The sequence below is a fragment of the Falco biarmicus genome, chromosome 2 (assembly GCF_023638135.1).
Source record: "Falco biarmicus isolate bFalBia1 chromosome 2, bFalBia1.pri, whole genome shotgun sequence".
NCBI lineage: Eukaryota > Metazoa > Chordata > Aves > Falconiformes > Falconidae > Falco > Falco biarmicus.
The window spans coordinates 97211853-97500210 of NC_079289.1; the positions used below are offsets into that span (position 1 = coordinate 97211853).

A 288358-nucleotide genomic window follows, 5' to 3' on the forward strand; every position below is an offset into this window, starting at 1 on the left:
TTCTCACTGCAGCCAGACAAGATTTATCAACACGATTATATGACAGGATATAAACAAATATACAATCCTTTCTAATTTTGGCTCTTTTCACTAGCAATAGAGACAGCTTTTAAATGTTGGGATGCTCTCAACTACTTTCTTACTTGCCTTGTAGCCATTCCTTCATATTTCTACCTTCCACATACAAACTGATGTTGTCTTATTTAGTAGTCTTCTTTATTCTCCATCTACCTTTGGAAGTACTACTTTAAAAAGTACAGCTGGACTTATCACACGAGAAATTTACCACAGTTAGAAGCCCACTGTAGAAGTTATTTGAATGTGTATTACAGAAATCATTATGCTGCTGATTGAGCTGAGGGCAGATTTATGCAGCCTGTGCCATTTTTTTGAGAACTTACTGTCATAGTCCTTTTGTTTTTTTCAGGAAAAGGAGTATATGCTACCTGTCTCAAAATCCTAATACTGCTTTCCATTACCAAATATTTCTTTCAAGTTAGGCTTTGCTTATGCACCCTCTCTAGTTTACAAGCATCTGTATGTGGTAAGAACAAATGACATAGGGTTTCTGGGTCAGTGGGTGTATTTACCTTTTCAGTTTTAATGATTTTAAGGATAAACTTAATAAATTTCCTGATTTAGTGTGATTATTCAGTGTGGTACTGCACAAGGTCTCTGACCATACTGTGCATATGAGACTTGGAAAACATCTTCCTCCACAAATAGCAACTGATTTCACAAAGATACTTGTAGAAATACTATCAGCAACGGACATCTAATTCAAAGCTCTTGCACAAAAAGAAAGGAAGGGAAGGCAGGAATGAGTCAAGGAAAATTCCCATGGTAGAGTCAATTTTTATATTATTTATGTATTTTTTCAGCAGTGAATGTTTAACAGTGTGGATCAAGCAATGAATTCTCTGGTATGTGCTCCTTTCTTTGACAGCATGACAATATTAGAGCTGAATGTTTCTACACTATTTTTCCTGAGAAGACTTCTAATTTTCACCAGTATTCATTTAGCAAGGCAATAACAACAGCTTCAGCTCTCCTCAGATGCTTAGATGCTGTGGCTTGTGGCTCCAGGACTGAAAATGTTGCATTTGGTCTCCAAAACAAACAGGAAAAACCAGCAGAAATACGGAATCTCATATAGAGACAAAGATAACATGGCATGTCTGGGACCTTGACAAGGTTAAGGTAAGGTTTAACTTAAGATAGAACTTCGCAAGTTCAGTAATCCTATTTTCGACTAATAATGTGGTTTGTGACATCCCTGTTGTGAACCCTGCTCATATGGTTGGGTTCTTCAAGTAAATAAAATTTCTCCTGAAAGAGGAGAAAATGGGGAGAAAAAAGCAAGACTATAGCAGTAATGGTTACAGTAGGCAGGAGTGCGAGATACCCACCGGCATACTGAAGACCAGAGAACACATAACACAAAAGATGCTAAAGCATTTCCTTCCCATAGAAGTGACCCCAATGACTGGAATGACCCAATGATTGAAATGACCCCAAAATGATTGGAAAAGAAAGTAAAATGGAGAGTTGTGGGGAGGCCAGGGCAATTACTCTCTTCTCACACTTTTGCAAGGCTGTAGCCTATAAAGCAGCAGTCAGTACTCTGCTTTCTCTCTCAGGCTAACAGGAGCTTGGCAGAGGCTGCACAATAGTTGCTAGAGCACCGATTACTGCTGTATGAGGAGAAGTACGTTGATGGTACCACAAATACTAATACGTGGTAAATAGCCAATGGTGTGCAGAATTGATGGTAGGCAAACTAAACTTACTTATGGGAAGTTGCAGTTCTCAAGGGCTATGCTGGTACATAGTCAGCCACGAGCCAACTGCTTAATAACAATAAAAACCCCAAAAGAATTAGATAAATATATAAACAGACACACACAGAAATGCAGGCAATATTCTGCACCAAACTGTTTTGTTTTTTTTTAAATCCAGCACTCAAGAATTGAAGCCAGGCAACTCTAGGTTTTTGTTCAACATCATAATGCAAATTCAGCTTGAAAGAAATGGTTAAGAAGGAAGTATTAATGGTTTAATATCAATCAAGAAGGCAAAAATAATTTTGGAGTTGCACTGCATAATTTATTTCAGAGGTTAATGAACAGGAAGTTGTTCTGCTACAAAATTCTTGTCCACACAATTGACATGTAAGTTGATTCCAGCCTTACTGTCTGGGAGTCACCCACAGGAGGGTAGGTCAGGATGCTGAACGTGGCATTGAGCTTACTCCTGTTACACTGGCTAAAGGGTTGCATTCCTCTCATAGAACTGCAAATGGTCTGTACACATAATTTATGCTTGCATGCACACAACACTCACATTTCATGGTCTGTGGATGTTAAAAGTATATTTTCCTCCTGGTCTTCATTCTTAGTTCTCTATTAGTACAGCATTAGCATTCTCCCCATAAGTAGCTGTAGCTAAAGTCTGCATCTCTCCAGGGCTCAGTACTGGGGCCAGTTCTGTTTAATGTCTTTGTCAACAGTCTGGATGAGGGAATCAAGTGCACCCTCAGTAAGTTTGTACATGACACCAGGTTGGGCTGGAGTGCTGATCTGCTGGAGGGCAGGCAGGAAGGCTTTACAGAGGGATCTGGACAGGCTGGATCGATGGGCAAAGGCCAATTGTATGAGGTTCCACAAGGAGAAGTGCCGGGTCCTGCACCTGGGTCACACCAGCCCCACACAATGCTACAGGCTGGGGCAGAGCGGCGGGGAAGTGCCTGGTGGGAAAGGCCCTGGGGGTGCTGGCTGACGCCGGCTGAACATGAGCCACCAGTGTGCCCAGGTGGCCCAGAAGGCCAACAGCATCCTGGCTTGTACCACAAACAGTGTGGCCACCAGGACCAGGGGTGTGATCGTCCCCCTGTACTCAGCACTGGTGAGGCTGCACCTCCAACGCTGTGTTCAGAGTTGGGCCCCTCACTGCAAGAGGGACACTGAGGTGCTGGAGCGTGTCCAGAGACGGGCAACGGGGCTGGGGAAGGGTCTGGAGCACAAGTCTTCTGAGGAGCAGCTGAGGGAACTGGGGTTGTTTAGCCTGGAGAGGAGGAGGCTCAGGGGGGACCTTATCGCTCTCCACAGCTACCTGACAGGAGGCTGTAGCAGGTGAGGGTCGGTCTCTTCTCCCAGATAACAAGCAGTAGGAGAGGAGGAAATGGCCTCAGGTTACGCCAGGGGATGTTTAGATTGGATATATTAAGAACATTTCTTTGCTGAAAGGGTTAGAACGGGCTGCCCAGGGAAGTGCTTGTAATACCTTACCATCCCTGGAGATATTTAAAAGGCATGTAGACTTGTTGCTTAGGGACATGGTTTATGATGGGCTTGGCAGTGTTGGGTTAACGGTTGGACTCAGTGATCTCAAAGGTCTTTTCCAACCTAAATGATTCTGTTCTAGTCTATTTATCTGTAATATGGCTATGCTATATCCTGCTTTTGAAACAGTTGAGATTTTTATTAAGGAATTCTGAAGATATGAAATATCACCATATAAAACAAAATCACAAATATTGTAATAACAGTTATACAAATATTACAAAGTGTTGCTCTGTTCTAGCTAACAGGATCTGCTGGCCAGCCATTAAAATCTGACTTCTCCTTCATAAATTCTAATCTTATATGGAGAGATTAGCAAATTAGATTAGTTTATTAATTGTGTTCTATTTATTTTTAATCCAAGGAACAGAGTACTGGTAACACACATGGCAAGTTATATGGACTATTGTTCTTGGGTTTTGCAGTTAAAATGCTAAATTCAAATTTGTCCATCAAGAGATTCTGGTTGTTTGTCATCCTTGTCACTGGGAATGGCAGCTAATGTCAATACGAGTGTATTTTGAAAGCTGTGAATTCAAATTTCACTAGTGCAGGCTACGGCTTTGAAACTAAAACTAGCTCATGCACTAGCTAATGTTAATATGTTACTGTGGTGAGTGACTCTTTAGGTGCAAGCAGTTCTTCCCAGTGTCATTTGCTTATGCAACAAATCACACCAAACCCACCATATTCAGATCTACATTAGAAAAACAACTATGTGAAGGCCTGCTGGATCCTGTAGAAATGCAGGCTTGTGGTGATAGGTGGGCTTTTACAGCAATTGAAGGAAATGCAAGGTAATGTCAAGATAAGCACCAAGGGAATTGTAAGCTTAAACAGGTTCCTTGAATCCTTTGTAATGGCCAAATACTCAATGGCAGCAGATCCATGCAACTGTTTCAGGGCCCTTTTAGCTATATGTCTCTGATACTATGGATCAAGAGCATTTTATGCACCTCAAGTATTTTTGAAAATACTCAGCAGATACAGTGTTAAATCCCTTGTCTTCAAGGAAAGAAATACCTGTACTGTTTGTGAAAGACAATTTACACAGGTAGGGTTCCTCTTGTTCTCTAAATTAGTTGGTATCAAACATGCTGCATCAATCCTTATTGTCCTGCCACACAGCAGTGGAAATTTTATTCAGATGTTGAAGTGAGCAGTCTGTGCTCTGGGTAAAGGTAGTCTCTAGGTAAAGGTATCTTACACTGCAAGACTGAATTTTTCTTAAATTCACTTATGGGTATGCTTTGTATGCTAATATGAATCAGGTACAATGGATCAGCCTGGGCTGACGTTTCCATTAGGGGTTGTACTGATCTTGATAGAAAACCAGTTCATTTTATAGCAGTTTCGTTTATCCCCTCACAGTACTGCATGGTGCCACAGAGACAGACTCCCTCTTTTCAGGTAAAGGCAACTGCATAAAAGCTATCTGGTCTTCTGGTCTGACTGTTTCTAACAAATGATAAGGCTCTGATGAGTCAGGTGAGGTATTAATTTGGATGTCATAAACCAACATCAGTCATCTTTAATTCGCATTAGCATACAAAGTATGCCCATAGGTGAATTAAGTACATAAAAATGCATAATTTATAACACACTAATATCTAAATATTATGACATATACATTGAAATTTCTGCACTGGACACTTTTAAACTAATGAAGAATACAGTATGAATGGGTTGGTTAAGAAAATAGCCATTCTCTTCTCACATATTTGCCATAGGGAATACATATGTGCAGAATATAAAGGAATATCAGCTATTGCTCTGTTTTGCTAAAACTCCTGATGTTTTGTGCCATCATACCCAGTGTGGTGTTTCAAGAGGACTATGCCAGTGTATTTATTTCACATAGTACCACTTTCCTACAGAACACTGCCGACTCCCAGGGTGGTGAATGGTTAAAGAGGTAATTACCAGATCAGGAGAAGATAAGTACATGAAGCATGCAATAAGAAAGACTATTTAAATGCAGAGCAAAGACTTATAACTTCTTTTTCTTCTGTCCTTTAAATATTTCTGTGCTTTTGTCTTAAACAGCCTGAACTTCAGTTCACTTTTACTGGGTCAAGTAATTTTAAAAGTGACCCCTTCTAACCCTGACAATTTGCTGGCATATTAATTCATGCTTTTTTGTGTTAATAGCAAAAGATGTCTTCGCTGCAGTGAAGAAGATTTTATAATTTATGATAAATTAGATTTCAAAATTTGATTTCACTCTAATTCATCTGATCAAGTGAAACTGTTCAAAATTTCCCGTGAACTACAAATTTGTTCGTAGCTTCATTATGAAACAGCAGCAATTGTGACCACATGTGCCCCAGGCCCTACAGCAGTGCAACCGAATTTCTTTAGATGTAGATAAACTTCATTAAACAGCTGAATGCATCCCAAGGGTCTGTGGGTTAAAGCCAGGGCTGCTGTGGCTCTGGCTCCATGTAGGAGCATGACTGCAGCTGATGGGGCTGCGCTGCATCCTGCCCTGCCTCGCCTCGGAGCCCTGGGCTCCTGGGCTCCTGGCTCAATGTTGGAGACCCCCTGACCTCCAGTGATGGAAGGTCACTCAGCCAAAGATACATCAAACACAGGATGTTGAGCTTGATGCTGCAAATGTTATTAAAAAACGCCAGCCACCTCTATTTTTACTTTTGATGCACAAGTAGAGATTATTGTGCTTTACCCATTCCTATGAGAATAATTTAGTTAGCTGCCTCCTGTGAACCTATTTAACCTCACCAGCTTGACAATGGGCTGTACTGGTCCCCTTGTGACAATGATCTTTAGTATCTTGTGTTCTTTTACTTGAGAGCCAGGAAATCAGCCTGGACCATAGATAAGTTTGCAGAAATAGCAGTTAGAAAAAGCAAACAGCTTGGAAAGTAACCATATTTGATACTGGAGCTATTGAAAGACAGTAAACATGAAACCTACGGATATCAGTTTCACAGGGTCACTTTTCAGAGGGAAACTGTGTGATAAACAGTGTTTTCTAGAAAGGAAGATTTTTCCTGTTTTGAATTATTCATTTTTACTCTTGACCATTATTCCTATGTTGCATTGATGATAAAGCATATCATATCAAATAATAATATGGTATCATAGCAACATAAAGGAAACCAGTCTTGCAGATTCTGGAGATGCTGATATAATTGCATTTAGTTAATGCAAAACAATTGAGCTGACATCTTCGAATAGGTTTATTTTCCAGTTTAAAAAGTGGTGCTACTATCTGATATGACATTGTGCCTCTATATTGCTTTGGGCTCCTTTTTAAAAGTCTCTGAAAGTCAATTCTTTTTTGTAATAACTGTACTGTTAAACAACTTTGTCATGGCCTTGGCTCTTGAACTAGCTGTGCTGGAAAATATTTTTCTTTCATTTTAATGTCAGCCACCAATCCAAAGTTGTCATTGCAATAACATTGAAGAAGTTGTGTACCAGCTAACATCCTCTGCCGTGCAATCTTTTTTTTACAGAGTGGATGGTAGAACAGCTATTTCAAAAAACAGCTCACTAAGTTATGTAAGAATAAGTGGGGTCATAATAACAGGATCTTAGTTTTTTTTATATATGCAAGTGTTTCAAAGCTTACCTTCCTAACCTGAAATACCGTAATGCTAGAGCTGTGTGTGTGTGGGGAAAAAATATTCCTAGATAAAAACCTTACTTCTTTCAAGAATCTGCAGAAATTATCAGAAGTTCAAGATGTTTAAATAAGTTTTCATGCAGAATATCTACAAACATGTTCACATTCTCAATTTTTACCAAATGGACAGCTACGGAAACAAAATTCTGCATTGTTTCCAGAAAGCCGCGCTCCCTCCCTAACACAGTCATCTCAAAATTACATGAAGGTAGAGAGGATACAAAATTCATAGACTGGAAGTGAGACGTGCTTTTTACAAGGCATCTCTGAGAACTCCAGAGCATTTGCAAGCATTTTTGCCACTGTCATTTTAGGTTTTCTTCAGAAATTTGTGTTTTTACACTATATCAAAATCTGCTTTTGTCTGTAATACTGTGCACCGCAGTGCCATCTAGCGGGGGAAGAGAGGAATATGGAGAAGGAAATGGTTTGCGCTTCGGTTCGTGTGAAAGCAAAATCAATGCCATACACATACAGCCCTAACTGAAGAGCATTATGCCTGCCTTTAACAACTATGTCTTTAATTGCAGTAGCTCATCATTAGACTGTATGCAGCACCAAAGACAGAAACATGATCTTTTCTGTATCCTTGCATGTGGTTGTGTTAGTTGTGGCGTTATTCTTAACGGAACAGAATTCTTTATTTAGTGTTTGATTATCAGAAGCTGCCCACCTTAATCTCTGGCTGCATAAAATGGGCTAAAAAATGCAAAGAGAAATATGGGAAAGACGGTGCTTTAATAATTGATTATTTGGCTGCCTACTAATGTAGAAAAGTTTCACCTGGAGTGTGCATGCCAGGCCAGTTGGGCTCTGAACCTCTTGGAAGGTCCTTACCCATCACTTTAACTCTCAGAAAGTAGGAATTTCTTGCAAAAAGCATTTCTCATTAAAAATACTGTATGTATACAACTAGTTCTTTGGAGCCAGCTAAGTCGCCACGGTCTAGATGAGAAAATATATTGCAACTCCATGAAGAGAAGAAACTTGAAAGGTAAATTCAAGTATTGAGAAAAATTGTTTTCTCTTTTTCATGGAATCTCATCACAGCAATGGGGATCAGGAACCACAAGTACAAAGGTCTGTAGATCTGCAGCTACAGGGAATAAGGTCCTATACGAGAGCTAGAACAAGCCTTTGAAGTGCTCCTCGACCTGATACATATTATAATACACTTGAGCTCTGTTCCATACTTGAGATATACATTCCTGGTAATTTTTTGTCGTGGGTGGAGTCACATTCTCCCTTACATTTGGACTGACCTGAGGAGGAAAGACCTGCAGTCCTGGTTTAACAGACAGTGTTGACTCAAACTGGATGGCCTATAACCTTCCAAAGATACAGCAGAAGGTCTTGCAAGCTCACCTGCTGCTTTCTCAGCTACATGTCTTAGCTTCAGCATGCAGCTGTAAAGCCCTGTACACACTGCACATTTCTGGGAAACATCATTTGGCACCATGTGGTGTGCTTAACGGAGACCCATGGGGCCAGTGTGCAAGAGATCCTGCTGCTGCCCTCTGCAGTGAGACCCCTCCTGGGCTGCAGATGACAAAGTGGGAGCTGGAGCCTCTCCACTTGGCATTGCACCCCTCCACACTCCAGTCAGCCAACTAAAGCAAAACCAAAACAGGGACGCTCAGAAATGGCACAACTGAGCAGTTCCTCTGCTCTGGGAAGCACACTGATCTCCCACCAGGACTTTCAAGGCACCCAGGGTCAGACACATACCAGCGGTCCATCCCCCCACCCAAGCTCCTGGCCACCACTGGCACAGTATACTCATTGCCTTCTAAAGCAGAGGGGTTTTACCCGAAGGGCACAGGCCAGGCAGGTTGGAATCTGAACCTCTGGGAAGGTCCTTCCCCATCACTTTAACTCTCAGGAAGCAGGAACTTTGGAGCAGTTTCAGGACTTTCTTACATGTTGCCACAAAAAAGAGTAAGTGCTGAGGGGGTTAGAGACTGGGTGTACACCAGAAAAAGCCAAATAAAGAGGACGCAAGATCCATGGATTGGTGTCCACAGCTGTGGGAATGTTGGCGTTGGCTTCTTTGAAAACAACTTTTCAAAGAACTGAGTCCAAGATATAGCACAACTTGTTTTTTGTCCTTTCTTTCATAGGGCTGATTAATGACATGTTAATGAGGATACCACACCGCTTAGAAAAACCATTAGTTAAGTGTGTAATTCCCATAGGTAACTCAGCTTTCAAGTGACTAGGTTGCAACAGGAGGTACAGCATCTCTGGGTGTACTGCAAAGCAAGGCTGCTTTAGAATATTCTCTGTACTTTTTAGACCATCCATTTCTTAGCAATATGATATACCTCTGTATGTACACCTGTATCCACATCAGAAAACAAATTCCTGCTCCTCTAACTTCAGCGCAGACAGTATTGCACTCACACTTTCACATTTCCAAGAACAATGAATAAACACACCAACATAGAAGCCTGACAACAGTTTTGCACATCCTCATCTTCAACACTTCCTTAAATATCTCTTGATTCTCTGCTAACTTTCTTCTGTGTTTACTTGCCTGCACTCTACATATATTCTCTCTCAATGAGAGGTTGATAGGCTATTTGTTCAGAACCAGTTTCTGTGCTTAAACGAAATTATTACTTTGAATGCTTTGATTGTAAAAATTCTTACAGAAAAAGAAGTTTTAAAGCTAGGCATGAAAAAAAAAAAAAGAGGTATGCACTGAGGGTTTTAGCAAACCTAAACACTAGGCAAGCACCTGCAAATTAAAGGAAACAATTTATATCAGGTACATTACTTGTATAATGGCTCAATGGAAAGGCAGGTATTCTTATGCTTTATGCTTCCTGCTGTCAGCTGAAATGCAACAGCAAAATAAATGCAGCAGCAAAATCACGTGGAGAATTTTTTTATCATATATATATATATAAAAAGAGCGTATTTTTCTCTTTGTCTAAAGAGACAGGTATGTGACTTCTATATCAGACACTGTCAAGACTAAAACATGTTTAGAATGTAAATTACTACTGTATTTAATATTGATAAATCTAATCTACAGTATTTTTGCTCCTTCCTTAACCTAGAGACAGGATTAATAATCATGAGATTGCTTTTGGTGATGTGTAAGCAACTCCGTAAATTCACACAACCTGTATTTGCATGGAATGTTTACCTTTTCCATAATACATTTAATTTTGTCAACACTGAAAGCAAATCATGATTTTGTTTTTAAGGTTGGTAAAATTATTGTCAAACTGTTTTGACGTTCAGCAGTGTGGTATCCTTGCCCCTTCCCTGCCCCAAAGAAAATAACAAAAATAGTTCCAATCAAACACAGCAATAAATAATGTTGTTCTGTCCTGGCAAGCAAATTCTTGGCATCCAGTGACTTTTGAAACTGTAGCACTACCTGCTTTATTTCTGTGGTGATAATGGAAAACAGAGAGGAGACCAGCTACATTCCTTTGTGACTTAGTGCAAGCACTCCTGGCCAAAATTAAGGGGGTTTATTGGTAAAATTTTCTAGCTCATACTGAAATATTTCAAAAGATAATTTTGTTTAAAAAGGCCTAGACCATTTCTGTTGTTCAATTACTAGGTAAACGGTTTGTTATGTTCCATTGCTGCTAGCTGTCACTGGGGGTAACTTAGCAAATGGTGATTCAGCCTTTGGTCAGAACCTCATTGTACTGAGCCTGCTCCAGATGTCATAAATATATCTTGTTGGGATGTTTTATTTCTCTCATTTCCCTGCAGGCAGCTCAGACTAGAATGAATTTATGTATTTTTATTTTGGGACCATTTTTGCTGGAAGGCCTACAAAAAAAGTGGGCTTTGCATTTTGGGAGAGCTGAACTTGCACACCATGTACATCTTAATTTAGCTATTGAGTTGATTTATGCTCGCAAATGTCTGAAGTGGTCTCACTTCAATATTCTTCAGATCCTGAGATATTTTCTTTCCTTTTCTTGTCCAGCTCCGAATGAGAACAGTTTGGATAAGTATCAGCCTTAGATTTTTGCTATTAAATTTTGATTATCTTTTTTGTATGAACAGCTCTACTGAGGCTGCCCGGAGAGTATTCTGAGACTCCTTACTGTAGCTAAAGGTATCAGTCCTGTACAGTATAATTATCTCTGTAAATGTCAGTGTATCCATTGGAAAAAAAAATAAAAATGGCTTATTTACTGAAAGGATTCTTTTAACTGACTATATTCATTAGAATATTCCTATCACATCTCCTAGGCGTCTATAGCCTCCAGCTGAGCAGTGTACAGAGATCCCTCTGAGTGGACTGACATACTCAGATACACCAGTCAAACAAAGCAGCATGAAGTAGAGTCCTCACTGGTCTTCGCAAAGCAGTATAGTTGCATTACTGTAGTGCTGTGCTCATCATCATTAGTGACAGTGCAGAAATGGGTTTACAAACCTGTGCATAGTGCTGTGGGGTGCTGAGGCTGTTGTATGGGCTGGCGTTAGCTCTGCACCGCCACTGTGCTGGCAGCATCTCTGCTGAGCTGCTTTGCCTACAAGGGACTTGCCTTGGTGGTGCAGGTTTGCCCTGGGGAACTTGCTGGTTCATGAAATAGATGCAAAAGTCAGATGCCAACCCTACTCTGGGACTTTTCTGCTCATTTTGCTGCTTGGGTGGGTGGGACAGAGATACCTGCTCTGCCATATAGCAGCTTTGCATTGCCAGCACATTCAGCAGTGTAAGCCAAGTCCACCGTAAGCTGCACTCAAAAGTGAGGAAATCCAGAAACAGCTCCATCTCAGGATAGTTTTATTAATCCAATGTCTTCAGCTGCCCAAATATGATATAGCTACAAGCCAAGTCAGAGCCCTTGGTATGCATTTTCTGGTGAAATTTTTGTCTCACTTTTTATAAAGACACAGCCATTTAGACCTTATTTTGTCCCTTTCTACCCATGGGTGGTACCAAAGAAGGATAGTGCCTTAGCACATGATCCTTTTCTTTTCTAGCATGCTTCATAAGAAAGTCAAGAGATAAAATCTAAATCATTCTCAAACATTGCTAAAGCAACTTAAATTAAGTAGGGACATGTACATCTCCAAGGCACACTTTCAGATTCTCTTAAAATGAAAGTAAGCATCTGTTTCAATTCTCACTAAATTAAATGCTAATCTTACAAAGTTGGGTGTTTCTAAGTTTCTCTTTAAAATTATTTCCTTATATGCCTGCTTAACTTATCAGGTCAATGGAGACTGACATTTGTGAGAACTAATGCAAACGTTTTTATATGACATAATTAAACTCTGGTGCCAGCTTTTCTTATGCTAACAAAATTGTGCCACGTCCTCTAAACAAACCATTTCATAATAAATATAAGGATATCACATATAAATAAACCAGGTGGCCCAGCTCCCGAATGCATTAGAGCAATAGCTGTTACTTGATGTGCCATAGTTTGCAATATGTTATATGCTGACACAGACAAATAGGATAAAAGGTATTAGGAAGCCAATTCAAGGACAGACAAGACTTCAGGTGGTCTTAAGATGGCACTTGATAAGCTCAGAGAGAGATGGTGTGGATGTGGCCCTGGGGGTGTATGGCCCAGAAGAACTGAGTTCTGTGTGACTCCAAGACACAACACAACATGGACTGGCTGCATTCACCGTCCTGGTCAACTACGATCTGCTTCAGCCTCAGTCTTGTCAATAGGGGAGTAAGAACAAGTTTGTTGGTGCACAGGTGCCCATCAGAAAGGTACGTTTCTGTGCAGGTTTCTACTTTATTACGTAATGCACATGTACCATGTGTTTGTGGCTAAGTGGTCTCAGGGGCTGATGCAGCCTTAAGACCAGAAGACTTAGAGTTTATTAGCAAAGACATACAATTACACATAAGCCTAAAATAAGTATATCTTAGCCAGTTCCTCCATTTCAGTAACTGCCACATTTATGTCTTCTCTAAAATGACTGATTTGTAAACTATGATTTTAATCTTCCTTTGTCTAAGTCCTTAAATTATAAAAGTGGTGTGTGTTTACTACTTTTTTTTGCTGCAGATTCTGGATAATTCTAAAGTATGAAATCATACTTTTTTTTTTTTTATTTCAAGATAATTACTTTGAAGGAAGTGTAGAGTATTCTCTATGCAAATTATTATTATTATGGTTTTGTCTTCTGGAGAATAGGTAGAAGCACACTTTTCTGGGTATGTTTGTATCTTTTTATTGTCAACATTCAAGAAACCCCACTAAAGTGCCTTAGAAGTTTATACCTAATATTTAATCATGTTTTTCCTCAAATCTGTTTTGTTTTGTTGTTTTTTTTTAACTTCACACTAGAGGCTGATTTAAACCAGATTATCTTGGAACGGATATAAGTTTTTACCAATTAACTAGATGATGACAGTGTATGCTTTAAATTTACAGACTGTATCAAAATTAAAGGAACTACTGGCAGCTCAAGAGACAGAATTAATGTTTGAAATAACCCTGACAAATGGAAAAAAAGAAGAAAAGAGATGCTATTTAATAAACATAAAATTATACATTTAGGCGGCAACAACCATCTGCACTGAGAGACTAAGAAATTGCTGGCTAGGGAACAGTTGTGCAAAGAAGGCTCTAGGTGTCATAGCGGATCACAAGCTGATGAGATGAATTAGCAGAGTGATGCCTTTCTTCTACGACATGTACAATGTATAAATAATCATGCAGTCTGTAAAATAATTTTTTCATTCCATCGGTGACAGGTAAAGAGATATTTTTGTGATTCTAGGTTTTAATTTTTAGCTTTAACTAACTTAATCCAAATTCTTCTTCCTGTCACATCTGCCAGAAACCTGGTCTCACCATCCTCTGTACAGGTGGCTTCTGTAATGGATGTACTGTAATCCCTGAATGACCACTGATTTTCATGCAACCTCTTAACCTTCAGTTATAGCCCTCCCCTTACCCCAAAACCTGATGGCAACCCCATAAGGTTCATATGAACTTTCTTTTTCTCACACTTGGTTTATCAAAAGCCTGGTTTGGCTAACCTTGTTAAGGAACAACAAAATGGCAGGGGTTAAAGTCATGGATGTTTTCCAGTGACATAACTTAGGCCAGGATTTCACCCAGGGATATAAAGTGATTAATCACATGTCACAGAGCAGCACAAAGCTGTGGTGAAACCCAGACTGTGCAATCTGTGACCTGTCCAGTTGTATGACTGTGCTCCCACATTTTGACACCCTGTATTGGAAGAGCCTCCAAACCGAAGCAGTCGTGCAGAACAGGAAGATTTTACAGCAGCTCCATAAAATGATCATTAACAAACATAGCTGTCTATATTCTCTTGGTGAAGAGGGAGCTCGAGCCTCTTTTCTCAGTCCATAGGTAAAGTTTGGAGCATCCTGGATTAAACACCTGTGTCCAGGAATGAAAGGAAATGGACCATCAGTGTAAGGTTTGTGAGGAGTGCAGTGGAATACCAGGATTTCAGAAAAAAGTGAAAATGGTGGAAGGTTCCCAGTGTCCAGCTCTTGGCTCCTTCCAGGCACAGAGAGCGCATGAAGCAAGCCACAGAGATGTGATTAGAAAAAGCAGGAAGGAACACCCAGGTAGGGTGAGTCAGCAGGGCTTGGGCACACAGTAGCTGGCAAAAAATGGGCTCTGAAATGCAACTGGGAGCACAGTGGCACCACACCTTGAAAGCAAGGATGGGAAGCTGAAATGAGGATGGACGCCTGCAGCTGAGCCAGGCTAAGGTCTCAGTGCTTTATTTCGAGCTGAAGTCAAGACAAACAAGAACCCTTTCATGGCATTCAGAACTGTGATATACATCCCTACTTTGTTGCTTCATTATGCAGCTGTGTAAAGATAATTGAGAGAACTATGCTAGATTTTTCATCAACAAGCAATAAAATGTGATAAATATGTTACATGGAATGGCAAATGTTAGAATTAATAAGCTGAAAAGTTGACGAATTACTGTTTATATACTTGACGTGTAATAATTGCTTCATTTATCATCTGAATCTGGAAAACTTAAATAGCAGGCATTTATAATTAATTTTCTCCCCTTGCAAACTGCAATTCATTCCACACTCAAAGGAGTCAGTGTTAATTTCTTTTCTATCAGCCACAGACCATAAGTTAATGCATAAAAAAAATCAGAACATTTAAAATAACAGTCTAATTAAATTATATCCTCTACTGTTGGAGAAAAACACATGATTCTTCAGGAGATAATCAGTCACCACAGTAAACACCATTTAGTTCTTCTCACAAATCTGCATCTACCCACTGGCAATCTTACACTGTCAAGATGAAGAATTCACTTTACTGAACAGATGAAGGATATTGACTTCAGCCTCATTAGCAACTTCAAATGAGAATGACAATGGGAGTTCATTAAATAATAATATTTTTCCATATACTGAGTTTCCTTCATCATGCAGAAGAATATGGTTTACGCAGAGTCTGACAAAGCCCACGTTTCTGATTCATGCTTCTCCGCTGATGAGCAAGATAATACCCTTTCCTTTGGGTCTTTCCTGTTTGAGCAGCAAAGGCCTGCTACTGCCTCACTGAAACCAGTAAGGCAGAGGGTGCCCACCTCAGCTCAGAACGCTGGAAGTGCCTTGCTCCCAGCTGGATCCACCTGACTTGCTGGGAAGATCTGGGGACTTCTAGGAGGACCATGTCAGTGCAAGCAGCTATGCACACAGCACTTTTCACAAACAGCAGCTGCTGTCCTATGGAGCGGGGTGGAAGAGTCTCATTAAAGACCTGTGGGCTTTTACTCTTTGTAAAGTAAAAGCTTTGCTAGTCAAAGAATGTCTGAATAGGTATAAGAGATTCACTTAACATGTACAGCTGGGAATAACTGTCAGAGAAAGGCTGTCACTAGACTAGCTACTTTTCCACCACAAAATGAACTCAGGTCTCCCACAGACAGCTACCTGTTTGACTACGCATCGTCACTTAGGCTGTGTATGTGCTACCTGTGAACATCACCCATGTAGCTACTCCAAGGGCTATTTTATTATAGAATTGTTACAGCTGAAAAATATTTTTTTTTCTGCCAGTAGACATTCTCACGTCATAAATATCATTAATTTCTGGCAAGAGATTGAGTACCTCATGCTAAAAATTTCCCCTCAGTATAATCTATTTACTTTCAATGACATTTTTGCTAAGTACTAGCAAGAATCTTAAAATAGTAAAGGTAAGGATATTTCACAAGATGAAAATAATGAACACTTCTTTGTGTACAGCCACTACCAATTAGTTCTCAGTTCTATGTTGAGAATGGCTTTTCAAGTATTTTTAATTTCAAGATCTTCAGGGCAAAAGAGCATGTGACTTCTCTTACTGCTCCCTACTCCAATTAGTAACTTAATTCCACGTACAGAGACCTAAGTAGAACTGACAAACTACAGTTTCTCCTGCATTCTTGCAATTTTCTTTTTCACAAGATACCATTGAGGTCAGAGGCTTTAGAAAAGGATAGAAACCCATCTCTTTCAAGCTGAATTCCAGCACCTTTCTCTCAGAAACTTAGGAAGGTAGCCCTCCCTTTGGTATTTAAACTTTCAAGAGAGTGCTCTAATACCTGCTGTCTCTAAGAAAAGGCAGGCTACTCTTCAGCAAGCTGCACTGGAGATGTACATAACCCATAAAGTTCTGGCCCCTGCTCCCACAAGTCTTTAGGCATTATTCACTAAAAGGTCAAGGGAAACAATCTACAGAAGCCTCTCAGGGGTGTCACTGCTTTCTCTTCCCAGCAGAGCGCCTGTGCCAACAGGCCTTTGATGGTCTCTTGCTCTGCCCGGCAGGGCAGTGGGGAGAGGGGGGGAATGGTCCCCTTCTTGGCAGCACTGAGGACGCTCACCTGGGACACGAGTAACAAGCTCATTCTGGCTCATCCCAAATCAAGTTAAGACACTGTGTTTAAAGGTGAGTGGCAGTAACTCCTGTTAAAAGACTGCAAGGAAAAAAGGAGTAATCCAATTGTCTGCACTGAAAGGGATATGTTCAGCATCTAAGTCCCAGAGATCGTTTTAGGCATGAAATCTAATTTTATGTAAGTACCTTCTTGTATCCCAGACTTTGCTCTAGGGTTAAATGAGAGATAGTATGCTAGAGTTTCTTCGTAGCCAGCAGAGATGCCCTCCTCTGTCCCTGCCCCCCTCCCTTGGCAGGGTGAACGTTGCCTGCAGCTGCAACTTTGGTCCCTGGAACTGAGCACCTAAGAGAAATGTGGTGCTCAGCACCGGCACAACCTTACCCCTTTGCTGATCATGTCAGGAATCACCTAAGGTTGTGTTAAGGAGTCAACATAACCTAAACTCACTATAATGTGAAGACACTGTATGCAGTAGAAGGGAAAGTAAATGCAAATCCCTTTTTCATAACAAAAACATTGGTTTCATATGAATAGATATCCTGACCATGCAGTTGACTAGACATCCTTATTGCAGCTGGAATACCAGGGATTTTTGCCCAGTGGCTGTTTATAAAGCTCCAGAGAAACAACAACAACAAAAATCTGTAATAGCTGAAGCAATGAACAAACAATATCTCTAGTGTTACACAGAAAATTAAACTATCACATCAAACTTCTAAATACACTTCACAATTCAGATACATTAGTAATAATTATTTTTAACAAATTGTAACTGCATTATAACTACACTGCAATTACACTAATTATATTGAAGTTAATATGCCTGTACTATAATGTGCGTTTGTTTTCTTTTCTTAAACCCAAGTAATCAGGTGAACTAATTACAAAGAAGTGTTTGAGCTACAAGATAACCGTTCCTTGCTGACACAAGTCTAGCCACGTTCATCATCCCAGCTAATTAAAACTTGCCTTGTTCACTGCAGAAGAAGGTCTTTGGCCTTCTCCAAAAAAGCCGCATGAAAAATGCTGCAGACCATAATTTGGGAAATAGGGCCAAAAAGTGGAATTCACATTGAGGGAGAGGATGTTATCCCAATGTGGGATAAAATCACTTTCATTACTGAAGATACACTTTCAATTTTTTGTCCTCCTCTCAATATGGCAAGTACCTGAACTTATACCTCCTTATTCCTTCAAAGGTAGTTTAAATAAATTATGTTATTAATGGGATCTTTTGACATGATGTGAGGTCACTCTGACAAGAACTTCAGTATTGGACCAATGAAATTCTTGTGCAAATTGAGGAAATTCTTTAAGAAAATGTTTATAAAATCAAAATGGTTTTATTTTATCGAAAGGTAGTTTTTTCAGATCAAAAATAAAACAGAATTACCAACAACATTGGTAAGGCAGTGCTCCCACACTGAAGATTAACATATTCTTCAGTTTTTGAAACACCTTTGAGATCAAATCTATTTAAGAATGGAGTTCTGCTGATCACTGAAATCTAGCTATTTAATTTTAGCCCAGAGATATGGAGGTAAAATTTAATCACAACACAGTTATTCAAAGAACAAAAGCAAAAATTTCTTTTTTCTGGGTTTATTTTAAATCAATGATGTAAAGTAATTAAGCAAAAGCAAGCTGAGACAGGAACTGTTGAATCTTTCTAAGAGCATCATTCATAGAACCACGCTGGATACAGCAGTGGGTCCCAAAAAATAGCAAAAAGAGTTTTACTCATTGCTGCTTCTTGACTCCTGCTGCAGTTGCTCTCAGGTTACCTGGCTATGTGTAAGGCAAGTGCCTCTCAGACACCTGAATGCTTTTCAGACCTGGAAGCTGGAAAGACCCCTCCTTATAGGGAAAGAGCAAAAAGTAATTTCTTTCAAATACAATACTCTGTATACTGCGAGAGTGCTCATTCTCCAAAAGCGTATGCTGCTCCAAGGAAACCTCATCACACTGAATTTTCTCTCCTCCCCTTCCCTCATGTAGTCCCTACTCCAGGTGTTTTCCTTCTTTCCCCATGAATCAGTGTTATATTCTAACTCAGTAATCCCTTTACATTATTTATTCCAACTTCTTCTCCCCTCCTCTCCTGAGGTTATCTTCTCTTTCCTTTACTTTTCAATTCATGGTAACATCGTTTATCTTTTTTTAACTTAATAAAATGAGGCAATTAATATCAGTCTAAAAAAAGAATTAATTGGTCAGCTCCTAGCAGTTGCCAGGCAACAGCCTACAGTACCACCAGTCAGTTGATGGTTGGTTTAATTACTGTATAAACAACTATTGTTTAGGCTTAAATTGTCACCTATAACATGGTCCTAAGGTGAAGTCCACTAGGCTAGAGGTTTCAGGTCCCCACACAAGAAGGTTAGCAAGCACTAGGGTTGCTAATTGCCCTGTATAATAAAAACATTCATCTAATAATATAATGTGCCATACGTTTTTATACAGGATGCAAACTCTTATTGCAACAACTGTTTTTCCGAAGGTACCTGGACCTTTGAGCTGACAGGGGCATGAAGAAGCTCACGTACAGAAGTCGTGTGTGAGTTTTGCTGCTGCTCTGCACAAATACAGTTTCGTCTTTCTGGGGCAGTGGTGGCCTGTTGTTCACATTAATCTAATCACATACATAACTGTATGAAACAATCATCTTAACCTGCATACTTAACCTGGAGAGTAAGAGAGTGTAAACTGAAACCCCAACAGGCATTGTTGAATAAAAAGAGCTGAGTGGTTCAGTAAGAAAGCAGAGGAGATGGACTTTCTCAAGCTTTTCATAATCCACTTTATGTGAAGAGAAAGAAATTCAGAAAAGACAGAAACAGGTTGTTAAACTGGTCTGTGGGAACCTTAGCCAAAATCACTGTTCAAAATATCTTTACCCATCAGTCCCCAAGTTTGGTGTGTGCCTGCATTTGACCTGTGCTTCAGAAGTTTATAGTACTTCTTTTGCAGGATTATAACTGCTTTGACCTGAACACTTGTGCACCTGTGCTGGTGTGAGGTCCTAAATCTCGTGGGTTTGCTAGCATGCTTACAGGTGGTCACCACTTGTGAGGCAACGTGGTGCCTCATCACAGAACTGTGGCCAGGAGGTTTTAAAACATGGCTGGGAAAAGTCCTGTCCCTCCACATCTAAGTGTTTTGGTTTCTGGACTGCTACCTAAAATGTGGGGGACCTTGGAGACTTTTGTGCAATAGAGTCAATTCTTTCTTTTCCATTTCTTGCTCAGAGGTCTTCCAGGCTATTAGCTAGTTAGATTATTGGCATTAATGTAATGAGCAGAAAAGCTGCTTTGATAAGAGAGGCAAGATTCCTGTGACAAGAAACAGGGAGACCAGAGGATGCTGTGACCTCTGTGAAAGCAGGAAAGGCACATAAGGGAACACAGAAGACAGACATGCTTTTCAGCATGCTGGCCATAGGAGCCACATGTCAATATGGGCACTGGCTCACAGTGCAGTCTTACCGGAGTGTCCAAAAATACATTAAAAGTCTTTTCTCATTATTACTGAGTACTCAGTTGGAGGCAAGTACCAGCTGCAGAAGGACTTGCAGAAAATAAAAGCACACAGTTCCGTTTTCAGTATTTCCCAGGTCTGATCGCAATAATACAAACGCTTTTAACCAGAAAAAAATTTTTGGGGTTATTGCTGAAGAGGCAGACAATGAAATGATTAAAAAAATCATTAAATTCTCACATTTCTTTCAAGATTTCATCTGTCAAGGGGTATGAGTTTTATGGTAATAATGTTTTTCTACATTTTCCTTCTTTTTTCTTTTCATTAATAATACTATTTTATATTTCACAGCTGGAGTTAATAGACAATTATTAGCTAAAAGCCTCAATGACCAAAGATGATAGCAAAGTCATTAAAAATAGTAAAGACCTAATTTTCCTCTCTGATCTCAAAGAAGTTAATATTGACAAACCCTTCTACCATTTGTAAAAATTAACTAAAAGTTTGAATTCTCACATTCCTTTGCTCTGATATAGTTTTTTCTGACATCAATTTTTATTATTTTGAATTCAATAGTCAAGTTTGTACTAAAAGGCAACTTTTAAAGACATTTGAATATCTCATTACTTATTCTGTTTTGTAAACAAACACCTATGATTCTGTGTACAATTAAACATTATGACAATTGGTAATCATTCTCTCCTTTCATTTGTGATATGCAGCTATCATTTATAGATATATAGCTTCATAAATAGGTACTCTGAAGTGCAAAGCTAAAAGAATCAGTTCTGGATTAGAAAAATAGTTGGGTTTTTCTCATTTAATATTACATTTCTCATACTTTTCTTATTGTTAGCAGAAGTGTGTTTGTGTCCATAAACTAAATATGCAGTCACAAAAAATAAAGATGTGGTTTTAATAAGTACCTTTTAAAAGTCAGGCCTACTACAAATAAAAGGAAACGACAGGAAATTAAATCATACTCATATGCTTAACATAATTTCAGCTGTTAATGACTAAGTCACTTTTCTTCATGGCCTGTGTCCATTAACATGCATGTCTGGTGCAGTAAATTGCTTCATTTATTTCACACTTGAAGATATTTGAAGATATAATAAATACAAAGTGAAGAAAGTGAGTCTATGCTGTTAAGTCGGAGCGCTTTATGTAGCTGTGGCAATTTAATAAATCTCCTTTGACAGACTTTGACTCATGAACAACAAAACCACTGCAGTCTTTACATTTTTATGTGTGATTTTTTTGATTAAACATTTTGCTGGTGCTATTGAGACATTTTTGACTTACAAAAACTGATTTTTCTGAGTGTATCAGTTAGTACATAGATCATGACATATAATAAGGCCCACAGTCCATGCAAAAACATTATAATATAATACGTCTCAAGGCAGTGCTGTTGAGGAGCGACTGTTGTGCTACAAAGCAGCATAGTTCTTAATGTCTTTTAGCAAAAATTCTACTCAGTTGTCTAGACATTGCTAAAATGAGGACTGTACAACCAGAGATAAATGATGACATTGAAGAATGCCACTGGTTGCTCAGGAACTCTTACAGAGTAAGTACTGAACACAGGAAGGGAGGAGATGAGACATTGGTAAGGTGAATTTGAAAAGACTTTTATCTGTTTAAAGCTTGGCCAACAATAATCTCATGATCTTACATTTACAGATGAATGAAAAAGAGCTCTGATTGTTGCTGGAAGACAGCTGTAGCAGCTGCAGGATGTATCACAGTCATTTACTGTTATATGAAGCTATAAGCTGAAAATGCTGAGGGGAGGATAAGCAGGCCATTTGCCTGAAGTTATTAAGTAGGGTGGTAATCCTCAAAACATGTACAAAGGAGGCACCTGGAACAGTAACAAAATGTATCTGACATTAATGAATCAGATCCCAGAACCATAAGAGTTTGGAAGAGACCTCTAGTCCCACCTCTGCTCAAGGTAGGGCCAGTTAGAGCAGGGTGCTCTAATTCTTTAAGGTAAGAAATCAAGATCTCACCACAAGTAGCCTAGTAACCTAAACAGCATTTTGTAACTCACAAAATTAATCTTTTTCCATGCAGTCACAGCCCAGTTCAGCTTGAGACAAAAATTTGTTTCATCTTTTACATGAGAGGTTTGAAGAGATTCAAGTCTGGGGTTTATTTCAGAAATGGTTTAATTCAATATATTACATTTATTGATGAAATTCTAATTTAGAAGACACTGCGGTTTGCAGATAATTTTTTTTTGCCCCCTTCTATTTTTTTTAATTTGAAGATATAAATGTACAATTCATGTTTTAAAAAAACTTAAAGCAGTTTTCTTGTGATTTAATTAACTGGGGAAGGTAATATGGGTTAAGATTATATGTAGGACAGAGGTTAGCATAATACATGAATGTCTTGTGAGACAGTCTTGTTCACTTTACTGTCAAATGAATTAAGGGTCAAATTTTGTCCTCACATTGGTGAACGGCAACAGATTTGAGAGAAAACCTTTCAGGCCTTATTTGCATGGTACCTGTTTTTATTACAAATTTCAAATCAATCAAAACTTAAAATCATAATTGAAGTTAACTGCTTCACTTGTTCCCTAACAGTTTCAATGTGAATTGCTGAACAAGACCAAAAAAGTAGGGTTTTTAGGGGTGTGAGTTCCCACTGCTCAGAGAGTGAACTTTCTCCAGATGTATTAGGAAATAACATTAGGTCCTACAACAGTCTGCTACTATTTTATAAAACCATTTTTTCCGAGTGGCTTCAATTCCCTTTATGGATTCAAAAGGGGTTTTTTCCCACATTATTTCTGATGTAAAAAATTGATTAAGAGTCAGGTTCAGATACTGAAAATAATTGAGGTGAGAACCAAAAACATATTGTCAAAGTACAAAGTTAGGGACTTCGCATACAACCTGTCTTCCCTTATTGCTAGTATGTGCGTACTTCCATGTAGAACCATCAGCTGATTTGAGTAATTTTTCCCTATTTAAAGAGAACTTTTTATACAAATTTTGCTCATTATTGACATGGCTAAAACCATTGCTTTCATTTTCTTGCCCAGGATTTTCCTGTCAAATCTAAGGTTGGGAATGGGACAGTGTTCTATATTTCAACCTTCATGTCTCTTCAAAGCAAAAGTAATAATTAGAAATCACTTCATTTTAAGGAAGCACAGTATTTATAATTACAGTGGGAATTTTGTCCAACAAAGGAACAAGAGATTTAAGCATACTGTAATGGAAGAAAATTCACTGGTAATGCTCATTCTAGAGCAAATAAACAATCAGAGTATGGCTTCACATTTGATGTGAGCGAATTGAAAATCCATCTTATTGAAAAACTTGGCTACATTTTAAATAGAAACAGAACACAGATTTAGCGTTTACCAATGCAGTGGGTTAATCCTTCCCAGAGGAATGTTCTTTTTATATCTCTTTCTCACAGGATACCCAGTCATAGTATTAGAAATGTGAACAATTTGGGACTTCAGTGACTTCTTTTTTGTCTCTTATGCAGTTGTGTCATTTAGATGCGCTCTAGTAATGTGCATAGGAATTAAGACAATAACAATAATTTAAAGTTCATTAACTGAACAAAAACATCTCAAAAAATCAAAGGAAGAGTGATTTAATATGAACTGTTTTCCTTTGCTAAGAACATAAAACTGAATCTGCTTGCCTCCTCTCCCCAATTTGTACAGCACTCCTCCGATGTTCCTACCTTCCAGCTGATTGTAAGCTCTTCCCCAACCTTTGCCCAACCATTTTCATCCCAATGAAACAATTCACCACCTGTTTGTCTCTTAAACCTTAGGATCAGTAATCTGCATTCCTCTTCTCTTCCCCAGCTACTTCTCTGCCATTTGCGCACTATCTTTTTCTGAAAAGCATCAGACTTCCCAGACACCTATAGCTCTTACTTCCTATACTCACCCATTTACCTTCCCTAATTACTCTTTCAAGTGTGTTTTTTGGAGGATCCCCCAAAGCAGCCAGTCATCATCTGGACAATGGGACAGAATGCACCCTCAGAAGCTTTGAAGACAATGCCAAATTAGAGGTGGTGGTTGATACACCAGCACTCAGGGGGGCCATTTGTGGGGACCTTGGCAAGTTGGAGGAATGGGCTGAGAGGAACTGCATGAGGTTCAGCACAGGCAAATGCATGTCATTCCCCTGGCTGGCACCACTGTGCACCAGCACAGGCTGGGGACTGGCAGGGAAGCAACTTTAACAAAGCAGAATCAGTGCACAAAGCTGAATGTGAGCCATCCCTATGCCTTTGTAGCAAAGGAGGACATGAGGGCTGCCAAATATTGGAATGACTTGCCCAGGGGAGATGTAAAATTTCAATTCTTGCAGGTAATCAAAACCAAACCATGCAAGAACTTGAGCAACCTGATGTAAGCTGGCCTTGCTTTGAGCAGGGGATTCTAGCAGATGACCTCAGAGGTTCCTTCCAAAGTATTTTATTCCATTATTCTATAGCCGTCCTGTTACTGTGGCAAAATCTACATGGACATTCACTTTAGTGTTTTCTATATTGAAATTTTAACTAAGTTCTCCATAACATATAACTATTTCAGATTATAGCATCACTAACTGTAAAGAGAATAGTATTTCTAACATAAAAATTAGAAGAGGTAGCTACTGTATCTTTTTTTCCTCTTTCCTCTTTATTATTATTATTATCCTCTCATATTCTTGTCTAGGCTACTGCTCTGAAGCAATGGTCTGCCCATCTGCTGGAAGTTAAGGAATACAGAAGTTTCTAAATTTGTGCTTATATTCTTCTATAATTGTAAATAAATGAAATTATGTATCTATGTCTCAATGTAATGAGTCAAATAGGATCTTGAATCTTGTTTGTTGAGCAAAGAGCAAACTGAAGGGAGAGGGAGGGCAGGGGCAAAGATGACTGCAATCTGCTTACTCCATAGCATCGCTGCTTAGACCATGCACCACTCACACAAGTCATCTGTTCTTCCATTCAGATACTGATCTCCATTGAACATTAGGGCTGCCTTAAGATGAAAGTCATAGAATCATCAAATACCAGGTTGGAAGGGACCTCAAGGACCATGTGGTCCAACCTTGCTTGGCAAAAGCACGTTCTAGACAAGATGGCCCAGCACCCTGTTCAGCTGATTCTTAAGTGTTTATCTTAATAATACATAAATGCTTAAATACATAAATACTTAAATAATACATGAATAATCTCAAGAGATTATTCCAACGGACAATTGTTCTCATTGTGAAAAGTTTTCCTCTTGTGTCCAATCACAATGTCCCCAGGAGTAACTTGAACCCATTACCTCTTGTCTTTTCCATGTGACTCCTTGTCTCCAAAATGTCTACAAGAAAGGGAAGCTCCATCTTCTTTGTAGCCACCCTTTAAATATTGGAACACAGCAATAAGGTCTCCCCTAATCCTTCTGTTCTCAAGGAGAACAAACCCAGTTCTCTCAGCCTTTCCCCTATCACATGGCCTCCCAGTCTGTTGATCATCTTTGTGACCCTTCTCTGGACCTTCTCCACCCTGCCCACAATTTTTTTTTTTGCATAGTGGGGACCAAAGATGAACACAGTATTCCAGGTGTATCCAGACCAGTGGTGAGTAGACTGGGATAGTGACTCCTTTATCTCTGCAGCGATACCTTAGTTGATGCAGCCCAGCATCTTGTTGGCTGGCTCTGCCGTGGCAGCACGCTGTTCCCTCATATTGAACTTGTTGTCCACCAGGACATACATACAGAATAGAACACACAGCTATGTCATCTATATATTTTGGCCTACCATGTGTAGACTCTCAGCTACTCACAAACTTAGGGACAGAAATGGTAAAGAAGGGATAAATTAATCTATTTGGAGGATACAGAAGTGTTACAGAGAAGTATGATAAGTAAGAGGTTCATCACACCGGTGGTAAAGCCACAACAGACAAGGCAGGAGAGGTTTGCTGCTATACAAGAGTTAATAGCCATCATATAATGCATAATATGAAATTGGGTTTAAATCAGCAATGCTAAAGGGGAAAAAAAAAGGTTTTGTAGTTAAAAAGAATAATATTAGATTACTAGTTAAACAACACTTTAAAATTGAGTGTGTATTCCCTTCACAGCGCTGCCCCTTGCACGTATACGGGTAGAATTTGAGGAGGAAATGCCAGGCGCCGCCGCCTGCCGTGTGCCGGGGAGCGCGGCCGCAGCCAGCGCAAGGGGCACAGCGCCCCCTGCCGGCCGCACCGCGGGGGCTCCGCTCCCGCCACCGCCGCGCCCAGCCGCTCCGGGGAGGCTCACGGCGCGTTTAGAACACGCGGAAAAGGCCGTCCATCGAGTCAGCACAGCACTGGCGATGAGAACATGAAAGATGTAATATTCCCTTTTAGCCCACAAGATGCTCGCCCACTTTTGTGCGCGCATGGGACTGCCACCCCCGGACAAGCTGGCCACAGCAACTGTAGCCTTAAGCTTGCTGTTTAAAAAAAAAAATAACTTAAAAATAATCTTAAGTTTTTATTCAAAACAGAGCTTTACCTGAGTATGGTTAACTTACTTCTAACAGAAATGCCACTGTCATAAAAGTTTGCTTACAAAATTTAGTTGAGCTGTGCAGACAGTCCTATAAGTTTTAATATATAGATAATTTATCAAATGTTTAAAGTGTTAAAAGTAACCTATTGCAAGGAGTGCATAAAGTCAGCTTCACTGTAAAAAGTATGATTAAATGGTTGTGTTTTGCAAATAACAGCAAAAAACTGTTTATTTTGCCATGTAAACTGAAGTGTTCCTTTATGGCAGTGATTCCACAAGCAGTGTACTTCAGAGAAGGTAAACAGGAAAGATTAAATCATCTTGTTTTAGTGACTCAGCTTTATTCAACCTAGCACTTACTGTCACAGTAGCCTTCAAAGTGTTTTATTACTCTAAGCATGCACTAAGCCAGATCCTAGTTTTCCAGTTAACTACACAAGGACCATTAATGCATATCTAATTTGGACATGAATTATTCAGCTCCCATTACTTTGGGCAGTATTAAAAGCCTTTAGAGAGTCAGGTAAGCGGATAAGAGAAGATAAATGCATTTGCCACTCTGTAAACGCACCACATTTGCAACAGTGTAATTATATTGCTAGGGGAGATTGAGTATTTGCTGATGACTTGCATTATAAAAACATGTGGGGACATTTCACTACTAGAGTCACATCTAAGGTCAACCCTGACAATCACCTGTTCTTGTCACTCTGTGAAAGCTTAGCTGTACCATAAAGCATGTTCCACAAGCAAACCCTTCAAGAAACCTACTCCTTTCTTTCTTGAAAATCTATTGTTTCAAGCAAAGGTGGCAGAAATTGAGTTACTGAAGGCATGAAAGAGAACAGCAACAAAGATTAACAACAGGCACCCTACCAGGGCTATTGTCACAGCACTATCAAAACTAGCTGGCTGCAGCAAGGCTTTTACCATCACATACCAGGTTAGCTTCAATAAGTGGTTGCCATGCCTTGCCCCAGCACAGCCACCAATCCCCCACAAGGTTTCAGAAGTTTATCTACTGTCCATGCTGTTCCTTCATCCTCTTCAGGCCAGGCCACCCTGCTTCTTGCCTCTGCTGCATCCAGAGTCTTCCTTCTCCAGGCTCCTCTTCCAGCCATCCTCTCCTCACCCAGGCCACCTGCTTCTCCCAGAGATTCTCCTTGTCTCTGCTACATCCAGAACACCCTCTCTTCCCTCTGCTTCCTCCAAGTCTCTCTTCATCCAGTCCTCCCCTTAGAGCTATTTAACTACTTAGCAGGAACCAGCCACAGCTGCACCTTATCCACACCAGCCAACCCACCGCCCCTGAAGCCAGCCCACAGCTGTATATTATCAATTTTAATTAACCCACCTTCATTTCTCTATATTTCCTCTACAGGCTATTGAAGGTTTTGTTTGAAGGACCTGTTTGATACGGAGAATCTCTGAACCCATTTTAAGGGTGAGTAGGGTTAGGGCCTTGGGCGCTGACCTTTGGAAAGGTTCTGGCTGTCCTGCTCTGAAGGCAAACTTAGTGGTCAGCAGGAGAGATGTTAGGGCACCTATGGGATGGGGGTGAGCTTGGCTTTTGATGTGAGTTCACAGTCTGTGTAAGCAGGACTGTAGGGCATGACATTCAGCCATGGTGTGGGGGAAGTGGCTTACCACTACAGAGCCAGAAGACCTTGCCGGCTCACGGGAGACGGCTTCTGCACAGAAACTGTTCACATAATGAGTTTATACAGTAACTCTGGAGGGAACAGGGAGCTTGTGGTTTTTGCATCGTAGCTGCTGCAGTCCAATAAAACATTTAGCCACTTACTTAAGTAAGCTGTAACTTAAATGTAACTTAAACACTTTTAGCTATTTCTGTTGACGTGTTCTTAAATGCTTTGCAAAGTTACTGTTCTCTGGAACTCTGCCACCAGCACTGCATATGACTGCCTTTAGCAAAAATACATTTTAATAGGAAATCCTGAACTGTACTGGCAACTGGTAAATCTTGTGTGGTATATACAGGAGCCTATTAACAGCACAGATATGGCTATAGGTAAGCTGCAAAAGCTTAAAAGGATTATGCCATTTATTTCACTCTAGTAATAATTAATTGGAAGGAGCTGGCTCAGGAGAACTGATGTTCTTCACAGTATAATTCAAACAAGTAGAGATTATTCTGGCAATACTGTTTGGAGAAGTGTGCTGTCATTTGGCTTCATTTATTCATATCACATGGCAGGGAATGGTAAAAAATATCCAAACACTTCTTTATGCAAGTGCCTTTCTCGGTACTAAGCGCTAACACTTGTTTAACTTGTTTATGGTACCTACTCCAACAGCACATCACTCCATCTATTGCACTAACAGGTAGCAGAAATTTTACCAATTATTGCAAATAGAGATACTTATTCTCCACCATGTATAAATGAAATTCATTTATTCATCACAGTTGTAGGAATCACATTTTAATGCTGTAGTCCACTACCAGTCCCAGGAGAAAGGCTGGTAGAGAATACTTAGGTTCTTGAATACTAAAGTGAGATTTATCTCACCTAATTTCAGCCTTTTTCTTCTGCTTACCTAGGCTTTCTTTATTGACTATAATGGAAGATAAACACCTCCAGAAGCAGAAAAATCAATTCAGTCTTAGCTGTTTGATAATAGAGAAGTTTTACCTAACATTTAAGTCTTCTATTTGGGACCTTGTTTGCCTTGACGTTCCTGATAATTACTTATTAACTCAGCTTTCCTGTGTGTTCTGTTTCTTTCCTTCCCTGTTGATCAAAGCCGATCTATGCCACATCTTTTGCCAAAGGAAAATTAAGAAAGAAATTTTGATCTTTCTTGTGGATATTGTCAGGCTTTGTATGTTTCATAACCAGCATGACATATACCAATTCAGAGCTGGTTGAATTATGACTTACACAAATCATGTCTAATTCATTTAGCCCTTACATTACTCTCTCTTGTGAAAAAAGGAAGGAAAAAAAAAAAAGAAGCAATATATGCCTCAGTAATTAGTACTTGTCTGGCTGATTTAAAATGGCAGCTTCATTTTAACTTACCTTCATTATGACTTTTTTTTGACAATGTAAAAGGAACTAATTATTATGGACTAGATAGTCCAAGATGTCTATGAAAGATGTGGAGAGTTATTAATAATTTTTTCCAGGTACCATTTATTCTAGGAACTTTTGTCAATAGCATATAGCTGCTATAATGTACTGGCTCAACTGCTATGTCTGCCAATAAAAAGAATGATACCAAGATTTTACTTATTTCCTTGCCTGACCCACACGTTAAGAGCAAACCTCAGCACACAGGCCCTGCTAACAGAGTTTTCCAGTGGCACATGTCCTGTGCAGGTTCCCTTCTGAAAATAGGGCTGGACGAATGTTTGCTTACAGTTTCTTCACAAGTTCTTTCTGAAACATGGAGGAAATGGAGAAGTTCACACACTGCCTTGAGGACGCTGCCTAGACAACTTTGATGACATGGAGAAGCTTTATTACAAGTCTCCCTTGCCACACTGAAGATGACAGTTTCCACCTGCCTACTCCAAGAGTTCCTGAAATGGGAATACCTGTAGTAGAGAGTCCCAAAAGGTCTGAAAGGTCAGTAAAATTCTACACTTCTTTAAAGAGAACTGTGGATCATGTCTCAATTGGTTGAGATGTGCCACAGAAAAAAGACAGCCTCTGTGTGTGTGCAGTTAAATGGCTTCACACTGTATTTCTTGACATTTTGTTGGCTGATGAGAAGATATACCTAAGAATAAAATGCACATGTGGGACATTTATTTGTCATAGCATCCCTGACAAGTGAAATTTCCTATTAGGCTATAAATACAGAACAGCTGTGAAAACCTAGACAACTTATTGTAAGCAAGCATAGGCTGAACTAGAGAATGAAAAGCAGTTATTTTTGGAAATTGGGTCTTAAGGTTCTAAATAACCTCATAGAAAATTTAATGAAGTTCTTTATACTAATAACGCTGGGGGATTTTTTTGGTGATACTGTTGTCTTCAAACTTCATCTATTTTAATTTATTTATTCATTAGACAGAAAAGGCAATCAGCGGTTATACACACATTATTATCTTACACTACTTAAGTTCAACTGTGAGATCAGGTAATTCCTAAACATTTTAAGTATGCTTGTAAGCAGCATGTAATTTGTAATACTGTTTTGGCCTTATCAAAATACAGAATTTTAAAAAAAGTTTGGATAAAGTCTGCTGTCTGTAAAACAGTATTAATCAAGATACTTATTCTAAGGTTTACTAGATTCTCTGACTCGTTTTCCTATGCAAACACAATGCAAGGCATATATCAAACATTTTATAACCCAGTTACAGTGCAGCACACTCTATTAAACAAGTTGCTTGGAAGCAGGATTTTAGAAGCTTTACTTTTCAAAATAAAGTTTCCATATAAAAAAATCAGATAGCAGCTTTATGTAGTCATCTTATGTCAACAGAGAGGGATATATTTCAGGCACTGAAATCAACACAATTCCTCAGGCACATACTACATAATAATTTAACACAACTGGTGGTCTGTGCTTAAGAAAAGCCAAACACTGGAGCAGCAGGGATTCTGCAGGTCAGGAAACAGCGTGGGAAAACCTGCTGGTACTATGGATGGCGTCCTCATTTCATTGAAGAGCAATTTTGAGCAGTCTCTTAAAGTTATCAGTAAATACATAAAACGTTTCAGATGAATTTTCACTTTAGTCAATTAGCAGTACAGATGAGAGATAAATCGTTTACTTTATGTCTCACCTTAAGTCATTTATGATTTCCAGCGTTAGTATTGCAGGATATTTAACAGCATCTGGATACTTAAGAAACAAAATGTGTTGAAACTTTTTTATTAATAAAAATCTGCAGTGATAGGTCATATTTTTAGCAATGCTAGAATTAACTTTAAAATATCACCATTACAACTGTAAAATAAAGCGGTTTAAAGCTGTAGTATATTATGAGATTCTTTGCAGTCAAATTACATAAAATGTTAACAAGTTAACATTTTATGTCCTTCAGTGTGAAAATTAATTTTAATTAAATACATTTTAAATCAGTAATTATGTTAGCTTGGTCTGATTAACATGAATTAAAGCAAGACAGAGATGATGTTAATTATATTAAATACCTGAAATATAATTTTCATTACCAGCAGAAATATTTCAGAAACTGATAGAAAAGCACCGAACAGTCTGCCTTAAGAATTTCTATGGAAATGTGCTAATTTTTCATATACCTTTTCACCTTTCCCTTCAATAGCCAGACAGAAGAGGCTTTCTTCTTTTCTCTTTACCCCTACTCACTTAAAAAGCATGTCATCAGAATTGAGGCAAATGCTAATCATTAAAAGAAAAAAGGAGAAATAAAGGAAGGCTTTCTACTTCTGTTTCACTACAATAGCTATCTTTTACCTTGGGTCTTCATAAAGTAGAGATCTACAAATTCCCTTCAGATCTGCTGCTTGAACCCAGGAAATTAGAAAGCCTTCATCCTGTTCAGTAAGTCTAAGCCTGGGTCTAACATGTCAAACTAATATTGAAACATAGCAGCACATTATCTTTACTCAGTAATATGATTAATAGACAAAATCCTTCTTTTTGACTGCACTTTTTTTCAATGACAGGTTTAGTCTGAATATCTAAAATAACATATATCATTGAGTCAAACTATCCCACAGGGCTGTCTCTATTCTTGCCAGAATTTGACATTTTAAGTTTATGTAAGGTCATCCTTCTCCACAGGCTAAGAATTACAGCAATGTCAATTTTCCTGCTTAACAAAGCCAGTTCCCAAAAGGGCAAGCGACGACAGGATCCAATTGCTTGCAAATTATTTCCAAAAACCTGAGAAAGAGCAAAGAGAAGATGAGATTCAATAATATGCATTTATCCAGGAATTTTAAATTCTGAAATTATGTTATCTGTTAAGAATGACGACGTACCATATCAGCGATTTTAGGAAGCATAGACTGGTCAAAGGACTAAGCTAGCGCTGAAGTCAATGGAAAAAAAAACCCATACATGAGCTAAGGGAGCCAAGGTCACAATCAAGTTGGCTGTAGTGACAGCGATCAAGTGTGTGTTGATGGAGGACAGTGCTGTGTGCCTAGAAAAGAAAGGTATTTTGCCCATTTCTGGGATCTGCAATTCATTACCCACAAGGGACTGTATGAAGTTCTAATGCAACTCCATTCTCCTTCTGCTGACAACTGTAGGGACTAATTTTCTCTGGCATTTGCTTTTACAGTGCAACAAGCCACCCCACCTCTGCTTAACAGCAGTATACAACGTTTGAAATTTTCCACTAGCGTTAGTTTGAATCTTGAAGAGTGCAAATGCAATTAATCTTTATGTAGAAAAACAACAACAACAACAAAAAAACCCTCAAAAAACCAAACCACAACAGAATACCTTTTGGTTCTTTCAGATGGATTTATGCCATCAGGAACAACTCCTATTTAAGATTAAGTTAAAGGACACAGACCCAACCAAAGAACTTTGTACAACAAACTGTCACTTTCCTCTTTTTAATTGCAAAAGGATGTTTGTTTGTTTCGGTTTTTTCTTGGCAGAAATTGGCACGGTACCTTTTCAGTTTTAGAGTACATAAGGTAGCATAGTTCCTTTTGCTGTAGGAAATCTTGGCTTGTACGTGATCCGTACCTGCGACTCCCAGCTCCTCCTGATCTATTTCTCTTGAGTGTTGCTGCTTCCTAGCACAGAACCACATAAAATACTGCTCTGTTCTCTGCCACGGTCTTATTTACAAACTGTCTTTCCTTCCACTAAACACAAAGAAAAAATACTACCACCAAGCTGCCTGCACACACCCCCAATCCCAGCCCCCACCCCCCGATTTCCATATGGCAAAACCCTAAAGGCCGTGGATGTAGAGGGATTTTTTACCTATCTAGTTCTTAGAATGTTTACTCCCTAACTTTCACATAGAAGAAAAACTGCAATCTTCAGCTATTATTAAACAAGAGAAAACTCATTAAGCTTTTTTTATAAATTGAATCTGCCTATGAATGTGTATGATTATGTGAGCAAACATGGTACTGATACTCTGTCAGGACCACCTTTTCTCCCTCATTTTCAGTTATGCCTTGCTTTACTTTTTCCCCCCATTCTGCTCAGCTGCCTGTTGTTTTCCAGGTGGTCCTTCAGCAATCAGTGCTTTTGAATCTGTAATACTATAGTAGCAGTGATGCCAATCCATACCACTCAAGGTGTTTCCCATGGTGTGTGCTATGATCCCTGCCTTTTACCCAGATTAGGAAAATGATCAGAGCACTCCATATTGTTCCATATTTACATATTTCCTGTAGAAACAAAAATTTGGGAGTTGTCTTAGCTTTACCAGTTAAGATATAATCCTATGTATCTGTGCTATAAAGCTGAGTTAAACATGGCCAGTTTTGCTTTAACTCCTGTAGGAGAGCAGCTACCAGTATCATGCTGAACCTACAGTCCATTAGTTCTATCAAAGCCACAATTTAAAAATCTTCTTGACCAGGGGCATCATACAGAAATGCACCTATTCTGACATACAAGATTTTCACCTGGAGAACCTGGAAGTAGGGAGAATAAGCCTCCAAGATTCTTTCCTTCACTCTCTTGAATTATCCTCAAATCAACTCCTACATAGCCTACTTGTAGATCTTCCGGATAACTTTCCTGGTTAGGCCACTGAATTCACTCTTGCACTGTGGTAAGGTACATCTCCGCAGTTCCCAATGCTGACTTATGCCCAAAGCAAGCCTTCCCCTTCCACTCAAACCGAGCAGCAGCCCGGCTGCTTATTCATCAACACTAACATCCTTTCTCGGGTAAAGTACAGATTCTGCTTTTCTGAGGCACAGTCCTGCACCTGGAGAGAGGCCTAAGAAGGCATTCCCTTGAATGTTTAACCCACCCTCTGATGTTTCTGTGGTGTGCTACTGAAATTTCTATGACCCATGCACACATTAGTGGTCTGCTTCCCATATTCAGTCTTCTATTTATGTGGGACATGGGACACCTCAAACATTAAATACATCTTATGTTTGATGTAAACCCACAGAGGGATAACTTTTACTACACACTGGACTTCTTTTACATACCATAATTGAGACATGCAGATACTAACAAAAGTATATTTCAGTCATTCCACATATTATATAGGAAATTGACACAATCTACATATTGTAGGAAAAAAAGTTATCTCAAATTGCTATACTTAACACCACTATATCCATTAAAGTTTTAATGTTGAAAAATTTTAAGCAGACTGACTGGAAGCCAAAGAAATAGAATCAAATCCATCAAAAACACCACACAAAACACCACAAGAAAGTGAATCTTTGGTGATGACTGTATTTAGAGTTACTTAATGCTTGCTTTCTTGATATTGTATACCACAAATTCTAATGCAGTTCCAAGTCAGGAGTCTGTCAAAAATCCGTATCAGATGCACATATCCCTACAAAAATAATAAAATCAGCCCATTTGACAAGATGTGCTTTTCATAGTGTTTAGAAATGTTGTAATATATAACTGTCCTTACTCCTAATTACATAACATAAATATCCAGCTGTATTATGTGGACCATTGCTATGAAAAAAGTTAATAATCCAGCTTAGCTCACACAGTGAACCTCTGAGACGCCTCAGTAAACAACAGTGTTCATACCTGTAAGTTCATTAATGTTAATGGTAGTTGTAGATATGCAAAGCAGTATTAGTTTTATCTGCATGTATTTGTATAGATACCAGACAGTGTATATGAAGTATGCAGTCAGGAAATGAACAACTCCTGTACATCAAACTCAGTGCAGTTTTGCTATGTAGCTATGATACCATTTTTGCCTACACGGAAGCTGCAAATCGTGTGCTTTTTGTCATGCAGTTTGGAGAATTAAAGGAGGGAATAAGGAGGAAATGAGAAAAGTTAGGTGGCCTTTTAAAGTCTCTTCCCTAGGTTTGCTGACAAGCCCCGATATAAATCACACAACAATGCCAAAATGGAAAGCTGACATCATTTTATATCAAAGACAGCTGTGTGTGCTGCTCAGGTTTTAGAAGATGGTTTTGAGAGACACCTAAAATAACCTGTAAAGGAGATTTGCTTTGAATAAGAAAACTCAATATATTTCACTTGCAGAAGAAATATTCCAATTTCTCTCACACAACAGTGTCTTCCTGACTCCTGGATCACCATCTCAAAGAAATTTTTTTTCTCTCAGGGTAGCATTTTTTTGCCTTTCTCCTTTTTTGCTTTAAAGTAGGTCTTTTCAGCAGTAACTGTGGTTAACAGGGTCAAATTAATGAAGTGGAAAAGTAAAGCTGATCCAAAATGGACACAGTCACTGGCTCAGTCAGTAACATGAATAAACTATGAATAAACTTACTTAGAGAGAGAAAAAAAAAAAAGGGGTGGGGGTGGGGGGAGGGTTTAAAACTTCCTGAACCTTCTGAAGATAGTAACCAGACTGCTCCTCTCAGTGTACTTTACTGAATAGGTAAAACTAGCAAATGTTATTTGTTACGTTTAGTTGTGACTCAGCCCTGCTGATTCTTATTTGCATGCTTATCTGTATATTAACAGGATGAACTCTGTTTTTTATTTGGCTGCAAGTTATTTGCTTTGTTTTGTTGGTATGTCAATAGACATACAGTGACATGATTAAAAAAAAAAAAGGAGTGCCTGAACTTATGAAGGACCTTGAGTGAGACACTATGGATGTTTGTTTCCATTAAGGATGGTTGTTTCGAGCATGACAGAAGCAGAATGCTGTAGTGGAACACCCAAGTATCTTCAACATCCTTTAATTTCAACATTGTTACTGTCTGCTTACCAGTGACATAATCACTGACTTTTATAGATTCATCTACAGCTGACTTTTAGCAGGGTACAATGATGGAGATGAGGATCAACCCTGTACGCTCCCTATCACCTCCCTTTGAAATTCCTTACTTATTAAAAATAGAGAAAAAGAAGAGGGTGTTCAAGGGGTCAAATAAGAAATAACTTCTCTTTTCAATGCCTACAGTAAGAGTAATTTTCATAACTGCAAAGCCGTGGGTTAGAAAAACTGAAATGGAATCAGGGTTTAGTGTCCATGTTGTCAGTATGCCACTGACATGCTGTGGCATGATAAAGGGATTCAGTTACTGACCCGCTGCTGTAAATGCAAGCAGTAAAACATTGATTTTTTTATGAAGGAAAAGAGAAAAGGTTTCTTCTTTATTAGGGAGCTGTGAAGTGTAGTTATTGTTTGAAATGTGAAAGGAGATGCATGGCAATGACAAACCATCTATATCCTTTTAATGCATAGCATGAAAAAATATTTGATGGATAAACAATATAGAGAACATAAATGTGGTATTTGTGTTGAATTTCTAAACTCTTTATTTTGAATAAGCTTTGGTTACATTTTGAATGCATAAAATACTTTAAAATATAAAGCATGTAATATAAAGGCATTAACATTCCTTTGAGCCATATGATTTTTTTTCATTATTAAAATAGCTTATGTGATGGTGATCAATACACAGGACAAAAGAAATTCACTAGGGAAACAACAGTTAAGAAACTGTAAGTCTTTTTATTTTAGGATAGAAAGAGGAGGAAAGGAGTGAGGTTGAAAATAATCAGTTACAGAAACAAAGGAGAAATTTCAACCTAAAAAGAATTCTTCTGGCACAAATCTTTTGAAAATATAGAAAATATTAAACTAGACTTGATAACACTTTTCAACTTGCTGCAGAAGCTAACTTCCATAGGTTCCATAGGACTCCAAAGCTTTTGGTCCTAATAAAACAAGAAAGACTCATTTAAAGATGTTTCCCACGAAAATTCTCTGTATACTCTCCAACACAATCTGTGTCAATTGAGACCTGAAGGCTTTAGAGAGCTGTCTTGGAGCCTAAATGTTTAGTCGGAAAAAAACTTCATAAACATAAAAGTTCATAACATAAAATTTCATAAAACTTAATTTCACCTTTGGGATTATGCTTCCACTAAGGTTGCTGTTTCCTATTCACTCTTTCAATCACTCAATCATTCATCAGGTTATAATGAGCTACTTCTGAGGGATGTCTCTTCTCTTAATCTGCCCTGTGATAGAAAAAAACAGAAGGAAAATAACTCTGTATAATGCAATCCATTTTCAGTATTTTCTTCTGCTACCATTCTTGTCCCATCTTATTTGAATTTCATAAGAGAAAAGAAACACAACAGCTGCCTTCCCCTAATCTTGATGTCCTGGCAGTTTCAGATTAGTGGCAAACTGCAAACTGCTTAATTTTGTATTTGCTCTAAGCGACACGATGACTCCAAAATTCTTTTGTTTTCCTGTAGGCAATACCTGTAGGAAACAAAAGACAGAATAGTCTAAGTATAATAGACTAAGTATAGTTTCTTAAAAAAGATTAAATTGAGAAACTACGGTGTGGCAGTAGAAGGTATGCTGAGCTAACCATTCCTGTTCCGCAGCTTGCCTGGGGTATCAGAGCCCTCAGTTCGGAGCCATAGAACATTAAAAAAAAAACCAAGAAAACAGGAAAAAAACAGCAATGAGTGGGGCTAATACTATAGATTATGCAGTTAGTAGATAACAGTTTTTATTATACATTGAGTATTACTGCTCTGCAATCAACTACGAATGAGAACTACTAAAGTTGCATTAAAACATATAAATTTTTTATATGACATGGACCTGTTCCCACTTCAATTAAATTCAAATATGCCCTACCGACTCGGCTGTTTTAGACCACGCCTGCCCTACTATAAAATGATTCAGAGAAAGCACTAACTAGATTCTAATGTCCACATGCTGCAGATATTTTAACAGCTTTTCTTTAACTTCCCCCCGCCTCCCCCTTACACTGAAGATCACAAAACCACAGAATATGTGCTTGGATATGCCTAGTACTACATACGGAGAGAAACAGTCAGAAAGCCAAAGAGACGTTAGATACAGACTCTTCTGAAATTTAATTAACAAGTGCTTAAGTTCTGCAAGCTGTAGACAGATAACAATGGAATTGGTAAATTTGCATCACTGATTTGAGTAGTTCAAAGACTATCGGTTAGGTGCCATTGCTTACAACAAACTTTGAGGCACACCTTGCTGCAAGCCAACACTCTTCATAGAGTGAGATATATTTCCTGCTGCCTTGAATATCCACAGAATTTTGAATTTGCTTTTAATTTCCTATTAGTAGGTTAAAAAAACCCAAGTTACGGTTCAATGCCTTTGTACACTATTCAACTGCTGCACAGTTTGCCCTGACAGCTTATTTTATCAGGTGCAACTTTTCTTTTATAACCACTGCTTTAATTCCTGTTACCTTTTAAGAAGTATTTATGTACTGTTAATGTAGATAACTATTAACGGTAGTTCTTCCTCATTTTCAGTACAGAATATTAATGCAGTTCAAGGGAAAACTGATTTAATACCATTAGGCATGTTGGAAACGTAGAGATAATTGAAGGATAAGATAACTTGAAGAATGGATCTGTAGTGCATGGGTAATTAATACAACACTTTTTTTTTTTTTCTCATCTGGAAGAAGGATTGGTGCTGAAAATGTCATTGCAATGTATGTATTAGTAAATTCAATTTTTCCTCTGGCTAAGCGGAATCCTTTCTTTCGCGAAAATGATGAACAGTTCAATCAAGTAAGAGGATAACCAATATGAAGCTATTTCAACACTTGCTTCATATCTCCCTATTATTCTTGACAATAACTGTTTCTATAACTAGGGACACTTGCAAGGTGTTATATAAAGAAGTATAGGAACATTTTCTTATTTTTGTTTCCATGGCCCTTGGATTGCACTGAAGGCTTATTAATTCCTGGAAGTTTAAGAAAGACTAAAATTCTCTGAAAACAGCAACACAGAGGCCCAATTTTTTCCACTAATATCAAGGAGAGATTTTGTTCAGCGTCTTGAAATCCCAAGACCCTTGGAAGGTCCATGCTTATCAACAAGCTGACAGCATATATTATTCCAAATACGTCTGTGAAGCTAAGACTTCTGATAATAAGTGAATTCGTCAGTCTTGAAATCCATGTGGCAGGATCCATTCAATGGATACAAACCTAATGCCTGAGTTCAAGTTCACTTCAGAGTGAATTTTTCCTCACAGACGTTCATGAAGGAAGGGTGTGGATTACTTTGTTCTGTAATTACCTTGAAAGTATATTTTTTCACAGACAGCTAGCCTGGTTATCATTTTCTTTGTGATGTTCATCAACATTTTTTATTTCAGCAGATTGAGTGTCTCATTATTTTGTGTTATCATTTGCATCTCATTCTCAAGTGTTTCTAATCTAGTTTTTACAGAAGGCAGAGACTTTCAAAAACTTATACGCCCTCAGAGATTTTTCGCAATTTAACTTGCAGGAAGTCTTTAGGAGCTGAGGTTGTAGAGACAGAACTGGCTGCTGCACTGCTGAATCTATCCCGAGACTACTTTAGGTCAGTTTGCTTTGAAATTTTAGTTGTTATCTAACCTAACCTTTTTTCAGCTATCAGTTTTGTTCAGTCACAAATTAGGAATTACTGATTTTTGCCAAACTAGACAATGCCATGTAGGATCTGAGATGTGTTGGAGCAAGAATAAATTTTTACTTACATTACGTTGGATCCAAATAATAAAAATTTGTAAATAGAAGAAAATAACAAAAATTAAGAAAAGAAGTTAAAATTTTGTCAGAGAAAAGAGGGTTTTTTCTATATACAAATTATCATTCTACCTACAAATATCAAATAGAAACACTTTGAAATGAGACACAGAAAAATATTTTAAAGTATTATTTAAATTTTACTTATGAATTTCCAACCTTGAGGTAATACAACAACAACAACAACAACAACAATAATACTAATAACAGCACTAATAATTCAGTTTTTCCTCATATTTTAAATCTTTCAGGGAAAAAAAAAATTAGGGGAAGGTCCAGTCCAAAAAGCATAATGTGAACTAAATAAAAGCTGCTCCAGCAAGTGGAATTGTGGGCTCAAGCATCACTTTTACAACATATAGCTGGATATGGCAAGGGTATCCATGTTTGAACAGTGTAAATGAAGATCAGGCTAAGGCTCATGATATAGCCTCTGATATGCTCTATAGGATATTTTGTATGTATGGTATAGCCTATATAAACATATTTATCTACCTATATATATTCCTGCAGAAATATATAACTGAACAGTGTCACATCCTATTACCTTAAAAGTAAAAAGCAGAGAATGTAACAGTTTACATGTGTGTGTTTAAAACTCACTCTTGGTTTCAAATGGGCAATGATGTTAAAACCACCACGTTCTGCTGAGACGTGGGGAGGGACTGGCATATGAATGGCCATGATCTTTCAGACTAACCGAGTTAGGGGTGTGGAAGAATTACTGATAGACGTTATATGTACCTAGTGCGTCTAGATGTTTTGTGTGTTACCATTAAAATATGAAATTGGGCTTTTTCTTTTTCTGACATTTATTTCAAGCACGCGATTCGTGCTTTCTAATTCATACCTATTGGTTACATACTACAGGCCTGGCTACTCTGTACATATGGACTAAATTACACATTGGGACACCGGTCAGATCTTAACTGTGATGTGATGATCATCAGATGGTGTTACCCTTCTTGAGCACAAAGGTCTGAAGTATACATTAAACCATTAAAATCCTGTTTAGAGTAGTGTTAAGGGTCTGAGATATTCCCAGCAGTATTCAAGAAGATGAAAGCTGAAGCTGTTGATGACCAGAAATTATTGTGGAAGTGATATCCTTACTTTCCAAAAACAGTATTTTAGAAGAAAAATCTGGCAAACTGACTGCTAAGAATGGATCTCATAAACTTCATGAACTTCATACATAAGCAGTTCCATGGAAACCAGGTACTTACATGCAATCTGCTACCCATGTTCTGAAATAATCCCGTGAATACTATTTTAAAATTCTTAATTGTAACTATTTATGAGTTGATTTTGTATTTCATTGAAAGAGATTATTTTCTGCCACAATTTTGATGAATAATAATTTTTTCTTTGTTAGAAGAAACATGTTTTCCCTGAAACTTTTTTTTGGTTCTGTTTTCTTTTGCAGAAAAATATCATTAATCTCACTGAAGTAAAAGTCTGTACAGAAGGGAAATAGTTTTTTTTAGACCCATGATACAGCTAGAGAAAAATCACAAAGAAAAGCTCTTACACATGGAAATTTTTATTCAGATTTTTTTGTTTTGTTTCATTATTATTTTTTCATTTCAGTCTTTTAAACAAATCTTGGGTTTTGTTTGCTCTTAGCTAAAGTTATGTTTTATTTCTCAGTGAAAAAAAAAATCTAAACTTGCAGTGTTTATGCCATCAATCTTTCTTTTTATTGCTGTAAATTCATTGGTATCTGTTATTTTACTCGGCTCTTTTATCTTTATTGGTTTTTTTTTCCTTTTTTCTTGTTCCAAATATTGCAAAATATCCTCAATATTAGAACTTTTATAAAGAATAGAGTTACCCTCATCCATTTTTCAACAAGAAAAATGCCTAATCCCACAGATATTTTTTTTAAACTCAAATCCAGTGGCAACAAAGAAAAAAAAAGCTAAATGAATACAGATAAAAAATATTCTTTAGTAAGTAAAAAAAAAAGTTAGGAACTGTTCTATTCCAAATCTTTGAGGGAAACTGTACTGAAGACAAGTGAAATGTTTTTATAAAATTATTTTTTCTATTAACTTGTTTCTACTTTTTTCCCCAAAAGCTCTATGCAAAAGTTCACAGGTTTTGTGTTTAGGTGAAAAGCTCTGGTCACAATTATGCTGGAACTGGTTTGGGTCTATGAAACTATTCAAATCAGAGAAATATTAATTAAGCTGAATTTCGTTTCAGTGGAAGCAGGCTGATGGTGTCTTTTGATATTAGAGAGAGGGAAAAATTGTCCATTTGTAAAACATAGAGTTTGGAAAAAGAAACAGTAGGAAACCCGTTTGTTTCCCCCAAGGGATAATTTGATACTTTTTGGGCCTCAGTCCGCTCACTTCTAGCTCACTTATCTTTAGTATCACTAGAAATTCATGGCTTCACAAACTTAAAATCTTAAACTTAAGCTACCTAATTTAGAAATAAGTGTATCAAAAACTTGACTGGTTTTAGGGTTTGGTTGTTTTTTTTTTGGGGTGGTGCTGGTCGTAGGGTTGGTTTGGGTTGTTTGGTTTTTTTTGTCTCCAGTTTTGGTGAAACCAGAGAAGAAAATACTTGGTAAAACACCGAAAAAGCAAACCCACCCACTTCAGCACACATCTAGAGAATGAGTGATTAAAGATTGTTTACACATTAAATGACTTAGTAATTTCCTCCTACTGCTTATTTTTTACACAATCTGTTCTATTTAAGGCATTAGCAAGATAAGCATTTACAATATTTAATGCAGTTTGTTTTCTCTTGTATTAGATGTCACCAAATGTAGTTAATGTCTTTTCCAGCATATTACTACTTGAAGCTATTCGTGCAACACTTTCTAGCATTTTATATCATCTTTACTTGTAAGTAGATTAATGTATCAGCTGCATATATGTGGGCTGCAGAGAATATAATTTTGGTGAGCCCTCAGTGTTTTATAAAATAGAGCTCTATGAAAGAAAATTCATTCTTCACTTGAGATATTCTTGAAGAACCTATAGATCTACTTTGAAAACCTATGAGATATTTGTACTTCCAGTAAAATGTATTTTACTATTCATATCCACTTAGGTGTGGCTTTGTTGGCTGTTGTAATGGTTGTATCAGAAATGCCTGCTGCTTTGCTACATAAAGGTAAGGCAAATCCCTTATCAGGTATGAGGTGCATTTATGGGCTGACTCTTCCTGAAAAGATCAGGAAAGGACCACCTGCTTAGCAAGCACATCTTCTAAGAGTGTAGTTTGTCTAAGCACTGGATATCATAGCAGTGAAAACTGCTATGTTAATCCAGGCCAGATATGATCTGATATGATCTGTGTTAATATACCGAAATAATGAAACTACTTCATTCTAAGTCGTCTACAGCTGCATCATGCTTTGTAAGCACGTGCATCTTAAAGTTCCTGTAGTTGGGTGTGTATTTCTGGTTGCTCAGTTTGAGTAACTCATAAAGGTCGTGACTCAAGTTGTTTGGCAAAATGGCATTTGGAGGGAGAAGCAAATGTTTGTTATGGAAAGCAAAACCAGATAAACAGGAATATAGAAGAAAGCACTAAACCTCAAAACCATCAACACTACGCCAGTTTTCAGGGGTTTTATGTAAAAGTACTTACATACAAATTCATAACATAGTTTGGAGAAGTGGTTCAACAGTAGATAAAAAGATAAGTGATAATTAAAAAGAAATACTTTTTAATATAAAATAAATATAAAATAAAAAATATAAATATAAAAATTTAAAATAAATATAAAATAAAATAAAGAATAAAAATATGAAAAAATAAAAGTAAATACAATAAAAATAAATATTGGAGAAGAGCCTACATTTACTTTCACTACATGAGAAGACCCAAAACACAGAATGGATGTTACCACTGATGGGGGAGAAGAGAATAGGATAGAAAAGAGGGTTTGCCGCACTTTCCATTCCTCTGCCAGGGTATTAGCACTTCGTTAAAGCAGCAGAAGTGCAGCAACAAGGTTTTTTTTTCTCGTTTCTTAACCCCATGCATCACAGCCAAGGAACCAGAGATGAGATGCCGCGCAGTCACCAGAAGATGTGTTCTGTGTGATTGCACCCCAGTGCTGTAAATTCACATGTTCCCACCATGAACTGTTGTGAGGTGAGAAGGTCTCAAGATCTTTAACATGAAATCTGAGCTTATGCCATACACAGCATATGCTACATGACAGAATGCAGTCTTCTGCACAAAAGCCCTGATATCACACAGTGGAGCTGGAGGAGACTTTCAAATCAAAGCACCTACTATGTTTTAAATGGCCTACTACAGAGCAATAAAAAAATTATTATAAATTTGATTTCATATTAGCTGAATCTGAAGTGTACAATTGTAGTTCCACTGGCAGCAATATGAATTTCAACACTGACATTACTGAGGCTAGGTTTCAGCTGTTACACGGTGACTTGCTGAACCTATGATGATTTGCACCAGTTGAGGATTTGGCCCAGATTTGCTGAGTACTGCAAGGCTTTATGCTATAGACGTTTGTCCACTGGGGATGAGGCTAACCATCAGCTTGCTTTACAGGCAAAACAATATCCATCAGAAGGTCAGAACTCCCTGTCAGGACCAGCCCTAGGTGGATTTCAGGGAGCGCTGCAAAAGTACCTTAATGAAATGCAGAAGACAATATAGTAATGCATAAGACACCTTACAGCGGAGGAGAATATATGACTTTCATACTGAAGAACATATGATGGATTACTCTTTCCTCCATTATTGCTGTGTCTTTTCTTTTTATTTAATAGTTACAGGTGTAACTATGAACATTACTTCATTTACTTTTGAGGCCAGATATTAATAGTAACTGCATGAGATACATCCAGAGACCCTTTGTACGGATGATTTGATGCCAAGTAGATTCAGCATTTCTTTTAATAATGCAGCCTGAACTTTGGCTAAAACTCAGTCAGCGCTTAGGACACATTGTATTTTCACACTCAGAACAACTGGAGTACAATGACAAAACTTTTCCTCAAATATCATGGGCTCACTCCATTATTAGGAGTCTAGTTTCTGTGTCCAGAATATCTCTGATCCACTACATGCAAGACTTCCAGCTCTTGCCGCATCCCTTCTTTCTTCACTTGAACCATAAAGAATTGTGTGCAATGATGTAGGAATGGCACTTCATTTCTGGTAGTCTGGATTGCCTATGGCATTGTAGAATTTTCCTTATTTATCCTATGAAGGGCATGTCCATCATGCTTTACATGACTTCTTGTTTCTTAAAAAAAATCTTTAAAAGATGATGTCTTTCATCTTTTTTTGTGGTTTTTTGGCTCTCGCTGAATTATGAGTTGAAGACCAAATGTCATAGCTGGAAGAATATAAGTGTGAGGCGTCAAAGAGAAAACAATGTTTTTAAAGGACATTACCTCAGTAATCTCCCATATGCCTTTTCTGCCTTACCACAGGGCATTGTATCCACCCATAGTAGCCCCTAATGTCCACGTGGATTGACCATATGAGACAGTTTCCAGGCCTTCCTGCAGGCTCCAGGAGTGTCCAAGGCCAACTGCAGCCGCAGCCTCAAAGGAGAGACTGAGGGCTGTTGTTACATGTATTGTATGTACAGTGTCTGAAAACCCACCTCTGGGCACCTCAGCTCCCATTCTGGCATCTTTCCAAAGCTCACTAGCTGTGAGAGAGGCAGGATTTGTTGCCCAGCATGTGCATTAGAAGCAGTCCTTCTCTGTATGCACAAGACAAACTCGATGTCATAACTCAGAGAATCTGAATATACTTTCTTATTGGAACAAAGGACAAGAGGTACCCATCAATGCAAACCATCCCGTTTCATTAAACTATCAAATGCACATCATTGCTTTTAAATATCAAAAGTAATGAAGAAAAAAAACATACGAGGTAGCATCAATGCATATTCGCAAGCCAATTTGGGGCTCCAGTGTGCTATTGTAGGAAATGCAGTTGTCTGAACTGTAAAATGTAATGCCAGTGATCACCATTCAAAAGTCTGGCCTTTCTCCAAAGCATTGCGGCAGAAGTGATATTGTTATTCTGTATTTGCAGCATAGGGAAACTTTGCAGAATCTTAAATGTCATTGCAAATGCTAACTTGTAATGGGTATTTCAGTAACAGAACAGACAGTTATGTATACAACAGGAAAAACAGAAGGGATACTTACTCTAGAGGAAGGAAGTGAAAAAACATTATAAATGTATGCAAAAGGTAGATCATAAAGAGTGCTTGAGTATTTAACCATGATCTGCAGCTTCTTTGCACTATGTATGTTTGAGGAAAGATTGACAAAAGGAATATTGTAAGTTCAGACTATAGGCACTATGTGTAGGTTTAAAAGATTATTATGACTAGATCTAATAACCTTGCTGGAAGGGAACGTAAAATACGGCATGAAATAGCTAGAAATAGCATGTTGTGGAATGCTTTGAAAGAAACATGAAGAGATCAATTATCGCTGTACCCATGACAAAATTTATTGAACAAGAGCATAACTATATTAGGCCATTCTTTCATCATTATTTTATGTTGAAGTATATAAAGCTAGAAAGCTAGGTGTTGGCTATAATAAAAGAATAAAAGATCATGCAACATCAAACACTTTTCCTTTTGATATGAAATTTCACTTAACATGCAGAAAGCACTGAAGGATATGAATAATTAGACCAGAAAACCTGGAGTATGAAAAGCAAAACTTCAATTCCAATGCTTTACATTGGTTTGAATCTCATGAAGTGGCTATGATAGCTGTAACATATAATATTGTTTCCATTACAATATACTGAGTCCTTCTGAAAGCAAAATCCATGGGTATTCCTAATTACTGCAAAAGCCAATTTCAAGTCATTGGAGACTTAATGTAATTGATGGCTGCATTAGCAATGCTATCTCTAACACTCCAGGTAATAAGTAAGGTAAGTAATAAACAGATCAATCGTTTTAACACATATCTCTCAGAAGGGTTTTCCAGGGTAAAGAAATATTATTTTCCTTGTGCAAACAGCAACCCAAAGCACAGACAGAACATGAGATCTGATTATGGCTGCACAGTAAATCTGAAGCATAGCGGGGGACAGAGCACGAGGCTACTAACTCCCAGCCTGGGACTCCAAACTGCATGAAAATGTAACAGTTAGCTGAGATCATATTACTAAGTTACACTGAGAGCACTGGAATAGCAGCTGTCAGACAACCATTATACTTGTACAACACTTGAATTTATAGGATCTGGTCTGAATCTTCTTTATGGACTTGACATGGAGAGAAGTTAGTGGAGTGTCAGTTGAGCCTCTGAAAGTGCCGTTGGATCAGAACATAGAAGAGAACCAAGACATATATGCTTGAGGTAAAACACAGCTTTCTGAAGTAGTATGGGATGAAGGCATGATTTGTGGCAGAAATAATTGTCTGACAGAACGTTTTGGTTGCTTGGAATGATTCCAAAAAAGCAAAGATTTTTCTTCTGTGATAAAACCAAAAATCCTGCCATAAAGCTTTCATTAAGAATTTCACTATTTTTTTTTTGTATAATTTAACCTTTGGCACACTTTAATATCATGCTCTTTGATGCTTTTCTCCTGTGATAGTCAGGCAAAAGTTATATAGTATTGCAGCAAACCAAAAAAGGCCCCGAAACCAACACCCAATACTCATATGCACTCATTTCAAGCACAAACTTCCACTTCAGTATGCAGAACCTCCTGGACTGCACCTGCACTCTAATGGAAAAAAACCAGGCTGTAGCAAGCTCAGTCAAGGCTATACCAAAAACGTTTTCATCAAGTGGTGGATGACACCAAGCTGAGTGGTGTAGCTGATACGGTTGAGGGAAGGGATGCCATCCAGAGGGACCTTGACAGACTTGAGAAGTGGGCTAATGTAAACCTCATGAAGTCCAACAAAGCCAAGTACAAGGTCCTGCACTGGGCTGGGGAGATCCCCAGCAGACTGAGGGATGAATGGATAGACAGCAGCCCTGCAGAGAAGGACGTGGGGGTACTGATAAATGAGAAATTGGACAAGAGCTATGTATTTGGTTTACATGGCAAGGTTTTGGTAGCAGCAGGAGATGCAGGGGTGGCTTCTGTGTGAAGAGGCCAGAAACTTTGCCCATCCCCACCACAGCCCAATGCCAGCCAGCTCCAAGATGGACCCACTGGTGGCCAAGGCTGAGCCCATCAGTGACGGTGGTAGTGCCTCTGGGATAACATACTTTAAAAGAAGGAAAAGACTGCTGTGCAACAGCAGCCAGAGAAAGGAGTGAGAATATGTAAGAGAAACATCTCTGCAGACACCAAGGTCAGTGAAGGGGGAGGGGCAGGAGGTGCTCGAAGCACCAGGGCAGAGATTCCCCTGCAGCCCGTGGTGAAGACCTGGTGAGGCAGGCTGTGCCCCTGCAGCCCATGAAGGACCTCACGCCAGAGCAGGTGGATGCACCTGAAGGAGGCTGTGACCCTGTGGGAAGCCCATTGCTGGAGCAGGTTCCTGGCAGGATCTGTGGACCTGTGGGGAGAAGAGCCAAGGTTTGCTGGCCAGGCTTGTGACCCTGCAGAATACCCGTGCTGGAGCAGTCTGTTCCTGAGGGGCTGCACCCTGTGAAAGGGACTGATGGGAGAAATTTATGAAGAACTGCAGCCTGTGGGAAGGACTTACATTGGAGAAGTTCACAGAAGACTGTCTTCTGTGGGTGAGACCCCCAGACTGGAGGAAGGGTGTGGGGAGGCAGGAGCAGCAGAGACAACATGTGATGAACTGACAGCAGCCTCCATTCCCTGTCCCCCTGCACCACTGGCAGGGGGAGAATTCAGGAGTGAATTAAGTCCAGGAAGAAGGGAGGGCTGGGGGGGAGGGGGGGAGGAGTTTTAAGATTTGTTTTTATTTCTCATTATCCTGTTCTGACCTTTGATTGGCAATAAATTAAATTAATTTCCCCATCAACTCTGTTTTGCCTGTGGCAGTAATTGGTGAGTCATCTCCCTGTCCTTATCTTGATCCCTTAACCCACAAGCCTTATGTTATATTTCCTCTCCCCTGTCCAGTTGAGAAGAGGGAGTCATAGAGAGGCTTGGTGGGCACGTGGCATCCACCCAAGGTCAACCAAAGCTGGCAATGTGTGATACAGAACAGAAAGCCAATCATATCCTGGATTGCATAAAAACAAGTGTGACCAGCAGGTTGAGGGAGGTGATTGTCCTTGTGATCTTCTTGTGAGATCCCACCTGGAGTACTGCATCCAGCTCTGGGGTTCCCAGCAGAAGAAAGATATGGACCTGTTAGAGTGGGTCCAGAGGAGGGCCACAAAAATGAACAGAGAGCTTATTTTTTGTATGGAATCTCAATATACTTCTAGACAAAATGCTTAAAATAAACTTTATATTTAAGCCTTATTTTAGACTCTGAAGTAATATTGAAAGATATGAATGAAGGCTGACTTTTTTTTTTTTAAATTATGATACCATTATCATTATAAAGAAATTTCTTTCTGGCTTTAAAATTTTGTAATTTCTTGCTAAAATAATTAAAGCAATTAAAACAAAGCAAAAATATAAAACCCCTGCTGTTTTGAACATTTTCAGTTTCCTACTAGGATGGAATGACATCTTGGTTAACTGACACTTTTGAATTAACATAATTCATCAGAAATGGAACCAGAAGGAGTGTGGGTTGGATTTTTAATATAGTATTTAGTAAGTACTGATTTTTCTCAAGTAAAAATAAGTAGCATTTTTGTTTAGCTTCTTGCAGCTGAAATCACAGAAGATCTGAAGTTTTATAGTTGTAGGTGGTTGTCTGATGTTTTTGTGTTCTGCATAGGAAACATATAGTTGTTGAATACTATTTTATAATTTTTTGAAGTTTGAGATAGAAAGATAGGAGAGTAAAGGACTTGTTGACTTCCTTATTTTCATTCTTTACATTAAATGTGTAAACTGTATTTTAAAAGCAGGGGAAAATATTTAATACAAAAAATTATCCTGTAGTGGGAATGTGGTGGGTTGACCCTGGGTAGCTGCCAGACACCACCCAGCTGCTCTCTCACTCCCATTCCTTAACAGGACAGGGAGTAAATAAGATGAAAAAAGCTCATGGGTGGAGATAATGACAAGGAGATCACTTACAAATTAGCACCACAAGCAAAAAAGACTTGACTTGTGGAAATTTATAGTTTATTTTAATAATTTTAATATCTTTTTATTGCCAATTAAAAGTTGATCTGGGTTGTGAGAAACAAAGACAAGAACTAAACTGTCTTCCTCCTAGCCACTTTCCACACCACCACCCCTGACTTAACTTTACCCCCTCTTTCCTTATCCCTCAACCTCATCCCTCACCAAGTGGTGCAGGAGGGATGGGGAGTGGGAGATTTTGATAAGTCCATAATGGTTCCTCTCTGCTGTTCCTTCTTCCTCACACTTTTCCCCTGTTCCAGCATGGGTCCTCTCCATGGGCTGCAGTCCTTCAGGATAAACCTACTCCAGCATTGGGTCCTTCAAGGGCTGTCGTGTGAATATGTGCTCCAGCATGGTTTCTTACACAGGCTAAAGGGAATCTGCTCCAGTGCCTGGAGAACCTGTTTCCCCTCCTTCTCTGACCATGCTGTTTGCAGGATTATTTCTCATGCTTTTTTCCCTCACTCCTCAGTGTTGTGCTTTCTCAGAAGCACCACCAGCTTGGCTAATGGGCTCAGCTGTATCATAGAATCATAGACTCATAGAATGTTTTGAATTGGAATGGACCTTAAAGATCATCTAGTTCCAATCCCCCTGCCACGGGCAGTGACACCTGCCACTAGACCAGGTTTCAAAGTCACATCTAACCTTACCTTGAAGACTCCAGTGATACGGCATCCACAATTTTCTGGGCTACCTGTTCCAGTGCCTCACTACCCTCATTGTAAAACAATTCTTCCTTAGGTACAATCTAAATCTACCTCCTTTCAATACAAAACTATGCCCCTTGTCCTGTCACTGCAGACATTAATAAAAGGTCCCTCTGCATCTTTCTCATAAGCCCCATTTAAGAATTAAAAGGCTTCAAGAAGGTCTCCCTGGAGCCTTCTCTTCTCCAGGCTGAACAATCCCAAGTCCCTCAGCCTGTCTTCATAGAAGAGGGGCTCCACCCAGCCTATATTTGTGCTTGGGATTGCCATGATCCAAGTGCAGGACCTTGGACTTGGCCTTGTTGAACCTCATCAGGTTTGCCCATGCCCACCTGCCAACTTTGTCAAAGTCCTTCTGGATGGCACCCCTTCCCTCCAGAGTGTTGACCATACCACACAGCTTGGTGTTGTCAGAAAACCTTCTGAAGGTGCAGTTGATCCCACCATTCACATTGCTGACAAAGATGTTAAACATCTAGTAAGTCTGTTGCAGAGCCAGCTGGAAACAGCTGTGTCCAGCACAGGGCAGCCCCTGGCCTCTTCTCACAGAAGCCACCCCTGCAGCTCCCTTTCTACCACGAAAACCTTGTGACCTACACCCAATACACAAAGATTATAAGGATGCCCTTGCAGATGCCCTTGCATCTCCTACTTAAGACATGTATAAATGCCAGATTTCTGCTGCAATTTAGTGTGGCTCTTCTTATATGACAGAATATTGAAGGCAAAGTGCTGCCTTATAAAAATGTTTGTTAATCTATTGAGGGAACAGGTGGAATTTAGGTTCCTGAAGATGAACAAGTGGTGCATTTATTTGTTTTGTTGTTCCATGACCACAGCAGTTACTCAAGCATCAGCTGAGCTGAAGAAGTTTGAAACACACATTTCCACCCTTCTTGGTGGAGAGGACAGATAAGGAGCACAACCTGGTCTGAATTGCTGTGGGACAGGGGCTCTCCATGCTTCCTATTGACTGCGCCACTTCCCAAAGAAGACATCAGTTTTCCAATTGATAGAGAGCTAGAATAAAGTAACGTAGCCTGGTATTAGGACATTCCTTCTTGACAGCTGCAGGCTTGCATTCTCACCTGCTGTCCTCAACTTGGTTATGAAATGTGTATATGGTTCTGAATCCAAGACTCTTTTCACTTGAATGCCCAATTCAGAGACTTGATGACCTTGTTATTTCTTCAGCCTTAAATCATGGATGCTTTTGTACAGAAGAGCCTTCCACAGGAAAGAGGGTGTTTTCTGCCCATCCTCAGCTATACAATACAAACGTTTATGGGGGGAAGAAGGAAAGTGGGGTTTAATATTAGCATCAAAATCCCTGACATGTAAAAATATTCCGTGTTCATCATTGGTTACTGGCAAGTTCAGGTATCTACCTACAATATGCTGGCAGCTCTGAATTTCATATTGTCGTAGCTAACTCTACCTGGACTTCATGTATGAGGTGCCTAAAACTCAGTTATTGCAACTCAGCCTCACAGTGGTGCTTGAAGGTAAGAAATCTATTTTAAAACTACTTTTATGCCATGTTTGAAGCAAAGACTTGAATCCAGATTGTTTAAATCATGAAAGACCACTCCAGTCACTGATCTACTAAATGTTCTCTTTGTTTTCCTCTGGATATCTGGTATTTTGTATAAATGATGAACAGTTAATTGCAGCAGAAAGTTTTATCTGTCTCTCCTAAATTCTAAAGAAATACCCTTATCAGATCACTATAGCAATTATACCTCCATTATTTCTTCTTTGGACACATGAAGATGTAATTAATTTATGGAGAAGATGCAATAGCAGATATTAAGTGATTGTCTTGAATACCCAACATACATTTAAGATGTCGGTACGCTGATCTAAGCAGCTCTCAAGTAAGAAAAAAATATTGCTTTAAGATACTTCATAGAATTAAGGCACCCAACTCTGGAAACACTAGAGGAAAGGAAATTTTGTGCAGTTCTGCTGTCAAGAAGATAGGTCTGTATAGGATTGGTGATACCTAACAATGATTAATGTATGTCAAGAGATCAAAGTGTTCTAATTGCCAAAGTTGGAAGTTGAGTAACTAAGACTTTTTGTGACTCTAGTCTTTGTCAAAGCACATGCAAAGTGGTATAAAACTTCCTTAGAAGTGTGTTAATATTTATCTACTGCTGCCATAAGAGTTTATTAATTTTTGGACATTTTAGAACTTTCTGTCAGGGTATATCCTCCTAATGCTTCTAAATAAATGACTATATTACAACTTCTTTTCAGTCCATTCTGCCTAACTGCTCTTCATACTTACATCATAAGTTAAAAGAAAAAATATTTACTTATTTATAAAGAGAATAAAAAAAATATATATTTAACAAAAATGGGTACATTCAGTCTTACCAAGGCCACCTCTGAAACTTAAGGAATTCAAGAAAGATCTATTTTTTATGAGGTTGAATTATCATTTGGTCTAACGGAAAAGACAAATGAGAATAACTGGACTTAAAAAAAAAAAACACCAAAAAATCTCAGAGAGACTGAGAAAGTGTACTACTAAGAATGCTTCAGGAAAAACAGAAAAAAGTAGATGACATTGTTATGATCTGCGAGTACTTAAAATGTTTCTGGAATAAAGAAAGGAATAACTAGTTCTCTGTACCTAGAGAGGATGGAAAAAAGAATTGATGGGCTTGAATTACAGCCAGGAAGATTTAAGATAGATATTAAGTAAAACTTTCGAATGACATGGATCATGACACACTAGAATAGATTGCCTGAAGAGCTTTTGGAGTTTCAGTCATTGGAAACCTCTAAGGACAGGTTAGGTAAACATCTATCAGAGTTGACAGGTACAGTTGATTTTGCTTGCAGGCAAAAGCATAGGGTAGATGACCTCCTGAGGTTTCTTTCAGCCTATTTGTCTCTGATTCTGTGACAGGCAGTGATTTAATCTACAAGTACCCTCATGACTTCAATAGGGGTATTTATAGAAGAAAGTACTCTTCAAAAAGGCATTTGCAGAGATGTCAATATTTTCCCAAAAGTAAGTAGGTATTCATAAAAGGAGTAGAGATCCTGGCTGAAAATGTCATCCACAACTTTTTTCTGATCAACACCCCGACATGTTAAATAGATTTTCTTAAGACTACAGATAACAGTTGGATTTGAATTTTCAAGAAGGTTTGCATGGCAAGCCAGTAAACTAGGACTTCCCCAGGTAGCCAGGGCTGCTGATAAATGATCCAAGGATGGATCAAGCTGTTTCCTTCAGAATGCCTAGCAAAAGGGAAACAGAAGCATAGAAAACTAGAGTTGATAAATGCCTGGTGCTTCAAATATTTTTTGATCAAGACGGGTTGCCAAGCAGATTTGTACAAGGAAAATCATGGTTTATCTTCAGCTATGTGGCAAGCGGTAACCTTCCTACCCGAGAAGGTACCAAAGAAGAATAAACTCTAAGGAAGTATTTTAGCTTCTGACTTTTCGCTAAATTCAATAGGCCTTGATGTCCATAGTTTTGCCGTAAATATTTGAGGTAAAATCCTGGTCTCATATGAGCTGAACAACAACAACGACCCCTTGGTGTGAACAAGAGAAATATTTCCTTCTTGGTTCATATGTGGATTGAACCTCTAGAAGCTAATGTGTGAAACGTATATTTAATGCTTGAAATGAAGATCTGGGAAGAGTAAGGGGGAAAGAAATAAGAGATACAGAAAATAATTTTCCCACAGTGTAGAGAAAAACATGCAATAAAGGACACACAGAAGTACTTTGTGAAACACAATAAAGCTCTAGCATATTTTCCATCTCCCATAATATTAGCTCCAAAAGTATGTCTGCATACAGCCAGCTCTTATATTAAAATCATTACTCTTATATTGGGAATAAATCTCACATGGGCTAATACACCCCACTTCTCAATACACAGAGACTTCAAAGAACATCAGGTGTAAGTCCCTTGGTAATTCTGATCATCTCATATTAATTATGTACCTTGAAAAAGGTGAAATGATCTTGTAAGGTGTGAAGAAGTACAAATCAGATATATTACTGATTGTTTATGAGTAATATAGAAAATGTTACTGGTAAGGTTATTAGAAATTCTGCTTAGAATTGGCATAGCTGGTATTAAACAATCCAGCACAGGTACTTTCAGATCAAGGATAATGTTGGCAATGACAAGAAGTGGCTGCAATGCACAGGTTATTTTTTCTTATTGATATGTGTGAAACAGTACATTGATTAGCAGCAATATTTTGTTCAGACTATAAAATCCTATGCAATACAATAATGAGAAAAGTGCATTTATGCAAATACTAATTCATCTTTTCAGCAAAACTAAAGACAGAAGACCAAGGAAAACTAAATTAAGCTTCCTCGTGCTAGTAGTTCTGGGGACAAATCTGGGCTCTAGCACAGGCTGGAACAAGCCCTTAGTGAAGTGCAGATGGTGCCTCTGTGATGTGGTCTTTAAATGCATTACACAATGATTACAGCCCCTAATTTTTCTTCTAATACAACATATGTGAATCTTTTATGTATTCTCAGTGGACTAAGCAAAACTATATTCTACCAGTAAACTTCATGCAGAAGTCCTTCACAGAGGAGGAAACTTATTCCCTTTGTACAGAGCAACACATTTACAGCAGAATATTAATCTCCATTGAAGTAATCATTTAAGAATAAATGTATAGAATACTGGTCTTTCTTGAGCAGACCTGTTTTCATCTATCTGGGCTAAAACCCAACGAATTTAGTTCATAAGCTTTTTTCTAAAGTAAGATAAGATAGAATTTTAAAATATCTATAGTTGGACTTAAAATCCACTTTTCACTGATAAATACTATAGAGAGAATAAAATGGTAAAATCAGTCCAGGTTCAAAGAAATAATTCAATAAATGTAAGGACTGCAATGAATTCATTGAATTAAATTCATTATTTTTGTTTCATTTCTGCAGATTCTTCTACGATACAGAAATTTTAAACGGATTCGCAGATAGTAACATTATTTCAGTTTTCAATATAAATTTTCTGCACAGGAATTCTTAGCTCTATTATATTTTATACATGCTACATTATTTGACAAGATGAGGCCCTGCAGCATGTAACGCTACACAGGCCACGTGGCTGGTCACAGTAAGACTGGGCCCAGCAGCTGGTGTTCTGAATCATCAGCTGTGCTGAAAATTGAAGCACACACAACATGCATGTTGTTCTAGAGCTAGAGTAACAAAATCTTGTATTTCATTACTACCTCTGCCTTTCTATCATGAGATTTACTTTGTGTTTTCTTTTTATACTTCTGGTTACATTTACTGTTTAATGTATTTAAATATCTTTTGCAAAGCTTTATCTTTACCTTATTATTCTACCCCTGCTCTTTCTATCACTAAATTAAATCAATCTTCCTTTTTTTTTTTCCTTTTACCAAATTTTCTTTTTATATCCATTACAATTTTGAGGGTAGTTTTACTCTAAGAGTCCTGGCATGTTGTTTGCAACCTTCTCTTCTTTGCTTAGCCTGTAAATTCCAGATACAGTTTGCTCTTTTGAATTAATGTGCATGGCTCTTCTATATTAAAGTCCTTAAACTCTCAGTCCAGTCATTGCCTCTAATTGGTTCTCATAATTTCTCAAAGTTTGCCCTTTCAAAATCGAAATCCTTACTTACAAACATACTTTTGTTTATCCTACTGTTTCATTTAAACTGGATTAGCTAGGGATCATTAGATTCAAGGTTTTCTGCAAAAGGCTCTTTTATCATGTGACTCTTACATTGTCATGCATTTAATATTACATCCATGTCTTACAATTTCTATTGAAAAGTAGTTACTGAAAATACAGGACAACTACTGAGCAAAATATTTTTAGATATTAATATGTTATATGCCATAAAGCCCCACCTAAAACAAATTTTATTAAATTCACAATGCAAAATCTAAATTATCCTAACAATTAATTGTGCCCATTTCACATGTACATCATGTTAAGGTATTTAGTTATGTAATCAAATCTCACATATTCAGGATTTCTCCCTCAGGTGGTGCACAAAAAGCATGAAGATGAAGCTGTCTTCTTCTACTGGAGATACAGGTATCCCACTTTTGAAAGAACGGAACCCTTCACCCAAATCTTTACACAAATGTATCACAAGAATGGCAGAAATACTGTATTCTGAGAGACTAATTCACTTGTCAGATTTAATCATAGCATCATATATCTTTGTCACATCAGGACTGAATCCTAGTCAGTTCAGCAGGAAACAACATGTAAAGTACAACTAATTAAATATCTCCAGTTTGGTGCAGCAACTTAGCATGAACACACCGTTCCAATATTTGAAAAAGTAGACATATAAGTGGGACATTCAAAATTCTAGCCTCACAGTTTTGCATTACACTGGTACATGTTTCTCATGGCAACTAAGGATGATACAGACCATTACAGCTCAAGTTTCTATGTGTTCAGGACCGTCACCCTACGGTTTCTTTTTCCTCAGAATGAAAGCATATTCCCAATACTCTTGAAGACTTTCTTCAACAGTGACAATAGAGTACTATTATTTAGCAGTTGCATAGATTTTTCTTCTGTCTGGCTCCGAGAAGTTTTTGGAGATGGGAAGACCTAGGCAATACAGAATAAAATGGTATGGCTGCATGTGTAATAAATCCAGTACTCCAATTAGATTACAGTAAAGTAAAATCTTTTCTCAAATGGAAGAAGGGAAGCAATTTTTTTTTTTATAGTCTGATGCTATCACTCAGTTTCATACTGGCTAGGTTTACTTTCAAAGAACTAGGTGAATTAAGTTATTTGGGGTAATTTGCTCAATTCTGAGAAAAGAATCTTTAGTTAAATCAGTGGCTTTTTAGATGGTTAAAGTCTTTAAAAGCGTTATGCAACATTTTATCCCAATATCATTTGTCGCTAGGAAATTGCATCGCTTCCTCAAAGTCATGACATTTTAGTTTAAAAGGGTGAAAAATCTCACCTGTGTGATGATGTGATGATAAGGAAGATGGGAAAACTCCATAATTAAAGACCTCCTAAAAATTATAATGTTCATGAAGGGGTTTACTGCTGTTAAAACACACAGGTTGAATTCAGTTCTGTTATTTTGTCAGGAATGCCTTGGGCTGGGAGGACTGAAGTATAGAAGGAGACTTGATGTCATTTTTAATAAACAGAAAACTTTTTTTATTTGTAAAAATTAAGTACTATTCTTTGTATCCTGCCTTACAGAGAAACAGAGAAACTACAGTGTTTTCTCATTTTATTTCTAATAGCTATTGAATGCCACCTTTTAAGAAAACCACAGTCTGCTTTTTCTTTCCCTCCTTTTTTTGCACCGTTACCATGACGACCATAGAATTTTGGTATGTATAAAAGATTTGACAAGCATGTTATATTTTTTCTTTTAAAGTCTTTGTGGCAATATAGATGATCGGACAGGCATTATTATACAAGGCTAAGCATTATACAGGTGTGAAAGCTACACAAATGACTTGAAGAGGTCAAGAAAAATTGTATTTCCTGTCAAGACCATGATATAAAACAACACAGGAATTCATCATTGCAGTAACAAACATTAAAATTGTGATTTGGGTTTTTGCAGGGGTGGGGTAGAGGGAGGATAATTTTGGCTGGGGTGAACGGACTTGATAGAAATGGGAAAAGGTGTACAAAACCAGCTCAACAACAAGACCAGTTTAGTATCAGCCCAACCTCTCAATTAAATTAGAAAAGTTTAAAGAGTAGTAAAAAGCCAAACATTCTCTGAGGATCCATATCCTGCTCCAGATCACCAAGACAAGACAAGAGAAATTTATCCTTTTTTCTAGATACTAACACTATTAAACAGCTTTTGATAAGACTAGGGACAGACCTTCTAAATTCTTGGCATTCTAATTCAAATAAAAATGCAGCACTTCAAAAAAAGGGTTTCATTCTGATTTGGAACCAAAACTAAACTTTGAAAAAGTCTCCTAGAAACAAAAATGCTGAATACATATCACTTTGGGGTGATTTTTGCTTAGCTAAAATAATTTTTAAAAACCAACTGTAATAATAATTTATTTTTTGTTAATTTGGTAGATTTGAAAGATTTATACTATGTGTTATTTTTATAGTTATTAGTTAGTCCATGGCATATCATCAGCAGCATATTCACCTGTAGCACTTCTACTGGCATGTGACAATAAGAAAAAATATGGAAATATTTGATTATTCTTAAATAGTTGTATTAACATTATTAATAACTATTTATATGTTATTCACTATTAAGCTCCAACTACTTCAAACTCTGAACTAAATGTTCACAGTCTTTGTGAAAATATGCATTTTGTTCTCTTGGCCAAGAGAAAATGAGCAATTCCTATAACTACTGGTTCTTTCTAGTGAAGGCCTGATGAGTACCTAATATCATAAACTGATACTAGGCAAGTTGCCAAACTTCATCTGCTCAGTGACATTTGAAAAGACAAATCAGACCAATCAACTATGTTGCTTAAGATACACAGGCCAACATTAGCCTTGGAGGTAATCGGAAGGAACTCTGCTTACTAATGCAGGGGATAGATTAGTCCACATTTTGACAGACTAATTTTGCTTGTCTGGCTCAGCCATAATTAATTACTTCTTTTAACCAAATTAGACCATCACAGTCTGGATGGGTGGACAATTAGATGGTAGACAGCTAGTTGGGTGGCCAGAGTCAGAGAGTAGTAGCTAGTGGGTAGCATTCTACATGGATGCCTGTGACAAGTGGACACCACAGGGGTCCACACTGGGACCTGTCAGGTTTAACATCTTTATCAGTTATCTGGAGGTGGTAATGGCATGCGCTCTTGTCAAGTTTGCAGATGACTTCAAGTTGGGGAGAACAATAAATACTCTGGAGAGCAGGGCTGCCAATCAAAGGGACACAGGCAGGCTGGAGGAAGGGGTCAACAAGAACCTCACGAAATACAACGAAAATTGCACCTGAGAAGGAAGAATACCAGGCACCAATGCATGCTGAGGACTGATGAACTGGCACAGTTCACCAAAGTATTTTCTTATAAGGACATCATATTTGCAGACATGGGAAGGCCAATATTAGTACTGATATCCCCATTTGTGTTGTCTGGTTGGTCATATCCTTCCTAAGCTTTGGTACAGCAGGGAGTGATGGCAGCAGCCTCTGTCACCAGTCTCTCTGCTCTTTTGGGTGGCACAAGAAATAGCACCGTTCTGAAACTTATTGCTAAGAGAACAGAGGCAAACAAAGAAACTTACTTGGGGTCATTCACTACTCTCATGAGTTTCCACATATCTGTCTGTCTGCACATGCAAAAGCACAGGTACATACTTAATAATTTTTAGTAAAATTGATAAAAGATTGGGGATAAAGGCAAAGACATTGCTATGGGTATTTTCTTTTTACTCCTTTCAAAATTAATAAACCTTGAAGAGAGAACTGTAAACAGTAGAAGTCTGAATCATTCTGTATTTTAAATCTTAACATTTGCAACACAGAGCAGGAAAATCCATAAAAACAAATTTGCAGGTTCAGCTTCTTTTTAATTGTTGTCATTTTTCATTCTATCACTTTCAGTGTTATTTTAGGTTGAAGGACACAGTGCACAAACAACAACCTCTCAAGCACATCAAAAGGTTTCAGCTTAATTCAAAGGGAACACAGAATGTTTTATATACACCATGTCTTACCTTTAGCTACTTTTGTACAAAAAAAATTATCTTAGATATTGAACAGGAGTCTTAAGAATTTCTAGTTATTAGCTAGATATGTTTATAAAGGATCAATTAATTATGTTGTAGTTCTGTCATCCCAAATGCTTTTTTCTTAAATATTTTGAAAATAAATCTTAAAGGATATATGATATTAAAATTATGCAGTGATGTGTGTTGAGAAGAACTGGTAAGTGTTGTGTAACAGGCTGGGTAGTTGTTTAAGATTGAGGATAATTAAAAAGAATTACTACAATTGTGTCACATAATCCTTTCAGAATCCTCACACACTGGCTGACTCTTTGTATAGCCTAGCCCAAGAGGGCCTTCACCTTGATAGGTCTGCCTCTTCTTGGAAAAAGCTACAATGGCAAGTATAGCAGAAAAATAAATTAATAAATCCATGAAAACACTTTTCATACACATATACAAAGCAAATCTGACATTGCCTTTTGAGGCGATTACAAATCTGATTGGCAAAGACAATGTCAAAAGCGTGTCACTTCGCTAAATGTTGTGTGAGTTTCTAAATATAATTTGACATTCATCAATAATCAATGTAAAAAATTTGTGTTACTCAGATTGGAAAAAAAAATCTTGAAAACTATACCATCTACGAAACTAATTGTAAGTGGGAAATCATAATAGAAATCAATGAGTTCAGTGCTGTCTGTTCTTAACTCACTGTTATTTTGTGTATTGGTAATCTAGAAACAATAAAATCACTTCTTATGAATTTTCTGTATGACATAATTATTGACTTATGTGATAAGTATTATATATAGAATTCTGAATCACTAAGTAATCTGAATTATTTTTGAACATCATACATTTTAATGCTGCCACATGCAAGTTTGTACAACTAGGAACACAGAAAGTAGGTCACACTCACAGGACACAAAAATGTTTCTTGGAAACCCTATATCCATGAAAGCCTTTGGAGTCTGGTGAGTAACCAACCAAACATGAACTCGCAGTGTAATACAGTGAATAAGACTAATGTAGCTCTTAAATATATAAGCAGAAGACCAATAAGACAGACTACAGATATCACATTTCATCTGTAGGGTATTATTGATACTATTAATAGAATACCATGTCCAGTTCTAAAGTACACAACACAAGTTTGGAAAGTTTCTGAAAAAAACCCAGAAGGCTTACAAAATTACACAGCAAAACTTCTCAAAGAAATCTCAGTCTGGTTAATTTATAAAAGAAGTTAATCATGGTCTGCAAGTAACCTCCCCTTATATACCAGATTTATCTTCAGATAGATCTTGATCTATGTCCAGGTAGATTTCAACATGAAAGGCAGTTTTCACCTATCCAAAAGGTGGAAAAAAGTTCAGTGTCTAAACATTAATAAACACTGCAGTCAGGCTAGAAATAAGGTGCACATTTTTAAAGTAAGACAACAACAACAACAAAATCTCTCCAAAATGTGTTTATTTCTACATTGTTTTCTCTCCTGATATAAAGAGTAGGTGCCCATTTGAAAACATGCTCTAGTTCAATCAGAACATAAGCATGGGATATACAAAACACAAGCCAAAGAATTATGGTCTCAAACCAGAAATCAGACCAAAAGACTGAAGTGACAAGAGGCAGCTGGGAACATGCCAGTAAGATATATTTTCATTGGAAAACTTATTTTTGCAAAAAGACACAGATTTGAGGCAAGTGAAGCCTTGGCTTTGCCTATTCTATGTGACCCTGAAGAAGACGAGAGTTTCTGGAAGGCAATAAGTGTGTCCATTCAGCAAAACGTGTCCTTTATGGGTGTCTCAAGTTCAAAATGTTCCTAATTTGTCTTGGTTTGTCTCCTTTCTTTAGTGTTGCGAATGAAACCTCATTCAGAAGTATCATTTGAACACCATCTTTGATTCTAAGGCTTTAATCGCCACATCTTGAAAATCAAAATTTATCTAAATCTGCATTCTTTGGCATAATGTCACTAATATTCAGGCCTTTCTACCCATTCATGCAACTAAACTCTTCTAATTTTCCATCCTAAACACCATGACTTCTATTCTTTGCTTTTGATATAATAGCAATTTTTCGTTTGTCAACAACAGAGCAAAAGGTGTGTTTCCAGACTTCTGTTTTAATAATCTTTTTTATTTCTGAATTTGCTTCTCTTCTGCAGTGCATTAAGACACCAAACTTTAAGTTCAACACTGAAAAATCCAGTCCTTCTTGAAGTCAACTGACAATGTCAGCATTCATTTTTCATTTCTTACATTTTAAAACAAGCACCTTCATGCTTTCTGTTATGTTTATTCTTATGTTTGGGAAGATTGCCCAGTGAATCTCTCTAAACCTATCCCATCATTTCGGTTCAAATCCCTCCTCAGACAGTACTGTTCTTGTGTTTCCCACACACCCAATGAGGTCGAACACACAGCTCAAAATTACCTAATTGGTTTCCTGCATTTCCCCAGTAATCTGGGGATATCTGTTATCTCTTGCTTTACACAAAGATGATGAGTTTTTTGGAGCCGTGAGGCATTATTTCATCCTGCTTTCCAGTGCGACTGCTGACTGCACTACTAATATTCCTACTACCTACTACTGATTTTCCTTGTACAAGAGAAAACAGTGACTCACTCAGAAAATTCCTACTGATTTGCTCCTGGGAGAAAGTATTATTGTAAGGACTGCAGTTCTACAAAGGAAGTATATCAGCTATATGAGACAGAGAGCTAGATTTCTGGATTTTACTCACAGGCTTGAGTTAGGACTATGTAAAATCCTGTTCCTCAAAAGGAGTCTGAGAAAGTCATTAACTTCAGTGATCCCATGTGGAAGGAATGGTATAGGCCACCTATAAGAGCCCAGGGGGAAAAAAAGTGTACTATGTAGCCCTTACCACAGCAACAGGGTTGTATTTGGCCCTTGAAGTAATGTTCAAAGCCATATAAAAGTCTATTTCATCCTCCCATTCACAGGCATGAGGGTTTGTCCACAGATGGCATAATTTCTGGCAAAAAATAATTTTTCTTTCTATGTTACTTCTGGCATCCATTGTTTTACTTGCAGCAGGAAATAATTTTGTGGAAGCATCTTTCAAAATAACTTCATTTTCCATGGTAAATGCTTTCAACTTCCCTTGAGCAGCAGCACAGACAGCTCAGAGAGAAAATTAAAGACAATTATCTAGCAGAGTTCTAGTTATTGCAGTTTCTTTGGTGAAATGCTGCTAGCAAGAAATCACAATCAAGAAACCAAAGGTAAGCCAGCCATCTTCCAAACCTTCATTAGATCTACAAGTTAAAATAGATTAAAATGTATCTAATATTACATCTAAGTTACTGTGTATCTCACATATATAACATTCCTCATGTATGTCCTGAATAGTAGTGAACTAAACACGCAGAGTAGGTGGGACATGGAATAAACCCTTTATTCACTGGCCATAAATTCACTAATCAAACAGACTACTGCTCTTCAAAAAGCTCATATAGTACAAATATAAGTTGCATTGCTACATTAAATAAGTGCTTCTGAAAAAATACCTGCAGACTTCAATGAAGACTATGGCAAGTAATTAGTTTTTAAGGTAAACATTTAAGGTAACAATTTTCTATTTATTTTCTATTTAGGTTTTTTTTTTGGGGGGGGGGGGAGGAATACACTTAAAAAATATTTCTTTGTTCAAATTATTATATTGTTCAAATCACAGAATGTTTGAGGTTGGAAGGGAAATCTGGAGGTCATCTGGTCCAAACCCCCTGCACAAGCAGGGACGCTTAAAGCCAGTTGCCCAGGACCAGATCCAGACAGCTTTCGAAGGTCTCGAAAATGCTCAAGAGGGAATCTACTGAGTTCCAGTTTGTGCCCACTGCCTCTGGTCCTGTCACTGGGCACCACTGAGAAGAGCCTGGCTCCTCTGCAACCTCCCTTTGCGTATTTATGTACATTAATGAGACCACCCCTCAGCCTTCTCTTCTGAAGGCTGAACAGGCTCAGCTCTCTCAGCCCTTCCTCACAGGAGACATGCTCCAGTACCTTCAACACTTTATTGGCCCTTCACTGGACTCTCTCCAATATGTTCCTGTCTCTTGTGTACTGAGGAGCCACAGAACTGGACACAGTATCCAGCTGGGGTCCCACCAATGCTGAGGACAGGGGAAAGATGACCTCCCTCGACCTGCTGGCAACACTTTGACTAATGCAGACCCAGGCACCATTAACCAACCTTCTTTGCTGCAGGGGCACCTTGCTGGCTCATGTTTAACTCCAAGTCCACCAAGACACCCAGGACCTTTTCTGACAAGCTGCTTTCCAGATGGGTGCCCCCAGCGTATACTTCTGCATGAGGTTGTTCCTACCCAGGTGCAGACTTTGCACTTCCCCTTGCTGAACTTCATGAGGTTCCTGGCAGCCCATTTCTCCAGCCTGTCAAGATCCCTCTGGATGGCAGCAAGACCCGCTGGCATATCAGCCTCTCCTCCCTGTTTTGTGTCAGCAGCAAACTTGATGAGGGTACACCCTGCCTCATCAACCAGGCCATTAAGGAAGATGTTAAACAGGACTGGACACACTATTGACCTCTGGAATAAACCATTAGTCACTGGCTTCCAACTTGACTTTGCACTGCTAATCACCACCCTCAGGGCCTGGCCATTCAGACACTTTTCAGTCCACCTCACTGTCTCCTCATCCTGCCCCGTTCATCAACAGATTGTCCGTAAGGGTCTTACAGGAGCCAGCGCGCAAAGGCTCACTGGAGTCCGGACAGACAACATCCACAGCTCTCGCCTCCTCTACAAGGCCAGTCACTTCATCACACAAGGTTACCAAGTTGGTCAAGCAAGACTTCCCCTTCGTGTAGCCATGCTGACTACTCCTGATGATTTTCTAGTCCTTAATGCACCTCAAAATTGATTTCTGGATCAGCTGCTCCATCACCTTCCCAGGGATGGAGGCAAGGCTGACCGGTCTGTAGTTCCTTGGGTCCTCCTTTCCCTTCCTGAAGATTCCAGTGACACTTGGCTCCCTCTAGTCTTTGGGCACGTCTCCCAATAGCCATTGACAATCAAAGATCATTGCAGCCTCGCAATGACACCGACCAGCTCCCTCAGCACTTGGGGGTGCATCTCATCAGCGCCCATGGACTTACTCATGTCTAGTTTGCTTACGTATTCCCTGACCTCATCCTCTTCCAACAAGGGGACATCTGCCCTCCTCCAACCCTTCCCGCTGCTCTCTGCGACCCGGCATTCCTGACAGCTAGTCACGCTAATAACGGCTGAGCAAAGGCGGCATTCAGTACCTCAGCCTTCTCCATGTCTGATGTAAACAGGTGCCCTGTCTCGGTAAGCAACGGGCCCACATTTTCCCTTGTCTTCTTTTTGCCTCCCTTGTACTTATAGAAGCCCCTCTTTTTGTCCCTCATGTCCCTGGCCAGATTCAATTCCATTTGGACTTCAGCTGTCCTAGCTTCATCCCTGGATGCTCAGACAGCGCTTCTGTGCTCCTCCCAGTTTACTGGTCCCTGCTTCCACCCAGCGTATGCTTTCTTTCTGGGTCTGACTATTGCTAGAAGCAATTTGTTCATCCATGCAGGCCTCCCGGCATTTTTGCCTGACTTCCTATTCCTTGGCATGGACTCCTCTTGAGCTTGGAGGTGGTGATCCCTGAATATTAACCAGCTTTCTTGGGCCCTCCTTCCCTCCAAGGCCTTAGCCCACAGGACTCTTTCAAGCAGGTCTTTGAAGAAGCCAACGTCTGCTCTCCTGAAGTTCTGGGTTGTGAGCTAGTTTTTCACCCTCCTCCTTGCCCTCAGGAATCTGAACTCCACAGTCCCATGGTCTCTGCTGCCAAGGCTGCCTTTGAACTTCACATCTCCAATGAGCACCTCCGTCTTGGTATGAAGACACCCATTATAAAGTCACCTTTACCAGTCCTCTCTTTAATCCTAACCCTTAAGTGCTCAGATGACTTCTCATCCATCCCCAGGCAGATCTCCATGTACTCCAGCTCCACTCTCACATAAAGACCAATTGCCCCTCATTGTTTCTCGCCCTGTCCTTTCTAAAGGGCCTATATTCTGCCACTGGAGTACTCTAGTCATGGAGCAATCCCACCATATCTTCATGATCCCCAAAAGAATGTAGCCATGCAGTTACAGACAGATCTTATTATGTTTATTACCCATACCGCCTTCATTAGTATGCAGGCACTGCAGCATGCAGGGTTCCTGTAGAGGGTTTGCAGGATTGTGTTGTACACAGAGTTATAATAATTTTTGACATAACATAGAATCATAGGATCATTTAGGCTGGAAAAAAACTTTGAGATCATCAATTCCAACCATTGACCCAGGGCTGCCAAGTCCACCACTAAACTGTGTCACTATGCATCTATGCATTTTTTAAACACCTAGAGGGATGGTGAATCCACCACCTCCCTGGACAGTCTGTTCCAATGCTTGACAAGCCTGTCGGTGAAGAAATTTTTCCTATTAGCCCATCTAAACATCCCTTGGTGCAACTTGAGTCCATTTCCCCTTGTCCTATTGCTTATTATGTGGGAGAAGAGACCTACCCCCACCTGCCTACAAACTTCCTTCAGGTAGTGGTAGAGAGCAATAAGCCTCCCTTGTGTCTTCTTTCCTGCAGACTAAAAAAACCCAGTTCCTTCAGCTACTTCTCATAAGACTTGTGCTTTAGACCCTTCACCAGCTCCATTGCCCTCCTCTGGACACACTCCAGCACCTCTACAGCCCTCTTGCAGTGAGGGGCCCAACACTGAACACAGTATTTGAGGTGCAGCCCCACCAGTGCTGAGTACAGGGGAATAATCACCTCCCTAGTCCTGCTGGCCACACTATTGCAGGTACAACCCAGGATGCTGTTGGCCTTCTTGGTCACCCAGGCACACTGCTGGCTCATGTTTAGCCAGCTGTTAACCAATACCCCAAGGTCCTTTTCCACCAGGCATCTTTCTGGCTGCTCTTCCCCAAGCCTTGTGGGGTTGTTGTGACCCCAGTAGTGTTTTGTGGGTTGTTGTGACACAAGTGCAGGACTGGGCACTTCTCCTTGTTGAACCTCATACAACCAGCCTTGGCCCATCAATCCAGCCTGTCCAGACCCCTCTTCAAGAGCTTTTCTGCCCTCAAGCAGATCAACACTTCTGCCCAGTTGGTGTCATCTGCAAACTTACTAAGTGTGCTCTCAACCCCTTCGTCCTGATCATTGACGAAGATATTAAACAGAACTGGCCCTAGTTCTGAGCCCTGGGGAACACCACTTGTGATCAGGCACCAGCTGGATGTAACGCCATTCACAACCACTCTTTGGTTCAGCCATCCAGACAGTTTTTTACCCAGCGAAGAGTACACCTGTCCAAGCCATGAACAGCCAGTTTCTCCAGGGGAGTGCTGTGGGAGACGGTGTCAAAGGATTTACTAAGGTCCAGGTAGGCAACATCCACAGCCTTTCCCTCATCCACTAAGCAAGTCACCTTGTTGTAGAACATCAGGTTCATCAAGCAGGACCTGCCCTTCAAGAACCCATTCTGTGTAGGCCTGATCACCTGGTTATCCTGCACATGATGCATGAACCCATTCAGGATGATCTGCTCCATAACCTTCCCTGACAGCCCTGTAGTTCCCTGGATCCTCTCTCCTGCCCTTTTTGTAGATGGGCATCACATTGGCTAATGTCTAGTCTTTTGGGACATCCCTACTGAGCCAGGATTGTTGATAAATGATGGAGATCAGCTTGGTGAGCTCCTCTGCCAGCTCCTTCAGCAGCCTCTGGTGAATCCCATCTGGTCCTGTAGACTTCTGCATGTCTAAGTGGAGCAGCAATTCACAAACCGTTTCTTTCTGGACTGTGGGGGCTTCATTCTGCTCCTCCTCATCCCTGTCTTCCAGCTCAGGGCACTGAGTACCCAGAGGGAAGCTGGTCTTGCTATTAAAGACTGAGGCAAAGAAAGCATTAAGTACATCAGTCTTTTCATCATCCTTTGTGGCAATGTTCCCAGTCACATGCAATAAAGTATGCAGATTCTCCTTGGGCCTCCTTTTGTTTCTAACATATTTGTAAAAATATTTTTTCTTATCTTTTGCAGCAGGGGCCAGCCTGAGTTCTAGCTGGGCTTTTGCCTCTCTAATCTTCACCCTGCATAACCTTGTGAGATCCTTGTAGTCCTCCAGAGCTGCCTGCACCTTCCAAAGGCTGTAAACTCTCCTTTTTTCCCTGAGTTCCCGCCTGGTCTTCCCTGCCGGCTTGTCTTTTGGCACATGGGGATGGCCTGCTCCTGTGCTGGGCTCCTTCTTGAAGAATGTCCAGCTTTCCGGGATCCCTCGGCCCTTCAGAGCTATTTCCCAAGGGACTCTGTCAACAAGGCTCTTTAACAGGCCAAAGTCGTCCCTTCAGAAGTCCAAGGCAGCGGTTCTGCTGATCCCACCCCTGACATTAATTCTCCGAGAATGGAAAAGTCCATCATCTCATGATGACTATGCCCAAGACATCCTGTGACCACCACATCACCCACCAGTCCTTCCCTGTTTGCAAACCGCAGGCCCAGCGGGGCACCTCCCCTGTGGGCTCACAGCCCAGCTGTGGCGGGCAGGTATCGTCCACACGCTGCAGGAACCTCCCAGGCCGTTTCCTGGCCGCGGTTGAATTCCAGCAGACACCTGGTGGGTTGAAGTCCCCCACAAGAACAAGGGCTAGTGATTGCAAGACTTCTCCCAGCTGCTTGTAGAATGTTCCATCTCCCTCTTTCATCCTGGTTGGGTGGTCTAGAACAGACTCCCACTAGGATATCTGCCTTGTTGGCCCTCCCCTTGATTCTTACCCATAAACACTCAACCCTATTGTAACCATCATTAAGCTCTAGGCAGTTGAAACACTCCCTGACATACAAAGCTATCCCATAACATAATTAAATTAAATTTAACATAATTAAATTTGAAGAGAATTGAGTAAAGAATGGCAGTTTAGAATGATTTAATATAATGAACTGAATCTGTAGCTAGAATACCGTGGTTTATATGAAAACAATAAATATTTTTAACATTTTCTCCTTTATTTGTTTACCTGAAATCAGAACCTAATGTTGGCAACTCCCTTTAGAATAAGAAGTAATTACTTAAGATGCAGTCATCTTAATTTGAAATCGATTAAAGCCAACTCATCGAACAGAAATAAATCAGTACAACGGCCAGTAGCTCTCACCTCACAAAACCAGCGTGTGGCGCTGTCTCCTCTAAAAAACCAGCTCCGGGTTCCGCAAAGCTGGTCTTCCAAAAAGCTCGTTTTCAGAGTGTCAGACTGATGAAGCATAGGCAGGAAAATAATCCCTGTATTTTTAGCAAAGGACTAAAACGCTGCACTTGCAATGATTTGTTGATACTAATTCTACTACTCCTAATACTAAAAGATTATTTACTATCATTTCTTGACAAAGAAAAAATAATCAGCGAGCAATACACATGAATGTGTCTGTATGTCTATTTATGTGGTTATGGACCATAAGTTTCTTTAAAGATTCGTTGGAGTGCATATATAATTTATTTCCAAATTTCTATATTCTGTAACCAACTTATTAAACTCTCCAAAATGAGTGTATTTACAAACTTGTGTATCTTGTCTTTCAGTCTGTCGGGTATGTAGCCCATAGTTGGCTTTAATTGCCTACTAAATTCTTGAGCTACCGAGCCTGTTTCTTAATCTCCATGTAAGGGAGTGGGACCTGTGTGAATACAGTTTTACTGGAACCGAACAGCCAGTCTTTTGTGTGCTAACCAAGTCAGCCCTCACTAAAAAGGAATTCACAGACCATGCTGATGATCTCTGTAACCATGACCTTTCAAACAAAAGCAAATGAGTAAACTGTGTATTCACAAACTTTTTAATTATTAAGAGCTCTATGCCCTTTGCTTCCAGACTTTATAAAAGAAAAGAAACAGGATTCATACCCTTATACTTAAAGCTGAGGCTTATGATACACAATATAAATTGCATTAGTACTAAGATGGAGGGGGAAAATCTACAGAACCATCTGCCCTTTCTAGATTTGCATCTGATTTACAGGTAGTTACATATTTTTTAGGCAGTTATTATCTGCCAAAATATGGCAAAAGTTGAAAGCAATTAGTATACTTGTAAACACTATGAATCAATGAAGGAATTTTCTTTTCCTGACTCAGGGCAAAAAGTTGCAGAATTCTTATGCAGAATGAGAAAACCTCAAGGCTTAAGAAAACCTATTTGAAAGTCAGTCAGCTAGAAACTGGGAAGCCCTGAACTTAATACTGAGGCCTGAGTGGGCTCACCACTATTTGTCACAGTATTGCTAGGACTGTCCATTTATTTCTGAGTTGTTCTATAATGTGGTGGTTTTTTCTTTTTAAATATGGTGATGCTGGATTTTAGGTAAACTGGTTCTCTAGCAGTGAGAAATCAGAGCTGGGAACAGCATTTCTGAGCCACTTATGACCTATGCTTATTCTGTAGGTAGTCACTCCAGCTGCAAAGATGAGGAAGAGTTCTGGAGGTGTAGCTGAGACAGACTTTCTTGCCTAACCAGAGCATTTCCAAAATAGCCGGCAGAGTACGCTTACACAGTGCAAGCAGCAAGGCGAGTCCTGTGCCAGGATGTGGCAGGTTACCTTGTCTTCTGGCAGCTGTGCTCCCTCAAGCATCCAAGGGCACAAACTGTCATCTCAATTTGTTAACATTTGCAGGAGTGAATCTAGCCTACTGGCTTCTTTCAAGTGAAGATTTCTGGTCAGCTGACAAGAGAAACTGTAAGCTGCAAAGCAATATCTAAACTAAAATTTGTCTGGCTTCTTATTATATTTGTACATTAGCGATACTTGTGACAAGAACTCTCTTCTCTTTTTAACATGTGTCTTTTGTGGTAAGATAGTAAAATTATACCTAGAATCTAAATCTAGAATTTAATTGCTGATTTATCAGTTTGGATGTAGCAAATCTTTTTATACTTTGATTTTCTGATATATGTGGGTGTACAGAAGATGTATGCATGTAGTCTGGTAAGAATAACGACATTGGGGAATATGCTTTATTTCACATCTGTGCACATAAGAACATCCATAAAGAGAGGAATTACAGTCATGCAAAATTAGCACAAGCCAGACTGGTCGAAGAACTTGCTATCTTCTGATGAGATTTTAGGTGAGTTTCCTAATGAGCACTTAAATTATGCTAAGACTTGTTCCAGTAAAGAGGATTCTTACAGCGTGTTTAATATAGAATTTGATAGCCACATTAAACTACTACTTATAGTCATAACTAATCTAGTATTAACTCCTAGAACGGCCTAAAGACTACTTATTTCAGCTCAATCCAACCATGGGATTTTCCAGTTCAGGACGCTCAATCCACAGGCTCCAGTGAGAAATACACACATGCTCTCTCTCGCCGCACATATTTGCCGCGGGAGGAGTCCATATAGTGTGCGCAGAGAGGAATGTAGCCCGTAACCTCTGTGCTACATACTGTGGCGTGCACTCCCAGCCCTGGGACTGAAGGCGCGGGGAGGGAGAGAGAGGATGTTAGGCTGATGTATACTCTATGGTAGCCATTTTAAAGCTCAAGGCGCTGTTTTAATTTTGCAGATATTACCCAGAGGTATTTGGACTAATGACTTGTAGATTTTCATTTTTAAATAACTCTTCAGAGGAGCCTTTATGGGTTTCACCTTGGGACAAATGCTCACCACAGCGTTTCTCTGTAAGAAACACCGAGTTTCATAAATTTCCATGCATTCTCGCCTCCCCCTCCTTTTATTAAAAAAAAAAAAGAAAAAAAAAAGAAAATAAAAGAGGAAATAAAAGAGATTAAAGCAGACAAGGCTTTAAGGACCGGGCCCTTAGCAGGGCTGCTGATACACAAAGCCGCGGGCTGGCTGCGCCGGTACCCTCCGGCAGCGCAGAGGCCGGCCCGGCGGTGTGGCAGGGCTGACCAGGCCGCCACGCCCGACCCGGCCCAGGCAGCGGGCCGTGCCCGACACCGCCGCCTGCCAGCCCCCGCCAGCGGCCGGGCAGCGGCAGCCGGGCGGGTCGGCCGCGGGCCGCCGGCGCCCAGCTCCGCGGCAGCGGGGCGGGACACGCTCCGCGCCCGCCCCGGGTGCGAGGACGGGGCGAGCGGCTCGGCGGCCCGCTGCCCGCCCCGCTGCCCCACAGGTGGCGGCGTGCGGCGAGGGCCCCGGCGGCTACCCCGGCGGGCCGACCTTCCCGCGGCCGCACGGCCCGCCCGCCCCGCCACTGGCGCTCGGCGCAGCCAATGGCGCGGCCGCTGTCAGCCTCGGCCCGCCCGCTGCCGGCGGGGGAGGGCTGTGGGCCGGGGCGGGGGTGAGGAGAGTTGAATGATTGAACTTTCTTGTGTAGTTTCTGCGGCGAGGAGGTGCCTGCCCCCAGCGCAGCCCGGCACCAGCCCGCCGAGCAGGAGGGTACCCCGGCGCCTGCCGCCCCCCGCAGCGCCCGGCCGCCCCTCTGCCCTCCTCTCCCGCAGAGCGATGGTGCGGAGGGCGCCCGGCGCGTCCCTCGCCCTGCTCCTCTGGGTAACGGCCGCCTGCGGCAGCCCCGCCGGGCCGGGGGCCGCCGCCCGCAGGCAGGACGAGGCTTTCTCCACTGCCAGATGCACCTCCAGGTGCCTGAGCCTCCAGATCACCCGCATCTCCGCCTTCTTCAAGCATTTCCAGGTAGGGGCATGGCGCCGCGCAGGGGCGCCCCGCCGCCGGCCCGTTGCCGCCGCGCGGCCCGCCCGGCGGCTGGGTGTCCCTCGGCACCGGCGCGGCCGCCGCGGGGAGCGGGCCGGGAGGGGCGGCCGGGGCCGCAGCGCCTCGCGGCAAACTTGGGGTCCGTTTCCCCGAGGGACGGCGGGCTCGCCGCGAGTTCCGCCGCCCGCGCCTGGAGGCGACGGACAGGTGGGCACAGCCCCGCGGCGGCGCCGAGACCCGCCGGTGCGTGTGGGTGCCGGCCGGGCGCCCTGCGGGGCTGGTCGCCGGGAGGAGGTGGCGGATCGCGGGGCTCCCGGCGCGCCGCGTCCCGCCGAACGCCTGTCAGCCGCTCGCTGCCCGGCGAGGCGGGGGCACCGCTCTGCCCCGGCTCCTCGCAGGTGCTTGGCGTGCCGGGCCTCTGCCTCCGGCGCGGCGGGACGGCCCCGGCCACTGCCTCCGGTGATGTCCGCGGCCGCGGGGCGGGCGGAGCGGTCGCGGCGCGGTGCTACCGGGCCGGGGGTGCGCTTGTCCGTCCGAGCGGCGGGCGGTGCTGGGGCGATCCGGCGGGGCCCCGCCTGCCTGCGGGCCGGGCGAGGCGTTCGTTGCGCCCCGCCGCCCGCGGGTGGTTCGCTTCTCCAGCCTGGTGGGAAAGTTTGAGCGGATTTTTTTAAGAGCGACGGTCGGGACCGTGTAATACTTGCTTCCGACCTCCTGGAAGGTGAAGGTGGGGGTGACGCTTTTCTGAAGCAGAGGGGCACATCTCTGGCTAACGGGAGTGGGAAAATGGGGAGGAAATGGGGGGACATCTGCGGCGTATAACATGAAATAAAGGAGAGTGAGCCCCGAAAGCGAGAGCGCTGGAAGCGGCGCGGGAGGGGGTGGAACAGCAGCGGGTGTCTGCCCGTCCTTTCCCGTCTTCCAGTTAGAGACGCACCTTTCCCTTCTCCCATCCCCACCTGTTCTACATTGTGCGAGCCTTAAACCGAGTCGACTCCTTCCGAACGATGGAAACCTTCCTGAACCGCCAGCCCTTCTCCCTCCCAGGCCCCCTTCGGGAGGGGCGGGAGGCGGCCACCTCCACCCTCGGGGACGGCACGGCTCTGCGGCGCGCAGGGTACCTGCGGGGACCGCGCCGCCTGCTCGCCCGGTGCTTTGCTGCCGGTTCGGAGCTGGAGCCGCTCGGGCCGGCGTTTCGGGTACAGCAGCGTTCAGGGCTAAGGCGTTGCCGCAAAAGGCGGGTTTGAGAGATATTTGAGGATAACCCGATTTAAAAAAAAAAAAAAAAGAGGAAAAAAAAAGGGATCGGTGTGTGGAAGGAAAGCTGTACGTGTTCGTTTCAGCGGCGGCAGGAAGGTGTAGGGTGCCCATAACCGAATTTGTGCTACGGGGCCGGGGGACGCGCCCCGAGGGTGAGGGTGCCCTGCCCGCCCCGGCGCTGCCCGGGGCCCGCGGCGGCGGAGTGCTGGCTGTCAGCGGGGCCTGCGCTTCGCGGGGTGGCTTGGAAGGGGGGTCCCCGTTAAAATAGTTGATTATCTTGGAGAGGGATTACTGTTTTTGATTGCGTTGTCAGGCGGTTGTAATTTACTTGTTTTACAGTTTCAGTGGCTAAAGAGGCAGTTTAGATCAAGCCAATTCCTAGTGAAAGGCTTTTTTTGTGTTTTCTTGGCAAGATTTCTTTTCCCGACCTAAAACTGCTGACAGAATGCACATTGCCAAACAATAGTGATTACATTTTAATTAGCCAGGGTGAAATAAGCGGCAAATTACTCGGTTAGGACTTGATAACTGGCAGGTTTTTTTGTAATCAGTTGAGAATCTCGGAGTTTTAACCCCAACCTACTGAAGCACAAGGTAATTTATCTAAATTACCAGGGATTAAACTCCTGCTAGACATGAAACGACTGTAATGTTTTGAAGATAAAGTGCTGTCGTTTATAAAAGTTAAGCTTTCCATTGTCTTTTAATGAGGGAAAGGAGGAGAGTTTGAGAGTACAGCAAGCCTCCAGTGTTCTCGCAGGAGACTGATAACACAGAGCCGACTGTAGGACATGCAGGTCTGGGTCATATTATGGCCCATGAAGGCATATTGTAGCCCATGAAGGTTAAAGAATACGATGCTACTGTCATCCCCCTCTCTTCTCCCTCCATCTACCCCCCCCCCCTCCCCCCCCCATCTCAACTGGTAGCAGTTTCTGGAGTTCTTTTCATTTCAGAGATGTCCACTTATCTTGTAATCTGATTCAGCCTTTGAAGCAAACTAAATACTAGCTCATCCCACCCTAGCAGGGAGGAACTCTAGTGTCTCCTCAATAGGACAGGAATTGAAAGAAGACTGACCCACTCATTTCCCAGATGTGCCTTAGGTACAGCTTTAGTGGTGGGGGTCAGGAATACAACAGCTGGATGCTTCATGGGAGGTGGCCTCCACGATGCTTCAGAGAGACTTCATTTCATATAGCGCATGGTACTAAAACCACATCGCTAACAACCTTTTGGAGGGAATGAGTTGGTGTGAACAAGACATCGAGATTACTTGTATATCTGCTGGCTGCCTTGGTTGAATGCCAACTGATATTTTTCAAATTTCTAAAAGCTTACAAGAGACATACATTTTCCCCCACAGAGAATTTTCACCCATTTTTCTTTACTGGCCCTATTTGTGGAAGGGTCAAGAGAGTTTTTTGTTATTAAAAAAATAAATCTATTTGTTAATTTACATTTAGGAAGCAGTTCTAAGCCTATTGTAAAGGTGCATTCTCAGTAGGAAATTATTTGAACTGATGCACAGGTCAAAGATGCACAGGTCAAATAATTCAATCCCCCCCATGTTACCTATTGATGGGGGCTAGAAGAAGAGTTAGTCACCTAAATTAAAAGTCTGTGATCTTCAGAATTCCTGTTGAAGAGGCACAGATGCCTGCTTTTTGCTATAAAATTCCCATGGCCTGGTTTTTTTTTTTTTTGGGTTTGTTTTTTTTTTTCAGTTTTGGGAGTAGTGAGGAGTTCTAGGTAGAGGTTACACCAGAAGACATTTGGGATCAATGTAAGTTATTGCATCACATGAATCTTACAGCTCAGTGAAACTTGCACATTTTATATTTATCTGTGGCCTATCTACAGGCTGGGAAATCGCATACAGAACATGCTGGCACAAAGTACTTTCATAAAAAAAGCAAACAAACAAAAAAAAATGTAAGCAGAATGGTTCATAGTGGTTTCTTCTTTTATATAACAGCATATTAATTACATAGTCATCCACAGTAGAGAATCATGTTTTAATCTATGAATGGAGTACAATGTGCAGCGTGAGCTTTAGCTTACTTTGGACTTTTGCAGATGAGAGAAAGCATTTTTTTTCCCAACTGTGTAACTTGGGGCACTGGAGAGCAGTGAATGAAGCATTCATTGCCCTGTGACCATAAAGAGTAGGGCAAAGAGAACATGTCTCTCTAGCCTCATATTTAGGGTGTTGAGACTGGGGGTTTACAATGTCTGTTGTGTAACATGTATGAGGCAGTAACTGGAGCATTCACTGGAACCCGTCTGTGCTCCTGGGTGACTGCATTGATGAGTAGAGTAGACTTGTTACTGCTGTGCTTTGTTTCTGGCCAAATTCTCTGTAAATCACCTGAACAGGGGAGGATGGTGAGAGTGTTCGTCCAGTAGTGAAGAACATGACAGTCAACTGGCCTGCCTACAGTGGAGAAGATGTAGATTTGAACCTGACAGTCCTGTATCATAATCAGTGTTGTACCCATTGAGCTGTTGTCTGAAAGAGAATGCTTGTTGTGTTAGTAAGCGGCCCTCATCAGATGGGAAGGACTGTTCCTTGTCTAGTATGGAATAAAAGGAGGGGGTGAGGTGCCTGGCTCCACAGGACTGTGAATCCTGTGTGGAGGAAAGCACGGTGTTTTAGACACTAAGCCTGTAAAGAAGAGTGATGTCGTTGGATACGTTCTTCCATTCTTTCCCTCAATGTTTCCTTATTAAGGCAGTGCCTTTCCCCGTGTTTTAGCTGCTATACAGGAGGGGAAAGTTAGGAATTCTAACTTGATGTATCCAAAGCTTATTTGTGAATCTAGTTTTGTAGTAACCTATTACAGTAGGTAAAACCTTCATGAAGATAAGGTCACAGTTACTGCACAAGTTCTTGTATGCCTGAAAATTTATGGATATAAATAGGGACCTCGTATAGCTAGCTGGAAAAGAGGCTTGAATACTCAGATTAGTTTAGCTAGGGCTTTTCTGTATAACCACCCCGTTCTAGTGGAGTGAGACTAAATTCCTTGCATTGCTCTCTATGGGCATACCCTTTCCCATCTGCGGTATTAGTTGAGGATGAACTTCTTCCATTTTGGGGGAGCAGGCATGGCAGTGACCTTTAGTGTTCTGTTTTCGAGGTGAGTGAAGGTTTGGATTTTAACCTCTACTGCCAGCCGTCTGAGCCGTGTGTAAAGCACATAGGCATAAAAATGTTGTGGGTAGCAAGCAGTGTTTACTCAGTCCTGTGAACTCATGGATCTTTTGTCTTAGTTGCCATCTGTTACAGACCTCTCAAGTGTCTTCCTGCTTAATATGTTAAACTTGACAAGTTAGCTAAGGTAGAGGACGTGTCAATCTTATTCGCTGGGTTAAAAAGCTGAGAGGGTAGTAGAACATTCCACAGGATGGCAGACTGGTGGCAGCAAGAGTTTGGGAGTAGCTGCCAGTCAAACTGACTGGCTGTATTTGTGGTATGGAGTCACAGGAACAGAGGCAGGCCACAGCCACAAGCTCACAGAGCCACAGACTAGTTGAGGCTGGACAGCACCTTTTGGCAACCTGTTGTAGTGTTCAGCCACCCTCAGGCTAAAAGGAAACACTTTCTTAGGTTCCTGTGTTTCAGGTTTTACCCATTGCCTCTTGTCCTGTTACTGGGCACCACTGAGAAAAGTCTGGCTCCCAAGTATTTACAAGCATTGATGAGAACCCCTTGAGCCTTTTCTATTCCAGGCTATACAATCCTAGTTCTCTCAGCCTATTCTCATGTGAAATCCCTTTGCTGGATTCGCTCCACTAAGTCCTTGTCTCTCTGTGTCATGGGGAGCCCAACGCTGGACCTAGCACTCCAAATGTGGAGGAGTGACTAGAACAGAATAGAGGAGTAGTATATTTTAGAAGTGTAGTGCCTGCTAAGTGTCGGTGCTCACTTCTAAATTAATTTTTGCTATTTGTATTTTTTTACGTTTGTAAGAAATACAAATACATTGCACATTTATATATATTTGGAAGACATTTATATATGACTATATGTGATGGTTAGTGCATTCAAAACAAAATGCTAATGCTAAATCAAATCAGATTTTCCCCCTATATTTTTAGATATCAGTATCTCTCACCGAAGTTTTAATTTTTTTCTTGTTTGTTTGTCTTCAGTAGTAAATTAAATTTTAGCAAATCCATTTCTTTATTCTTAAGAGGGAAGTCCAGGTGTGTTGGGATGTATACGTGTAGTGTGATCCAGAATTGTGATTGCTGCTTGAATAGGTGTATGAGAGATTGCTTAAACTCATTAAGATAGGTACCATTTAAAAATGTGCCAGCAACAGTGCGGGTGATCTTGGTCATATAGGAGTTCTGTATTCATATTCTAACTTATTTGAATAGTGGATGAGTTACAGTTAAGTTTTTGATACAGCACAGACATCCCTCAAGTGGTAAGCCAGTTTTGTGATATATGAAGGGAAATTATTGAGATATTTGCCCTTGTAAGTGTGATTTAAGATAAATCTAAAGGAATGTACTAAGAATTAGTACTTAGGAATTAGTACTAAGCGAGATCAGCTAAGGCAATTGTTTTTCAAGGGATGGAAAAATACTGTTTTAAGCTAATAGATCTATATGTTGTATGATGGTTAATAGCTGAAAGAGGGAACAATAAGGCTTTCAAAGTTTGTTATATTGAATGCCTGATAACTATATGGTGGTAGGAGAATATTTTCACTGTTACAGATGGACAGTTGCCTGTCAGGACAACTTGAATTTCTGATAAAAACTAGGAATTCTTTTAAATAAATAATAAAAGGCTCTTAGATTTTATATCGGCAAACAAATAGTGTGCAAGTGATTACCTCTAGATACCAAATACCTGATTTTACGTACAAGTCAGGCAGCTAGTTGTCTAAATGCCAGCACATCTGCCTTCAGATTGCTTGTAACTCTGAAGTGACTGCACCTGCAAAAATCTACAATTGATTCCAGATGGGAAAGCAGTAGGCCAGGCTGAAAGCCTACGGTGCATCTGCCTCTGTGCTCTGCTGTAGAGAAGATGGAGATCATAAAGAAAGCTTTTATTGCAACTGTCTTGAATAATTCTGAAACTTTAAGTTACTTCTCATAAAATCTTTTGAAAATACATGTACTTTGTAATGAGATGTAGTAGATATGTAGGGTGTTATTCCCAGAATGTTTCAGTTCCATGGATAGGCTGCCCCGGCACTGAGTTTGCTCAGATCTTTTGGGACATGTTCATAATCTTTTCTACATCTTACTACTTAGGAAATGCGTGCCATCTGCTTGTGTTACCATTTTGGTACTCCTCTCCTTTCCAAAAATAGTCCGTGCGTTAAATAATTCTGACTTTCGTGTGTCTCATAAAGCACACTGCTGTTAATTTCTTTCCATAGACAAGTTTGCACATTTGTTATTATTTATGATTTTCTCAAAACTTGTTTAAATTCCCAATCATTCTTCTTTCATTGTTCATGTGGCGTACGATCTGGGTAATTAATCTGACATTTGGTGTGCTGTTATTGAGATTTGCTGTTGTGAGCAAGAGGTGCACAGACCTTCTAACCTGATCTTATGTAAAAACTTTGAAGACAAAAGGTTTGTTTTGAATTGTGATGGTTCTGTTTAGTGAAAACACCTGCATTATTTACTATATTGTGGAACTGAGCCACAGTTAGTCTTTGCAGTTGTATCCTTGTCTGGTATGAACCTCCCTGATTTCAGTGGGAGTTATGTTCACTTTCTTATAAACAAACCCAAATCTCTTTGGCATCAGTGAAGGCTTGCACAGCTGATACGAGTACAGAGGTTACAGAGCCTGGTCATTGCTTTCTAGTGGTTTTGATTACACGAATTTGGGACCTTAACCTTGACCATTCCTTTCCCAAATTAGAATGTTTGGCAGTACCTCAAATGTAAATTTGTAAATACAGATCAAATTAACTGTATGAAAATAAAAGTGAATGGTGAGAAATTGTATTGAAGAAGAGTTGCCAAGATACTTCTCTCATGTTTTGCTTGTGGATGCTTAAATATTAGAAAAAAATTTCTTTGTTATCTTGTGCTTGTTCATAAATTTAAAATTGCTGTCAATTTGCTAAATGTGCCTGATATCAAATGCAATAAAACTAATAGAAATGTTACTAATATACTTTGAGACAGACATTTTATGTACAGAAAATATTGGCAACACATACTTCTAATGTCACAGGCATGTGTTGGGGAGAGGGAGGACAAGTTACTTTTGAAAAGCATTAGAAAACTTTTGAAAGAAAAACCACTGGGTGTTCTCAGATGTAAATCTTTTTTCCATTCAAACATATATCCACTTACTACAGAGTGAAAGGTTATAAACTAGGTAGTGTTCATATTAAAAATATTAAAACATTATTCATTGTCTGCATATGGATTATCTCTGTGATTAACTAGTGCTCTGAACTGTATTTAAATGTGTTTGGTTTAGTAAGTGGCCTATAAGGAAAAAACCCACCCCAGTACATTTCTGAGACAGCTTGAAAACCAGACTGATTTCCCAGATGCCGAACACTTGTAATTTTGCAAAGGGCAAACTTCTTAAGACTTGAGTGCTGATTTTATGTGTGTCTACAAATGAAGATTATTATTCACAAGCTGGTCTACATCTCCATTGACTATTCTGTTTGAATTTTTGCTTTCTGTGATTATCTGGATTTCAGCACATATCCAGCTTCTGTAAATGGAAGAAGAAAGTGCCGTTATTTAGCATCCATATTTTTAAAGATCAAAAATATCATTAATGATAGAGTATCAAGAATATGATACAGAAGAAAGGCACATTCGTGTTGATGTTAAGTAGTCAGTGCCTAGCAAATTTAAACCTTGCACCCAAAAAGCACTTGCCTGGGAGTTTACACCAAGAATCTTCATTTTTTGACCCTTCCCACAACTGAGCCTTATAAGGCCTTATATTTCAAAAACCTTTGAAGTCCATGAAAAGCCTTCTTTTGATTTCAGCTGGATCAGGTCCATGTATGAACACTAGGTCCATGCAGCCTTTGTCAACAAAGAAGAGTGCTGTGAACTTGGTATCCCAACTCCAGTTGTATCTCTTTTATAGTCTTTTAATGGCCAAGGGATCACAGGACATGAAGGTGGAGAACTGGGGGTGTTGAAAGGTAAGAGGACCCTTTAAACTTGGAAGTAGAGTACTGTTCCTTTCATCTGTGTGTAAAAAGAACCACACGTTCATTTCCATCCACTGAAAAGAGTATCAGATATATCCAGGTTTGGGGAACAACCCCAGCCCAAAGTTTTTATCAAATTTCCCTTGACTTCTGTGGACCATATTTTCACCATTGTGTCTTTAGACTGTTAAAGAGGTATGACATCAAAGTTATTTAAAAATATAGTGCAGGAAAATACATACATCTTTCACCAGAAAAAAACACCAACCCTTTATGGACACTGCATGTTTTGTTTTTTCTTGGTCTGTATGTTCATTATGTTCCTTTAAAATAAAAGTGAATTGACTCAGATTTGCAAAGGCATGACTCCCCAGGTAAGCAGCTGAGATTCCTGAGGAAGACGTGCCTCCAGAAAGTGCAGGAGAAGCAAAAGAGGAGATGGAGAGTCTCAGAAGGGAGAAAGCTGGAGATAGGTGAACTCCAGCAGAGGCACACAATGCTGGGAAGAGAAATTAACAAGGAGTAGAGGGGTTCCCAGGTTTTACTGTAACACAATTAATTGAAACAAAGGCTGGAAACAGAGAACAGATACAACTGGTATAGGATGAGTTGTTTGTAAATATTTTTTATTTCTGTGCTTTCTCAGCTGCATGGAGTTTTACTTGGTTTAAAAAGTTTTTTTTTTTTTTCTGTTTTGTAGTTCAGTAAAAATGTGGTTTGAAAATCCTTTTGTCTTCATTGGAAAGTCCAGTTACAGGTAAAACTTCCAAGAAAATTCAGCACAAAATTCTAGCTCATTTGTGGTCCTGTCATTTATACCAGTGTTGGTGAATAAACATTAAGTTTGTTCTAGACCAAGGGTGGTCAAGGGGTCCAGGTAATGATGCTGACCTATGGCTGACTTCTTTTCAGCTAGTTTTCATTCATTTCTTTACTAAAAGTAACTTGGGATTCTGGATGCAGTTTATGGGCTGAGTGTGTCCTTGTTGTGGCAGCTTGTTCTTCACTTCTGTCTTTCCTAAAGACTTTGTCTGCTTTGATGGACTGTGAGAAAAGAGGAAAAGGCTACTTTGGTTTTCTGAATTCTGCGCTCCAAACATTATGAATTTACTCTCTGAAGAGTTTTCAACCAGAAATATGTTCTGTTGATGGCAGCCTGCTCTCTTGAGTCAGTACTGTGATTGACTTACATGTATTCTGAATTAAATAATAATCCCAATTCTTCAGGAAAGGCTTTGAACCTTCTTATGCATGTGTTCTGTGTGTTTTCAGAAGTGCTGGATGTAATGTAGTGCACATATATAGTAGAGATTAGTCATGTGATGAGAGAAGAGTCGTACGTGTGTTTTATTCCCATACAGTAGTGAAAGTGAAGTGGTCTCTCCAGGCAGTATGTATGCTGGGCACCATCTACTACAAGGAACTTGTCTTTCAAGTTGGAAGTTTGATGAAGTGTTGCCGCTGTAATTTCTCAAGTGGTCACAACTCAAACTACAAACCTAGCCGAGGTAGCAAAGACTTTGTCTGTCTTCTGCCTGTGAGGATTGCAATCCAGCTGCCATGGATCCTGTAATAAGATAATATGAGGGAAATAATAAGATTGCTTCAGAACAAATGTCTTCCGTCTGGAAAGCCAGAAATTGGCAATGGTGAAGACTGGGTGAGAATAATGTAGTCATTTAATCCAGTGGAAACACAGTTCAACCTTCCTTGCCGTTCTTACAAGATTTTACGAGCATAGTTCTGGTTTTCTTTTTTATGGATTACACTTTAGGGGAGTTATCTTCCTATTAACTTAAAAAAACCCCATAACACAAGTAATTGCTGTTCGTGTACATGAACATGGTTTCTCATCTCATGATTTAGGCCATAGATCAGAGGCTATACATCATTTATAGTTAATTGATAAAGCTTTCTAACTGTTAATGATTTCTTTGCACTACTGGAATGCTCTAGTCAGACCTCAGGGCATTTTTGGACTTAGACACAATAAATTCATTTCTTAAACTTACTTGCCAGAAGGCTTTGGGTTTTGTTGGAATTTAGCATATGGATGAACAGATATGTGACACAGCAAATAGTTGAATGCTGGGAAGGGGTGATAACAAAAATATTAATAATGTGTTCTAATGTATGAGAGTTTGTCAGGTTTTTTTTCAGAATCGGTGTTTCTACATAGAAACTAATTCAACAGGGTGTTTTTGTGTTGTGGGTTTTTTTTTTCCCCCTTCCAATTACGTGATGTTAATAGCTTCATTGAAAACAATGAAATTGTATTACTGTGTAACAACAGCTAGACAGTAATGAATTGCGTCATTACCTGCCCCCATTTTTCTTAGTCACAAGAAGTGTATAATATGTTGACATTTGATTTGTATCTAGCAATTTTGGGAAGGGAACTGGAACTAGAAGACCTTGAGGCTTTCTTCTGTTTTGAGATTTCTTTCTATGCCACTGTGTACTGAGAGATCATGACTTAGCCAAGCGTTGGTCAATCTGGATCTGCGGTAGATGGAAGGAACGTTTGTGTTTAGACAAACTGACGCAGAGTTAAAAATCGTCCAATTAACGAGGTGTGTGTCATTGTTCATATAGTACTAAGTAGCAGCTATGGAACATGCTTCTCAGAATAAATAAGGAAGGAAGATGTAGATTTTTGCAGCTAGCAGCTTCTTGTTGGATTTTTGAGATAAAAAGCTGAATAAACAGTGTGAAGGTCACTAAGTTTTTGGTAAATTTAATGCATTTTCTGTCCAGTGTATCTTCATTGACCAAGTGGAGTAGGAATGCATGTTGCACATGCAGCAAATTAGCTCATCTTGTAAGAGACTTAGTTTAATCATAGAACTGCACGCATACACATTTGAGCACTGGACAGCACTAAAGCTGTAATTATGGTGGTGACAAATGTGCAACAGCAAATAATAATTATTTCAAGCCTCCCTCCAGTGTTCAAAACCTTCCCTTTCTTAAGTAGAAAAAAAGAGCAACAATGTGGACTAACCTTGCAAGTTAAAACCTAACCTCAGCCATTTTCCACTTTGTAGAAAGGAATGAACATTTAGGCAGTCAGTATATTCTTTAGGAAACTCTTGTTTTGGGAGTAGATGGTGTGACCCACAGGTAGTTTTAAACACTAAAAAGCTTTACACGATAATGTAATGTAAACGCATGTTGTTTCCTTTAGTTGGAGATCTTTCAGCCTTCTGACCAATACTTAACCATGTTTTCCATTTATATGATTAATCATTTAATACAGGATTTTCCTGGAGTGCTCGTTGCTGGCCTGAGTCTTACATCTCTACAGTTGATAGCAATGTATCCAGCGTTCTCAATGGAAATAAACTTAGGGCAGTGTGAATGTACTGGGAACATCTGTTCAGAATTTACAGATTAAAAAAAAAAATCCCAGTATTCTGTCTAAAGACAATTAACTTGGATTTGTTAAATACTATATTACTGCATCTTAACATCATCCTTTACAATTCAGAGCAGTAGTACATGATACAGGCCATTAGGACAAAGTAAAAGTGGATTGCCAGTTACTTGCCTGGTGCAAAGCACCTTGATTTTAAATTAAGATATTTTTAGAAGGGATTCTTTTAGATGGAAAGGGAAGGTAGAAGCAATTTTTGATGTAACCAGAGCTGAGTGCTACTAAAGACAGTAAATAAATATAGTTTTTTAAAAATGGGATATTGCCTAGTTACTGATTGTTACTCTGTGTATCCAGGTGTCCTCAGGGATTCCAAAGCATCCCTGTAAGTTTCATCAACAGGCATGGCTCTTAATAATAGGTGCAGATGTCAAATTTTCATGCCCCTAAGATGCTTACTCATACCTAGGAGAACCGTCTGGTATAGATCGAGCCTCAGTCAAGTTGTTTTCATCCATGACCTTCCCACTGAGAAAGCAAATCAGAGCTCCTCAGTCCAATGAAAAAGAAACCCCCGTGAATATTATCAACATATTTTTAGTACCATGACCTGCTTCACTGTCTTTTTAAATTGCTTTACAGAGGTGAGAAGGCTGGTAAAATGGAAGGAAACATTATAATTGGGATAGAATTCCTGGAGCATGCCACCAGTATCTGAGACTTTCCAAAGGCGGAACAACTGAAATACCTGTCAGTTGTGCAAAAATAGATGATTTAGGAAAGAGAAACAAAATTTTAATATAAAAAACTTGCTGATGTTACAAAATGTTGACAGCTGGTATTAACATCAGTTGTCCACATTTATGGGTTTAAGGATACATATTATATTTTTCTTTTGTGGCTGGTAATTTAGATCCAAGATACAAAATAAAATGCTAGGCTTCAGAACTGGTGTGATCCTTGCAGTGGAATTCTATGAAAAATCCATATCCAATTGTTTACTGCAGGCTTTTAAAATACTGTAGCTTGGGTAGGGACTTAGGCTGAGCTTTGACATGTCTCATGTTACAAGCCTCTCAATAACTTCAACACAAATTAACCTGTCTTATTTTTAACTCTTTCACCTGATGCCAGAAAGGTCTGAAACATGACGGACCTGTCGGGAAATGATTGCTCTGTGTAACAGGTATATATAACAGATGTGTTAATGACAAATGCTTCAGTTCTGCCTTGAAGAGAGGTTTATTTTCTTTTTATGGCATGTCTTCATTAGCTAGTTATCAGACTGTATTCTAGAGAGCTGGCACATGAAAGGCTTTTATGTTTGTGGAGAGTTTTATGACTATGTGATGAGGTGACGTAAATCTTCCACTGAAGATTGTTACTGTAGAAAGATTCAGTTAATAGACCTATAGCTCAAACTATATAAGTAGTTTTAGTATGTTACATCTTTCTCAAATAATAGGATTTCATGTTGGTTTCCTCTCCCTCTCAGCTGTCCTTTCACAGTCTTGGGTTGATTGAAGGGTGGTCTAGGAGACTGAACTGCAGCAATTGTCCCATGTGATATATGCTTCTTGTGGCATACAATTCTTAACAAACTTGAAAAAGCTCCAAAGAAAACTGGAAGAAATGGGTTGTATCTATTGTAACCTTCATTAAAAGGCTGGCTCTTCTCTCAGAAATATACTGTCAGTGCTGCAGGGCTGAAGGATCCCAGCTAGGATCATGTCAGCAGGCATGTTAAATTTCAAGTGGAAAGGAAAAAAAAACTCACCCACCTTTCTATATGCTTCTTCACTTGATGCCCGTTTTTCATCCATTGTCAACACAATGTCATTGCAATCTTTGCTGTTCTGGGAGCTGTTGCCATTCCTTAAAATAGGATAGGAATAAAAATGTGGTCTGCACACATATATGAACAGGGTTTGCAGGTCTGGGAGCTGGGGAAGGAGATCAGCACTGAGCTGGTCAGAAGGGGATCGTGACTTACCTGACATATCTGACCAATATGCAACTGGCATCTGCTAGTCTTTTTTGGGTTAATATGGCAGTCCTGTGTGTTGGCTGTCTGCAGAAGTGAGAGCTGCGTTGGGAAGGGACAGGCCCAGGGCCAAACTGATAAGAGCAATGGAGAGAAGAGTGTTAATGTTAACTTGCACAATGTGATTTGTTGTTGGATTGTGCTTTAGAGATGAGACGATAAAGTTGTGGGCTAACTAAACTCTGCCCGTTACATCTTGTCTGTCTTTCTGCATTGTCTGCAGTGAAGGCAGATGTATGGAAAAACTGTAGCAATGAAAATACATCTGGGAAATAGGACTTCTTCCTAAAATTCTGCACTATTTAGTGAAAGCTTTTTTTTTTTTTGTGTGGCTGACATGTTTCTTTGAACTGGTGCTTTCTGAGTGTATGTAAACAATATTGTGTTGTTTTTTTTCTTCAGGCTGAAGAAAGGCAGTTCGATTTTTGAGTTCAAAGGTAATTTTAGTTTGGACAGATTTTTAATTCCTGAATGACCCCAGAACCCTTTTGCAAATGCTTTTAGGAAGTCCCAGTTCTGGTGAGGTGCACTTCATTGACTGAGCCAGGTTCTCTATGGAAAAAGGGAAAAAATCACCAAAGGCTGTTTTAAGTTGCTGGAGTTCCAAGGAGTTAGTTTTGACACTTGTTACTTTTGAGAGCTTTGCTATGCGTTTCAATAATTCTTCTAAAATAGGATTTTTGTACAGGAAACTTTACTTATAAATATGAATTGATCTGTGGAACTACCAAGGTGTAATTATAGTCAAATTTGACTCTGTGTTTAATCTGTAGGATCATAATTTGTGCTGTTTTTTGCTGCTTACACTTTCTACATGCTTTTACAATATTAAAAGAACTTGGGATAGTGAAATGGAGTATTTATACTGACAGTGATTTTTAATAAGCTTGTTGCCTTTCAGAGATCAAAGAGGAGAAATTTTATAGTGAAATATCAAGGCAGTTGGAATAAGATAGGACATATATGTTGCAAATATTTTCTGTGGAGAAAGGTACTGCCTGGAATTTATTTATTAGTTTGCTTGTTTTTCTTTTAAAGGGAAACGAGACTGTATGTATCCTTCAGCTTGTGGCGATTATGGCTGCTACTACTGCTTGAAACCTTTAGTATCTCGTAAACTAATAATGCATGCCAAAGAGAAAGGAAATCCATTCCTGAAATTTATCATGTAAATTTCATGCAATTATATCGGAAATAATTAGTATGCTAAGTACTAGAGTGTGAGCATGAAGTTTGATGGTGCCTGATACTGAGTCGTAACATGGGTACTGAAGAGCTGTTGAGTTTTAAGGGCAAATGTGTATACATACTCCTGCCAAAGATGCAAGTGTAGTATATAATGATGTCCCTCCCATACATACCAAAACAGAACAGGAGAAAGTACAGTAAAACATCACAAGGCCTGTACGTATTGTAATGCATTTAGGAGTTTTGTGATCAGAAATGACTCCATGACAGTGCAACCTGCATGGAGTATCCTGTGTTCATATAGTTTATAGTTATAATGGACATTTTAGTTGATCTAAAAATGTGTGGTTGTTTGTTTATGGGGTTTGTTTTGTGGTTTTTTTGTGTGTTCCCCCCCCCCCCCCCCCCACCTTCTCAATGCTTAGTTCTTAAGTACATGAGACACCAGAACTCTTTAAGTATTTAGCAAGTCCAGAAAGGAATGCTGCCCTGGATGTCCCTGTAACACTGTGGCTTCTAAAGAAAATCTAGTCTAGGAGAAAGCACTGAAATACTACTCCTCTGTGTTTGTGGGAGATGTTAGAAGTGTCTGAGGTGTGTCTACACATCAGTGTTTTAACATGGATCAGAGTTTGTTTTTGAAGTGAGTCTCCTGAGCGTTATGATAATCTTTTGTTTCAGATTATGGACCAGTCTGAGAGTTCATGCGGTGGATTTCTTCTGGTTGAACATAACTGGAAGAGATGATCCAGGGGGACCTAATGGGCATTTAGTGACTAAAGGGCATTGTGTCCATTAGACCAGGATAGTACTAGTTGAAGGGAGAGGGGAAGTCGGCATATATATAGTGCAGACATCAAGTCCATCAACACCTGTTGTTTTGCTCAACATATGTGTTCCTGTGGTTCACATGACTTCCTAGTGTTGAGACACCCTGAGGTGTTTGTAGCTGGTTCTGGAATGAAGCTGATAGGCAGTTCAGGGTGAGTATGGGCAAATGCATCCTCTGGTAAATGTACCATATCACATGCTGCTGGGAATCGCAAAACTAACCGATAATTTTATAATTATACAGAATAGTAATGCAGACTATAATTTCCAGTTATAAAGTCAAAGCAGCATTAAAAGCAGCATGCATGCATTTCTGAAACCTGGAATATTACTGTTTTTCTGTAAATCAGTCATATTTTTTCAAGTACACTAAAGTAGGTCATGTATGTCTACATTTATATTGTATTTTGCATAAGTAAACATTACATTTTTAGAATGTATTTTTATTCTTTTTGATGGTAATTTCCTAGTGGACTACCTTTCTGTCACATCCTTGAGTCAACATATACTTCTGTTGTTTCATTATTTCATTTATAGCAAATCTATGACTTGACAAAAAAGACACATTTGCATTTTGGAAGGGTGAGGGTTTTGAAATGGGCTCTACAAACAAATAGTTGACAAGCTGTCTTTTGCTTCTCATATTAGTGCTATTAAATTAGTTTCTCTTCATTTCAACCATGTTACTTAATCCCAAGACATATGTGCAGGATTTGGCCCTAAGTATACACCTGAGCATGAGATTCCGTATTTAATTTTAATCTCTTCAGGTTTGTGTCAATGTATTTAATTCCTCCTTTTGCTTAGTGACATGAAGTTTATTTCATCTGGATTCTTTCACAGATTGATAGAAATGTCTGGTAAGTAGAATAAGACCTCAGTTGAGATCAGTCTTAGATGTGGTAAGAGTGAAGTCTGTGAAACCACAAGAAGGCAGTCATAACTCACAAGTGCAGTGGAGATCCTGTAGCTCATTTGTTTTTACAGCTTGTGTTTATCTAGTATTTTTTCCAATGCATTTGGGAAGACACTGCTGTAAAATGAGAAAAGGTGTTTCATACTTAAGATGCAAATTTAATCCAAGCAATGCATAGTTTGCATTTTGAAAACTACTGATCTCTTGCTGTTTCATTGGTAATGACCTTTGGATTTTGATGGCTGTCTTTCTAGGAACCTGCTAATGATGACAGCCAGAGAACAAATAACTGTTGTCTCATGATTTAGGTGATGGTTTCTGATTTTGCTTAATTTCTTTTGTAATTACTCTGATCTTTTTTTTTCTGTGTTTGCATTTTGGTGCATGTAAAGTTGTGGCTTTAAATATTTCAATGTAAACTCTAGTGAAAACAATCTGCAATAGAAACAAAGGTTGAAGACGGCTTTGCGTGAAGTGTTGAGAAATACCAGTTCAAGGCTTAGGTCAGTACGGTTCTATTTGTATCCATTCATCTGCAGGAGGACCCACCATAACATTTCGACAGGAGTCAGCACACTACAGGTGATGTGTAATGTAAATCTAAAAGAAAACCTGATTAAGACTTTCTAAAAATTGTGATATCCATTTTCTGGTGTTAAATCCAGATGTTTAAAATGAGACTGCAGTGTTCATCAAGCTGTTACCCGTGATAATTTAATTTTGGTTTATATTTACAAAATACAGTTACACCACCAGAATGAATTGTTAGGCTGATCAGTTTCATAACTATTTCTTGTGTTCAGTCATTTAACTCTTTAACTCAATTACTTTGGCTCAACCAAGTAACCAACATTTGCTTTTCCACCATTTAAATATCTGTGGTATAAAAATGGCCTCTGCTAAGGGAGATGTACATTTGATTCAGCTGTGAGGGATCATGTGGCTTGTTAGAGTAACAGAGCTCTATGTGTATGTTCCAGTATATGTTCTTGCCTTTGGTTTCCTTTTCAGAATACTGTTGGTAAGTTAATTCATTTTTTTAAATTAAAAGAGTTATATGTACTTGTAAGATGCCAGAGGAAATACATAAAAACTTACACAGTTAACCTTAATGCTGTATTTCTACATACATGTAACACATTAATCATAAAGTTTTGCAAGTATTTGATGGTAATATAGTAAACAATGTGACTAATCTGTTAAGTACTGTTTGTTCTCTTACCTTTTCTCACATTAGAATCCTATGTAGTATTTTCTTTTGTTTGTTTTGGTAGGTTTTATATGTTTTGTTTCTTTACCTGATTTGGGTAATCTTTATTTGATTTTGTTGTTGAAATTTTACTTTGTGCATTTGTTAACTACAGCAAAGTCTAAGGACATTTCTTATAAGTCAGGATAAAATGAAGGAGTTATTATAGACCCCAAAGCACAGTCTCCTGCTGGCTGCTCCTAGGGGATGGGGAGCCAGGGGCTGAGGGTGACATCATTGCAGGTTGTGGACTCTCTGAGGGGAGCGGCCCCAAAGGGCCTACACAGAGTGGGCAGAGCTGAGTGCTGGTAATAGGGTCATCAACAGCCTTGGGCACGGCAAGTGATGAGCCAGGGTCATGGTCAGCCAGGGGCAATGGTGACATGAGTGAGTTCATGGTGCACGAGGTGAAGAACTGCCTGAAGGGCAGGGCTGCAAGGGTTCTAGTGAATGGGGCTACATCTGGCTGGTGACCACTCACCAGCAGTGTTCCTCAGGGTTTAATTCTTGGGACTTTTCTGTTCAGTGTATTTATCGACAATCTGGATGCAGGAGTTGAGTGCATCATTAGCAGGTCAAATGCACCATTAGCAGGTTTGCTGATGATATCAAACTGGGAGGTGCTGCTGACCCTCCTGAGGGACAAGAGGCCTTGCAGAGGTTCTAGATAGATTAGAGCATTGGGAAATGATTAGTGGGATGAAATTTAACAAGACCAAAAGCAAGATTCTGCACCTAGGAAGGAGTAACACCAGACACAAGTATTAATTGGGAGAAGAGTAGCTGGAGAGCTGCCCTACGGAAAGGGATCTGGAGGTGCTGGTCGACAGCAGGATCAATAGGAGTCAGCAGTGGCCCCGGTAGCCACGAGGGCAACCTGCATCCTGGGGGGCATCAAACACAGTATAACCAGCTACTCAAAAGAAGTGAGTATCCTGTATCAGCGTTGGTGTGGCTTCACCTTGAACATGATGTGCAGTTCTGGGGCCTGCAATTTAAGAAGGATGTGAATGTCCTTGAATGCGTCCAGAGGAGGACAACACAGCTGGTGGAAGGGCTGGGAGGAATGTCCTATGAGGAGCGGCTGAGGACTTTGGGCTTGTCCAGTTTGGAGAGAAGGAGGATGAAGAGTGACCTCGTTGCTCTCTACAGCTTCCTGAGGAGGGGAAGTGGAGAGGGAGGTGCTGAGCTCTTCTCCCTGGGATCCAGTGACAGGACATGTGGGAATGGTTCATAGCTGAGCTGGGGAGGTTTAGACTGGACATCAGGAAGCATTTCTTTACCGAGGGGGTGGTCAAATGTAGAGGGATTTTTAAAGGACCAAGGACATATGTTACCATTGTCTGGGTTGGACAACCCAGGCCTGTTAGTTGAAGCTGCAGAGCAACTTTAAATTGTCCTTGAAACAAGCAGTGTGAGAAAGAAGACAAGCTATGCACAAACAAGAAGCCAGGTGCAGAGCAAGTCCCGGGAACTGCGAAATCAACACACTCTCATCAGCACACTCTGATCAGGCGCCTGCAGCATGCTCACCAGTCAGCGACATGGACACCTGCGTGACCAGAAACATTTATCCAATCATCTGTGTGTAAAGTCGTGTGAGCGGTTGGGTTAAGTTATAAATATAACCTGTTTGTTTAATAAAGTGAGCATGGCATGTAGCCATATTGGTGTGATCCACTCTGAACATTGCATGCTGTTGCTGTCCTTCCATCTCAAAAAGATATAGTAGAAGTAGGAAAATTGGAGAAGAGTAGCAAGAAAGACCAAAAATACTGAGTGACCCTTTAGTTGCTCATCCAGTCCTTACATTTTTGCTTCAGTAACCATTTTTTTGCCACTCTTGGTTACATGACATTGGACTATCTGGAATTTAGTTTGGTTCTCGATGACTGCTATAAAATACTTAGGTATGAACTTTTAGGTTGTGCGATAAAATCTCGTCTGCACACCCGTGAAGAGCTCAGAGAGGCGGTGGCAAGTGGGGGGTGCCAAATCACACCCCGCCGGCTGCTCCCAGGCCCACCACAGGAGCCATCGGGGGCCCATCCCCACAAGGCCAGGGGAGCAGGGTCCCGAAGGCAGACGGGGCCCAGGTTAAGGGCTTGGGGAGGGGCAGCCTGTTGCAGGAGCTTCGGCCCCACTGTCCAGCCGTGGGACCCATCCAGTTGAATCAAAGCCAGATCGCCTTCTAGACCGAGAGGAGACACTGCCTGGGGTATGGGACACATTATGGGGTGCAGGGGAAGAGCATTTTGGGACTGCACAGGATTGATTATGGGGAAGTAAAGGGCTGAGGGGATAAAAAGGGCTGGATGTATGTAAATAGGTGACATGCTTGTCTGGCCATGCCTTGCTCCTGACCAGCACAGTCTGTCCTATCTTACTAAATTACACTTCTAACTCCTTTTCCTGGCTGAAGGGTGTCTGTTCTATGTGTGTGTATGGGGGCTTGAGTGCTGGCAACAAGTCAGACCCTGGGGTGGAGGCCTGTGTGTCCATGGTACCAGTGGCTGGAGCAAGCAAAGATCTGGGTGCCTGTGGCTGGATTGGGACCTTGGGCTGAAGGGTCTGTGTGCTGAGAGCTGGTGGCTGGAGGCACCGGAGCAAGTGAAACCAAATGCCAGCCCTTGGATGGGACTGTGGGTCACAGGGGCCAGTGTATCTGTGGTGCTAGTGGCTGGACTGAGTGTGCACAAGTGTGTGAGCGCTACTGAAGAGCCAGCTGGACAGGTCTGTGGGTAGGTGACGTGTCCTGAGAGCTGGGTGTGAGTGTGTGCCTCCAGGGGCAGGAGGACAACAGTTTGGCTACTGCAGGATCAGGGGAATCTTGACCAGCTCTGGCTGTGTCACAGTGTGTCTCTGAGAGCAAGACTACTGGGGGCCAAAGTAACCCCCAAAACCACAGGAGTTGGCTACTGGAGTCCCAGTATGCTCTGTCAGTGTGTGTGAGGTGGGCCGTACCAGCACCTGGAGTGGGGTCTGTGTTCCTGGGGGCTTGTATCCAGGCGCCAGTAATTGGGAAGACTCGGAATCCAGGGGAACCTACTGGGCAGACTTCCATTTTTCTGCAGTATGTGACATTGTTTTATATTAACTGGAACTTCCTAGTAGTAATTAGGTCAGATGGTTTAATACAGCTTAGAGGTGCTGAAAGCATAACTAACCAAAGTCTAATCATTTTCTATCAGGATGGGATGAAGTATCCCATTTGAATGTTTGTAATGGAAACTGCTGCTGTACATGCAAACACCATTCTTGTTATCTAAGTATCAGAAGCTCAGTAACATTCAATTTATGATTTGTTGATGCTTGTTTTATTTAATTTCATTCCTTATTAGAACCTTTACAAAGCAAAAGAAATCCCTTACTAAGGAATTAATTATTTCCTTAAGACATAAATTACAATGAAATAAGAAGCTTTATAGAAGGAGCAAAATATACGCATTGCAGTTTTTTGTATATCCTTCCTGTCTTCCCTAGATGGAAGCCAAGGAACCAGAGTATTTCTGGGTTTCTGTTGTATTTTATGGTTGGTTTCATCTTGTGTTGATCCTTTTCTATCCATGGCTTCTCCAGTGGATGGTCTTCAGACTTGCTATATATCGGACAAGCATGTAGAAGTGAAGATGCTAAGAATATGTTTGCATAAATTGCTATTGAAGGAGCAGTCTTGTTTCCCAAAGGTGGAGCTTCTCATTGGCCTTTATGATGTTGCTCGTTTAATTTCTAATGCAGTATATCTACTGTTCATATTTACAGAGTGGTTCAGTTTCACTGGTCAGCTTTTAGTCTTCACTCTAGCTTGTTGCTAAGAGTCATTTCAAAGTGCATATGGGCTTAAATTTGCTCTAGCTTGGTGAAGGAAAGACTTTGGTGGCAAGTGTTCAAGCTGTTATATAAAGGGGTATCCTCTCTTCATTCCTTTGCTGTATTTTGAAAGTCAAATGAGTTCTGGTTATTTATATGCAAAAGGATAACTAAATATCAGAGCCCAGTAGAGGTGGGACTGTGGTTCCCCTGATCATACATCTCCTACAAGTTTGTGTTTAATCTCAAGAGAAAGGCTTTGAGAAATACATTTTTCTTTGGCATTTCCTATCTGCTGAGTTTGGTATTTCTCCCCACTAAGTGTGCAGACTTTTCTGAAATTAATTCCTAGGTGCATACTTCGGTATTCGGGAACTGGAAAGCCTAGCTTGAATTTGTTGATTCCATTCAGCACCTTAATTCCACACTTTACAGTTGGGCCTGGGGGTGCATAGCCCCCAGGATATGGATAAATCTGTGTATTAATTTGTGTCTTAGTGAGCATGCAGCCCAGAAGTGTATGTCAGGCACGGTATAAATTATATTTTACCATTACATATAATTTCATGCTGTTGAGATTGTTGAAAGGTTAAGGAAAATGTTGGGAACCTGTCTCTTTAAAGTCATCATTGCAGCAGCTGTTGATTTTTTTACTCAAGTGCTTTGTTTCACATCAGTTGGTATGTTATTTGAAGGGCTTATTTCTATGCTTTTTTGTCATTTTTAAAGAATCAGTGAAGTCATCAGGAGAGGCTACTTTTGAGAGAGAGCGGTTTCACTCAAATGTGAATTGAAGATTGGGCAGGGGAGAAACAACTTCCAAACCTGGTAATAGGTATACAGCTACTCTCATAGCACATTAAGCGGCTAGTTCATTTTGCACAGCTGATCTCTGCCATTTCAAAAGATGGGCTCTATCTCCAAACTTAACTATATGGACAGAGATGCAAATGGAGGAGATTATTTTTTTGCTTGTTTTGTTTTATTGTTTGTTTGTTTTTGCTATTACTCCAGTGAAAAGCCAGTTTTTACCTGCTTGTGAAGGTTATTAATTTTTTTTCCCTGGGGCACACTGTAGGTGAAGATTGATTCTTCATTGCCTCTCTGCATGCATTTTTTCCTTACAGGAGATGCTGCACAACTTTTCTTATTGCAAGGTGTAATGGGGCACAGAACACAGATGTTTCTGTCTTAACTCTTTAGACCCAAGGATATTTGTGTGTTTTACCAGAGGAAAGCAAGTGTTCGGATATACTTGCTGAAGGGAAGTCTAGTAAGACTGATCAGAGATGCCAGTTTATCACTTTCATTGAAAATACTTGTGGCTTGTATTTTCATGAAAAATTTGAATGTTAAATCTTGTAATGCTTGTCTGATGATTTTGTTTTTTTTTTTACAGCCCCCCTCCCATCTTTGCTTTTGTAAACTCTTGCCTTGTACACGTCAAACAGTCCTGGTCTTTGAAAGTCTGATTCTGTTAGTCTGCTGGAAAGGAAACTGTAGGCAGAAAGTGTGTGAAGCTCAGGTGGTGGCCTGAGTTCCTGTTGTCTCCATCTATGATGTGTTGCTGGAGACCGTTTTAGTTTCATATGCCTGACATCTTTCATGTGATGTGTCAGTGCTGAGAAGATAGACTATTTGGAGTTTGCCCCATTGAGGACAGTTTCTTCTCCTCTTCAATATACAGATTAAGATACTTTAAGGTTGCCCTGAAGGTGCAGTGGTGGAAGGCTTATAGATGGATGGAAACAGTGGTATTTAACTCTTCCTCAAGGGTATTTCTGCACAGCACGTTAAGCCACCAATACAGACTAAGTCAGAATTGTCATTGACGTAGATCAGGTTAGGACTGGGTTTGAAGAAAAACAGATGTGAAGGAATTGGAAGACGTAATCTGGGAGCATGTAAAAAGCAACAGATTAAACACAGATTTCTGATAGTTTGGAATTACGGTTTCAGCCAGGTATACTAGATTAAAAGCAGAAAAAAATCACAGCTCTACATTTGTGTAACTTAGATTAACCATTTGCTAAAATGCAGAGTGGTGGAGAGCATTTGATTTAGCATTCCTGCTTCCTCTGATACCCTGTTGTTCGGAGGAAGCCTGTAGATCTTGTTCTTTCATCTTTTAACAACAAAAGATTATTCACATCATGTTAGTTTGTACAAATCTGAAGTTGCTGAACAGTACTTTTTATGTTTTGCTGAACATACTTTTTAATTCAAGTGGTAATGGTTTTCAGTAGAAAAATGAAAACAGTTGTAGATACTGAACTTACAAAGTAGGGGAGCCACACATCTGGACATTTATGGCATTAATGTCTCAACTAACAGGTATAATTCAAAAGCAGGAGTGCTTTCTCTAGTTCAGTGGAAAGCAGCAGCATAAGTGAAACAAAGTGGCAAGCTGCTGCTAATCTGTTATTGCAATCAGCTACCTCTGTCACATTTTATATGAAGAAGAAAGAGGGGATAAATTGAAAATAACACATAAAATATTGTTTTAACATTACTGCTGGCTAGGTCTGTAAATGGAACTAATAAATCCTCATACAGCATTGAGGGTAATACTAAAGTATTGCCAATAGCACATGTTATTTACAGCTGTTCCGAAGTTTTATTTTTCCTATTTACATCTTTCTCTTTTTGAAGGGGTTAGACCTGACATGGTGCTCATAGTAAGCTATTCTTATGCTAGAAAATCCGAGTTTTAGATAAATTCTACAGTAATGGCAGATAAAAATCGTAATATAAAATGAAATAACGATTAATTGTAATATGCTGGGAAGATAAGACAAGTTTTCATAAAATATTGAAATTAGTGTGAACTAAAATTTTTTAAAAATTGCTCCTAAGTAAGCTTGCAAGTGGAAAGGAATGGATATATTTTTAGATTTAACATCCCCAGAGCTCCTTAGGCAATATAGGAATAGAAAGTTTTAGCATTACATCTCATATGAAAAGAAATTGTATATATTAAAGTTTCTGAAGTTCAAATTAAAAGATGAGGTAAAGGCATAGGTATAATTTGCATTAGTTTGTTTCTTAAAGTACAAAACATTCAAATTCAATGCTTTAGTTTCAGTTCCTGAACTTCCAAATACGTCTGGTCCAAGTCTGTGTAACTCACCTTTTCATTGTATCAGATTCAGAATGCTTAATGCTCAAAATGAAGGCAGCAGGGATTTATCTTGTGTGGCTAAAACACCCAAGTTCGTAGACTAATTACCTTTTCCTCCGCGGTTTTGTCTTTCCTGCTAAAAGAAGCTTAAGAAAAACTTGGAAGGTGATTCTAAATTGTCCTTGGAAGTGACTTGCCATTGGCATTTTTACAGAACCATTTTAGTGAGCTGTGCTCGTCTCTTAAGTACCAAAAAGGACATGTCCTCAGATAACTAATCTAACCAAAAATTTGTTTCTCCTAATCTTGGAGTAGATCTGTGGTGGTAGTGTTTCGTTTTTTTTTTTTTTTTTTTTTTTTTTTTTTCATTCAGCTCATCCATCAGTGCATAGAAGAGTGCACTTAGTTATTGATATTGCTAGAATAATTTTTGTTTATGTTAAAAGCAGATTTATGTTCCTTACGGTATGAATGCTGTAGTTTCCACAGACTATTTGATGGGAACAAGAGTCAAAATCCGTACTGATTGTGTCTTTTTACTTGCTGGGCTTTCTGATCCTTTTGGTGTACAGCATCTTAAAGAAAAGGGATTCTGGTTCCTTTGGCTATATTTTTGTGTTAGGACCAAGTCCTGTGACATCTGGAAAGATTTTTGGAGCAATATTCGGAGAGCATACTTTGGCTACTTCAAAGACTTGCTTGAAAGAGTCCCGTGGGCTAAGGCCTTGGAGGGAAGGAGGGCCCAAGAAAGCTGGTTAATATTTAGGGATCACCACCTCCAAGCTCAAGAGGAGTCCATGCCAAGGAATAGGAAGTCAGGCAAAAATGCCGGGAGGCCTGCATGGATGAACAAATTGCTTCTAGCAATAGTCAGACCCAGAAAGAAAGCATACGCTGGGTGGAAGCAGGGACCAGTAAACTGGGAGGAGCACAGAAACGCTGTCTGAGCATCCAGGGATGAAGCTAGGACAGCTGAAGTCCAAATGGAATTGAATCTGGCCAGGGACATGAGGGACAAAAAGAGGGGCTTCTATAAGTACAAGGGAGGCAAAAAGAAGACAAGGGAAAATGTGGGCCCGTTGCTTACCGAGACAGGGCACCTGTTTACATCAGACATGGAGAAGGCTGAGGTACTGAATGCCGCCTTTGCTCAGCCGTTATTAGCGTGACTAGCTGTCAGGAATGCCGGGTCGCAGAGAGCAGCGGGAAGGGTTGGAGGAGGGCAGATGTCCCCTTGTTGGAAGAGGATGAGGTCAGGGAATACGTAAGCAAACTAGACATGAGTAAGTCCATGGGCGCTGATGAGATGCACCCCCAAGTGCTGAGGGAGCTGGTCGGTGTCATTGGGACGCTGCTCTGATCTTTGATCGACAATGGCTATTGGGAGACGTGCCCAAAGACTAGAGGGAGCCAAATGTCACTGGAATCTTCAGGAAGGGAAAGAAGGAGGACCCAGGGAACTACAGACCGGTCAGCCTTGCCTCCATCCCTGGGAAGGTGATGGAGCAGCTGATCCAGAAATCAATTTTGAGGTGCATTAAGGACTAGAAAATCATCAGGAGTAGTCAGCATGGCTACACGAAGGGGAAGTCTTGCTTGACCAACTTAGTAACCTTGTGTGATGAAGTGACTGGCCTTGTAGAGGAGGCGAGAGCTGTGGATGTTGTCTGTCCGGACTCCAGTGAGCCTTTGCACGCTGGCTCCTGTAAGATCCTTACGGACAATCTGTTGATGAACGGGGCAGGATGAGGAGACAGTGAGGTGGACTGAAAAGTGTCTGAATGGCCAGGCCCTGAGGGTGGTGATTAGCAGTGCAAAGTCAAGTTGGAAGCCAGTGACTAATGGTTTATTCCAGAGGTCAATAGTGTGTCCAGTCCTGTTTAACATCTTCCTTAATGGCCTGGTTGATGAGGCAGGGTGTACCCTCATCAAGTTTGCTGCTGACACAAAACAGGGAGGAGAGGCTGATATGCCAGCGGGTCTTGCTGCCGTCCAGAGGGATCTTGACAGGCTGGAGAAATGGGCTGCCAGGAACCTCACGAAGTTCAGCAAGGGGAAGTGCAAAGTCTGCACCTGGGTAGGAACAACCTCATGCAGAAGTATACGCTGGGGGCACCCATCTGGAAAGCAGCTTGTCAGAAAAGGTCCTGGGTGTCTTGGTGGACTTGGAGTTAAACATGAGCCAGCAAGGTGCCCCTGCAGCAAAGAAGGTTGGTTAATGGTGCCTGGGTCTGCATTAGTCAAAGTGTTGCCAGCAGGTTGAGGGAGGTCATCTTTCCCCTGTCCTCAGCATTGGTGGGACCCCAGCTGGATACTGTGTCCAGTTCTGTGGCTCCTCAGTACACAAGAGACAGGAACACATTGGAGAGAGTCCAGTGAAGGGCCAATAAAGTGTTGAAGGTACTGGAGCATGTCTCCTGTGAGGAAGGGCTGAGAGAGCTGAGCCTGTTCAGCCTTCAGAAGAGAAGGCTGAGGGGTGGTCTCATTAATGTACATAAATACGCAAAGGGAGGTTGCAGAGGAGCCAGGCTCTTCTCAGTGGTGCCCAGTGACAGGACCAGAGGCAGTGGGCACAAACTGGAACTCAGTAGATTTCCTTTTGAGCAAAAAAAAAAAAAACTTTTTTTTTTTTTTTCCCTTTGAGGGTGAGTGATCACTGACCAGTGATCACTGGTTGCCCAGTGAGGTTTTGGAGTCTCCATCATTGGAGATAATCAGAGGCTGTCTGGATCTGGTCCTGAGCAACTGGCTGTGGGTGTCCCTGCTTGCATAGGGGATTTGGAGCAGATATCTCCAGAGGTCCCTTCCAGTCTCAGTCGTTCTGTGTGTGACTTGAACAATCTTTGGAGTCATAGAATCACAGAATCTCTGAATGGTTGAGTTGAAAGGGACCTTTACCAGTTATCTAGTCTACTCCCCCTGCCCTGTAAAGGGACATCTTTCATGAGATCAGGTTGCTTAAAGCCCTTGACCAACCTGAGTATGAATGCTTCCAATTATGGGGCATCCAGCACTTTTCTGGGTAACACGTTCCAGTATCTCACCACCCTTATTGTAAACTCTTATGTCAAATCTGTGTCTAGCCTCTCAGTTTAAAACTGTTGCCCCTTGTTCTGTCAGTAGAGGCCTTGTTAAAAAGTCTCTCTCCATATTTCTTTTAAGCCCCCTTTTTTAGATTGAAAGATTGTGACAAGGCTACCGCAGAGCCTTCTCTTCTCCCAGCTGAATAGCCCCAACTCTCCACTTCTCTTCATATGAGAGGTATTTTAGCCCCCTGATAATTTTTGTGGCCCTCTCTTGGACCCACTCCCAACAGGTCCAGGTCTTTCTTGTGCTGAGGACCCCAGAGCTGGATGCCGTACTCTAGGTGGGGTATCACTAGAACAGAGTAGAGGGAGATGATCCCGTCCCTTGTCCTACTGGCCGTGTCCTGGGAGCTTGTGTGAAGATGTGACTACATACTTGTATGTAGTTTTCATACAAATGTGATCTCCTCAAACATTCCCTAAGAGATATCCAGCTTCAAGGCATGGGCTTTGTAGTTGTTGTAGCAAGTCACTGTATTCAAGCTTCTAAGCTTTGCTGGGATCAGAACAGAGTATGGCTGCTTTGATAAGCTGGTCTAAGTTGGCTTGGTTGCAATGCATGCTGATGTATATATTTCTGCTTCAGAACTGTAGTTCTTGTACATCCAGAGAATAATTTTGGCTTTATCTGTGTGATTTTTCTATATATAAAAAGTTATGTATTGTCATGGTTTAACCTTAGCTGGCAAGTAAGCACCACAGAGCCAGTTGTTCACTCGCCCTGCATCAGGATGGGGAAAGAATTGGAAGAGTAAAAGTATGGGTCAAGATAAAGATGATTTAACAGCTAAAGCAAAAGCTGGCATGCAAGCAAAGCAAAGCAAGGAATTCATTCACCACTTCCCATGGGCAGGCAGGTGTTCAGCCATGCCCAGGAAAGCCTGTTGTGATGGTTACTCGGGAAGACAAATGCTGTAACTCTGAACGTCCACACTTCCTTCTTCTTCCCCCAGCTTTACATGCTGAGCATAATGTCATAGGGTATGGAATATCCCTTTGGTCATTTGGGGTCAGCTGTCCCTGCTGTGCCCCCTCCCAACTTCTTGTGCACCCCCAGCCTGCTCGCTGGTGGGGTGAGGAGCAGAAAAGGCCTTGGCTCTGTAAGCCCAGCTCAGCAATAACAAGACAACTCTATTATGAACACTGTTTCCAGCACAAATCCAAACCATAGCCCCACAGTAACTACTATGAAGAAAATTAGCTCTATCCCAGCCCAAACCAGCACATGTATATATATTATTCCATTATTTGCATCTCCCCTTATTTAAAAAAAAAAAAAAAAAAAGTGAAAAAAGTACAGTACTGCTAGTTCTTTGCATTCTGGTGCTCTTCCTTGGAGACTGGTTGCCAAATCTATAGTCAATGCCAAAGGGGAAGGTATAGTACAATCGCATTTATTCATTCCTGTGGCAATATATTGCCTAGTTCTTCTGAAAGGATGTCCTTTTACTCCCTTATAGACTCACCATTATAGTTGGATTCTGAACAACAAATTTACCAGAATCTTCATCTGTTCTGTTTCCAGAGTATGAGCTTATAGGTTATGGAAGAAATACATACATGTGCTTAAGTACATGAACGTGCACTCTTGCAGAGTTTCTGTCACATTTCTTGTGTTCAGTCTACAGTCACTCAGGTCTTCCTGATGCTGTTTTTATCTTCCATTACAGAGAAAGTGAATCAGTATTTTGTTTCATCTCAGTCCTGCAAGTCATGCACTTCTTTTCCTGGGCTGTTTTTTTTTTTCCAAAATTGACCTTTCAGAAGCGTCTCTAGTAGAATAGGAGATTGACGTTTGCCCCTGTGCTGGTTTCATATTTATCTATCTGGTCTCATCATGTTCTCTTTTCCTTTAGTTTAAATTATTATTTTGCATGGGATACTGTATTGGCTGTTTCACTGCAGTCAAGATAAATGAGAGCTATAGTGTTTCCTGATCTGGGAAATGCACTTTATTATTAAATTGTAAAATAAAACTGACATGGTTGACTTTTGGTAAACTCATGTTGCATTTAATTAAATTTTCCATTTATTTCAGAGACGTTCATTATCTTTCCTTGACAATTTATTTTAAGTATTGTGCAGTATTTAAATGTGACTAATGGGCTTTCCATTCATGAATCACTACCAATCCCTATGAACTTCTTAAATACAAGCATTACCTTTTGTTTGCTTCCTAGCCCATCTAGATAGTAAGGGTTTACAAAGATGGGCTAAAAGGTGACTTCAGTCAGTTTTCTACCAGCCTTGCCTGAAGAAATGCTTTTCTAACTTTTCTCTGGTCACTTTACACTTGTCTGAGCTTTTTACACAAGGGTGTTGGAATAAGGATTGGTATTAGTGTTGTGACACAACATCATTCTCTAAGCAGAACTGAGTGGTCTGTTCTGTTTAAACCTCTTAGAGTGATCATGTCTAGTCTTGAAGAAATACTTATTTTCATGTATTTGTCTTTCAGAACAATGGATCACTTGCTTGGTGCCAGAATCATAAACAGTGTTCAAAGGTACGTCCTTTTTTCCCCCTTCTCATTTAAGTTACCTAATTGCTTTCAGACTCTTGTCTGTAGATTAAGTGCTTTTCATCTCAGCCTGTTTTCGGAAGCATCTGTTTCTATTTTATTTAGAAACCTCAATCTGTAAGAAAATATCCAAAATTCAACCAGAGTGATTTACTCTTTCAGGACAAAGGCATCATGTTTGAGGATACATATCAAGCTTAGTTAAACCAATATAATTTTGTGGTTATTAACAAACTTTTCACTGGCTAAAATCTGGTGTATCATTTCGTTCTTTCAGTATTTTTGGTCATAAGAGAGTAAAACTGTCAATCACTTCAAAATCTTCCTCCAATAGCACTGAGGTATGTCAACATTCAACATTTCAATCAGTTTGGTTATTTAATTTTTAGCCTGACAGTGAATTTCTGTGAAAAAATACTTGATACAAATCCTAGTGGCTTTACTGATGCCCTGTCCTATCCTAGCAGTTTAATCCTGAAAAACTAGAGGGTAGGTGGGCTAATTGTCAACTGATTCTCCTGTGCAAGAGTCTTTCTATGGTGCCTGGGTAGAATCAACAATGATTTGGCAGCTTTGGTGGGTCAAAGTAGAATTACTGATGCTGACTGTTTGTAAACATCATGAAAGATGTATCCACTGGAAATTTACCTGAAAATGCTGAAGGTAGTAGTTTTGTCTAATCTTCCTGGAAATGTATTTCTACAATAAATTTAGCTTTTTAACTTTGATACTTATGTTTTATTCTGTGAAGGTTGTACTGTAAATGGGATTAAATCCAAGTAGCATTGCTCTGTATTGTTTTAATAATGTAATCTATGTAAATGCTGGTGCTAACCCTTGATTTTAACACATGACAATTTCTTACCTACATTTAAAAAGTGAGATATTACTGATGTCCTGATTTAGCTTCTGTTGAAATTAATGGGATTGGAAATGGACCAATTTGTTCTTGACTGTTCCATTGTAGGAAAATAAAACAAAGTTGATCGCTTTTGTCAGTAGTAAAAACAAGGTTTAACAACATGAGTATAAGAAGAGAGTGGAACATTTCCTGTTAGGTGTGCCACACTGGGAAGGGTTGCACTTCTGCAATGAAATCTCGTAATTCTTAAAAAAACCCAAACAGGTGCAGAGAATGTGTGTCATCATAACGGAATTGTCTTTTAAGGAAGGCGTGGCAGTCTTGTACCGCAGTGATCCTCATGTAATTTTCTTTTTCATTCACTTATGAAAGCTGCCATGGTATGTAATCTGAAGGGTTTTCCAGTGGTTTGTATCTGCCTAACAAAGAAGGAATCATACAAGAAAGGTTGTCCAGCTTTTAAAGCAGAGCATGCCCAAGTTCACAGAATCCACATAAGATGTATATAAGGTATTGTGAATTTAAGGTTCACCTCAAGATTTTATGTCTCTTTAAATCAGTGTAGGAATGCTACAAATTAATATTATATTGGAATACAAAATGCAACAACTGTTTAAGTTTTACATAACATATACTTTACAGTCATACTATCTTATATTTTCATTCTTTCTTAGGAAGGTAATACATTTTCCTTATGAAAGTAGCTGTGTTATGTTTAGAAAAAGAAATAAATATAAACTTCGTCAAATTGTTAGCAGAGCTGAACATTAGCAGAATGTTTTTGTTTCAGGCAAACTTTGGTGTTCTGTGTTTTCCAATGCAAAGTCAAACAATTGTGTTACCTAACTGCAACTTCCAAAGCAGTGCAGGGGATTGAGCTAACCTTTTAAAAATGCAGATCCCTTTCATTGCTTCTGAGCACCTCAGTGGAGGAGGTTTATATGAGTGTGACTCTGCTAAATATCTCAGATGAAATTTTTTCTGAAGGGTTCTCTCACCTTTATTTTGTGGTTGTAGTGTTTAGTGACACAGCTCTTTGAGGTGATTTGTGGTAAAGTTCAGATGACAGCAAACATCCAGCTACTTTGTTAGCGGAGGGGACTTGGAAGCACAGAAGCATCTCTTGTTTGCAGAAGTATTTGCATCTGATACACAGTGGAGAAATTTTATTTGCAAGTTGGAACAATATATGAGTTCAGGAGAAAAGCAGAAAACATCCACCAATTTTCACAACTGTATTTTTTTCTTATGCATATTAACCCACTGACTATATGCATATAGTGACTCACACAGGTGAAGGGTCTGTTTCACTCTTGTTTATTTTGACCAATAACTTCTCCTTTATGTAATCCACTTAGAATCATAGAATAGGTTGGGTTGTAAGGGACCTTTGAAGGTCATCTAGTCCAGCCCCCTTGCAATAAGCAGGGACATATTCAGCCAGATCAGGTTGCTCAGAGCCCTGTTGAACCCAGCCTGAAACATTTCCAGGGATGGGGCATCTTGCCACCTCTCTGGGTAACCTGTTCCAGTGTTTCATTGCCCTCATCATAAAGAATGTCTTCGTTATATGTGGTCTTAATCTACCGTCTTTTAGTTTAAAACCATTACCCCTTGGCCTGTTGCAACAGGCCCTGCTAAAAAGATTCTCCCCATCTTTCTTATAAGTCCCCTTTAAGTACTGAAAGGCTGCCATAAGGTATCCCTGGAGCCTTCTCTTCTCCAGGCTGAAAAATGCCAATTCTTATCCTTTCCTCATAGGAGAGGTGTTCCATTCCAATGATCATTTTTGTGGCCTCCTCTTGACTTGCTACAACAGGTCTATGTCTTTCTTGTGCCGAGTGCTCCAGAGTGTGGTCTCACCAGAGCAGAGTAGAGGGGCAGAATTGTTTCCCTTGGCCTGCTGGCCATAGTGCTTTGGGTACTTTCTGGGCTGCAGACGCACATTGTCAGCTCATGTCCAGCTCTTAATCCAGCAGTATTGCCAAGTCGTTTTTGGCAGGGCTGCTCAGCAACTTCATCCTCCATCTGTATTGATGCTGGGGGTTACCCTGACCTAGGTGCAGGATCTTGCACACATGGGCCCACTTCTCGTGCTTGCCTAAGTCCCTCTGGATGGCGTCCCTTCTCTCAGCTGTGTCAGCTGCACTACTCAGCTTCGTATTACCTTCAAAGGGCCTTTTGAGGGTGCACTTGATCCCACTGTCTGTGCCATCGATAAAGATATTAAACAGTACTGGTTCCAGTATGAACCTCTGAGGAACACCACTTGTCACTGATCTCCATCTGGACATTGAACCATTGGCCACTATGCTCTGGATGCAAACATCCAACCAATTCCACATCCACTGAACAGTCCATCCAGCAAGTCCATATCTCTCTAATTTAGAGAGGAGGATATTGTGGGGGACTGTATCAAAGGCTTTACAGAAGTCCAGATAGACCATATCCTTAGCTCTTCCCTTGTCCACTGGTGTGATCACTCCATCATAGAAGGCCACTAGGTTGGTCAGGCAAGACTTGCCCTTGCTGAAACCATGCTGGCTGTCTCACATCACATCCTTGTCCTCCATGTGCCTTAGCATAGCTTCTAGGAGGATCTGTTCTGTGATCTTCCCAGAGACAGAGGTGAGGCTGACAGGTTGGTAGTTCCCAGAGTCTTCCTTTCTACCCTTTTAAAAAAATGGGTGCAATGTTTCCCTTTTTCCAGTCACCAGGGTCCTCACCTGACTGCCATGACTTTTCAGATATCATGGAGAGTTCCTTGGAAACTACATCTGCCAATTCCCTCGTGATTCTGGGATGTATCTTGTTAGGTCCCATAGGCTTATGCTTGTTCAGCTTCCTCAGGTGGTCACATACCTGATGTTCTCTTACAGTGGGATGGATGTTGCTCCCCCAGTCCCTGCCCTGAGGTCCATCCACTTGAGATGTGCGGGAAGAGAGGCTGTCAGTGAAGACTGAGGCAAAAAAAGGTTGAGTACCTCAGCCTTATCCTCGTCTGTTGTTACCAGTCTTGTTCATCAGGAGGGTTATGCTTTCTTTGACCTTCCTTTTCTGGCTGACATACCTATAGACATGCTTCTTATTATTCTTTGTGTCCCTTGCCAAGTTCAGCTCCAGCTGTGCCTTAGCCTTCCTGACATCATCCCTACTTAACTGGGCAGCATCCCCATACTTTTCCCAGGATACCTGTCCCTGTTTCCACTGCCGGTGTATTTCCTTCTTGCTCTTTAGTTTTACCAGCAGGTCTCTGCTCAGCCATGCCTGTCTCTTGCCTTCCTTTCTTGATTTTACACCTGGGGGTCGAGAGCTCTTGCACTCTATGGAAAATGTCCTTGAAGATCTGCCAGCTCTGTTCTGCTCCCTTGTCCCTGAGGGCAGTTTCCCAGGGGAGTCCTGTTGCTTGAACAGCTGAAACTTTGCTTTCCTAAAATTCAGGGTCCTGACTTTACTCTTCACCTGACCCATATCCCTCAGGACTGTGAACTCCACAAGTGCATGATCGCTGCAGCTAGGCTGCCTCCAATCTTGACATCACTGATTAACTCACTTGAACTAAAGCATTACAGTAATCACTGAGTTTGTTGAACAACCTCCCACTAACAGCTGTGTGTGGGTTAAGGTACTACTTGATGTGTGAAGCACTGTCAGAATCTGGCCCAATAAAACAGTCTGCAAGGATGACTTAAGTACTTCCAGGATAACAATGTCACAATGGAGGTTTGATCTCTTTGATCAATGGCAATAAAGTGGTTTATGTTGTATTTTGAATTCCCTCACTGACTTCACCTTTGCTATTGGATTTAGCTTTCAAATCTTTACATAATTTTTGTTTAAATCCTTGTCTCTCCTTAACTTACCCTCTGAAAATCTTTATGTAGTATTTTTCCACTTTCTCTCCAGTATTGTCACTATTCTGTATGCCCATCTACCTGTTTCTTAGAAGTCTACCAAATAATCAGTGAATTGTTTAGGTTGGAAGGAACCTCGTGAGATCTGCTAGTGCAATGCCTCTACTCAAGCAGGGCCAGCTAGAGCAAGTTATCCAAACTCACGTCCATTTGGGTTTTGAGTATCTCCACAAATGAAGACCACAGTCTCTCTGGGCAACCTATTCTAGTGTTTGACCACCCACACAGGAAAAAAAGGTTTTTGTGTTTCCTGGTTTTTAATTAATGCCCATCACCTCTTGCCTGGTCTGTGGGCATGATTAAGAAGAGCCTGGCTCCCTCTGCTTTTCATCAGTTATTTATAAACATGGGTAAGATCCCCCTGAACCTTCTTTTCTCCAGACTGAACAGTCCCAGCTCTCTGAGCTTCTCTGTATATGGCAGATGCTCCAGTCCCTTAATGGTATTCATAGCCCTATGTTTTCTTCTTTTCTACTTATGCTTTCCAAGCCCAAAATGACTCCTGTCTACTGTCATTCACAAAGCTCCTGTCCTGTCCTTGAAATCCCACTGCCTTCTGTCATCTCATTAACAGCAAGTCTTGCTAAACTGTATGTAAATGCATAGTGTTTGCTGTTCCTGCTCCATTTTGCCAGTTTGCTTTTAGCGTGAGCTCCATAGTGCCGAGGTTGTTCTCAAGTATTTGGAAGTGCTGAGCACATGACAGGTGCTTCCCTGTAAAAACAACACTAAGAGCCGAATGCCAGTGAGAGTAACATGAAATGACAAAGTGCCCTACATTGATGCTGGTTTAGTGAAAAATGTATTATAGCCCTAAGGGGGGGCAAAATGACTGGGAAAGGCATTTCAAGAGAGTTTCTGAAGTAGAGATATTTTTTATTTTTTTTTAACTGCTTCTTAACAGAAGTGGGGTTTTTTTGTAAGCAACTGAAAGTCAAAAGACCAGCAGGCATAATGCAGAGCTATATGTGCAGTGGCATTTACAAGGATTGGAGATAAATGGGGATCATCATAACGCACTGTGAATTGCAATACAACTTTCTTGTTCCCACCAGCCAAGGCAGTGGTCCCAGATCGATTGATTCTACAGAAAGGCTGTTTTTTGAGTTTTCAGAACTGAGAGGAAAATGTGAAAATAAAGATAAATAAGTTTATACAAATGCTGCAGCCAAATAAACAGACTGTTTCAAACACGGGGCTCTAATTTCTGTTTAGAATAATATGCACTCCTGAATTCAGTCTGTGAGCAATTGTTTCAGGTTTCCAGCTGAGCTCTTTCCAAAGATAATGCAGGTGGAAAGATGAGTTAATGGTTTAAACAATTAGAGATTTGATGCACTCTTCCATCTGTCAAAGCCCACTGAAATGAAAGCTCACAGTTTTAATTTGTGCCTCCAGCATCTAACTCAGTCTGAAATGGTGTCAGTGATTTGCCCTGCGCACAGTACTGTCATTCTTATGGTAAGCATTCTGTGCACACATGCTGGGAGACTTTTATCAAACATATTAGTGTGCATTTGAGAGATCATTAGCCTGACGTAGCTGGAACATTCCAGGTTTCTTAGCCTGGAAACTCGCATCTCTGCTGGAAAGTATGTTGAACCGCTGTTATTTACACAAGAAAGCTACAGCAGGATGGGGATAGCTTTGTAAAATTCAAGAGGAATGGTGGTTCTTGGTACTGTCAACCTATCGTGATTTAAGTACCACCCATGAGAGGATGAGATAGTGGGTGTAAAAAAAATGCTCTTCCTTGATCTGCTAGAGAGAGTGTTTTTCTTTCATCTAGTAAAAGATAAGGTAAAACCATTTAATAGAATCAGAGTTCATAAGAATTGGTCAGGTTATTGGTGTGCTAAATAGACAAAATAATCGTGAGCATATAAGAAGTAAGAAGGCAGATGCAATACTTACGGAATATTTGATGTTTTTTTATATTCATCTATAAAAAGGTAAAGGGGGCTGAGAGAACCACAGTGGTTAGAAAATTAAAGCTGAACTAGTCAAGAAATAGGTTGACTGAAGTTTCTGGATATTTGTGTTTGGGGAAATAGAAGAAAGAGCTTTGTGATTCAGTGTTTGTTTATACAGAAGCATTAGTGTATAAATGTGCTGTGATGACAGGAATCCCTTTGTTCTCTAAGGGCCTTGAGAACTGACAAATACAGAGTTACAGTCCAAACAGTGTTTACAGTATTTTGTAATCCTCTGATGTAGTGCTCCATATTTGTGGATATCAAGCTTTATTTTTCGGGTATCAAATAAATAGTTGTATTGGAACATGGAACACTGAAAAAAGTGGAAATGAAGAAGGTTCACATTCTTCACAGCTTCCATGTTGGATCACATCAGTCATCCTTCCAGACTAATACTGTGTTACCAGCTAGGTTCTCCATAGGTAAGTAAACCTATAGGTCTGGGCTAACCTGCTGGTAGAAGAAGCTTACTTAAGCCCTATTACTTATTTTTGTGTGGTACTGTGAAACGTAAGGGTATTTGCTTTTCAAGACACGAGTTTTTGTTTCTCAGCTCTTACTGTTTATTGTTTTGTTCACCTTAAATGTTTTTGTCTTGAAAAACAGACTTCAGACCTTGATGGAAGGTGCTTTGCTGGGCCTTCATTTTGAATGGCCCTGCTGATAACCTTCTGTCTCTAGAATGAATGGTTAGAATCAAGTTATTATTATTTTTCTTCTGGTAAAGGATTTATCACCACTGCTAGAGCCCTTATGATCGGTAGGGAGGAAAGGATCATATTGGTTGTCTGTCCCTGTACCCCAGGTTGCCGTTGATACAGATTTCTGCTGAGTTAGTTTCTCATTGATCTTCATTGTGGGTTTTTAGAAAAGGTTGGCTCTTTGGGAGCTTGTTTTTCTTGCTAGCTGTATTTGGTCTACTTTGTTAACAGAGTTAAGCAGGTCTGATCATTATGCTGTGTGAAATTTGAACTACTGAATACTGAGCAAACTGAGCCAATGCTGAGCATAACTAGCCAAAGATTAAGTAACTCTATTTCATAGTGAAAGGACACAAAATTGTCATTAATGACTGAACTGTGCCAATGGTTCATGGGGATAAAAGCATAGCAGTCTCAATTCTGGTCTCAGAAATACAAATGCTGGATTTAGACCTTAAGTCTGCATACTCTACACTATGTACAGACATACACTACAGCTGAAGGAGAAGTGTGTGCATGGGCGCATGCATGTGCGCACACACACACACACATACCCAAGAGATATTTATTGAAGCTGGCATACTGAAGCACTAAATGCTTCTTTAACTTAGCTTTATCCGCTTCAGTGAATACTGTTCAGAATCCAGGGATATTTAGACTGCAGAACCCTTTATTTAGAGGTATTTGAGCACAAAAATAATCCCTTCCTAGAAACTTTTGAAATGGCAGTGGAGCTATGCAGCCTAATGAACTATAAATTTTTGTCATCTAGAAAGCAGTTTATTAAGTAACATCTAGCAGAAGGCAAATCATCACTGGAACAACACTGGTCAGACAGTAAAGACAGACAGTACCACTAAGACTAAGGAAAATTAGCAGTAAATCTGCTTGAAAACAAGCAACAGATTTATCCTTCTAAATCTTTAGTTTTCCCAGGTCTGTCACACCACTCAGTTTACTCAAAGCTTGTACATATTTTTTTCTCATCTTTCAGTAACTTCGCACTCTATATGCAGAGGGAAATATGTAACATGGAAGTGTATTTGAGATTTTGATTTCCCAAATACAGTCTTAGTTCCCTGAGCTCAGCTGCATGAATTAGTGTTTTGAAATTTTAATAGCTGTCATAAGTCAGAGAATCTATACAAAATCTATAACTTTGCAGTTGAGATCAGAATCTTGATTTTATCTTATTAAATTACATTTCATTAACCTAATTAATTCTAGGTGCAAAGGAGGCTGTAATAGTCTGTTTAAATGTATGGTCCTCTTCTCCTTTTGGGGGAGACAACTGCAGAGTTAGATCAAATACAGCTCTACTTAAGTGACAAAGACAAAATGTACTTGCATTGACCTTTAATGTAGTAATAAAATATATTCAAGCCACTCTAAAGGCACAGAGCCTGAAAACTACGTATATCTGTATCTTAGCCTTGACTTTAAAAGGAGTTTTGCTTGACTAGACCCAGGGCATTAGTCAAAATCCACTGAAGTAAGGAATACTAACTTTAAACAAGCTTTATATCCATCCATAAGGCAAGATTGGGCTTTTTCAGGTGACCTACCTTGGAGTTTTTTCGTTACCATAGTATTAAAAGGGATATAACAATGTGCTTGGGTAGCTGAGGTTACTGGGATGAGAGGAAGGCAACTGTCTTTGAGGCATGCAGACAAGGATGGAGGCACCTTTTTCTCCACGCACTCACTCATTGAGCTGTAAGGAAAGCATTGAGCTGGAACTGGGACCTGTGATCGTTTTCCACTATTGAGCGCCTGCAAAGAATTGGGAAACTATCAGAGCACAGAAGCATGGTCTGTCCTAAAACAGAAATTGTAGGTTTTGTTTTGTAACAAAGTGTGACGTTTGATCAGGCATTGAAGAGTTAATTCCATTTTGGCACTGTCTGTATATTGGAATAACTATACACAACAGACAAAAATATTTCTGAAAGGGTGCGGTGTTAAAGAGCTGGTTTTGCGTCATCATGGATTTTAAGCAGATCTCATTGAATTTCTGTAGAAAATTCTGCATAAAGTCAGTTTGGGGTATAACCTCAGGTTAACAGGTGAAGGCAACTGGTTTTGACAGTTCTTTGTAATAATCACACCTACTATACAGATTACAAACATGCATTCTGATTTTTAGTTAAATCAAGTGGTTTTAGCTATTGCAATGGCCTGAAGAATTTAAACACAGAGTCAGCATAGAACTACACAGATGCAAATCCCCAAAAGTGAGATAGTGACAGGAAAATACTCAGGCCTGTTTTCCAATACTCAGGCCTGTTTTCCAATACTGTATCATTTCTGAAGTCACTTACCCGCAATTGGGTCTAAAGGCTGCTTGCTGTATTCCAATTTAAAATTGGTTTGCTGCTTCATTTTATGCAAGTGAATAGTTATTTGGAGTGTAAAGTGAAGGGGAAAATCATAGCCATATTTCTTGAACGTTGACATACATGCTAAACATGTATAGGAAATGTGAAGAGGTAAGGTATTTCGGTTTCGTGTTCAACCTAAGGAGTTGCCCATGCAGGAATACCAACAGGATCCACTACACTAAAATGAAAGAAAGCAAAGGATAACTATTCAGCATTATACTATTTGATGCTAGTGCAAGTATGCATAAAAGGATTTCCTTTTTCAGGAAGGTGTTTTCAGCTTATGTATTTAGAAATGAAAGGATTGCAATAATTAATTCTGGAAAGGAATTTTTCCTTTGGAGCGTGAACCAGGAGACGGACTTATGAACAAGAATCTTTAACCCAGAATATCTAATGTTGTGCTTCTTATAAGATGTGAAACCTCTGGATTCCAGCAAATGTCAGAGTTCACAGCCTCTGAATTTGGATAAAGAAAACAGGTGCCTATATTTTTTCTCACAGAGGTGATATTGTTGTATTGAAAATATGTTAAATCTAAATATCCACAAATCCAAATATCCACAATAAATCAGGGCATGAATGTAAAAATAAAATTCAGTTATGGGACTTCAGATTTGAACTGCACCCTCTGAAGTTAGTAGAAATTTTCCGGAGTGAGGAATGCAGAATCAGTTTTTAAAGCAGTTTCATATTAGGAATTAAATAACCCAATTTTATGATTTATGTAATATGTTTAGCTTTATTGTTACTGAATTTTGAACTCCTTTGAGAGGGAAGTAGACTTACTTTTGTTTTACAGAAATATGAACACTTTGTTGGCCCCAATAAACAACAAAGATACTGGTTAAACAGTAGTTGCCACTTTGTCATTGTTATCAACTTATGTCCACTTGAACCAGGCATTAGCGTCATGTGGATTCTGATGTGTTGCTTTTCCTAATGTCTGGAATTCTTTCGGTTTGGTCTGAGAATACAATACAGAGCCCGGAACGGATTCCTGGCCTGGTTCGTGCAGCTGTTGTTAGGAGGACAACTAGCTGTGCTTGCTTCTGAGTGGCAGGAGTGCTCATGGGAGGTACGGTCAGACCCAGAAGACAGAGATCAGTCTGGCTACAGTTATTAATTTTTGTTTGGATCTGGACCATATTGTTGAGTGGTATCTGAGGGTATCATTATCCACTCAGCAGGTGGAAGGTAAAGCTCCTAAAGGGCTACAAGCAAGGGATGGAACTGGAGGTTTTTGGGTGAGATTTTTGGAAGGTTAAGAGCTGTAGCTGTAAAAAAGCTCCAAGACAATGAGAACTAACACATAACTATTTAAATCAATGACAACACTACCAAACCTGACTTTGTCACCTTGGAAGACCATTGGCTCAGCAAAAAAACCAGCTGGTGTTTCAGACCATCTTTCTGCTGGAGATCTATTCTGTCCCTATGTTACTTGGGGTTCTGTTTTCCTACCTCTTTATCATTGAAGGTACCTGCGTGACAGAAGTATTGTGTTTCTTTATAGTTCAGCTGTTCCTGCTGCACAATTTCTTCATCCAAAGTCGTCATTCACTTTGCGTCATCTTACACAACTCCTACGATAATCGTAACCTAATTTTTTTTGTGGGGTCATGATACAGAAAATAATCACCTTTTAATTGCTCGTTTTCTTCAAAAGATGAATTAAATCTTTCAGTTTCATAACTGAATATTTTAAAATTAATCTGTAGTTACATAATACATTTGAATAACAAATTAATGTTTAAAAAGTGATGTGGTCAGTAGATTTCTTGCCTTATTTTTTCTTTTTAATTTCTACCCTTTTTGTTAAATAAACTGGAACCAGGAGAACTAAAATAACATAGCTTTATTGTTTGGAAATAGATTTTTTTGTTAAAGGATAATGGTGGTGCTTAAAATCACAATAGTACTTCATTCAAAGTAGTATCTGGCTGTAGAAGAAATCATCAGATTTTCATGTTTTCTGTGTTTAATAAGGGTTTGTCAGTACTGCAGAAAGAAGAATTTAATTCCTTAAATGGCAAGTAAGTAGGTCATCATCATCTTCAGGGAAAGGCTTATTTGTCCTCATTTTTCCTGGGTCCAGCATTATGCAAATTCATTTTATAATGCACTTGAAAGTAGTTATTGTAAGGAAGTGGGTGTATCTATATGCAGTTCTTTAAAGATGTTGTCAACAGGAAAATAGATTTTCAAACACTATTCATATACATGAATGTTTTTAATCACTGAAATGGGAAGATTGAATTAATTAGAAACGCAGCTCTTCTTCCTCCTCCTTACTGGTTCAGTGGTAGAAAGATGGTCAAATGTAATACTGATATAAAAGTGTAAAGTGGTGAAGTGTATGATGCACTTAATGGCTATTTAAACTACTTTTGGCAGATCGTATAAAAATGTTAAATGCATTGGTGCTATTCTGTAAAAGAGTAAGTGGACAGTATGGTGGTGAAGGGGCAGTGAAGAGGCAGCGTAGTGGTGTAGGCAGATCACATACCCACATGCCAACAAATTGCAGGGATCATTCTTGCCCCACCAGCAGGATCATTCTAGTGGAGGCTTGTTGCACCACTGCCATCTGCCTACAAAGTCTTCCCCTTGTCAGTAAATGATCTGTGGATTTACTTCTCTACCTTAGTGTATTAATAAAATGTTTTGTTTGCCATGGATTAAAAAAAGACAGCAGAGTTTATATCATAATAATTTGAAGTGTTTTTCCCTCAAGTTGTCACGATTTTCTGGGTAGATCAGTGCAATTCAAACAGCTGCATGTGTTTTGTGTTTGCACAGAAACTCACTTGATTGATCTGTTAGTTTGGAGTGACATTTTAAGTGCATTACAGTTTGTTTTTTGCTTTTTTTCCTGTGGAAAGTTGTACTTTTTATTCTAGTTTTATTTAATAGTGAATTTAGGTAAAAGCTCTTGAGTATGGTTTATGGTGCTGTCCTGGAAGGGTAGGCATTTTTTCTTTATTGCTAACATTTGTTGGGTGATGGCAGGTTATCAAACAGTACAGAGCTGTTTAACACCTTGGAAGAAGACAATAAAGGAACTTGTGACACTTACTTAACAAGAAGCACTGTGCTTTGGGAAGTCTGTCAGTGAGAAGACAGGCCTTTAAAGATGTCAGGCCTATTTTGACCTTTCCACCCCTTGTTTCTATTCTACTGTTTCAGCTTTGCAAATTACTCCACATTTGGTACTTGAATTGAAAATAGACATCATGTAAACTGGAAAGAATATGAATAGCATTCAAAAAAATGATTACACTTTCTGTTCATGGCTTTGGAGTATTTTTAAAGGAAAGAAAAATATTTTCTTATTTAAATAAATTATATATGTAGTTATTTTAGGGTGGTCTGTCAAAGTGGTAAATGTTGCATCAAACCTAAGTACTACTGATGTATGGTACTGTATGCCTACAGTAATATGAGCTTCTCTGTAATGATGTATGACATTCACTTTGCAAGCTCCATGCTGTATTTTATTCAGCATTTGGACAGCATGATATTCTGACCTTGTCTGATTGGTGATCTCATGTATTGTGAATGTTGCAAGAACTGTAAACAAAGCCTGGAAGAATTGTCAAGCTGCCAAGTTGTATTGTTCTGTATCTTTTCAAGACAAAACCACAGAAATTTATCTGTCTTGACACCTTTGTGTCTTGTATTAAGAAAGCCTTAACTAACTTCTCTTTAGTTCTGTGGTCTACCATCTAAAAATGCCACATCTTATAAAGAGAACAGGTGGAAAGGCTTTTAAGGAGAGGCCTCGGGGGAGATGGACTAAGTTAGGAAAAAATAACAGCAGCTAAATTGTCTAGTGCATTCCAAGATTGACAAGAGTGCATCATAAGAAGAGTGTATGAAACATTTAAATAATGCTTCTGCATTATAATTTATAAATAACTATGAATTGAGCTAATGTGTAAATACATTGTACAAATATGTTGAGTAGGAGAATACTTTTTTTGCATGAATCCCACAGCAAACAGCAGGAATTCTGAAATTGTTTTGTTTTATTGTGTTTTCTTTTCACCTTCCTCGCTCACTCCCTCAAGAAACCTATAAAAGAGAAGTGTTCCACTCTGTTCAAACCATATGTTTTTTTTGCATCTAACTCCTGTAGGGTCTCTGGAAAATCTGAACTTAAATCTGAACCTAAATCTGTATGTAGTTTAATTTCAATTGAATACTGAGGTTGTTTTATTTGGATTATTTAATTTTTAGGTGTGAAAGATAAACACTGGGATATAGAATCACATCCTGATAATGTGGTTGTACTTTAATGATATTGCTTAAACTTGGTTTTCTAACTACTTTTGCTTTTAATGGGAAGTTGCTATTGACAATGTACATCTTCTGTAGGTATTTATAAACAATGAGAACTTCAAAAGTGAAGGAAGTGGTATAACAAAGTGGCTGTCTGAATAGAAAGTGTGATTATAGCATACATTTACTAGGATTTGTGTGTAAAGTCTTTATTTATAACAAAGTTAATCATCTTCTAGTCGAACAGTTAAATACTGAGGACATCTCTTTTTGAGTTGTCTTGTGCTTCAGCCAATTGATAGAAGATAAGCTTCTGTACGCATCCCTCCCAGCACTTTCAAAGCGCAGTGGAGCTTATTATAAATGAATGACTCATACATAGGGTGGAACAAATGCACCATTGGTAGCCTACAGAGATAATAACACTGACCTCCGGTCATTTTACAACAGAACTCTCTCGTGTAGGTCGACTTCCCACTGCTTTAAACCCAACCTAAATAGACTATTCATGGGGAACTGGATTGACAGATTAGAGATTTATATGCACAAATATAGGCCTTAGCAGCACGGTCTCTGCACTTCAGGACACGAGAAGTTGTTTAAATATCTGACCATTAAAAGCAGAGGGACATTTTTCTTTAAAGAAGTAGGTTTTTAAACTTCTTTGGACTTACTGAAATATGTAGGGTAGTCATAGAAGTCCAACCTTGCAGTCTGTGTTTATGCAGGACTTCCAATAATATGACATTGTTTCTAAATAAGGGTTATGGTAGCACGTCCACTTTCTAGGTGATATTGGGGTGGGTGAAAAGAAGACAAGATTTTAGGTTCTAAGTGTATACTTCAGAATGTATTTTTTGCTTTCTCCCCTTTAATATATATACACATAAAATGAGAAAGCAGGAATGATTTTCTAAAAGTACAAAGTTTAACATTTGTCAAATGCTATCCATTTTAGGAGGATCTTGAGATACTAAATTTAAGCTTTAGAATATGAAAGTGATAATGTACACTGGTTCAAATTTTTACACCACAAGGAATGATCTAAATATGTCAAATATCTTTATCTTCCAACTATAAATCTTAATGCTCATATAATGCAATTTGTTAGTAGAACTCATCCACCCAGTGTGTATTAGAAATTTAATTTGTGCCTTTCTGCAGAAAGAATTACGTTCTTCTGCCTGATTTTAACAAAAGGTTATATTGAAAGGAATGATTTCAAAGCAGATGACAAATTACTGAACAGACATTTTTATTGCACAATAGCATTCCCCACAGAAGAAAGAAAAAAAAAGGGAGGAGACACCCCCCCCCCCCCGCCTCCTTCCCTCAATAACATTAATTTAAGGAAAAGCAGGTGAAGAGATAACCTTCTGTTGTTTTCTTCCTTTGCTGTTCTTTTTATTTCTTTTAAAGAATCAAAATCTTAACAGGTTCTTTCCTATTTCCTGTGCCCTTTAGTACAGAACACTATGACATATAGTCGGATCTCTCAAAAAAGGTTGTTTTTTAAAATTATTATTCCAGTTATATTCTACTTGCAGAATACATGGCAAATACATCAGTGATACTGATTTACAGAGTGAAATAGTAAAAATGTTTTGGAAATTTTTATGAAAGAAAATTGTAAAGCACTGAATAGGAATTTCAGTCCAAATGTATAAATACCAGCCTGACCCCCTTAGTCAAATTTATGTGCGATACAAGATTTTTTTTTTTTTACTAGATCTTATAACATAAGCTACTGTGATATATTTTCAAGATGGTAATTACCTGAATCTGTTCTGATACTGTAGTTTTTGACTGTTACCGAAAGCACTGAAACTATTTCTTGATTTTTACCTGTTCCTATGCTCTGAACCTGTTCATTATCCTTTGCGAAAAACAATTAATCTGCTTCAGTGAGATTAAAGACTATTTATTTTCAAAGATATAGAGATACATATTTTCTCAATGACATGCAATCATCTGACTTGGGAGGCTTTTTTTGAGACCTGAATCCAGAGATCTCTACTTGGTCACACTCCCACTGGACAAATCCAGCACAGCAATTTCCTGGGGCTTTCCTTTCTTTGTACCCAGGCAAAATTTCAGTGAAAGTCAAGACACTGCAGTGATACAAAGTCTTCTTTCAGCAGTAACTCCCTTCAAGTTGAAGATTTTGCAAGTGGGCTCCAAATTTGCAGTGATTTTCCACTTGGAAGTTGCAGGAGACGGCTGTGAAAAACACACACATACTCATTCTTTGTGACTGGTTAATGATGGAGGCTTTTACTCAACCACCTTGGGTAGGGAAATGTCTGGTTTTATACAGAATTCATATTTCAAGTCCAGTTGTATTTTCCTATATTGGAGCTTTTAAAAAATAACATAAAGTAGCAGCTGGTGTCTGGGAGAGATAGAAGATTTTTCATTATTATTTCTGCTGCATTATCTATGTAAACCAGCATCTAACTGTGCTGAAATGCACAATTCTCAAATGTGCTTATTTCTCTTTTTAAATTCCACTTAAACTGTTTTTAAACTGCTGTGTGCTTGGAGAGCTTTTTGATTCTTCAAATATGTGGATTGGGTTTAACCTTTGTCATGACTTTTGCTAGCATTTACAAGAATGTAGCTTTGATTGTTAGACAGAGTTGCCATGAAAAGGCAGAAAAAAAGAACACACATTTGGCATCTTCGGCTTCCAGAAGTCCCACACATCATGTCACCTCATATTTCAGCTTTCATCCTGAACCATTGTTTTCCTGGGAAAACTTATCTTCCTTCCCTTGGGTCCAGAGTCCATTCAGCTAAGTAGACGCATCCTTCCCTCTGTAAGGGAAGAATTGGGGAAGATTTTTTTTGTTTGAAAACTGTACCTTTTAGTTGGATCTAAGTGCAAGTTTAAAATTTTGTATCTGTACCTGTTCTTGTTTTTGCTGCTTCACAAAATGTTGCTTTTACTCTAGCAGGGAACATAGGCTACACCACACTGAGAAAATTGTGGCCTGATACATGCTGAAATGTGTTTGGGACTGCTGCCTTTCTTCGAGCTACTGAAATGGTGAAGATGAGGTGTTGTGAGCTTTTTGGTTGCTGGCTTCTTTAGCGTTACACAGTATTTTAAAACTTTTTTTTTTTTTCTGTTTGAAAACCACTTTGAGAGAGTCATCCTGATTTTCATTTTTGGTTTAGAGTATATATTTTTATAAATGTCCAGTCAAGCTTATGTTCAAAATGGCCATGTTTGCTTTTGAATGTAACCAGTCTTCCGCAATAATGACAGCCATCGGGATACTTTGAGAGGCAATTATTTTTAGGCATTTAAAAAGAGACTGTGCAGTGAGAGGTTCCAGTGGAAAGCTAGAAATCTGTTAAAGGAGATTTGTGGTCATCCATCATAAATTTCTCCACTTGGGCCCTGATTTAGAGACACTTGTATATGCTTTCTCTATTATGTTTTTCACGTAAAATCTTGTGCCCAAGGAAGTCGGTGTAATTTTCTCTGAAAGTGTCAGTGTGGTAAGGAACAGCACTGAAGTTCGCTAAATTTGGAGTACCATCATCGCAGATAGTGCAGTTATGAAGCTAAACAGTAGTGCTCTACTTATGACAGTTCATATGACTTCAGGATTTGCTTTTCCTCGTTGGTGCAGAAATATTTACAGGTGGTTACAGCCTGACCTCCTAGAACCTATAGAGTGCTATTTACAGGAATGTCTAGATAAAATGTCTATGCATCTACTGTAAACTGTGTCTTACTGTGGGATTATGTCGGTTTAAAATACTAGGACAATACTAAAATTCATGTCACTTTTATAGAATAGATTCAATCTCTGTTAGTGACTGATATGTCTAGTTAGGCTGAACTTACAACAAAAAAATACTAAAACCTTAGTATTTCTTTAGTTGTCTTTTTGTCCTGTAGCTAGTTCATGTCTGAAAGTGCATCCTCAAGTAGTGCCCTGTGCCCAAGCATACCCATGCTGGAGCATACTCACATCTTGCACTTGGCCTACCCTTAAAATGGAGCAGCTGTGTAGCTTGTTATGGCATTATCATTTAATTTATCTCTACTGTTTGCTTCTGTTTGGAAGTTTATGGTGAAACGTATTCTGTGAAGGCTGAGCATATTGGTGAATGCAGTTACCTTTATTATTTATATTGTGGTGTAGTCATTTGTTGAATAGTTTTTATTTGTATGGGAAGCTTAATCAGGCCACAAAATTATTTCTGATAGAGCTTTTGTGCATCTAGTTATATAGGATCCTAATGCAACCAGAGCATGGGCCTACTGCTGTAGTACAAAAGAATTTATAACAACAGCAGCCTTTCTCTCTATGTAGATATTGAGCAACTTGCTTTAGTAGACTCTGCTTTGAGCAGGGGGGATTGGACTAAATGATTTCCAGAGGTCACTTCCAACTTCAGCTATTCTGTGATACAGCTATAGGTAATGAAGTAATATACCAAGAAAAAACTAGACCCTCTGATTGTTTGTAGTATGTGCTTCTTTGGACAGTGTGTTTCTTATGAGCCAAACCAGGTGTTTTAAGATGCAAAATTGAAAAGGGGAGATGGGGAACATGAAACACAAAAGGAAGAGTTGGCAGATACTGTCTTCATTATCCAACATAAAATTGTGTATTTCCTTTGAAATGCAGATTTTGTTTAAAAGAGAAAAAAGAAGAGAAGCAGCATTTAATTCATATTCAGGTTGATGTGATTTTTTTTAAAGGAACAGATAAAATGCCTTGGTGGAGGGATATGTACTAATTTTAGGCTTGCAGAGGCTGTCTTTTGAGCTGCAAGAAAGTATCATTGCTTAATTTTTAGCAATCATTAGAGGAGTATTGCAGCTAGGACTGATGGTTCTTTGGTCACTTTATAATTGCAGCAGACTTTATTCACAAGGGGGACACTGCTTGTACTTCCTGTGTGATTTACAGTTATAAGAGGAATACAGAAAAAAATATGCATTATTCTAAACTGAGTTGTGATAATGACCATATTGTCATTAAATAGAATTATGCCAGGGCTTAATCTGGGACATTAGCTAACTGCCTAAGTAGTTTCCTTGGGTTTTTCATTTACATTCACACTTACTGCTGGTGAGTGTGAGAAATCAGACTTCTGCAAGTCAGTGGATGAGAACTAAATTAACTCCTTTTTCTCCTTTCCTTTGGAGCTTGTAATTTACCTTCAACATCTGTTCTTACTGCTCCTCAAGTTCAGTTGGTTGGGCTTTCTCACTGTGAGCATTCGTTTAACGATCATTCAGAACTCAGGTTAGTGCGGTGCTAACTAGATAAATTCTAGACTAGCGTATCTTTCCTTCAAGCTGGGCTGCAGACTCTGGTGTGTGTACCACACTTGTTTAGGTTTTATACTCTGACTGAAGGGGTTATTGCCCCCAGGTGTTTATCGCTTCTTCCCTCTCCTCAGTATCCCTGTGATATTGTTTCTCCATTCTGTTACTCAAGCAATCACATCCTAACCTGCTTCAGTCAAAACAAGTTAGTTTGGACAAGTTTACATGTTTTGCTAACCAGCCTTATTTTCAGTGGAAAAAGTCAAAAGACCCACCTGCCTGAGGAGATCTCAGGGTGCAGTATTCTGTGCTGCAAAGGAAGCACACAGAACACAGAGGTGCAATACGGGTATCATCATGGCAAAATCTGAACAAGTACTTAATGCTTGGGGGGTATCCATGCTGTCATCCAGGGACAGAAAGTGATTTTAAATAATGAATCGCTTATAGGTGACTGTAACTCAGGTAGGAGCAAGATTCTTTTGGTTTAGCTGGGGTTGAGAGACACATGTTCTTATTGCTGATATACTTCAATTAGTCTTGGTAAATTCTGTGCTCTCTCTCTTCTCTAACTTCCCCATCTGAAAAATGGAATGGTATTTACCTGTCATGGACTTTGCTGGAAATAGTTTTTCAGGGTTAATAAAGTACATAGATACCACTAGGTCTGCTGTTGTAATGAAAAATAATTCTGTTCCATAAGTTTAGCATTACGTACACAGGCTTATCTAAAAATTGAAATTTTTCTCGTGAAGAAAGCTGTTTGACATTAAAATATTATTTGTCTCCTACATCTGTCTTTGTAGAAAGAAGTGTTTCAGTGAATATAGGAAACATTTGTTGTCCAGTGTCTTTGCTAGGAGTCTGCACCAACTCAAATCTGTTACAATGTTACGTAAATCAAGAATGAGAGAAAGAGAAGAAAGAAATATGAGTACATGAGATATTAACAGAATAGCAACCAAGGACAGCGCTGGTGGAAGGGAGGCTTGCTTTCTTGTGAAATGTTAGTCCTAGTCTTATATTAAATTTATTTGTAAAACTAAGAAGAAGGTAGGGAAGTTATTTTTAGGATACACATGCAGGCATTTTGGGTGCCTGGTCACTAGTGTCTGCTTGGATAATGCCACTGAAGTCTATAATTTTTCATGACATCTGATCTCAGTACAACAAAGAAAGAGTAGTGAATAACACAATGATGAAAAGGACTCATTATATTATCCTCTGAGGAAATCATGAACCCTTCTCACAGATTCTTCTAGTTATAACTATGTGTTGATTACGTTTCTTTGTGCTAAGCAGGAAGAGGATTATGCTGTATTAGTATAAATGGCTTTGCTGAAGTGGAAGCTTTACTGAGATATATACAGAATAATCAATGTCATAATGTAATATATATTCCCTTTGTGTAGACTTATTTGGATTAATTTTGATCTTTTTAATTTCTTTTGGATGATAACTGACACAATGATAAACTGATAGGTGTGAAATAATTCTGTCATAGTTTGGCTCCTGATTTCCAGCCCCACAGATAGTTAGAGTTTGATTCTTCTTACACATCAGAAACTACTCCAGTAGATTGTTTTCAGTTAGTGTTCTCTAAATATAATAATGGTTGATGAAATATTTTAACTTTCTTAACATGTACTGGTCTGTCATGAACACTTACTGTGTTGACTGTAGTAAACTCCTACATGGATACCAATACAGAGTAGGCTTTAGCAGTGTATTGGTGTAACGTCTTGTGATAACAGTTGGTGTAATAAAGCAAGAAAATGATAAGGAAATAGGTGGGCTATGTAGTATTTTCCCTAATTCTTGCAGCTCTGTTTAATTCCTTGCTATCCTACTAGGCAGTTTGGTCTTTCCAGAAATGTTCAGAAGTTATTACACGGGGTTAAGCACAAGATCTATTTTATATAATGTATTAATTTTTGAAGTCAGACTGAAAGTTTCTTGTTTAAGTAGTGTAGGCAGAGCTGATATATAATGTAGTAAAATGTATTTGCAATATTATAGGGGACTTCAGAATGAAATTATATCTATTGTCTATCCCTAATCAGAAATGCCTGTTTTGTTATATACCTGTATTGTTATATACGTTTCTTGTTATATACATTTGAAAATCTAAATCTGCATGTAACCATTACTTTGGTACTTTAATATAGTCAGGTTCATGCTGATGAGTATTCAGAGCTAGTGTTAGCATAGCCCAGGTGGGTTAATGTACAGCATCTTAACATTTGTCTCAAAGACAGAAAGAAAGAAAAAGGGAGAGATTAATTCTAGTTTCCTCTTCTGAATCAACAGAATTAATAAAATTTAATGCTGGTAAATATTAAGGGTGGTTGTAAAGTAAGATAGATGAGTACTGAATGTGTGTCCTTTTTTTGGAGTCTTTTCCAAGGGACAGGTAACCAGTATGAGGGAGGTAGAGCAACCAAAACCCTCACCAGCTCTCAGTTTGCTGCTGCAAAACCAGCACCATTTGTGACATGACCATCAAAGCAGCATAGCCACAAAAAGAACGTCTCAAAAAGCTTCAGAAATACCAAGCTAATGCATTTATTCATCACACCAGTATTTCTCAATGTTTACATGCAGAATCAAAACAAAAAAGTCAAAAGTCATTTCTCATCCCCTTCTCTACCCACTTAGTCTCTCCATTTCATTGGCTAAAGCTGTCACATGCTGCTGTGTAAATCATCTCAGTCTTTTTAGTGATGGTGGTGGAAGTTTGATGGCAGAGATGTGAACTGTTATGAAGGTGTAATATTGATTTCCTGTACTGTGACCCAGAATATGATAGATAATAATCTGGTTCATAGGAGATCAAATGCTTTACCTTCTCTTATTCTGTGAAACTAAAACTTTGAAAATGCTTTATGTTGCTCTTTTTCTTTTTTTTTTTCCCCCAGCTTCAGTAAAAAAACAGGCTTTCATTGTCTTATGTAAATCATATGTAAGAGACAAAAGAGTGATGGGGTGAGTCTGAAACAGATTTAATTTTCTGTTCTGATTGAATAATTTCATACTGAAGCATCTAGTATGTCAGCTGAGTGTGGGAAACAATCACAACTAACTTTTTTTTGTATATGTGGGGTGTGGAGATGGAGGAAGCATTTGGATAAACCCATAAAGATCATACTTCTAATTTTATTGGAAAGAAATATAGGTCTGGCTGGACATTCCTTAAGCTATCAATCATTCTAATGTGTCTTACAAATACAGTGAGGGAAACAATGCCATCAGAGGCCATCTGTAAGCAGCTCTTTTGCTTTTGGGTTTGGTGTAGAAGGGTGGTTGCATAATGAAATAATCTACAAAGTTGTTTGCCAAGTCTTTGATCTGTGGATCTTGCTTTTTCCTAGATGGCTTGTCTCCTAAAATCATGAAAATATGCAAAACATACTGCATGGCTCATAAAATAAGAAGTGAAATTGGTTATGAATATTGTTTCAATCTCAGATAATTTTTGCTACAGTTGACTTCAAAATTCCTTTACATGATTTCCCATGGTTTTTCACTCAACAGTCTGAATTATCACAGCACTGGTGGTCTAACTAGCAAAAATATGCAAGATGACAAACGAACATGAAGTAAAAGACAGATGCAACTGGTGTGCCCCCTGATGCACAAAAAAAGCTATAGCTGTGATGAACTATAGTTGCATCTTTAAGGTTGCAGGGAGAAGTTCTTACTGTGTCCTAAATCGCCATCAGAAGAATATGTAACATTAATTTGTTCTCATGGCTGAGATAATGCTTGCATCTGTTTCAATGTGATCAGGAACTTATGTGGAACACTTCCACTCTTTAGGGCAAATACTTTACCTGGGAACCATACAGAAAGCAGTCTTCCTCCAGTCTTTTGGAGTCTTATTCCCCATGTGGAATCAGTGCTCTTCTCTAAGAATACAGAGCATCTTTGTAAACACACGTAAGCATGACTGTGTCTAGGCATACGTTTTCCTTGCTGCAGCATGGTTCTGTTGTCTTGAAATGTTAGATTGTCTGCACTACGTAAGTCTTATTAGCAAGTTCTTCCAACTGTCAGATACAGTTGCAGAAGTCGATAGGTGTGCCGGTGTGTCAGACGAGGACATCAAGCCAGAGGGGTAGGCTTGAAGGGAAGGGGGACGGAGAGAGGACTTAGGAGGAAGGCCAAAACAGTGAGCATCTCTTTTGTCACAGTAGACTTGACGGGTCTATTATTTTGTTTCTCTTGGTTCTTCCTCTTCAGTGCAAATAAAGGCAAGACATATATTGCCCAAATCATGAACAGACCTTATAGGGGAAATCACATTTTAAATTATTTGAGAACTATTTCAGAAGTTTCTTACGCACTTGTAAAAGTGTCGTGCAGTGCAGAAATACTAATACTACACATTACTTCCATCATATCATGTCTACGTATTTCAGACTTCCAAAGACAACCAAATATGGGAAAATATAAACTGTTGTGTACGTGCTTTTCTGTTTTTCTAACAGGAAAGTACTGTTCAGTTTTTTTTAAATCTCACGACTTGTTATGTACCATAAATCCTCATAAATGTAATTACGTGTAATTTGTGCACACTCAGTACTAGATGTGGCACACAAATATGTAATTAATCAATGAATCAGTCTGACTCTTTCTGCATCTGTTACTGGAGTAAACATATTGCAGCAGCTATACATATAAGCCACACATATGTATAGACAAACATTTTGTAGAGGAGGCTAGTGTGTTTCAAATTTACATAAGAGATTATTTTTCTCAGCATTTTTGCGTGTTTATTAAACCATTACATCTTTTGGGGTTGAAGAACTGTTGTAAATATAGATTAAGATTTCATCAGATATTAGCAATAAACCTAGTCTAAATTGAATGTCTGGGAATAATTCCAATTTTTATCAAACCATACACCTATTTAATAATGTTTCACTGAAAAATAACAGGAAACAAGAAAATGTAAACTCATAAGTTAAGTTTTCAACAGGTCTTGGAATTTTCAAGTGCCAAACATGTTTTGCATGCTCAGAATCTATTGACCAAGATCCTTCTTGAATTACAAATTATTTTCAGCTTGAAAGCCTGTTGTTAGGGAAATGCAGGCTGTGAATGCTAATTTGGATCTGCTTTAGCAATTAAGAGCTGTAGTTTGAGCTGGACACGTTTTCTTTGAACAATTCTTTATTATAAATGTGTAAATGCAACACCTATAAGCTATGCTAATGAAGTTACTATCGAGTTTAACAGACAACGTTAGTAATTAGACACTATTTTTGAAACTGATTAAAAGCTGTGGAAAAGTAGTACAGTTGCAAATTTGTGTAGGAATTAATGCCTTCTATTTTGTAGAAAAACTTCAGGAGACAAGTTTTGCTGTAAAATCCTGTGCAATAATTTGGCTGCTCTTTCAAAATCATAGACATCTACTAGGAGAGATTAATAAAATCACCACCTTATAGATATGTTTACAGTAAAATGTAAACATTTGCATACAATATTTATTACTGTAACATTGCTGAAGTTCAGTAAACCAGGTTTTAAATGGTTTATGTTTTGACATTGCACTGAAAATGTGCTCAACCATAGAAACAATGATCTGTGATTTTTCTATTGATAAAATGAAAAATAAGTTACACTGGAAGGAAATGGTAGGACAGAATTACAACCTTACGTCAAAAGGCAAGTTGCTTACCATGTTGAGTAAACAGAAAAAGATGCATGAGCAACGTAAAACTTTTAGTTTAGAAGTTAATGGTGGAAAAATCCCTGAATAAATATTTACAAAAAATACAATCATTCCAACTATAGAGATAGTAAACAAGTGGGGGGAAAAAAGACCTTTTGTTATTAGCATTCTCAGTTTTCAACTATATTATTATAATGTACATGATATGATCACAAGTTATCTTTCAAGACTCAATTAAAGCAATTACGGGCTCATTGAAAGCCTTGCTGAATTAAATGCTTTCAGCATTGATTTCAGCTGACTTTGATTTGAAGCTGTATTGGCTACTTGTGATTATTGTTTTCAGTGTTAAAAATCTTATGATAGAATTTTCAGAATGCAATCCCTTTCCCTTCCTCTGACTATCTTTCATTATTATTAATTTGATTAAGATATTAATATCTTAACTTCTTCCGTTTTAAGCTTTCCAGGGTTTGAACAGAAAGATTTGTTCATTTATATTTTTACTATCTATGTAAATATCAGTTTCAGGAAAGGTAAGAAATATTTATCTCTTTCCTCTAGCCTGGATTCTTCAAGTTGCTGAGAAGCATTTTAGAAGCCCCTGTTCATTGTTAAGAAGAATTTCTCCAGAATGTGCACTGCAAAAATGTGCATGAACCCAGGACTCTTGTGAAGATCCAGAGCAAAGAACGTGTAGTTGTGATAGAAGGTGACATATTCTAGAGTGGGAAAAGGCAAGGACAGTTCACAGCTCTGCTGAGGTCTGTGAACACTTGCTGCAGGCAGCTGGGAGCCCAGATCTGAAACCTGGTAAATTCTTCAACTCCCATAACCTGTTGCTTTGACAGGGGGAATGTGAGGTTAGGGAAATAAAACCGACAAAACTTTACTCTTCTTAACACCTGTGCCAGTTTCAGTGAAGTAAGAAGGTCAGAATATATGATTGCAAATAGCATCATCCAGCCTAAAAGTGTATAATCTTTTTGCCGGAATTAGTAGCAAATTATCTCTTATCGGATGCTTAGGTGGCTCAAATTTATGTCTCTGTATGTGAGACCTTGAACAGAAATAGGGCAAATGAGGCTTTATTATTTCAAAGTGCAGTACTCCTTTCTTTGAGGATCATGACAACAGTTTACATCTTCTAAATGCAGAAGTAGAAGAAAAAAATTATCACTTCATTTTTTTAATTTATTGGTCACTTTAAAATCCCTTTTTTTTCAGTTTAGTGAAAGGATGAGGCGAAAGTGTCTTTTCAAAACAGAATACATTTGGGGGTGGGCTGGCCATAAAGCTGTTCTATATATCAGTTGATATGGCAAGGGGCTGTCTTCCCTTCCCCCAGCTGCTCGTTCCATCCCACTACCTGCACTCAACTGTGCAGTGAGCAAGGTCAGCTTTTTGTCTGGCCAAAACCTTGGGGTGGAGGAGGTGAGCAAAGGGAGAGTTCTCAGCATTGCTAGTCTACGAGTGTGTTCATTTTTTTCAGTTGAAGTGCAAAAAAGCAAACACAGCTTTGGGCAGACTAGAGCGGGAGGGCAGAGCCAGGACATCTGCCTGTAGTTGATTTGGCTTATGCTGTTCTTGGAGCCTCACCTGCTCATCTCTGCAAAGCGCTTGCTCACCCTCGTTATAAAAGGCAATGGGACTTGGGTCTCCTCTCACTTGCATTACTTAACCTAATAGCTCTGCAGGAGGATGCTATTTCTCCACTACATCTTGACTAATACTTTTGTATGCCTTTCCCTTAACCTTCACTGATTGCTTTGTAAAGAACCATCTCTAATTTCCAAACTGGGTCCAATGAGTTGGAAAACACAGTTGTTCAGTTTTCGTATTGTTTGATCTGTGCTTGGTTTGAATGGCTCTACAAGAACCAATGCACTCAAAGGTAAAGCCCGCTACAGGTCTTGTATTGTGTATAATCTGCATAAAGTTGAATAAAGCTTTTGTAACGCACTAGCATAACTCAGGGATGGGGTGGTGGTGGTGGAACAAAACAAAAAACACCCTGAAAAGCTTAAGTATGTACAGACCCTCAAGAATATTTATGCGTTGGGAGTGGATTGTGAGTATTTTGGACTGATGAAGTGTTTCTTGTGTAAATTTGGAAAGTAGATGCTATTGTTTAGTCTGCTTCTGCTTTCTTATGTTTTGAGCTCACTGTTTCAAACATCAAATATCCCTATCTTCTATACTGTATATTGTGTTATAGTAGTCAAAGTGATCGTTTTACAGCTACATTTCTACTTTTTTTGAAGCAAATCTGACTGTAAGATGACATGCCATTTAGAAAAACCTGTAAAATACTTTGATGGAGGAAATAGCTTCTGGAGACTCATATAGCAAATGCTGTGATTGATTATCCTTCCTGGGGGTAACTGGAGCAGTTTGGATTATTAATGTGGCAAATAACAAACTTCAGAGTATTCTTTCTTTCTTCTGAGATATTACATGGAGGTTTGCAATGTATGTGAAATTCAGTCCTACTTTTGAAATGGGAAACGGCAAAATGTGCCAATACAGTCCATGAAGCAAGTAAAAGAAAGCTTTTAAATGAAAGCTTTAGCTTATGGTATTTGCAGGGCAAGTCACTTATTTGAGAATGGTCAGTGGCAATAAATTAGTTTAAAATGTATTACAGATGGGGCTGGCATGTTATTTCTCTTTCACTGCTTGGGCTGGATTTGTGTCCAAAGAGATATGTGGTGACATCTGTCAAGAACTGTGTTATAATGATTTTTGGGTAGAAGTATTCTTCTATTTTAAATATTTCAATTGTCTTAACACCATACCTTTGTTATGCTGTTGTCAGATACAGGAGAGGAGAAAATTATAAAAATATGTCAGCAGCTAGTTTGGCAGTATAGATTGGAATAGTAGAACTTTTTGATACTCCTTTGTCAAAATACTTACAGGGATGCGATTATAATGGCATAAAAGGGCTTTTACAGGCACAGAATATTTCAGCTTAACTGTGATAGGCTGTGTCTTTAAGAACACATTTTATGGTACTGTGTCATGTAAATTAGAGTGATTTTGTACGTATCATGTATATTAGTAACCAAAGTAAAGCCTGGGATATGCTCAGAAAGGGTAGATTTTCTTACATGGATGCAGTCCATCTTTGCCTACAGTGATGTACCTTTTCTGAAAAGGCTCTTATAGCTATAGTACCTTGATACAGTCATCTCTGTTAGTCACTTTCAGGCCTGGAAAGGATTTCGGTAGTTAACACTGAACAAGCAAAGAATGCATGGAAAGACTAAGGCAGAAGTAAATCAACTGTAATGGCCATTATTTAGAAGAATATAATTTTCAAGCTACTTTTTAATGCCTGAAGGAAAATTGTATTGATAGAAGAAAAGAACTAAAAAAAAAATTAAAAAGCTAAGGAACTAAAAATCTGAAATTTGTTTCTTAAAAATGCAGGTACAGATTAATCTAACAGGTTAAAATTAAAAAGAAAAAGATGTATTTGGACAATGAGCTGTGACAGCTGTTGTTGCTGTTTCCTTTTTTAAGAATATGAATGGAAAGATTGTTTGTGTAAGTGGCTTGGCCTAAAAGTTGTTCCAGAATTTGTGCCAAATACGTAAATTATTCTTAAGATACTTTGGGCCAAATTCTGTCTCCTTGGTTGTCTGGGTGGCTTCTGTTGTTTTTAATGAACATTGCATATGTTAATTCCCACACAAGCACAAAATTGCCCCCCTGATACTGAGTCACTGAGGTTAAACCATAAAACAGGTCATTTCTGTATGAATGTGTAAGCAAGTTTTAGGATACTTAAGGAATACGTTTGTCTGATGGATGTGAACTTTTATGGCCATTCCATTAGGTAATTAGGAGACAGTTATTATATTTCTTCATAGTCAGACATTATTGAGATGTTTTTAATAGTCAAATCCTGAAATATTCTTCATTCTGTTCTGTGTAAAAATACCAGTAATCCAAAAATTTTGCGCTGTTCCTGAAAAAGGGTGGGTTTTGTGATTTGATTTGTAACAATTGTCATTTACAATAAAGACTATATCTCTATTTTATGTTACAAATAATTCTGTAAACAGTTTCAGTGTACTAGCAGTTTGCCGCTGGGCAGTGGCAATTTTACATGGTGGTAGGAAAATCTAATCTAATGGTCTTGTGGAGGTTAGGGAAAAGGCAATTGTTTTGTTACTATATGGCATCAATTGATGCATTTGTTCAGACAAATATAGGATAGTTACCCTAAGGTGCTTACATACTAATCTCTAGACACTTGCCCAAAGAAATACTGTGGAAAATATAAAATGGCTAAGACAGTTTGTTTGAATAAGCAAAAAATAGTGCCTTGGTGGCTTTGTACATAGACCTAAACATATTTGAAATGTTGCAGCAATTGAAAATTATATAAATTCAAATTGGGTTGAGGGAGTAAAAATGAATAAGATCATGTAACAAATGTGACTAGCAGGGAAACAAAAGAGATTATATCTTGTCTTGTTCAGAAATTTCTTTATGAGTTCTTTTCTATCTATTTTTATAACTGTGTGTTCTTACACTTAAGAAATAGAACATAGCCACAAGACTATAAATGTCTGCCTGAAAGAGTTATTACGGAAGTATTCTATTTCCAGGAATTGGAATATTACAGTTATTGGATAGGAAGTGGTTACTCAATACGATAATCCCACCATGCTAAACAAATTAAAAATACTTTGGCTAACTGTGGGACTTGAGATTTGGACACCTGAATTTTGGATTCTCTACAGTTTATATGTAATGGAGGTATCCAGGCTCCCTTTGTTGTCAGTAGGGATCAAGTTATTACGGTCAGTAACCTCCAGAGAGCCACTTATCTCACTCTGTAGGAGATACCTGTATTTGGTCCACCGAGTGGTTCTCCCCATGCCATTGACTGTATTGACTAGATCTCCATCAGCATGGGAAGTTGAGTCCCTGTCTCCCATGTAGACATGCAGCTTGTATGTCTGAGGCTGAATCCCACGGAAGGGCTGTATTATTTGTTTACACGTGAGCACTTCGTTCCGTTTGAGCTTCTCTAGAGTCCAGGAGGCATCCGTGTAGGCCTGCCAGGTGTGACAGATACCTAAGAAGAAGACGTTTGTCTTTCAGGAGCAACAGCTGGATGCTAGTTGCCATACTGTGCATTTTATTGGATATAGGTACCTGTGAATGGGCAACTGTCTTAAGTACTTTCTTTCCTGACGCTTAGTTTCAAAAGGAGTTTTTAACTCTTTAAAGAAAATCCCTAAAGCATTTCAAAGAGGTAGCTATATAAAAAACAGAAAACTTGGAAATATCTTGACTGAATGAAAAGCTGCAGTATTTGATTACACATTAATACACTCTCAAGGATGTGCTGTGGTCCTTACAGATGGCTTCACACAGAAAGCTTTGCAGGACTATTGTTTCCTCGTACCCCCCCTTTTCTACTTCCCTTGTGTGGTGTCATTGTTTTCCTTCTTCCTTTTGCATGGAGTCCTCCAACCTGCCATCTTACCACTACCACCCAACCTAACCCTGTTTGTATTGAGATGGGTGGTAAACTATGACATCCAGTTAGAGCTGCTGCAACTCCAGAGCGCTCAAGGAAGATTTTTTCAGGATTGTCAACTTTTGCAGTTTACAATGACAGTAACTGTAGAGTAGCTCACAGGTACATGCTCTCTGGACAAAATCCAACATTCTGGTACTCTTATCTAGACATGCATTACCATGAGATTTAGGATGCCTGTGAGCAATCACAGGGAGTCAGTTCCTGAGATGGGTGGGCACCTGCAATCTGTGCTGATTTAATCCAGAATTCTGACTTTGGGTTGCGACCCTTTGGCTCCACTTCATTAACTAGCGTGCATTTCCTTGCATATATTTGCATAAAAAAGTCAAGATATCCATTTCATCTGTCAGCATACACAGTACTATGCAAAGAGCTGCTTTTCAGATAGTTATTCTTTGGGGACTTAATACCAACATGCTTCCAGAACCTTACTTTCTGATTCTTCTGAGATTTTGCTCAAGAGTCCCATTAAGATGAATGGAAACTAGATTGAAGCATTACATGTACCAGATTTCTACTTTATAATTTTTGCTGTGCTACAGCATCACCTTTATCACAATTATATTGCATTTCATAGAATCATGGAATCATTTAGGTTGGAAAGGACCCTTAAGACAGACCATCAAGTCCAACTGTTAATGATCATTTCATCATCTTAACATCTGCAAACTATGATAAGTCACTTTAGGATGACTAGGAGTATATTACAGTCAGTCTGTCCTTTTATGTATTGTAGTCCATGACTGGAAGGATCAGTATGTTTTAATAACGTTAGAAGTCAGTGGATTATTAATTAAAATACTCAGCTTCCAAGCTAAAGTTAAAAAAAGAAAAAGAAAAAAAAAGGTACATATTCAGCCAATTCTTTTAGGAATAATACCTGCCAGCTGAATTTCATATTTAAGAAGAATTTTGCTTACCCAATTAACATTCTAAGTTTATACAGTGAAATAATGCAGTGATGCCTGCTTGAGCTGCAGTCATGGACTATAACATTCATGAATGCTGAAAGCAGATGCCTTCCTGCGGTGCAGTCTGTGACAGTCGGGACAGCCAAGTTGCCTTCCCTTCTGACCTGGAAGTAGAAATGGCTAGTGGTCTGCCCCGCACTATTGCCAGGGAAAATGGATCCAGCTTGATTTTTCCAGCACAAGGCTGAGGTTTGATTTAACAGGTTTTTAAGTTCTATGATAGTTTAATCAGAACAATTTATTTTTAAACTCAGCTGTCAGTTTGTCCCACTTGCTTCTCAACACCATAGTGGTCCTTTATTACTCAGCCTTGGAGGGAAAATGAGATATTAGTTGTTTTTTAGACTGTGGTTTTATGACTCGCTTAAGCTGTTTTAAGTACAGGCTCCCAATTAAAGAGGTGTTTACAGACTCCTCTCTCCATCCCTTTTGTGCATGTCCCTGACCCAGAGAGCTAGTTTTTATGAGGCTACTGAACAAGCTGAATGGAGACATTTACTTGGCTAAGAACTAGTCAATTTTTCATCTAGGTTGCCTGTTTCAGCACATTTGCATCCAAAGGAGGGCTAGTTCCAGTTCAGGACCGCTCCTCTTTTGGTTTATGGATTTGGTGTTAGGGATTTAGATTCACTTAAGCCCATCCTGTAACCATAACCTAAAAAATTATAACAATTGGAGATAGTTATCAAGAAATTTAACATGTAAGTGTAGTCCTTCTTGCTCCTGTGTAGCGTGCATTGAAAAATAATAGGAGGGAAGGCATTTATTTAATAACCTTTGAAAGAATTCCTTTGAAACAAGATAGCTATTTTAGGTTACTTTGAATTTTCTAAGGTGTTCAGACACTATTATTTAAATCACAATCTTTTTCTTTTTTTTTAATTCCCAGATAATACATGCAACTATCTTACTTTTCAAGTATTACCCAGCAGTGTTTATTCTATGAATTGTCATGTAAACTGATAGAATTTCACTCATTTTGGTGTTTCAGTAGACTATGTTAAGATACATGAAGAGATTTTGAAAAGGAATCACATTATCTCTTTTTACAAAAGATTCAATGGATACAATAGGGTTTCGAAACATGGGGTAGAAAAACATTCTTTGTGTAGCGGGAATATATTTGGAAAAAGCTAGGTTAAGTGTAGAACACTTGAGAGAGTTTCCTGTTAAGTTTTGGCTTTTTGTTCCTTTTGTACTTGGAATTAATGGAATATTAACTTCTATTTTTATAGAACAAAGCAATATTCCTATTACATATGATCCTGGTACTTTTTAGAAACACCCTATTTCTTGTTTGTTATTGCTGATCATCTTCACTGGGGTTTTTTGGCAAATTTGTTTACTCTGAAATTAATAAAAAAGTGAATTTATTTTATTTACATCTGTTTCTTTTCCTTCTTCTCACATAAACAAATTTGTATCATCAGTCTAGTTTAGGTCAATAGATCTTCCATTAAAACAAGTGTAATTCTGAGTACACTGAAAACTTCTAGACGTACTATTAGTAGATTGATTGGTCTGTCAATGAGGTGGACAACAAGAGATATGTAAAAAAATTTAGGCCAAGCAATAGAATGTGAATTGCTTGCTTCAGAGTAGGGGATGAATATTTTTTATCAAGACAACCTCCTTTTCATTTTTCTGTTCTTTTTCTTCCCCATTTGCCACAACTGTGTGAAGAGGCATGCACAGATGCCTGCTGCCAGAGTGTGATGCTTAACCTGACCGTCAAACAAGCCTCACAAAGGAAGGCTTTTCAGGTCCCCCAGTGAAACAACCACTGCATTTTATTATGGCGTGAAATTAGAAGTGAAAAGCCCTATGGCTCTTGCTGTTTAGTAATGCGGAATATGTCGTTTCTGATGGTGATTCTAGTGCTGGGAGGGAAATAGAAAGCCAGGGAAGAGAAACAAAGTAACGATTTAGACAAAGAGGGCCCCCCTTTTTTCATCGTCTCTGATTGTTAGGTGGTCTATAAAACCATAGTACTGTGGTGGAGACAAGGAAAAAGAACATTTAGTTGCGGCTCTTTCATTCAGAAATGTATGTGTGAATTTGCAGGGTGATGTATAAGGAGAGTCATCTGTTATCAGAAGAGTTCACTAGTTTAACTCATAAAACAGCAACAAAAACTTGACTTTGCTTGGAGAGAGCAGTGCTGCTCTGACAGACACTTTAACGTGCATAGCAAGATGGTGTTTATAACAAGACTGTGTGTGGTTATCTGAAGCTGCCTTGTAACAGATTGGAAGGGGAAAGTGCCAGCTTGAAGAGGCTTTCCCCTGTCTGAGATTAAAAGAATCGTATTTTCTCATATATAAGATGTCGAAATATTTATGCTCACTTTTACTTTAAAAGTATTATGTAATCACTAAAGCAAATAGTCAACTGTTAGGAAATGAAAAAATGGAGAGACATGAGAGGCATTTTAGAATGTAAGATGGGCATCTTTTTGTAGAATCATATAATCATTTAGGTTGGAAAAGACCTTTAACATCATCAAGTCCAACCATAAAGTTATCCATCAGCTGATCACTATCACTTCTGCTGGAAATAAATCATGGAAGCCCATCCATGGTTCTAATATCTGGAAGGGAAGAGCTGTTAACATTTTGCAGACCCATATTGTTAGCAGTAAATAGTACTGATATTTTTACTAGTTTACCTTTTTTGGACCCTATATGCATGGAAGGGATGGCAGACAGCAGTGACCTAGAAACAGTAGAGATGTATAAGTGGAAAGTTTCTCCTATGTTGCTTACTCTCTAGGTTATAGATGCGATCTTGAAGAAGCTTTAAAAGCAGAAAGAAAGGGTTGGCATGGCTGATCCATGATAGATGGGTGGAACAGATGCAAACATGACAAGTCAGTTTGTTGGTAAACTGCACTGTGGGACTGCAGCCTAAAGAAAGTAAGTTCAGACAGAGAAGCAGAACTGCTACTGTTTTTTAATTCAGGTGTTTCATTTTGTTATTCATTAATATGGTAGCTACACTACCAAAGAATTCAATACGTAAGCAGTAGCTCAGAAAGAAGCAAGAAGGCATTAAGCAATTAAAGCTATTATCACTATCGGAGAGAAGTCTATTAGAGAACAGCTTCTTAACTTTTTTAGACTGTATCACTCTTCACCACAGTATATGTCTTGTGTGCACACTAGTGCTCCAGGCTTGACTTGCTGCTTCATAGCATTTTGCCAATGCTATGCCTTGTATCTTGACAGGTGAAACCTCAGAATGTGGAGATTTAGAATAAGAGCTAGGAAGAGCTTTGAAAAAAGAGAACTCGTTGGCATTTGATGCAGCACATAAAAGCAAAGTAACAGAAGAATAGGAAAATGATCTTTGAGGCAGCAGTTTGAATAGGGATAATTGGAACAACAATTTTAAGGCCACAGTAGGTTGGTAGAGGAAACAAAGATGTGAAGAAAGGAGAGCAAGAAAAAGGATATTGCCTCTGTAGCAAAGCAGTGGTGGAGTAGCTACTCACTGAGACATAAACAAAATACTTGTACCCATTATAAGCATTTCAAAAGAACTTCAGGAGGATCAGAAAGCACTGCTAGGGCATGCCCTTTCAAGGTGAGAGGTTCACATTTAAGGCTTGAAGAACTTGCTGCTTATACAAGATGAAACAGCTTCGACAGGAGAGAGAAAGCTCCATCAAATACTTCATGTTTAGGGGATTAATCTTGAATTCATGAGGTTTAAGTTCAATTCCGTGTTTCAAAATCAGGCAAAATAAGAACTCAAAGTTGTTTTTTGGTTACTGTGTTAAGCTCTAGGCTATGAAGCAGGGAAAGGGAAGAAAGTACATGTTCCAGTTTTATCTGCTGGTACAAAACCCTGTAAACAAACTTTGAAAAGAACTGGTCAGGAATGAACTAATGTTTGGGAGCCAATTTTCTGTTGACATCGATGGCCATGATTTTGATTTGGTAACAAAGAATAGAAACATGAAAAGCGTCCTAGGATTGTTCTTCTGTCCTTTCAAACAAACACTTCTGCTGGCAAAGTTTGACATGCCAGACAACTAAGCCATACAGATAGATATCAAGCTGTCAGTGTTGAAAGTTATTTTCACTCTAAAAGGATTAGAGTTGAAACTGCTGCATTTGTGCTACAGTATGATGATATGACTTCTCGTCTTTTTTTTTTTTTATAATAATAATTTACTTTCCAAATATTTTATGTCAAAGCAGTTCCTTCGTTTTCAGCACCTTCAGTGGTTCTCACTTTCAGTACGTGTACAATTTTTCTGGTACCTTTCACTTTCTGTTTATTTCTGGGAATTCAGAGCAAAGGTTATGCAGACTTCCAGAAAATTTGTCCTGAAGTTCTTGGCAAGGGTCTTGGTCTTTCAGGTGCTCTAATGCAAGGTTTTGGAGCATATGGAGATTTGAAATGATGGATTTTCAGAGATTAATGCAGTCAGAAAAGCTTTTTTTTTGGCTAGTTTTTTGAAACAAAGCCTCCATTTTAGGAACAAAGCCTGTAATGCTCCTCTGTATACGCAAAGATCTGGACGGACTTAACTGATGTACTGTGACTAGCCCTTTCCCTATCTCTGTTCCAGGAAATATTGATACTGAACCTAAGTCATAAGGTTTCCTTTATTTGCTTAGGGTATTGAATGCATTCAGTAGCTCACATTGCTAACACTTAAAATTGTATTGGCATCCCTGATGTTGTGTACTGAAATGAACCGGACAATTAAGAAAAGGAAATTATTCTATGAAACTCATGTTTTTGTTAGATATCCAACAATTGCACTTCTGAAAATTTCCTTTACCTTAAGTCCTGATTTGATACTAACAAGTTTGCATAACTGTGGAGAGCAGTAATACCTATCCATGTGTGTGCTTTTGGTCCCTCTGCACCCAAGTGAAATAAATACACATCAAATGCAGGTATTTGCTATAGCAGTTCAAACTATGCTACTCTTCAGCCAGTAAAATTTCTCAGAAATGTTCCATTTTGCTCTGAAATAACCATTTGAATGATGATACCATTCTCCAAAGTGCTGGTAACAGAGGACAATTGCACTTTTAACTGTTGTAGTTTGCTTCAGTAACTGTATGTCTAAGCCTTGTAAGAGGCTGAGTAAACAGCTGAAATGGAGGGTTTGTCCACTTTTCTGCTGAAGTAGCAAAATAGAGCTTCAAAGAAACTTGTCAGTATGCAGTCCTTCTCTTAGTTATCTGGATATTATTTTGAATAATAATATTTTGGTTTTTTCTATGTCCTTCAAAAATTTGTAATTGGAAGATGCTGTAGCTGTGTTCTGTGTGGTTTGGTGAAGAGAAAGTTTTAATGGTCTGTTATGAGACACTGACAGTCCTATCTGCAGAAGCAATTTACATTTATTGAGAGCATACTGCTTGGGTGTGAAACCAGGAGTAAAATCTTTTAATGCTGTTTTTGAAATGTAATTTTTAAAAGTATTTCGGTATTTACACCGTTTTGAGGTGAATAAGGGCTGTTCATATCTTTTAAAACTTAGGTTCAAGCTGCCAGATATGGAAGGTCTCACCTTTTAAGTTTGTGTTTAGCATATATTTGGAAAATGTAATTCAACATCTTTTTCTTGAAATATAAAAACAATGAGAAAAATCGAAAGAATCCAATTCCTGGAAAATCATCTAAAGCAAGTGATGTGTCAAAAGTTCCATATTTCATCTGCAGATAGTTTAGATCATCCTACTTAGATAAGAATTATTTTTAAAAAAATATGTTACATATGTAATGATTGTTTTGGATCTCTGTAATACAGCTTTTGTTAGTCTTTTTATAAGGGATATACCAAATTCTGCCAGGAAATACGGCTCTCATTCCTGTTGACTAAGACCACTGCTGGATGGCTTATATTCCCCCTTACTTTCTGATGTTAGAACTCAACACAAAGTGCGATTTTCTCATAACTTATCCCTTAGTACTTGAATGCCAAATTGCTCTGGGTGAGGTCATGAGTGAATTAACCAGAAAAGCCTGTCAGGGTGTTAGCCTCAGATTAATCTCAACCCCTGCAGATGCACCTTTGTGTGATGTGATATAATATAATGTGATGGTGGCCGTGTGATTGCTGCTCCCTGTCCCTTTCTGTCCTCACTCCTGTAGAGACACCATATCCTTAGTTTTGGTGCCATCCCCAGGTATTTTGTTTTTACTTTTTTCTTAGCAGTTGACTTCTGAAAAATACAAAGTAGTCATCTGTCCTAAAGCATAAGGATAAACTATCTGAATGTTGATTACAAATGATTTTTCTTTTTCTTTGTAGATACATATATATATACTTTTAATTATAAGAATAAATTGGTACTTGCAGACGATAACAAATTCCACATTAGTAACCTCTTCCTTGTCATGTACTCCATCACAGTACCTGTCAGGATATCATCAGTATAGAACCACAAAAAAATACATTTGAAGAAAGACTAAAAAGTGCTCATTAAAGGATTTTGGAGACCCCAAGCACAACGTTATTTATTAACCATTTAAAATCTAAGACCTGGCTTTCATTCAAAACCAGCTCTACAATTAGCAATACTTTCAGACAATATCAGCTGGGTTCCCAGTGTACATGATAATGTCACAGAATAACCCCAACTGTAACTAATTTAATTAAGACTTGATCCTCGAACACAAAATCACTCCTTTTCACCAAATCATGATGCTCACTGACCTACAGGAGAGAAAACAGGCAACACAGACAGGGAACCTTTCTCTGTCATTTAACCTATTTGTTACAAGGGAAATATATTATAGTGTAATTCTCATGAGAATCTCTTTAACGTGAACAAAGGAGTAATTCCAGGTAGCCACACAAAGCTGCTATTTTACATAAAAGAATATGTTTCACAGTTGTTCCTGTTAAACTGTCAAAGTTTTAAAGATACTTAAACCTCTCCCGGTCTACATTAAATGTAACAGTTTTAGGAGCTAAAATGTTACACCAGATTTCTAGAAAGCTGATGATTGGTGCTGTGATGGTTCAGCCTGCTAATGCGGGAGGAGAGGCAGAAGAAGCAGAGAAGCAAGAAACTGTCTCGGCTTAAGAGGGATCTCACAAAATGCTCAGAGGCTTCTTGAACAACATGTATGCTGCAAGCTAATATGACAGCTACTGATTCTGCAGTTGAATACTCCTCTCTGGCTCTTGGATTTTTTTGGCCTGAGGAACGGAGTGATTCATTAGTGCATCTCTACCTCTAATGGTTTGTTTTATACAAGATAGATGTGAACAGTGGGTGCCTGTCCTGATAGGGTGTATGAACATCTGAAGATGCTCATACCTGAAGTGCTCTAGTGCATCGTCTTAGGCACTTGATCACTAGGAAGTGTGCCCAGAAGCTTGAGTGCAGTACCGTGATATGATGAACCATTCACATGGAGGGTTACTCAACATGAAGCCTCTGAATCAATCGAAGTATCGAGCATGGTTTCTGGAGAACATAAAAAATGATTCAATGTGGAAATGAGAACAGGTGTTTTTTGCATCATCATTCTGGATTCACTTACCTACCTCTGATTCCTCGCTCTAAGTGCCTGAAATTCTCACTGCATGTAGTTCTATTTATGTGAGCTTTTAATTTTGTAACATACATTATGAAACAGTCACACCTAGTGCATTCTGGGTGGGTAGACAGCTCATACCTTAGTGCTGGTCAAAGATTTAAACTGGAGATTAAAAAAAAAATAAAAATCAAAGGGATCTTTACAAGAGTGTGTCCAATTTAATAACCAACATTTCTTTCATTTTAATATGCAGAAATCAAGTCACCTGCCTTGGCTCTATAGAAGGAATGTGTATGTATATATACCTATGTATATATATGTATGTATAAATACACTTCTGTAAAACAATTTGACAAAAATCAAAGTGGGCATCCAGAGTCCCTCAGACTGATTAATTGGTCTTATCTCAGGATTCTTTTGTTGTTTCACTGCAAATTGTTAGAGTTGGGATTCTTACCTTCTTTTATGCATAATTAATGTTCTGCTGTTCTGCTAAATTATTTCTTTATGGCTTTTAGAATTACACCATGTCCTCCTAAGTGCAAAAATACCAGATCAGACTGATGAGTCAAGTTGGAGAATCTAATTTGGTCTTTGATTCAAACAGTAATGTAAATACTGATATTTCTTTTTGGCATTAATAACTGAGATGTACCTTCTAGGAAGAGAATGTTCGAGGATTGTTTTTGATATGTATGGATCTTTTGGGAAAATGTAATCCAGAACTAATCGTAGATGAGTTTTTAATTGATATGCCATCTTTTAAAACATTATAAATCTTACTGATGCATCTCCTCAGTTTTATCATAAGAAATAGTTTCAGTAAAAACATCCTGCATCTCATGACTCTTATAGTGAAGAAGAAAAGTAGTTGTTCAAACTGTTTGAAAGATATTATGTTCTATGATGTGATATTGCTAATGGCTAATACTGTTCTACCAAGCTAGCATGCTATTAATTTATTTGGACTAGGTAAATATTCAACTGTGCATTTACTTTTCTGAAAGTAAAAAAATCGCATTCTTCAGACAACTCACAGTCCAAGTTACAGAAAGTAACCATTTCTATTCCTATTGGTAAACAGCAGATACAGATATAAAAAAAAAAATCTCAAAATCGGTTACTTCTTTCTTGCTGCCTGTTTATGTTTTGCGTTGTGTTTACTGTCACTGATCTACAGGTTGAAAATCACTTTTCTCCTGGTTCCTTTGGGTGCAGTCATATATTTAAGTGTACCCTTCACAAAATTATTCTCTCTAAGAGTGATGAACACTATATTGCTCTTTGACTTTGGTTAGATTCTGGACCACAAGAAAGTTCTTTGCTCAGTGCCTGATAGTGCATGCGTTTTTCAGGTGCTTCTCTTAGTGACATAGCAAGGTCTTAGGAGACTACTCTGAAATGTGTCTTGTTCCTTTCTTTTCCCCAACCATCTAAGTTACATTTAATTAAATACTTTAGGGCAGCAATACACTTAAATATATGTTGTAAACATAAACCGTTGATTTCTGACCTTGCTGTTGTGAGCAACTGTGATCATGAATGATAATGAAAAGAATAATTACATTTTAGCTACAACACTTTGATTCCATTCTTTTTACGAAAGTTTGCATGTGACCACTTTGGTGAAGGAAGAAGCCTTATTAGAAAAAAATACTGCGGGTAGACTCTTCTCTGAAATAAATATTTGTTTGCACTTAAATAGATACAAATGTGTCATATTCAGCTACTTAATTGAGTAAATGTACAGTATTTGAATAAGTATTTATTTCAATACCTGAATTAATGTTTTGCAATCCATTAGACTTTCAAAATTGCTGGGTCGGTTTAACTCCCTCCTATTCAGGGCAAAGGCAATATGTCCTAAGCAAAAGTGTTGGTAGACTATTTTGAAAATCCCTTTACTAACCAATGTAAATGACATGCATCATACACTAATCTCATAGTTGCTTCATTTATAGTTTAAATATTAGATCGGAAAAGACTTCTCTAACAGGAGCCTTGTTCCTAATCTTTAAAAAATGAAATAAACAAATATAACCCATAATATTTTAAAGCAATAGTGGTTTTTCTTCCTTGAATGAAACAGTTCTTTGCCCTTGTTCCTAATTTTATACAATCTGAATATTAACACATCTATAGTAGTATCTGATATTTATACCTCCGTGTGTGATGTACCCACACACACACATTTTGAAGGATGACAAATGCTGGGGTGCTTTCTATTAGCACTCGTTTTGGCTTTTGATGGAGCTGTTTAGTACTGAGTAATAACTCTGCAGCAGTCTGGATCAAGAAAGCAAGCCTACAACTTTTGGATTTAACCACAGGAGATGATAAAACAAGTGCTTTAGGAGGATCAGTTTAGAAGGCCAGTGGGATTAACAGTCATCATCTTCTGAAGAGTGCCACAGGCCTGTAATGACTAGTTAAACGCTGTGTTTCTTATCTCTTCATGCCCCAGCAAAAGAACAGCCTTTATGGTGATGCTGGGGCAGCAGTCAGTGATGGCTCCAAGGTACTGGTGACATCTACCAAAAGGACTGCCAGGATGCTTCCCATGCTGCTGCCCTCCTGCCTGCTGGTGATCTGCCATGTACATACCTAAACTTAGCTTCTGAGAGGGGGTGGTAATGTCTGCAAGGTATCTTTTATTACATAAAGTAGAGCCAAAACCAGCTGCTGCTTAGCCTAGATTCCTCCTCATCCTGAATAGAGGATTTCAGTATCCTTCTAACAGGCACACACATTTACACTAATCCAGAAAACCTGGATGTGTTTACCTGCTGAGTGGGTTTAGTTTTCTCATGGGTGTTTTAGGTATTTCCTTGAAACCCTTCTTATTGATGAGAAATGCTGTGTGCTTTCCTTTCAGATGTTAAGACTAAGCTAAACACTAGTGAAATAATTCCTGTTGGTCTGGGGGAGCTTTGGGTCAGGCCTTTGCTGAGTTGCATTGAAATTATTATAAATTTATTCTCAGAATTTTAAATTTTAAGATGTATGCTTTTTTTCTTAATATTCTTTGACTGCTTGGATTAAGGAAACTGATATTATTGCCACTAGTCCTGATACACATTTTCTTGATTTTAATTTTTATTATGCATGGAATGATGCCTGTCAGAAAACCTTCAGCCCCTGTCAATGTAAGGCCTGATTCTGCTTTTTCGTTGAGAGAATTTTCAGTTTGGTGCTTGCCTTGGCTAGGTGGTCTAACAATGGGAGAGATCCATAGTGGAGGTAGAAATGTTTTATTACAGTACTGTGCAGGGCACTGCAAAATGTGTGTTCTTCAGTATACGCATCTTGAGGCACATTCCTAGCAAAGCATGCCAAAGATGAAAAAAGAACTACAACGCTTTGCAGATATAAGATACAGCTCAGAGTGACACATGTAAACGGGATGAAAAAGTTTAACAGAACCAGGCAGGCTGAAGTTTATGAGTACAGAGTTTATTAGAAAGCTGAGATGTCTGGAAAAAGGCAAATTTATGTACACAATAGCCCTTCTTCAGAGCTAGTATGTATGCAACATATTGGATCTGGAACACATTTCCCTCTCCATATAAAAAACACCACGATAGACTTCATAGGGAAAAACAGCTATCTCTCTACCTGAGATAATTGCCGTTCAGAGGATAAAGCTCACCAAGCAGTGGTAGGGATCTCAAGATCTCAGCAGATTTACAGTTTAAATCAAGGACTCAAAAGGTGAGACCTCGATCCAAGCTTCCAGCTTTTCCAGCTTCCCACTTGAGGGGAACCTCATAACAGAGTGACTAAGAGGATAAATGCACAAACCTCAGTGTTTGTGAGGTGCTTTCAATCTTTATTAGTGCAAGCTTAAGAACTACCTTTGTAGAAAGATGTCCCAAACTCTTCTAGTGCAAAGTTATTGGCAATATTTCTGCCTGCTAGCAGTTTTTCTCCAACCTGCAGAATGGTACAGCTGCACTAAAGCTAGGCAGTCAGCTCCTGCCAGCAGCCCATGGTGCTAGGCTAAGCCAAATGGTCTGAGGACTCCTCATACAGCAGGAGTAGGATTTGTTTGTTTATGTATGGGTAAGAGCATGTGCTCTAATCAGAGCCTATGAAGCTTATGATGGAGGCCTTATGGCTTTCTATATCGTCTGTTTTCTTTGGAGTCTTCTGAGAGCAGTCAGATTGCAGGATGCTGCTGATCCCTGGTTTATTTTGTCCATCTTTCCTTTGAAGTGTCTGAGTTGAGATGCCCATCATCTTTGCCTGCTCTGACGGCAGGAGGTGCTGGGGCTCAACTGAAAGTAGCCTGGGCTGTCCTGAGTCCTTGTTGAGACAGAGCAGCAGCCAGACAAGTGCTGGAGCATACTTACATTGCAGGTAAAGAGAACCTGGTACAAACACCTTGAACAAACCTTCTGAAGCATACGGTGTCATGGTATTTCCTTTCAGGAATACCAGCTGTTTTGCTTTAGAGCCTGCAAGGAAGGTGGTCTAGTCTGCATGAACTTGGTGCTAGTTGTCATCTCAGGATTGTGGATATGCTGGTTTAAATATGTGTGGCTGAGCAGCAGTAAAGCAAGAATTCAGAGAAGGCAAGGATATGGAAATCCTGATAGCCTTGGGGATCACTGACCAAGTCCCAGTGTGGTCAGAATGTTGCCCATTTTGTCTTTAAACCATCTATTCCTATATAATTTGGGGCTAAATCCATCAGAGAGAAGAGCTGTAAAATTGGTATGACAGTGGAACTGGGCTCAAATGTGCAGTAACTCTACCACAGGAGGAACACCACTCTGGAATTAATTAAACTTACTGACTTCAGTGACATTTTATAATGTATCCCTCTAATTACTCTGTGTACAGCACATTGTGAGTTTTGAAGAGCTAGAAATGGAGTCTAAAATACATATAGAGAAAATGTTTGTGTGGTATTTTTCATTCCTGAAATGTGTAACCTCTGTGACTAACTGTTTTATTATATTTTTTGGGCTTCGTTGCTAGTAAGAAAAATGCTTAACTTTTAAAACATTATTTTTTTTTTAGTACATTAATGATACAGGTAGACAGCTGAGATACAGCCTATATGTATTCATGTTTGGTTTTGAATAGCGTAAGTGTATATGGATCTGATCTAATACTATGTATAAGAGAAACAAATTATATAAATACAAAATTGCATGTCAGAGGCCTTTCTTTTTGGTGCAATAAGTATCTTTGCATTATTACCAGAAAGAGGAGATGTTACAAACTCCCAATAACGCCAGACCATGTGTCTAACAAAGGAAGAGAAAAGGTTTCTGGATGTGAATCTGAATTCATGTTTCATCTGCAGTGAATGCTCTTGACAGTGTGATTTTTCTTTATGCTATGCTGTGAAGCTTGACTCTGGTTTGCAGGGTTTGAATCTCAACTCTCCATATAACCATTGCTGTAGAGGTTGAAGGTGAAGAAATTATAATATGGTACTTGAAATAAAGTAAATTTGCGCACAGACCAGTGAACATTGTCTATTTATACAGGAATAGTGGTTAAATCTCTGCTGAGTTTACTCTATAGCTTGATGAAATAGTTTCTCGCTTGGGAAGGCAATGTGCCCGTCCAATCTTTAGGCTGGTGAGCAAGGAGAAGATTTAACTTTCTGTAGTTTAGAGTAGTGCTTTTGACAGTGTCTCTGTGATCCAGGTGACATGGTGTTAAATGGTATTAGGGCCTGGATTCAATGAGGTAGAAAATAGGATGGCGTATAAACAAGTGAGGCAATTGCCTTGTACAGTAAGAAATACTGAAAGTATTTCTTGTAATCTAACCGTGGCTTGGCATGACCTTACTGTGACACGATGACTCAATGACACAATCTTATCCCTAGGAGAAGTGGATTTCTAAAGCTTATTATTAACTTCCTATGGGCCAAACAAACAACTGGAGAAGAAATGGGGTCATTTGTGGTTGTTTCTTTCTTTCTTTCTCTTCCTGACACTTCTCTGCCTCCTGATTCTTCCTAGTGCCTGGAGCCCTGCAAAGAGTCCTGGGACCTGAAGAAAAACCATTGCCAAAGCTTCTGTGAGGTATGTCAGCCCAAGGGCGCTCTTTCTCACTTTGTTCTAGCTGTCTCTTTTGTTTAAATTACTGGCTTAAAGGAAACAGCTAACAAATGGGTTTTTTACAGCAGTTGCCTTCATTTGAATTGATACACATATAATAATGTAGCCATTTTAAGTCTGAGTTTGTTTTTTTTTTTAAAAAAAAAACACCGTATTTCTTTTCCCCTGAAGAAATTAATTATCTCAATTTGAAGTTTTTAGACTTGTTCCAGCCACACTTGCATAGCTTCTCTCAGAAGGTGCTCTTAAGTCCCTCATGTAAGATACTATTTCTACCACATGCCCTTCTGTCTTTTCTGGACATGTGTAAGAAAGAGTATCTTTGCTTAAAAGATGAGATGTCATTGTGTGAAAATCCTTGTGCAAGGTAGCTAGAAAAGATGGCTTTCCTGTATGTGAAAGTCAATCTGATTTCTAAAAGAGTATCTTACTAGAAGTAACTGGATTGTGTACTCCTAATTCAGAAGACTACTATAAAAATACATAGTTATTCAGGAAGAAGTATTTGGAAAACTTTGTGTCATGTTTCAGAGTAACTTTGTGAATAAGAAAACCTGGATCTGTTAAACTAGTACAAAAAAGGAGATTGTTTTATTTGATTTAAAACGTGGCTCTGCTGAGTTGGCAGAAGTCAGCTATTACAGTTCTTCAGTGTTTTTAAGTACGAAATGGAAATACCATCTCAATAGAAAGTTGCTTTATTATAACTAAATCAATATAAAGTTGTAACCTGATTCAAGTCTATGAAAATGTACGTTTATGAAGATTTTCAGCTTTTCCTATAAGAAATAGAAATGACCTTAATTTATATAATGGTTTCACTGATATACTGATGTAACTGCACTCTCATCACTGTTGGAACTCTTTCTCGTACAAGAGCATGTCTGATATTTAAATGATTTTAAGCATCATGAAGATGATTAGAAGTAGCTGTAATTTCAACTAAAGAAAAAACGTATATCCAACTGTGTGTAAATAGGGATTACTGGATTACTGATCTATGTAGTTACATCAGAAAACAAAGTAAAAATTTTGCATGAAAACCAGTCCTCGTAAGAGTTCTTTAACCTGGATTAATTGCTGCTTCCTCATATACAAAACTCTGCAGCAGTGTAATAAAGCAGTTATAGTGGATCTAATTTATGTCATTATTATATATCACTTCTCACTTAGGCTGTATGTTTCCAGATATGGCTGAAAATATGTATAAAATTGGTTTAAAAGGAAAACATTTGTAGAACACTGTTCTATTGTAGTTAAAAACAGTGAGCATCCCTCTTTGATTAGTGTTTTGTGGTTGAAGCTAAATTTAGAACTTCAAAGGCCCATAATGAAGAGCAGCACATTTAGCAGCTAACTGAAAAATGAGCTGTGAAATAGGGTGAGGAGGAGAAGCCTTGAGGACGTATTATGCCTCAGGGAGCTATAAAGTTTTTAATTAAGTAGCTGCAAATTTGTGATGTTTTAGGATTTGAAATTAGCTTCACCCACACAAAAGCACAGAACCACTTTCCTTTCTCTCAGACTCTTGTATGCTCCATAGACGACATTTGATTGAATTGAAGGAGGCTGTTCTCCTTTGAGAGTGTTTTCAATCTTTTTGTATTTTGTAAAAAATCTGGAAGCAACAATTTAGCTTTGTGTTTCTCGAGGTCCCTGTTTGGTATATTACTTCTTATGTACTGAGTAAGTGTACTCATGTTAATGGATCCTTATGTGTAAAGAAGAAAAGGAGACAGTTTACTTTTTTTCCATAAATTCAGTTTCCTGCTGGTTTAGCTTAACTGGCTAACCATGTAATCAGGTGCATTCCAATGAGGGGAACAGCAGGACTGTGTGTCCAAGGATCACCGGGGTCAGTAGCAAATGTAAGGACTGTTCATTTTGGCAGCTGTTAGGCTGGTTAAGCTGAAACACCTAAATGCATCCTTCAAAGCCTGATTCAAAAATTCTGGACTGTTCTGTAGAACAAGATGGGAGATGTAACATAGTGGCACATTCTTGGACCACAGTGACTTTGGAGAATAAACTGACACAATCTGTGAAACACCTACGCCTCCATGATAGTGAAATCTTTCTCATTTTGCCGGAAGTATGAAAACAATAAAAATAAGAACAAGATTCAAAAACATTTGAATATGGAAGGAAGTTGCAGAAGTTACATGAGTAGTTGGATGGACGGTGGATTATAATTCCTGTGTATGCTCAGGAATCTGTAAATCAGATCTGTCAGGATGGAAGGGGTTTGGTTGCTCTGAGATAGAAAGGCAGGCTATAGGTACCCCAGTTACATGGGTTGCTCATCCCCAGTTCCAGCAATCACTTTGAAGGGAATCACTTTATCTGTTTTTGCACCAGACTAAATGAAGTACCAGATAAAAGAGTACATGAAATCCCCATGTCACACACAATGCTTTCCCTAGGGTGCTAGATGCTATTTGTAATACAATTTTAAGTGAACCTTGCAAACCTCTGAGTAGTACACATGCTATAAAAAAATGTCTCTGTGTTGCAGCAACCTCTTGTATATCTCAGAGTTGATTTCTCAGAGAAGTAGAATTTACTTTGATCTATAATCAATGTATGTAGGACTTACTTTAATTTGTATTTTGTGATCATTTTATCAAAAATTTAGTTCCAGTTGCATGAAGAGTTACACAATTACTAATATGCTGGCAAGGACATAAAGGTGCTGCAAAATCTTCTCTTAGCCAACTCAGTTCAAACAGTATAATGAAACAAGATTTCACTTATTTATCTAGTGTGGCATTACATCAGATATTGTGGGTAAATTGTTATGAAGTACAAAGGGAGGAATTTGGGGTAGTAGAACAAAAAGACTGTCTGACCGCTGCTTTTCCTTTGTTTTCTGAACGCTTTTAATCTGTCATTGAGCAACTTTGTAACCAGCCAATGTGAGGAAAACAAGGGAAAGCTGGCACATATAAACAACTTTATTCCATTAAAAATGGTGGTCTTACTTGAGGGAATTCATCATTCTGTACTTGGAATGCTTTTTTAGAAGTGGCTTGAATATATAAATCTTCAGGGATAGTCTTGCAAAAGCTGAAAATCTGAATTTTTGTATAGGAGGTCTTGGAAAATGTACAACTTTTTTTTTTTTTTTTTTTCTTGTTGAAAAATTTACACAGTTCTTTTGCTTTCCCTTTAGCCTCTTTTTCCCAAGAAGAATTACGAATGCCTAACTAGCTGTGAATTCCTTAAGTACATCCTGTCTGTGAAGCAAGGGGACTGCCCAGCACCTGAGAAGGCCAGTGGTTTTGCAGCTGCCTGTGTTGAAAGCTGTGAAGCTGATAGTGAATGTTCTGGAGTGAAGAAATGCTGTTCCAATGGATGTGGTCATACGTGCCAAGTTCCAAAAAATCTGTACAAAGGTAGAGATTATTAATATGTACTCATACTAGCCTAATAACTTCGGGCCATAATAAAGTCTCCTAGAAAACCAGGACTGTCATTTCATAGGGGTTTGTATGGATGTGAAAAAAAAGGAGAGGTGCCTGTAGAAATGTGGCTGGACACTGAAAAGGTGGAAAGCCAGAGAAAAATATTGCTGTTGAATTTTTTTCCCCTTGTGAAGCCCATGTTTAGAAATATGTGGAATGTAAACATGTGGCTATTATGAATCATCTTAAGCAGAACAAACTTGCCAACTTAGGTGAAATCTCACTTAATTTGATGCAGATGAGAGAGAATGCAGCAGAAAAATATTTAATGGTAAATAGTTCAATGTCTATTAATCAGAAATAACATTTATGTTTGTAAGCCAGGCAGGTAGGACTACCAAATAGGAAGTGTGAATAATCTGGTAAAAGAACAAATCAATGCAATATATTTGGCATTGGTGTTCTTAACGACCTAAAAACCTCTAGAGAAAGATTATAATAACCACATATATGTTAAATCATTATTTAAAACTAAGGCAATATTATTCAAAATTTTATAATTTATTTGAGTCCTGATATTCTGTGAAAAAAGGTTTTCCTTCTCATCCATCAGCAAGAAAATACAGACTAAGAAATGATTTGCTTAGACAAACTCCAGTTTTTAATATGTTGCAATTAAAAAAGCTTTATAATTGGAAATATTCTGAAAATGTGCTCCTAATGCAGAAAAATGAGCATTTATGAAAGGCATTTTCTTGTTCCACAGAGCTGGAATGTTTTGATAGAAATCCATTCTCCTTACTTCAGTGATAAAAAATAAATATTAATCAGTTATTCTGATAGCGTGGGCTTTCTGTGTGGTCTCTAATCAGCAGAACTCAGAACTGAGCTCCAGGCTTAGGTCTGATTCCAGACTTACTTCCATCTGTAGATGGAAAAATGGTAAAGTATATGGAGATCGTGATTTTATCTTTAAGTTTGTTGTTTTCACTGAAATGTTGGTACATATTTTTGAATCTCCCTAGTGATGAGATGTATGCCAGAAATATTGTGCTGTGACTTCTGAATCCTGTCTTTCAGTGTACAGGGTGGGCTGTCAGGAAGCACTGTCTTATTTATTTACATCAATGGAGAAATTCTGATCTAGAAGTCATATAGGTTGAGTAAGAATAAAACCGATGAAGATAGTGTTCAAGATATTTTGAACAGCAGGCAATACTGTGTTCCAAAAATCCAGTGCAGAAGGGAGATTCTCATGCTTCCAAGATACTTCAGAGGATCCCCTTAAAAACTATAAGGAATTAATGCACTCTTATAAACAGCACCTTTCAAAATGAAAATTATTAAAATGGATCACTTAGTTATTTCTTTTGTCTTCTTGAGACAAATGACCGGAGTGATAAAGTGGCATTTGGATTGTATATGTAATGGTTTACATGGTCAGCTTCCATACCAGAACTGCAAAGCATTCCGGTAAATGTAACTGCTGAAAAAGGTAAAAACAAAACAAGCAAGCAAACAAACAAACAAAGGAAACAAGATGACATGCTTTTGGAGAGGACACAGGATATGACACGTTGTACAACTGAACACTGGAAAGTCTACTACTGTTCAGCATGGTTATACAGGAACAGAGCTAACCTTCTCTAACATCTTATCACCTATCTGCAGGACGTGCTTGCTTGTAAGAGCATTTGTCTTGCAGAGGAAGGGTAAGCCCAATACTATACTGCCTTCTCAGCTGATGAATTCAGCTAATTAGGCTCTTCAACCTGTCTTTCTGCAACAAAGGACAAAGAGAAGCGGAGCAGGCTTGCTATTCATTTCCTCCAGGGGTAAATGACCTTCCTGTCACTAAGGAAAGGCAAACTCTGCAAGCCTGACTAAGATCTAGTGAATAAGTTTAGTACTTATTCTTATGATTTTGACAGCACTCACAGCTAGAAAATGAACTCAGATCTAAGAATCTAAGAGTCTGCAGAAGTTACTATAGTTTTACTGTTGATCAAGCTCTGGACATAAGTTACAACAGCAGGTATAATATAAATACTCATCTGATTTGCTGGATTTACAAACTGGATTTCCTCTCTAGTACTGACTGCTAAAGCCCAGTCATAAAAGAATATTAATATAAGTACGCTGCCACGAAAGTCTTGTATTGCAAGTGTTGTTGGATTAACATAACAAGTCCAGTTATTCATTATCATAATTGTTAATTGGCTTGCATTCACTGTAATCTTCAAACTGTCCATTATCATTGTATTTTTTCATCTCTGTTGGGCGTATTACTAATCAGTTCCATAATCTTTCCATTTTTATTTCCCTTTACTGGAGATATCAGATGTTTACTCCTACTCTTTTGTCACCTACCTTATCATCTCCTTTACATTGTCTCAACTAGTGAAGGACTTCAGAAAGTGTCCCTTCTCCATGGCCTACCTAATTATTTTTTTTCTATACGGACATAATAATGTTACAAGTAATAGTAAGTGCCTAATGTAGATTTAATACTTTAGAGATAGAAATGGGAGCAGTATCTCTACTTTGAAATAAAACAGTTTGAAAACGCAGAAGAAAAAGGAAGGAAGAGAAAGGGAAATGCGTGGTCAAGTTCACTTTGTCTGATGTGCGCATGTGCACACCTAAGTAAGGACAAGGACATGTATATTTTTCTACAGTCAGCTGGTAACACATGAAAAAATGACCTATCACCTTTTTTCCTGTTCAGAAGTTAGTGGTCTGTCAGATGTGATGATACACCTACTTGTGTGAACTTTCCAGGACCTCTTTCTAACAACGATTCAGAACTCATGCTGGCTCTACCAGCCTAACTAGTTTTGTCTGAAACGTGTAAGGGAGCAATCCATGCAGCAGACCAAACTGCAGATCTGGGCACAGTAAATTATGAAGAGATGATTATGACATTTAAAGTGTACGATAGTATTGAAAATATCATAATAGGATAGTGGGAGCCTGATGGTCACCCACAGTTTAAAGGCTCATCTCATGCTTAGAGAAAAACAGTTTTCTATTAAATAGTGTACAGTTTTGCACATCTCTGAGTCTTTGAACAACTGTGTTTACAATTGTACTGATGCCATGAATATACCCTTTACTGTCAGAAATCGTTCCATGGAAGTTTTTTGAATTCCTAGAGAATCAACATTTAAGATCAGATTCTTATGGTGGTTCAATGTGCAATTTGTGTTTTCACGGCATGGAGATGCATGTACTGTTTGAAAGATACCTTTAGAAACATTTTTCCTGGGCTGGGTTATTGATAACATGCAGCAATCAGTGATTTGAATTCTTCAGTTAAGCACCACAGACTTCAGAGGACTAATTTGTTCCAGCATGATGAAAGGGCTGACCATTTACATAATAAAAAGCACATTGAAGAGTAATTGAATCTACACATCTGGATATTAAATTGATGGTGCTGGTTCTATAAAAGTATTTTAAAATGCACTTGTGCTGTGCTCTCGCTGTTTGTGCTGCTGTGCTCCATCTGCACACAATTACGTAACACTGGAGAGGCCGAGATACTTGCAATCAAGTGAATCCAACTGCCCCTAATACGAAGCAGATGGAAGTTTTCTTAACATGCAAATTGTAGGATTATTGTACGTCTTAATTAAAGAAGGATTTTCAAATGTGGAAATCTGAACTGACATGTTCTGTGATGTTTGTTATATTAGACTAAGACTGCAGGCTGCTGAAGGGTATCTAGAGTTTAAACTGCTGTGATAACCAGATTTAAATACTGGATTTTCCACAGGTTGATTTTAGGTTTGTTCAAGGGCTACAAGTTAGTTTTTATTTACCTGTAGCTAATTGGATAATCAGATTTAGGAGAAGACCTCTTAAAATCGAAAAGCGGTTTGTTCACCTAAGGAAATTTTGATACTCTGTTATCTGTGGCAGACTGAGTAGGAAACAACTTACCAAACCAACACATTATGCTGGACTCATGTGGACAGTCACTGAAATGACAAAATAACTAGAGTGCATATGGTAACTTGCTAAGAAGGTTTATATATCAGCATAGAAATCTTGTGACATATCCTGAAGTGGCAAGATGCAGTGCACTCAAATATTTGATTTCATAAAGTCTGTCTAGAGAAATGTATCTAACACTTGATTTGTCAATTTAATCAAAAGGTGCCAAATCTGAAGAGCTGTTTTTTTCCTTTAAGCTACTGCAGATGATTTCAAAACAGTGATATTACCAGCAGTAGGAACAACAGAAATAACTGTCCTTCAGTATCATTGTATAACGAGAAATTACTGTAAAATTTTAGAAAGATGTCTTTGTTTCTGAAATGTAACGGTTGGACAGTATATGTTAGATATACCTATTCCAAGATGCCTTGAAAATACCTTTCCTATTTCTTTAGGGAAGAGTGTAGCATGACACATCATAAAATACAGCTGCATGTGAATCAATAAGATCATGTTGCCAAGGAGAAGGCAAACAGCTTTCTTAAGTGTATCAATTTAATGTAAGATGTGTGAAATAATACTGCTTCTCTAGTCTACACTGTAAGAGTTTAGACACAGTCTCTGTCCAGTTTTAGGCTTGATTCTGAAGAAGGGCTGTGGGTCAATAGAGTTTCTAGACACAAGTGCAAGAATGATCAGAGGTCTAGAAACACTGATTTAAAAGAAAAGAAGAATGATCTTTGGTTACTAGAGTGGAGAAGAAAACATTCAGAGGTATGATGACAGTCTTGTGGTACATGAAAGGCTCCTCCATAGATGAAAAAGAATCTGTTCTCCATGATCCGTGAACATCGTGGACAGTTATCGAGTACAAGATGCGGTGGAGGAGACTAAACAGGGTTGTGAGAAAGCTTTCTAATGGTAAGGATGGAGAAGTGGTGTAATGGATCACTATGTGGTGTAGAAGTTCTGTCATTCTGTCATAAATTAGGTGAAAAACTGAACTAGTATGACTGATTCCGCTTGGGATCAAAGGTGTCTTTCTCCAAGTTATCAAAGCATATTTGGAAGGTGTTTTCTGTGAGATCAGTTTTAGCTTAAAACTTACATATCATTTAGTTTTTAAGTGAAATAAATAATTCTGAAGATTTTTTTAAAAATAACTTTGCCGTTAACAGAGATAGGTCAGTTATGAGCACTTCTGAAACTCCTATGCTCACCAGCCTATCCATTCCCCTCTTTTTTCCTTTTGTCTCATCTAGTTGTTTCGGGGGGGGGGGGGGGGGGGTTTAAATTATTTTTTAATACAGCTTCATCTACATATGGTTTAATTGCATCTTGCAAATTACTCATATATTTTGTCTGCACTTTCCTATTCAGGTGTTCCACTGAAACCCCGGAAAGAATTAAAATTCATAGAACTTCAGTCAGGAGACCTGGAGGTGAAGTGGTCTTCAAAATTCAATATTTCCATTGAGCCTGTGATCTATGTTGTTCAGAGGAGGTGGAATCAAGGAATCCATCCAAGTGAGGATGATGCTACTAACTGGCAAACTGTGGCACAGGTCAGTTCTTTGTGAAGCAATATGAATCCCTAGCTTCCAGACCATGAGCTAAATAAAGGTCCTCTTCAGATCAGAGTTAGATCACTTACAGGTGGGGGAGGCTTATGAAGAGGGAGCCCTTTGTAGGGTTTCTCTCCAGGTCGCAACAGAGCTGCAAACAGAACCCAGATCTCCAGGGCTTTGCTTACTGCTCAGTGAAGTGTTTGCTAGATTTACTGAGGTGAAATGAACTTGTATTTTCACTTCCAGTTTTTCAGTTATAGAAACATCAAATGCTTTTGGTATGTATTGACAATGATTTCATAAAAAAATGCATGAATATATCAGTAAAAAGGTAAATAATGGTTTTCTTGTCCCCAAAAGAAAAACTACTCAGAGGTTTATGTTTTCAAAATGAGTTTATTTTGTGGGTTTGCTCATTGTAGATAAAAATTGATAGAACTGAAGGCTTGATTTCCATGAGGCCAGTAAAGTGGCAATTACTTGTAAGCACGTACTTACGATCTATTCAGATGTGAATTCCAAAGTCTCTGAAAGCCACAAATCTCTTGAAAAATGCAGAATTAGATACCAAAATCCGTTAAAGGAAGCACGTAAGAGACATAGCTCTTTTGAGGTCAGTGGGACTCAGTGCGCAGTTCCAGTGCATGGCTTGGGTCTTATAGGAAAGATAAGAAATTACATTTGTGAAACAGCTATTTAATTTTTGAAATAAAACACAGAGTGAAAAAAGACTAAAAGCTGTCTTCTTGTAAAGTTTTTTTTTTTTCTCATGTGACCCTCCCAAGGCGGAAAAGCCTATGATGTCATGCTCTTATCACTCACTGCAATCCAGACTGAAAATGTAAGATTCATGAGCAAATGTTTCTTAATGAGAAGCAGCCAACAGAGCATAAATTTTCACTTAGTTCCTTCCCAGTTTCAATCTGTTTTTTAACATGCTGACAGTCCACCTGGATGGCAGAATTCCAATCATTTATCTTAACTGCTTCACCCTCATCCCTGCTGACAAGAAAAGTAAAATGCTGATTTTGAAAAGATCTGCAAAATGTCGTTATGGCTAGGGAAAAAAGGAAAGAGAGAATAAATAGAACCATCCACAAAATAAAGGGGTTTAAATTCTGTGACAATCTGTATTCATTCTCAATTCAGATTGTGTAGGAAATCTATCTTAAAATAATGTCAAGCTTGTGAAACTGAGCACTCAAGTAGAAGTGCAGCTCTTAACCTCAATGTGGTGCTACGGGGGGCTGTCAATATGTTAGAGTCTTGCTCAGAAAAAGTCGCAGGCAGCAGAGCCTGGCATGAAACCCTACTTGTGCAAGCCCAAGGGAACATGCACACCTCCAAACCTGGTAAAATTACAGCGACTTACTTATTATCTTTCAGCAGAGGTACAGGTCTTCAGTCTGCATTCTCTGTATTCAGCAAACAACCTCCAGCCTTTGCTACCAGGGAAATACCATGTAGCCAAAACGAGCCAGATCTGAATTACTTCTCTTTGTTTTCGTACCATGTATATGTGCTAGACTGTAGAAGCCCAACTCTTTTGGCTGGTGGATCCAGACTGCAGAGGTAGCACGCTGCTGTGGTTTTTCTCATCCCAGAAAGAGACACGCACGTTTCGGGAAGCATGCACTATATGTACTTCACTATACGAACCTGTGCCTTCTTGCAGTGGATAGGAGTGTTTCGGAAATGTGTTCCTGTGCAAGAGTAATAAGAACCTTGACAGCTGCCTTTCCTGGGGGTCTGTTACATGTGGGCAGAAGGGGCTGAGTTAATCACTGTGGCAGGAGAAGCCTTCTCCAACTGACACCTTTCTGAGAACTTCGCTGTCCCTTCTGCATCACAAGAGATGGGTGTTTGGTTGTGTGATGGGACCCTACTGGGGACATCAGTTTAGAACAAGCTTCAGGATGCCTGACTGGCTTCGTGAACTGTGTATACCTTATGGGACATACGGGCTGGGCACCCTTGAGGGGTGCTAGTAATCAGAATTTCTGTCTCTGTTGAGTAATGTACCTTCATGGTGTTGGTAGTTTTAGACATCCCACCAGGCAGTCAAATTAGTTAAGTGTGGCTGCATGCAAATAGAATTTATTCTGCAATATCAGCAGCAAGGATGGATATCCAGTTTGACTAAAGTGACTGTGTGCACAGCCGCTGGGATTTTCTTGTCTGTATAATGGAGATTTTTTCTTGTATGATTCCAAAACATTGGGGTATGGGACCTTAATTATAGGCAAAGGCTGCAAAGAGCTCAGCCATTCAGCTGAGAACTCCTGGGGCGTTTCAGCCCAGGGATGATGCTGGCTTTTTCATTACTCTGCAACTTAAGCTAAAGAGCATGCAGAAAACAGCTGAGGAAAGGCTGAGGGTGAAGACGTGAATTTCACTGTGCCTATGCTCGTATGTAGTGTAATCATGCAAAGTTATTGTTTGCATCTTCTTAGAAGAAATTTCATAATATTTTACGAGAGTTCCTCATCCGATATTCTATTTTTATTATCTGTCCAAGAAGAAATGGGGTTATAATTTTCAATAACTTTAAGGTGTTTACTTTTCAAAAAAAATGTTTTCTGTTTCCTTTAAATGAGCTCATTTTCAAGTATTTTCTCATGTCTCACGTAAATTTTTACTTGGTATTGAAAAAATAATTTTGAAAACGTTTGTTTCCTTTGGATTGTGTGTGTCATCAGGTCTTTCTTGATGTTTCCTTTTTAAGGAGGAAAGCTCAATCTATTGAGAGTTAAATAACTAAGTTATTTATTTACCTCTCTAAGTATATAAAGAAAGCAAACACTTTGAAAACTATTGTAGTTATTTTTCACTTCAGGAAGAAGGGATTTTGTTAACTTTAGTTGTTTACTGCACATTTTTGGGAAAACTTGACATAATTAACTATTTGACTAATTTCCATTGGTTAATATAAAAACTATGGGAACTAAGATACTAATTAGTCTAGTTAGCCATGATGTACCGTGTCCTAAGCAGTTACGCCAAGTTTCTTACACTACTGTTTTGTAAGGTGTAACCAGCTGAGCAGGACCTGCTGCACTATCCCATGAGAATACTGTGTATCTTGTGAAAAAAAACTTATCATTCTCTTTGGTATTAATGCTTTCTAAAAATCATAGTATTACTGTTTACATTGGAAATTTAGATATTTAATCTTGTTAAGCTAATTAATGAAGTTAATTTAAAGCTGCCAGATCAGTTATTTTCAGACAGGACACATCTGTATTCTCTGAATGGATGTCAAGTATGTGTGTGTGTTTGCGCACATGTGCGTGTATGTTTATACACACACGCATAAATATGTATGTATGCATATGGGCAGACAACAGTGAAGTTTACTTATTAGTTTATTCCTTTCTTAAAAAAAAATAAGGGGCAGAAAGAAGGAAGGGACTAGTTTGACTGTGACAGACCATTGCTTCACCTTGGAATTGTCTAAATTCTGTGGACAAAAGTTTGTGAGACACCTAAAGGTCTGGTTCTGAGGATGACAAGAAGTTTCTCAGCCTGTGGCAAATGACAAATCCCTGCTGGAGCTAAACACCAATCCTATACGCTAAAGGTTTCTTTCTTATCCCCCAGGAAGGGCTTGCTTTGTTAAGCATTCTTAGAGGGTGACGAGCTTGTGTGGGATCGCATTCACATGAAATATGGGAGGTCTGCTGTCCTTTGGTTGAGCAGTGGATGCAGCACTGTCAGGTTTCTTCGGTATCAGAGGAAGCATAAACTGAGCTCTTCTAATATCCTGGATGGTATCCCTTCACTGTCTGAACTGTAAATTCTTTTATCACTGTGTGTTCTTTCAAAAGAAGGTATAAAGCTATGAACTCAACAGAGTGATGCTGTCCTCTCTTGTTTCCACTGATTAGTGTAATCCTTGGACGGGGGGGAAGCCGTCTGTACCATTTTTTGCTACAAAGACCTTCATTTTTTACATATATACATAGGTATAGATATATGAGACAGAAAAAAAACCAACACCTTGGAGTGGCAACACAAGAATCAAATCTTGAGTGGCCTAACTGCTATGCTGCTGGATCGTATATTCTCTTATCTTCTCTTTCCACATCCTAACTAATGCCACCTTTCCCTTACAAGAAGTTGTAACTTTCAGCCTTCCTGTCTCTGAGGAACAATTTTGCCTGTGAATGTAGGACATGGTCTAATTCAAACTAGCATGCAGTAACCAAGATGCTAGGGAGTATTTGCTCCCAGCCTCTCAGATGGGATTGAAGATAGGTCATCCGCACTCTGGGTAAGTACTTTAATCATTAGTCAGTTGTATGAGAAACAGGGGGATATTTCTGTAGGTACATTGAAGACAATAGCAGATAATCACTTTTTGAAAGACAGGATGAGGGAACTACTTTTACTTTCAACAGAGGGCTCAGGGCTTAAACAGTTAAGGGCTGCTGGGAGAGGAGTAGAACTATCAGTGCATCCTAAATGGGGCAGCTCTGGGCAAATCTCATCCTAATTCTCCCCAGAAAACCCAACCACCTTCTTCTTTCTGTCCATTGGAGATGGCCTGTTGTCCCTTGGACCTGAAATGCACCCCTGAGGAGTGTCAGGTTGTTCTCTGTATTCTCCAGGTTATGTCATTGCGATTATGTACTGCTTTTATATAAAGTTGTATCCTAATGTAATTAATGGGGACTTTCCCTTATCTTCATTGAACTTTGGATGGTGCTGAAGGTTGACCAGTGATTTTATCTGAGGACTCATTTTATTCCAGCTGAAACACCTATTACGTTTGGAGGTTAGCTTCAAAACATTGTTCTTTTAAGTAAACGGGTAATACATAGACAAAATAAACAGTAATTATGATCCTGTAATGATCTGAGAGGTGATCTTTTTGATTTGCCTTTTATTTATGATTGTTAAAAAATACACTAGAATTCTAAGAAATCAATAAAAATGTGGTTTAATTTTTCTCATAATCAGGCAGAATTTTAGGTGTGTGATGAAATTCAACCATTAGTTACTTAATACCGCTCAGCATACCATTTAGTGGGCTTGCATTAATATATAAAACAGATATTGAAAGGACTGTACTTATTACGATCTTAGCTCCAAATATAAGTAGTGAGAACTAACTAAACTAAAGCAATTAAACAAAAAATTCCATTTACCATTGAGGTAGTATAAGATATCTCAGTAGTATTTAACTCTATTGAAATGAATTAAATCTGTGTAAAGGTTGCTTAGAGGTGCCAAAGTAGTTCGTAAATGCAGGAGTTACAGATACACCTCCTGCATGCCATTGAGTTTAAGAGGAGGTTTGCCAACAAAATGAATGATGAAAGTAATAGGCCCAAGGCATGTTCCTAAATTAAAATAATGTTGGTGATATGGATTGTCAGATTATTTGATCTTACAGTAGATTGCCATGGAAGACTGACACAACTGAAATCCTTTCTTTTAATCAGTCCTAGCAGAATAGCTGAGCTGATGCAAATGTCATACAAGATTCCTTAGCTGAGGAATTTGGGGTCAAGTCTATTCATATTATTCTTTCCTTGTAACTAAATTAATCAAATCTGTTTTTGAAAACACACAGTGTTGCAACTAATTAATTACCATTAGATACTGGTCCTGACCTTGATTTCGGTTGCAGAAGTAGCCTGTAATTAATTATTTCTGTTAATCTAGCAACAGGTTATATTCCTCTAGTTCACTGTCTTGTCCTGTCTGTAAATTCTTGAATATGTGGGTCTGCATGCTGGAGAAAAGTAGCACATTTGAGTGCTCTATAAAATGAAAATTATTATAGAAGTTGGTTCAGATAGGTGTTTTGTTCCCTAGGGGAACCCCTTTACTGGATGAGATAATTCACTCTACAGGTAACATAAAAGCTAAAAAACAGGAAAGAAGAAGATGAGGTGGGTAATGAAAGTGTTGGGACTGTTACCCCTGGTTAAGCTAAAAAGACAAATATAGTGGTCTGAATGGAGAAGGACTCTTAGTAGCAGCGATATGTGAGGGGCTCAAAGTCTGCAACACCAGTCCGAGAGCAGTTACTAGTGCAGTTTAGAAAGGCTGTCTTTACATGCACACACAAACGAGATACCTTTCCCTAAATTTTACTTCTCACCAGATGAAGAGATTAAGTGCAGGATAACACCTACAAATTTTGTCAGGGCTCTAAAAATACCATTGCTGAAGAGCTGAAGCAACATCCTCAATTTCTGGCTATCTGAGTTAGGTTGGCAGCAGCTACTTTCTTACACAAATTAGAAAGGGAGCAAAAAGCAGGAATTATGCTGTACCTTTTTTGGGAACTACTTGGCATCACTGCAAGTTACACTGAATCCTATACGGGGAAGGTAGGGGTTTGAAGCTATAGAAAACGGAGCTTGTAAAAATAAACTGATGTCACTACATTTTTAATGAGCTTGCATGTTTGGTCAGCAATGATTGTATAGTATATTTAGACATATTCAGGACATTTGGTTTAGGTCCATGTGTTATTTTGATTAAAGAATTAAATTAAAATGCAATAAACATGACATATTAAAATAAATTGAAAACTAGATAATTGAGAGGTAATTGAAAAAGTAAAATGCACAAGTAGATGAGTTTCTGATGAGTTTACAAAAATGTTACATCTTCAGTACTTGGCAGTGATTCAGTGGTTACTGGGAGACTGGGTTCAGTTCTGGTGTTTATACCTTAGGAAAAATAAAAAACAGCAGAGAAGACAGCTCTTTAAAAGTTTAAAGGGGGAAAAAAAACCATAGAGGAAAGCAGGGCTCAGAATAAGATCACATAAAGCACCTCCTACTGAAGGTTCAGAGTGCATCCATGCTTATTCATGCTTAACTGCAAATTTCAGCAGTTAAGGCACTCTCCACAGAAGTTGGAAGTTGAACTCATGACACTGGCAGTCTCAGTGGGTGTTGTTGGAGAAAAGGTCATCTCCTATGACCTGAGAAACGTCTGCAGGCAAGAGTTAAGGCTGCGAGTGTCTTTTTGACATAAGTGCCAAAGATCTGAAGGAAGCTTACATTCATTACCTGAGGGTTTTGTGTTTCCTATGAGCCAGAAAAGGTGGCTTCTCACAGCGCAGGATTTCATGAAGCCATTTTGGATCCCTGATTCCCTTCAGAACTGAGAATTGGAGAAATCAGTCCTGTGACCTGGGGCAATGAGTTTCCTGAAATGTCAACACCTGAACAGCTAGGCCCTATACACTGCTGAAGGTTGTGATAAACGGAAAATTAATTTTGTGAATTTTAACACTTCCCCAGTTCTAAATGTTACTTTTTCCAGAAGAGACCTGCAATGCACTGTAAAATTGGGTGGTTATATGATTTTGTTCACAGCTGTAAATGCTTTGCAGTGCAATGATGGTCAGTCAGGTGAGGCCGTTGCGTGCAGCCTCCTGACACTGTTGCATATTCAGCCTGACTCACTGGTGTTGCTTGGGAGGTGACAGCATGACACGCCGTGTCAGAATGAGTGTAAGCATGACATTTTCCCCACCAGACTACAGATGAGCGGGTTCGGCTGCCGGACATCCGAGCAAGCAGGTGGTACCAGTTCCGTGTGGCAGCTGTGAACGTGCACGGGACGAGAGGCTTCACGGCCCCCAGCAAGCACTTCCGATCCTCAAAAGGTGAGTTCTCATTCACTGTCTGGTGCTCACCTTCTGCTCACTCGCACGTGGACTGCAACCTGACCTGCCGACTTCTGTGCAGAAGGTTTTTAACAGGTGGGGTTTTGGGTCGTTTTGCCACCAGCTTCAGAAATGGTGTGAGATTTGTTTGAAGTTGTCAAAGGGATTAAAGGTTAAAGATGTCATTATTCTTGTATCAGTAAGGGGTCTCAACGAATAAACTTCCTTTTAAACATTTTCTGCTCAGTTGGTATCAAAAAACATGACCCTGACCATGAAACACGAAGGAACTGGTGTTTTGGTGTGTTATTCTGAGAGGTTTCTCTTATTTTTCTTTTTAGTATGAGAGATACGTTGCTTCCATATGTTTAGCAGAAATATATTGTTGCCTGTATTTAAATAATTGTAGCAAGCAGCATTGTTTTGATGGAATTGCAGGCTCTCTTAATATAACTTTCCCCTTGCTAGCACTAATTGTAAGGGCTTAAGAATAAAAAGAGTATAAAGACTAAGTAGCATGTTTCTGTTCATTAGAAAGGTGTGCCAGACAATCTACAAAGTATTGTAGGAATTTTTGTTACCATTTCTGGTTTTGCAAGGGTTTGGGTAATAAAATAACTTTGAAAATTATTTCTGTACCAGTAAGTGGTACTTGGGGAATGGGGGAGATAGAAATGGATCTTCTGTCCTGTGAAGTTGCTGGCATTATCCCTGGTGTGCCTTTGACCCATGCGAAGCAAAATTATCCCAGATGACTCTCAGGCATAATATAGGAGTTAGCACAGGCTGAATCTATTCCCATCAGATAAAAGGTCTGGACGTGGTCACCCTCTCTCAAAGGCAGTCCATAATGTGGGCACAGCCAGACCGTACCAGTTGACTTCAGTGCCAAAGAATGAGAGCTGACACTCTTCATTCTACTAATAGAGACAGTTTCTAATAAAAAGATTTGTCTTTGTTTTAGTAGTGACAGAATCTTTTCATTGGTATAATGCATACTTTGAGGAATGCATTTCCTCCTCTTTCTGCAGACACAGAATTACTCTTGCAATACAGGCAGCTGCCATCTATGGCTTCCTGTGCTAGCCTGGAGCTCGCTGTTTGGCCCTAGTCAGTCCTAGAAGAAATCCTGCTGTAGATGCAGTTGCAGAGGCATGCAAGTGCTTTTACTGGTATGGATGGTTTAATTACTTACTGAGTAAGTATACGTTAGACTTAATTTTTTGGTGCTATAACCACATTTGTGGTAGGAAGGTTGACTGGCATAGCTATCCCATTACTGCTGTGACCACAAACCTTTTCAAGTATAAAAGAAGTATTATTTTGGGAATTTATTATACTTAAGTAGCATACCATTTCAGTCACATCAAAAATACAGTTCCTTCAAGCTGTGCTGAGCTTACTGCAAGGACTCAGTAGCAGCAGTAGCTTTCTCTTTGCTTTTCTTCATGAGCAGCACTTCAGCAGATACAGCACTTTGTTGCTGAAGCTGGCACTAACTTTCGTTTAAACTGAGATCATTGTCAGTTGTTTTACTAAGTTTGTAAAGATTTTCCAACTGTTCTGCTTGGAACAACTATAATTGCAATTACACAAAGGTATATCATGATAACACTGAGGTTTTGGCTTCAGCGTGACATTTTCAGGCAGGATTTGCATTACTTTCAAAAAACTTAATCTCCTACTGAGTGTGCTAGCCACAGGAGTATATTGTTCAAAATATCTACATTGGTAAGGAGCATGAGAATATCCATGGTAAATCATACTGAAGGTCTCTTTAGCCCAGTATCTGACTCCAGCTGAAAGTGGGTTTCTGGAGAACACTGTGAGAGCAGGACAAGCACATAGGGAAATTTCTTCAGAATAGTCTCCCAGCTGGCAGTGATTTGTGTTTCAGGAGCTTGTGGTTTTGAAATGATTGCATGTTAGATACCGGAGTCCTCTTTTTCTGTGGTCTCTGCAGCTGCCCCTGAAGCACTTGCTCTCCTTGAGAACTACTGACGGCTGTCTGGCTGGTGGAGGTGGAGGGTGCATTTAGGACTTTGTGACAAGGAGAGTGGGAGCCAGCAGTACCTCTGCATGCACTTACCTAATAAACAAAAATAATGGGATCTCGATAGTGGGAGAAAGTATACAGCCAGTGTTTTCAAAAGGCTTCTCTATCAATCAAAGTTACTATTTTCAAATCTAAACTCCAGTCCTTGGCAGAGAATCATGAATTGCCAGACAAACAAGAGGGAGTTCAGTTAGCTATCAGCTTTGTAGCCAAAATCATCCTACTCTGGCAGCTCAGTTGACTGTTAGAAGCTTTGGTATTATCAGTGGTTATTATAAAGATACCGCGTTCACCAGACAAAATGTAGATGCGCTAGGTGACTCACACGAAGACACTGCTAGGTGGTAATCGTTGGGAATGATACTCGGATGCTTCAATCAGTATCTCTTGGCCTCTGTGTCCCCAAGTAGGTACTCATAGTGGTAACAGACATTTCGTTACTACTTTGGAGCTCAGTGAGAAGTGGTGGCCCCTGCCTGGCAAAGAGGCAAGAAACTGCTGCTCAGATGTGCCTTGTTTTTGGAGTGCCAGCATCTCCTGGCCCCTGCTGAGCCCCTGCAGGCACATTTAACCTCTAATTTGGAAGAGGAAAGTGGACTTTGGCACGTCACCTTTGGAAGGTTGCTGACTGACTGTGCTTCATTTGTGTGAAGTGTGGACGGAAATTCACATCAGTTCGCATACTGTCACTTCACCCTGTTGTGCCAAGACCGAGAAAATATTATCTTTGTCAGACTTAACAGAAATTTTCTTCAAAAGGAAACCCTTTGTTCAGGAAACATGACAGCAATTCCTAAGACAGTTTTTCATGGAAGATGCTGAACTTTTACCAATTGCTAATAAGTTATGATGACTAGCAAATTATTTGAGTTTGTATTTTCTCTCAAGGAGGACAAACATGATATATAATCTGAATCCAGGGAAGAGTATGGCACCGCAAAGTCTCTGTCACTAAATATTTTAAGCAGTTAGAGCATTCAAAACCATTGGTACTGCAATTACTTGGAGAGAGACTTTTTGTCTGGTTACCACAGTACTGTTTAATACTATTTTGTGTGTTTTTGCAAATGCAAAAAGTATGATCTCTTGAGTAGGCACAGAAAAGTGAAGTTTTATTTTATTCAAAATAATGTTGTCTTCTGAGGTATGTAATTTCCATTAACTTTTCTTTCACTAAATAAAGCTCCTTATTATCCAAATTCATTTAATTTCCAAGTCATGAAAAAGACAAAAACAGGAAAACAAGTATTTCATAAAGCATTTCAGCTTACAGTTCTTCATCTAGTTGTGTCTTGAGGTTTTATCTACTGCAGCTTTTGAAGCTCTGATACTGTAAACGTTTGAGGTAAAGGTTTATTAACTTTTTTATACTGCCTTATGTGTTCATTTATGGTATTCATCTGTAAATAATAAATAATCAGAGTGACAGCTGAGATAATTTATGAAATACAGCCTAAGCAGAAAGATACATTTTTTTTTTTTTACTGTTTCTTTCTTTTTTATAAAGGAAATGAAAGGTTTGCATGTGCTTGCCTGGCATGGCATGACCCTTCACAGTGTCATCAAAATGATGCTTCATTTTGCGAAAATGTGATTCTGAAATTTCAAGAAACACAGTTTAGTCTATTCCTGTCCGTTTGGAGCAGACTGGCTAGAAGATGAAGTGAATACTGCACCTACTAGAGTGACTTCTGTCCTAGAAGTAGGACTCTGCGCATGGATTTTCAGATTGATACTGTTAGTTAAAATTGATTGAAACTTTCTGCTATTTTGACAGTGGTTTCCACTTCACTTTTCAGGATTTAAAATTTGTGTGTGCTTTCCTTTTCATCTTTAACTGAGTGGCAACAATTTGCAATAACAGCAATAAATAAAGCTAACAGAATGCCTGGCAGAACATTTTTGATCCCTAAAGGTACAAATTTATTTCTCTTAATATTTCAATTGGCTTTCTCCAAGCTGCTTCATTTTCTCTGGAAGCGGGAGAGAACTTTTTCTATGGTCCATAAATGGGTCTCCTTGGATGAAAAGCTACCTGTGCTTTTCTTGCATTATGTGGGACCAGATAGCCTAACCCAACTGGTCAGAAGCTGTTTGGCACTGATCATAGAATTTTTAATTTGTTGCATTTGGGTAAGAGTTTTTAGGCTATTTTTTTCTAGCTTTTTATGATTTATGAGGAGAATGAACTCAGTAACAGAGACTGCAGTTAACTAGAGGGATCAGCGTTGGGCTTTTCCATATAAAATATTATCTTGCTGCTCTGTAGTTAGGTACCGTGCCAGTTTCTGAGACAAGAAGAGGCTGTAAGATCAACACAATGAGCCCAAACCATTCCATCCTTCTACCTCTGCTAAAGGTTTTTATCTTCAACATGAAGGCAGTTGCTAGCACACACAGGATAAATTGTTAAGCAAAAGGAAGCAGACAACACTGTTTTCACAGCACATAAGTACTACGCTGGATGTGATTTCATGCATACATTACTGAGCGTTAGAAAAACCAGAACAGACACCCACTCCCGGTAATAAAATTCTTTCTGTTGCTCCTGTGGGACCAATGATTTTTTTATATTGTTGCACAGCTGGTTTATGTGTGCCATTTCCATTGGGCAAAGCCAGTCCTCCCGCTTATGCCTTGGAACTGTTTAATGGTTGGAAACTTGTCTGTAGAGCAGCTTCAGCAGATTTTTAGAGTTGGAAGGGCTAATGTTTAAAAGATAGCAATGGGAGATCCATTTTAAGTTAGAAAAAAAGCTCCATAAAAAAGGGATTTAAATTAGAGTCAAACTTGCTATCACTTTTACAGCTCAGAATGAGATTTATGGTTCCAATGTCATTATTTCCTTCTCTGACATATATTCCAAGTCATTTACCATTTTCACTACAGTTGCCACATTTGTAGCCAAAGTGGATGCATTGCAGCAGTGTATGATGTGATCTTTGTGTATAGCTTGCCCATACTGTTTTGTTAACGTTGCAGAAGTGCTTCCAGATCCTATTGATTGAAATAATTTTGTAAAATGTAAATTGCCTTTCACTATATATTCACTTTACAAATACGAGTGTGGGAAGATGTGCATTCTGAAATGGTGATGATGTGAGGTTTTCTTTTTTTCTTTTATTTGCAGCAAGGAATCCTCCCTTTTGGGGACTGGAGAGAGAGTTTTGCTTGTGATGGCTGAGTAGCCAGTAAGACAAAAATTTAAGTCCTTTGGGTATACTCAAGCCAGATACAATCCAGACAAATGCAGTACTTACTCCGTGTGCTGGAACAGCAGCTTCAGCCTTGACCTAATGAAGCTATCATTTCTAGCAGCGAGAAGTGATTTACTTGTCAGGCTGCTGAGACCAGATTTTTTTCGGATTTGAGGACAGCTGCCTTTGCCAAATTCTAGTATATATATAACAACTTTATTTTATTTGAGTTGTAGTATAAACTGCAAAGGAAAGCTGCAACTAGTATCTGCAAACCAAAGAATTTGATTTACTACTCAGATAAATTTGTCTATATAAAATTTCAGAACTTTACATTTGAAAAACTGGCAATAGTTTCCATTCCAGTAATTTAATGTTCATGTATCTGAATAACACATGTGGGCAGTCAGTCAAAGGGATCACAGATACATGAAGACTAAGATCAGAATGGCTATTAGCTTTATAAGTTAGCAGAATGGCAGTTGAGCTTCGTAGTCAGGTTAACAAACACCTTATGTATATAAGCTTTATAATCCAGTATCAGTTACTAGATCTTGAAGTATTTCAGCTCTAGTTGTATACTGATTTCAGTGTCTGAATAGGCATAAGCATAACAAAGCACCTTGTACAAGCATGACTTTTCCATTCAATAATGCAGGAAAAACCCCAACTAATCTCTTACCTGTTAACTGGCAGGCATGCATTATTCAGGAGCATGCTCTTAACGGGTTTTTTTGGATTTTGGTTTTTTTTCAGGTTTTGTTTTTTTGAGGGGGGGCTTTGGAAAGGGTAGTGGGGGTTGTTGTTTTTTTTTTTTTTTTTTTTTTTTTTTTTTTCTGAGGGTGGGGTTTGCATCATTTGTGGGGTTTTTTTGTGTTAATAACAGAGATTATAGTATCTTGCTGCTATTCCTTCTCACCTGTTTGTTTTGCTGGTGAAACTCAATCCTTTCAAATGAAAGCTAAGATTAATGTTCTTGGGGTTTTGGCTTACAAAATGATAGTTCTGTCAGTTGTAATAGTGAGGTGTCACAGAAGTATATAGAAATAGATGAATAAATTATATAGTGGTGGTGAAATTCTTAATATGGGAATAGATTCTCAGCTGGTATAAAATGCTCACCAAGTAGCTTCACATTTCAGGTAGTACACCCCAAATCCAAGAAATGTTTTATTGTTGTCTCTACAACTAGACAGGTTGCTTTTCAGATGGTTAAATGCAAAACTTTAATAAATTAAGTTTTGTTCACCTTTGTCATCTTACATTCTTCTAGTTTATTATTTTCTCCAGCTTCGTCTACTAGCTTTTTTAAAACTATAAAATGGGGCACTTTCAAGTGTGTCACTTCTTCATGTCTGTCAAGTTCAGATCTCCTTCCTTTCTATCTCCTACTGCTACCACCACCACTCTTCCTCCTGTTGAAAGGCTTTTTTGGATATTTGTGAGGCTTCCAAAAGAGAAACTTTGAAGAAAGGGGGCACTCGGGAAAACGTTTCTGTTATTGCTGTATTATTTCACATATATTTTCCTTTTAAGAGGATGTTTTTTCTTTCCTTAAATGTAATTACCCAATGATTTTTAATACAATATTTAAATTCTGCCATAGCAAAGGAGAAACACTACTAAGTTTTCTCTTAAGTATGGATCGGCATTTTGTCTGCTGACTGGACTGTTTCTAGTGAACACAGAAGAAATGCTACTGATAAAGTAATGTTTTCAATAAACTGTGCAATTATAGAAAGTACAGGGTGAAATGCTGGTGCTCTAGGAAACTTACCTACTGGTTTCAGTATGCACATAGTTCTTCCTTACTGTTTTCTTTTTCTGCTTATGTTGCTGGGAAGAACAGGGATGTTAGAAGTTACCTTAAAAAATCCCAAATTCCTGTCATTCTGAGACATATAAAAGCTCCATTCTGGTTAATTGGTAACTTTCTAGAAGGAAAAATTAAACACTGTCTTGCATTCTTATGGGGACAGAAATATTTGAAAAGTAGAGCATAAATTCGGTCACTTGCTTTTAGACCTATGAAAAATTGGTGAATAGAACTTCAAAATATTTTTAATCATGTAAGACACTTTATCCAGAAGAGCTGTTTCATTGAACTTTTAGATTACTTTTAATGTCTCTCAGAGTCTCTTATAGATACAGAATGAAGGCAAACATGTATTATGGTTAGAATTGTTTTTGCTTATATCTGTCCATTTGTGAAGACATATTTTCTGAAACACTTTAATTCTATCCCATATGTTATGCATACATAATACATGACACATAGTACTTCTGGGAGATAACCTGAATAATTCACCTACAGTAATACGATCATGTTGCACTTCAGGTTATAAATGTTTTATTGCCATAATATGTTGTCACATAACATTAAAAAAAACCCCAAACTAACATTTTAAAACAGTGAAGATGAATACTTAATAAAGAATTTCAATGTATGAATCATGATCCTGTTTAAATTTACTGTACCTAAATTTTATTTTATGTCTACTTATTTTATTAACTGGTACAAGTTGTGTTAGAGAACAGTACAAACCATTTAATTAAATGAATCTGTGAAATGTATCCCTTCCAATATAAATAGCTTTGTATACTTTAGGATGGAGTTGTTGGCTGCTTCACAGGTGAGGAAATAAGTGTAAGACCAGTGCTTTGCCAAAGCCAGAAAAAAATAAAGGGAACTGGCTTGCAAGCTGATTTAAAAAAATAATTGAGAAGAAATAAGGGATTCTTATTATTTTGAAAATTAAGTTAAATTTCCAGAAATTAAACTGAAGTATGCTTTGTAACTTTTATGGCCAAAAGTTAGTTTGAATTATATGTTTGAGGAACAGGGGCATCCGTTACTATTTAACTAAAATGGCATGTGTGAGGAAACAGGAGCATCCACTGTTATTTAACTGAGTCCCGTTAAATAACAGGAATAAGCCATTATTTCACATCTGCTGATCTTTAAAGGGGAAATGCTGTCTTTATTAATTCTGAATGTGTCTGTCTGCATGAACTAAATGATGGAATTTTTCAGTGAGACCATTTGTCATAGGGGTTATCTGATGATCTTAGTATGCCTGGAAAGTTTATTTAACAGCTCATTTACCATTATAAAAAGATGCAGGTGAACCATGCAGTAAATGAATGCCTGGTATCCTCTCTGCACACCTCCGGTTTTACTTTTTGGCAAATAAGTGGTGGCTCATTTGGCGAAAAGGTTATATGAAAATGTTTTTTTCAATCAGATTGGTTTTTCTTGGCTACGGGTTCATAACATGCATTAATTACTGTGTTTCCTTTATTCTGCCTGATACACTTCCAGGTCAAGTCACACTATTTACTTTCACTTAAATTTTGGTTTTTAAGTTTCCTTATTTTTTTGTCACCAGTGTTTGGCTACCACAGGCATGTAAAAAAAAAGTAGGATTAAAAAGTAGGCAGTTAGTAAATAGACAGTTGGACTTTCAGAGCTTAGTTGTAGAGTTTCCATTGAATCACATTAATTGAGGCCAGGATATTATATATAGTAGGTCCACAAGGAGGATCTATCATTCAATATTGGAAAAGGTTCAATATTGGAACCTCTGACTGTCAGGTGTCCTTTCTGACTCTAGGGTCAGCAGAAAGGCAACTGAAGGAATAATATCTCAGTTGATAGTGACCAGAAATTAAACCAGAATAGCAAAATAATCACGGGGGTGGCTGATTAGGAAGAATTTCTTCACTGAAAGGGTGGTGAAGGATTGGAACAGGCTGCCCAGGGAGGTGATGGAATCACCATCCCTGGAGGTATTTAGAAGACATGTAGACGTGGTGCTTGGCGACATGTTTAGTAATGGACTTGGCAGTCCTGGGTTAATGGTTGGACTTGATGATCTCAAACATCTTTTCCAACCTAAATGGTTCTACGATTCAATGATTCAAATTGCTTTTTGTTGTCCTAAAAAAACCCTGTAGACTTCTATGACAACACAATATATCATTACATCTTAGTTTTATTTATTCTAAGGAAGTGTTTATGTCCCATGGTGGTGGATATCAATACCAGAATTTTGAAGAAAGGTTCAAGGTGTAGAAACATAATTTTGTCATCTGAGAACTGTCTGGCAACACTGAAAAAACATTCAGTTTTTCCACCATACAATTCTGTGATGACTGTACAAGGTCACTTGTAGAACATGAGTCTTTTACACTCAACATGTTTTTAAAGTGGTGAATGACAGAAGTAAAACTGGTAGTCTAGTACATTTTGATAAAGCTTCATAATGTTTATGAACTACCAACAACACAGAATGATGACAAAATTAGATGCTAACCCATGATTTTTATTTCAGTTGAGTGTGAATTTCTAGAATTTACAAGAAACCATATCACTTATTGAGAATTTTTGCCTGAATTTTCTTCAGTATGTTGAGTGTTTAATCCAGCTTGTGTATGCCTGGTGAATGCATAAGACCAAGGTGATCTTCATCTTACTGAAGATGATCTTTTAATTTAACATCTTTTTGTTTATTTAAAATTCCAGATCCGTCTGCTCCACCAGCTCCATCTAATATCAGAATTGCCAATATCAGTGCAAACAATGATGGGACTGTAAATGTAATGATTACTTGGGATCTTCCAGAAGAGCCTGATATCCCAGTGCATCACTATAAAGTCTTCTGGAGCTGGACATACAGCAAATATGTAATCCCAGCTAAAAAAAAGAGAAGGAAGATTACTGATGGGGTAAGAAAGAAAATAGAAAATGAGATGGAAATATGGCTTATTTCTGGCACAAAATAGAGTATAAGTATAAAGTATGTGATAAATTGCAATGATTTCTGCAGCTGGTAAAGTAGTGGTCTTAGTTTTTAATATCACCAACCCCATAGACAATTTTGATCTCTCAATCCCTATCCTTCACTGAACTCAGGGAGAGAAACAGAATTCTGTCTTAAAATGCAGGTAAATGCTGTAAGATTTTTCAGGAGAGATTAATGGAAAGTTAAACACTGTCCTTTAAATTCAGGCTTCTTAAAGATACACTGCTTGTTTTATTTGAAGAGCCTAACATCATCTATCACATTGTTCTTTCACTATGCAAATAAAACTTGTGACACTATCATGGAGAGTAACCATTAAGTAGTGGAATAAGTCCAAGGGAAAAAACAAACCCAGAACTCTTTAAACAAGCTGCTGTACCAAAGATCTGATACATTTGCATAGCAGCAAGCTCCTATGAATTTCTTGACTGATGTATCAAATATTGCTTTACTGGAAAACTACCTGTTGTGATATCCTTAAGCATATTGCATATTATTTTAAAGTAGTTAATATATATCCATTACAGATGACAGGCTGAACTTAGTTTCCAGTGCTTTTAATAAATGAGTTGTGAGAATTTGGTCCCACGTCTACGTTAACATTGTGTTTTGGCTCTGGCTGTTCTCTTGCACTGTGATGAATGACAGCTAAAGTTCTCTCTCTGTCCCTCAGTCACCAAACAGTGACAGAAATAAAGGCAGTGAAAGCTGTGTGCTGAATTCATGCAATTAAATGTGCACAGAAAAGAAAATTGTATCTTTGGTCACAGAGAAGAAAATTGTATCTTTGGTGTACTTTTAAGAAATCACTTTGGCAAGATAGGAGTGGGGTTGGACTGTACTACATGGAAAAGTTTGTGTCTCTGAGGAAAGCTGCACTTGTCTAGAGACCTTCAGGACAGAGGCTACAGCTTAAAGATGCAGGGGATCTTTCTCTCCACAGGCTGGTCCTCAAATCACAGAACTCAGAGAACTTTAAAATTGAGCTGGGTCCTTAATGTTGTGGTGGCATTTTGCATAGGGTACATCCTACGTATAAATATTTTTAAACAGATCCAATACACAACATTACAGTAATGGGGACCAAGTTCTGACCTCAAATATAGGGAAATCCAGAAGAGTGAAGGCATATTTTAGAGAAAAGGCAGGCTCTTACAACATCTTTCATATTACTCCTGGATCATTGTACTTCTGCAGCACGTCACATGGAACTACAGCAATGCCAGTGAGATTCAGACTTCCCTACAGGACACTCCAGATGCTATTGCTAATCAATGATCTCTCAAATACTATAGCACTCTTTGTTCTAAAAAGGAAAATGCAGAAAACAAAAAAAAAAAAAAAAAAAAAGAAAAAAAAGAAAGGTGAAAAATCTTATTTTGTAAGGATAATTGAAGATTTTTTGGTCCAGTTTTTACCTTTATAAGTAGTCTAGTCCACATAACTTTATAATGATTTCCATATGAAATCATTTCAGGTAGACATTCAAATAATTTGACTACAATATTAACACAAGTTTACCAAGACTTACAGTGAATGTTATAAATATCTCAGGACAAATCAAATAAAGCTAATTAATATTAAATGCTTTTGAAAATTCCTGAAGTGTTACATATGGCAGTACCTGGTTATCTTTTTCACTGTGGATTGACTGTCAAACTTCAGAGGCACAAAGAATTCTAATGGAAATGTGGAGTAATGTTTTCTGTTCGAGAAATGGGCTAGAAAGATATTTTTATAAATACATTTTAAAATATTTAGAAAAGTAATACTACTAAGAAACCTTGAGTCTTCTTTGCAATATCATGTTGCTTGCCTTAATTTATGGATTATTAGTGAGAATGATAATCCTACTCTGTTGTTTCCCCATTTAAGACACTTCCATGAAAATTTTTTCATTTTCTATTTGTTTCAACTGTTGAAAACAAAAAAATTGACAAATGTACTGAATGTTGGATTTTAGCTGTCTTCACGCTGGCTGGCTGTAGAAAAGGGTTTCAATTGCTTTCCCAACAAAGAAATTGGGAAATAAAAAGTTTAAATTCATTTGGCTAAAATAATTTTGGCATAAGAAAAGAACTTGTTATATAGAAAAAAACCTTTTAGTTTTGGCCTAAACAATAGGTGTATATTTGCCAAGGAATTGCCAAAATTATGTAAATATCAAGAAGGTTAGTATTTTAAAAATTACACACAAACCCCAGATTCCAATAAAATAAATATTTTAAAGAAAGAAAATTTTGCTCTGTTGAAATTTATACATGGGTTTTCTAATTTCAAAAAAAGTAGTGTGCCTAAGATAACAGGCCTGCTTTTAATAAGGGCCTGTGTTTCAGTAAGACTGTAACTGCTTTGTATATTTATTCTATTCTAGGCACAAAATTACGTGGTCCTGGAAGGACTCCAACCCAACAGCAACTACAATGTAGAACTGCAGGCAGTAACACGTTGGGGTCAGATACGCCTGAAGAGTGCTAAGGTTTCTCTCCATTTTAGCACGACTCAGGACACCAGGAATAATAGTGAGTAATTGTATTCAAACACCTGAATGCTTTCTCTCTTATTTATCTGAAATTTGTATGTTTTATATAATGATTTCTCAAATTTAAAAAAATAATTTTCTTAAAATGGACTGTTTGATAGCATAGTGATCCTGTCTCACTCAACTTGAGTAACATTTTAATGATTAATTTCTTATCTAAAAATTGATGATGGTTTTGCTTAATTGTTTGTCTTAGATCCTAGAAACCTAAAATAAAGAATTGCAATGAAAATGGAAGCATTTGCATAACCACGGTGTTAATATTTTTAAAATGCAGTACAGGTATAAATATTGATTATATTTGTCAGTGGCTGGAATAAAAACATTTCTGTGTCTTTGTCTTAACCGGACAGTTTTAGCGTTCAGTGCTTTTCAAAATCCTGACTATTCTGAGTAGCCCATTAATTCAGATTCTTGGACCACACAAATATCTACCATTAATTGATACAAAACATCGACTGTTAGGGAATCTAAAACGTCCCATGCCTGACAAGCAATGCATTATCAAAATACTGCACACATAGGACCCACATTCAAATTAAAATCTTGAGATCTTTAGATGTCAGGTTATGTCTTCTTAAGGTCTTCACAAGCTCACATCTGAATCTGATAATGGAAAGCCATGGTAAATGGTAAACCATGATTCTTATTCTTAGTTAAATATGATTTCTACAATTACATGATACTGAGTTATTGCCCCAACTGCTGATGTGCCTCTGATTAACTAATACAGCAACATTCTGATAATAAGATGTTAAAGAATATAATTTTAAATATCCTGCCCTGACTCCATTTCATTTTCCATCCATTTACGTTCTCTTGTTAAAGTACACCCCAAGTTTAAACTTTGTCACCATTTTCATAACGTAACTAGTTACTTTCACCCTAACTAATCAATTGGTATTGCTGTTGGACCCTTCTGCAAGCATATTCAGTCTGGATACGCAGAGTGGTTGTTAGCTGTGACAGATCTTCATATCTACAGTTGCTTCCCATATTAATGCACCAATAAGAAGAAATAGGCCTAATTATCCTTCTTTTTACCATATGAAAATAATTTTTACTACTTTTTTGGGCCATCTTAAGAGACAGCAGAAGGCCAAGTTTTCATCTTTTCAACACACTGAGTCTTTACTTGAAATCCATACCAAAATACGAGCTTGAATCTTCACAGTGTGTACATAAGGCAAATTTGTGTTAAATCCGCTGTGAAGCCCAATGTGAGTAAGAGTTTCTGCCCTTTCCATACTGGCTTTCCTAGAGATTGTATGTGTGCGTTCTGTCATCCCCTAGAATAGTGGCCAAGGCTGCAGGACTGTGCATGATATCAAAAGCTTCTTTGAGTTACTGCATTTAGTTTTCCTTTCTTTTTTATATGTACACAGGAGATGTAACAGAAGAAACACTATGGTGGGAACTGGGTGTTTCAATTCCAGTACACTTAGCCACTGAGCTCAACTAGAAGGGTGTCATTGGGATTTATGAGAGATGTTCTAATTTTGCGGATTTTTTGGGTTTTGTTTTTGGTTTTGCTTTTTTTTTCTTTTCTTTTTTCCTTTTTTTTTTTTTTTTTCCTTTTTTCCCTGCAAAGCACACTTTGCTGGATAAGCAAAAATTTCAGGGGTTTTTTTTTACATGTATCCCACCCCTTGGTTGTCTTCTCTCTTATAATTAGAAGTTTCTATGAAGTTCTGGTTCTCAGTACTAAACTTCAAGATGTTTAGTTTCCAGTCCAGTCATCTTGACTGGCATTTCATGAGATTACGTTGCAACTCTGAGAAAAAACATGTAACTGAGTTTACATCAGATTGGCAGAAGGAATAATCAACCAAATGATGTTTATCAGGCTTTTTTGCTAGTCCTAATGTTAGGTCAGATCATCATAGTCTTTAAACATGATAGTAAATAAAGGCTTTCTATAACAAAACCCCTCTAAACTGGATCTGAGTAATGGGAATTGGACTGTATTGGTTTTGGTGCCATTCTGTGCTTACTCTGAGAAACCTTCAGTGGTAGTGCTGTATCTACGCTCCATGGCCTCTCTAATGGTTTGTCTCTCATGGTCTATATCACCAATAGGTTTGTGGTGGCAGAGGACGGGTTTTGTTTCATTTTTCCCTCTACAAAACATTGTGTTTTTCAGAATCTGATGCAGATCACATCTGACTTCTTATTTACAAATCCTCTACCAACTGGAGTTCATTTACCTTATAACTCACGTGTGACTGCTGGTTTTATCATTTTCTGTCCATTCCAGTGGCACCCTTTTCCTACCATTGTCATAGCTAGATCTAAATTCCTTCCACAATTTTGCTTGGATAATATGTCCTCTCCTTGAATTTTTTACTTCAGAAAACAGTCCATCAGTAGTTTCAGTGAAGGTCTGCTATCTATTAATTTGTAATCTGTCTGCTGTCTGTCTAATCTGTATAGACTTTCTAATGCTTGTGCTTTATTTCGCTTTATTGTGGTGACCTTTTTAGGACTAAAGGGTTCATTAATTGTATTGTTTTTTAAACCAGAGTAATACTGTACTAAAAGCAATATATTTATTTACTCATATACTTCAAGTATTTGACTGTTAAGTTCAAGTTATAAACATCCATTTAGTTAACAAACAGTATTTTCTTTTTGATTGTAAATCAGTGCCTGCAAGAACTGGAATACATATTTGGTTTACAGTAGAGTACTTCAATAATTTTATAGATAAATCTGAACATCCTTTCTGTTAAAGCCATAAAGTAAAGGATTCAAGATTTTTTTGAGCCTAAATCACTGATACCATGCATTTTAGTGGATAAAGAACTCTGCTGAGAAGTGTATTTGGGCCTTTTTGGACATTTTGTTAAAAAAATAGCTTACATTGAAAAGCAAATGGAAACTACTCCTGGAGGAGATGCAAATTCATCTTCTGATTCTCACTGAAGTTAGGTACAGAGCCAGCCAGTCCTGCTTGAGGTACTTTGAGAATACTTAGAAGCAGATGGAGAAGTACGAAAAATAAAAATAAAAAAAATTGCCTGAAATATTATCTAGGACATGACACTCATGGCCTGTCTTTGTTTGGGGAGTTCCATGGCCTTGGGGAAGTAGGTCCAGAAGCAACATGCCAATTTTGCTGAAGTCGCACTGTCAGTTGCTCTGCTCTCGGTGGAATTAAGCTCTGTTTCGTTCGGTGGCTGCTCCTATTGTCAGAATAGAGAGTAGTCTGTAACCCACTGAAGTAATTTAGTCCTACAGACCTCTGTGAGCTTTGACCCTGGCTCTCTGGCGTTAAATTTCCCTATACTCAGAAATATGTTGCCTCACTGTATTTGTATGCTGCACTTCTAGGAAATACAACAAAACTCTCTCTCTCGATCTTTATATAGAAATATTCTGAATTGGTGTCCTGGTTTTTCTGGAAGTGAAGCAGACAGAGGACAGCAAAGCAGAGATTTAGTAAAATTAAAATACTTTAACTTGAGGTACACCTAATAGATTTAAGCTTGTAGTTCTCTCTATCACTTTTTTATTTCCTTTTAAGTGGTATAAACATTATGGTTACCTTGAGAAAGAATTTGCTTAAGTTTGGTAGTTTTACTGTGATTTAAAACAAGCAAATAAAATGTAAAATTGAGCATTTTCATATTGAAATATATTTATCTTTTTCTGTCTTTGTCTAATTTTTTTTTCCTAATTGATTTTCAGGCAAATTATATGCTTTTCAACCATTATGAAGTTTGTTCTTTATATTAATTTAATTTAGGTAAGACATTGAAATTAGATAATTTGGATTAATGATTTCAGCACTATTAACATAGTCATTATACATTGCAGAGGAACGGGCATCTTCTGCTGGGAAACCCCAGAAAGGACTGGTAGATCCTTACCCAACTTTTCAAAGAAGAAAAACGACTCGTTTTCTTAAAATCGGAACGCCTTTCTATCAGGACAATCAACTTCAGGTCAAAGTCTACTGGAAGAAGACTGGTTTGTCAAATTTTTTGCTATTTTTTCTAAGGAGGAACTCTCATCAATGCCTTAGATTTGTAGAACGTTAATATGATGAACCTTACACAATAATTTTAATTTAAATCCTATGCCCATGCTTCCACACCTTTACCTTCATGTTACAGTGAAACATTGCCTCTCCTCTTTGTGTTATATCTGTGTAAATGCCTTGCAGAAGGAAATGACGTGAATTAGCTATCCAAAAATTACAGTCAGTGGTGCTGGGACACTGAATCCTCCCAGAGCTAAGATAATTTTTTGGGTAGAAATTGCTTCTGTGAAGTTTTAAATAGGGACACATAATTTGGCCTTAGGTTCCACAGAGCTTTTGCTGCTGTGAATGTTTGTCTCCCTGGAGCGTGGTTAAAGGGTCTCAAGCCCATGCAGTTCCCGGGCAGATATTCTGCTGATGCCACTGTACTATCACTTGTTGGACTTTGACAGCTGAGAAATGAGTAAGGAAATGAGTGTATATGGAAATCATGCAATGAAGTCACAAAAACTAAACTAGTTTGAACCACAAAATTTAGAGCTGTACAGATTCAATGTTAGAACCACAGTTAGGCTTTATGCAAAACTTTATCAGTCACCTTGAATTAGAACAGGATGAATAGTTGGCCAAAACCACTGGAAAAGTCTTGAAGTTGGTTTTCTGCTAGGCTGCATGCACTTCGGTTTTTAAGAAAAATCTAACAATTTTATGTTTAAGTCTTCCAGTCTAAAGGAAAATGACATAAATTTAGTGTTCAATCAGATTCAGAAATCAAAAAATTTTCTGGTCTTGCCCTCTAGGAGCATAGAGGTTATTATGCACTGCTCCAGCTTAGCCATAACAGGTTCATATGCTGTTATTTGAAAATGTGCTAACGTTTTTAGTGTTTTAACTTGGAGCAATCTACATGCATAGCACATACATTTTATGTATATGTATCTCACATATATAAAATCTGTTCAATTTTTGTGTTTCATGTGAAGGGCTACAAAATGAAATTTTCTTCTGGAATTTTTCAAAGAGCTTTAGAAATATTTAAGGTCTTTTGGGTTTAGGTGTATGCAGCACCACCCAGAACAAGGAAAGGCTATATAATCATTCAGTTATGCTATGTAACAAAAGACTATGTCACACTGGATGGTGTGGATCGTGAGGGGTGTCCTTTGCTTCCTAAAAGTGGCTGCCTGTTTGAATGTTTACCTTTCTAGCCCTGCTATATCAAGTATTTTCAAATCAAATGCTTGTGTCTCCACGAAATCTGCAAGCTTTGGCTCAGCCTGACTACATACACATCTTAAATATCTGTTCCTATCTTGGCTATGTTAGTTTTCTTTTTTCTAGCTTTCCCCATTATATTTCATTTTGGCCTAGCTTCATGGAAAGCTGCAATAATTTAAAGTTTAAATAAAAGTTGAGGCATTTTTAAATGTGTATACTAAGGTCACCTAAAAATATATCTTTTTATCCAAAGTGAGATTTATATATTCTGAGCTTAGGACTGATCACCTTAAGCTTTAGCCTTCTGCCAACACGGTGTCAACTTATGGTCCAAGCTTTTTTTATTTTGTAGTCAAAAAAGAAAAGCAGGTGGCTTCTGAAGCAATTACTACCACACAGCAGCAGAATCATTCTCTGGAGATACCTCTTTTCCTTAGTGAGTACAGAAGGGAGCCTAAACAATTCATTTGTAGAAGGCTTAGAGATGCCTAATGTCTCTGTGAGCTGAGGTTCAATTCTCAGCAGTCGGAAATAAAAAACCTGAGGGACAGGATTCAGTGATTAGACTATGATGTCTGCCACAGGGGTAAGGGAGAGCTGTGCAACCTACAGCTGGCAAACAAGATTCAGGCCAGTGGAACAATCGATCCAGCTGCAGCTGTTTTTTGGTCAGCCTGTTTCCAGTCCTGTGACCAAAATGCTAACATCATTAGTGAAACTCAGCTTATGAATAGTTTTCCGAAGTCACTGTTATAACTTAATGGAGGAAAAAGTCATGACCAGTACAGCAATATTCTTCTTGTTCCAAAGTAGATATCTTGAACTACATGTTTACTAATTACAACGGTAACTTAAGATACTGAGCTTATAAGTAGACATTGCATCATAGATACCTAAACATCTAAATGTGACATCTAAATCAGGAGCTGAATCCATATGCGTTGCATACCTGGAGGTAATATTTCTCTTAAAGGCTACAGATGCCTATAAAATGAAACAAGGTAGTCAGAATTCTCATGGTGGCTCATAGTTTGGAAATAACAGAGTTTGGAAGTGGTGTAATCTCCACAATTGGAGATCTTCCAAGGCAGATATGGCACAGACCTGTTAGAAATGAGAGGGATTTACATGTGGTCACCTTGTGCCAGGGGTGGACTAATTGAGTTGCTGAGTAGCTGACTCATCTTGTGTGAATCTGTGTACACCCAGTTAAATAAGGTGGACAGACACCCAGAGGTCGATTTTGGTTGCATGCTGGGAGCAAGCTCTATCCCATGCACTAGGGTGTTTAGGATATGCCCCAGCCATGCGGTGGAAAATGCCTTCATTTTTCTCACAAAAAAACCAGTGTTAGCAAAGGTGTTGAAGAGGGGCAGAATATGGAAGTCTGTCACGCTTTTTTCTTTTCTTTTTTTAAAAGAAAATGTCTGTGTTCTGAGTGACAGCACTTGCAGTAACTCAGCAGGAGCCGTTGCCTCTTGTGGAACTGAAATATAGCCAGTTACCTGCTCCTGAGAAGCCAGCAGCTTCTATAAACTCTTACAGGAGTTTGGAGGTTATGTAGTACATGGATGAGGAACTGACTGTAAATTTACTAGTGACAATTTACTGCGGAGCAAGTCTGTTTCACCGTGCGAGGAGCACAGCAGGAGAAGCATATTGGCTGTGTGCTGTCTTTATGAAAGGCAGCAGTTACTGGAGCCAGCTGCGTTGGAAACTGTACCCACACATCTTTCTCCTTTACGAACTGCACGGTCTCAAGTTGTGTTCAGGGAGTTGTAGGAGGTGTAGCAGTGCAGCATCTATAATAGGAAATACTGAGAGAGAATTTACCTTAGCCTGCTCTATGGCCTCACACCTGGGCTATGTTCATTGCAGACAGGTAGGCAATCAGAGTTCAAAACCTTCCCGACAGGGAATTTATCCCTTTGTCTCCTACATGGTTGGTGAAAACAGGAGTCCCTGTTGATTGCTCTAATATTCTCATTATTTTGTAGTTTTCTATTTAAAACAACACTTTTTTGGTGGAGGAACACAGCCATTCTGTAGTCCTAAATTAGGATGTCTGACTTCAAACAAACGAACAAACAAACAAATTTAAGAAACTATCATGAAACCATGTGAAATAAGTATATTGATAATGATAAGAGTTCCCATGATATAGAAAAGATTTCAGGAAATAAAAACCTCAAATTGGAACACGTTGGACATTTGCAAATTAAGCAAAATTTCAGTTGGTTGTGGCAATTTTTGCTTTGTCTGGTTTGGTTGTCAAGGTTTTTTGTGCTTTTTGTGATAGACTTCATGGTCCTAACAAGAGATGGTTACAGTGGTGATGAAATTAATACATTATTTAGATCCTGGATTTTTTTTTAGGATAAAGATGTTTAAACCAATATGTTATGTTGACATAGTTTCTTTTAGCTGCAATGAAAACTTTTAACAGTTACTGCAACAGCAATCTTTCTTTTAGTAAGAATAATGTTACTAATTTTCTGTTTTCTGCTCAGAATTTTTGTTGTATTTCTGATTTCAGTGGTTGTACAATTCTATGCAAACCTCAGATTTTTTTATTTTCTCCAAAACTAAGATGTCTCTACAGATGTGTTTTTTACTGCCTCACATCACAGCACACCACAGATTACAGAAACAAGAAGAAGGAAAGACCTGTGTGGATTTCTTATACCACTTAAGGAAAGGCAAAGATGTTACACAAATATGTTCCTAAGGTTGTTTTAGATTATCAGTCCCTTTGTTAGCTGAAAAATTGTTTTGCTTTTGAATTTGAACCATTTCACTCTGTCTAAAAAGGACAAAATAGATCAGAATCGTAGAATAATTTAAATGGGTTAGAAGGGACGTCTGGAAGTCAGCTGGTCCCACCATCTGCTTGAAGTAAAACTAACTCTGAAGTTAAATTGCTCAGTCCTATCTTTAAGGCCCTATAACACATGTTGTTATTGTTTTCTGAATGACAGGGAATTCGTCCTCTATGAATACCAGGCTGCAGGGGCCACCTAGGTTTATTGCAGTGTACCTTAGGATTTCCAGAAGGCACGGTGAAGTCTCTTGACATTCAAAGATAGTTCTTCCATCACTACAGAGATGTATTCCTCAGTGTCATTTGCAGATGTGCCTCTAGGAAGCCAGTGAAAGAACACAATGATGACATCAGGGCTGAAGCTCTTGTCTTTGTATCATCTCTCTGAATAGAATTCATCAGACCTCAGTCCTGTGCAGGATCTGCAATAGGGCGGGTGTTGCAAACTACTACTGAACTGGCTTTATTATACAGTAGAGAAGTGAGCACTTATCAGTACTCAGAAACTGAACAGTGTTTGAGTTAAATCCTGAGTAAGTGGATGGAAGATCCTATTTCCATATATATGCTCATAATGTGCCACAGTTGGGTAGGAGGAAAGAGTTACCTAGACCTGGTTTTCAAGTGTAATTTCTTAAGTCCCATTAGCTTCAGTAAGCATGAGGTATGAATGGAATGTAGGATCTGGACTTTACATTAAAATAAAGCTCTTTCTGAAATCTTTCAGTTTGAATGCTTTGGTATGATGGCAATAATAACTTTACTTCAGGATGTATGCTAGCGAAATACCTCCACACGTCAAGCAGTACAAGGTGCTTAGCAAATGCACATAATTTTGCTAGGCAAAGTCATCACAAAAGCATATTGCAATTATATGAATACAATAGCTTCTTTCTGAAAGAAGAAAATGTCTTTCACTTGCTGCCTCTGACTTAGGCCTGGGATTAGAGAAACACAGTACATTCCTTAAACAGCATGAATCCCACTTTTGTAAATGGAAAGAAAAACTTGCTTGTGGCCAGTTTTTTTGGCCATCTCGACTGTGAAATTAGAAATTATGTGCTATTTATGTCAAATAGTGAAGTCGATATAAACAAGTCACTTTTAACTCCTCGGTGCTGGAGTCACAGAGTACCATCCATTAACAAGAATGGATGCACTCTGAACTCCCTACTTAAAAGGATTAGTTACTTAGGATAAATAAGGTCCTCAGTATCTTATACAGTAATCAAGACTGAAAGTGTGAAAATAAAAAGATCCTTGTGTTTCCTCTGCTCCTCAGTGGATTAGCAACTAGAAAGCTGAGGTTTTGGACTTCAGCTGAAAAGCCTTCAAGCTGCTGCAAATTAGTGTATGAAAATAAGATACTTCCCACAGATGGAAAAAAAGTTATTCTTTATGAACTCACTGCATTAATTCTCATCACTTGCTGCAATAATACATGAAAATATTGGTATGTAGTTTAGTATGATGATTTCTTTCCAATGCAACATGTCACAATATTGTCTAACCTATTACTGTGCCTCCACTACTATTTTCTTAGTGCCTGTTATTTGAGGATAATGTAACTCTCCTTGTTCAGGTAAAGCTTTAGTATACTTCACATTTCTTTGAATGAAGTCTTTGTACATTTATATCCTACTGTTTAAATTAAACATTTAAAGTACTGCTAGATATTTAAAATCAATATATCTGCCTCTTGGTTTTGCTTAAAAAGGCAAATATTTAAAATACATTAAGACTTGGCTTCAGCCTTCTTTCTTTGTGTTTCTGGTAAATGCTAAAGCAGAAAAAAAAAAAGAACACTTAAGGCAGGGAGTGGTAAAGAATCCTCCATTGTCTGATAAATCAACCAAACAAGAATAATGAATTAAATTACAGGGAAGAATAAAATGCAAGGCAAGGCAAAGCAAACAGAAAGCTGCCATGAATGCTTTTAAAACCAGATCTTAGGAAAACAAAATTAACTTTCACTTAGTTCAGGGAGATAAATGAAGTGACTGTATGTGCTGACTCTTTGTTTGCAATAAGGTATTTCATACGCAGGTTTTAAAATAATTGAAAGCTTTCCCCATGTTGTCCAATGGTCCTTTCTTGTGCAACTAAAGCCATTGAAGTTAATGAAACCCTTCAATGCCAGCTGGAATTCCTAGATGTTATTGTAAAGAATTCAGCAGTTGTAGCTTAACACTAATGAATTATTTAGTTCAGTGTTAACTGTTGCGCTAGGAAGATCAGTGTTTGAGCAGCTGGCCTTTTTCTAATTATCAATATTTAAGCAGTAAAATATTTGTACTTGAAGGTATCACTATGGTCCAGGTGGTTTTCTTTGAACAAGACCTTGCTGTTAGTTGTAGTGAAGTATACACCAATATATGTATTGCCCTCATACTTCCATGTGAATACAGAGATACTGGTATGTATAATGTGCATTTGTATTTAGGGATTTAATTAGTAAAGCTGGCCTCAAGCACAGGAATCTTTGACTAGATCACCTTTTTAGAAATTCACCAGTAAACATCGTATAATTTGCCTTTCCACATGTGCTACAGCTGACTCCAATGCCTGTAACCTGTGGGCTTCCCCAGCATCCTGCCTGGGGAGGTAGGTAATGTTATCAGCTTTAACTGTTGGGAGAAATTATTCCAGAGTTAAAAGAATATCCTTTCAGAAGCATCCTCTCTATGTGATTCCTACTCCTCCCTGACTTTGTCTTACATAGCCCTAGTGTAGTTCCACGAAAAAGCTCTTTGCCTTTTTGCTGCTTGGAGAGAATGAAAAGGGGAGCATCTGACCATCTCCAGTTATGTTTGTTGTTCTTTATAAACTGGCTACAGGACTCTATTTGGTTTACATTTGGTTTATGTCCAAATGTGAATTGTAATCAATACTTAAAATGTTGCTGGTGGGAGTCATGAAAAACATCAACAAGTACTACGATTTGGTAGAGCAGATAGTGTGCAACTTCTCAAATAGTATGCAGTTGTTCAGTGGGACAAATAATAAAGTTTTAAAATCACATTTACAATAGTAGCAGCCTCAGTGGCACCTCCCCTGCGAATGGGACAGTATCGGGGATTCTTTTCAAGGTCACAGTTTACTGTATTTCTTTGTTTCTGCAGGCAAAACAGAAAATCATTACTGGTTGCCTCTCACTTGCTTCCAAACCTCCATACCTTCCAGGGTAGGTGGTTAAAGCTGTTAGTATGAAAGACTTAGGGGCAAGTCTGCCCAATGTTTAGTCCCAGGAATGTATTTGGAACTGATGCAAAGTGTGCCAGGAGATTGAGTATCACAAGCCAAATCAGAGCTACACACTGTGGTCCCAGAGCTCAGACAGCACAGAAGACTGATTTTGCTTAACAGGTCCCCACTGATGTCAGCTGAAGGCAGATAGCGGCTGTGCTGGAGTAGTTTGGTCCAGAACATTCATCAGACTAGATCTAACACTTCGTATGGTTGATGCACTTAATGCTTCATTTTAAAATTTAAATAGTGTGTGCTGTTCACAAGCCTGAATCGTACTCCAGGATGCCTTTAGTAATTGTGAAAGCATATTTAATTTGGCTTAATTTATACATTTTAAAAAAGTCATCCTTTTTTTCTGAAATACAAATTTAATCTTGATTTCTTTTGAATTTTGTTAAAAGATTAAGTAGAAATGTAATTGCAAATTCCCTTGTCTATAAGTGCAGTCTAAAGATTGATCATCGTTATGTGGGATGAGTACCTACAGTCAAACTGCAGATACACATTTAATATTCCATTACAAAGTAATTTATCAAGACTTAACTCACTGCAAGGCATTAAAAAAAATTAATTGGTCAACTAATAAACTCTTACCTGATTTTTAATTCTTCAGGGAAAATTTTTTTTTCAACAACACCATCTTTATGTACCTTCAGTAATACCTGTCTACCCATTACACAATTTTCTACATTTCTTATTACTTCTTGAGTATTACCACAACCTGTAAGGTTAATAATTTTAATAACAGATGCAGAACTTTATATATATATTTAGTGTCTGTAAAATTGTGAGTGGAAATGTCTGTTATTAGGCAGTCTAAATAACTGAGGGATAAAATGGCAGGCTTTTTACCGTCCAGTTCTTCCCCTCCTTTCCCTAAACTGTATCACTAGGTCACATTCTGTCAAAGCTTTGTCTTAAATGCTCACACTATCATACCTGGAACAATCCTGCCATTACTAGTGTGAGTAAAAAGATCCTGAGGTACTGCAATTTAGCAAGATATTTTTCATTAGCTGTGGACTAATAACTGCTCATGAGTACTCTCTTAGCTTGCCTAAATTCTGAAGTAAAATATGTAGCTTATGATCCAGGGGAGGTTAAGCTATCAGCAGGTAGTCATCATGCTTATAGTGAAGGTGGTTTAAACTAACGAGTGTCCTCTTGTAAATTGGGTCAGTTTTCCTCCACATGCCTCTTTTTAACCTGTATTGTTTAACTAGCCTAGTTTATAAGGTGTCTACAAAACCAGTTCCATAAACACCTCGGACAGGGAACGAGACTGGACTGTTTGAGTGAGTAACTAGAGTTGGAGGAAAAGACACCAAAAAGGGTATCTGACATTGAAGTTATAATCTCAATGTAAAGATGTCACGTGTGCAATTGATGAATAATGAGTTCTTAAACACCAGTTCCTTTTACTCCTGTGACCATAAACTGAATATAAAAATATCCATAGCAGTCTAGACCAAAGGTCCATCCCAACAGGTTCTTGTCAGTGGCCAAAAGCAAATCCAAGGGAACGTAAGAATAGGCCAAGTATATAATGATACTTCTGCAGGTTATTGTCCCAGCTTCAAACAGCTTCTAGCTCATGGTATTTCCTGAGCCCAGTGTGATTTCACTGTATTTATTAACTTTGGATTCAATTCTCCTTCATGATAATATCCAGTGTCTCACCAGGGTCACATAAAATTTGGGCATCTGAAACGTCCCACGTTATGGAGTTGCAGAGTTTTAAGTGCTTGTTCTGTGAAGAACCATTTTTTTTTTCCTCCTCTGAAGCCACTTCCTTTAGCTTCATTTGAGTACTAATTCTTACACTGGAGACACAGGAAACAGTCAAACTCTGTTCACCCTATCTGTATGCACATGATTTTATAGATATTTGACCTGGGCTTGCTGTGTTCTTTTTCTTGTAGACTCAGTAGTCTTAGAATCTGCATATTAATGACATTATCTTTATGAATAAAAATTCAGCAGAGCAAGATGCTGGTATGGCATGGCATGATGCATACCATGAAAGTCCAGTTTTGGAACTTGACGGAGCATTTTTCATGCATGCAAACTCACCTGTACGGCTTTTGCATAGGGTATGAGAGAGAAGGCAGTAGCAAGTGCACCTCTGCGTCTCCTCCCACTGCAGATTTAGGGGTAAGATGGGTCTGTACCTTAATTCTGGAACTGGGAAGTTCCAGATTACCTACCATCAATATAGCCTCCCCACCTAAATGAGCATTCAGGTTTGTCAAAGTTACACAGAAGGCTAAAGTTAATGATAGAGTACCTAGTGACATTTTCAATAGATGTATAATCGTAGTAAGCCTTGGACTTGTTTGCTTGTGTTTTTTGCTTTTTCATTAAATTCAAGTTTTGGATGCTTAGATACCTTTGAAAATCTGGCTGTGACGGAGTAACGTGGGAAGCTTCTGTTCATGCTACAAGCAGCTATTGTGAGACTGGGAGCTTACAAGAGGCAAATTTCCTTGTAATAGAAACCCAGAATGAGATACTGTTGAACTCACTTTGTATAGGATGTTGTGTGAGGGTAGAGGTAATCCGTCTTAGAGATGATCCCAAACTTAAATCCCTCAATATAAACATCTTTAAACCTTGAGGGTTTCTAGGTCTAGATATTGATACAAATACTGTGGCCCAGGCCTGTCTTTAAATCGTACACTAATTGTTAATATACTTTTTGGAAAGGCTTATCATTGTACTATACAAAGAATGTGTTCTATAGAAAGGAAGTTTGTTTTAAATGGCATAATGTGGGAAACCGAATCTTTGTGATTTAATCAATACTGCTTATATTCCATGTAAGAGCAGGAAACAGTATAGTTTGCCTTGTTAGCTGCTGTTTATTGAGTTAAGTTGAAATGTTAACTGAGGGTTTTGGTGTTTATTTTAATCATATTGCTTGAATAGGCGATTATTAAAAAGTTCTTTTTCTCAGAGGTGTCATGAATACCATGAATTTCATAACCAAACATTTGACACTTTGGATTTTTTTTTCTCTTTTTTTTTTTTACCACTGGGTGAATCAATGCACAGGCAGCTTAAGAGCCAGAGCTGTTTTCATTTCATTTTTTTAAGAGAAACTTAACTAAAATGCATGAGACAGAACACATTGACAACATAGTTTGTACATGGAAAAGAGGAGTGCAGAGGCTCACAATGCATTAGTGCATCAATGCAGCATTTTATCATTAGTTGAAGGTAAATTGTGTTTACCTATGTATCCTAGGACTGATAACTCTACATTTGCTGAACTGAAATAAGTAAAATAACACTTGTTATTCTATCACTATTTCTTGTCCTGTCATAAGCTTCAGATTGCAAATGTTGGCAAGAAATGCTGTGATTCAGAGAGGCATAGAATGGCTCGTGAGCCAATATGTGAAGAAATAGATAAGTGTAATGATCAAGTATTGACTGAGATCATGTTTCGCTTCTCTGCTGTAAGCTGAAGTATTACTTCCTAACCCGTTTTTCAGTCATGCTAGTATTACGGTGCAATAAATACCATGTGGATCACTTTATACTAATCGTGTCTTCAAAACTGAAGCAACTATTAGTAAATAACACTGCTTTGTTTATTCACTTGGATTTTGCCCATATTTAAGCCTTCCCTGCATATTTTTCAGAACCTTTCCAGCAACTGAGTTTTAGCAGAAAAAGTGTTTATGGAAACTTGCATATTGTAGAACTCTGTGTTGACATGGAAGAGAATGTTGGCCTGATAAACAGATGAGCACAAGCCTGACAGAGAAGAAGACACTTCTTCGTAGTCTGTCTCAACTATTTGCGTAATAGTTCTTGGTATGGAAATACAGGCAGGTTATGCTGCAGAGCAAGCGCTGCTGCTCATCCTTCTGCCAGGATGGCGGGTTGGAAGCAGTGCTGTCTTGTATTAGATCCACAGTTTTAAATGTGTATCAGGGGTTACGTACTGGGAGAAGATAGAGCAGGAACGTTTCTTCAAGAAGCCTTTGACTTGTACACAGCTTTGGGCACTTCAGAGATGATAAAATGTTTTTCTTTATGCAAGGCATCATATATTTCACTGTTTACCATTGTGACTTCTATATTTACCGTATCACAGTTTCACCATTCAATACAGTGAGATTTTTTTTTTCCTGAATGGTGTGGTGTTTGACATAGGATTTATACAGAGCTCCTCAAAATCATACTATAACTTTGTTGTAGAAAAATTTAATCAAGCTTATAGATGCTGACACATGTACTTTGTGTGCGTGAGCAGATTCTGTCCTGTGCTGTGATATTAAATATAAAATCTTTACCCCTTGCTATAACCTATTTTTAGAGCAATAGTGCTGCAAGACACATGATCCAGAAAGGAAATAGCTTAATTTTGCTGTATTTCCTTCTTCCTATTAGTCTAAGACAATCAAAGACATGTTCAATATTGTCTTTTGCCTATAGTTTGTATGTCATTAGTGTCTTGATCTTGGTGGATACTAAACTTTCTGGCCTGATCCATTAGCTACCCTTAACTGTCGGAGTCAACATGACTGTTCATATGCTTAAGCACTTTGAATCCGGGCCAGAGTGCTCAGCAGCTTGTAAGATCATACCCCAGTATGAGAAGAAAAATAAAAACCATGTGGCCAGTCACAAATACTCATTGCAGTTTGCTGTATAGAAATATCAGATTTAACAATACATAATAAATCCAGATTTGGGTTTAGCTACGTGCAGAACAAATTCTTTCAGTAATTTTCTTACTGAATACCTTCACAGAAATCTGTCTCCTTATGGCATTGTGTTTGAAGAAAGGTTAGGTTTGAATGAAGACAGCAGGTTTACATATGGCTAATTATCTTCTAAACTTTGATAACTCCTTTTGACACACAGCATATTAATTATATGTATATATTATGGAGGGAGTCAGTTTGCTGAGGTAATGACAAAAAATACAGAACGCCATTTCCTTTTTTACTGAAATACTCATTTGACATGTGCTTGTTATTTATATTAAATAAATACTTTCATGCTGCCAGGTAAAGGTTTTCATATATGTCTTATCCTATAATCTTTGCTTTTTCACCATATTTTATTCTAATTGGAAAATCTATCAGACTGCTTGTTAATTACTTCAGATCCTGTCATGATACAGAAATCAGCTTGATTTTATTGATGCCAGACATTTTTATTGTAATTAAGCCTTAATTTGAGCTGCTGTTGTTGAACATGTCTGCTCTGAAATCTTGTTTTCCAGCAAATAATATTTGATTTTTCTTTCTAATAAGTTATTGTAATTTGTTTGCCTGCATAGTAGTGCTGTCACAGCTAACATTAATCGGCATTTTTATACCAAATTATAGCAACCCATCATCCAACAAGCACCCATCAAACAGAATAATACACAGCTCTAGAGCTGATATACTTTTACAGCAGAGACTGTTATTATCGTGACTTGACAGGGATGGAACAGAGGTAACGAGTCGTGAAGTGCTTTGCTTAAAGACCTGCAGCAAACTAGTGGCAGAACTAGCCCCAGTTCCCAAAACAGTCTGCGGCAGTTTTCTTGCTGTGGGTCACAGGAATGCAAAGAAATACATACCTCTTGAATCTGCTGATCTGCTTACCTGGTCTCCTGAAGTGACAGGAGGTTGCTGTCTTATTGGTGGTGTTGGGTTGTGTGAACAAATTTCACTGCTGTTCCTGCCCATGCTATGCCAATTTTCTAGCTACAAAGCAGACTCCAGTTCCTCATGATTGTCCTGTTGGCACCCTTCTGCAACAGTAATTGTAATATAAAGCAGAGAAAAGTATTTGAGGCAAAGAAAGGAGCTGTCTGCTGTAACATGGTAGAAAAAAGGAACCACACTAGATGAAATTATTCACGTGGCTGGCAGTAATGGAAATGTACAGCAGAACAGAAATGTGGAAAACATTGGCAAAGATGAGAAAGATCACTTTTTATTTAGTTTATTTTTAATAAACTGTAGAGCCATTTAAACCAGAAGTTCCAGCTGGAAAAACTGCAGTTACCTGGCATTGTGTTGAGTGATTTTTCTGAATGGGTCTCAGAGCTTCAGATGCTGCGGGGAGATCACGAGATTTAGCAACTGTAGAATATAGGCATAAGGTATTCCTATTAACCATCATGCAGCCATGGCTTAGGATGGGTAGCAGTACTTTTAGGCAAAACTATACAATCTGAGATGCTTAAATCATGCATATGAACTTGAACTTTTCAAAATGGCAAACAGATGTATTTGGCACTGGTATTTATAGGATTTTGAGCTGCTTGTGCAGCTTGTAGCTACAGAATAGGTGCGCATTTCCCCCAGAAAAATCTGAAATATATTTATTTATTTGTATTAAAATGGAACTAAAAGGTTTGCGTTGGGAAGAGGGAGAAAGAAGATAAATCTGGCGAAAAATGTCTTCCTAAACACAATCAGTAGAGAAACAGCTTTGTGGAGATACTCGTATGAAATTAAAGGTGTTTTGGGATGAAAGATAAGAGGGAGGAAATAAAAACAGATATCTTTTCAACATGATTTAGAGCATCCCCTGATCAATAAATTTCTAGTTAGAGATTTAAGATATCTGTCTCATAAAGTTAGCTGCATACCTTTGTTCAGCAAAATAGCTGAGCATAGGTGGAGTTTTAAGAACATGCTCATGTGGTGTCTGTGTGGGAATGTTTTCTTAAGTCTAGGAACTCATTCTGTACTTCAGAAAATTTACTTCAAAGTTCATAGCCAAAATAATTAATGTTAGCTATTAGTTTATTTGAAAATATTAGTTATGTGCAACTGCCTGAAAGATACAAAAACCTATAGCTTGGGCAGCTGGAGGTCATTTCCATGTAGTAACTTAAAGATTTTTTTAAAGTAATTTTCATGCTTTGCCCTTTTGTTTCTTTTTTTTTTTCTCCTTTTTTTTTTTATTTAAAGAAACTTGAAAATAAAAGTAATTGTTTGAATAACCTGTCTACTGTAACAGTCCTTTAAGGAGTTCTTCTTACTTAAATGTCTATTCTGTTGACTAATTTCACAAGCCTAGAGCTGTTGAAATGAGTGCTAGCACTTAGTATGTCCTTCAAGTTCAGTGTTTCTGTACAAATATTTTGTGCTCTGGGAAATATGAATGCTCGCTGTTTGTACAAGCATTAGTCTTTTTAGTGTTAAATGGTATACCTTCTAACCGTGAGAACAATGAAGTTATAAAGCTTTATAAAGACTCCTAATTAGAAGTACAGAATCAAGACAACTCCAAACTATTAAGAGGACATTGATTATATACAAAAAAGGCTTTTTACTATGACATCTGAAATATCAGGGAACCATATTGAAGGAGTCTGGCTGTTTCTTTTCATTGTTATGTACCTATTCTAGAACAGATAGCAGAACTTTTTGATAAAAGTGACCGAATCAGTCCCATTAGATACAGAATATTCTGTTAATATTAACTACTCAAATGACTTTTCAGAAAAATACGTGGCTGTGGGTTACGATATATTAACCTTAGCTGAGCTTAGTTCAGGACACATTAGCTCTGGTGGTAGTGGCTGACATTCAGCAAGACTGCAGCTTGGACAGCTTGTCCAGTATCTACCACTGAGTTTGCAATAGACAGCTGAAAGCAAAAATCCAAATAAAATTATTGTAGTGATCTGACTAGGAGAGTGTATATTTCTGAAAGGAAATCCAGGAGAAGCTTTTCTTCTGCATGTGCTGTAAAGACAAAATCAGATGTGTAATGTTGCATAAAAGTGAAACTCTAGACCCATAAACTTTAAAAGCAACTTTATAAACCAAATACACTTTTTTGTTTGTTTGTTTCCAGTCTTTTATGTGGCTTTTTAGATCATTCCACGCATCTTTTCTCCTTTTACTTTTAAAAACATTGAAGATAATTTCTAAACCAGTCTTGTTATTTAATATGCATACTTCATGCATGCACATACACTTTGAGTTTTTCATGCTTCTGTCTTCATTTAATCACAAAATGTCTCACCTTTCCCTATATTTGTAAAAGTTTCTGTCTCAAGTAGGAGCTATTTCCCTATTATATTTCAGTTTTGCAATGAAATTGCTCTGGATTTAGACCCTGACAGGACAGATATTTTAGAAGGATTAAATTTTTGTTATTGTTGTTGTTTTTACATTCTTTTTAACAAAAAGCAATTAACATACTTATGTTCAGATCTTTTAGATTACAACAATGACAAAGGTGGAGATGAGAAGACGTTTTAGTCTTGAAAATAGAAGTTTAGGGAATTCAGAAAGGCCTTTTGTAATGATAAGGTTTTGATAAAACTTAGCTGGTTCTGTTATGATGCATTCCAGTGTATAGCAGTTGATGTGTTTGTATATATGCATGCAAAAACCTTTTTGAAATAACTTAATTACATAATCACTAAAAAGAAAGTCCTGTCCTTTCAATATAGGTTGTTGTCAGAATACTAGATGTGAGCACTATCAAATGATTGATTTGTTAATTTTGTTTAAATAAAAAAATGAAAATGTTTATTAAAAACCATCATCCTACATTTAATGTCCAAGTTGATAGGAATGAAATAAATTTTTAACCTGTTTCTGATTTTCTAGCTCAAATAGAGAGGTTATCAGAAACCACAGCTGTTTACAGATTGGTCACTGAGGGTTTGCTAGTGCAGGAGAGGAGTAGGAAGGGAGAACAGCCTGAGAGCAGAAGCTCACATAAGGAATGGAGGTGGAGTGGCAATAAAATCCAAACAGAATTCTGCTGTGCCAGGAGCTGGAAATACCAAATATCTTGGGTTTACAACATGTTTAATTACATTTTTGAATGCAGTCTTGGTAAACCTCTACACTGGTATATCTGGATGCTGAGCTGTATAGTCTCTTGGTGCTTGGGATTTAGCTTTCCCCAGTTGCCCATGTAGTGATATTCAGTGACCTACCTGAGGTATATGTCTTACCCAGTTCTTGATGGCTGGATAATGGCAAGGCTTAATTGGCTTGGATAATCTCTGCCAAAGAGAGAGTGATTTATGTATGGATTGCAAGTGAAAGTTACTATAAGGAAATAGCCATTTTGTAGCTTTACGAAGAGCCTTCCATCTTATATACAGATAATTTAAAATAACAAGTTGATAATATACAATAACAGATTCACTGTGGTTAATTGGCACAGAGTGTACATCGTTAATATAGCATGATTAATATAGCAGCACAAAGTTTTCAGGTCCCAGGAAGCTAGATGATTTGTTTGTCCATCCCAGGAGAGGGGCGCAAGTAGGTGATAGGCAATAATTGACTGAGCTGGAAGAGATGGAATCAGATGAAACCTACTTATAAATGCACTGTGAGTTTGTGTCTTCATCCAATAGCACATCAAGTGGCAAAGCCCAGCAACTCAGAGGCAAGGGAAAGCACATCCATTTCTTTATTTTTCAATGAGAAGGAGCAATCACAAGGCAGCAAGTTATTTATTTATAGATTTCTTTTTGAAAAAAGTAAAGTTGGGTTTCCAGATAAATCACACAAATAATTGGTATACATATTATGAAGATAGTTGCTGCAAAAATTTATTTCAAGGAGCTTCTAGTCAGTCTTTTTACCAGAATACCATTTGATCTAGTTTCAGACACTACTTATTTACTCATTAGTTTCCAAATCTTCCCTTGTGCGTCCAAGCTGTTCACAGCAGTCCAAAGCCAGATCAGCCTTTAAGGCATCAAAGGTGCTAGTCTTCCCTCCTGAAACCCACAATCAGGCACCTGACATGAATGGCTACGTTGTACCAAGCTAATTAGTAATAACAGACAGTAATTTGCATCCCCTGTATAAAGATAGAGGATAACCAAATCCAGAAATATCACAGCATGTATGTATTCTACCTGATGATTTTTCCTTGTTTTTTCTAATTCTTTCTTGCCCTTTGTTTTGCTTCTTTATGCAATCAGTATTAGACAAGAATCTAGAAGAGCTGGAAATTGGTTGGAAGCTTATTCTATTGATACTGCAGCAAGTTTTGTCATTGATTCTAATGGGAGCAAACACAAGCCTTTGGTATTACTACTGTGTCAAGACTAGCATTTTATTTGGACAGATAACGAACAGGTCTTATGGTATATTCTGGAAGGAGAAAGCTCAGGGATTTACAGTGTTCTTCACATATCTTCAGGCACAGATTTCTCAAGCAGTGCCAGGCAGCAGTATTGCAATGCCCTGACAATACACACAGTCACAGGCGGCTGACACAAAGTCATTCCTGTCATTTTCAGGATGTTTAGAAGTAGCAGCATTGAGATTTTTTTTTTTAATGCTCAATTTAAATCCTTAATTTGTTAAAAAATGTAAGCAGCATATGCTTACATATCTGAAAATGCCAATTCACTATTTTTAAATTTATCTCCATTAGCTGATATAAGGTTTAAGTTACGTAAGTGTGTAATATTTTCTCCATTCTATTAAAGGATGCTTAGGAACAAGTGAGGAACTACCAGCTCCTTCTATTTTTATCTAGAGAAGCCATAAAAGTTGCAAAGGTGAAAGCATAATTATGATACATGTCTTTTCCTCTCTTTTTATACCATTTAGATATCAGCATGAATCAATTCCAGGTCCACTGGTTACTGGAGTCTTGTGCACACAATGACACGAAGGGACTTGGGAAAGTAACAGAGATGACTTATGTAAGTCTCCATGCAGCCTGCTGCCTGACTCTGAATAGCTTCTAAGCAGCAAGAGGAAAGGATGGTTCTGTAACATAACACAGCATGCTTTATACCGTGTTTCATAAAGAACTAAGAATATTTCTTTTCGATGTTCCTCTTCAGCAAAAGATAAAAATGATGCATCTGGACTGTTTTGGGTTTGGGGTTTTTTGGTTTGGTTTGTTTTTTGGTTGGTTTTTTTTTTTTTTTTCAAATTTACACTAGGCTAAAATGTTTTCTTTTTTGGGTTCTTTTTTTTTGGTGGTGGTGTCATTCAGAAAACAAGAGCAGTCAAGCTTCTTAGCTAGCTACTTATCTATTTCTACAGCATATAGGACATGGAGCTTTAGCTATAATTAGTGCTGTAGGACTCTAGCACAGGGCATATACTGAACACTAATAATAGTAATTAATAAACTAGGTTTTCTTTTAGACATGCAGGTGGGTTTCACAACCCTGAGGAGAATAATGGAATAAGAAAAAAGGACCATAGGTGAAAAATACTAGACATTAAATCTGGAAGTCAGACACTTATCAGATAAGGAGAAAAGCTCTATGTAAGTACATGTCAGCCCGAATATATATTGCAGTGGCAGTTCTTCACACTCAATTTGTTGGCAATCTAATGTCATCTGTCTCTGTAACATATTTTTTGAACAACACAGTAATGTGGTTTGTGCATCACAATTGATTTAGTGTGTTACAGAGAATGGAAGAAGTTGCAATTCACCTGTCCTTCTGACCCTGACCTATATTACCAGATCAGTTCAGTGGAGTTAATGGCATGTAGAAGTAGAGTAAATCAAAACACATCATTTCTTATACAAAAGGCTGTTATCTTGTAAGATTTACTGATTCATGGGGTCAGCAAAGCAAATATTAGAGGTGGATTAAAAAAAATATTGTGACATAATTTTATGAGCAGTCCCAATATTTCAAGTTATGCACATTGAAGGCAGGAGAAAGTTAATATTTAAGAAGTTTATTTCCACCAGAGGTCAGGAAAGACTTTTTGTACGTCAGCCCAAAAGCATTGTGGGATTAGTTCATGTATTTCCTCTCAGTCATTTTACAGTAATTGGTCCAATTGACTTTGGGAAACTGTGTTTCTTTTGAGGAAGAAAATAATTACAAACAAACAGAAGAAGTTACATGCTACAAAAGGTTTGGTACTGGATTTGATAGGTCAAGGTGGATAAAGGCCTGATGTTTCCAGTGTTGAGCATTTAGGTCCTGTCACAACAAATATAAACAGTCCTGTCACAATTTTAAGGAGGCGTCAAGCCTATTAGAGCACTGTCCCAGCAGGTGGAAGGCAAGAAGTCTGTTCTCAGCCCAATCTCTATGTCCCATCAAAAATGACCTTCCAAGTGAAGGTTGCACTAATCCAGTTTGGGATTAGAAAAAAGAGGGAGTTATGCAGAAGAACACTGGAAAGCAGTGATTCTGATGGGAAGTAAAGATCTAAAAGGCAGTGTAAGACTTTTTCCTTAGCCAGTAAATTTTGTTGGACATAATCACAGAAAAAACCCCAAACACACAAATATTTTTTTCGTCATAGATGATTTGTGCTAAAGCTTTTGGGGGGTGATTTTCAAAAGTACTTTAGATGACAGTAAGAATTTAGCAGGACACTTAATTTTGTGTAGTTTTCTTCTCCAGTCATTGTCTTTAAAGAAAGATTTGCACTTTGTAGTTCAGCTGTGGAGCTTTTCTTCCTGATAGGAAGGTAAAAGTAATTAACATACTAAAGCAGAAAAAAATGGATCCATAATATCATGCTGGACTTTGAATGTGCTTTTAAAAAGTTAAATGTATATGAAACCTGTCATTTACAGCAGCTTAACTCAGCTTTCTTACATTTATTTAATTTGATTACCATTTACGTCCTTACATTGCTACCCCCACTGCCATCATGTCAGAGAGACTGTTCTGAGTGTTAGAAGCCAGTTGCTTTGATGCATCATGTCAAAGAAACTGTGTAAATTGAAGGACATATCCGAATACCATGCTAATATATTTTAGTACCAAAAATAATCATAACATAGGTGATATTTGCTTTTTCCTCTGAGTAAAAGCCATGTTGGCATGTGTTAAGCATATCAGGATAATATTTTATTGGCGAAAGCTTTTCATCTTCTGCCAACCTTATTTTTATTTTTTTTTCTTTTTTTTTTTTTTTTCTACATGTCTATTTGCAGCATGTGATCTTTTTGCTTTTCTTGTTTTAGGAAAACTACATGATTCTGAGGGACCTGTTGTTTTCATGCAAATATAAAGTAACTGTTATGCCTGCAAAATCTAAAGGCCGTTTTAAGGCTGAGAGTATTTTCTTTGTTACCCCACCTTGCTCTGCATTTAAAGAAAAAATCCACAAGCACATTAATTGTCCTGCTGAAGGAGGTAAGTTATGATCTAGAAAACTAGCCATATAGTTTCAAATGCATTTATAATCACAAAAAAACCCACTCTTTAAAAGCAATTCTAAGTTGGGAAATGAAAGATCCAGAAGAAATGACTAATACTTATGTGAAAAATCAACTAAAATACAGAGCAGTGTAGATTTTGGCTAGCATATTATCGTTTTGTCAATTAGGTGATAATTTTAGTGAATGTTTCTAAACATACAACGATGTTTGTTATTACACAGGTTTTATTTTTGTAAGGAGGGACAGTTTCCCAGTTATATGGAAGCAAACATTATAATGATGGATGGTAACTGTAAACATAATTATGCTGGCATGATCTTTTGAGTGTTTTGCTACTAATGCAAGCTGCTTTTTCAGCTTGATTTTGTTTGGGTTAATTCTGCTCTCAGATAACAAATAAAGGCACTCATGCCTTTTACAGTGTTTCCACAATGGTAGGTATAGCTAGAGGCTTATGGAAATCACGCAATTATGGAGATACTGGTTGGAAAAGACCTCTGGGGTCCAGCCATCCGCTCGAAGCAGGACTGTTGCCAGCACTAGGTCAGGTCAGCCATGGCTTTGCACAGCCAAGTCTGGAAACCTGTCTCTTCATTTAGAGGGTGGCCCTGTCACTTTGAGTGCCTGCTGTCCCCAAGAGTACTCCCATGCTCCACGGGTCACCTCAGAGTCCTGCTGGCCACCCTTGCCATTTCCTCACTGCCCCTCCTGACAGTTTTCCAGCTTTACAGCCTCCCTGGGAAACTGCAACTCAGGTGTGTGTTTCCCCTGATCAGAGTGCCCCTATTAACTTGTACTACAGTTTTAGAACGTTAATTTTACATTTTGCCTGCATCATGGAATTCTGTGCTATCCTGTGGGTTTTCTTGTGATCCTAAAACTGAAAATAGAAGCTCAGGTATTCGGAAATACAGGGGAGCAGCAGGATGGCTGCCTGTGAATGAGGCAGTTATATCTTTACATGCTATAGGCTTTCCTTTCTATGACCTGCGGCTGACAGCATTTGATCTGAAGTCTGAATTTGGCCCAAAATGCCAATGGAGTATTTCAAAGATAGGCTTTGGTTAATACAGAAAGCTGGCAGGGTCCTGGGTAACACCAGAAAGACAGCTCTATCTGACCTTGATTTGTGGAATTAAATGAACGTTATTGAACATTACCTCAAAGTTTAGCTTATCTTTTTGCTTTCCAAATTTATAGTGCCAGTTCTACCCAAAGTGTTGGCCAAACCCGAGAATCTATCTGCGTCTTTCATTGTTCAGGAAGGTAACATCACTGGTCATTTTTCCTGGAAGATATCTAAGGCAGACCTTCACCAGCCCATGACAGGGTTTCAAGTCACTTGGGCAGAAGTAACCACAGAAAGCCGGCAGAACAGCTTACCCAACAGCATCATTTCTCAGTCGCAGATACTGCCAGCAGTAAGTTGTTTGTTGCTTTCATATGCTAGCAGCTTCACAAGTGTCTGGGTGCATAGCCTATTTTTAATGTTTAGTGGTGATGTCACACTTAGTGTTCTCTGGGTCTGCAGGCAAGCTGGAGTAAGAAGTGCTTCATTTTTCCTCCTTGCTGGAGATACAAAGCACAGCTACTCTTGTTGATGACACATTAAACATTTTAATGTGCAAAATTGTCAAATTAGCAACCATTTGTCTGAGAAATGCCTGAAGGGAGGAAAAGATCATTTGTGGGGCAATAGATAGTTTTTATTTTCTTTTGATGATCAAGCTGTTCAACTTAGTGGTTACTGTAGTTTTAATAATTATTTGGTATCCAAGTCGATGGATTTAAGAGAATTTTCTCTTCGAGTCTGTCATTGCTCTAAGAAAAATAAAAATCACCTCTGTGCCAATACACACTATTGTCTGATGGACAGATAATTTAAAGGAGAACTAGGTTTCACTGTTTATTGAAAGTGTGAGAATTAACAGTTTTAATTCTTCTCCCTATTTGCTTTAAGATGGCTTTTGCTATTTCAGTTCCTCATCTGGCAGAGGCAGGTGAAGAGCTTGTCATTCAGACTCTGCTGCCAGATCCACCAGTGTCAGCAAAAGGGCTTAAGCAGCTGGCCTTGATCTAATGTCTTAACAACACTGGGAGTCTCCATTCACTTCAGGGAACTGGATGAAGGCGATTATGTCTAAAGCAGAACTGGCTGAAAATCTTTTCACATTCTTTCTTCAAAGAATGTGTAAAATGTTTTGTTGGACACACGTGGCATTCAAAGCATTTTCCACAAATCAAAGACAAGGTTCTTAGCATTCTGTCTTAATTTCTAGCAGACTGCCCTAGGGCTGGGGCAGCTGTGTTTCAAAGCCTGTTCTTCTGGAGGAGAGCAACAAAGTTGACCATGGATGCTCTAAAACTATGGGGCAAGCTACCATGCAAGCTACTTTTTTGCAGTTTAGTACAGACTTGGTGTGATCTGCCTCAATTCATCCAAAGGTCAACCTACAGTCCAGAGCAGAAGCACAGTGCAGGTAAAGCCTTGGTCTCTTCACCAAGGGTTACCTCGAAGTGGTTACTCAGTCATAGACCCTTGGCTGCATTTTTTTTTTTTTTTTTTTTTTAAGAAGCTGGCATATGATTTTATTTGGCATTTGTATTCCTGTTTTTTAAGCTTTTGATCCAGTTAGGTCTGAAATATATATAAAGCTTTATTTAACATTCCTTTGCATTGTGTTATGCTTCAGTTTTTTATCATTTTTTCCCCTCTGGTTTCACTGTTGTAGAGCCTGGAGATTCCTTTTATTTAATTATCACTATATGTATCTGTCTATCTATGGCAACTGGTTAACTTGCAGAAAACACTGATTTAAGTTGAAACAGTACCTCCTACCTCTCAGAAACTACCAGAATGCAGGGTATTTTACAGTGAGGATCATTCGCTCAGTCTTGTTGGTAGCCTCTGACTGATAAAAATTTAAAATATACACAACCAGGGCTGAAATGCACATGTCCCAACTGCCGGAACAGTGCCTGAGTGAGCAGAGTGAGTGCGTGAATGTGTTGTATGCACTACTCTCCCTCTCCTGATCTTCAGTATTTTATAGGAGGTGGAACAGCTTCAGCAAGGTCTATTAAGAGCAGCCCCATACTCAGAATATGTGCTAATTTGGCAGTAAAAGTACGTTTCCCTCCACCTTTTCTCTCTTTTTTTTTCCCTTTGCTGTCTGCTGCAATAACAGCAAATGATCAGTTATTCCCACAGCTTGTCTAGGTCCCCCTGTATGGCGCTAGGCACAGTGCCAGCCAGAAGCACTTACCCTGCTAATAATGGGCCAGCCCAGCTGGTTGCAGGAGCACACCATGCCTGCACTGCCTGGCATCGCTGCCCCGCTGCCCCCTTTCTGGGACTGGGCCTTTTCAGTTTGGAATAAGATGAATCAGGATTTTTGATTCCTTAATACACTTTAGTCTGTAGCCAGATATATTCCCATTTGGGAACATGTATAAACTTACTCTGAAATTTTTTTGCACAGGTGTAACTGACCACAAAAGGTATGGAGCAGTGAAAAGTGAGTCTGTCATGCCAGCAATGGGATTAAGAACACAAAGCAAATTCATATGGTGTAATTGGGACAAATCTGCTGAAATCAGTGTAGCCACACTTACTGTCTATATCTGCAGCAGAGGCCCCAGGCCTGCCATTAATTAATTTACTGATTAGTAGAATTCACAGGCAGATCCAAATAAAAACAAGTTTATATAACGCACGTTTGTTAAAAAGAACGATTAGGAAGTTACATTTTTGTTTTTCTTTTAGAGATAAGCACATCATCCATTTCCCAGAACACTAAGGAACAACTTGGACCTCTTGTGCCTGAAACCATAACATGGTAAAAAAGTCTGCTCAAACGGGAATGGCAAGCAAAACATTCAAAACAAACCCTCTTGACAAAGTGACACATACGTTACATCATTTTAACAGAATTCTAAGAAAGTAATTTGTGGCTTCAGAGAGTGACAGAACCTGTTTAAACCACTGATTTGTCTGAGTAGAGCAACCGTGTTTTATTTTTAGATGAGCTGCAAATTGATGCAATTTATTTATTTTCAGGATCATTATGTACTTACTGTGCCCAATCTGAGGCCATCAATGCTGTACCGCTTGGAAGTTCAAGTGCTAACAACTGGTGGGGAAGGGCCAGCTACGATAAAATCATTCCGAACACCTGACCTTCCTCCGTTCTCACCCCACAGTAAGTATGCACTGTTTTGACATGTGTTCACATGTTACAAAACTTCAGTCCTCCACATCTAAAGAGTTTGCTTGAGCCTTAGAGGCTTTGTTGGTTCCAGTATCATTCCATAAACTTAAGATGTGTGAAAATACCGGGTTTCTCCCCCACCCCCGTAAGTGTCCATCAGCAATGATAGACGCAAATGCAGTCTTTCTCTCACTCAGTTTATGTGGTCTGATATTTGCCATTCATTCCATCACAGCTCTTTGGCTTATTTGTGCCTATAGCACTTGGGATTCAAAGCTGGTCTGTCCTCCAGGTACTACCTAGGACTGGGATTCCTTAGCTTTCAAGACTAGATTTTTCTGGGTGCACTCAGTCCAGCATGGCTAAAGCCTGATCGTATTTCTAAAGCAGTGCAGACCTCTTAATGGCCATTTCCTGCATTTTATATGTTTCTGAAAAGTACAGGTCAGTGTAGCGAAGCCCAGTAAAAAATATAATCAGTTAGTCCAAGATTCAGTTGCTTGAATCTTTTTGTCCTTTCACAGTCCCAATAAAGTTGTGGACTGAACATGCACATACTTGTCAGCTCAGGTAGTTCACTTACAAGCTGAAGGATTGCAAGCTGAAAGCCTCACAAAGCCTTTTCAGTACGGACAATTGTTGGTATTATGTACTTAGGGTTTGATATGTACATATTTTCCTATTATTTTGTTTAGGACCTCATCTAAAGCAACATCATCCACATCACTACAAGCCACCCCCAGAGAAATATTAGACTGTTTCAGATGATTACACAAATGACTGAGAGAAAAACTGAGCTCCCAAATGAGGGCTGGAAAAAGGCACATCTGTAGGAGCAATTAACCCAGTTTTCCGGTGGAAGTTACCATCCTGTACGATCTGTATCCACTTCTCTGTAGTTTAACCATGAAGAATTGTGTTTGAACCAAGATCTGGATGAAACATACAGCAAGTATTTTGGTACCACCACTGTTCAACAAGCTGAAAATCACGTCCAACTCTACACCTGTAAGAAAATGAGAAGTGTGTTCATGATAATGTTTTTGTATTCCTGTGTTTAAAGTAGATTGAAATGGTGCAGTGTATACAGCTTTTTCTCTTAGTGACTTCAATGTTAATATTTGCAAGATTGTCCTGTGATGTATACATACTTTGAATACTGGAGGCCATGTTCTCAGTGTGTTTAAATGATCTATTTTACTTAAAGCTCTGCTTGTCACCAGTTTTAAGTCCTAGTGTATTTTGCTATTAAAGATCTCCATATGTCTCAAATAAGGACATAAGTAAAATAATTACCAGTAGCGGAAACCCTAAAATAGTCAGTGTTTATAATTGCAGTATCACAGAGGAAGATGATGATACATTTATATCACCCATCTGTTCTGAAGTGGTAACGTTTTAGCATGTACATCTTCTATTAATGTAGTTATTAGCTAAAAAATATATGGGGTAGATGTACCATTGTAAAGAAACAAACGGCAGTTAATAGAATTGTTGACAGTTAATGGCAATTAATACAATTAATTGATAGATCCTGGAAGAATTACTTTTAAAATCCCACTTACAATTTTTTGGTATATAATATTTCAAACTATAATAATATCTTGGAAAACCCACCAATTTCCTAGTTAAAAATCTGAATAGTTAACATTTTAGAAAATGAAATTCTGAGGTACATTTATTATTCAACTAGCCATAGAGCTACTTTTTGGCTTTGGATTTTGATGCACATATTTCTTTTCCCCGTGGAACTTCTGAACAGAAGGATGGATGTATTGGCTCTATTCTGCTGTTCTGCTTACAGAAAGAATTATGTGACAATATTCTGGCATCTGGAAAACATTGGCTTATAGTTTATTTGAATGCATTTTTCAAATTTAGACAGAAGGGTGCCCTTTTTAACCATAAGGGAATTCATGTTGCCTTATTGTGCAATATAAACTGTCTAGAATAATTTACCACACAGAGAGACATACCTCAATAGTAAACAGAAACTGCTTGGATTTATTATCGAGAGGGTGGAAAGTATCTGCCAATAAATGTCCATACAAATACTCATAATCAGCTTCTAATGTTCAAGATGTTCAAAGTGCTGCTGCAGTCTTTGGCAGCGTTTCCATTGCTCCCTGAATCATCATATGAGGCTCACGTACTTCAAACACTGAGGAGTCAAACATGACGAGGCGGCCCCTTTTTCTGCCAGCAGATGCTATGGGCTCACCTGTACTTTGTGTTTGCCTGCGATACGCAGTGAGAGGAGCTCAAAAAAGCAAATATGAAGAAAAGAAATATTTACCTGAAAATGAGTATCAGAGTTATGTTTATCATAGTAGAGCGTTCACAAAATATTCAAATACAGTTTGTCTGTATTGAAGTTTATAGCTTTTTGGGTTGTGTGAGTTAATACCGCAGAGGGTGAAGAAAACAGTTTATTTCTGATCGCTTGCTCATTCTAGATTCCCTGCATTTCTACTTTTGGTTTTAAAGGGCTCTTTTCCCCCACTCTCTTTCTACTTTGCTTGATGTCTTTTTTGATATGCACGCGGTGACCAAGAACTTTTCCAGACATTTTCCGTTGCAGCATGGTCTGGGCCTTTAATAGTAGTTTTACAAATATTAAAGGCTCTGGTGCTTTTAATTCCTTCCTCTATCATTCTGTCATCTCCCCTTTTCCAAAATGCATCAGCAAATAAACAGGGGAACTTTTTCTTAAAATGTGTGGTTTAAAGGTTTATTTTTCAATTTTTGCAGAAGGCCAGAGTCTCAGAGTTTTTTGTTAGGATGGAAATGTTTCACTTGTACAAGTCTTTACAAAGAAAACACAATTTGAATCGTATCGGTGTGCAGCACTGCTCGACATTTAGATTGCACAGTGTGTAGGTTAAGACTAGAAGTGATCTTCGTTGTGTTTGCTGAGAGCAGGAGTCAGTGGGATCAAGAAAAACAATTGCCTCAGACTTCTCTGAAAAATTCTGTCCAAACCTTTCAATCACAGTCTGTTCTAGTTATGCTGGAGTAAATCTGTAGTGACTTGATTAATGTTAATAAAATTATGTTTCATTCATAGTGACATGGGAAAGCATAGAACATGGATGTCGGTCTTTATTACAATGATGCCAGGTCTGGCTTGGAGATAAATTGGAAGTTAGTAGTCCTGAGTGGTCGTACCCTTAGTCTTTATTGCTGAGGGGAAGCCTCATTCTTCTGAAATGAATCAAAATGGTTACTGTTTGCTGATGCCAGTCTGTTTGAAGCAATCAATGTTTAAAAATAACAATGTACTTTTGAAAATCATGGAGGGGTTTTCCGTTTTAAAGTAGATTCTGGAAATAAATGAAAAAGTTGATAAGTAGAGTTGTATTAAACAAGTGTATTTATAGAGTCCACTAAGATGTACATTATTTTTTCCTTCTGCAAATCAGCTTATCAGCTAACCTTTCAAGTCATCCTTCAAATAAAAAATGAAAAATACAAGGTCAACAAGGCTTATGCATGGATGTTAAATTCCTGACTATGAGTGATTTCCTGATTATTTTTTGAATTTAGCGGTACAGGTTTGAAGTTGTTACTGCCCGATTCATAAAGCTTTGTTTGCTGAATTGTACAGGATATTGTCCTAATTTACTAGCCTAAGTCAAATTAAACATTTAATTCAGCAGTAGAGTTGTAATTCACTATCTGATTCACTAGTTAAAGATTTATTTTCTCAAATGGTGTGTAATACAGAATTAATATAGCTATTAGGATGTTTTTAGATACTCTGCACCTTTACACTAATATATTATTTGCAATGTACGATTCTGATGGATTTGTCAGTTGACTTCAGGATGCATTTTGTTTATCTTTATTTCTTAAAGCAGAATTATAAGAGTATGCCGTTTTTGCTAACTGCTTTGTGAAGTGGATTTTTTTTGGTTGTTCATTGATGATTTTTGTTTAAGAAGAGAATGGTTTGTTCTTGTTAACTTTTTTGGTCATTTTTGAGTTGTTTATAGAGCAGGAGAAATTCAAATAAGATAGAGCTTGTGCTGTATCATCTATGTGTATCATCTTGAATATTCATTAAGAATATAGCACATAGACAATAAATAAAAGGTCTGACTTGTGAAATGCTGAACATCCTCAACTTAGTGGGTCCAGCAAGAGTTGAGGACATGGTCCGACAATGCTAACATTGACATTAACTTTTGTCATGATCACGCACAAAGTCAAAAAAATATTCATTGCTAATGTGAATGGGAATTTTACTGTTGGTATTGGCAAAACTGTATAGAAACCTTAATACTGAGTCAATCTATTCCACATACTTCCATCTCCATACTCCCAACTGGAGTCAGGAAGAGTTTTAGATAAGCAGGCCCTGATTCAGGAAGGTATGCAGAAAAGGAAACTTCCATATGCACAAAAGAAGTCAGTGGGATGGAAGAAAACAGGTGCAGTTAAGAATGAACTTTAGTGATGCCTCAAAAAACATGGATGTCAAAATCTGCTTGAATACTGTCTTAAATCAGGGCCTTATAGAACAAAGTGTGGGACCCATAAATTCCATGTACAACACCTTTTTTTTTTTTAATTTTTGTCTTGTGTATATGTAAATGTCATTGTGATATTATTTATTAATTCATTTTTTTACACTATGTGCCAAGTATATTCCTACCCTTTTGATCAGTACTTGTGAACATCAATTACTAAAAATAATGTTATGCAGACTTGTGCATTGTAACCAGGAATATGATGCTAATAAGCTGTTGCATGTAGTTTTAAATAATAAAGAAACCCCTTTATTTAAGAAATGTAAATGAATATCTGCAGATGTTGATGATTATGTATGGTTTTGCATGCCAAAACTCATTGTTCAGTTGTGGGCATGAATTGTAATGACTGTGTTACCTCTACTGAATATATTAGTAAGGTACAATTTACAAAGTAATTAACAGAGCTCTATATGTAAAATTTTTCCTTTTTACTTAATTATATTGTAGTAGAGGTAACAGAACTGCTTATCTGTTACCCAGATTGGCTGTAGAAATTATGTTCCTATAACACTCATTTAAAGTCAATATTTATTTATGTATGTAATACAAAAAGATTGGTCTTAACATGTTTGTCCTGTTATTTAGAGAAAAAAATACACTTGTAAAAACAGTTTGTAAAAAAAAAAAGTAAATGTAAATATAGCCTGATTTCTTTTACTCACCGTTTTCATATTTAGAATTTGTACATACTGTTTAGGTAATAAACTATCCTACATCAAAATCTTGCTACATTATCTCCTCCATACAGAATTTATGGGTTTGGTTTTTTTAAAGTTGAATCATCTAAGAAAAATCAGTGTCACACCAAGTTCTTTGTGAACATCTAAATCTCATTGTTTGTAAAGTCATACCATTTCATCCTCAGTGTACTACAACATTGTTTTCTTTAGAAAGTGAACAAAACAATATGAAAATAAATTTAGATATCATTTGAGTCTCAAGCAATCCTTGACGTAAAAAAACAGACTCAAGAACTTGCCATCCCTTTCTCTGTCCTAATGGGATAGTTCACAGTGAAAAATTGTTCACCCTTTGCAATAATAACTGAAATGAATTAAAATGTTGCTAGATCTATGTCAGTGGTCTCATGCTGCAAGTCAAGATTTTCATGATGGAAACTCATGCTGAAATCCATGTATACACCAGATTTGGAATATTTTCTATTTTAAAGTGCAGTAACCCATGATTTAAATTCTACATTTTTAATAAATATTAATATCTGTCTTAGTACAAACATTTAACTGTTTCAAATTGTCAGAGATGTGCTGTCATTCTCAGATGCATTGTCTTTAGTTTGGGGATGCGTCTTTGACTTACTCTTGACTGACCTAATAAACATTTAGATTTTGTTAACTTGAACATAAACTCCAAAATTTCCTGGTATTGCTTTGTCATTAGAATACTTGATTACATTTTTTGTTGTGGTTTTCCTTTTACATAAATGGCTAATACTTAGCAAAACCCATACAGTTAAATTTCTCTGCAAGTTGGACCATTTCACTGGTACTTGCTATTATGGTTTGTAAACCCTGGCAAGAATGATACATCGCTGTGGATAGGTAAGTTGTCATAATCAATAGTTGAAGCATTCTATACACTGTAATTCAAAATGGCCATTCATTTTTTCTTTCCATAAATTCAAATAAATGTTTTATTCAATATTGAACTAAAGGGATGATGACTGGATGATGTGAATCATATGAAATAAAGCAAATTTGCTATATATTGAACAGTATTGATCATTTTGGGTTTGGGTTTTTTGCCCTGTGCTTCTGTACCACTTGGGGTTTGTGCATTTAAAACCAGAATGCACTCAAAAGTTTCCATTTCATAAAAAAATTAATACAAGGAAAGCTTTTTATAGCACAGAAGAAATCCCCCTCTATACTTCTGTTTTCTTATTACAGGTGTTGTATTGTCATCGTCTGAATGTACACCAGCCTCTCTGAGGAAGGCCTTGAGCCAAAACACTGGCTGTCAGCCTGTCGGTGGCAATGCAGCTCCTGCAGGGGGAAAGAAATCACTGGGGAGAGCACTGAGCACGTGAGCTTTGAACTGGAGCCAATGTGCGAGACTTCTGCAGGTCTGAAGGGGATGTGGTTCAGCCGAAGCGAATTGTTGTGTCCCCTTTGGATCGTGCTCAGTAGCCTTCCTGCTTCTGCTCAAGGTACTGGCAGGAGCGTAGATTAATATTTAATACATGCCCTGCGGTAAGCAGTTACTGGGAGTGCCGTGTGGCACAGAAACGAAAGAATTTATGAATGCTTTCTGTACCCAGTTCCCCCACCTGTGATGGTGACTTACATTACTTAATAATAAACTACATTCAGGACATCTGTTTCTTCTCAATGGAAGATCAACTTTGGAAATAACGGGTTGTCATTTTTCAGGAGAGTTAGGCAAATATGCCACATACAAGTATCCCTTTATATTTGTGTGCAAATATATTTATACACAAAAAAAAGCTTGCCTTTTTCACAAGCTGACCAGTGATATCTATGTGCAATAGTTTCAGATCTCTCAATGTTTAGAAGTAACTTTGGGTTTGTTGATTAGTACTGATTAGGCAACATATTTTTATCATTTTATTTATAAAACATTGCTTGATTTAAGTGGTTCAGACTGCATAGTAGATGCAGAGTAATAGGCTGTAATTTCCATGCTGTCATTTCTATATAAGTGAAAGGTAGAGGAGGCAGATTGCAGACAGAAGAGTGAAGGCGGCACAAAAAGAAGCTAATCATCTGATGTATTTGTTTCTTTGCAGACATCCAATTTCCAGTATTAGAAGTTACCTGCAAACATGCAAAATAATACTTTAAATTTCTTTTCTGAGATGTACTGCAACATGACCTTGAAATACAAATATTTCAGACTTTAGTGAACAGACCTGCAAGCCAAAATCAATTAGACTATAACTTATAAAACAGGAGTATACAAGACAAATATAAGCTGGTAGATGCTATTTGTTCTTTCAGAGCACTTGGGGACAACTGTTCTTTTTGCTTGGTGTTTATTGAATCATACTGAAGACAAAGAAGATCCAGATGCATTTTTCTTGCTTTGAGTGAAATACTTCTTATCACAAAGGATCCCATTTAATGGGCTAAAGGTGCTTCATGAATGGCTGAGTTACCAGAGGTATACAGTAGCTTAACACTGTAATGATGCACTAGTGAATGAACATTGTATTTTTTCATTTATCTGAAGACTGTATTAATTTGTCTCATCTTGTTGCCTGAACTTCAGGGGTTTTGTTTCGTTTTGTTTTGTAATGGTCACTGTTCATTGCTTTTGTTGTATGTTCACTGTGAGAACTTGTCTCATTTAATAATCTTAGTCATACATGACGCACTCAAAACATGTTTCTCTTCACTGCTCATTGCTATAAAGATTAAGGTTTATGACACCTTTCCAATAAAGCCTTTAAGATAATATGTATGTATGTATATATATTTATGTATTTAGATCTGATTTTGATAAAGGGCTCCTTGTCAACAAAGTAGTATCTGCAGCTGTATCTCTTTTAAATTATTGTGTACATAATATAGTTTTACAGAAAAGAAAACGCTACTATCTTTTTAAACAACAGCTGTGCTAGCTACAGGAAATTGTAGCAAGGACACACAAGTATACTAAACTGATAGATACTGCTCATATGTGCAGCCTAATAAATGCTTTTAAGGCAATAAGTTATGTTCAGGTTGACTAAAGAAATCACTTAGACTGAGCTAAACTGATCCAAAATTATCTGCAAAACAGAAGATTGGATGAAAATGAGAAGTCTGGAGAGAGATGTAGCAGGAACAATATAAACTTCTGTGCCTGAATAGTATCAAAAGGCACAAAGCTGAAACAGCTTAAATTGCGTTTACATGTTTTTTTCCCAGTCACTAATAGACAATACTCAATACTTTAATAAAACCCTAAAATAATCCCACATTTATTTTATGGGCATTTTAATAGCTTTTGTTAGTAACTTTATAAAATATGTAGAACCAGTAACAATAAATTAATCCTTTTACTTCATTGAATTTTTAAAAAATAATATTTACCTAACATTGTTCTCAGACTCAGCAGAAAACCTGCATAGAACAGTGTCACTCAGTTGAATGAACAGTTCAGTTTGGGATTTACTTCCTGAAACTTAACCTTTGACCAAAAAAAATCTTACTATTTTTAAAAATTATATATACAGTTATTAGGAAACTGAGTTGAATAATGTAGTTAGTGGTTTTGGTAGCTGTTGTCAGACTTTGTCTAGGAAATATGTTCTCCTATCTTTTCTAACCTCAAAGTCTCTATCATTGCATGCTATCATTCATAGATAGGTTGCTCGGGGCCTTGCCCTTTCATTTTTTGGACATAATCAAGGGTAGGAATTCCATATCCTCTCTTACTAGTTACTTGTGAAACAACAGTAAGGCAAATACTGACATCTTAACTATCGAGGAATTTGTGTAAGAAAAAACACATGGCATAAACAATTTCAATTGCATGATAGGCCCATCAAATTACAAAGAAATTGAATAATATTCTTTTGAAGCTCAACCTTAAAGGTTTTTATTCTCAGTAGGTCTGTGATGCAACCCTTCTTACACTGGCCCTGGGAATTGAAAGCTTGCAGAAAATGAAACCTGCAGCCCCTCAACATATTTTTATTTTATTAGACGTTAGTTACCTCACAAGCTTTGGGAAATGGGAAGTTGATATTTCTAGAAAATTCATTCTGGTTGCTTAGCTTGCAAAAGTGAAAGAATTAGGACTCGTGATAGTTTGCCATATTGACATACTAACATTTGAAAAATTATTAAATATTAAATTGACAATGGCAATGGCTCATTTGTGTTGCCTCTTTTGTATGCTGTGGGTTGGTTTGAGGAGCTACAGCTACAAAAATTATCAGTGTTCCTTGGTGAGGTAGTACTTTGCTCTTAGCAGGTCAGGAGCTTCTGAGGAGACCACCAAGGGCTCTGGAGAGCAGAGCCGAGCTCCCAGGGCAGGCTGCTGTGGCTGTGGTGGTGTACCTGCACCCAGCTGGCTCTGTGGTGCCGCAGCTGCTGAAAGCCCCATGCTTGGGGATGGCATGGTGGGAGGAGGTAGCTCTCTGGGAGTGGAAAGAAAGGAGTGCTTTCCGTGAAAATGCTGTGGAAAGGCCTCTCATCCACTGCTGAACTTTAGGGTGAGTAGGGAAGAAATGTTCAGCACAGAGGTACCCACTGATCCAAGCTGGAAGAGAAATGGAACTTCTATCGCATGAGTGGAGCCTTGACAAAAGAAGAAGCAAACTGGGCAGAGAGCGAGTGCCATGCCGGGCAGGGGCAGGTGCCCCTGCTCCTGAAGCAGAATGGTCCTGAGCTCTTGTGTCTGCAGCAACAGGAGAGAGGAGCACATCACACCTTCAGCAAGCTGCCTTTCTGAGGGGACTAGGTGAGGGTCAGTAGGGTGGACAAGATGCAAGGGAAACTGGCACAAAGACTGCCATGCTGGATTCCATACAGACCTTCCATTGGACTTTGGATTGCAGAAGACTCATAGAAAAACCTCCATTTGTGGTTAGCTCAGACATCTGCAGGTGCAGAGAAGAAATTCTGGGACCTTGGTGCAAAGTACCACGCTGGGGTACTGTCTGGGATTAGACACTGCCTGCTACTCTGACAGGGGTTTGTGTTCACTGCTGGCACTGCGCAGGGAGCTCATCTCCTCCCAGATGGAGAGTATTTGAGCAAAACTTTGAGATGTGGGATTTGGACCTGTATGGGAGCACACCTCTGGCCTCCACTAGCCCTCACTGGTTCACCGCTGTGTTGAACACAAGTATTACTGTCCTTTCTCTTCCTTTTTTCCCTTGGGTTGCCATGCACTCAGGGAAATTCAGACCAACCTCTCTTAAGCAAGTCTCCACCTGCACATAGTCCTCACATCCATGGGTCTACCCCATCTCGGACAGTCACCCACATACCACCTGTTGTCAGAGGGACAGCTGTGTGAGTTTCATTACTGTCAAACACTGTCACTGGAAGGAGAGGGACTAGTTGAATCGTAAGAAAAGCCGAGTAAATCAAGGCCCTACAAGCTAGAAAAGGCAGACCCTGGCCCTGCATACGAAAGGGCTGGAGCTCTTGAGCTGGGTGGAAGAAGGGAGCCTCCAGGGAGGAAACCACCAGCAGGATTCCCCTTGTGGTGTTTCAGCAGCGACTACAAATGAGTGAACTCTGCTTTTATGTGCCATGAGAGCACCTATAGTAATGAGGTCCTGAGCTGCCAAAAGCAGGAGCTACACTGGGTGTCAGTCGAAAGAAAGAACTTTTCTCCTAAAGGCAGGGTTTGAGCCCATTGGGAAGCTCGTCAGACATCACAGCTGAGATCCAGACCCTCATGTGCTCAGTCCTTCTGGCAAGGCATTACGTCTCGAGCCACAATTTTTTCTCTCTCTGTAGAAGTCCTGCTATAGACAGAATAGTGAGAATCAAACATTAAAAAATAAGAGGTAATTTGCATACAAAAGAAGACAGAAAATGAAGAGACTTTATGCTAATTCCTCAACTGTCCTGACTATGGGGAAACTGATGCAGGCAAAGCACTTCTGCATAACCGTCAGTCTTCAGTTTTGCATAATGAACCAGTTACTTTCGGATGAAAGAAAGGGGTGCTGCTCTGGTTTTTAGCAGCTTACAGTGAGGCTTTAGCAACAGTTACTGTGAAGTATTCTGAAGCTTAGACTTCTGAAATCAACAGGTTTCCTTTACATTTTAAAAAAACAAGTCTAAATGTATGACTTGCTGCATTGCAATTGAAAGAAAGCCATTTTTGGGAATTGTGAAGCATGTTGCAAACATCTTGAATGGGGGAAAATTGAAATACTTATAGATCAAGTAAATGTTTCTCTTCCTCCCTAGATAGTTCATGATTACTCAGAAACAAGAAAAAAGGGTCACCATGTAAATGAACCCACAGCCACAGATAAGAAAATAAAACATACAGAATTTCTTAAGGACTTGTGCGGGAGAAGATGAAGATCAGCAAGCATAGCCCACTAGAGCTTTGATGCCAGGAATAAAAGAAGGCCAGATGTGAACACTGGTCTCCCTGCACATGTCTTTGCTGTGAATCTTGGCTGCTTGGCAGCTCCAGGTGTGGTTAGTGTACCAGCAAATACAACAGCTGTGCCACTGCCATGGAACCAGCACAGTGTAAAGAACAACAGAACAAAAGAAGCTTCTTCTGGTCTCTGACAGGCTGCTATCATTATCCTAGTAAACTTTCCCATGGTAGGAGAACACTTAGCTTTCCCTTAAATGAACAGATCCATAGCTCCAAAAAAGATAATTTGATAAGCCACTGTCTGAAGAAAAACATTAAATTAAAAAAAAAAGAAAAAAAGGGGGGGGGGGGGAAGGGGGGGGGGGCTTAGCGGGGGAACAAGAAAGATTTTCCTGAAGTAGAAAAGTGACAAAATATTAATATATACGATTCAAAAATCCTTCGATTTCTCTTAAATATCACATAGACATTCTTAGAAGTCATATATCAAAAATGAAGTGACTAAATCAGTCAGAAACATGGAGAGCACATTTCTACAAATTCTGTAACATCCGTCTGTGGAATATGTTTCTGATGTGTCATAGGCATCAACACACACACACCCCCCCCCATGCAATGCTGGGAAGCTTTTAGCTGCAGCATTTCAGTGAGGCTGGACATCTTGGAATAGTGCATTTAGTTATTAACATTTTCTTACTCTTAACACATGCTAATGCCATTAAAAATATATGTATGGCTTTGCTAAGTGACAACTAGCATCAGCCCTGTAAGGACACAACACATGGTCAGTTTAATGATGACTTTGTTTTTTGCCATGTTCTATAGCCATATGAGCAGCAAGAATGGCAAAAACCTGTGAGCGAAAGGCACAAAATAAGGTCTCTTGTTTCAGTAAATTCTACACTGATTTTAGGCCATTGTTGCCAAATTTAGGCCAAGCTTCTTCCAGTTGCTTTTAATCTCCTTCTCAATGACTGTGATTTAGTTAGGCATTTCAGTGTTTGGAATCCCATTAATGCCAAGTTTGTTGAACACGCACACCTTCCTCATGTCACTAATGTAGACTTTGTGCTAAACAAGGCAACTTTTATGTCCCCAGGGCTATTGAGCACTATCTGCAACTGCTCCATCTGGTTCCAAGGATCATCTCTTGTAAAGTCTCTTTACAAATCACAGTCACCTCTGCCCTTAAATCCATTTTAAATTTAATAGTACTGCCGGATTTGAGATTAGCAAACCCAACCTGCTCATCATCGTTGACTTTGAAAACAGATCCTAGGTTATGTGAAGCACTTACCCTTGATTAGGTGATTTCCCTAATTCTTTCTTTTTGACACATTTTCCTTCTGACTTCTCCTTTACACATCCTGGATATAGTATACACATCTGCTGTCTGAGCCTCTCTCCTCTCTGCTGTGTTCTGCCTTGTCCCTAACAGCCATCACTCTGCCATGGGAAATCCACTCTTCTAAAAAGCATTTTTATGGGCTTCCTTGTGTCTCTAGGGATTTTGCCTTTGCTTGTTCTTGGCCACTGTCCCCCTAATTTTTCATTGGATATCTTGAATTTTGCCTGAGTCAGACAGTGATGCTTCTCTGTCACTCATTTAAGAGGAAATTAAATTATTAGCTGCAAGATGTTTTTTAAAATTCCAATTGCACATACAGAATTAAACAAATTCTTTATGTGTTCCTCAGTCTTAATACTGCAACTTCTTGTTTATATGTCAATTTTTCAAAGTTTTTATCTTCTCCTCATCACTATTTTGTGGCAAAAGTCTTGCCTTGTTTAGGTATAATATACACATTTTAGGTTGCTTACTTTTTTTAAAGAATAACATCACCATCACTTTTTATAGAGATGATTCAGCAATATTATTTCATTCCTCTTTGTATACATTATGAGATGCTTTGTGCTTCACAGATTTGTGTGAAGTTTCCTTTTTCCAATATTTAGTATCTTATTCTTTCCTCCCACATGATTCAATAAGTGAGTTATGAGAAATCTTTTAAAAGGCTAGATTGGAGCTGATGTCTGTCTTAGCTAGGCTCCTTCAAATTGAGTTTATTTCTCCCATAAGGGATCTAAAAATTACCAAAAAAAGTTAAAGTATATAATGATAAGCATTTTATTTTCTTAATGGGTCACTATTTGCGCCAGAGAATGTTTATGCCTTTGGCTTCATTTCAGAGATTTTCCCTATAATTTTCTTATCCCCATCTGCTTTCTTGTTATTAATTTAAAGAAAGGGAAGGATGCATCCTCACAGCAACTAATCATGATGTCACAAAAAGATGGATTTGATATTATATTAGGTGTCCCTTAAAATATTTCAGAAGTATAGATGTCTATGGCAGTGGACGCTGTGTGTATAGTTTCATTCCACTGTAAAGTTGCAGTTTACAAAAGTGTATTTTAGGAAGTATTTCAAGAATGCAGTCACAGGTTTAGCTAAGGCAAAAGCTTATTACTGAAGACATTTATCTTCTCTTCAGCCACTTACCCCTAAGGATGCATGTTTGTATTCTTTCATTCTACTGTACTTTTAATTGTGGTTGGCAAAATAATCCCTGGAATTACCAAACTCATATATGCTTGAAAAGTCATGGGCTTCCTTAAAGAGAAAAAAAAATAATATGTGGCTTTTGTTTTGTTTCATTTTAATTTACATTCTGGTTTCTTACCAGTCAGGACTTATGTTTTTGAGCTTTTCCCTGTAAACAGAAAAGTTAAAATTTTACAAGACTGACAGTAACAGAGGGGGAGAGGCTGGAGAAGAAGAATGTGAAATTCTCGTGAACTTAAGAATTTAAAGGATTAGGTTGCATGAAAAAACACTAAGTAATACCACTTTTGTGACAACAAGATTATAAAATTTGTCAATGACAGTGGTGATGAAAGTGACAGTGGGACCCTTCTGTTGACAAGACTTGACATTCTGGGAGGCATGCTGCCTCTGAGGAACCCAAATCCTTGTTACCGAAATGTTGCCAAGGCTCCTCCAGCCCTCTGAACACTACCCCATGCTTATGTTCCACATGGGTGTTAATAACACTACTGGGAATGAGTTTACGTAGATTAAAAGCTACTGTAAGGCTCTGGGAATGGGGAGGTGAAGGGGTCAGGAGCTCAGGTGGCTTTTTTGTCAGTTTTGCTGATCAAAGGTCAAGGCTTAGGGACAGATGTGACATGGAAATAAATATGTGAGTGAGCAGATGGTGCTGCCAGCAGAACGTCAGCTGCCTTGACCATGGAATAATGTTCCATAAACCCTATGGCACAAGGAAGAACTGCACCTCTCTCACACCAAGTTACTGATTTATTGAGACAGGTTCACAAAGTCCACCCAGATCAGTATGAACTATTCTGCCCTTAACAAAAGTCCAAATATTGGCAAAAAAAGAAGTATTTACCGTAAGGTCAGAGGAAAGAGAAAAACGAGAATGGTGGGTTGGTCCACCAAACATATTAGATAATGTAAGGATTAAGTAGGAGGGACTGGAGGTTTTATTACATGGCCAACATTTTGCTATAAATGACATTTGGTTGATTAAAAATTTGTCAGATGATTCATGTGTCTCACAGCATTAATATTGAAGGGTATAGCTTCCTTAGAAAAGGCAAACAGGAGACTAATGAAGAAGGCAAGTAAATATTCTTAAATGTGAAGGGCGTTTACGTCTGCTCTGAGATACAGATTACAGAGAGGAATACATTTCTGTAGGTGTTCAGCACTTACTTTATACTGCTTGGATTTCAAGGAGAAAGAAGATGGCCATTATTATGGTGATGGTCCTGGAGATGAAAATGAGACTAATCCAAGCATAGGACTCAGTAGTAGTATAGTAATCATTTGGTAGCCACTGATCACTACTCAAACATAATCTATGGAAAGAATGCAGCAAGACATGGAGGTAGGCTCTCCCCTGACTAAGGGTAGACTTCTGCAGAGAGGACATCTGTATCTGTGCTGGCTACTCTGTAGTCAATAGAGGCCCTTAAAAGGTACTCAGATGGGAGTGACTGTGCATTTAAAATGTCTGGGTTTTTTACATTGTCGAAAAGATCTTTGAATGAAAACCTAAGATACAGATTTCTATGCAGATGATACTTAAAGTAAGATAATATGAATCCTGTCCAGGCAGTCCAACAAGTTTTTGGAACACAGTGGTGTTAACACCTGATAGACTCAGAAGGCAAAATCCTGCAGAGGAGGATGTTATAAAGAAGCTGGAGTCTGTTAGAGAAATGATACCAATCTGTGCTTACAACTTGACTAACTTGCAAGGTATTGATGTCATATACTAGAAAGCATGCTGCCTGGTGGCCGGTCAGTAAAGATGGATGGGGGAACGAAAATAAGTAAGAAAAAGTATAAAGGACATTCATCTAACAAAGGATGGCAAAAAATAACAAGGCCCAACCTATGAAAACTTACAAGATAATATAAGCAACACGATAATGGCAATATGCATTTGTAAAGACCAAACACTAACAGTAGCGTAATTTCTTCATATAACATAGCAACAAGACTTCAAGGTAGAAAAGAAGAGCATTTCTGCATGTCTTGATTTTAGCAGAGATTTTGGCTTTGTCTTCTACTCTTAGCATCAGATTTGAAAAATGTTATACAGATGAAAGTATTAAAGTATATGCAAGCTTTGTTTCAAAAAAAGTGTTTAAAGAGTAGTTACTAATGGTACATGCCAATTTTGAAGAATGTATACGCTAATGTACTGCCGGGACTCCTGCTCTGTCCAGAGTTATGTAGTGTTTTCGTTGACATTTTGGAGGATGAAATAAGGAGTTATTATTAAAATTGCAGGCTTAATAAGGGAAGAACATCTTAAAGAAAGTTTAGAATTTGAAGTAATCTCAAGTTAATAACATGGTCTATTTTAAAACGCTAGCTATAATAAGGATAAGCAAAAAGTACTTTGCTAGATCTAGAATAACCTACTAGACACTACAGGTTGGGGAACAATAAGCTAAGTAGTCATCTAATAGACAAGAATTCATGGGTTGATGAAAAATTGTCCATAAGCCAGGAATATTGTATCTTTGCAAAAAAGAAAATGAGGCAAACTATACTTAATTATGTAGACAGAAATGTGACAATCAACATCAAAATAATTTTTCCTTCTACTTCGCACTACTATGGCTTCTGTGGTAGTATTACTCCAGGAATTATCTCACTTTAGGAAAGACTTAGGAAAAATTACAGACCAAAAAGAATGATCAGAGTCATGGTCTATGGTAATAAGAATGAAGGACTTCTGAAGTATGGTAAGAATCTATTAGAGAATAGAAAGAGCAAGGAAATGTTATTTACTTCCAACTATGTAGGAATGTGCTGTGATGAAGAGTAGGATGATGAATACCTAATGGGCTCAAACTTAAGCACTTGGGAAATACTCTGTATTAGTGAGAACAATAAAGTACTACAGAACCTTGCCTGAAGAGATTTTATGTGGTTTCCAGGGCCTAAAAGTCATTGAAATAAAATTCTGTCCTAAACACAATTTGTTTTACTCTCAGGCACATGGAATTTTAAAGGTCTCAGCCAGCTGTGAATATGTGGGCTGCTCCCTCATTCCTGCAGGAGAAGGCTTTCTCTGCAAAAAGGAGAGCTGGGTATCGGGGTACAGCACAAGCGGAGTGGACAGTAAGAAAATCCTCAATAAGTGCCACCAGGTACGCTGAGCTCCAGGGTGCATATTGCTGCTAGTTATAGTGCTGGAAGAAAGATTCCAAAGAAAGCTCTTTCCTCCTAATTAGTTGCTGAAGTGGTGATGGCAGAATTCATGTCAAGAAACAGTGAGGTAGACAGTCTCCCATCTTATGTACAATGCCCTGTAATGTCATCATGAACAAAAATTTTTTAAAAATAATCATTCCTAGATTTATTCAGAGGTTTATTAGATTCTTAGAGATTTTTACTTATCTGTGACAGCCTTTGAAAGTTATGAAGTTACTTTGTTAATTTCCTTTTAACCGTGTAAAGTTCACGAACAGTAGTCATGATGGGGTTTTTTTTTTGTATTTGAAAAGAGTGCATCCTACTAACACTTCATAAAATGCTTTAAAGCATTAAATGAAAGAGGAAACATAAGAAAAAAGTGTAAGTTATTGCAATTTCAACAAAAGGAAATTCAGATTTCATATACTTCTGTGTTGTTATAGCCTATGAAATGATGAATTCTTGTAATATAGAAGTAATTTATTTCTCAGTAGAAGTTCTGTTAAGGCATTCCATGGCACGTACAGTAATTATAGAATTATTAGCAAATGCAATGCTTCACAAGAGTAAATAATTTTCAGTAAGAATCTGCTACTGTAGAGTTACCACTTGATTTTAACTTAGAGGGCCTATGTGCAATGTATGTTGTAATACAGGACTAGGATAATTATTAGAAAGATCATAAAAGCAGAATGCCAGTGGTATCTCAATGAGTGTGAGTAGCCATACTGGCAATTTATGTCAGCTTCTTTAGTAAGGGCAATAGATGTTCAGAAAACGCTGGAGGAAGATTATGGGATGAGACAAAGCTTGGTTTGGGCAAACAGCCAGAATAACTAGCTTGGATGTAAACAAGCGGGTAGACATCATTTCACCTCATCTGCCAGCCTGTTGCTGTTTCTTTAACATTCATGCAGTGGTTGCTGTGTGTTGACATTCCAATAAGGTCCTGGCAAGATCAAAAGTGTAGGAAAGCCTTTCTGATGTATTATTTTTTTAATTATGTCTGGGTTTGCTTTACTTTTGCTGCATTTCACATTCAGTTTTAGTTTTCATTGTGAAGCAGTGAGGTTATCAGTTGCACACATTTTGTATTGTTGAAATGCATGCATTTTCTATGTCCTATCTATGACACATTCTTCTTCATTCAACCGAGCTAGATGTTTAAAACTTTAAGAAAAAATATTTTTCTTTCTCACTATTGAAACTTAGTGATTTTGAAGAGCATTCCTAGAACTGTTCTGGTTCCCAGTTGAAGCCTGTGTGGCACTATTATCTATTTTAATTAGTTCAGGATACTAGATTTCAAGGAAAGTTTCATTATGAATTATCTGTGCTACCATGTCCTTAGGAAATCAGGTGGGTAAGCTCATCATATATGTGTAGTCAAGTCTCAGCAAATGCTTCTGAAACACTTTCAGAAGAAGCTGGCATAGGGCAAGATGCCACAGAACAGAGCATAGGCTTTATTTAGTCAGGGACACCAGCAGCTGGTGTTCCACGGCAATAGAGCGCTATTTCTCAGTTTGGTACTCAAGCAAATCACCATCTCCACTTAGAAGAGAAAGTGAATACAGCTTAACACCCTGCCTGAAAGAAACCTTCCCCTTTCTTCTTATTATTAATGCGTCTATATCTTGTGTTTCAGTGCATCCTTCAAGAAACCAGGAAGTTATTCTCGTTGGTTCCCAAATAACCTGATAGGGAAATGGTGGGATGTTAAGTACAATTTGTCAAATTTGGAATTACAACAATCATTTGATTGAAAATGGTGATGACTTTATATGGAATTTAACATGGGCAGGATTGGACCACAATGTAAGAACATTTCTGAAAATTGTCATCTTTAAGACGAATACCAAATGCTCTGGAAAAAAAAATATAATTCAAATATATTTCTAAACTGGATCAAGATAACTGCAGAACTTGCCCTTCTTTAAGGAGTTAAATCAATTACTTTCTTCAGTTTTTCAACATTATGTATTATCTTTTGTTGGGATAATATCTGAAACAAAGAAGCTGTTAATGGTTAAATCAAAAACTGCTGACTTCCAACATGAGCTGCTTATATTTTTGTTCTATATAGAACTTGAACTCAAGCTCTGGATACACTGTCATACTTCTCCAGAAAATATGAGAAGCAATATACAATTCAAACAATACTGTATTGCTAATGCGGGAATGCTTCTAACTGCTTTTATAAAGAGGTTTTTAGTTGTTTTTTTGGTTTTTTTTTTTTTCCTAAAAGAGGGCTCCTGTTAAGATTGAAAAGGGTAATGGTATCACATTACTTATAAGAGGAGTTCCTCTGCCTTCAGTGAATATAGAGTACTTACATAAAAAGAGTTTATAGTATGAAATGGAGATCTCAAGAATCTGCCATATATATGGTACCTTTTAAATTGAATTTTGTCTGCATTATTAATGCATTGACGTTATACAAGTGTAATAGTACAAGGCTAAAGGCTTGTTTGGCATTTCTCGTAAGATCCAAAGATCATTTTTGCATATGCAAACCCAACATCTAAGCATACTTCTTATGTCCATGCATAATCCAATTAATAAATGAATAAATCCTATTTAAAAAATCACTAGTAAAATTAATATAGATTATTGGCCACTGAACCAAAGCCTCAAAATAGCAGAACAGTGACAGATACCTTTATCATTTATAGGAAACTTGTCAAAAGTAAAGTCGTTAGTTGTCATCTGAAAGTGAAGGAAAAGAAACAATTTTTTCTTATATTTTAATTATATAGGAATTCTTGTTCCAGGATATACACCTACTGTGGAGAGGAGAAAAAAAGAAAGAAAACACTACCATAGATCAATTCACTATTATTTCAATCATATTATCAATTACATCCCATTTATGTCTAAATTGATGGATTTTTTTTGACTGCTCCTTATGTCTGGAGTCTAAAGATATCATTTGGTCCTTCCTCATGCCTCTGCAGCCTTGGATTACAGAAGGTAGCTTGGACCTGCAGAGCAGAGGGGAACTGCAGAGAGGTGTGAAAACGTTCCCAGTCTCCTCTTTGGAGGGCAGGACCAGGAAAATACTGCAGGGTGTCACCCTTCCTACAGCCTCAGCACAAGCTCTGAGTTTTCCAGTCATGCACAACCCACCAGTACATTCATATAGCAAGACAATAAACACTACTTTTCTGTATCATTTCCAGTTATAGAATGCAAGAAACATAGCTAGCTATTTATAGAATAAATTCCCATTCAAATGAAAACATGGATTGTAAACGTGGTGTGCTCCCTGTTAATTTAACAGTCAGACATTAGTGCAGCAGTTCTCCACTAGTTCAAGGGTATTTTTGGGAATGTTTTTAGTTCATGAGATAAAAATTGCAGTATTAAACACTTGCAGCTGGTACAAGTATGTAATGTGATTTACTTGGACTTGTAGCCAAAACTGTCAGTAAACTTTTGTGTAATTAGAAAATGGTTCAATGGCAGTTCTGTTCTGCTGCCCTTAGTCAACTCTGAGCTATACTTTACTCTTCCAGGGGTGTCACTGAAGCTGGTTGTAATATATTCTCACTGTTCTGAAGCACATTTATGACTGAGAGATGAAAGATACCAGGTGTGTTTTAAAATCTGTTTGTCACTTCAGGATGTAAAGCTGCCATTGCAGAAGGTCATACATTAACATTTGCTTTAGATAAAAAATGTCTTGAAATTGCAAATAAAATAAGTAAAGCTTTGGAAAAAAATGTTAGACTGCTTTCATTTATTAGCTTTTAATAGACAAATACAGTAGAGGAACAATAAATATTAGTTAAATAGTCAAAGATTCAGAAAGGTATATATGAACTGTGTGTATGTCTGCAATTATTCATCACCTAGAAATATTGCCACTTGAGTAAAGATCAGTATTGACTAGAAGTTTCCACTATTACTAAATAATTCTCCATGCTTCATCACTTTTGTGCAATTTATCTCTGTCGGCTCTGCATAAGACATTTGCCTTGATGCTGTTTAGAGTGTGAGGGGAAAGGAATGGCCAAGTGGCTGTGCATTGCGCTATCTTTTAGGGTACGCCGACAGAACTGGGTACAGTCAAAGCAGCTTAAGTCCTGACAGAGTCCAGAGGTAGTCTTACTGCAGAGGCCTAAATACAGATGCTGCTGGACACCTGCCCTGCCAGCAGGGCAGGCTAACCTCTTTCTCAGGCCTAGAAGACAGAAGAATTGGGCCTGAATTCAAAGCGACATAATTTGCTGTATAACCTTTGGCAAATCACTGAATTTTGCTGTGTCCTGATTTTTGTTCCAGTGCAATATAGATAACGACAATTCCTTCATTATCTGTTTAGGTAATAAATTCTTCTGGCTACAGATTTATTTCTTACCTAACTTCCTATAATGAATAGATAAATATAACCTCAACCTTCTAGGTGTTTCTTTGGTAGAAATTAAGTGAAGACAGGGAATTTCAAAAGAAAAATACTCACTCTGTACTTTCTGACTTTATTGGATATTTAAAACAAAACAAAAAAACCCAACCCAAATGTAGTTAGTTTAGTAAGGTAATTAAAGCCTGCTGCTAGGACAAGCCAGTGGTATTGCAAGATAAATAATTTCTTTCTGGACTTCTTTTCTCTCTCTTCTGCTTGCTGCCTCCCCTTCCAACTTCCCTTCACCAGCACTACTACTATGGATACGGTATGGCTGGTGTCCTCCCACATATGCTACTATCCAGTTCCATACCTTCAGGGGGAGAAAGAAGTAGATGTGCTGACAAAGTTTTGGGTGTATGAAGTAAATGTACTATCTTAAGATGCTTTCTCTGAACAAGCAACAGCTAGAAAATCAATACAGAGAGGACGTGGCATGTGTAACGACGTTGGATTGACTAGCTTTTTATGTAGCATAATCGTGTTTGAAACAAAAAAGTAAAAATGAGGGCAGCATTGTTTGTTCAGATCTTTAATAGATGCGTGGCTAGTTGCAAAATTTTGATCTGAGTCTTGGTTTAACTTTTGCATAATGTCACAGGTAGTTACAGCTCTGTCAGTCCTGGTGCTCCATGTGGGAGTCCAATGTCTGAGATGCCGACAGTTTTAATAACCTCCTTACAGCTACTACAGCATGACACAATTTGTGTAGAACAAGTCCTTTTAATAATGCTCAGTATTCACTTTCACTTACAGTAATGTCATTAAGATAGAATTGTATTTTATATCAGAGATTTGCATGAACTGGGTTGTTTCTGTACAGCCAAAGAGGAATGCAAGTATACCTGGGCTAAACATCTAAAACTATAGCTAGAATGACTGCTAAAGGTAGAAAAAGGCACATCCTTCCTGCCGGTCAGGAAAGAGTTTGTACTCTTGTTAGAAATAAGAAAGGCAAAAGGGGGACAATGTCTTTATGACAGTTATCCCTTGAGGTCAAGAGCAAATTAACAAGCTTCTTTTTCTTTCCACAAGGCAGGAACACTGAAGTTAAATCCTTAAAGTTGAGCTTGCAGTCAGAAAATACAGTGCAGTTTCCTTTTGGTCAGTAGCATCAAAGATGCAATCAATAAATTCACCCTGTAGCAACATCCCCATACTGGGAAACTGTCTTGGGGGAAATAATATTACTTCAGTCCTATATGATTCAGAGCTCCCTGAGTTGGAGTTCTTTGAAGATAAAAGGCTACATTCTCAGCTACTATAAATCAACATAACTATTTTGACTTTAAGATGCTACCAATTAAAGTGTATTTTTGCAAGACTCCATTATATCCTTGCCCAATAGTGACTTTAATAACAGTTTATTTATTCTCTACTGGTTTATGCTATCCAGTCACACCATAAACAGTGAGGCAGTTCTTTTCCTCCCAGGTGTTACTTGGTGAAGGTCTTCAGCCACAAATTAATTTTATTGTAAGGTTGTCTTATAGGAACTGATTCTCACAAATCCTTACTAGGATTGAACTGTTAAGCTGCAGTTATATCATTTCAGTCTTAGCAGAGCTATTTTGCAGTTGGCTCTGTCATGCTGAATTACATTGCCTTAATTGGTAAGCATTCTTAGTTTTTCTCTTTCCATGCTGAAAGAACTGGCATACCACCACATTCCTCATAAACCAAATTTTTCCACAGCAGGCAGTTTCGCTGAATATATTTTTAAAATCTTTTCTAAGACTGAAATCAACATAATGAGAAGGAATGCGAAGGAGGTTAATAAAGGTTCATTAAACAAGAACCTTTGACTACTTCATGTCCATCTTTCATTTCAGTTCTCTCAGTGTCCCAGGGTAGCTCAGTTTCATTAGCGCCTACAGACAACTTAGTAGGTCAAAGGAAAAAAAAAGTAAAAGATGCTGACAGATGGTTAGAACAACAACAACAAAAATTCTCCATTTTTCTTCATAGTCAATGTACACATGTTGTAAAAGCATTAACTTCTTGTGTATATTTTTGAGGAAGTCAATTATTTCCACATTACAGATTCTTGGGGTAAACTGACTGTTCCTTGTGTAGCACCCAAGTAGGTAACAACATCTGAATTTTCATTTAAAAAAAAAAGTTAAATTTTTCAGGAAAGGTCATATTAAGGAAAAAACTCAGAATATTGGACTTGAAGATGTATATTCATTTATAATAGACATATTGTAAAAGAGTGATCATAGTGATCATATAGAGTTCAAATTTTTTGTATAAAAGTCGTGCACATCTAGCATCACAAGATGTCAATAATAACCAAAAATGTTGAAGCCTCCACATATTTTAAGATATCTAATAATCTAATAATTATAATATGATGTACTGAAGGTATCACATATTCTAAGATACTTAATATTCAAATAAATCTACCAAATGCAAAGTAGAATTAATTTCTATTCATAGAATGATCATAGACAACATTTGCCAAGATACTATAGATATCTCTTTGCAAAAAGAATTAATGAATTTCTAGCTTGAGTTTTACTAATGTAAATTCAAAGGATGAAATTAGTCTAAGCAGTGCAGTTTTGGAGTTCTATGTACATAATCATGACTAAAATCTGTTGTGATGATAATGCTTTATTTGGCTTGTAGTTTTATTGGTTTCATTTATTTAATTGATTTGAGGGGTATGCAAATATTAATAGCATTCCATATAATCTTAGCATTATATATTTATCCCAGAACTGCAACAGATTCACTTCTAACTCAGATCCTGCAGCTGTTAACATGAAAACCTAATACGAAGCAAAGTAAGGAACTATGAAACCCTTTTATAGCTGTTCCTCCTAAATATAGTTCTTTGTGTCAGTTAATAAATACATATACAAAAGTTGTTCATCACCAACAGCAGACTTGATTCTACATTTCTGCACAAGACTAATTTACATTTCCCACCCTGCAAAATGGAGACTGAGAGGAAGTATCACTTCAGGTAATTTTTCCCTTTTGTTTGGTAGTAAATTAACTTATCAACAAACCAACAAAAAGAGCTCTCCGTCTGCAACCCATGTGAACATAGACAGGTTTTTAAGTGACATGTAAATGTGCAGCAAGCAGATGGCAACAGCAAGCACATGGCAACAGTTAGAGAAAAGGGCTGAAAAAAGGCAATAAATAGAGAGCTGGCACTGGTAACAGTGCAAACAGTTTGAAGGGGATTGTGAAGGAGTATGTTCAAGGCGCAAGTCACAGTAATGCTGAGCAAACAAAACAACAAGCAAAGAAGGTATTAACTTCCAATCATCAGGAATTAACTAGAGGAAGCAACTCTGAAGTAACACTGAAAGGAGAGGTAAAGGTAGCATGAGCAGGGACATGCGTATTAGACAATCTGAAATGAAGGGAGATGGTTATGATGCATATGCTTTATCTATGAGAGAGTCCTCTCCCATAATACATGATGTATGTAATTTTAAAATAAATGTCACTGTTAGGTGTGAGACAAATCAAGTATCTGTATTGCCCTGGCCTTGAGGTAGATGATCCAATGGCATAAAAAGAGTCAATATTGTCATTATACAGCAAAATAGCAAAGATGTGTCCAAATAATAGATTTTTTGTTCTCTTATCTTCAAAGAAATTGAAACCTTGCTTGTTCAAAACAGCAGTAATGTGAAAGGAGAAGACTGCTTTTCACTTACTGCCAAAGGCTCAAAAAGATGTGCAAAAAAGCCCCAAAACAAAACCAACCAAAAACCAGCAAAAAGTTCTGACTGCTGTTGGTCTCACATTGCTGGGAAAGTAGCATTCTGATGTTATCATGAAATGAGAACAGGAGGTGTGTAACTATGATCACATCTTATTTGTAACAAACAAAAGGTGATGAAAGATGGAAGCAGAACAGCACCAAAAGCAGGGCTGAGGAGGTGGGGATTCAAACAGTAGTGGGTAAACAGGATATCGAGAAGGGAGGGCACAAAAAGGAACACAAACCATGAAGGCAGATAATTTAATCCCTGCTGTATAAAACCTCTGCTTTTCAAATCTTTGACTATTAAACCAACCAAGCAAAGAGCACAAATTTTTTAAAAAACCAATCAAATTACTCCATTAGTAATGCCTAGGTGAAACAAATGTACAACTTTGACAGTCATAATCCCTGTGTTGGTACTGCGGTCTTTCAGACAGAACCTCCAAAAAAGCTTTTTTCCATCCAACCACCTGGTAAAAAATCAGATGCCAGGACCTTAGTGGCATTCCAACACTGGCTTCACTGGAATGCAGAGAAAATAGTGAGCTGTTCCTACAGAGAACTTCACTTCTTAGCACAAGTATATGGTGCATAGCACTGGCTTTTTTGTGTGCATGAGGGAGAATTCAGAAGCTTTGCGGTCCTGAGAAAACAAAGGTATCCCAGACTACGGTTAGACCTCCCAAGAATTTCCAGAAAAATCATCATTAACCCAAAACATTAACATCCTTAATTTCTTAAATGCAACTCTTACTTCCCTAGCATGTGTTTACATTATCCTACTGAGTTGCTTCTGCGGTTGACAATGATACTGAGAGTTTGGTCCTACATGCTTAAAAGCTCCAGCCTAAGCTTTTACTAATCACAACATAAAAAGCTTTCCCTTTTTGCCCCAAACACAGGCAGAACTTTCATCCTTCAAGAGTTTTTTACTTGTATGTGTGAAATAGAGCAACCTTTAGTAAGGGCAAACAGGGCCTTAGAATTTGAGAAACACCAGTGATAATTTAATGCTTATGGAAAGACCAAAGAATTTGGCTCTCCTCTGATCTTTCCATTCTAGCTGGAGGGAAGGTATCTCTCTGAGTGTATACCCTTCATACGGATATAATTAATGAAGATGGTTAAACTGATTGATTTGTTACACCCCACACCCCCACACCCCACCAATCTTTGTGAAAACCCAGTAAGCAAACCTTCTGCAACCACAGATGACTCCAGGTACCTCAGACTTCACTTGCAAATTTTAGCATGAGCATTAGTATTAATTACCACATTAGCATTTCAGGCATTTCAAGGTGACTGCGTATTGATCCCATTCCAGCTGGAGGGGCTGCCTACTCCCAGAACTGTCGCACATCAGCTCTGTCTACATGTTGGATAAGGAGCTTCCCCATCTTTGCTAAGGCTTTTGAAGAGTTTCTTCTGAAAAGTTGGTTTCATGCTGCAGGAGTCTCCATAGCTGAAACCAAAACTATCTAGGACCCCAAACACAAAGGTCTTTTTGCTCAAGATGACCTTGATGAGTTCCCTTTTTCCTTACTGCTTGGTCTTTAACTATCACCTCTCTACCAGAACCACAGTTAGGTATGGTTAAGAGGTTTTCTAGCTGTGACTGGGAATGGTGTATGAGAAGCATATGAAAATAAGGACGTCTCCATTATTTTCCTTTCATCCTGAAGGAACGAAGATTAATTTTTACCCTGAAGGTTCTAGTAGCAGCTTACATATAGTTTAATTTTCAGTGCTCTTCTTACTTCCTTTATATTTGTCACTGCAACTCCCACAGATAACAAACTCCATCAAGAAAGAAGCCCTTCTTTCTGTTGTCCCTTCTCACAAGTAGCTGAGGAGCCGACAGAGACACTGACAGTCTGCTACTGTTAATGAGGGCAACATGGGTCACTGCAGGTATGTCAGGTTCAAGAATATAAATTTTATAATTATCCACAAAGTCACTGGAACTGCTAAAATATCTCTTTTTTTAATCACTTGATCCTCATTCAATTTTCTCCTTCCATTTCCTATAATTATTTCACCCACTTCAGAACAATTTGGAGAATTAGCACTATTACTTTTGCCGAGCATATAAGTAAACTGTCTTCTACTGGTGAAGGCATGGCTCTTCTTGTAAAAGATAAACAAGTATTTTTTCATAGCAAAATAAGGACCACAAAATTCTTCAATGTCTGTATCTAAGATAATTCTGTGGATGATTTAAAGAATTCTTACTTTAAAGAAGTGATTCTGTTATCTATAGCATAAAGTAAGCCTAAAGCAATACATTCTCTGCAATTAATGAAAACATGAACAGAACAAGCCTAGAGATATATACATTTGCCTATAGCTTTGAATGCAGGACGTTGCCAAACTCACCTCCACAGTCTCTAATGGCAAAAAAAATAGGGCTTTGATGTAAATGCTTTGAACTACTCCAATCTAAAGTAAGCTTCCAGACACATGAGACTATCCCCCCACCCCCGTCAGGCTTTCTAAGCATGCATACTGAATGATTCTGGTGAACTAAAGACTGACTGAATTTGCTTAAAACCACACATCACAATATAAATGCTGTGTTCCTCTCAGCTAATAGGAAACTTGCCTTCTGTAGGCAAATTAACTGTAGAAGCGAGAAACAGCCATTTCTAGTTAAAGTTGTATGTTAAGTGTATATTCAGCAATAGCTAAGCAAAAGCTGTGTGCTACATGCTAAAAGTGTGCTCATTGATTAGGTCAAACTAACAAGGCTGGAAGTGAGTCTTGCTACTATAAAAATGGTATTCAGATGGCTGCAAAAATTAACATGTTTGCAGAACTGCAGATGCTGATTTTGAGCAGTTATCACTACACTGATCACAAAACAGTATTTTAACAGCAAAAAGTCATTCTAGAATGACAAACAGCATTGAGTGTAGTAGCATTTCAGTATGTTCCTATAGCATAACTGGTTAAGTACATCTAAATGTCATTACTATACTTTATAACCTCTTTTACAGGATACTACCACAGGATGAGCAGTGACATTCATTCCATAATGGATTAATATATTAATCATCTAATGAAACATTCATGCAAATTGCTGCTACTACTTCAGAAGAAATGTGTAACATAACTATTTCTGATTGTTAACAATATGATGGTACTTCAGAGCTATTACACTTGGTGATCTGGATAATTTCCAGAGCAGTTTAATAAGTTTCTGTTATAATTTGTTGCTTTGCATAACCCCAAACAAGGACAAAAGGAAAACAAAACAAGAAAGCACTAATTGATCATTGGTTTCCCCAGAATCCTTCAAGCAGCTTCTAGACTGCATCAGCCTGTGGTGGAATCCAGGAATTTTATGATGCAAGGGAAAATATGTGGAGTGATTGGGGAACAGGACACATTTTCTCCCTGAATATTTCCCAGGTTATTCATAAAGAGTCCTCTACACTAGGAGGACTGGCTAACTCTCAGGTTTTGTATGCGCAGCTGAGAGGCTAATGAAGTTTTCTAGTTCCACTTCACAAACTGGTAAAAGAGGGCCATACAGGGGTTAGGATTTAGTGCTCTAAAAGGCATTGAAGTTGTTTCAGAGTTCTAATAAAATGCTGATATTTCTGCACCAGCTAATATATTCAGAAAAAGAAATGAATAAGAAAAGAAGTGATAAATAATTTGATTTTAAAGATAAAGATTTACCTTTATTCTTCTAGCTTTTTGGCTTAAATACCTAGGGAAAATATACTAAGTTTCTGACTAAGACCAATGAAAATTTTATCACACTTAAGGTGGATGGCCACATATGAAAAGCATGAAGACTCAACTAATAGATGAAAGGTTTAGTAGAAGATTTTTATAGAGACTTGAGTTCATGCCTGACATGAAAGCTAAACCTTTCTGGTGTTCATGAAGTACTGCCTGCACTACAAGGACCACACTGCCAAATACGGTTCCATCAGATATAAAATATTAAGGAGTTTTGAAAAGGCCACCAAGGGTCTTTTAACTCCAGGGTCACTTAATCTACAAACAAATAAACAAGGATACTGCTGATGCTTCAGTGTGCTTTTGAGGAGTCTGTTGTGTTTTACAGTAGGAAAAGGAAGTATCCAGCTATACAGTAATACAATAATGCAATGGGATTATCCACCAAAACATAAAAAAAAAGTCAGTTTATAATAATAAACCCAGAAAAGTTACTCATTATGAGATCTATGTGATACACTCAGCCTCAGAGTTTGTGTGATATGAATACAACTTCAAAAAATCTCCTGTAAATTTCAATTTCTAGGTATTTCTATCAAAAGCAAGGTATTGGTAGTGAAGAGATCCACCAGAAATTCTCTGCAAGACATGACCTCTGGATTCAAACAGCAACATACTAATGTATTAGCATTAATCAGTACAGAGCAATTGCTGCACTGTATGATATAATTACTATAGTTGCATCCCTTGACTGTTGGTGTTGTAGTAAAAAAGCTAAACAGAATTAAATGTGCACTCCTGGAGGGTGGGTGTTAAGGCTTTTTGGTCTAGCACAGAAGAAACAAGTTAACTTTACAAAAATGTGCTTTGATTAGTTTAGTTTCTTAAATGCCTATCTTTCCCCCCTTTTTCCCTACATATTTATTTATTTATTAATCCAAGGACTGGAGATACAGTGCTTTGGAATACTTCTGGAAGAAATGAACTGATCACATTATAGAAAAAATCACTAACATTAGCCAAATCATATTACCTTATAGTCAATGGAAAACTATGATTTATTTCTTTTTTGGAAAGGCAACCAAGATTAAGGAGATACTGAGTGATTTAATTAATATTAGTTCAAGATACAAAAAACAGTTTGGTCTAGAGGAGAACTGAATACTTTTCCAAAATCGGCTCCTTCTTATCAGGTACTTGAATATTTGATCTGGAAAATGTTTTGGTCCATCAGTTGTTACAGTCTACAGTATTTTCTATCTTCCTTTACATCTGAAAGACATTTATTCAATTTTTTGGCCTGGAAAACCTGCAGAGGTGGGAGTATGATCCTTTCTTCACCTCTTTCCCCCAGGTAAATAGCTGTTTAGCTCACACGTGTCATTTGGGAGTAATTAGCATTTACTTTTCATCCAGAAGTGGGTAGATTGGCATAAAATCTCAGAAACACCTGAGATTTTGTCTGTTTCACACTAAAATATGTGATGGATTTTTATTACAGGTTTGTAAAGCATTAAATTTTATTAGTGCCATGCACATCATTTGCAACAGATGAGAAAGCTTTAACTACTAACTATATTACTCTTCACAGACCTTGGTACCTCTGATGTTATCAGCACTGTAATGAAAGCAGAAAATATGTGGTTTCTGACACCTTTGAAACTCGCAAGTGCAGCTAAAGCTTGGGTTGGTACTACTCTCAGAACAAAGCATGGTTGGGACTATGTCCTTAATATCTTTTGTAATTAACCTAGTAGCTGGAAGACTTACTACCTCTTATAATTCAGTGAGTCAGGGCTCAGTGAATCAATGGGACTGCAGTGGAGATGTTCCTGCTAGCACAGCCCATATTCTATCATGTCTGGGTTTTGTAAAACTCTAGCTCTGAGTCTGTAAAGGCAACATATTTACATATAAAAATTAACATCAAGATGAATGGAATATTATACTGTAATATTAAAAAAATATATTTTTTTGAGGACCAGCACAACTGAAGCAGTACAGTATTGTTTCTCTGCCATTGAAAAAGAGGCAAAATCAACTGTGACTAAATGTTAATAGAGTCAGTGTTTGTGTAAATAACTGAATAGGGAACATTATTTTCTTGTGATGCCCTCCTAGCAGAAAAAGAAAAAGGAAAAGCTTTGAAAAGGAAATTGCTCTATCTTCCCAAAATAATTCTGATGTTTAAAAGTTGGAAGTGCTGATTCTTTCTCAGTTAAAATGTTAAGTACACACACTATGTGCAAAGAGAAATATGAACCTTTTTAATGATGATAATTAATTAGGTGCTTTTGGCCTTTCATTCTGTCATCAAGGTTGTGCTTTCTGTCACTAAAGCTAACACCTAAAACAAGAAGCTGGGACATCAAATGAAAGAAAAGATTGTGTTTCTAAAGATCTATAGTGACACATGTACTGTGTTCTCATTTTAAATTATTAAAAAAAATATAGGCAGACTGCTCATATACTTTAATGATACTTCCCATTACAATTGTGTGTAACTCATGAGAATTTCAAGAGAGAAATAACAATCTTTTATTCTTTTCTCAAGTTGATGGGAAGAATAATAATGTTTTTCATAATGCAAAGTTGGAAAAAAAGAAAAGACTATCTGTAAACATCTTTTACAATGATAAAGATCAGAATTCATAATGCCACCAGCTATGTTTAGAAAATTTATTTTCTCCCTACTCCTGACTGAGCTATGGCTAACAAATACCACAAGGTTAAAAAATTACTCCCATTCATGGGGAAAAATGCATGGAGCAAATGGTAGTTTTTAAAGATGTAGTTAACCAAGGTCAAAAGGTCCAAAGAGGTCAATAATCCTGCTGCAATAGTCTTTGCAATAAAACATGGGCAAGGACTGTTATAAGCCACTTTGTCTCTCTCCCCATGTTTTGAGAAGGACATTATTTTTTACTTCAGTGTAGCTAGTAAAGTACAGCCCAAACTGAAGATCCCACAGGGAACACAATGTCTCTCTCTTCTTCTCCTTACCAAATCCTCTGCCTAAAAACAGAGGGACTGTTCAGACAACCTCCATGCTTTATTCTACATGGGAATAAACCTGGACATGGAAAAGCAGACATCCACCTCATAAAAAGTAACATTTTATAGTTCAAATATCTCCTTGCAATGGTAGAGATGCAGCTGCAAGTTTGCTCTGTGAGACAGTCCTTTGTGTTCCTCCTGCTCTTACTGGCAATTGTATTCTGGTTTTCATAAACTAAACTTTTTCATAATAGATACAAAGATACTCAAGCCTTTTTAATGCAAAAATGTTAGTTTAGATTAACTGGTATTTTCAGGTGCAGAAATGTTGGGAAAAGTGTCCTTTTTAGGCAAAATATATTCCCTAAATTTCCATTGAGAGTGGTTGCTGAGGTACAGAAGAAAGAAAATCAGAGTTGCGTGGATATAGAAGTGTTTTGTGAGGCTTTTTCATGGTTCTGCTTTATTTTTGTTTGTGCACTAGATGTTTGCATATAGATGAGAAACTGTATGAGAGCTAAGCCAAGCACAAGTTTGTTCTGCTCTGAAAAAATGTGTCTTGCAGTCTAATTTGTTGTATTATAAAAATCCAAAGCCTGAAGCCTGCTTCAGTTGAAGTATAATCTTACCCTCTTAGAAACACTACTCTACTCTTTCTTGTGGACACAGCTGTTAAGGGATGCTAATGTCACGGATGTAAAGTCAGTCACTTTCCTAAAGTGATGAAGAACTAGATTCTCTTTTTCAAAGAAGCAATAGCTTATCTTGTGAGCCCTTACTGTGGCCAGCGCCCTATGCTGTTTAGAGGAACAGAACTGCTCCAAAGCTTAACAAAGCTTGGGGATTCAGATTTCTTTCAGGTACCTACACACAACCCCTCTTCTTCTTTTACACTAGAGGCGCCATCTATTCACCTGCTCTGAACTTTTTCTTCTCACTTTTCATTTTCCAGGTCTGAGGCCATAAGTCGCAGTTACTGAAGTATACAACCATCAGCAGAGTACACGTGCTTGTAACCAGGGCTCTTCTTCAATGTGAAAGAAGGAAGCATATTTCTAACTGGTGTCTTACACAACAGCTGGTCTTGCTTCCAGCAGACAGGTCCTGGACTAGGAACCCACTCACTAGGAAAGATGATGTCCAGGTTGCCTGGATCCTGAGCAGAAGCAGGGACAGCTGCAGAGGCTGGAGGCTACTGTTCAAGGGTCATAATGTCTTGATACGGGGAGAAAGGCTGCATGCAAAAGTGTTCTGCTGGTAGCATCTGTGCATCTAAATATACAGAGTGATGAATTTTGTAGCAGTAATTATGTCACTTTAAGATTTCATAGTTAATTTAATATTGAAGCCAGGATATCACAAATGTCCTTGTAGCTTAAACCATAGCGGCTAACAGAGGTGCAATTTTCTGATCAAGCCAGACCAGAATTAAAAATCATGCCCCTGAATGCTTGGCAGCTGTACTTCTGTGTGTACCCAGCTACAGTGTGGCTAAAGTCCAAAAGTGGTCTATGGTATTCAGAGCCAATTTAACACTCTAAGGTCATTTGTCACCCTAAGTGGAACATGAAAATTCAGAAGAGGCAAATCTTTCAAAATATTCCCACTTTTCCAGTTCCCATGTCTTGTTTTTTCCTCCTCTTTGCCTAAGAGGGAAATGAGATTTTCTTAACCAATGGGAATGAGTAGAGAAAGAAATAAAACAAATCTTCTGAGCCTAGTTCAGTGAAAAACCCTTTGTAGTCTGCTTGCTCCGAAATATTTATAAATGTTGGAATTATGAGCATATATATCTATACTCTCTGAAGTAAAATCAAGATACTGATGAATGTTGGAAAAGTAGACAGATTAGCCGTAAAAAACTAGTTATGGTGCCAGATTGAATGAATTTATAATTCATACATCAATAATATGTATTTATTTGAAGTTCATTACCTGTTAATGATTTTAAAGACTACCCATATTTTTCTCACCAGTTACCATTCTTGCCATTTGTTGACTTCATCGCTTTTTGGATAAGGGCCTATAGCTATTCCTTTAATGAAGCGGTAGTGTGCTTACGCCTCATTCTGAAGCCTTGAAGGAAGGTTCATCTGACTAATAACAGTACTTTGGCCATCATGCTGATTTATTGCTTATAAACTGAAATTTATTTAGTTAAGAGTATTTTTAAGTATTATTTTCTACCATCTTACAGATCATAGACTGTAGTAGTATACTGTAAGTTTCATTCATAACTACTTCAATGTCTAAAAGCTAATAGAAACACAATTAATCCACTCTGGCACATCTAAAACAGTAATTACTTAACGTCATTCACATGGTGTGGGGTTGATTGAAAGAGGTCTTGACCTTCATGACCTATCAGTTTTGCCTCATCAGCTTGACCTAGGTCAGAGATTCTCCCTGATAACTTCTTCTTATCAATAAAACCTCACTGTATCTAGAAACAGCATGTATATATAGAAGTTTATGCATGCATATCATAAGGGTGTATATGTATCACGATAATTCAGTAATAGGAATACTAAATATTTGTGCCACTGATTTTTATCTTTTATTTTTTCAAGTAAAACAGGAATTGTGTAAATTGCAAAGTGAAGACTGTTACTTTTCAGTTTGTAGCTTGAACATGGTACCAAAGTTGATTTTGCAGGTGATACTAGAACAAAATCGTTGTTTATGTTATCACAAATGTTTTTGAGATGAGAATTTGGCTGACACAAGGTTTTCAACTGGTAATATTTATTAAAATAAGTTCTCTTTAATGTAAAGATTTTGGTTAAACATAGTGCTTAGTGACCGATGCACCTGACTCTGTTAGGTGAGCACAAAACCTGAGATACTGGTTGAATCTTATGTTGTGCTGTAACTGGAGTGGAATGCATGTTCCATTACATCCCTCAAACTTATTAAACTATACTTAAGTTGAAAAGTTAAGTACTTGAAAATTAGGAAATACCAGAATTTAAATTACTTCTGGAGTTACAAAATGAAGTCAATTGTTTTGTCCTGAACCTCATGCTGCATCTTTTATTTGTTATCACAGAAAAGATCACAGCCTCTCCTCCCTTCCTAAGCCCAAAGCCACAGTAGGTACAAATGTATTCAAATACCTGGAAGGTGAGTGTAAAGAAGATGGAGCTAGGTTCATTTCAATGGTGTCCAGTGACAGGACAAGAGGCAATGGGTGCAAATGGAAACACAGGAGGTTCCCTCTGAACATCAGGAAACACCTTTTCACTATGAGGGTGACTAAGCACTGGAACACGTTGCTGAGGGAGATTGCGAAGTCTCCATCCTTGGAGGTATTTAAAAGCTGTCTGGACATAGATTTGGGCAACAGGCTCCAGGTGGTCCTACTTGAGCAGGGGCTTGGGCCAGATGACCTCTAGAGGTCCTTTCCAACCTCAGCCATCCTGTGATAGGTAAAGGAGAGTTAGGTAAAGCATCATAAATTCTCAGGCAGGACACACTCAGTTGCCTTATGTAATTAAGGCGCATGGCCTGTCTCCATGAATCTGTGTGAAAGTGGTCCAGGTAGCTAGTGAGCTTCAGGACCAGATGCCTGACCAGCCACATTGCTTAATTCTTGGTTTGTTTCCTGCCCTAGATAGGGCTGCTCCAAGTAACAGGGCCCAGGATGAAGCCTAGAGTTTGAATAAGTTTCTCTTGGCAGTACTCTCCAGAGGCAATGAGGAAAAGATGGAACCAGAGTATTCTGTTAAACCACATAGTTTGGGTCCTTGTGCCTGATCACCCTAGCACCCCTTCATGTCGCAGGTCAGGCAGTGTCACTTATCCTCTAGTTTCATTTTGTAGCAAAACCACTCCAGTGTGCTACAGCACACTCCTCTTATTATTCCAGAGTTTAGTGTTACATTTAGTGTTATATTAGAGTTTAGTGTACAAAAACCACATGGTAGTAATGGTGATGCAGGAAGCAGGGAGAACAAGGGCCATGACAGTCCCTCGGCACCATGGTCATGAGCCAGCCACCCAGGGGGCTGACATGGGGTCCTGGGCCTTGGGCAGAGTAGGGGGAGCCCCTGCGGGCTGGTGGTGCCCTTCGGTCCCACAGGCAGCCGGTAGGATCACCCAGGCTGTGTGGGGCTGTATGTCTCATCACAGCCATCAAGTCCTCCATTAGCTTACCTACATCCAATTCTGTATTAATCAGACTTTAAAGATGCAGGTCTTGATGTGAAAGGTGTAATACTTCTAAGATGAACCATAATGCAAACAGAATTAATAATGCATTTTCAGCAAAGATTTGCTAGTAGGTTACTCTGACTTCAGAGAAAAAGAGCATATCCAGCAAACTGACCTGGCAGAGACCCTGCGCATACTTAACCCTCAGTTCTTTATGCATCACATGCACTGTAATCTTGTTTTCTTTGACATTTCTGAGATGCACTAATCCTTTCATCCTGTGAGATCAAATCTGAACCCTCATTGATTTTATTCTAAGGCAATCCATGGGCCCTTAGTAACTTCTGTGCCCTGCCTGTAATAGGTCAGTTGTGTTTTCTGACTATTGCTTCAGTGTAAAAGTACATTGTACTGGTTAGTTCACCTACTGAACCTGCCCCAGACCTGCTGATTTACATCTGTTTCAACCTATTGGCCTACATGTAGTTATTCTCAATGTACGTTAAACTAAATCTCATAACTAAAGGGACATACTTTCTCCCATCAAAGTGTTAAAGGGAAGACCGTGCTGCTAATCCTTGCAGTGGAGGATATATCCCCATAGGTACTTCACGAACTAGATAAGAGAACAAGAGACTGTTGTTGATAATGTTAGCATGTTGTGGCTGTCCATCACTCATGAAGGCAAAATACCTTCCAGTTCCAGCAAGGGCTAAGATTCTTCATAGGCTAAATGTATTAGTCCACAGGATCATAGAAACTATTGGCAAGGTACTAACAAAATCTTTCTCATCAAATACAACTGATGCAGCCTCCAGTATCCTTTTTTCTTTGTACACAGCAATGTTCCCTCTGTTAACTAGGATGGAAAAAATTTAGAAGAAGGTACAACGATTATTAAGGAGTTTAAGGGAAGCAAGTTTCTGTCAGTAATACTTATTTATGAAAAGAATTGTTATGAAATTGATTCCGTTGATTTTCCTCAAATTGTACAACACAAGATTGTCCCTGGAAAGTAGGTTGTGCTTCCGAGACATCCTGGTCTTGATTTCTAACATATTATCGGCTGTGTTAATTTTATTTTATAATAACTGCATATTACATTAAATTTGTAGAAATGGGGTATTTTGTTATTGATGGCTTCTTTATATCCCAGCTGTTCTGAAAATTTTCATTTGTCTTTTTTCTGCAGCTTTCTCTTCTCAGTTCATCACAGTCCTCTCTTTTTCTATTCACATGTTTTATCTCCATCATATTTTTGAACTGTGATGCATTAAATATAAAAATTATCTGAAACTGTCAGCAGCTGAAATAAAATATCTTATGAATATCAGAATATGATGTTCATTGGTGTGGATTTGTACTCCCCACTTAGTCAATGAGATACATGTGTCTCTGGTGTTTGGGTACTTTCTGAACATGTAGTAACTATTATTCCTGGCACGTGTGTGACTGATTGTTTCCAGAATGAACAAAATGTAAGGCAGCATCATTATGCCTGGTAGATGCAGGCCACACTCAACAGTGGTCTTGTTTTTATAAATTAGTTAAATGGTTTCCAGAGAATGATGTGCTGAACTATTTGGGACACATTTCTTTTAAGCAAATGATGAAAGGATTTCCAAGTAGTTCCAAATGGTCCATATTTGCTTTGTTTAACAGTCAGGCATACGAGTCACCTGGAAAGTATCTATAAAAGATTGAGGTTGTGACAGAGTCATTTACTTTCATTTAACCTTTACTTTGATTCTAAGCACTACGTTTATACTTAATAGGAAATTACCATATTAATGAGAAGTTAATAGAAAATCATGAATAGAAAAATTTTGTTTATGGCTTAAATTTGTAGAGCATTTCTTTACATATATTTGCATTTAAAAAAAAAAACAAACCTGCATCCCTAACGTTCACAGATAAAATTGTTGCCTCATTCTTAACACAGAATACAGCATTTCTGGTGAAATTGTAAATCTCAGGCTTAACTGCATATTAGTAAAAAGTAAAGTCCTCTAAGGAATGTTAATTTTTGGTGTAATTAGGAGTTGATGATATAAAGTAGCTAACAGAAGATGTCTGCTCACTCAGAATTACTTTACTTTCCACCAGCTTATAAAAGGAATAAGAATAAAGTGATTTAGAAATAATATAAAAATAGCAAGGTTCCTAAGATTGCCTAGGGCAACATATCAAATAGAGAAAAACATATCCCTTGTTTTCATCCTTCATTTTGTACCCTGGAAATAATTTATTTAAAAGATACCTTCAGAATAAAGGTTTCTTGCCCCAGAGGAAACTGGTTTTCATTGCACTTGTAATATCTGATTAGATGAGACTGAGATCTAACATTATTTCAGATTATGATAATGGTCCCTATTGGAATCTGAAGAATAAACTGAAGAGAGATTTCTTTGAGCAGCATGACTTGCTTTGTGTTTGAGCAGAACAGTTAAAAAAAAAAAAGCCACAAACAATACAGTTCTCAATTATTTTAACTTCTGTCTAAATGCTCTTTAAAGAAAAAAAGTTTATTTCTGCCTTGTTGGATTACCCAATCTTCTTTGCGTCCTATTCCCTTGTAGTAGTATAACTGATAACAATATTTAAGTAACAGTAAAAGTTTTCAAAGAAAAGTATTGTTAAAAGTGCTTTCCAAAGCATTCCGCCCTGCGTAAAAAGAAAAGCAGAGAAGTTACTGCAAAGATTTTAAATGGCTCTCAGACTTCAGAAGCTTTCATTTGTGGGTTCTGCAACAAGACAAGACAGACATTGAGGTGCTGAACTGTGTCCAGAGGATGATGAGGCTGGTGAAGGGTCTATAGCACAAGTCTTAAGACAAGCGAATGAGGGAACTGGGGTTGTTTAGTCTGGAGAGGAGGAGACTCAGGGGGGACTTTATTGGTTTCTACAACTACCTGATAGGAGGTTGTAGGCAGGTGGGTGTAGGTGTCCCAGACAAGTGACAAGACAAGAGGAAATGGCCTCAAGTTACACCAGGGGAGGTTTAGATTGGATATTAGGAAAATTTCTTCACTGAGAGGGTAGTCAAGCATTGGAACAGGCTGCCCAGGGACATAGTGGAATCACCATCCCTGAAGTGCTCAAAACTGTGTAGATAATGGTGCTCAGAGGCATGGTTTAGTGATGGACTTCGCAGTCCTGGCTTAACAGTTGGACTTGATGATCTTAAAGGTCTTTTCCAACCTAAATAATTCTATGATTCTATAATAATAAAGCAATCACCTTTTCTTAAATTGAGCTTACAAGCTTCTCTGCTGGTAAGGTTGGTTTGATTATATTATGTTAGCTGAGGCTCTGGAGATCATTTTCATTCAGGTCAGTATGCTTGGATCTGCTTAAGTGCTGTATAAGTCAATGGAACTGAAGGACACAGCAAAAGTTGAGCAGCATTTCACTATGTCCAAATAGAAATGGATTTTTGGAAATCTAAGTCATGCTACCATTTGTGCTTACAGGAAGCGGTAAGATTTCCTGTAGAAGAAAAAATGAATACTCTGAAAATTGCCTATTTGCTTTAATCTGACCAGATGGAATGAGGCAATGACAAACATACTTTTCTAATGTTTAGTCCCTCATTTCTGATGATCCAGTATTTCTTATTATCCTCAAGGTAGGGATTCCCTAACATTCCCTAGGTATGCAGTGAATATATAGCAATGTATTTCCTGTGAATTACTGCATCACATCTAAATTCAGAAATTGCTTTATGCAAGCTTAATTCAATTTCAATATCTAATTTTTCAATATGTATTTGTGCTTAGACAGCTGCATAAAATGTTAACAGAAAAAAACCAGAAAACAGGAGCAAAAAATGGTTGATTCTGCTTGTGATTCATTCACATTGTCCTCATAAAATGCTACACAAATATTAATAGTTATTGCCATGATAAAATCTGTATCTGATAACTCAGACCTTGTGCTCTGAGAGGCTTGCTGATAACAAATATTTCCTATACATCTAAACTAAAAAGTGACAAAATTTAAAATTCCATTTTTGATGAGGAGAGGAGAAAGTCAAAAGTTCATTCAAACTCCAAAGAGAAAAATTATAAGAGAATCAGGAAATGGATTGGGACACATCTCCAGGAATCAACACACTCTTTTGAAACTCCCTTTCAAGAGAAAAATGCCAGATTTCTCAGAGCTACATTTTGAACCTGCTTCAGGTTTGTTTTGTTCTGTTTCTTTTGCAAAGGAAAAGATTCAGTTGTTTCCCAAGATCACAGATGATCTAGCTGTTGCTCAAAGTTATACTTTCAGGTAAAAGCTCAGCATAAAACATATCCAGCAATTTGTATTACCAGAGGTATATTCCTTTTGTTGCCCTTGCCACCAACATGGACTTTAATTATAAATCTGCTTCATAACATAAACCTTCTTTTCCAAACTACTAACCCAATAGGCTTTCATTACCCCCCCCCCCTTTTAAAAATACAACACTGAAATAATAATGATCAGAAATGCCAGAGGCTGACTTAATCTCTAAACAGTGCCAGCAGCTTTCAGAAGAGCTCAATGCGCTAGTTACTTCATACATTTTTCACAATATAGCCTTTCATTTCTGATTTTTTTTTTACAGTAAAATCCTATCATTTTAGTTTGCAATGACTATTTCTTTCCTCTTTATGTAGTAGAGTTTTAAAAGAACTGAAGAACTTGCAAGCTGAGAAAAGTAAAATTGTTGAAATTAAGCCCATAAAAGGGTTTTGTTTTGTTTTATCATGCCAGTAATTGTTAATGAAAAACAGTCTTTTCCATCAGGAAATGTCTTTTTTAGCCTATGCATTTCCTAAAGGAGAAAAAAAATAACTGAAACGTGTTCAAGTTTTAAAAACAACTATTGTTTTAAAAAAATAAAATTAAAAGGAAGCTTCACTTCCTTTGTCATGTGGGAAGAGTTACTTTGTTGATGATTGAGGATCAAGTAGCTGATATGAAACTTGCATGTACTGCCAGAACCATCTTGGATGTCCAGCTTAGTTATTCCACCTTGTTTTATGCTCAAGGAGACAATTAGCCTTCTGACTGCTTGGGGTTGAAAAACAGCTTTGCTACCTTATCATGTTTACCCAGAAACTTTTATGTCTCTGGTCATATGTTAGAGTCCTAGAAGCTAGCCTGCTTGCGCCCAACTTTCAAAATTATTGGATTAAAGCCCCTTTAAGAACTTTTTCTGGGTCCTGTATGAACTCTTGACTAACCTAAGAACAGATTCTGGTTTTCCCATTTCCCTGCAGTCCACCCTGAAGCAGACTGGATAAAGTGGCAACCTGCCACAGAGGATGGATGACTCCATACAACTTGCTATGCTTCATGTAGCCACAGAAATTATACACACAGAGAGAAATGATATTGTTGTTAACACTGCTGAGCCAGTGCTTTTAATACTGACAGCAGAGAGCCATCTCAGCCACCTGACCCATGTAGCCTGTAAGATGGATCCCAGCACTGAGATCTGATTTTAACCTAAAAAAGCTGGATTACTCAGAATACATAAAGTTGGATTGTCTAGTCTCCCGGGATTGCCTAGTCCATTTTCCCTGCTCAAGCAGGGTGAACTACAGCAGGTTGCTTAAGGTGGTGTCCATTCAGGTTTCGAATATTCTCCAAGGATAGAGACTCTACAAACTCCCCGGACAATGTGTTCCAGTGCTGAGTCATCCTGACAGTAAAAAAGTGTTTCCTGATGTTCAAATATAGTTTCATGTTTGTGCCCTTGTCCTGTCAGTGGGCACTACTGAGAAGTGTCTGCTCATTCTTCTTTATTCCCCCCATCATAAATTTACACTCCTGGATAAGATCCCCCCAAACCCTCTTTTCTCCAGGCTGAACAGTCCCAGCTCTCTCAGCCCTTCCTTGTGTTGAAGTTGCTCCAGACCCTTAATCACCTTTGTGGTTCTTTACTGCACTCACTCCACTATGTCCATGCCTCTTTTGTACTGGGGAGCCCAGAAATGGACCCAGCACTCAGATGTGTCTCATGAATGCTGAGCAAAGAGGAAGGATCACTTTCGTTGACCTGCTGACAATCTTCATCCTAAAGCAGCCTAGGATGCTCTTGGCCTTCATCGCCATGAGAGCACACTGCAGGTTCGTGCTTAACACAGTGCCCACACAGACCCAGAGGTCCATCTCTGTCAAGCTGCTTTCCAGCCCAATGGCCCCCAGCATGTACAGGTACAGGCCTCATTCTCCCTCAAGTGGAGGACTTTGCTTTTCTCTTTGCTCAGCTTTGTGCATTTTCCTCTGCTCATTTGTCCAGCCTTTTAAGGTTCCTCTGAATGGTGGCACAGCCATTTGGTGTATGAAGCACTCTGCCTAGTTTTGTATCATCTGCAAATTTTCTGAGGGTGAAGTCTGTCCCATCGTCTAGGTTATCCATGAGGATGTGGAACAGTGCAGGAGCCAGTAGCAATCCCAGAGGCACACCCCTAATGACAGGATTTTTCAATTCTAGACAACAGATGGTTCTTCCATTAAAAAGAAAAAAAAATATATCTTTTTTTTTTTATCTGACATGGAGATGGATAAAGTTGGCTGTGCACTTTTGAAGTACTTGGTGTTTATTTATGTAATTTGTAGCGAATATATTTCCTGCAGAACATCTTAATTCTTTACTCTTGTAGATGCCTATGAGACTAGAGATTCATTTGAGAAAGACAGTCTTTCTGTTATTTTTCTTAAGGGTTTTCATCAGATAAAATTTACACTGCACCTAATTCAGAGGTGGAAACAGGGAACATTAGCAGAGAACTGTCATGGAATGGATTTAGCTGGGAACCTGTCAATCTGTCCTTTCTCAGATGTTTCTGTTCCTACATGCTCACAGCTTTTCCATCAGAGTAAAGGAGTTTCCTAATTAGGTTATAATCATTCTTATAACAGAACAATAGGAAGAAAAAATTAGGGATTTTAAAACAAACCACCACTGTTTGGGACATTAAAAACTGAGCTGGAAAGCAACTTTTGTAGAAGATTGTATAACTAAAGAAAATTTTCTTTAATGGATTTTCCTCATTCCATGACATTAAGGAGTTGTTCAATACCCAAACTTAATAAATTTTCAAATTATATTGAGTGGGGTATCTTGAGTACCTACAAGCACTTCTCAGACCTACTGATCTTTTGTCATACCATAGTGGTATGTTACATGGCACATGTTACAATGACCCTGTCTCTTGAGTCTCCTACCTGTGCTATCCCACCATCCCACCCCTGTGCTTTAGATTAATTAGAATGAGGTTTAGGAGCTGAACAAAGAGGGAACTTCAGTATATTCAGCAGAACTCCTTGTCTGGAACAGTCAGGGTACCAGTGTTACAGGTGTTGCTATAGAGGATAACTGGATAAATTCTAGTTTTTAAGAGATTTAGGAAAATAATTCACCTGCAGAAATAAGGCTGGAGACTCAATTTACTCTCTGCAGCACTGCAATTTGCAGTCCATAAATACATCTGGGAACATAACTTCCAAACACTCAGGCTAAAAAAGGGCAAGCTCTCCTCATGTAAAATCCTAGGGACCTTCGAGGTTTATCAGTCTTATTACAGTGAAGGCGATGGAATGTATTATGCACTTTTTGCAGTAGAAAGAAGCAAAGAAAAAGTGGTGGTCAAATATAGGAAAGAAAAGCTTAGCAATTATCAGATAAGCAGGAAGAGCTAATGACTCAATTAGGATGCTTTAGATAACTAGTAAGACTTATAGTTGGCAAAGGCTCAGCAGAAAATTGTTTTACAAATTTTGCAGTAGAAGAGTTATATACTGTGTTTATAGCAGAAGCATGTTGGACCTTATCCTGGGTATTCCTTTTTGCTTACCAGTATTGTTCCTTGATTTTAATGTGACTTCACATCCTTAGCAAGTGAGAACTATTAACTGGCAGTAGATGTACTGAACAGAATGAAGCATGATTGCCATTCTTACTGAGCTTACTTAATATACTATTAAAAAGAGCTTGTATCTGACCAGATTGTCACAGAGCATACCCAGGTGGTGTAAAGCTGTGAAAACAAGTACCATTTGCTTAATTGTACACACACATATAGACACTGGTAGGTAGGTAGGGAGAGGTGAGCAACAAGAGTGTCAAAGGAACTTTGTGTGCTCCCACAGCAGAACACTTTCTCAATTGGACTATGATTCTGAAGCAACCAAAATAGGTGGAATGACATACTATTTTCATTTAAGGAACATCCTCAACCAACCAACCCACTTCCCCCTCACCCCCCAAAAAAACAAATGACCAAAACCAAACAAACCCTCAAGGGTGGAAATACTATGTTGTTGTCCTGGTTTCAGCTGGGATAGAGTAAATTTTCTTCTTAGTAGTTAGTACAGTGCTGTGTCTTGGCTATGATGTAAGAACAATGTTATAGCACACTGATGGTTTTGGTTGTTGCTGGGTGACGTTTACACTAAGTCAAGGACTTTTCAGTTCCTTGGGCCCTGCCAGTGAGAGGGCTGGAGGGGCACGGGGAATTGGGAGGGGACACAGCCAGGACAGGTGACCTGAACTAGCCAGAGGGATATTCCATACCATGGGGTGTCATGCTGAGTATATAAACTGGGGGAAGAAGAAGGAAGTGGAGGACACTTGGCATTATGGCGTTTGTCTTCCCGAGTAACTGTAACGTGTGATGGAGCCCGGCTTTCCTGGGCATGGCTGAACACCTGCCTGCCCACGGGAAGTGGTGAATGAATTCCTTGCTTTGCTTTGCTTGAGTGAGTGGCTTTTGCCTTACCAATTAAATTGTTCTTATCTCAACCCCTGAGTTTTACATCCCTTTCTGATCCTCATTCCCATCCCTCTGGGTGGGGAGGAGTGAGCGAGTGGCTGCGTGGGGCTTGGTTGCCGGCTGGGGTTAAATCACGACAGTTGTTCACAGCAGAGTTCCAGGCAAGCTTGAGAGATAAAGACAGATCTGTGAGGCTTTGTCTAGATTCTATGGGGACTTACCATGACATCCTTTCAGTGACCTGGATTGTAAAAACTCTAAGAAGAAATGTTTTATTCAGGGATCTAAAATCACTGTATAAGCAGATATAAATATTATTGTCAGAGATGGATAAATAGGAAGATGTTTTCTTTCCAAGCTTTTACAGTGGGGTTTCCCACCAGTGGGTATTCCAAATGGGTGTAAGTCCATAAGCCAAGGGGACGATAAAAACACTGAACACATACAGCATTAGCATGCAACAGACAAGTGAGCTGGTGTTTTTAGCAGGCTACATCAAAATGAAGCATGAAGCTTGATCATATTCAGTCTGGAAAAGGTCAGCATTTTAGTATTATCAATTGTACTGTCCTGAGCGCTTTTAGTTTTGGCCTCCGTAAGAATGCTTGCAAAGATATTGTAATCACAGGGCTGTGAGCAGGCCAGTTCATTAAATTGCCAGCTCTGCAGCTTGCAGATGTTTAAGGCAGGTGTTCTGTACAGAGCAGGGAGTTTGCTTTCTTCTGCTGCATGTTGCACTGGAGGTCAGAGGTTACACCTCAATGGCAAAGTCTCAACTGCATGGCAAGTCTCAGAGGTCTTTGTTAAGGGAGAAAAAGAATTCAGCCTCCTTAAAATTTATGTACTGCAAAAGATAACTGCACCTGCAGACTGCTGCTCTTATTGAAAACACATGGCGGCTGTTGGAAGAAATATAAAATTCTACTCTATAGTTCCTGTTGAGAACATGCAGGGACTCCAAATGATCAGTGGTAGACCACAGATACCCAAATGATTCATGATCCAATAGGACACAGTTCTGGTACAAAGTGCATGCTTTTGTCATACACTTAGGCATTTGTGCAAATCCACACGTATTTAAAAATTGACTCTGGGCAGTGTTGTATTGCCATCAAACAGTTGCCCCACATAATCTAATGAGTGCCAGTAGGCATTCCCAATGACCCAGCTAGTTCATAATTGGAAAAGGTTAGTCCAGTCTTTCCTGACCACCTGTATGTTGGCTTTGTAGCTTCCCAAATGGAAAGAGCAAATATAGATCCTTCTAGATGCAGGAAATCCTATAAAATCGGCCACCCTTATTAGAGAATCTTCTGTCTTAAAAAGACCACTGTAAGTTTACAGGTTAAAAATCTGCTTTGTTTTTTCTAGAAATAACCTTCAGCAAAAACTAAGGTTTTGTCAGTTCATGTTAGGCTAGTCAGGTATAAATAGTATGCTTACAGAAGAGGATGTAAATATCTTTGTGTTTCTTAACTTCTACTGACATCTGTGGCCATAGTACTGCTGAAAGAGCTTCCAGCAATGAATGTTGGCATTGTAACGCTAATAATCACTGAAAGTTCATAAAAAATCAAGACAAATGATAGAACAGCATCACTTACTGGAATCTCTAAGGCTTTGAATTTCAATAACACTTATTCATCAGAAGGAGATGTTAATAGATTAATTTTTCACTATTATCATGTAGAAAATGTCAGCATTCAGTCCTGTGTTCATATGATGTTCAGAGTGTTCTTCATGAAAGTTTCAAGTGAAATAATGATGCAGGTTATGATGCAAAAAGAAGTTTATTATGCCATTGTATTACATATGCCCCATACAGTATACACAATGGTGTAATCTGTGTACATTAAAAAGTAAAGAATATATATGAAGGCAATCTAAATATATATTTTAATTCTGAAAAATCTGTATATATCACAAACATCTGTGTAGTTCCCTAACATCCATATTGTTCATGGCTTGAGAGAACAAACATGTGACATAGAACATTTAATTTCATCATTTGCAATATTTCTAAAATTCTAACAACATAAGAATTTTCCCGTTAATTTCAGAGGTGCAGCATTTTAATCTATTTTCTGTTTTCCTTTCTTTTTCTCCTGAATAGTGAACCTACGTAGTCACACTCAGAAATCCATTTTAAATAATGGTCACGAGATAAGTATTTTCAACTAGAGATTAATAGGGCCAATGTTGCAGGCTGGAAAATATTGCAAGAACAACAGCAAAGAGTATATATAATTTGAATCATGTTTTTCAGAACACTTAATATTGCTTCAGTTGCATTCTGCTCGCACAAGTTACGACTTACTGTCAACCTCTAAGCCCTGATGGAGAAACAACACTGAATGGTGTTTCACCCATTTCTGATAAAACATTTAGATACATATCATACAGTGTACTGTTAAACGTTATGAACAATTCTATAGTCATATTTACTGTGAGGCAACAAGGACTTTACACTGCTTTACATTATCTACAAAGCTCTGATGGAGGATAAAATCCTGCACAAATATTGTCTCGAAGAATGAGGGTGGCGCAGTGCAGAACTGGGTTCAGAACTGACAGCCAGCACGCCGAGTGGGGAGCCACCTAAACTAAGCTGACAGCAAACCTTAGGAACAGGGGGGTGTTTCTTAACCCTAATTCTTTCAATAACTTCTGCTTTGAATTTATGGCAATGAACCTTCTCCAGACTGAGACAGCTTTTAAAAATCACCCAATATTGGGGGGTTTGTAAATAGCAGTTTTTAAAACTTTCTGACAAGACTAGAGGAGAGGAGTTTGTGTGGGTTTTACTGGATCTATATTTGTAGCATTCATCTAGGATTTGGGAAGTCCAGTTCTATTACTTTTTCTGCCTGAAAAGATTCACACCCAGATTTTTCACCATCATTCTCATTTGCATTAGGTTTTAAAACAAGATGCTTTATAAATCTGAGAGATTTCAAAGACCATGAATGACACTTTTTCTGGTCACTTTTCTACTTTTCCTCTGGTGAATGTCTCTCTCCACTGTGTTAACAGTGGTGAACATACCAAATTTCAGCTTTGACAAACCAGCATTTTCTGTTGAAACTCTGTTTTATCAAAGCAATTACAGCCACCGGTTTCCCCAAATCCTCTGCTACATGTAAGCCTGATATGGAATCTGAGCGGAGTGGAAAATCACTTTTTTAGGTTTACAATCTGAGACAGTCAGAATGGACAAACAGGACAAGAAAGAGACAAACCAGAGTGTTCTGCCGCTAAGGTGAGACAGCTAATGCACACTTACAGCACATTTGTATTGCTTGCATTAAAAACTAGGGTAGTAAGTCATCCTTTTAAAAGGCAAAGCAGTAAAATTGTGTTCACAATTTCAAAATTAGACATGTGGGACACACTTGCAAGCATGAATTCTTCAGTTAGCTTACTAGGCTTTGCTTATTATTGTTATTACGATGCTTATGTTAATTTTATGTTTTTACTGCGGATCCCATACAGTCTGTCTTAGGGAACATCTTTTCATATTGCCCATCTTGTATGTTTTCCTCAGATTGCTCAAATTTTTGAGTGTCATTTTAGGACATACATAAAGAAATGCTAGTATAAATCTGTCACCACTTGCAGTATGAATCTGAATGTTTTCAAGGATTTTTTTATGTCTCGGCTGCTTTAATTTGAATTGGGATATACAGCATTTCAAGCATTAAGAAACTTTTTGGGTTTGCAATTTCCTTATGTACAGAAGTATCATTTAGGGGTTTTCAAACCTTACATTAATATGATGCTGTTTCTTCCTTTTTTAAAAGAAAATCCAGTTGTACAATGCAACAATGGAAAATATTCCCAATGTTATTGTATTGTTTTAATCACACCTTCTGCAGGTGGCTTTGAGTAATCTGCACTTCTAAACCGGATGAGAGATTTCCCTATAGATTGGATTTGGTGTTAAAGTAGGGCTTTTTTCCTCCTAAATAAATGCAAAGGGAAAAAGAAAATGGAAGTTTTTCAAATAAAAAAGAAATGTTCAATAAGCAGAAAAATTCAAATTATAATCTTTTTTTAGAAAACAGCATAGGTGACCTCTGTCACTTAGTCTGGTGAATCACATCCTTGACTATTTTGAGAACGACAGTGTGATTTGTACTTTTCAGTTTTCTTTCTCAGGACTCAACTGCTTCTTTATAAATTGTTCAAGATCTACGAAAGGTAGTGTTCTTCATCAACATTGCAAATAACAGCAAGGTCTATATAGAGTATCCCATCCTGTAGATTAATTCTGACATGTGCAGAGCCCCATTTACATGAACTACTCCTTCTAAAATATTATGGAAGATGCCCAGGCCAGTCAGTCAACAATCTTCCCTTTGATTCTGTCAGTACTCTTGAAAAAGTAGTTCCTTTTAAAATTTCTCTGGATATCTGGGCAGCCTCAGGCCTGCAGGGTGAACTTGTGTCGTGTCAATACAGTTCTCCCTCCCACTGTGCCTCATTTCTTCATTGTACTTGTCATCAGTTCTTTATGCGAAAAAGACCTTGGATATGTGCCTACTGTTTTTACTTCTTTTCCTGACACCACAAAATAATGGCACCTCTGAGCAAAAGTAACAAATAGAAATACCTGCCAGGTGCTGACGAAAATTGAGCCACATCTTAGATCTTCTGATGAAGGCCATGGTGTGTGACAAACTGCAGTCACCTTCCCAGATATTGCATTTGAAAAGACAGATTGTTTATTATTTGCCACAGTCTACTGCTAGTTAGCAGGAACCCAGTCGTGCTAAACTGAGCACCACACCCCAATCACTAGCAGCAAGAGAGGTGTATCTGGCAAGTCAAAGGAGCTACCCATGGTGGAGTAGAGTCAGCGGGGAAGAGACCCCCATCAGGCATCTTCCTCAGTTCTAAGACTGCACACAAAATTCCCACACTCTTCTCTATTATTCAGTGGCAGAGTCCACAGGAAAGGCATGTCTCAGCTGTCTGGTCATCTAGATTTCCACTGATTTGTTTGCTATATTGGAAGTTAAGTTCTGCAAAAAAAACGGATGTCTGTATGGATGTGTTCCCATGCTGGGAAAAAATTTTATCTGGCAGAACACGGCCCATTCTCCTAATTTCTATGTGCGATTTTTCCCACCTGCAGCTCTACATCTCCTTCCCATCTTTATTAGTGTCCAGGCCCTGACTAACCTGAGAGGTCAGTGTCAAAGGCTCTTCATTTACCACAGCCAGCTACTTATGCCAAACCAGCCACAGACCAATGTAATTTCTGTCTCTCTTTGCTGGACAATGCACTTCCCATGCATGTGTCACTCGTAACTCACCAGACCCAGGCTTTCAGCAACATAACATCTCTTACCAGCAGTGGGAGGGAAGGAGGTAGTCTCTCTTGTGTCTGGGTTGTGGAGTGTGAAAGATCCCCTATCTCCTGTCTCTGGAAGTTCTCCTGGTAAGCAGGTCCAAGACTACCACTAGAACTAATACCATGATCTATGTGTAATTTCTAAAATGTCTTACTAGCACAGTTTGGATCTCTTTATCTAATGCCCAGGGAATGCTCATATGCTGTGATAAATCCCGTTCTTTCTAGCTTTGAAATACCACAAGAAAGTCTGGTTTACCGGGTGACATCTGGGTTGACTAGCTGCACATGCAAAGCTAATCAAAGCCATGCTCAGATATACTGCTTCTCACAAAGCTGTACAATGTACCTGAAACAAAATGGCAATCTCCATCATGCTATCATAAACAGATTTCCAGCCTACATGAAGTTGCTTATACATTGGCACAAAATTCACACTCAGCCAAAAGACTGGGGAGATTAGATGGAAATATCTTCCCATATAGCTAGCCCCATGTATTGGGTTTGAGTTGCAATTTGAGTTAAGATGGACAATAAATATTGCAATACACCCATACTGATCAGCTGTCAATGGCTCACCTCTCACAGTGTCTGTCATGGGTCGCAGGTTCTCCCACTTGTCTCAGCTACATTGGGCACTAGCTGTAGTCGGAGTCCAACTCAGCCTCACATGGACACCAATTGTTGCAGCACAAACAAACTAGTAGGCTGCAACAAGGCTTTTACCAAGTATATAAAAACAAAAAGGGGGAAATTGTAGAGGAATGAAAGCATTGGGTTGATTAGCATTGATAACATGCAGCTGTGGCCTTGCCTGGAAGGCAGTGGGTTGATTGACATGGATGATGTGCAGCTGTAGCTCATTCCTGATAAGTAGTTAAATAGCCCTGAGGATGGTGGGATGAAGTGGTGTGGTCTGACCACTGGGGGAAGAAGAAACAGCACAGACAGTAGAATCTGACTGATGGCAAAAGCCTTGTTGCAGCTTACTAGTTTGTTTGTGCTGCAACAGGTTTGTATGGCAAGGTTTTGGTAGTAGGTGTGGGCTATTAAGGTGGCTTCTGTGTGAATCTGCTAGAAGCTTCCATGTTCAACAGAGACAACACCAGCCAGCTCCAAGAGGGACATGCCATTGGCCAAGCCCATTAGCCACAGTGGCAGCACCTTTAAGATAGCATATTTAAGAAGGGGAAAAAAATACTGCACAACACAAACCGCAGCAGAAGCGAGGAGTGAGAATGTGTGAAAGAAAGAAGTCTGCAGACACCAAGACCCATAAAGGAGGGAGAGGAGAAGGCACTGGAGCTGAGATTCCCCTGCAGCCTGTGGTGAAGCCCACAGTAAGGTAGGCTGTTTCCCCTCAGCCCGTGGAGGTCCACAGTAGAGCTGATACCCACCTGCAGCTCATGGAGGACCTCACACTGGAGCAGGTGGATGCACCCGAAGGATGCTGTGACCCTGTGGTGGCCTGTGCTGGAGCAGGCTCCTGGCAGGGCCTGTGGCCCTGGGGTCAGAGGAACCCAGGTTGGAGCAGGTTTTCTGGCAGGACTTGTAACCCCATGGAAGGGACCCATGCTGGAGCAGTTTGTGAACTGCAGCCTGTGGGAAGGACTTATGTTGGAGAAGCTCATGGAGGACTGTCTTCTGTGGGTGGGACCCCACAGAATCGGGGGAAGAGTGTGAGGGGGAAGGAGTGGCAGAAACGATGTGTGATGAACTACTGCAACCCCCATTCCCCATCCCCCTGAGCTGCTTGGGGGAAGGGCTAGAAGAGGTAGAGCAATAGGGAATTGTTAAGCCTGGGAAAAAGGGAGGGGTGGGGGGGGTCAGTCTTCTTAAGTTTTGATTTTAGCTCTCATTACCCTGCTTTGATTTTAATGGTGATAAATTCAACTATTTTCCCCAGGTCGAGTCTGTTTTGCCTGTGACAGTAATTGCTGAGTGATCTCCCTGTCCTTATCTTGACCCATGAGCCTTTTGTTATATCTTCTCTCCCCTGTCCAGCTGAGAAGGGCAGTGACAGTGTGGCTTTGGTGGGCACCTGGTGCCCAGCCATGGCCAACCCATCACACCCCAAAACTTACTTTTCAGGTTGCAAAGGGTGGGAACAGTCATGAGAAGGACCCTGAAGGGAAGAGATTAATACTGACAGCTCAGTAGCAGTACACACTTTCTTTCTGATTGGCCTTAAGGAACGATTGGAAATACTTTTGGATGGCAAGAGTTCAGATCTGATAGCAGCTGGCACAGTTGCTAGATGCTGGGAGTAAGATTGTGGTTCAAAAGAAAACTTTGAAGATACCTTAGAATGAAGATGCCACAGACACCTGACCTGAGGGGCTCAGGGATCAGTGATGTGGCATAACCTGGTAATTAAGAGCTGTTTCCATATCTGAGATAAACAGCTGACTTTCTCAAGCAGAAGTGATGACTGGGCTACCAGAGCCAACCATCTAATTCTTCAAGACAAAACCCCAAAGCAAATATGAAGCAAGGACCACAGGCCTACTATTTTTCTCATGTTTTGTATCTGTTTTTCTCACAGTAGCAGCACAAATGTGTTTTCCCAGCACAGTAAAAAATTGGTCAAAACCAGTTTGGGCCCAAAAAGATTAGTATCTTTTCACCACCACCTTGGCGCTATCATGCACATGCTGAAGGAATGTCTGCTTATAAGTCACACACTAGAAAATGGTGTCTGTGTCAGCATACAAAAGAAAGGTCACAATAGCTTATCCTTCAGGAGAGCAATTGTCCAGGAAATGACATTGCAGTGACTGTTTCTTGCTTTCTTTTTTACCTTTAGGGTAAAAAAACCCCACAAAGTAAAACAGGACAGCTGTTCAAAGCTATCTCATGTCTGATCTATGTCCTCTCCCAAAGCAGCCTTTCCACTTTCCTGGGGCAAATGATATTCTATCACGAGCATGCATGCAGAATAGGTATTCTGGGGGACACTTTTATTTTTTTGGATTCCCTCCAGTTTCTCTAACTGGATATATGCCATTGCATTACTCAATAAATGTGCTGGCTCATTGATTAATCATATCTCTGGCTTTAGCAGCTCATTTTGCATTGCCTTGTCTGTGTAGTAACTCTTACCTCCTTTCCTTAGCTTGGCCCCTGCCAGTTTTTGAATATTCATCAGTTACTATATATGTTGCCTGACCGTTATTCCTAGCTTAGCTTCCAGGCAACAAATTATTCCTGAATTCACTTGGAGCATGATCTATTTTCCATTTAAATCAATGGTAGTTTGGGGAGACTATTGATGAGAGCAATATCCTAAAGATACAACAATTTTAGTTTTTTTTCCTAACACCTCTTAATTTCTTTTCAAAATTGGATAGCTTTCAGCACCAACTGAGCAAGACATCTGGACCAAAATAAATGCACACAGATATGACCAAGTGACTTCTACTCGAACCTCTAAGTTGTTGGGTTTCTGCAGCTGAAGGGCAGAATTCAGGTTTGATAAATTAGAAACTGTTAGTTTAGTTCACACAGCAGTCCAGTGATCTTTTGTGAAATGTAAATGTGCTTGATCTGAATGCAGCTCACAGCAGTCAGGGCTTGATTTACTGTATAAAGATGATAAGAATGGACATTGGCACTTTAAGAAACTGAGCCATGGATAGTTGATGGTTGCAAACTAGTAGTCCTTATATGGAAATAAGACCTGCATTTAAAAGATAATCATAATTAAGGCTCATCAGGTATCACAAACAGTATGGTAATTTGCTGGAATAACCTTCTGATATAACTAACTGTCTTACTATTTAAGTCTACATAGCATTATAAAAAAAGCAGCTGCTATTAACATTAGTATTTTATCCCAAATCACAACAGGATTTCCAACATACCCCACTTCCCAGCAGCAGCCATTAGGGAATGTAACCTATGATTAATTTCAACAATATGTCAATCTGTGATAAAAGAAAGTGAGCCCCCAAACCCAACAAGCTTATACATTATGAATGAGTATGTGTTTAAAACCTGCTGAGACACATGATTTAAAAGAACTGACACATGGGTGTGCCAGCCAACTAGGAATTGCAGTGTAGGAGGTCTTTCTGAGAGGTTTCAGCAAATGTTATTGTAATACTGTTGTGCTGCCTTGGGGGCTTGGAAAAAGCTTAACATACATTTGCAGAGCGAAAACAATGATAAGATGAATGGGGTATAACAGAATCTTAAGAAGGAAAGCTTTCTCGTGTTTGTTTCATAACTCAGAGAGGGTGGATGGGGTCTTTCTGCAGCAAGATTTAGGCCAGAGGTCAAATGTACAAAATGCTAACGAAAGACAATAAGATCTAGAGATGGGGTAAAGAAGTTTTGTTTGCATGCTTAGGGCCACGGGATGTCCCAGGCTGTATGAGCTGCATATAGCCATTTTGGTATTTCTGTTCAGGATTAAAATATGTAACTTCAGTAACTCTGAAATATGAAACTCCAGAAACTCTGCAAATCCATACATATGGCAAATGCATTAATATTTAGATGCATTGCTACATTTATATGAGGTATCTGCTTTGCTAAAACAAGCCCAGGAAATCATAACATGTTTTCCTAGGTTATCAACCTTTTCTTCACAAACTAAAACATCTTCCTCTGCTCCATTCTCATTCGGCCCTCACCCTCTGTATATTCTTGGTTTATGGTGGCCTGATAGCTTTATCAGCAAGGCAAAAGACAAATAGAAGGAGAAAAATAAGGAGTTTTGATGATATGCACCCCCTCATTCCCCAACCCTCCCAACCAAAACCAAACCTCCAAACCAACCAATAAAGAAACAGAAATCATTACAATATATAAAGAAAACTGAGAAAAATTCTTGGCTTATTTTAATAAAAGTGGTTATGTGCCACTATGAGTGAAGAATGCTTTAAAAAAATTGTAAGTAAAAACCACAATTTACAAACCTGAAAATGTTTTAGCAACCTGAGCTCTGGATTTCTAAATGTGACATATTTTCTTACATGTAGAAGCTGCATGTCGCTGGCTTCGTGCTGTGAGGATAATTGTTCCGACTGTTACAGTATATTACAGAAGGGCTGAAACTAACCGCAGCTACAGCCTCACTTCCTGCTATCACCAGAATCTTTCTCTGTCCCCTTGAATGGTTTGAAAAAACAATGGTACTGGATTGGGCTACACAGAGACACCCCAGGACAAACTTCAGTGCTCTTTCTGTAAGATGACATTTGTCTCGCAAAGCTAAAATGAGTCATTGCTCTATCTTGATCGAAAGCAGAAACATTCACCTAAGGAACATTTTGAACCTGCTTATCTCATACATTTGCTGCTTTGGTAGAGTTCCAAGACCAGTAATAATGTATATGTTCTCTGGTTTGGTCTTGACTGAATACCAGGCATTTCAGTATCTGTTACTTTGAGGTAGCATATGTGTGATTACTTTTTGTGTGCTCAATATAGGCAGCTTGATTCATCAGTATCTCTACATTTCTTGGGAACTTTTTTGCTCTTTGGAAAGTTTGGATTTCTTGCTATATCTGCCTTAAACTTTTCTGATGGTCTTCTTTCCAGAAGGGATTGTAATTTCTATCTGATCAGCTGGACTGAAGCAAATTGCTGTGCCTTTGCAGTTTGAGATGATAGTGTAGATACACTGTGCTTATGTCTTTTTGACTTAGTGCCTTGGGTAAATAAAACATTTCTGTTAAGGTTACTTTCCATAACATTGCATATCATATTCTAAAATCCTTACCAGACTGCAAGTTGTACCTAAAGCCAGATATTCTCAGAAACTAAAATCTGTGCTGCTGCTTGTCCATCCAGTTAGGCAAGAAAAACACATCCAGCGAGATGACCAATGTTTCATATTTTTATGTCCTGACTTATCAACTTTCATTTGAATAAGTTATGAACAATTTCTGAAGTATGTATACACAATGCTATTTTTACTAGATTCTGGGCATGCAAAATCCAATATTTAGCTCCTTATTCCTCTAGCAGCAATTTTTTTGGTAACACTCTGCTAACAAGCCTATTACTATTAGCTGAATTACATAATGATGTCTTTGACAATTGTTGATAGACATATTTGACGTCAATATTATATCTTTCATGATTGGTATACTTCTGCCAATGTACAAGTAATCTTACTCAAGTCAATAAATTAAGGGAAATTAATGTCATCAGCCACACATCATAGCCATAAAACCACTCTCCTTGTGTTAGGGAAATCTGTTTTATTTAATCTACCATAATTACATGTATCACATTCCAAAATTGCTCAAGAATAATCTCTGATGATTTTTCAGAGCTACTGTTGCCATTATGTCATTTTGAATGGCAAGAATTTATCTCGGCCTTCTTTCACTCAATTTGAAGTACCTTAAACATGTTATCCTGCCTACAAACCAATCGGTTAAATGAACTGGTAGCTGAGTCTCCCGCTTACTGAGATATTTTCAGTTTAAGATAACATCTTGCAGTTCAAGTCCTTTCTTAGCAACGTGATGTATACTACTTAGTGCATGCACTAAAAATCCCTTTTTTCTTGTTTTATTTTTTCTTTTCTGACAGCAGTAATTTGGTGTGGTTTCTTTCTTTTTTCTTTTTTCTTTTTTTTTTCTTAGAAACATATCAGCTATTTCTTGGTAGACTCGCTGCTCTTCACACTATCTTTCTAATTACAATCAGACCAAGAGGATATTTTGCACATGTCCATAGTAAAAAATAATTTATATCCAAAACTACAGCAGAATTTATTAGCGAATTTCAGAACTGCACAGTTTAGAAAACAATTGTATGTAGAGAGGAGCTCCATTTTCAGTGTCCGGCACAAGAAAAAAATGAAGTTATTTGAGAATTTCTAACAGGCTGAGACAGCTAATATATGATTATTGGAAATATCTTGAAGGAAATTATGTTGCATCTCATTAGGACATTCAGAGGAAGTTGATCTACTTGTTTTGGAATTATTTTCCTTCTCATTGTTTAGCTGTGTTTTAAGTGCTTCAAATCACTACAAGAATGTAAACATTTATTCTGTCCTTCAGTTGGTCATTATCTATTTGATGCGACTAAACTGGAACTATAGAATGCAACACACACAACATTCAATAAACTGAAACATTTTTCTGGTGCCGTGATCCAATTTAGGCCTTTGGGAGACAGTCAATAAAAAATCAGGAAGAAAAAAAACCAATGTACTTGATGTTGCTATAAAACTTCTGATTTTAGGTTTGGGTTATGAAAAACCCTGTAATAGAGAGTGGACTACTTAAAACCTGAAACAGTCCTTTTCAAAGTCCTTATTTTGCAAGGATTTCAGGAGTTCTGTGAAACCAGAGGCAGGGGAATGATAGCCTATTTTAGCTGTAGAAAGAGGGGCTGACAAATCCATGTGTAGAGTTAAAAAGATTTCACAACTTTTGTAATAGAAGAGAGATCATGAAGAGAAAAAGTAGGGGAAGGAGAGATGTGATCTTTAGCAAGGCACCTCGCAAAGGGAGATTAATTTTCTGAACTATTTCCCAACCATGGAAGCTGAAGTCCCATCTATGTTGCTAAATAGAAGTCCAGGGATTGATCTTTTGCTGAAAGGCTGAGTGCTGCCAGCTGGCTGTGGTCCACAGTGTTTAGGGCTAACCACCTCTGTAAGAAATTTGTCTTGGAGAGAGCAAGCTGGAGTATTCCAAAAAAGAGCCAGGAAGTGCTGTTAACAATTAGGCAGTAAGATGCTGTGGTCCAGTGCTGACCTCAGTCTGTGGCCCTTTTTTAATACAGGACAGAGGTAACCAGAGAGATGTTTATCCTGGCCTTATTCACTGCGAGCCACCTGACTCTCCAGTTGAAAGACATTTTAGCAAAAATCAGTATCAGTAGTATATAACTAGCTCTAGTTTAAGCGTCTGTGTCCAAACTACGTTAATTAACATCAAAATGAAAATTGTGTATTCTTTTGTTTTAATCTAATCTCAGAAATCTTTCTTATGTCCTTCCTGATTTACCATGTTCTGGATTTCTGTGTTCTTGTTTTTGCTATAATAACATAGATAATGTTGAAAGCCTTGAGCTGACTCGATGCTTAGGAATATGTTTGATTTTCAATTCTGCTGAATGTAATGAGGATATCAAGAAATATTAAGAGCTTTGCTGGATTTGGGCTAAGATTAACATTGCTAGATAGACTAAGCTATGTTTTATATAAGCTTTGACTGAATGTTCATAGTCTTCCTCTTTAATGTTGAAAATGGACTAGATTAAGAGAAAACCAAAATAACAGGTATCCAGAAATCAGCCCCAGCTAAGGAGACTACAAATGTTACGCAGTGTACCACAGCAGAAAGGGTAAATTGGAGGTTGTCAGTTTGCCTAATGCTGAACAAAAACAAAAGATTGCTCCTAAATGATTGAAATAATAGAACCACCATGGATCTCATATCCAGATTAATCCTCTTTGGCAGCATAATATGTTTCTAAAGCCATATAACCACCAAAGGGTGCAGAAGAAAATGATCATGTTTAATGTATAGACTAGAATTTGGACATCTGTATGAAATTTATGTGTGTTGTACATATATTAATAGACACATTTTTCTTATACATCTTCTTATATATAAGAAAATACATATTTATTGAAGACTTTCCTTTGATTCAGTCATTTCTTTCTCTTCTGTTTTTTTTATTTGCCCACAAAGCACCTTCTTTTACCATCATTTTCATCCTAATGAAACAATCTTTCCAGAGTTTCTCCTGAAGGGTTGTGTTTTATAGTATTAGCTATATCAAGCTGATTGTAAGCATGTATCGCAAAGCTAGAACTTTGAAAAAGAGGATTTTATTTCCCAATCTTGAAAATAATACATTTATTAAATTTTTACTAAGAATGACAATTTTTATTATTCATTCCTTAACAGAAGCAAAACAAACTGAAAGATTAGAACTGTGGCAGATGACACCATGCTGGGGGTATAATTTCAGGAAGGAAAATTGTAGGTAGTGATTAGCCAAATGCTTAAATAATGTATAAGGAGAAGAAGGGCATGCAAATTAATAAAGTGGTAGCGGAAAGAAATAGGTCAGAAAGGGACTGCTGGATTGAAGCCAAACCAAAGGTACTCTAAGAAGAGAGGCCAGGGGGGAACCGAAGCACCGAGCAGAGCAGTCCTTACTAGATCCACAACCTTTCTCTGCTTTAGGTGATTGCATGCTCCTTCTCCTAAATCAAATTGGGAAAGAAATAGTTCTGTAACTGTTCAGCTTTTGAATCTCCTATGTGTGAACTCTCATTTTCATATGTCTTTGTATTAGAAGGGACATCATTGAGGTCAATACTCCATAATGTTAATTAACTTTCTGTTTAGTCATCAACAGTTCCAGTATTGAAAAACATACTTGCCATCAGTGTGTGGACTTGGTTCATTTGCAGGGTTGCAAGTTAAGGACTTCATATACACATTGACATGGTTCCTGTTGTAGTTTATTTTGCCAGTGATCTGCGTGAGTTACGTCTCCATAAGCATGAAGTGATATGATCATTAATAATTTTTGTACACTTTGTAAATGATCCATGAGTAAGGATGATTTATTATGTATTTTGATTTGATCAGCAGTGGTAATAAATTTAAGAAATACACAAATTTCACTTAAATGTTTCTGTGTTTTAATTATGTTATGACATGGAAAAAAGTAATAAAATCTACATGAAAGAAAGCTCATTCCAAACCATACAATTTATAACTTCACCAGAAATATTCAGTGTCTGTCCTTCTTTTCATGATATTTGTTGCAAGAATTTGGAAATGGCTATTTGGTTTTATATCTTCACTACCTAAGTTATTATCATTGTCATCAAAGCAAATTCATGCAAAATCTTTTTCTAGATTCATTGTGGTGAATTTGGTAGCAGAAAAATATGTAGAGACTCACACATACATTTGTGTTACATACAATGTATAAACTAATGGCCATTTTGACTTCCAGTGGGAAATACTTCTTAGGTGAGATAGTTACTTTTGAAAATGGGTCATATTTTACTGAGGAATTTCAGAACTTTTGATAACTCTACTCAGCAAAATGAAGACCCCAACATACCAATGTAATTTAAATCACAATTTCAAAAGACTAAAAAAGTGTACATACAAAATCTCATGAATGACCAGATCTTGTCTGTGCAGGCCTGTTTTCTAGTGGTAGAGATGTTAGTATGTCATTATGGAGGGCTCTTCAGCTGCATTCAGAAGTGTTTACTGAATTTGATGGTTTTCATAGTTCTTCTCATGCCTCTTCTCACACTTTGACCAGACTTAATTCATCTATAGATTGGATATGCCTGTTAAATTAGGTAAACAATAAAACTTTGTGTACTTACGTAACATGATGTTCATGTCATCTTACTCTAATGGTCTTATTTGGGATTCAAATTGTGTGTGAATTACTCTCATAAAATAAATGGAAAATTCATACATCTGATCCATGGTGTCAATTTAAGGAATCATAGCTTTTGCTGGATTAAATTATCCTTACCTGTGTGTATAGCCTAGTGTGGATTTTGAATTAGAACATGAATCACTAAATCACAGAATAATTTATGTTGCAAGGGACCTCTGGATTTCATTTTAATCCTATTCCCCTCTCAAAGCAGATCAGATTGTTCACATCTGTGTCAAATCTTGAAGACCTCCAAGGAAGCAGACCTCACAACCTCTCTGAGTAACCTGTGCTGATACTTCCCCATTGCTGAGGTAAAAAGATATTTTCCTTTTACCTAATCAAAATCTCCCTGCTGCAAGATGTCTGTTGCAAAGTCTGTTTCTGTCTTGGACATTAAATGTTTGGGGGACTGTTCTCTAGTGTGAGGACAGCTGATGTGGAGCAGACCACATTCATAACATTAAAGAATCTTGTCCTGCAGAAATGGGAGGTTACGTCCAAACTTTGTTGTAAATGGCTCCTAGCCCATGTCAACTCCTGTCTAGTCTTAGGAACGCTTTAGGAGTGATGTGAAGGCCAAAAATGTACAAAGGACATGCCAGGGATTCTTCTTGTTTAACAGTACAGATCAAGTTCCAGTGCATGGAACTAGCGTTGTTTAATTTCAGTAGCTGTTCCCTAAGTCCATTTAATTTAATAATCTAGACATGACCTACAATTCTATTAGAAATACGAGCTTGTAGCGCGTAACTGATATGGTGTGTCATATCTACTGATAGATGTATTTGTTTTCTTCTATAATAGCAAAGATCTGGGTATTGGCGTGCCTCAGAATGAGAGGACACTCTTCCAATGGTATAGTCAACAGATATGGCCACACAGTAAACAGTTTCTGAGAATATGTGAAACATGTCTAGAACAAGGGAACGCGATGTTGCTGCTTTGTCCTTGTCTTCATTTACTGGGTCACATCGTTTGTACCATTTAGTAAAACATCCTACAGTTTCACTGGCTTGGAGACAGGGTCTTCACCAAGCAAACTCAAGATCTGTGGAGTAAGATCATGCATTTTCAGCATAGAATCATAGACAAGTTTGGTTTGGGAGGGACCTTTAAAGGTCCAACCCTGCTGCAATAAGCATGGACTTCAACTAGATCAGGTTGCTCAGAGCCCCATCCAGCCTGACCTTGAATGTTTCCAGTGATGGGGAATCTTCCACCTCTCTGGGTAACCTGCTTCAGCGTTTTACCACCCTCATTGTAACAAAAATTTCTTCCTTATATCTAGCCTAAATCTATCCTCTTTCAGTAAAACCAGTACCCTTTGTCCTATCGCAACAAGCCCTACTAAAGTCTGTCCCTATCTTTATTATAAGTCCCTTTTAAGAATTTAAAAGCTACAATAAGGTCTTCCTGGAGCCTTCTCTTCTCCAGTCTTAACAGCCCCAACTTTATCAGCCTTGCTTCATAAGAGTAATGTTCCACCTCTCTGACCACTTTTGTAATCCTCTTCTGGACCTGCTTCAACAGAGCCATGTCTCTCCTGTACTGAGGACCCCAGAGATGGATATTTTAATATAAGGAACTGTCTTTTGGTAATATACTTCATGCTGCTATCCATTTGATGAAATGCAATCTCAGCCTAGCACTCCTTTGAGCATAGGTGCTCCAAATTACTCTGCTGTATGCCTTTTGATTGTGTGCAACTATTCAGGATTTATTTCACATATTTTTATTTAGATAAGTTCATGCAAAATTTCTAACACAATGAATTTGGAAAGGCACCCAAACTGTCCAAAAGTACTCTATGTTTAAACTATTTTTAGTTATTGCTGGAAACATTTTTTTCAGTGGAGCATACATTATTAAATCATATTAATAACTGTCTTGAGTTCATTTGGCATTTTCAACTTTTTAAATTTCTCAAAAGTTTACTACGTACCTCTTCCATTTTCATAACAAACTTGTATCTGTAATAATGGTTCAAAAAGCTTTAAACAATGTAGATACTAAGCCGGGTAGTTTCTACTTTCTAGAAAGTATAGCATAGCTAAATTTAAGCCATTGGTATAATGAAGAAATTACCAGCTGGGTTCTGTAACCTATCCTGTACAAGAGTCGTATTCAATTACTATATTGTCTCTTCAGAGTTTAAAATCTGTGTACCTGTGGATCATTCCAAAGAGTAGAGTTCAAGGACAGTTTATTTTAGCTTTTTCATGGAATTACAATCAGTTCCATGTTCCAGGTTGGTCCATAGCATGCATAAGTGTTCTGGACCTAGAACTGTTCCAGAGCTTTTATTAAAGGAACCCGTATAAAAGCAGAAACCTATATAAAAGGAAGATTTAAATAGCTTAACTTTATTTTTTTTTCTGTTACTGCCCTGTTTAACACAATTACATCTATGTACGTGAGTATGTCTTTGTCTCTGTGCAACTTCCTTATCCATAGCACTGTTTTAATTTCTGATTACATTGTTTCATGTGTTGTCTATGCATATCACCAAGCAAAATGTTATAACATTTGAACATACAGCAAATTTTCTCCAGATTGAGCTGTCACAGATTCTGTTTGCCTTTCTGTCCTACAATCGTCCTCTCAAATGCTCTTAAGTGTGAGGGCTGTACACTTGGTGTGTGTGTAAACCCTTGAAACAGTGACCATTTTGTTGAAATGAAATTTTCTTTCTTCCGGCATGATACAAAGTGTTTAAATTTTGTGACTGATGTGTTAATAATATTTGCTGCAATATGTTCGGTGAGTATGCTTAGCATGTTAGTTCCTCTTCTAGGGTATTCTATCTTTTTTTGAAGGCTGGAAAATGTAATTTAGTGTGCCATTGGTAATAACATTAACCTATAATGAACTTTATATCTGTATATTCTGTATGCGTGTAATATATAGGTAGACGAAACAATATCTATATATATAAATATAACTCCCAATACGGACACTCTGCAGTGTTTGGTAAGCTTTTGGTTTTTAACATAGACAAGACATATGACTGAAAACAAGCAGTTCTTCATCCATGTTCTTTTTCTTCACATTCTTTGTGCTTCAAGTGTGGTCATTTGACCTGTAGGTTTTCTTTTTTTAAAGCGCTTTTGATCCTCAGCTGTTCAGCTTCCTCAAATGGAATCCCAAGCAGCTGCTGGCCACCAAGAAGCCTGAAACAAAAATTCCATCCACCTCTGTATGTGTGTTTATACATGTGTGTATATATATCCAAATATATATGCATATATGTGTACATATGCGTATACCTATATCTATCCCATCAATCAGTGTTTATGTATATGTATGTCTATAAAAAATTGCATTTGTACATACAAAATCTATGCCTTAGGCCCATGTAACTGACACAGGAAGCCATAATTTTAGGGTTGTTAGAGAGAGGAACTTAAAAATTAATCCATATCGTCAATTATACCCCTAATCAGTGCTTCAAGATTTGAAAGCGTTCAGCCATGTGTGAGAGATACAGACACTAGATAAAGGAAGGGTGTTTTATTATTTTTCTCTTATAAAGTGCACCTGACTGTAAAGGATAATTCACAATTTGTTCTAGCTAGTGTGAGCTAGTTATTTGTTCAACAAATACAGTTCTTTCATATGTGTGATTTCAAAAGTTCAGTAATCTCTATCTTACTGCCTTCATTTAAAGCCAAATAATTTTGCCTATATATGTCAGGAAGAAGAGAGATTCTATATTTTTGGTACAGTATGTATAGAAAAGCTATCGTTATTGATGCAATACTGTGTCATTCCTTGTATAGGTGGGTGCTAAAGAACCATCCCACAATACAGAGATATTACAGATAAATCTGGACTGGAATAGATGTGCTACAAAAAAATATAAGGGAGTTGTTATGGTCTTTTAGGCATTGAATTTTGAGTTTACTATGGTTAAAAGACTACTTTGAACACCTGTCATCTTCTCTGTCCAGCCTTCTTGTTTAGTCATTCTGTCAAAACCATTAATTTGATCCTTAAAGTTATTTTCAAAGTGCTGAGTTGTAGGAAGCTTTGGAAATTTTGGGCAAATGCTTAACATTTTGGCACAGACTCAGATCATTTATAGGAGAATTAAAATAAGAGTTAGATGGTAAACTTTTACTATGAGTATTATGATTCCTAGCATACAGCCTGAAATTCCATGATCAGCAGCTGCCTAACCTTTTTCTTTTTTAAGGTTTGCATGTTTCACCTAAAAAATTGTGAGGTGTTCAATCACGTCTCACAGCACCCAACAAAGGGAATCTGAACTCACATGAGTGTGTTGTAACCAACAAGCCATGCTCATGTTTTCATAGATGTTAGTCTCTCTGGCCCAACGAAAATTTAATTTTCTCCATCAAAATGGAACACTTCAACACAAACAGTTTGGTAAGCCCGTCTATTTCAGGTCCCTTCAGACTGGCTTGCTTATTACTAGTGATTCCCTAAGATAATAGTTAATAAGGTGGCTGTACCTCCTTCTTATATGTACGCTATATATGCGTTTGAGAGAGAATTCACAATGGATGTGAATATACTCATACTGCTCATGTGTGTTTGTATTTATAAATATATATATTATTTTCTGCATTTTTTGAAAAAGGACTGCCAGGAGGACGTTGAACAGGACAACACACTGCAGCTAGAGGTACGTCATTTTAATGGAAGAGCTGTAAAGGAGAAGAAGAAAAACTAAAGGCATCCTGTTTTCTATCGACACGTTCTCCTGAGTATTCTAGCTGTTCCCTGTTTAGGACTTACTGTGGGTCCTCTTTATCTCTCTGAATACACTAAAGAAAAGCTTTTGTTACCTAAGTTGACCTTCAGGGTTGTTTTTTTTTAATGTTTCCTCTCACACCTATCTCACATTATCAAAACTAATTTCTTTTAATCAGTTTACTTTTGATTTATACTGGAATAAACAGGAGGAGATTGAAGCTTCTTAAATCTGTTCTTTTTCCTGAAGAATCAGCTTACATTAACTGAGAGATGAGGAAAACAAATACCTCAGTTATTATATGATGTATTGACTAGACTCCAGTTAGCATATTATGAACTGGTACTAACTCCTATCTCATATTGATTTGGGTAATCCAATCTAGAACATGTTTGTCTATATTTTAATGAAAAGATAGGCAAATGGTGGTTTTTCCCAATGATATAAGTTCTGTAAACTGGGCTGAATATTGATACAAACATAGACTTTGCATTTTGTGGATGGCTTCAAGGAAGAGATGGGTCTGTCTGGGCAAAAGAAGGAAATAGGTGCAGAACTGAAGTCAGAAAGGACAGAAGATGTGGAAGCTGAAGATGATTTCTTGCTGCTTCATCATTCATATTGGTGTGCTGAGGAAAAAATAAAAGGACAGCTATTTACTCTTTACTGTCAATATGTAACTTTTTTAGATCTGTTACTGCTCTACAAAGGTGTCTTGTATCCATTGTTCTTTTAGAAGAGGTTCACTTTTGGACAGTCAAGTCAGTTTCTCCTAGAGCTACAAAAGTCCTCATTTTGTGTCCTCTCAAAACTTTTGGAGTACAATTACAACCAAGGTTAGAATATATGTCTGTGTTTCATGATAGTGATGAATGATGGATTTGGAATAATTTTCAGTGTTAGAGATAAATATGATTCATATAAGCTTCTACTAACATAATACATGGTTTGGTTGCAATCCTGCTAGAAAGGAAATACCCAAAGGAGAAAGCACACTGTATTTTGAGTGAGTTTATGATTTTTGAATGGGTTTATAATTTCTTAAATATAATGTGATATTTCTTTTAATAACATTAAGACAAAGTCTAAAATAGTGCATCATATGAAGACTCAGATTATCTTTGAATATACATATATCTGTATTTGAGCTAACTACATTTGTTATGTTGAAGGCTGGGCATCACCACCCAGACAGTCACTTGAAGAGGGTATTTTTCTCCCTACTGAAACATCAAGTTACAGATAGGATTATATATCTTCATTCTCTCTCCCTTGGTCTAATACAAATTCATATTTGCATTATTTTATTTAACATTTTGGCTGCTTCCATTGCAGTTCTGTCACATGTTTTTTCATTATGTTTAGCTCAATTTATATGTAATGGTCAGCTTGGTCTTTTACTTTTTTTGATCATTAAATTATACAAAAAATTATCTGTTCTGCAGTTTGCATGTTTTTATTGCGATAGAAATCTATAAACAATTTTTTTCTGCAGTTTATAATTTCATGAACATTTGTACTACATGCTAACTGAGGTTTTTTAAGTACATGATTTTCAATTTATGGACTCATTAGTCTATTATGTCCATGACTATACAAATCAACATTTTAAACCAGTTTTTTAAGTAAAGACTCAAATCTTTCCAAGTGTACTGACTGCAAAAAAAATTCAAAACAACCCCTCCTCTATTTTATTGCTAAATCAAGTAAGATCAAGAACAAAGACATTGCGATTTAATCACTTATTTTAAAGAGATTTACTAGAAAACTCTGGAATTAATGAAGTAGGGTAAATTTCTTTGCATATTAATTCATTTTGTCAAGGCACCTTGACAAATGTGCTTTGACAGGGGGCCCTGGGCCCTGGGCAGGGTGGGGGGAGCCCCGGGGGGCTGACAGGGAGCCCTGGGCAGAGACAAGCAGGGCTTATGCTACTTTGGGGCCCTGGACAAAAGCATGGATTGACATATTAAGAAATAGTAGTATATTCATGTCATTTTTCAACAGTTTTTTTGATTATGTATTTAATTATATCATTGTATTGACCTCACAGTTTTGCTTCTGTTGTGTTTGTTTAGATGAGGTTGCAGTAATAACGTATTTTTAGAAAAGATCTGGAAAATTCTGCGTTTGTTGTATCATTTTGCCTCTTTTTAGCTGAAGCTTGCCTTCCCTTTCTCCTAAATTAGTTAATGAAAAGATTAGTGATTTGGTCAGTAAGAGTAGGATTTCATTAATAATTAGAGCAAGTATGGACATGCCTTGTAGCTGTGACTGTATGAATGTGTATGAATTTAATGTAGCTGTTGTAAAATGAGAATGGCATTTTCTCTGCATTGCTGATTTTGAAGCAAAATCCTAGCTGAGGTCCTGTTCAGTCAGCATTATTTACCGCTTTGGCAACAAAAATATACAAGGAAGTCTAGACACGGTCTTTTCTGAGTTTTTAGGTTTTTCTTACCCATAACAGAAAACCTTCCATTTCTGTTATTACATTAAAACATACAGACTTGGCACGCTCATCAAAGCTGTTAAGCAGGAATTGTCTTTGACAGATTATACTAAGGAAAGATTTGACATGAGAACAAAGTCTTGAACTGAGAGAACAGTTATAAATTAAATGAGCTGAAGACTCGTGGCCAGAGAGTGAATGTGAGGCCACTCTGAAAGAGTCAGAGATCCAGAGAGCCAGGGCTCTGTATAATGCTTTTCAGGATCTCAGAAAACAGATGTCTCCACATTCCTGTGAGGAGGAGTGATGTCTCTGCTCAAATGCCACAACAGAATGGCAGGTGGGATAAATGGATCTTGTTGTAAAATGGTAAGTAGTCAGAGGGATGGCATTTAATGGAAGGGCTACAAAAGATGTGCTAATTACCAGTTTTTACAACAAAAGGGATATATTTTTTGTCCTTCTTAATTTTGCCTTTCCTAAGAATCCAACTGTTTGCTGTGCATATGGGGGATTGAAATCAAAGCCACCAGTTCTGTTCTAAAGGGATTAATAACTACCTTAGAAAAACTAATGGTCTCGGGCTTTTAGAATATTGTTGTCAGCAGGCTTAATTTGAAGATTTGTCTTTGTCTATATCCTGATGCCCCTGACATGTAAAGTCACATCATATTTGTCTGTAGCTGTCATTTCTAGGGATTTAAAGTCCAGTAATTCTAGCATTTCCACATTAATTACCAGACTTCTCTTTAGTTTATAATATATTTTGTACTAGTTTCCCAATGAATACCTGCAGGAAAAAAGCTAAAAAGATGTTTAGGATATAGAAAAGTTGATATGCTGAATAACTAAAGAATATTGATTAACAATCTTTCCTGCAACTATATTAGATCTTGGGTCTTTCTTTAAAAGCAAGCCTACAAATCAGCTTAAATACAGATGTATCTTCTGTTACAGTGCAGTGTAATTTGAATGTTCTTAAACCTTCAATTTTTTATAGGTAGGATTTTTTGCATTTAAAACCATAGTATTTTAAGGATATATAATCGTTCTAATTTTCTCTATATGAATGCATATAGTTCTTAAAAGACATGTATGTTAATGATAGCCCAATAGGGTGTATTTTGAACAGGAGATCAGAATGCAGAAACCAGTTAAGTGGAAAGTGAAAACAGATTTGCTGTCTTCCTTCTATTTGCTCATATCAAACAAATTTTAAAAGATTAATAGTCATGTAGCTGCTCAAAAGTTGTTTAAAAGTAGCAGGACATGCTAAGAAAACAAGGAATATCCAAAAGCATAGGGGCTACATGTATTACAGTAGGTTTCGTCTGGCTGGGTAAAAGTGTAGTTCACCTCTGCATTTGAACTTGTCATCTATACTCTCTCCACAGTCAGTAAAGAGGAGTAAAGAGGTATATTTAGACACACAAAAGTCTATGGGGCTGGATGGGATCCACCCAAGGGTACTGAAGGAGCTGGCAAAAGTGCTCACTGAGCCAGTTCCAATCATTTATCAGCAGTCCTGGCTAAACCTCGGAGAGGTTCCAGCTGACTGGAGGTCAGCCAATGTGACACCCATCTACAAGCAGGGCTGGAAGGAGGATTGGGGAATCTACAGGCCTCTCAGTCTCACAGATTTTTCATTTCTAGAACTCATTCCATTTGAGCTTTTCAAAGAACACCACGAGCTTTGAGCAAGATCCAAGGAGGAAGCTTAAAAGTTTGGACAGAAAATATAAAAAAATGACACACCTGGCCCTAACAAAGTGACTCAAGGAAATTTAGTTGAACATCTAATCACCACAGATAAAGAGAATTCGGTCCTCAGACAGGTAGCATCTAAAAAGCCAGATCATGAGTAGGAAGCCACTACTGTTGATAGGGAACATTAAATCTAAAGGTGTGTTTGCTGTTCTGGCCACCTCTGAGGCACCAGAAGAAAGAAAAGATCTGTAAAGGAGCAAATAAACACAAATCCAACTCTCACTTTCCTGATTAGACACTCAATTAAACAAGGAGACTTGTGTTTTCAGTTCTCTGTTGCCAAGTTTTGCTTTCTTTGTTTTCTGACTGGAACAAAAAAGTGGAAAATTCTGTGTGAGTTTAGGACACAGAGTCCTACCAGACAACTGACCTGCCACTGCCAACGATCCTTTCCCAGTCCTGTTGGCCTTGTGTTCTTGCCTGATGGTTTACCACATTGACATCTGATTCCTTCCAGATACTTTGTATGCAGGTAAAAGGATTCTCCTGGGAAATAAACCATGTGTATTTCAATATCCTGAGACTGCTTGCAGTCTAGGATCTAAACGTGCTTTTTTCCCAGTGCTTCTCTGCCCTCCATCACAATCTTCTGTATTCTCACTTGTTCTGCATTATAAGCAGAAATGCAGAAATGTTTTTCGGTGTTTTTCTTTAAAATCAAAATAATCTAAGTGACCTGGTTTACATTGTGGCCTCATAAGCAATTGTATTAGGGATGACAAATAAAGCATTAGCATGAGAATGAATGCTAAAATAGGGAGGGGGGAGGGGCTTACTTAGCTAACTTCTCTACCAGAGAGAATATATTGTGTAACTGCAACCTTTGTTACAGTAAATTAATATTTACTGAGCCAAGAATTTGAAATATTTGGCTAATAATTGAATTGATTACCTGTCTAAAATAATTAGCTGTGAAAGATATAGAAGGATTATTGTACAAGATATACAGTGCCTAGAATACTAGAATTCCGTACCAGATGTGTTTTTGACACTACGGGGTCTATTTTGACTGGTCTAATGCATCGTTTATGGTCAATCAATTTAATGCAACATGTAAATGGGAAGTGTCTTGTTGGGTTTGATTACCCATTTCAGTTCTATAATAATGGCTATTAGCAGAACTTTATGTGTGTATTTATTACTTTACAATGCAAAGCTCTAAAGCAAGAGTAGACCATGCAAACTCCTTGAAGTGAATGATTTACTCAGTATGTTTAACCTTGTTAAAATTTGTGAAATATCCCTATAAATTTTCTCATGATAGATTGGATCTTTTTTGCCATGAATATAGTTTAAAACACCATCAACAATTTCCAACAGAAGCAATGAACAATTTTCAATAGATAAGAAAATACTGTGTAATAATTATTACACCTCCACTGGATAGCTAAAACATTTGGAATACAGAGAGAAATTATTAAGAGTTCAAGATTACTGATGCCAGTGAAGCTGCAACACTTGATGTGGTTACTGTGCTATTGATACGATTATTCCATTAGAGTTCTCACAAATAATGTCAACAAAACACACACACGCACACACGCACAAACTCTTATACACACACATACATGTCTATATTCACATTGGTAGTCACAGAAAATTAAAAATGCCTTATAGACCCTAAGGAAGTAAATTCACTCTGGCTGTTTTCACCAATGTTGACAAACGTTCTCCTATATACTCATAAGATAAGATCTGCATAAGAAGATGAAACCCAGACTACTCCTTAAGAGCTGATTGCAAATGAGCAGTAAACTGCAGGGTTTCACTGAACCCCAGAAAATCCCATTTTCTAAAAATGATCATAAGGTCAGAGATTTCTCCAAGCACATATTTGCACAACAAATATGAAATAAACATGCCAGGATCCCACTAAGTTTTACATGTAGAACAGTTGCTCCATATAGATATGCAGTGTACTTTTTCATGGTGTCCTGTGCATCGAGTATCATATGTGGCCCTATGTGCTTTACCTCTGTGAACTTACTTTTCTTTTGTGAGCATTTTTGTTAAAGTTCAAAGCTACTGATTTGGGGAAAAAAACATTGCTGACTAGGGTGGCTCACAGAGCCCTCGAAGTGTCTCTTCTTTAATGCTGTAGTTTACATACATGCTTTGCCTAGGCATAAATGGCAGTCCTAGTGTTTAATCGGCTGCCTCCTGTGTCCCTGTTACTGGTGCACCGAGGGAGAAATGACCTTAAATTTATTCCAAATTCACATCTGTTTCTCCAGTTGGATAGACTTTTAAGATTAAAATGCAATGGTGCAGCTGTTGGACTTTTGCACATGTTGCCTTCTCCTTTGAGAATCAAGAATTAATTTTCTCTTTTTACAGAACAAAGATACAAATAGTTTTCTTCAGGGGCTAGTCTGCATTAGGCTTTTCAGCACGTGCAGCCTGATGGAAAGGCAATTTGCAGAACACTTTTCTATCCCTGTGCAAGGTTCAGACATTGCTCCCTAGCTTAACTTGTGAAAGAGGGAAAACACCACAGAAGGTCGAAGCCACAATCATCCTTTCCCATAATTGTGGGGTAGACCAGGTGCACTGGAGGGTAGAAGAGAAGAAAATAGTTTGCATACTCACCTGCACCTAAAGAACTGTGTATTTATGATGTAAACCTGAAGTTTATTTTGCAGATGATACTGTATTAAAATACTGTTGCAAACATTCATGGTCACACAGAAAAATGTGTTTATATGTGCCATTTTTTGTGGAAAGACCCCTTGTATATGTATCTGATCCTTTTAAGTTTTCTTCATTTTCAAATATGTGGTGACTTGTGTGTATGTGGGAGGCTCGAGGAGGCAATTTTCACAGTGAGTCACTGGAAAACTGAAAACATGAGGCAAAGTTAATTACAGTAATTTCTTCATTGAAGTGTTTTAAAGCAACAAAATAATATAAATGATGATTTCACCCTCTTTTAGCTTCCTGATAACGCACAGTAATACCTTTCTATGAAAATTTATTCTAATAGTGCACTTGGAGAGTGAAATACTTTACTGCCCTTAATACTGTTTTATAACATTCCTTTGTGTTTTAGTGTGTATGCCAGGACATTGTTGGAATTAGGAATGGATGATTTCAGCAGCTTGAGAGAACTAATGAAGATTAGTATAAGTAGTTCCATGAGACATGAAAAAAAGTGAGATTTTGGAGAGAAGACAGCAAATCAAGGTTAAATTTTGCATCCACAGAAGTATGCAAAGCATAGTCAGATTATCTAGCAAGGGCCGTAGAATCCTTTTTTTTTTTTTTTTTTTTTTTTTTTCTGGGGGAAAGCTTCTTCATTACATTCCTGTGATTTGTTCTAGTTCTGCTGACACAGACTATTAAAAAGCTTGTTTATGTTTTAGAGACTTTTTTAAAGAGCACTTTGGGGCTTTATAGTGTTTGTAGAATGTTCTTCATAGTTAAAATTACATGCTGAGATGGCAGGCTGCTGAGCTAATATATTGTTACACTGATTAAATTGATTAAAAGCTTCATTTTTGACAGGCAAATTGTAGAGGTTGAGAACTCTTTATTGCACATTTCAGTAATTCAGCTCATGTCTTGTCCTATCTAATAATCACTTCTCTGCCTCCCTGTTTAGGAATCATCTCAGCAGCGGGTACACTTTCAAACAGCATATTAGCTTCACATCAGAATTACGAGTCACAGTGCATTGGCATTACAAAAGACTTATTCAAGGTAACGGCTTATTCAGTGAAACACTTGAAATATATTCCTTCCTTGCTGCCACCACCCCCGCCCCCACCGCCCACCCCCACCCCCCTTCCAGGTTTGATATACTGTGAACAAAGAAAGAGAACTTTGGTTTTTAGATTAGAAAATAAGAGACTGCTCTTACTGTAACTGGATTGACAGGAGAGGTCATACTTCAGAAGCATTTTATGTCCTACTCAGAGCAACATATGCTTACTTACAAATGTGTGACAGAGTGAAGCATAAAACCTTACAAGAAATCAGTGAAGATATAACAGGCAGATAAATAAGAGGATTCAGCAACTTATATCAGCTGCAGAAGTGATATTTTGCAATAAATGTGGTAATAAGGTAAGTTTTTAAAAATACCTCGGGAAATCTAAATTGCTTTGAATAATTGTAGATGCCTACAGACAAATCTGCAGGCTTCTGATGGCTGTGCAAAGTAAAAAGTGTTCACAGGGTGCCAATATGAGACACTGAAGGCTGTCCAGAAATGTGAGTTGTCTGATAGTACTATGCAGATACGGGTAGTCAGTGCCAGCCACAGACTACAGTTCTGCACTGCACATTCCAGATTTTATACAAGCATTAAGCATATTTTGGTGTGAAAGCAGACTTGTTTAGCCAGAGGTCAGTGCTCAGCCCAGTGACTCTATTAAACGAATACACTACTTGCCTACCTTACAGCATGAAAGGTAAGAAGATGAAGTGTGCCCACCTTGTTCAGACTGAAGCTCCATCAGCTCAGTACCCTGAATTGCTGATTCTGCTCAATGAGCCATACAACACAGCTTCTGGCTATCAGAAGTTTAAAAACTTCTGAAGTGGTCGTGATGTTTCGGCCACCCTATTTGGATGCCACTGATTTTACTTTTTGAAACTATTTACAATAAGGCCACGCAGTATCCTGTGACAGTGAATTCAGTAACTGAATTATGTTCCTGTCATACGTTTAAACCTGTAATTTCATTGGGAGATCTGTTTTTCTTTTATTGTGAGGAATGATAATTAATCACTTCTTATTTTCTTCCTACTATCTATTCTGTGTAGGAAGTGCTTGGATGTCTCCATACCTTATGCTGGTAAAGCACCCCAGATACAGCAGTGTTTCCAAAACTGCTCTAAAACCTCTGGCAGCTGGCAGAGAACTTCATGCAGGTGCAAGGCAGTTTATTGTCTTTTTGTTTAATTGTTTATTGTTGGTATCTTTCCCTCTGCAAACAGGAATCTAAAAGGGGAAGCCTACAGGAAAAATAAACAGCTTAGGTTTGGCTTGGAAAGAGGTAAGGAGAGTGTTGAAGGCATACAGGACTTTCAGCCACATAAAAATCTGTGGGACTGTGTCTCCCAGCAGCTAGAAATTGACATCCTTTGGTCTTAACATCTGTAAGTGCCTCTGGAAAGGAGAGGGAGGTGTATGTAGTACCTGACTTGGGAGGGCCTGCTGTGAAGCACAGGTCACTGGGATATGATGTGCTTGCCTGACACTAGTAGAAGAGACGCTCCCCGCAGAAATTAAAGGAAAGGAACTACAAAGCCTTTTGACTTTTTTTTTTTTCTCCTTTTAAATTGTTTTCTAATGAGTAATAAAAAAATTACAAATACCTGTAAAATGAAGCTGGGAATCCTATATTATAAGTGTGCATTAGATCTGTTACGCAGGTCATAAGGGATACCGTAACGAAAACAATCAGTTTAGATTTCATATAAGGCAGAACTGGGGATGTTTTGACTAGCAGCATTTTGACTAGTACGAACATGTTACCAGTCCCCAGAGATGTATCATGTAAAATCAGTCCTAAACAGTGCTGGGAATTACTTATCCAAAGTTACATTATTTTTCAACCCTGTCTCTAACCTGTACATGTGTGTGAACAAGCACATCAGATATATTTTATCCCATCTATAATAGACAGTTCCCACAAATTTGGAACTTTTTTAATCAGCCCAGCTCTCAGCCCAACAGTGAATTACATGGCTGTCTTTCCTGTATCCCTATGAAAGAACTCGTTTCTTATTCTGTAAAGCAAATAATAGATATTTTGGAATTACTTCATCCAACAGGTCTTCAGCAGGTCATTTTCTGGTAAGTCTGAGCCAGGGTACTGGTGTATCATCTCCTTATATATCTCTCTTTAGTGAAGGACATTTGGGTGTTTCTAATGGATAATCTGACCTGCTATACAGCCCTTGTCAGCAGCTAGGAAAACCCTTACAGCATTTATCTATAGTTAGAAATACAGCACCATATCAGCCTAAGAGAAAAACACAAGGTGCAAAGAAAATTTATGTCCAACAAGGCTAATTCTTCCTTCATCAGTCATTGAAGATTTTTCATTTAAAGAGGTAGAGACTTCACTCATTACACGTGCTGGATCATCCCGTACACTGAGGATTTGTAATCCCTATTGACTCTCCACCCTTCCCCTCCCATAATCCACAGATTTTCTTGACCAAGGGTCTCCTTGTGAATAAGACATGGTGTTTTAGCCAATATTAAAATTTCTACATATTGTGCTGTTACACACCTGTTAAAATAAATTTATTTCATTAAGAAGACTCAAAGGAGAGCCAGGGGAACTTTTAAGCAACAGTTATTAGAAATTCTGTTCTTCTGTAGTCAATTAACCCTTCTCTGCCTTTTTCCACGTGTTGTGTATTATCATCTGTCAGTCTACCTTCAAATGGGAAAGTTTACAGAAAATGCAGGCACTACAGAATCGGGGTCAGGTTTGCTGTTACAGTTTTCACTAGAAGTTTGGTACAGCAGTCAGTTTTAAGAGCAGAGGCTCATATTAAAACATAAAATTATTCCAGATTATGTGGTTTTTTTCAGTTTCACCCAATCCAACTTTTCTAAAATCAGAAATTTCCCCATATTTGTTTTGCATATTCAGGCTGCATTCCTTTTGATTGCTGTGAGGATTCCCCACTGCCTAATTTTAGATGCCTAATTTGACTTTCCCTTGTTTTCTTCCAGATATGCAAGGCAGGAACATATCTGGAATAGTTTACCTATTTTCAGTGTCATGTGTATGGACACTGGTAAGAATGACCTTCGGATTTGAACCTATTAATCAGTTTCCTAAAGACAGGTGATGTAAATATCCCTTTCCACAAAGGACTGGCTTTCTAAAAAAGTGCACAGTTACTCTGGGACTCGGGGACCTACTGGGGATCTCAGTGGCATACAGTAATGTGTTTTGGACTTAGACCTGGGATAAGTGTATGTGAATTGGGTCGATTGCACTTTGCTTTCTGTTGCACCGATGTGTACCTCTCAAAATTTGAAATCTGGACTGAAATGAAAAGATTTCCATAATTCCTATCTGCTCATCTCATTCCTCACTATTTGAGCTCTTGCCATATTTAACTGATGTTAGCCAAAGCAGAAGAAATACTGCTTTGTCTCAGGATCTTGATGATGGTTAATACTTACAGAATTATGAATATAATTTAACACGTGTATATCCAACTGGCTTGAGACACCTTGAGAAACATCCACAAATACTTTCTGCAGTCTTAACACTGTATCTACAAAGATATTATCTGGTTTTCATTAGCTTAACATATGACAGGTACAGAATTGACAAGGTGGTCAGGACACAAGGTATAATTATATTTTTATGTGGGTGAAGTGTATCCCTACACAGATCAGGAACTTCATGACAGTGAATGCAATGGTGATATTTCATCAGCAAGTCACGATAACTGACTAAAACATCTTAAAAAAAATTTCAGAATGCATATGGTCATGATTTGCACTGATCAGATGGGTAGCAAGAGCTGCTATAAGGACAACCATATGCAGAAGACTGCAAGATGCAAAATAGCATGTAAACTGGAACAATCATGACTGCAAGCCTAACTTAAATTTCAAGAAAAGGAAAACCAAAAAGAAGCTTTACTGTTTTTTCTAATATGAAGGCAACTGTTCACACAAGAGAATAACAAGTGTTTTCTAAGATTAACTTAAGGATAAAACTGATGTATGATGCTAAACAAAAATCTTTGTGACTTGGAAGTTATTCTTCAGTGACTGAGAACAGCTTAGATTTCTTGGAACAGTGTTAGAACAAACTTGAGGTTTTTTTCATGATACAGGCCAAAAATCAGAATTGCTTGATCTCATACATGTCAAAGTTTATATCAGAATGCATAAGGGTAAACTACAACAGCAAAAATAAATGAACAGTTAGTGAACAAAAATCTTGTCTAAAACTATCATGGCAAAGATATGGAAAGACATGCCATATATTATTGTTTCTCGTATTCCTGACCTGATACTTTGTTTCAGCAGGCATAATTACTCTAACCAGATTTAGCTGTATCTCTGAAGGAAATGCTAACTTCACAAGAGATCATAAGCACTATTGAAGGGTTGAGTCCTGACAAAAGGCTGGGTATGAATGATTTATATAAATAATATTGTATGCTGAGATGTTATATGTGTGAGTGCATATGCATGTACATGCACTTACATGTTTGTGTGGTTCAGAAATCTTGTACAGGAAATGGAGTACAGATATATGTCCTAATCCAACTTCTCTGAATGTCTTTAAATTTACAGAATTTATTACTTCGAATGCAGCATTGGAAAGAATATTGTATAAACAGACTCATGCAGATTGCAGAAACCTGCTAAATAACAGTTCTGTTAGACTAAGCTTTAAATTAAAATAAATTCAATTATGGTTTTTTTCTTTCTATTGTTATCATTTTGCTTATTTACTTGCAGTTAACAAAATGTGCTGCAGTGAAAAAATATCTTTATGGCACTAATAATTAAGAATAGTTGTTTGAAGCAACTATACATGTGCTGGGTTATAGGAATTAATGTTAAAGAGTATTGAAAAATATTAACTTTGATATTATCTTCAATAAGAAGCTGAAGGTTATGGTAATTGAAGTATATAGTTGATGGAAGCAAAAATGGACACTTACGATACACAACTTTGAACCATACTAAAGGAATGTGTTTTTTTTACCTGTAAGGTGCCATTTTATTTAGAATTTTGCCATTTATTATTTTAGTTTCTAATTTGCATTCAAGAAAACATGGTCACACAGCTTCTGGTGAATTCTGAGGTGGAAGCTGACTATCATTTTCTGAAGAGAGTGGTGCACTCTGCTGAGTCATCACAACATGATCTTGATGGGTAAAACACTTCATAACAGTTACCCTGTAGTTGTGTATAGCATCTGTGTATGGCAGAGAAAAGGTGCAAAGAAGCAGGAACCAGACAGCACCTTTCTGATTTACCTATAAAGAGTGATTATGGTGGAGATGTTTTGGAGCCAGTCTCTATAAGAGACCAGGAATGGGATTTAAGCTTCTTGAAGCATGGCAGAAATTTGGAATAAACTTTCTAGATCATGTCTTGGGGAAAAAAAACCTTGGGGTAGGAATTTCCCAATATATAAAAGTCTGGTGACTGAGAATAAGAAAAGACTTAAATTAATTGGGTTTTTTCTCAGATCTTGAAGAGAGAAAGGCCATGTCTTTTCTGCAAAATGTGAGAGGCCATGAACTATTCTCTGGCTATGAGGCTAAGTGACAAGCAATGATTCACACCAGCACACCTAAAATCTCTCCCATATATGTGGTAGAAACATTTGAGTTGTCTATCCAGAACAAACCCTGAGTGCACAGGCATTGTCTTGGACATGGTTAGTTGCCAGAGAAGCCAGAAATGTGCCAGAAAGCTAATCCAAAGGCAAGGTAAGACGTGGTGTGTTACAATTCTTCTAAAGTAAGTTGTATGGCTTGTTGCTGTCTAGCTTCAAAGAAATAAAACCTAGGCAGATATTACTCATGAGAAAAATTTCTCACTTTATATCATTTATTCCTTCTTTAAATGAGGAACAAAGCTGTTAAATCTGAAAAACATTCTACTTTGGTTTTGTCCTAGCCTGATTCTGCAAGCAGAGCATAGTGACAAAAGAAGTGAATCCAGACTCGCAGTAGGTTCAGATTTCCTTCTTTCTTTGCTAAGTTTATGACATTTTTCATTTTAGTAGCTTACCCTTATGCATTATATCATAATTCATTCTTAAAAATCCCTTCCAGCTAAACATCAAAGGGTGCTTCAGGCTAAAGAATGTGTTTAATGTTGTTGTCCTGGTTTCAGCTGGGACAGAGTTAATTTTCTTGTTAGCAGCTGGTGCAGTGCTGTGTCTTGGATTTGGTGTGAGAACAATGTTATAGCACGCTGATGGTTTTGGTTGTTGCTGGGTGATGTTTATACGAAGTCAAGGACTTTTCAGTTTCTCGGGCCCTGCCAGCAAGAGGGCTGGAGGGGCACGGGGAATTGGGAGGGGACACAGCCAGGGCAGCTGACCCGAACTAGCCGGAGGGATATTGCATACCATGGGACATCATGCTGAGTATTTAAAATGTTGAGGTTTGCCAGGGCCTGCCAGTCATCGCTCGAGGACTGTCTGGGCATCAGTCAGTGGGTGGTGAGCAGTTGTACTGTGCATCACTTCTTTGCTCCCTCTGGAATTCCTTTGGCATTCATTCCTCTCCCCTTCTCCCTCCTTTTCATGATAACTTATTGTTGTTATTATTGCTCTTTCATTTTTATTTAATTTCAATTATTATATTGTTCTTATCTCAACCCTTGAGTTTTACATTCCTTTCTGATTCTCCTTCCCACCCAGGTGAGGGGTGAGGGGGAGTGAAAGAGCGGCTGTGTGGGGCTTGGTTACTAGCCAGGGTTAAACCACTACAATCATGTTTAGATCCAATTGCAGTTACTGGGAAGCTCAAAAATAATCTTCTGCTTTGTTTTGTGGACTGATCTCTTGTCTGTATTGACAATGGATTATTGATTCACAGCCTCAAGACAAACTGTGATGTTGTACCCTACTATGGAGGAGTAGTTGTTGGCTAGTTCCTGCAGCAGCAGAATGGTGTTCAATGGGTGGGACCTGAGGCAAGGACTGTGATACAGCATAAGGTAGATAATTTTGCGTGGGACTGGAGAAGACTGAACTCAAGAGACATTTGTGTTTCTACATCAAGACAATAATTAGTAATTGTCTACAAGAAAAAGACAAAACTGCAATTGCAATTGTTATGATGGAAATACCAAGTGTGTTTTTAGAAAGCTTATTTTCATCCAGGCCATTTAGCAATTCAGAACAGTTTGGAGCAAGGCTGTTTTAATACCTGGGATCAGAATAAATAGCAGATACTGGAAGGAAATCTCTCAGTTGACCAAAGCTTTTATTTTATTTAGCTTAGTTTAGTTTCTTGCAGTATCTCATTTGAAGTGCAAGTCAGATGTAATCTCTCCGGGTATATTCCTACTCCTGCCAGCCAGGAAGAAACAAGCAAGATCTCCGTAGCAGCCAGAGCAGTTATTGATAGAGTGTCATTCAGTTGCTATGCTCTCACTTCTGAAAGGTAGGAGGGGAGTCTTTCACAAATCAGACAGTGAGACACCACATTGGAAGAAAAGAAGGGGGAAAAAAGAAAAAGCAGAATAAATAAACTACAAGGAAA

General features: G+C 38.3%; 1 protein-coding gene across 1 annotated transcript; it reads left to right on the forward strand.

Annotated features, from left to right (window-relative positions):
- The first annotated feature begins 73457 nt into the window (after window positions 1-73457).
- Window positions 73458-213640, forward strand: ANOS1 (anosmin 1). The gene is made up of 14 exons (XM_056329198.1): window positions 73458-73812; window positions 104342-104389; window positions 149538-149600; window positions 152809-153031; window positions 158363-158547; window positions 166057-166186; window positions 175965-176167; window positions 178619-178766; window positions 182606-182758; window positions 200625-200719; window positions 202972-203143; window positions 204370-204590; window positions 207230-207371; window positions 208076-213640. The coding sequence occupies exons 1-14, from the start codon at window positions 73477-73479 to the stop codon at window positions 208132-208134; spliced, it is 2178 nt and encodes a 725-aa protein (XP_056185173.1). The 5' UTR covers window positions 73458-73476; the 3' UTR covers window positions 208135-213640.
- Window positions 213641-288358: the final 74718 nt, after the last annotated feature.

Excerpts from the sequence above, each read along its gene's own strand:
- ANOS1 (XM_056329198.1), top strand. The coding sequence starts at position 73,477 with ATGATTGAACTTTCTTGTGTAGTTTCTGCGGCGAGGAGGTGCCTGCCC. Across the intron at positions 178,767-182,605 it reads TCAGGACACCAGGAATAATA|AGGAACGGGCATCTTCTGCT; the intron begins GTGAGTAATTGT and ends TATACATTGCAG. Across the intron at positions 207,372-208,075 it reads TCCTCCGTTCTCACCCCACA|GACCTCATCTAAAGCAACAT; the intron begins GTAAGTATGCAC and ends TATTTTGTTTAG.